Source organism: Bos taurus, chromosome 9, assembly GCF_002263795.3.
Source record: "Bos taurus isolate L1 Dominette 01449 registration number 42190680 breed Hereford chromosome 9, ARS-UCD2.0, whole genome shotgun sequence".
In the NCBI taxonomy this organism is placed as follows: Eukaryota; Metazoa; Chordata; class Mammalia; order Artiodactyla; family Bovidae; genus Bos; species Bos taurus.
This window is the reverse complement of record NC_037336.1, coordinates 62,735,903-63,024,260: the sequence shown is the minus strand read 5'-3', so window position 1 is coordinate 63,024,260 and position 288,358 is coordinate 62,735,903. Positions and strand designations below refer to the sequence as shown.

The 288,358-nt window shown below is 40.3% G+C and overlaps 2 protein-coding genes and 1 non-coding gene across 5 annotated transcripts; 1 reads left to right on the top strand and 2 right to left on the bottom strand.

Annotated features, from left to right (window-relative positions):
• The first annotated feature begins 66,228 nt into the window (after positions 1 to 66,228).
• HTR1E (5-hydroxytryptamine receptor 1E) lies at positions 66,229 to 163,535 on the top strand. 3 transcript variants are annotated; one of them, XM_005210904.5, is made up of 2 exons: positions 66,229 to 66,314; positions 157,090 to 163,535. In XM_005210904.5, exon 2 carries the CDS (start codon positions 157,294 to 157,296, stop codon positions 158,389 to 158,391), a length of 1,098 nt encoding a protein of 365 aa, XP_005210961.1. In that variant the 5' UTR covers positions 66,229 to 66,314; positions 157,090 to 157,293; the 3' UTR covers positions 158,392 to 163,535. The 3 variants fall into 3 exon arrangements, with proteins under 3 accessions (XP_005210961.1, XP_059745828.1, NP_001106144.1); XM_059889845.1 differs by lacking the exon at positions 66,229 to 66,314 and adding an exon at positions 150,460 to 150,814; NM_001112674.1 differs by lacking the exon at positions 66,229 to 66,314 and having other exon boundaries at positions 157,294 to 158,391.
• A 24,291-nt stretch (positions 163,536 to 187,826) lies between these two features.
• Positions 187,827 to 187,933, bottom strand: LOC112448199 (U6 spliceosomal RNA). The gene has a single exon (XR_003036586.1). It is a non-coding gene; the product is annotated as a U6 spliceosomal RNA (small nuclear RNA).
• Positions 187,934 to 226,439: 38,506 nt separating this feature from the next.
• Positions 226,440 to 243,345, bottom strand: CGA (glycoprotein hormones, alpha polypeptide). The gene is made up of 4 exons (NM_173901.3): positions 243,248 to 243,345; positions 228,698 to 228,804; positions 227,419 to 227,603; positions 226,440 to 226,791 (listed from the first exon to the last, which is right to left on the bottom strand). Exons 2-4 carry the CDS (start codon positions 228,795 to 228,797, stop codon positions 226,714 to 226,716), a joined length of 363 nt encoding a protein of 120 aa, NP_776326.1. The 5' UTR covers positions 228,798 to 228,804; positions 243,248 to 243,345; the 3' UTR covers positions 226,440 to 226,713.
• Positions 243,346 to 288,358: the final 45,013 nt, after the last annotated feature.

Genomic DNA, 288,358 nt, shown 5'->3' with positions numbered 1-288,358 from the left:
CAGGTGTTTCTGGACTTCCTATTTTTGCATTCCCGTCCCCTATGATGAAAAGGGGTGTCTTTTAGGGGTGTTAGTTCTAGAAGATCTTATAGGTCTTCATAGAACCATTCAACTTCAATTTCTTCAGAATTGCTGGTTGGGGCATAGACTTGGATTACTGTGATACTGAGTGGTTTGCCTTGGAAACGAACTGAGATCATTCTGTCATTTTTGAGATTGCACCCAATTACTGCATTTCTGACTCTTTTGTTGACTAATAATCCTTATCAAATTATTCCAAAAAACTGCAAGGGGGAGGGAGAATCACTCCAAAATTAATTCAAGAGGCTACCATCACCCTGATACCAAGATCAAACAAAGATATTACAAAAAAATTAAATTACAGACCAATGTTACTAATGAACATAGGCACAAAAACCCTCAACAAAATATTTGGAATCATAATCTGGCAACACATTAAAAGGAACAAAGAGATTTTGAATCAAGGATTCTGTTTGATATTTGCTACCTTAAAAGAATCCTTGAGATTCCTATGACATATTCTCTCTGCATTGGTAGGAATCTGAAAGTCTGTCAAATATTGATCATGGTCAAGTTCCTAAGGGAAATCCAATGAACTGAGTGCACTGGTGTCAATCACAGGACAAGCTGTTTGCTCCTTGAGGAAATGACTGGGGCTGACACAATGCTGTAAGGTAATTTCTAGAAGAAAAGTGTTTAATGAGATGAAGGATTGAAAATGATGCAAAGGAGTCTCATTCAGTAGAAGGATAACCAGTAAGAACTTTTTGGATGGGTGGGTGGATAGATGGATCATCAATGGGTAGATTTTTAAAAGGATCTTTGAAGGAAACAACAATCATAGAATATAATCTGGGGGTAGGGGAAATGAAATTGTAGAAAAATGAAATAAGTAGCATTTCTTATTCCCTCTGAAAGTTTTGGAGATGGTTTCATTGTTTTAGTGTATTCACAGAGTTAAGCAAAAAGGCAAGTGCTTTACTATGGCAGTCAGTCTTCTTCAAGGCAGGACTAACCTCAGTGGGAAGAGAGAATGACTAGAGGAGGCAAAGCCAAGAGAGGATCTCAGTCATTCCAAGTTTCCATATATCCAGTGGAGTCCAGAAGGTGCCAGAAAACCTTTAACGGAGAAGTAAATGTAACCCACAGTTTTAAATACCTACCAGAGAAAGGAGCACCACACCAGGGGGGGCGGGGGGCAGATGAGTGAAGACGTTGATTGCACTGAGGTTGCCCAGAAATTTTGAATATCCAGTACAGGTTCTGTCCTGGCTTCCTGCTTGAAATTTATATTATTCAATGGTTTCTGTTATTTAAAACATTGAAAGACATTTGCAGTGAGAGTAGCTGTGGCAGAGACGTGAACTATGCATCAAGTATCCTTGGCTCCCCCACATCTCCCACCCTCCTGCTGTTAGAAGGGGCCACAGCACTAGGTCTAGACCATAGGCTGCAAGCAGAAGTGCCTTTCATCACTGCCAGGAAGAAGCACTGAAGAGTCATCCTGTGATCCTCTGATGCTCCTCCCCTGATGCATGGACCGAGAGGTCTACAGGTTACAGATGCTACAGATACCAGACGGCAGATTCTCCATCAGCCTCACCTCTGGGGAGATCCCCTGAAGAAGACAATGGCAACCCACTTCTATCCGCGCCAGTATTCTTGCCTGGAGAATTCTATGGGCAGAGGAGCCTAGCGGGCTACAATCCATGGGGTCATGAAGATTTGGACACAGCTGAGTGACTGACACTGAACAATCTGGGCTCAAATTTCAATTCTTTTCCATACAAGCTGGGTGGCCTTAGGCATAGGGCTTAACATTTCTGGGCTTCAGCTACCTCAACTGGAAAATAAATATAATAATAGTACCTACCTCAGTGATTTGTTTAGAGAGAGTAAGGACTCATTAAATGCTATCTATGATTAATAATCTTTACAGTAATAAAAAGGCCACATAATACATTCCTTTTATTTCTCTCTCCATCTTTTTTTTTTTGAAAGAAATGAAGGTAAAGCTGAATATTTAACATATAACTCATAAGTATTATAATTTACACTATCACTTGTGTGTCTTTTGCCTTGTTATGGCTTACATCTCTATACTCAGAATCAACCCTCTGCTTAAAAAAAAAAAAAAATCTATCAAAACCACACTTTAAAAATAGAATTATTTTAACTGGCCTTGGTTTTTCTTTTTTAAAAGGAGTATATCTTTCCAGAAGAAAATAAGAATGAGTGATAGTGATTGACTATAACATTTAATGACTATTTCCAGAAGACTGCAATATATAAAAGATTTCACTAAGAAGGAAGAAGGCAGTTTCAAATAAAGCTTTGACTCTGAAATGAAACTCCTAAACATTCATAAAATTTGGTTTTCTAACTTAATATCACAACTCGTACATAACATTTATCAAACATTTTAGTGTGAATAAAGCAATCTGAAGTGAAAAAAATAAGGGTGATACCCAAGGTTATATATTACCTAGATGATACCCTAAACATTATTTCAATTCTTATTGTCATGGTCGTCCCAATGCCTATGTAACTTTGTTTTCACACACAAAGAGTTTGAAAATTTTGCTTCCATAATTGTAGAAAGTTGAGAAATCAAATCAAGACTATGTTTCCTGAGGAAACTCTGAATGTAAAATGTGACTGACGAACCCTGAAGCACCCATTTAAGGTGAGTATAACATAGAAGACTCAGCTGTACCCTCCACCCACAGTGTCTCTCTATTTCTTGCCATCTGGTGAGCCCCCTTACACCAGCTGAAGCCTTTTGCTTCTTCCTACTGCCTATACCCAGAAGGAGGTGGTCACTCCTTTCACCGTGTCCCCTCTATAAGTGTGATATCACTTTCCTCTCCATATTTGTCTGCATCTCTCTCTCCCAATCATGAAAACAGGGTTTGTGTCTTATACACTCAGGAGTCCCCCAAACCTAGGAAGTCTCTCAAATGATAAATGAACATTATAGAAATTGTTGTCCAAATAGTCAAATATCTAGATAAGCACTTAGGCTGTATAAGCAATGGTATGGATTCATTTTGTTTAAGCACATATTTTAATAAAACACTCAGGACCTTCTGTTCTAATGAATTATGTGTGCTGCTCCTCCACTAAATTGTGAGGTGCTAGAGGACAGGAATTTTGTGTCATTTACCCTTGGGAGTCCTTGCATCATCTACAAAAGGCTTTAAAGGCAGTGAGTGCTACTTGCTGAAATTAATTTAAATCCTTACAACAGGCGTAAGTGCTGGGTGACTCATTCAGCAACAGTGAAGTTAGGTCCCCATTGTGTCATATGATTCTAACATTTATTACTGATACAGCCAGTATGTTTTCATTAATTGGCCCAGTCCTTCATTATACTATGACTCGAAAGCTAAGTACAAGAGGTGTTCAATTAAGCCCAGTTCAGTTCAGTTCAGTCGCTCAGTCATCTCCAACTCTTTGCCACCCCATGAATCGCAGCACACCAGGCCTCCCTGTCCATCACCAACTTCCGGAGTCCACCCAAACCCATGTTCATCGAGTGGGTGATGCCATCTAACCATCTCATCCTCTATCACCCCCTTCTCCTCCCGCCCTCAATCTTTCCCAGCATCAGGGTCTTTTCAAATAAGTCAGCTCTTCACATAAGGTGGCCAAAGTATTGGAGTTTCAGCTTCAACATCAGTCCTTCCAATGAACACCCAGGACTGATCTCCTTTAGAATGGACTGGGTGGATCTCCTCACAGTCCAAGGGACTCTCAAGAGTCTTCTCCAGCACCACAGTACAAAAGCATCAATTCTTCAGCACTCAGCTTTCTTTATAGTCCAACTCTCACATCCTACATGATCACTGGAAAAACCATAGCCTTGACTAGACGGACCTTTGTTGGCAAAGTAATGTCTCTGCTTTTTAATATGCTGTCTAGGTTGGTCATAACTTTTCTTCCAATGAATAAGCGTCTTTTAATTTCATGGCTGCAATCACCATCTGCAGTGACTTTGGAGCCCAGAAAAATAAAGTCAGCCATTGTTTCCACTGTGTCCCCACCTATTTGCCATGAAGTTGAAAGGTTGTTGCTGAATGGAAGACGCCAGGATTCTTGGCCTCCAGAGGAGAAGAATTCAATCCATGGCCAGAGACGAGGCTTGATTGCTCAGAGCTTTTGTGTAATAAAGTTTTATTAAAGTATAAAGGAGATAGAGAAAGCTTCTGACATAGGCATCAGAAGGGAGCAGAAAGAGTACCCCCCTGCTAGTCTTCAGCTGGATGTTATATAGTCACTAGCAGTCTGTTAATGAAAGAAAGGAATGTCTTAAAGTTAAGAGTGGCACCAGGCCCCTCACCCATAAGATGAATTTTGGGATAATCTTGACACCAGACAATATATCCCAGGCCATAAAATGATTAACTTGAATCTTGTAGAAGGGCATATTACCATACAAATAGTTTCGTTGACATAGATTAGGGGAACAATATCTGAGTATAATATACTGGTTTGTCAAGTAGGTTCTGAGCAATTATGTGGAACAGAGTTTGGGGTAAATGCATAGTACATTAACATAGCTTAAGACAAACATTTCCATAAGAAAAATGTATTGGTTAACTCAAGGTTTGAGAATAGTTAACTTCAGGTGAAACCAGGTGTCATTATGGCAACACAGCATATTAAGACAGGCCTCCTTTTAAATTTGTATAGAGAAGAAAATAATATCGCTAGTTTGTTTCCTCCTGCAGATTAAGAGAGATAAAAATGTCTGACACTAGCAGGCTATTTCCTCCGTTTGGAGACCCCTGGCCTTCCTGCCTGTTACCCTCTCAAAGTGATGGGACCTGATGCCACAATCTTAGTTTTCTGAATGTTGAGCTTTAAGACAACTTTTTCACTCTCCTCTTTCACTTTCATGAAGAGGCTCTTTAGTTCTTCTTCACTTTCTGTCATAAGGGTGGTGTCATCTGCATATCTGAGGTAATGGATATTTCTCCCAGCAATCTTGATTCCAGCTTATGCTTCATCCAGCCCAGAGTTTCTCATGATGTACTCTGCATGTAAGTTAAATAAGCAGGGTGACAATATACAGCCTTGACGTACTCCTTTTCCTGTTTGGAACCAGTCTGTTGTTCCATGTCCAGTTCTAACTGTTGCTTCCTGACCTGCATACGGATTTCTCAAGAGGCAGATCAGGTGGTCTGGTATTCCCATCTCTTTCAGAATTTTCCACAGTGTATTGTGATCCACATAGTCAAAGGCTTTGGCATAGTCAATAAAGCAGAAATAGATGTTTTTCTGGAACTCTCTGGCTTTTTCGATGATCCAGCAGATGCTGGAAATTTGATCTCTGGTTCCTCTGCCTTTTCTAAAACCAGCTTGAATATCTGAAAGTTCACGGTTCACGTATTGCTGAAGCCTGGCTGGGAGTATTTTAAGCATTACTTTACTAGCATGTGAGATGAGTGCAATTGTTTGAGCATTCATGAGTGCGGTAGTTTGAGCATTCTTTGGCATTGCCTATCTTTGGGATTGGAATGAAAACTGACCTTTTCCAGTCCTGTGGCCACTGCTGAGTTTTCCAAATTTGCTGGCATATTGAGTGCAGCACTTTCACAGCATCACCTTTCAGGATTTGAAATAGCTCAACTGGAATTCCATCACCTCCACTAGCTTTGTTCACAGTGATGCTTTCTAAGGCCCACTGGACTTCACATTCCAGGATGTCTGGCTCTAGGTCAGTGATCACACCTTCGTGATTATCTTGGTCATGAAGATCTTTTTTGTATAGTTCTTCTGTGTATTCTTGCCACCTTTTCTTAATCTCTTCTACTCTGTTAGGTCCATGTCATTCCTGTCCTTTATTGTGCCCATCTTTGCATGAAATGTTCCCTTGATATCTCTAATTTTCTTTAAGAGATCTCTAGTCTTTCCCATTCTGTTGTTTTCCTCTATTTCTTTGAATTGATCACTGAGGAAGGCTTTCTTATCTCTCCTTGCTATTCTTTGGAACCCTGTATTCAAATTGGTATATCTTTCCTTTTCTCCTTTGCTTTTCACTTCCCTTCTTTTCACAGCTATTTGGAAGGCCTCCTCAGACAGCCATTTTGCTTTTTCGCATTTCTTTTTCTTGGGGATGGTCTTTTTTTTTTTTTTTTTAACTATTATTTTTACTTTTCCTTTTTTATTTAAATTTATTTTAATTGGAGGCTAATTACTTTACAATATTGTATTGGTTTTGCCATACATCAACATGAATCTGCCACAGGTGTACACGTGTTCCCAATCCTGAACCCCCCCTCCCATCTCCCTCCCCATACCATCCCTCTGGGTCATCCCAGTGCACCAGCCCCAAGCATCCTGTATCCTGCATCTAACCTGGACTGGCGATTCCTTTCTTATATGATATTATGCATGTTTCAATGCCATTCTCCCAAATCATCCCACCCTCTCCCTCTCCCATGGAGTCCAAAAGACTGTTCTATACATCTGTCTCTTTTGATGTCGCACCTACAGGGTTATCATTACCATTTTTCTAAATTTCATGTATATGTGTTAATATACTGTATTGGTGTTTTTCTTTCTGGCTTACTTCACTCTGTATAATTGGCTCCAGTTTCATCCACCTCATTAGAACTGATTCAAATGTATTCTTTTTGATGGCTGAGTAATACTCCATTGTGTATATGTACCACCGCTTTCTTATCCATTCATCTGCTGATGGACATCTAGGTTGCTTCCATGTCCTGGCTATTATAAACAGTGCTGTGATGAACATTGGGGTACACGTGTCTATTTCACTTCTGGTTTCCTCAGTGTTTATGCCCAGCAGTGGGATTGCTGGGTCATAAGGCAGTTCTATTTCCAGTTTTTTTAAGGAATCTCCACACTGTTCTCCATAGTGGCTGTACTAGATTGCATTCCCACCAAGTATGTAAGAGGGTTCCCTTTTCTCCACACCCTCTCCAGCATTTATTGCTTGCAGACTTTTGGATCGCAGCCATTCTGACTGGAGTGAAATGGTACCTCATAGTGGTTTTGATTTGCATTTCTCTGATAATGAGTGATGTTGAGCATCTTTTCATGTGTTTGTCAGCCATCTGTATGTCTTCTTTGGAGAAATGTCTATTTAGTTTATTGGCCCATTTTTTTATTGGGTCGTTTATTTTTCTGAATTGAGCTGCAGGAGTTGCTTGTATATTTTTGAGATTAGTTGTTTGTCTGTTGCTTCATTTGCTATTATTTTCTCCCATTCTGAAGGCTGTCTTTTCACCTTGCTTATAGTTTCCCTTGTTGCGCAGAAGCCTTTAATTTTAATTAGGTCCCATTTGTTTATTTTTGCTTTTATTTCCAATATTCTGGGTGGTGGGTCATAGAGGATCCTGCTGTGATGTATGTCAGAGAGTGTTTTGCCTATGTTCTCCTCTAGGAGTTTTATAATTTCTGGTCTTACATTTAGATCTTTAATCCATTTTGAGTTTATTTTTGTGTATGGTGTTAGAAAGTGTTCTAGTTTCATTCTTTTACAAGTGGTTGACCAGTTTTCCCAGACCACTTGTTAAAGAGATTGTCTTTTCTCCATTGTATATCCTTGCCTCCTTTGTCAAAGATAAGGTGTCCATATGTGTGTGGATTTATCTCTGGGCTTTCTATTTGGTTCCATTGATCTATATTTCTGTCTTTGTGCCAGTACCATACTGTCTTGATGACTGTGGCTTTGTAGTAGAGCCTGAAGTCAGGCAGGTTGATTCCTCCAGTTCTATTCTTCTTTCTCAAGATTGCTTTGGCTATTCGAGGTTTTTTGTATTTCCATACAAATTGTGACATTATTTGTTCTAGCTCTGTGAAGAATACCCTGGGTAGCTTAATAGGGATTGCATTGAATCTATAGATTGCTTTGGGTAGTATACTCATTTTCACTATATTGATTCTTCTGATCCATGAACATGGTATATTTCTCCATCTATTAGTGTCCTCTTTGATTTCATTCATCAGTGTTTTATAATTTTCTATATATAGGTCTTTAGTTTCTTTAGGTAGATATATTCCTAAGTATTTTATTCTTTTCATTGCAATGGTGAATGGAATTGTTTCCTTAATTTCTCTGTTTTCTCATTATTAGTGTATAGGAATGCAAGGGATTTCTGTGTGTTGATTTTATATCCTGCAACTTTACTATATTCATTGATTAGCTCTGGTAATTTTCTGGTGGAGTCTTTAGGGTTTTCTATGTAGAGGATCATGTCATCTGCAAACAGTGAGAGTTTTACTTCTTCTTTTCCAATTTGGATTCCTTTTATTTCTTTTTCTGCTCTGATTGCTGTGGCCAAAACTTCCAGAACTATGTTGAATAGTAATGGTGAAAGTGGGCACCCTTGTCTTGTTCCTGACTTTAGGGGAAATGCTTTCAATTTTTCACCATTGAGGATAATGTTTGCTGTGGGTTTGTCATATATAGCTTTTATTACGTTGAGGTATGTTCCTTGAGAAATTTGTATGCAGGTCAGGAAGCAACAGTTAGAACTGGACATGGAACAACAGACTGGCTCCAAGTAGGAAAAGGAGTTCGTCAAGGCTGTATATTGTCACCCTGTTTATTTAACTTATATGCAGAGTACATCATGAGAAATGCTGGACTGGAAGAAACACAAACTGGAATCAAGATTGCCGGGAGAAATATCAATAACCTCAGATATGCAGATGACACCACCCTTATGGCAGAAAGTGAAGAGGAACTCAAAAGCCTCTTGATGAAAGTGAAAGTGGAGAGTGAAAAACTTGTCTTAAAGCTCAACATTCAGAAAACAAAGATCATGGCATTCGGTCCCACCACTTTATGGGAAATGGATGGGGAAACAGTGGAAACAGTGTCAGACTTTATTTTTCTGGGCTCCAAAATCACTACAGATGGTGACTGCAGCCATGAAATTAAACGACGCTTACTCCTTGGAAGGAAAGTTATGACCAACCTAGATAGCATATTCAAAAGCAGAGACATTACTTTGCCAACAAAGGTTCGTCTAGTCAAGGCTATGGTTTTTCCTGTGGTCATGTATGGATGTGAGAGTTGGACTGTGAAGAAGGCTGAGCGCCAAAGAATTGATGCTTTTGAACTGTGGTGTTGGAGAAGACTCTTGAGAGTCCCTTGGACTGCAAGGAGATCCAACCAGTCCATTCTGAAGGAGATCAGCCCTGGGGTTTCTTTGGAAGGATGCTAAAGCTGAAACTCCAGTACTTTGGCCACCTCATGCAAAGAGTTGACTCATTGGAAAAGATTCTGATGCTGGGAGGGATTTGGGGCAGGAGGAGAAGGGGACGACAGAGGATGAGATGGCTGGATGGCATCACTGACTCGATGGACGTGAGTCTGAGTGAACTCCGGAGTTGGTGATGGACAGGGAGGCCAGGCGTGCTGCGATTCATGGGGTCGCAAAGAGTCGGATATGACTGAGCGACTGATCTGATCTGGTCTGATCTGATCTGATGTTCCTTCTATTCCTGCTTTCTGGAGAGTTTTATCATAAATGGATGTTGCATTTTGTCAAAGGCTTTCTCTGCATCTATTGAGATAATGATATGGCATTTATTTTTCAGTTTGTTAATGTGGTGAATTACATTGATTGATTTGCAGATATTGAAGAATCCTTGCATCCCTGGATAAAGCCCACTTTGTCATGATGTATGATCTTTTTAATGTGTTGTTGGATTCTGATTGCTAGAATTTTGTTAAGGATTTTTACATCTATGTTCATCAGTGATATTGGCCTGTAGGTTTCTTTTTCGTGGCATCTTTGTCAGGTTTTGGTATTAGGGTAATGGTGGCCTCATAGAATGAGTTTGGAAGTTTACCTTCCTCTGCAATTTTCTGGAAGAGTTTGAGTAGGATAGGTGTTAGCTCTTCTCTAAATTTTTGGTAGAATTCAGCTGTGAAGCCATCTGGACCTGGGCTTTTGTTTGCTGGAAGATTTCTGATTACAGTTTCCATTTTTGTGCTTGTGATTGGGTCTGTTAAGATTTTCTATTTCTTCCTGGTTCAGTTTTGGAAAGTTGTACTTTTCTAAGAACTTGTCCATTTCTTCCATGTTGTCCATTTTATTGGCATATAATTGCTGATAGTAGTCTCTTATGATCCTTTGTATTTCCGTGTTGTTTGTTGTGATCTCTCCATTTTCATTTCTAATTTTATTGATTTGATTTTTCTCCCTTTGTTTCTTGATGAGTCTAGCTAATGGTTTGTCAATTTTATTTATCCTTTCAAAGAACAAACTTTTGGCTTTGTTGATTTTTGCTATGGTCTCTTTTGTTTCTTTTGCATTTATTTCTGCCGTAATTTTAATATTTCTTTCCTTCTACTAACCCTGGGGTTCTTCATTTCTTCCTTTTCTAGTTGCTTTAGGTGTAGAGTTAGGTTATTTATTTGACTTTTTTCTTGTTTCTTGAGGTGTGCCTGTATTGCTATGAACTTTCCCCTTAGCACTGCTTTTACAGTGTCCCACAGGTTTTGGGTTGTTGTGTTTTCATTTTCATTTGTTTCTATGCATATTTTGATTTCTTTTTTGATTTCTTCTGTGATTTGTTGGTTATTCAGAAGCTTGTTGTTCAGCCTCCATATATTGGAATTTTTAATAGTTTTTCTTCCTGTAATTGACATCTAATCTTACTGCATTGTGGTCAAAAAAGATGCTTGGAATGATTTCAATTTTTTTGAATTCACCAAGGCTAGATTTATGGCCCAGGATGTGATCTATCCTGGAGAAGGTTCCGTGTGCACTTGAGAAAAAGATGAGATTCATTGTTTTGGGGTGAAATGTCCTATAGATATCAATTAGGTCTAACTGGTCTATTGTATCATTTAAAGTTTGTGCTTCTTTGTTAATTTTCTGTTTAGTTGATCTATCCATAGGTGTGAATGGGGTATTAAAGTCTCCCACTATTATTGTGTTATTGCTAATTTCCCTTTTCATACTTGTTAGCATTTGTCTTACATATTGCAGTGCTCCTATGTTGGGTTCATATATATTTATAATTGTTATATCTTCTTCTTGGATTGATCCTTGGATCATTATGTAGTGTTCTTCTTTGTCTCTTTTTACAGCCTTTGTTTTAAAGTCTATTTTATCTGATATGAGTATTGCTACTCCTGCTTTCTTTTGGTCTCTATTTGCATGGAATATCTTTTTCCAGCCCTTCACTTTCAGTCTGTATGTGTCCTTGTTTTGAGGTGGGTCTCTTGTAGACAACATATATAGGGGTCTTGTTTTTGTATCCATTCAGCCAGTCTTTGTCTTTTGGTTGGGGCATTCAACCCATTTATGTTTAAGGTAATTATTGATAAGTATGTTCCCATTGCCATTTACTTTACTGTTTTGGGTTCGAGTTTATACACCGTTTTTGTGTCTCCTGTCTAGAGAATATCCTTTAGCATTTGTTGGAGAGCTGGTTTGGTGGTGCTGAATTCTCTCAGCTTTTGCTTGTCTGTAAAGCTTTTGATTTCTCCTTCATAATTGAATGAGATCCTTGCTGGGTACGGTAATCTGGGCTGTAGGTTATTTTCTTTCATCACTTTAAGTATGTCTTGCCATTCCCTCCTGGCCTGAAGAGTTTCTATTGAAAGATCAGCTGTTATCCTTATGGGAATCCCCTTGTGTGTTAGTTGTTGTTTTTCCCTTGCTGCTTTTAATATTTGTTCTTTGTGCTTGATCTTTGTTAATTTGATTAATATGTGTCTTGGGGTGTTTCACCTTGGATTTATCCTGTTTGGGACTCTCTGGGTTTCTTGGACTTGGATGATTATTTCCTTACCCATTTTAGGGAAGTTTTCAACTATTATCTCTTCAAGTATTTTCTCATGGTCTTTCTTTTTGTCTTCTTCTTCTGGGACTCCTATGATTCAAATGTTGGAGCATTTAATATTGTCCTGGAGGTCTCTGAGATTGTCCTCATTTCTTTTAATTCGTTTTTCTTTTTTCCTCTCTGATTCATTTATTTCTACCATTCTATCTTCTACTGCACTAATCCTATCTTCTGCCTCCATTATTCTACTATTATTTGCCTCCAGAGTGTTTTTGATCTCATTTATTGCATTATTCACTATATATTGACTCTTTTTTATTTCTTCTAGGTCCTTGTTAAACCTTTCTTGTATCTTCTCAATCCTTGTCTCCAGGCTATTTATCTGTGATTCCATTTTTATTTCAAGATTGTGGATCATTTTCACTATCATTATTCAGAATTCTTTATCAGGTAGATTCCCTATCTCTTCCTCTTTCGTTTGGTTTGGTGGGCATTTATCCTGTTCCTTTACCTGCTGGGTATTCTTCTGTCTCTTTATCTTGTTTATATTGCTGCATTTGGGGTGGTCTTTCTATATTCTGGCAGTTTGTGGAGTTCTCTTTATTGTGGAGTTTCCTCGCTGTGGGTGGGGTTGTATTGGTGGCTTGTCAAGGTTTCTTGGTTAGGGAAGCTTCTGTCGGTGTTCTGGTGGGTGGAGCTGTATTGCTTCTCTCTGGAGTGCAGTGAAGTGTCCAGTAATAAGTTATGAGATGTCAATGGTTTTGGAGTAACTTTGGGCAGCCTGTATATTGAAGCTCAGGGCTGTGTTCCTGTGTTGCTGGAGAATTTGCGTGGTGTGTCTTGTTCTGGAACTTGTTGGCCCTTGGGTGGTGCTTGGTTTCAGTGTAGTTATGGAGGCGTTTGATGAGCTCCTATCGATTAATGTTCCGTGGAGTCAGGAGTTCTCTGATGGTCTCAGGATTTGGACTTAAGCCTCCTGCTTCTGGTTTTCAGTCTTATTTTTACAGTAGTCTCAAGACTTCTCCTTCTATACAGCATTATTGATAAAACATCTCTTTTCAAAGACAATGGGCTGCTTTTCTGGGTGCCTGATGCCCTCTGCCAGCATTCAGAACTTGTTTTGTGGAATTTACTCAGTGTTTAAATGTTCTTTTGATGAATTTATTGGGGAGAAAGTAGTCTCCCCATCCTATTCCTCCACCATCTTAGGACCGCCTCCTTGGGGATGGTCTTGATCCCTGTCTCTTGTACAATGTCATGAACCTCCATCCATAGTTGATCATAGTTCCATCCATAGTTCATCAGGCACTCTGTCTATCAGATCTAGTCCCTTAAATCTATTTCTCACTTCCACTGTATAGTCATAAGGGATTTGATTTAGGTCATACCTGAATGGACTAGTGGTTTTCAATTAAGCCCAACACATCATCAAAGTGTCATCAAAACTGCAACAACCTGTCTAGAAAGCCAGTTAACTATAATCCTACAGACTGTGTTGAAACTATGTAAACATCCTGTTTAAATTCCCATTACAAGCACAGTCTCCCTTTTCAAGGAACATTTTTGACAACTAAATGGCAAAGCAGAAAGATCTTGAGTTATACAAACAGAGGAATGTGGTTCACAATGACCGAAAAGATTGTTTTATGTTTTCAGAAGATATGGGCTTATTCAACTCTTATGAGGCCAGGAATCACATGGTATGGTCTTAGCAGGGCAATGAGGAAATACAGAGCAACAGACTACTGTCATTTCAAAACGATCTCGAGTTCTTTACTTGCATTTACTGCATGCTGTTAGGGGTATGTGTAGACCAAAGTAAAACTCCATTAAAACCCCTCCTTTTTATCCACCCCTTCTTCTCCTAATACTTCCTTCACAAACCACAGTAGTCCTTGCTTTAAATGCTTTGGAGAATATTTCTTGTTCATCAGAGAATCAACAACTCTGGCTGGAGAAATCCCATAACTATGCCACAGCTCTCTCCCATCACAAAGTTGAAGTCTAAGCATCTGGGAGCACACCTTCCACCCTGACCATCTTCATCGCCACCACCATCACTAACACTCTGCAGCATCTGAATCTCTGGGAAGTATAATTTGTCTGCTGCTCCCAAGGTTTCTCTTGTGATCATTGGAATAAACATCTCCCCTGTCATCTGCATTGCTTTAAGGCTGAGAGAAAGGTGGAGATTCCTTGTCAATAATTTTCATGTCCTCTCTTTTATTTAAGGCTAGATTTAGTACAATAAGTTGGAAGTTCCAAATATGTGGAGAGCAGAGAAAACTGGTTTGACATTCAAAGAGGGAAAACAAGATGCTCATCTGCAATCTACAATCAACAGTGACCAGGGTTTATTTGATCAAAATGTTCAAATGAGGAAGTTATTAAAAAATAGCCAGACTCAATATTAAAATTTTGACAGAAAAATAAACATGTATGTGAGCTATGTTCCCTGTATCTCTTGAGCATGGATGTTGAGACCTTGTTCAGATATTCCAGCAGAGGACCAGAGTCATTCAAATATCTTTAACCAAAGAATTCTCTCTCTCCCACTGTCTTTTTGCCTCTCTCTCTTTTTCATAATAAGGATTTACAAAACATTTGCCATTTTCTAGGCACTATTCTTGGCACATTATGTATATTAAATAATCTAATTTTCACAACAACACTATGAGAAACTACTAGTAACATCCCCATTTTTCCATGACAAAATTGAGGCATCAACAAATAGAGCAACTGATCCAAGTGGAACAGCCAGGACTCAAGCCTAGGCAATCTAGTTCCAGAATTCAAGCTTTTAGGCATTACAATATCCTGCCTCCTAATTAATGGTACAGCCTTGGGAAGGATGCACATGGACCAGGAACATAAATATTTAAGGGGCAGGAAGATGAGGAAAAGGCCAGACTTGCCACAGAAGCCAAAGGAAGCACAATTTCAAGGAGGAAATTCCAAACTATGTCAATGTTCCAGAAAAGTCAAGTCAGTGAAGGCCTGGAAAAGTGTGCATTGGATTTGGTGATCAAGGACACACTGATGACCTAAACCAGGCCAATTCTCGAGGGTAGAGGAGCATTAGCCAGTGTCCAATGTGCTGCAGTGTAGGGAGGTTTTAGCCACATGGGAAAGGAATAAAGGAGAAATGATGTGTCTTCTTGGCATAGAAAGTTACCGTGGCCAAGACACAACCTCCCTCCTCTTCCTTTTTCTTCTCTTCTCCATTCTTAAACCATTTCTAAGGAAGAAAGGGGGCTTCCTGGGTGGCTCAGTGCTAAAGAATCCTCCTCCAGTGCAGGAGATGCAGGTTCAATCCCTGGGTAGGGAAGATCTCCCAAAAGATGAGGATGTGCAGACGATGGTGTGGACATGATAAACCAGACACCAGGAGAGAGAACATGAGTGAAATTCTTAGATCTCATGACCAGACTGCGACCCAGGCACTGTTCCAATGTTTTAGGAACCACTGGGTCTTGTAAAGATCACCAGCAGGGTGTGATACAAGTTCCACTTAACCCAACCAAAAAACAAAAATTGAGAAAAGTAATTATCTCTGGGATCTTTTGCATATATAAATTCTACGGTTCTGTAAATATTAATCTAAGTATGCGTGTGTGTGTGCTAAGTCACTGCAATGGTAACTGATTCTGCAATCCCATGGACTGTAGCCCACCAGGCCCCTCAGTCCATGGGATTCTCCAGGCAAGAATGCTAGAGTGGGTTACTATGCCATCCTCCAGGGGATCTTCCCAACCCAGGGATTGAACTTGAACTTGTGGTTCTTATGTCGCCTGTATTGGCAGGTGGGTTCTTTACCACTAGCATCACCTGGAAACCCTAACCCAAGTATGAACTAAGTTGCTTCAGTCGTGTCCAACTCTTTGCGACCCTATGGACTATAGCCCGCCAGGCTCCTCTGTCCATGAGGGTTCTCCAGGCAAGAATACTAGAGTGGGTTGCCATTTTCTCCTCCAGGGGATCTTCCCAAAATAGGGATTGAACCCAGGTCTCATAGGTCTCTGGCATTGGCAGGCAAGTTCTTTACCACTAGTACTACCTGGGAAGTCCCTAAGTATAGCAGTGGCCAAAATAGCACCATGTTTCCCATTACACCAACATTGTACTCCCCTACTTCAACATCAATTTCCATAGTCATGTGGATATGAGATAAACTCCCTATGGAAGCTCTCTACACCAAAGGTGCTCCATAGTTACATGGATATAAGGTAGACTCACTAGGCAGCTGTTAAGAGAGAGGAAAACATCAAGTTCAGCATCTGTGGCATTCTTTCTGGCTCATCCTGACACAGTTTGGCAGAAAGAAAGCTTAAACTGTAGCATATAATTATTGATAATGTCAGCCTGTAGAACTATAAGCTTAGCAGTTTTATTTAGACCATTATGTGCTACAAATAAACAGTAATAGAAACTTCAAGTAAAAGCATTATTTGTATCTGTATTATATCTAACAATGTAACATAAGAAAAGCTTTGTCAATTGCAGAACGTTTAAGTGACTCTGCCCTTGAAATAGCAATACACAGAACTCCATCAGCATGCCTCAGATACAGGCAGAGTTCACCAAGAGTTACAAAGCAGAAAGAAAAACTGGAGTAGGGGAGGGAGGTCCCTATTCTCTGATTTTATAGGAACACTGAAAACATTTGAATGGCAACAACACAGAATAAAGAAAATGAAAGAAACCCTTCTGCTCCCTGTTTAAATGACCTTTCTAAATTTCTGAGCGTTAAAACAAATAAGCTGCTCACCACAGCAAAGTGTTTAAACGTTTAGTTTTTCTGTCTTTAAATTAGAAAGATGTCAGGGCAGAGCTATAAATGAAGTGATACATTTCAATTAAGCTTGATTTCCCAGATTAACTAGATTTTTTTGTACATAAAGTCACTCTGTGTGATTCAAATGCATAATTACTTAGTGTCTGGACTGAGATGCTAACTCTGGGTTAGAACCTGAGTTTATAAACCCAACACTAAAAGTCCAAACCTAACACAAAACCCAGTCGGTCTTCCTTTAGCTTCCATCAGCTGATGTGTCCTCAACAAAGAAAGAGAAGTGGGGCCGGACAGATTAACACGACCAATGCAATTATTCCAAGTGCAATTCAGTGGGCGTTCTCTGTGGGTGGTGGATTAGATGCCATGGAGATCTCTGTATATAAAAATCAGATTAAGGACTTCTCTGGTGATCCAGTGGCTGAGACTGTGCTCCCAACACAGGGGGCCCAGGTTCAATCCATGGTCAGGGAACTAGATCCTACATTCTGCAGCTAAGAGTACATCTGCCATAACAAAGATCAAATATCCTGCATGCCACAACTAAGACCAAGTGCAGCCAAAATAATCAAATAATTAATTATTTTAAAAAGCAGATCATGGTAATTTTAAATCATATTATCCCATATCCAAAATACAGAGTGTCCTTACTGATGATGATTATAAATCCAAGCTCTTGAAGATCAGTTTCTCAGACTAGAAAATTTTTTCCTTAACAAGAAAAATATCTTTATTTTGATATTTTATTGTATCTTCTCCCCTCGCACATATAATTATTGGCCTATCCTAAAGCATCTTGGAGTGCCAACTTGATAATACCTTTGAGGATCCATTCTTACTTACAAATGCTATTAATCTACTTGTTAGTACATCTATCAGTTCAGTTCAGTTCAGTTCAGTTCAGTTGCTCAGTTGTGTCTGACTCTTTTCAACCCCGTGGACTGCAGCACACCAGGCTTCCCTGGCCATCAACAACTCCTGGAGTCCACTCAAACTCATGTCCATTGAGTCAGTGATGCCAACCAATCATCTCATCCTCTGTCATCTCTTTCTCCTCCTGCCTTCAATCTTTCCCAGCATCAGGGTCTTTTCAAGTGAGTCAATTCTTCACATCAGGTAGCCAAAGTATCGAAGTTTCAGCTTCAGCATCAGTCCTTCCAATGAACACCCAGGACTTATTTCCTTTAGGAGGGACTGTTTGGCTCTCCTTGCTGTCCAAGGGACTCTCAAGAGTCTTCTCCAACACCACAGCTCAAAAGCATCAATTCTTTGGGATTCATCTTTCTTTATAGTCCAACTCTCACATCCATACATGACCACTGGAAAAACCATAGTTTTGACTAGACAGACCTTTGTCAACAAAGTATGTCTCTGCTTTTTAATATGCTGTCTAGGTTGGTCATAACTTTTTTTCCAAAGAGCAAGTGTCTTTTAACTTCATGGCTGCAGTCACCATCTGCAGTGATTTTGGAGCCCCCCTCAAATAAAGTCTCTCACTTTCCATTGTTTCCCCATCTATTTGCCATGAAGTGATAGGACCAGATGCCATGATCTTAGTTTTCTGAATGTTGAGTTTTAAGCCAGCTTTTTAACTCTCCTCTTTCACTTTCATCAAGAGGCTCTTTAGTTCTTCTTCGCTTTCTGCCATAAGGGTGGTGTCATCTGCGTATCTAAGGTCATTGATATTTCTCCCTGCTATCTTGATTCCAGCTTGTGCTTCATCCAGGCTGGCATTTTGCATGATGTATTCTGCATATAAGTTAAATAAGCAGGGTGACAATAAACAGGCTTGACGTACTCCTTTCCTGATTTGGAACCAGTCTGTTGTTTCATGTCCAGTTCTAATTGTTGCTTCTTGACCTGCAGACAGATTTCTCAGGAGGAAGGTAAGGTGGTCTGGTATTCCCATCTCTTTAAAAATTTTCCAGTTTGTTGTGATCCACACAGTCAAAGATTTGGCATAGTCAATAAAGCAGAAGTAGATGTTTTCTGGAACTCTCTTGCTTTTTCAATAATCCAACAGATGGCAATTTGATCTCTGGTTCCTCTCCCTTTTCTAAATACAGCTTGAACATCTGGAAATTCATGGTTCACATACTGTTGAAGCCTCACTTGGAGAATTTTGAGCATTACTTTGCTAGCGTGTAAGATGAGTGCAATTGTGCCATAGTTTGAACACTCTTTGGCATTGCCTTTCTTTGGGATTGGAATGAAAACTGACCTTTTCCAGTCCTGTGGCAGCTGCTGAGTTTTCCAAATTTGCTGGCATATTGAGTGTAGCATTTTCACAGCATCATCTAGGATTTGAAATAGTTCAACTGGAATTCCATCACCTCCACTAGCTTTGTTCATAGTGATGCTTCCTAAGGCCCACTTGACTTTGCATTCCAGGATGTCTGGCTGTAGGTGAGTGATCACATCATCAGGGCTACCTGGATCATCAACATCTTTTTTTTATACTTCTTCTGTGTATTCTTGCCACCTCTTCTTAATATCTTCTGCTTCTGTTAGGTCCATAACATTTCTGTCCTTTATTGTGCCCATCTTTGCATGAAATGTTCCTTTGGTATCTCTAATTTTCTTGAAAAGATCTCCAGTCTTTCCCATTCTATTGTTTTCCTCTGTTTCACTGTATTGATCACTTAGGAAGACTTTCTTATCTCTTCTTGCTATTCTTTGGAACTTTGCATTCAAATGGTTATATCTTCCCTTTTCTTCTTTGCCTTTAGCTTCCTTCTTTTCTCAGCTATTTGTAAGGCCTCCTTAGACAAACTTTTTGCATTTCTTTTCCTTGGGGATGGTCTTAATCACTGCCTCCTGTACAATGTTACAAGCCTCTGTCCATAGCTCTTCAGCCACTGTGTTTATCAGATCTAATCCCTTGAATCTATTGTCACTTCCACTGAATAATCATAGGGGACTTGATTTACTGAGCATGGCCCTGCCCATCAGAACAAGACCCAGTTTCCCCCACAGTCGGTCTATCCCATCAGGAAGCTTCCATAAGCCTCTTATCTTATCTATCAGAGGGCAGAGAGAATGAAAACCACAATCACAGAAAACTAATCAAACTGATCACATGGACCACAGCCTTGTCTAACTCAATGAAACTATGAGCCATGCTGTGTAGGGCCACCCAAGTCAGATAGGTCATGGTGGATAGTTCTGACAAAATGTGGTCCACTGGAGAAGGGAATGTCAATCTACTTCAGTATTCTTGCCTTGAGAACCCCATGAACAGTATGAAAAGTACATCTATGATACCTGTCTAATAGAGTCTGGTCTTGGGAATGTCAATGGGTTTGTGGGAAGAATAATGCATATGACCCCACCAAGTCTCATCCATACACAAACAAGCTTCAGTTGAGATATATTTTGATTCAGAACACCTCAGACATGTTCACAATGAATAACTAGGACAGATCCTTGCCTCACTAAAACCACACTACAAATTAGATCACCACAATTTGGGCGAAGTTAAAATAGACTCTAGTAATTATCTTGAGTATCTCTCTCCCAATATGAAATGTGCCAATGGGTCATCCTATAGACATCCAAGGGATCTGGATTCTATTTTAAGCTTCAGTGGTATACAACTGAAATTTATTCTAAAAAAGAACATTAGCTAGGTATACATCTGCAATTTTGTCCAAATGTAAAATGTAAAATTAATTCTATAACCTTACGCAAGTGATACTATTTGTTGTTTTTGTTGTTTAGTCATTAAGTCATGCTCGACTCTTTTGCAACCCCATGGACTACAGCATGCCAGGCCCCTCTGTCCATGGCATTTCCCAGGCAAGAATACTGGAGTGGGCTGCCATTTCCTCCTCCAGGGGATTTTCCTGACCCAGGGATCAAACCTGAGTCTCCCGTGTTGCAGGAAGATTCTTTATGGTTGAGCCATGAGAGAAGCCTGAGTGATACTATCATGGTATCACTACTGTAGAATTTGCACAGCATCCATTATTTGGCCAGTCTCATTCCATATTTTGTTGTAGTTTATTAAAGGATATCATACTAATTCATTAATTTATCCTGTTACAGTGAGTTTCTGCAAGAATGATGGAGGTAAGATTAACTCTATAAAAACATATTGAGACTGTACAGAACATCTTCCAGCCCTATTAGAACATTATCAGTTATATAAATACATTTAATGACAGTCTCACCAGAAAAAAAGGTAATCAATCTAAATATTCATATTTTGAAAACCAAACCATGTCACTATTTATCTAGCCCTATTCAAGACAGACACAAGCAACCCCAACACTATGAAAAAATTCTCAACAGTGAGAAATTCTTCATGGAATGTCTTTTGTTATTCAGTCACTAAGTTGTGTCCAACTCTTTGCGACCACATGGACTGCAGTACACCAGGCTTCCCTGTCCTTCACTATCTCCCAGAGTTTGCTCAAACTTATGTTCATTGAGTCAGTGATGCCATCCAACCATCTCATCCTCTGTCATTCCCTTTTCTTCCTGCCTCAATCTTTCCGAGCATCACAGTCTTCTTCAGTGTGTTGGTTCTTTGCATCAGGTGGCCAAATATTGGAGCTTCAGCTCCAGCATCAGTTCTTCCAATGAATATTAAGAGTTATTTCCATTAGGGTTGACTGATTTGATCTCTTTGCTGTCCAAGGGACTCTCAAGAGTCTTCTCCAGCACCTGTGGTAACATGTTATGCTTCCTTGGGGCTTAATAGAAACATCTCAGCAAGCCATTCCTAAAAGTAGCACATCAAGATTTCTTAGGAATATAAGGGAAAAAATACCTCAAACACTACAACCCCAAAATACAGTGATCTGAATAAGACAGAAGTTTCTTACTCTCTCACAAAGCAGGCTGGATGTGACCCATTCAGGTCTGGTGGATCCCCTCTACCATCCTCTACCAGGGCTTCAGGGTTCCCCCATTCCCCAATCAAACTAGTCAATTCTAAAGGAAATCAACCTTGAATATTCACTGGAAGGACTGATGCTGAAGCTCCAATACTTTGGCCACCTGATGCAAGCAGCAGACTCATCGGAAAAGACTGTGATGCTGGGAAAGATTGAAGGCAGGAGGAGAAGGGACTGACAAAGGATGAGATGGTTGGATGGCATCACCAGTTCAATGGACATGAGTTTGCACAAACTAGGGACATAGTGGAGGACAAGAAAGACTGACGTGCTGCAGTCCATGGGGTTGCAGAGTTGGACACGACTCAGTGACTGAACCACAACAACATTCCCCTATCAGAATCAGGACGAAAAAGATGTCTAGGACATGTGAATTGACCTTGAAAAAGATGACATGGAAATCCTATATCTCTTTTGCCCATAGCCAACTAGTCAGTAATTTGCTGCAAGGGAGGTAAAGAAGTGTCATTCCTAGCTGGGTGGGAGGATTTTCTTCCTAAAAAGGACAGAAAGGCTACTAGGAAGAAGTTATTAGTTTCTATCATAGACCAACTCTGGCCATCCAAATACTCATACATATGGAACACATTCCCACCCTATATTTCCTCCAACTCAAAGTCCTGGGTCTCTGAGTGGTACATGTCCTTTCCATCAGGACTTTTCAGGGACCTGCAAACTAACACATTACTCTCTCTCCCTCCCCTTCTCTCAGTTCAACTCACACACACACATACATATGGGCTCACATACAAAAGTAGAGACAGAACAGGATAGCTGCCATAACATCTCCTATTCATAAAAGGATTGCACATGCACAGCAATGAATGGTCCTCAACTATGAACCCTCCTGGGAGTACTTATGGAGACCCCCTCATCCTGGAAGGACAGGTGCTGTGTTGGTTGCCAGGAGGCACCACCTTGTCAGTCACTCTGTGGCCACTGGTACTGCTCCCTAGGTAGTTTTCTCTCATTTACCATCATGGTGGCCCCATAACCAGAGAAGGAGATGTTGGCAAATAGTCCACCTTTCTGATGGTACATGTTTGGGAGGGAGGGAAGGGCTACAAAAATAAGCTTTTGTAGGCCAGACCTGTGACTTCTTTGGCAGAACAATTCCCTCAAAGTTGTGATAGGCTCTTATGGGCTTGCTCCTGCCAAGTTCCAAGTGCAACAACCATTCCTAAAGTTCTCTTTAGAGCACAGATCTTAAGAGGAGTGACTCTTGTTTTATTTACTACCCCCTATATTTTCTCAGTTTCATGACTGCTACCCTAAGGCCACTTGAAACAGTCAGCTTGGGAGGGAAAGAGAAGCCTTTAATAAGATCCTTGCCTCTGAGTTGCTTCCTGGTCTGAATGTGGTGTCTTACCAATTTGTGAGAAAAGTTCTAAAATACAGATTTATCTTTAGAACTTTGCTACAGAAGAGCTGACTTTTCCAACCTGGCAAATCCCCAAATTTAACTTGCACAGCATAGGCAAAAGCAAATTTATGTTTCTTCCCAGCTCTGCTTCCAAACTGGGCAAATTTTGTCTGCTTTCATCTCTCTTTTGTAAAAACCAGCAGGAAAAAGCCAGGAAACATCAAACACTTGAGTTTTTCCATGTCGTTACCCTAGACCAACAGATTCAGTAAGCATGTCATCTGTCTTTCAAGTTACTAGAGATGAAATTTTACCAAATAGTTTTCAACAGCCTACAGTCAGCAGCATGAGAACCTGCACTTTCTGTTGGTCTGCAAACCACTGCCAGACAACTGGGCATCATTTTAGTTATTTTTACGTTGAAGCTCACTTCTGGGTACCATTTTCTGTATTAGCTAGCTGCTATAACAAAAAGCCCCCAAACATTGGCTTATAATAAGAATGAAGTTCACTACTTTCCCAAAAGGCAGTCTAGAGATTGCAGGGTGGCCCTACACTGGTGATACATGGTTTCATAACTGTTTAAACTGTCACCATTTCCTAGCTAGCAGACAAGGAAGAAGAGACAACTCAAAGCAAATGGGTGCTCTATAGGGAGACAATTTCAAAAGTACTCATATATCTACTCTCATCTCATTGGCTTAAACTTATTTACATTGCCATATCTTGATTCACATGTGTTCTCTAGCTGGTGAAATACCTGCTCCTTGAAAACTGGCTGGAGGAGGATACTATTACTAAAAATAACAGAGAGACTGGCTAGTGAAGAGCAATCAGCAGTCTTTGCCACCATGGATTTTAGAATCCTAGCTTAACGTTACTCCATCATTTTGATTCCCCCTTTCAACCTGGGCTCCTAAGAGTCTGCAAAGCATAGTACACAATGTAGCATCTCAATTGCAGACACAAAGACCCATCTTTGATGAGTTTACATAGATAACAATCCCCACACACTACACATTCCTAGTTCAGCCTCACGTTTACCGTAATTTTTCACATCCCATAAAAAGGAGAAAAGAAAGAAACAGACTAGCATACCAGTCTCTTGCTTCCATTTTGAAATGTTCATAATTGAAGACTTCTTTCTTATCTCCTCTTCATGATGAAATTCTTGGAATTCTGTGTCATATAGCACCCACCCACTAGCTATAGTACAGTCTCCCAGTGAATCAGGGTTTCACCAACCTTTTCAGCCCTGATGTTATCCTTCTCAAGTTCCACAAACATAAAATTTATGACTCAGGGAAATATGATTTAATGGTTTAATCAAAACAGTCATAGATGGGCTACACAGTATTCTAAGAAAAAATGGAAAAAAAAGTCCCCTATTGATTACAACACATCACCCTTTAAGACAAGAGTTCAGTATACCATTTGAGCCTTTTTAATGCTTCTTCAACACACTTTGCTTCTAGTACCATAATTTCACGCTTATCTTCTGATCAGTACTAAGCTCACTTCCCAGATACTTTGGTACCAGAATTGCATACCATGGGGTAAGTGAGTCACAAAATATCTATTATGCAGCATAAACTGGATATAATGTTATGTGTGAGATGTATGTGAATGTAATAGTAATGAGGCTGCCATCAAGAGAATCTTATTCCTATAGAATGGGACAAACAATAGAAATGGTGACCCAATCAAGACGTTTTTCCTAAGAGGCTCCACTTATAAGTGAATTGTCTCCCAAATGACAACCTCATTGGCCTTCCTTCAAATGCCTTTAAATGCATTTCTAATTCTCATCAGTAGATCTCCTGTAAGCTGTAAATCTAGGGCAATGGTGAGGTGATCTTGCCACTTGTTTTAAAAAACTCTTAATGGACACCCCTCCAACACTAATTAAAGAAATATAACTGTTCTCGACTTTTTATTGTGTTTAATGAAGTTCTGTTTACAGGGAGAAAACACACATATACACACCCCAAGAGCCAGAAAACAAAATCCTGAAACATAATTCTTTTTATCATTTTGGTTGATTACTACATAACATTCCTCATCAATACCATAATAGATACTTTAAACCCATCATAACAACCTTTCCCACCAATGCCAAAAGTAACCCTAGAATCCAACTCTAGCCCAAGCTCTAAGAAATTGTCATCAATTAGAATTGGTCCTCAGATTGAAATCTATTCAACACCCTGACATCTAATCACACGCCCTCACCCCCACCACACACACACGTATGCATACATTCACTGATGCCTAAGGTGACACAACCAACTAGCGACAGATCTGAGACTAGGGTCCAGCACTCCTATTTCCTGAGACTAACGTTCTTTTTTCTACAATGTATTTTGATGGCTAGTTGATAAACTAATGATATTTTTAACAGTTTGGGATGACTTTATTTGCCAAAGGGAAAATCATCTAAAGAAAAATAAAAATCAATCCATAGCTCCCTAGATGGCAGTTTAAAGGAGCTTTCAAAAGTCCTTCTAAATGTTAAGAAGGTAAGAAAAAATACTGTTAATTAAATTCAATAGCTAATGTTTACTATACATATTTTATCATTATTAGGCTAAACTTAGTAGAGGCTAAACAGAGTAGAGATGTATGTAGGTGTGCTTTCTGCATTTTATAGTATATTCATGCTCTCTTGTATCATCATTTGTGAAATGCTAATGCTATTTCTCCACCTTTTATAAGGAATGTAATTGGCTGTACTCTTACAAATTAGGAGAAATAGATGAGGTCTCCTTTATCTTAGAGTATGGGTGTGGGCTACTCCTGGACTTTTTTGCACTCTAGTTTTCTCTTTGTTGAGTTGAAGGGGTCTTCTTTATGCTCTCTGAAAATACTCAAGCCCTATTATTCAAAGCATAATTTGAGGGACTTCCCTGATGATCCAGCGGTTAAGACTCTGCACTGCAAATGTAGGGGATGTGGGTTCGATCTCTGGTCTGGGAAATAAGATCCCACTCACCACACAGCAAAAAAAAAAAAAAAGGCATAATTTTGTTGTTTTAAAATTATTATAGGATATTTCTGGACTTTCTATCTTGTTCCATTGGTCTATATTTCTGTTTTTGTGCTGGTACCATATAGTTTTGATGACCGCAGCTTTGTAGTATAATCTGAAGTTAGGAAGGTTGATTCTTCCAGCTTCATTCTTCTTCCTCAAGACTGTTTTGGCTTGTCTTGAGAATGGAGAAGGAAATGGCACCCCACTCCAGTACTCTTGCCTGGAAAATCCCATGGACGGAGGAGCCTGGTGGGCTGCAGACCATGGGGTCACAAGGAGTTGAACACGACTGAGTGACTTCACTTTCACATTTCCCTTTCGTGCATTGGAGAAGGAAATGGCAACCCACTCCAGTGTTCTTGCCTGGAGAATCCCAGGGATGGGGGAGTCTGGTGGGCCACCATCTATGGGGTCACACAGAGTCAGACACGACTGAAGCGACTTAGCAGCAGCAGTCTTGAGAAAGCCCAGAAATAAACAAGAAAACCCAGAAACAAACCCATGTACCTATGGGTACCTTATTTTTGACAAAGGAGGCGAGACTATACAATGGGGCAAAGACAGCCTCTTCAGTAAATGGTGCTGGGAAAACTGGACAGCTACATGTAAAAGAATGAAATTAGAACACTTTCTAACACCATACACAAAGATAAACTCAAAATGGATTGAAGAGCTAAATGTAAGACCAGAAACTATAAAACTCTTAGAAGAAAACATAGGCAGAACACTCAATGACATGAATCAAAGCAAGATCCTTTAGGATCCACCTCATGGAGTAATGGAAATAAAAACAAAAGTAAACAAGTGGGACCTGCTTAAACTTAAAAGCTTTTGCACAGCAAAGAACGCTATCAGTTCAGTTCAGTCGCTCAGTCGTGTCCGACTCTTTGTGACCTCATGAATTGCAGCACGCCAGGACTCCCTGTCCATCACCAACTTCCAGAGTTCACTCAAACTCATGTCCATCGAGTCGGTGATACCATCCAGCCATCTCATCCTCTGTCATCCCCTTCTCTTCCTGCCCCCAATCCCGCCCAGAATCAGAGTCTTTTCCAATGAGTCAACTCTTCGCATGAGGTGGCCAAAGTACTGGAGTTTCAGCTTCAGCATCATTCCTTCCAATGAACACCCAGGACTGATCTCCTTTAGAATGGACTGGTTGGATCTCCTTGTAGTACAAGGGACTCTCAAGAGTCTTCTCCAACACCACAGTTCAAAAGCACCAATTCTTTGGCGCTCAGCTTTCTTCACAGTCCAACTCTCACATCCATACAAGACCACTGGAAAAACCATAGCCTCGACTAGATGGAACTTTGTTGGCAAAGTAATGTCTGTGCTTTTGAATATGCCATCTAGGTTGGTCATAACTTTCCTTCCAAGGAGTAAGCGTCTTTTAATTTCATGGCTGCAGTCACCATCTGCAGTGATTTGGAGCCCAGAAAAAGAAAGTCTGACACTGTTTCCACTGTTTCCCCATCTATTTCCCATGAAGTGATGGGACCAGATGCCATGATCTTCGTTTTCTGAATGTTGAGCTTTAAGCCAACTTTTTCACTCTCCACTTTCACTTTCATCAAGAGGCTTTTGAGTTCCTCTTCACTTTCTGCCATAAGGGTGCTATCATCTGCATATCTGAGGTTACTATATTTCTCCCAGCAATCTTGATTCCAGCTTGTGCTTCTTCCAGCCCAGCGTTTCTCATGATGTACTACAGATGGTGACTGCAGCCATGAAATTAAAAGATGCTTACTCCTTGGAAGGAAAGTTATGACCAACCTAGATGGCATATTCAAAAGCACAGACATTACTTTGCCAACAAAGTTCCATCTAGTCGAAGCTATGGTTTTTCCTGTGGTCATGTATGGATGTGAGAGTTGGACTGTGAAGAAAGCTGAGCACCAAAGAATTGATGCTTTTGAACTGTGGTGTTGGAAAAGACTCTTGAGAGTCCCGTGGACTGCAAGGAGATCCAACCAGTCCATCCTAAAGGAGATCAGTCCTGGGTGTTCATTGGAAGGACTGATGCTGAAGCTGAAACTCCAGTACTTTGGCCACCTCATGCGAAGAGTTGACTCATTGGAAAAGACCCTGATGCTGGGAGGGATTGGGGGCAGGAGGAGAAGGGGACGACAGAGGATGAGATGGCTGGATGGCATCACTGACTCAATGGACGTGAGTCTAGGTGAACTCCGGGAGTTGGTGATGGACAGGGAGGCCTGGTGTGCTGTGATTCACAGGGTCGCAAAGAGTCGGACACGACTGAGCAACTGAACTGAACTGAACTGAACTGAAGGAGGAGGGAGGGTATAGGGAAAAGAAGGATTTTCTCGGTGCAAACCGGAAGATGCAAACTAGTATATATAGGATGGGTAAACACAGGGTCCTACTGTATAGCACAGGGAACTAAATTCAATATCTTGTGATAAATCAGAATGGAAAAGAATACGAAAAAGAATATGTATAACAACTGAGTCACTTTGTTGTACAGCAGAAATTAGCACAATATGGTAAATCAACTATATTTCAATAAAATTCTTTTTTAAAAAGTCAGCATGATTTACTCAAGCTACTTCATTTGAGTGCTATTTGGCTATCTGAACTTCAATTCTTAGAACTCTGAATGTAGGTACATTCCAAGGAATACACATCTTTAAAGGAAATATGCATTAGTCTTACTTTATCATATATATATCACAAGTAAATATAAACAAATTTTCTCCATATGAAAATAAAATGCAATATATTTATCAATCAGTTGAGAAAAATGGTATTTATTCATTTTTTATTATCTATAGATAGGCTCAGTAGAGAATGCTTGTGCTTTATTAAAGGAACTGAATTGATTTTAGTAGCGCTGGAAAATAAAGTGCTAGGAAGTGACGAGTAAAGAGAAGCCTGGACTAATTAGCAGAGGCAATGTGGTAAAGGATCTTGTAAGCATTAGGATGGAGTCATAAGGCAGAGGAAGCCATCAGAGTTGTCATCTTCCTACATGATCAGATTTACATTGTAAGAAGCTCCCTCTAGAGGCAGTGCAGGGAACAGATGATTAAAGGGCAGGAAGAAGCAAGAAGAGGCTTGAGTATTCTTTGTTGTTGTTTGATGGCTAACTTGTCAACTGCTAACTTTGCGACCTTATGTACTGTAGATTGTCAGGCTCCTCTGTCCATAGGATTTCCAGGCAAGAATACTGGAGTGGCTTGCTATTTCCTCCTCCAGGTGATCTTCCCAACCCAGGGACTGAACCCATGTCTCCTGCATTGGCAGGTGGATTCTTTACCACTGAGCCACCAGGCAAGCCCTTTGAGTATTCATAGGTGACAGATAATGTTGAGTTGAAATACCAGTATTTGTTGTGGGAATAAAGAGAAGTGGAAAGACTCAAGATTGTAAGAGTTGAAATCTCCCAGACTTGATAATTTGTTGGCAGAGGAACGCATGGCAGAATCACAAACTGGGGGATAAAAAAGAACAGACTTGGAGTAAGAGACAGAGTTCAGATTGGGACATACAGAGACTGAGCCAGTTAGACACATGGGTGTTGGGGGCCAGCGTGAGGCACTCTGCCCACGGCAAAGGTCATGAGGAAGGAGGCTCGACATACGCAAAGGCGGGATCGAGCCTCAGGAGTCCCCCTGGAAATCCTTGAGCATCTACCCCCATAACCAGAGTCTGCCTACTTTACTACTTTGTGCTCTCACCTACACCTCTGACTTTATGGGGGGCTGTCCCCCACCCTCTCTTTCAGAGAAGGAGTTAACTTAGAGCTCCAGTTAATAAAAACTCCTGGGTGTGACAAGAGTGTTTTAACCTACAAACTCCTCTGAAGGTTCTCTAGCCTGCCTGACAGGCTTGTCCGGCCACATGTGATTGCTCACAGCCTCCCAACCATGAGAGGCACGAGATGCTTTAAACCCTCTAAAAACAGGTTCTTTAGAGAAGTTAGAAAACTATTAGTATAAGTATAGTGGGCTGATTAGAAGTTGTATTGGTGAAGGGTTTTTCATTTGTTGAGCCAATATTTACTGCTAAGTCTCCACATCCCCTGCCCTTGTACACATTAATGAATATATAGAAGAAATAAGTATTAACCTTTGATATAAATCACGTTAGATCTTAGGCCAAGTAAATTCTTTCCTTAACTAAAACCCACTACACCCTCACCCTACAGGAATGTAACTTTATTTGAGTGGCGTCTGTTTTAAGAATAATCACCCCTAGAGAAATAAGTGTTGACTGACCGCTGTCACAAGGAGAGGGTCATAAATTGTCAGCAGGCCCCCCTGGCCAGAAGATGATGAAACACCCTTAAGACCTCTGTATACATTTGTATGAAGCACCTGACTTTTAATAAAGTCAGGACTGCTCACCCCACGTGACTTTTGTATAACATCTCAGTGTATAAAAACAACTCTGGAAAATAAAGAATGGGGATCAGTTCCTCAAAAGACTGGTCTCCCCATGTCTCTCTCTCTCTCAAACTCTGGCTGAGTCTCCATCTGGAGCGTGGAACCCACCATGCTTACTAATTTTGCCTGGGCTTCTAAAATCCGACCAGGGAGGCCTCAGTGTCTCCTCTCCTTCGGGAGAACGGAAGGACGCCTGCAGCCTACGTAAGTGGTGCAAGCTTCTTGTCTTGAAGTTTTATTGGTCTCCTGTGTAAACCAAGCTACTCAGCCTCTTTTCTCCACTGAATTTTCCTACTGAGCTATCCTCATTCTATTACTCTTTATATCTCTAATTAATATCTAATTGAAGCTATTGTATCCTGATCCTCACCGAAGCTGTCTCCCCTTCGAATACCCTGGATCAGCAGGGGCTGGACCCCAGCATATGGGTTTATGGCTCTAGAGAAAGGTCAAGGCCAGAAATCAAAGTGGGAGGATCTCTGGCATAAACACAGTAGTTGAAGCTATGGAAAGAAGTGTAGTGAAAGTTGGGCAAGTGTGTAGTGTGGAGGGTGAGAAGGATCCAAGAAAGGAGCACCAAGATCATAGGGATGGGTCAGAAGAAGCAGCTTGCAAAGGAGAGTGAGAAAGAGGGCTTGAGAGTTAAAGGAAGCCTGGAATAGGAACGGGCCATGGAAAACAAGGGAAACAAGCACTCCCAAACAAGAAGAGCTTCAGTGGTATAAAAGATTGTCAGGTGGAAAGTAAAAAAGGACTAAGGCACGTGGGCTTAGTGTTAGTCAGTGTTTGTGTCAATGAGAGGTTTTTTCCTGCCTCGGTAACTTAAGGAAGAGTTCACTTAACTCAAGAGTTAAGGCTTGAGTAGTGATGAGACTTGAAATTAGAGAAGAAATTTGAACAGGAAAGAGTGAATAGACTACAGTAGGTGGAGAAGAGCATCTCTGTGCTCAAGGGGGGTTGTTGTTGTTTACCATAAGAAAGCTTTGAACAATTTTTAAATGATAGGAAAAGCCTGTACACAAAAGAAATATTTTAAGAATTTAGGAGAGAGACAGTATGCTGGAGCTGAGAAACAATGTAAAGTGGGAGAGGGGCTAAATTTAAAAAAAAAAAAATGAAAGGGTGGAGGTATTATGGGTTGAACTATGTCCTGTGCTGTGCTGAGCGTAATTGCTCAGTTGTGTGCAACTCCATGCGCTGCAGTCCATCAGGATCCTCTGTCCTTGGGGATTCTCCAGACAAGAATACTAGAGTGGGTTGCCATGCCCTCCTCCAGAGGATCTTCCCCACCCAGGGATCGAACCCAGGTCTCCTGCATTGCAGGCAGATTCTTTACCATCTGAGCCACCAGAGGAGCCCAAACAATGTTACTATCTTTGCATAAATCAGATTTTTTAAATTATAACCCTCACAGAACTGTAACATTACAAAGATCATGTATTTCTACTAAAAAAGGAGACATAAAGGGAAAAAAGGGAAAATAAGTATTAACAAAACTCAGCTTCCCAGAAAAAAAAACCTCATAATCTATATTACACAATTTGTTGTTTCTTAAATTATCTCTGCATATTGGTTCTCAAAATTTATAATTTATATGGCCATGATGCACTCATATATGATAAGCAGATATTTCAGATTAAATTCAATCCTCCAAATTCAGTCCATTTTTTGCACTCAGAAACACCATTCAGGGCCCCCCTGGTGGACTAATAGTTAAGAATCTGCCTACCAATGCTGGGGACATGAGTTCCATCCCTGGTCAGTGAAGATCTCACCATATCTCGGAGCAACAAAGTTCACTGGCTGGGGGCTTAGTTGAGCCCCCATGCCCAGAGCCCGTGCTCTGCAGCAAGACAAGCCACCACAATGAAAAGTCTGCATACCTCAATGAAGAGTAACCGCTGCTCTGCAACTAGAGAAAGCCAGTGCATAGCAATGAAGACCCAGCACAGCCAAAATAAACATAAACAATAAATAAATAATTCTTAAAAAAAAAATTCAGACTTTAACAATAGAAAACAATTACATACTCCTAAAGCATATCACGGAGAAGGCAATGGCAACCCACTCCAGTACTCTTGCCTGGAAAATCCCATGGACAGAGGAACCTGGTGGGCTGCAGTCCATGGGGTCGCTAGGAGCCAGACACGATTGAGCAACTTAACTTTCACTTTTCACTTTCATGCATTGGAGAAGGAAATGACAACCCACTCCAGTGTTCTTGCCTGGAGAATCCCAGGGATGGGTCAGCCTGGTGGGCTGCCATCTGGGTCGCACAGAGTTGGACACGACTGAAGTGACTTAGCAGCAGCAGTAGCAAAGCATAGCAAAGCAAAGAAAGGGCTTTCCTGGTCAAAGTATTTTGCTTGAGATCATTCAGTTCAATAACATTTGTTAGAAAAACAAAACAGAATTTTTTAAATTATAAAGTAATTATAAATATATATTATTTATATAATATATAATTTATTTATAATTTATAAATATAAATTAATTTTTTAATTTAATTTTTAAAATTGGCCATTTATTTTACATATATTTGGACTTCTACTTTTTTCCTTTGTAGATAATTGTGGGCAAGAATTGGTGCCAAAAGTAAATTGAGACTTTTGAAGTAAGATAACCTATAACTCCGTTCTCAACACACCACAGTTATGCTGATTCAATATTTCCTTGAAATAACTCTTCTGCCTTCTGATATATGGTCATCAGAGTTAAGCTCTTAATGTGGCAGCATCTAGATCATTGTTAGTCTCTCAATTTTGGCCCATGTTCTGACCAATGGGAATCTCATGGATCACACAGTACTTTACAAACCACCAGCCTGTAAAATTACCAAAAAGTAACACAGCAATATTTTTGATTCAGTCACCTTCTAGAGAATTCAGATAACTCAGATCCTAGACCCTCTCTTCCAAGAAGAGAAACCCCTCTCTCAAAAAAGAAAAAAGTCCTGAAAGAAGTCTTTCTCCTCACACCCATGTCTCTCCTGGCTCCTGGGAATGCAATCTTTCTCAATGTATTTGAGAAACAAGATGCTCCCAATGCCTATTAAATCCAAGCTCACTAAGGATGCCAACCTGATACCAAAATGAGAGCTTGGGACTTCTTTAATGGGTGCTTTTTCTGGTCCATGTTAGATCTCAAAGCAGCATCGTTATGTGTCCTGTTGTGTTTTAAATAAAAGCTCTCATGACATACCTTAACTTATTCCCCTCTCTAGTACAGTTCCCTCTTGACACATGTCCAAAGACAACTGAGCTGGAAGCCAGAAGATGATCACATCTTGGTGCAACCGTGTGCATATCCTACCCCACTCCCACCTAGGTTATAATTTGTGGAGCATCGTTTCATAAAGGAATGAGCTATATGAAGAGAAAGCCCCAGAGATCTGCAGAGGGGCCCAATCAAATCTTTGAATGAATTCTTATCTATCCATGAACATAATGAAACTCTATGAGGCTGATAAAGAGCCTCCAGAAAACAAAAGACTGAACAATTACCAGAGCTCACACAAGCCTGGGAATAGTTTATATTACCAGAGTGCAGAGACTTTTTAACTAATAGGCCACTGGATAGCATCCTTGGAAGGGCATTGCCTTAGTAAATTAGCCCCTAAAGGATATGTTAAATCTGCCCTAACAAATTTTAAAATTAGCTCCCGGAAGAATCAGTCTCTTCCAAGACAAATATACTACATCTGATGTTATAGACTTAGCCTTTCTCAGGACAGAGAAGGAAGGCTCCAGTGTGAGCAGAAGGCTGGAGGGACAAAAACCATTCACACACAAAAAAAAACAATCACACCTACACAAATACAAAACAGGTTTGCTACTAAAGGCATTTAATGCTATTAGCCATGCATTCTCAAATGTCTTTAAATCCAGCCTTATGGTTCATCCATCTCATATATGAAAGGAAACAATTATGTAAGTTCTTTAAGAAAGACATCAGTTCCTATCGAGTTCAGTATATAACAATCTGTGTCCACTTCATGCTTAATGAAAGTTGACAAGAATGCTTGATTCAGATCGTCCATGCATTTGAATTATTGTTCTGCATGGGAAATGAATTTCACTTATGCCAGCACCTGAAGGAACACACAATCAGCACATATAAAAATGCTTGCCACGGAGAGTAAACCTTAGTTTTTCTTTCTCTGCAAAACACAAACAGGCAAACAAATCCCCAAGGTTATTATAAAATGTTACAGAAAGTTAATAGGTTAAGTAGATTTTTGCAAAGCTAATGACTTTCAAAGTTCTCAGCAAGATTAATTTACTTAATGAAAAGACCAGCATTCTCTTCCCTCATATATTGTATTTTCCTTCTCGAGTGTCAGAGTTTAAAAATACAGTCTTTGGTATCAGATAATAAGCCTCATTCTTCCTGTCTCTGAGCCCCTCCAAAATTATGTTACATGCCATTTTAGGTCACTGGAGTCTCAAAATCTATGGTGTTTTTAATATAAGTTCAATTCAGTTCAGTCACTCAGTCGTGTCTGACTCTTTGCGACCCCATGAATCGCAGCACACCAGGACTCCCTGTCCATCACCAACTCCCGGAGTTCACTCAGACTCATGTCCATCGAGTCAGTGATGCCATCCAGCCATCTCATCCTCTGTCGTCCCCTTCTCCTCCTGCCCCCAATCTCTCCCACCATCAGAGTCTTTTCTAATGAGTCAACTCTTCACATGAGATGGCCAAACTACTGGAGTTTCAGCTTTAGCATCATTCCTTCCAAAAAAATCCCAAGGCTAACCTCCTTCAGAATGGACTGGTTGGATCTCCTTGCAGTCCAAGGGACTCTCAAGAGTCTTCTCCACCACAGTTCAAAAGCATCAATTCTTCGGCGCTCAGCCTTCTTCACAGTCCAACTCTCACATTCATACATGACCACAGGAAAAACCATAGCCTTGACTAGACCTAGAACCTTTGTTGGCAAAGTAATGTCTCTGCTTTTCAATATGCTATCTAGGTTGGTCATAACTTTCCTTCCAAGGAGTAAGCATCTTTTAATTTCATGGCTGCAGTCACCATCTGCAGTGATTTGGAGCCCAAAAAAATAAAGTCTGACACTGTTTCCACTGTTTGGAAACAGTGGTCCCATCTATTTGCCATGAAGTGATGGGACCAGATGCCATGATCTTCGTTTTCTGAATGTTGAGCTTTAAGCCCACTTTTTCACTCTCCACTTTCACTTTCATCAAGAGGCTTTTTAGTTCCTCTTCACTTTCTGCCATAAGGGTGGTGTCACCTACATATCTGAGGTTATTGATATTTCTCCTGGCAATCTTGATTCCAGCTTGTGTTTAAGTTTAATACAATAATTCCGCCATTGAGCAAATAAATATTAATACTTTCACCAAACATGATTAATATAAACACTGCAAATAGGAAGCATTGTATAATCGTAATAAGATCAGAAATTTCCTCAAATTCCAATAACAACTTAGAATTTTTAAAATATAGAACATATTATTATAAGTTTTAGTCTGTGGGTCATACTGCTTATAAAACAAAAACCTCAAAAACTGTTAGCAAATAGGTCTCAAAGTTTTCTACCTCAACTCCATTCACATGTGCAACCAATTCGTTTTTCCCATCATAGGCATTCATTCAAAAAATTACACTAAATTCCTTCTACAAGCAAAGTGCATACAGGAGTAAATACCACTGACATGGTCCCTATCCTCATAGAGATTAAAGTCTCCTAGTGGTGGAGATAGTAATCAAGTTATATAAACATAAATAGGAATGACAAAAGATTTTAAAATGACATTAAGATATATGAACCCTAATGTTGGCTGCAGCACTAATTATAATAGCCAAGACATGGAAGCAACCTAAATGTCCATTGACACATGACTGGGTAAAGAAGATGTGCATGTATGCATATATATATTGGGCTTCCCTGGTGGTTCAGGTAGTAAAGAATCCACCAATAATGCGGAAGACCTGGGTTTGATATTTGGGTTGGGAAGACCCCCTGGAGAAGGCAACAGCCACCCACTCCAGTATTCTAGCCTGGAGAATTTCATGGATTTAGGAGCCTGTAAGGTTTGCAAAGAGTTGACTCATTGGAAGAGACTCTGATGCTGGGAGGGATTGGGGGCAGGAGGAGAAGGGGATGGCAGAGGATGAGATGGCTGGATGGCATCACTAACTTGATGGACGTGAGTCTGAGTGAACTCCGGGAGTTGGTGATGGACAGAGAGTCCTGGCATGCTGCGATTCATGGGGTCGCAAAGAGTCAGACACAACTGAGCGACTGAACTGAACTGAACTGAACTGAAGGTTACAGTCCATGAGGTCACAAAGAGTCAGACACGACTGAGTGACTTTCACTTTCATATATATATATATATATATATATATATATATATATATATATATATATGAGTACATATATATATGTATATTGCAGTAGAATATTACTCAGCCATAAAAAAGAACAAAATAATGCCATTTGTAGCAACATGGATGAACCTAGACATTATCACCCTAAGTGAAATGTCAGATAGAGAAAGACAAATATATAATATCACTCATATGTGGAATCTAAACACATAAATTAACTTCTTTATAAAACATAAATAGACTCACAGACATAGAAAACAAACTTATGCTTACCAAAGGGGAAAGAGAGGGAGGGAGTGATAAATTGGGAATTTGAGATTAAAATACACACACTTCTATATATAAAATAGAAAAATAACAAGGATTTAACAAGGATTTCCCTGTGCTGTACAGGATATTATAAAATATTCAATACTTTATAATAACTTTTAAGGAAAAGAATCTGAAAAGGAATATGTGTGTGTGTGTGTGTGTGTGTAACTAAATCACTGTGCTGTACACCTGAAACTGCATGATACTGTAAATAAATAATACTTTAATTAAATTTTTTAATAATTTTTAAGGATATATGAGATTTGGTATCTAGGTTTATAATTTAGGATATAGGAAACTCTCTCCTTAAAAACTGCCTCACGGAGATGAAAGTTGGTGTCTCTCTCTCATAGTAGTGCCACAGACTCCTTGTCTTACTGGCCCATCATTCCTTCAGTCAATTTAGTCGCTCAGTCATGTCCGACTCTTTGCAACCCTGTGAATCCCAGCACGCCAGGCCTCCTGTCCATCACCAACTCCCGGAGTTCACTCAGACTCACGTCCATCGAGTCAATGATGCCATCCAGCCATCTCATCCTCTGTCGTCCCCTTCTCCTCCTGCCCCCAATCCCTCCCAGTATCAGAGTCTTTTCCAATGAGTCAACTCTTTGCATGAGGTGGCCAAACTACTGGAGCTTCAGCTTTAGCATCATTCCTTCCAAAGAAATCCCAGGGCTGATCTCCTTCAAAATGGACTGGTTGGATCTCCTTGCAGTCCAAGGGACTCTCAAGAGTCTTCTCCAACACCACAGTTCAAAAGCATCAATTCTTCGGCGCTCAGCCTTCTTCACAGTCCAACTCTCACATCCATACATGACCACTGGAAAAACCATAGCCTCGACTAGATGGACCTTTGTTGGCAAAGTAATGTCTCTGTTTTTCAATATGCTATCTAGGTTGGTCATAACTTTCCTTCCAAGGAGTAAGCTTCTTTTAATTTCATGGCTGCAGTGACCATCTGCAGTGATTTTGGAGCCCCAAAAAACAAAGTCTGACACTGTTTCCACTGTTTCCCCATCTATTTGCCATGAAGTGATGGGACCGGATGCCATGATCTTCGTTTTCTGAATGTTGAGCTTTAAGCCCACTTTTTCACTCTCCACTTTCACTTTCATCAAGAGGCTTTTTAGTTCCTCTTCACTTTCTGCCATAAGGGTGGTATCATCTGCATATCTGAGGTTACTGATATTTCTCCCAGCAATCTTAATTCCAGCTTGTGCTTCTTCCAGCCCAGCGTTTCTCATGATGTACTCTGCATAGAAGTTAAATGAGCAGGGTGATAATATACAGCCTTGATGTACTCCTTTTCCTATTTGGAACCAGTCTGTTGTTCCATGTCCAGTTCTAACTGTTGCTTCCTGACCTGCAAATAGGTTTCTCAAAAGGCAGGTCAGGTGGTCTGGTATTCCCATCTCTTTCAGAATTTTCCACAGTTGATTGTGATCCACACAGTCAAAGCCTTTGGCATAGTCAATAAAGCAGAAATAGATGTTTTTCTGGAACTCTCTGGCTTTTTCCATGATCCAGCGGATGTTGGCAATTTGATCTCCGGTTCCTCTGCCTTTTCTAAAACCAGCTTAAACATCAGGAAGTTCACGGTTCACATATTGCTGAAGCCTGGCTGGGAGAATTTTGAGCATTACTTTACTAGCGTATGAGATGAGTGCAATTGTGCGGTAGTTTGAGCATTCTTTGGCATTGCCTTTCTTTGGGATTGGAATGAAAACTGACCTTTTCCAGCCCTGTGGTCACTGCTGAGTTTTCCAAATTTGCTGGCATATTGAGTGCAGCCCTTTCACAGCATCATCTTTCAGGATTTGAAATAGCTCAACTGGAATTCCATCACCTCCACTAGCTTTGTTCATAGTGATGCTTTCTAAGGCCCACTTGACTTCACATTCCAGGATGTCTGGCTCTAGGTGAGTGATCACACCATCATGATTATCTTGGTCATGAAGATCTTTTTTGTACAGTTCTTCTCCATTCCTTAGGAAGTTCCTTTTGACAGTCTAGTCACCATGCATTGTGTCTACATTCTAACTTCAAAAAGTAGAGGAAAAAAAGAAAGGGGAAGCAAGCAATTTCCTTCTAAAGGACAGAACCCAGAAGCTGCCTACATCACTGCTGCTCAGGTCTTGTCATCAGGATTTAGTTGTTCAGCCACATCTGTCTTCAAGAGAGTGTGTGAAATATAGTCTCAAGCTGGGCAGTCACATGCCAAACTTGGGGTTCTATTATTTTAAAAAGGAGAGAGCAGAGACAGAGGACCTTTCCCAGACTCTGCCTTATCTAGCCCATGCTTTAAACAGATGCATTCAGATGAATAATGTAGTTATCATTTGTTGTAGAAAATCAGATCACAAGCATAAATGGCCTCTCTCACATGAATTAATTAAATGATTAACTGAGTATTAATTAAAAGGGCTTTTGTTCTTAATTTGTTATTATTTCAAGAAAGTTGGAGATTGTGGCTCCTAATCATTTACCAATGTGGAGAAAATATTCAAACTTGGTTGCTAAGTAACCATTCTTATTTGACACATAGTTAAAATCTAACTGAACTAAGTAATCTTCAATAATAGGAGAGAAACTGCTAAAGTAAATTTACAGTACCCTAAATTCATTCCAAGTAATAATTGTAAGTGTTTCTTAACAAACCAGTCATTTAAGAAGTAAAATAACAGTTAATAAATACAAATTAATGAAAGAATAAATAGAAATCAGCTTTTTGCTTGAATATAATTCTGTTCTTATTTCTGCTCATTCTCATAGACTTAGCTATCTTTTATGATAAGCCCCACTAGAAAATAAACATGTAAGAAGCATGGATCCATCAGCCTTTACATTTCAAATTACAACTAAAAAGGATGTGAAAACATGAGAGAATTAGAAGAGTAGATATCTAGATTCTCCATGATCAGGAACAGAGGAATATCCTTCCTAGCCTTCTGGTCTCCAATTATTCAACAAACATCTGTTGAGCACCTTCCCTGAGTTACATGCTGTGCTAAGTGGTGTCATGAGAGAAAGCAGACATACTTTATGCTGGCAAAATCTCATAGTCAAGAAAGATAAGAACAGGGGCTCCTTCACCTCCATGAACTCAGTCAGAACATTTTGAGCCTTCTGCCACAGTTTCCTCATTGTGTTTACTTGCCCCCCACCTCCTGCCACCCCTTGTGTAAGAAATTGTTTATAAGATTCTTTTCTGGGGAATCGGATCAGAGAAACAGAAAAACTTAAAGATACCACTCCCAATTCCCTGATGAAATGGCCCAGACTTTCAAGTCTCCTACAATAAAAGGCATTATTAACATGGCTGCCCACATGCATGCAGCCTCCAGTCAGATGTAAAGAACTCCTCTAAACATGAGGAGACATGGACTTCCCTATGGTAGTTAAGACTTTGCCTTCCAATGCAGGGGGTGTGGGTTTGATCACTGGTCTGGGAGCTAAGATCTCACATGTCTTGAGGCCAAAAAACCAAAACATAAAATAGAAACAACATTGTAACAAACTCATAAAGACTTTAAAAATGGTCAACATCAAAAAAATCTTTAATAAATAGATAAACATGATGAAACATTCAGAGATCGTCAGACATCTGAGAGATGTGTGTGTGTGTGGTGACAGGGCAGGTGTAAGAGAGTCAGAGAGAATTATCCCATCACAACTGAGGGGACAGAAATATAGGACTTATACTATTTTATAAAATTGTTAACATACCTCCTGTTTGGAGATCCACTGAGTATATGTGCTACAACAGGGGTCAGCAAATGATGGCCCATCATTTGGGCCCAAATCAAGCCTACTCACTCATAGTTTTTGTAAATAAAATTTTATAGAAACACATCCACGCCCCTCATTCACTCATTGCCTATGGTGGCATTCATACTACAGCAGGAAAGTGGAGTGGTCAAGAGGTAGACCTTATGGTCCACAGAAGCCTTAATTATCTACTGTTTGTCCTTTCATAGGAAAAGTTTGTAGACCTCTCTTCTACAAAACAGATCATTTGAATGATCTCTTCAATCAATCATACAATTTTTTTTTGTGCCAGCTCTATGAAGGGAGAAATAAAGGTGATTAAGACATGGATTCCATTTTCAAGCAACCTAAGATTTAGTAAGAAGAACTAACATGTGTGTGTGTGTGTGTGTGCACGCATGCATGCAGGCACGCATGTGTGCACTTAGTCTTTCAGTTGTGTCCGACTCTTTGCAATCCCATGGACTGTATATATCTATGTGTGTGTGTATATATATATATATATATATATATATAATCATATTAGCAAGTAGACAGTGAAAAGTGCTGTACAGGGTAAGATAATATGCTAAGTTATTAGGAGATACATTAATATTTGTGTAGTACAGAGACTCACAGAAGATCCTAAAGCAGATGATTTTTGAATTGGAACTTAAATATTAGCTGCATCCTTGAAATTTTACCTTCTTTTATATCTTTAAAGTGCTTTACATATTTACTGGAAACCATGGGTTTTTAATTCAGATGTTTAAAAAATAATAATAATCTTGTCCTTTTAAAATATCACTTTCTGTACAAACTGTTATAATTGTATTTAGCTTTGTCTTATTTAATTCTTGTTGTCAAGGATCTTGAAAACTATGTCTAAAGAAATTAATAGTGAATTCACATAATGTTCTCTAACATACTCTGATTTGGGTAGGAAGCATTTATGAAAGTCTGTACAGCAGAGAAGAAGAAATGGTTAGGTCAAAGTAATTACAGCCAAGCTGCTCTCTAATCACAAGGTAACTTGGCTGTTTGGCATGAATCTAATTTCACAAAACATACCATTCATTATTGCTGGTATAAAAGAATGTTTAAAAGAATTTTTTTCAAAGAACACTATAGTTCTATAGCAACAGAAGCCCAACTTTTATTTTCTTTTTTTTCTTCTTTATTTTATTTTTTAATTTTACAATATTGTGTTGGTTTTGCCATATATCAACATGAATCTGCCACAGGTATACACGAAACATATATAATATCATATATGAAACGAGTCACCAGTCCAGGTTCGATGCACGATACTGGATGCTTGGGGCTGGTGCACTGGGATGACCTAGAAGGATGGTACGGGGAGGGAGGAAGGAGGAGGGTTCAGGACGGGGAACACGTGTATACCTGTGGCAGATTCATGTTGATATATGGCAAAACCAACTTTTATTTTCAATTGTTCAGTTTTTAAATTGTATTCAAAATAGATATGCACATCTCTTCTGAGCTCCATATACATGAGTAAGCCAACGATGCTCACCCACATCTATCTGGACTGATGGTTCCCTACTTTCCTTTAAAGTATCATTACTGGAAACTTCACAACTGAGGGGAAATCTCTTCTTTGGTGGGGAGGCAGCTCTTATCTCAAGAGTCTCCTTTCAGCCTCCTTGCTACCACCTTGTTGGCAATGACAACCATTAATAACCAACAAGCACAGAAGAGAAAAAGTTCTAAAGCCCTTACCAACGTTTTAGTAAAGACTTTGTGGTAAGAAGGCAGTAAAACCAGAATATCACATGAAACTGAATCTATAAGAGCTCATCAGGACTCTGAGTCTCAGTGCTGCCCTCCTGTCCTTCTAGAGAGAAGATGGGGACACCATTCCCACATTTAACTCCTTGAGCTTTCTCCCACACCTGATTTCCCCCAACCGTTTTAAGAGATTCAATTATTTCACCATGACCCACAGCAGTTAACTCACCACTATGTTCAAGGTTGATACAAGGAACAATTTTTTAATTAAAATACCATTTGAAGACATTTTTTAACATACAACATGTTAATATTTGTCACTACTGCTGTGGTGTGACCCTGGAAAAGACGTTATTAAACAATCTCAAAATTTAAGTTGTCATTTCAGAAACAAGATTATAATTAGGTGTTCAGTATCCATCATGAAATTAGCATGAAGTCAGTCATATACATGATCAACTGTATGGAATGAAGAGAAGGTGCTAATGCGAGGTGGTGCCTGCCACATTTCCTTTCTACATCACATGATTGAGCCTCTCAGGACAGCTTTCTCTCCTCTAATGTTTCCTTATGGAAATTCAGAACTTAGCCTGGAAACTGTAGGCCATTTCCATTTCTAATAAAAAATTTCAAATGATAAAAAGAAAATATTATTCCCTTTTCCTCTACAGTTACAGAGAAGTAGATTTAGTTTTGTGACATAAAACTGAACTTATAATTGTAATTTCTAACACATAAGTCTTGTAAAACATCTGAACTTCAAAGATAATTGCTATGCCCTATAAAAGTAACCTCTAACATTTAAAAAAAAAAAAAAAACCTATATGTTATTGATTATCTAAAAAGCCTGCTTTCCAGGTGTTACTATTTAAACAAACTCTTCCTTATTTGCCCAGGCATTTCCTGGTTTGAGCACTAAAAAGTCCCTCTTCCCAGGAAAACTCTCAGTCCCAGGTAAACCCAGACATTAGTCAGACTAATTGACATCCTTGTGTTCTGGAAAGTATAAATACATGCAAATTTTCTTTGTAAAGCCAGAAAAGAATGATTGGCATTTAGCTCTTCACCTCAAAGTAGGAAGATTTTAAAACCTGACTGCGATATTCCTTGCTTAAACAAAGGGGTTAAGAATCTGTGTCTCACTTAACAATTCAAGCAACTGCAAACTATGAACTTCCTTGATAACTGTAAATAAGTCAATATGCCCTGAATCCTAGAATATCAGAATATATTTTTGTGCACACCAAGTACTCACAACAAAATGAAACACATTTAATAAGTCTATCACATAACAAAATAGTTTTATGATTCATTTCATTTATGATTCATTTCAAACAGCTTATCAGTAGTAATTCTAGTGTTCTCTGAAGAATTGAATGGACTCAGCACTATTGAAACACTGCCTTAGAATGAGCCCTATGGTCCTGGATTAGAATCAAGGATGTATGTTTTAGCTTAATATAAATACAAATGGAAAGATACAATAACAATTATAGACACACACACATATTTATATTATACACATATTATATATACATATGGGTTAGTATACATAAATATATTACCTCACTTTTTTGGCAGAGATGGCCAAGAATAATGACACCCCAGGGGCTGTTACCACATTCAGTTCCTGATCTTGGACCCAGAAGCCAACATGAAAGAGCTTCCAGTGGCCAGAGCTGGAACAACCCAAGCAACAAAATAAATAATATAGCATGAGATTGCAATTTAGAATAAAATATAAACACAAGATTCCACTAAAATTTTAAGGAATAAAAATGACAGAATAATAAAGTAGACATAAGCAAAAATATACTTCAAAAACATTTTCTGGAAAAAGGAAAGTAGTCAGAATGTTCTGGTAATCAATTAATTGAGATGGAGAAAACCATAAACCAAACTGCTCACAGGAGGGATAGAGATGAAAAGAGGGATGATTTCCCTCATCAAATGCTGATGATGGCTCAATCCTTAGAGATGCACGATACAGAACGGAGGGGTAGAACTGAGAGATAAGTCTAAAACAGAGGCTTTGGTTAAAAGTGTGTATGTGGAGGGAGGAGGGTTCAGGATGGGGAACACGTGTATACCTGTGGCGGATTCATGTTAATGTATGGCAAAACCAATACAAATTGTAAAGTAATTAACCTCCAATTAAAATAAATAAATTTATATATTTTTTAAAAATGTGTATGTGGAACATTCATTTATTCCATTGCTTTCCACACCCTAAATATGAAATCCTGGGAACTAGATGTCCATTCTCTAGAGGGCACCTTCTCTAGGAAAACTGAGAAGTCCAAGAGAAAACATAATCTCTGAGACAGTAGATTATAGACCTAGAGAGTTGACTATACTCAAGTATAGTCAATAGAAATGGCATCCAAAAGACAGGAATTCAATATTGGTTCATTCAATTAACAGGAGTTTCAGAGGTGAAAAAGAATAACTGGGAGATGTAAATTATCAGAGAAATAATACTAGCGAAATTCCCAGAGGTAACAAGTACAAGTTGTCAGACTGCAAATTCCCACTGACTATCCAATATACTGAATTAAAAAAAAAATAGACCTGTAACACATTATTTGAAATTTTGCACACCAAACTTGAATAAAACAAATGAGAAAATATAGGTTATCTACCCAAAATAATAATGATATGGCATTTCTCATTCATAATCCTATATGCTACAGGACATTAGACCAAACCTTCAAAAATATGAGGGAAAAATTATTTTCAGCAATTAATTCTCTGCAGAATTATCAGCCAAGTGTGAGATAAAAGATACGTTTGTAAAGGCATGAATTCAAATAAGTTCTCCTTCAGCTCTATTCAGTTCAGTCACTCAGTTATGTCCGACTCTGGGACTCCATGGACTGCAGTACCCCGTGACTGTTAGTGACCGTCCATCACCAACTCCCAGAGCTTGCTCAAACTCACGTCCATTTAGTCAGTAATACCATCTAACCATCTCATCCTCTGTCGTCCCCTTCTCCTCCTGCCTTCAATCTTTCCCAGCATCAGGGCCTTTTCCAATGAGTCAGTTATTCGCATCAGGTGGCCAAAGTATAGGAGTAAATGTATTAATTCAAATAAATTCTCCTTAGGTGCACCTTTTCTAAGGATTCTGTTTGGCAAGACGCTCCAAAAAAATAAGAGGACTAACCAAGAAAAAGAAATGGAATAAGACCCAAATTGTTGGTTTCAACCTAAAGGAAGTGGTGAATCAGAGTTCCCAAAGGGCAGATATGGAGAACAATCAGGCCAACAATCAAGAGCAAAGAAGACAGGACACCAAGAGGACTCCAAAGCCCCCAAGGAAAAAAGGAGAGGGCAACAAATGGGATACAAATACAGCAGAACATTTAGAAACATTAAACATAACTGAATGGAAGTTGGGGAAAAGAAAAAAGAGCACTTTGAAAAAATTTAACTCTACAATAAATGAATACATTCTTACAAGCACTGACTTTTAGTCACTTAGAGTAGGACTATATCCATAGTGGGAATACTGGAGAAGAGGAGGTAGATATCCTAAAAGATATAAACCCTCATCAATTAAAACAGGAAGTCAGTAGGTAATCTCTCAACTTGATTAATAAGAATATAATAGTATAAGCATATCACTGTAAGTAAAAACAACCACTGAAAATAAAGCAAATAAAGACAATAAAAATGATAACTTCCTAAAAGTAATTTTTAAAAATCAGAGAAATAATAGTAGAGAATGTCCTGAAAATGAGTGCTGGACACGTTCATACTGACAACACCCTCAAAGTGTGCATCACCTGGCAATATATATGTGCCAGCTTATAGTATTGTATAATGTTGCATCATTAAGGATTAAAGAGAAGATTCATGGATACCAAAAAGTGTGTGCTGATTCCAGCTAATTTTCTAACCTACATTTTCTTTTCTTTTTCTTTTACTCAATAGGTAATTTTCTTGAGCATCTTGCAATGCCAGGCATCATTCTAGATGCTGAGTCTAGAGCAGTGATCAAACACCAAATTCTTGCTTTGTGGAGCTCATTGCATGTACAGAGGACAGACAATATAACTACTAAATATAGAAAGTGTCAGGCATGGTGAGTTTCAGTATGAATAAGCATGGGAGCATAGTAGTTTCATAGTAAATTTTGAATTAATTATATATTTTAATAGTTTCATACCTTCATCAACCTGATATTTCCCAAATGTGAGATTCTTGCTATGCTTAAAGCTACTTAAAAGTTGAAAGAAGAGGCCAATAATCACCACCTATATATCCTTTTCCTAAATTCAATTGTTAAAAACATTATGCATTTGCTTGCTCTTACTTTCTCCAGTGAGGGAAGGAGTGCAAAAGAGAGACAGAAACAGAAAGATCTACATTATTTAACTTTTTTCTGAGCCATTGGAAACTATGTTATAAGCATCATGATCCCTACTTCATTCAGCACGTATCTCCTAAGAATAAGAATATTCTCTTAGCTAACCACAATACCATTATTTCACCTAAGAAAATCAATGATGTATGTTTGTTGCTCCTGGGATAGAACCGCTTCTGAGACATTTTAATGAAGATAGCAAGGAAAATATATACACAATTAGTTTATACCACTATCTTCAATTCAAATCTACATCCCAGGGTTCTACCTTAACTTTTCCCAACCCATATTTGCAGCTCCCTTCTCCCACAATGAAAATCATTATTTCCCCCCTACATCTATATATTCACTCATTAGCTGTGTCCTACTACACAAAATAGTTTGAAAATTATACCACCAATATCACTAAAAACAAAAAAATCTAATAAGAGCTCAAAGGTGTTTGTAATTGTTTTAGCCTTGAAATACTTTCTTCTAAGTGTACATGATCAAATACTGTATTCAAAAATCACTTGATTAATTTCTTCTTTGGTGTATTAGGGAGGATATCAACTTTACACAAAGTAAGGATGCTTGTGTCTGTATTTAGTTTCAATGTTTGCTTTTTATTTCACCTGTTTTGTTTGCTTTTTTTGAATATATAAAATATTTACATGAATATTACATCACAAAAGTCAAAACCATTTACAAGTTTATTCAGGGAACTCTAGTTCCCACATGTCTACCTTCCTCAATTCTCACCTGCCTGCTTATATAACCACTTCCATTGGTTTCTAGCTTGTCATTCCTGTATTTCTATTTGAAAAACCAAGTTGTGTGTGTGTGTGTTCTTATTTCTCCTTCTTTATTACACAAAGATAGTGCACTATATACCCTCTTTTGCACCTTGCTTTCTTTAACAATATATCCTGGAAATGATTCCATATAGTTTCATAAAGATCTTCTTTGTCATTTCATGATGACAAATTATTCCATTTTGTAGCTCTTAGAGTGGATATTTAAGCTGTTTGCAACATTTTACTAATACAAATCATTTTGCCATGAGTAGCTTGGGGCATTTTGTATTCTATATTTAAGATGTACCTTCAGAGGCTTAAAAATATTTTGAGAATTTGCCACATAGGATGGTTAAATGCTAGAGATATCGTTAAGACAGTGTGGTAGTTGTCTGTCCAAAATCCATTTTCTTCTCTCTACTCACAGAATCTTGGTTGAATTATAGACCTCAGTGTGCCAACTAGAATACTATATTCTCCACCCACTTTTAGGCAGACTCAACAGAGAGGAGGTCCTTTGCCCATCTCTCATCTGCCCTTTTTTCTTTTTTACTTTTTATTTTATATTAGAGTATAGCTGATTAACAATATTGTGATAGTTTCAGGTGACCAGCAAAGGGACTCAGTCATACATATATATGCATCCATTCTCCCCCAAACTCCCCTCCCATCCAGACTGCATATAACATTCAGCAGATTTCCCTGTGCTATACAGTAGGCTCTTATTGGTTACCCATTTTAAGTATATTAATAGCAGTGTGTACCCTGCACTCTTTTTGTGTAAAATCTGAACAAAATGTCTGGAAGTCCAGATGCCATTTTGGACTATGTACTTAGTCGCTCAGTCATGTCTCTTTGCAACCCTTTAGACTGTAGCCTGCCAGGCTTCTCTGTCCATGAATACTCGAATGGGTTGCTATTTCCTCTCCAGGGGATCTTCCCAACCCAGGGATTGAACCCAAGTCTCCTGTGTCTCCTGCATTACAGGTAGATTCTTTACCTGATGATCCATCAGGGAAATACCTTTGGATTATGAAGTAACTTCAAAATCTGCAATCTACATACAAAGGATGGCATAGCAGATAAATAAGAGACTGAGTTTTGGCCCAAAACTGCCTGCCTCTAGATTTCCTTACATGAAAGAACAATAAACTTCTCTATCATTGGAGCTATTTGTTTGGATTTTTCTGATAATAAGCCAAATAAAATAGTAGTGATATAGAAACCGGTACCTGATAGCAGAGTGACTTTAGGAACTTGAGTCAAAATATGCCAAGGCTTAGCAGAGGCAAGCCAGATGGAAAACTGATGATCTTTATAATGGGAGAGCAAAACAGGCAAATGTTTGCCTCTGCTTTGGCAGAATGTCCACATGCTGATGGACTCCAGTGTTAGGGGAAATGGTTGGGATATTCATAATGATCCATGTGTTGGCTCTTTCCTGTCACTTTCAGTAAAACCTAATAGGGAGAAATAACTCGGATCAGAGCTATCAAGTCTGCAACCTGACATTAAAGGAAACCCTGTCTTAGTCAGGGAACTGTTCCCTGCCTGTGTTCTGTAATCTAAGTTTAATTAGAGACCCACAGTTTGAGGCCTCCGAGGTACAGGAGCAACCAGTGCTTCTGTACTTTCAACCCAAAACAGTAATAAGATGTGTCTGTAAAAGTGCAGCCTTAACAAGATTTTAGATGGAAAGTGCATCTGCTGCGAAAGACGAGATCGAGGGTGCACCCTCCCACTGGAGCCATTATTCCAAGTGTCCTCCAGACATCAGCCTTGAAGTTGAAAGACAGCACTGGAGAGAACACCAAAGCCACAACTAAAAGATGAAACTCTCAGGCTTTAGAATTATGTCTCAATGAGAGAACTAGAATAGTACATCCTTTTGAGAAAGGATATATTGCCACTGCTGCAGCCCTGGACCGTGACCATGAAAACTGTCTCTGCCTCCTTGACTTCTGTCTTCCACAGGAAAACCAGCTGCTCTTGATGCTCAAGTGTTATATCAGAAATGCTAAAGCAGTTATATCAGAAATGCTGCAAGGGAGGAAATGTGTTATTGGCTTTCTTCCTCCTCAGACCAAGAGGCGATCAGGAGTTCTGACTACCATCGGATGGACTAACAACAAGTTCATTCAGTCAGGACATTCTTCTAGCTGGGTCTTGCTGACCATACAATGTCAACTCATAATCCCTAATTCCTTTTGAGCCAAAAAACTTGAATGCTGGTCTTTGACTCTTTCCAAGGGAAGGGGGAAAAAATATGCAAAAAACTACATCTCTGCCAAGATTAAAGCCTACTTTGCCTCTTTCAAACAAGTCCCCTAGGTGACATCATCATAAGATTAAATCGAAGAGATATCTCTTACAGACTTCATGAAGAAGCGAAACTTGAAATATGGGTTGAAATACATTAACTCTGACTTACTTCAAGCAGAATAAGCAGCATGCACAAAGGATTAGGGGAGAAAAGGCTCAGGGTCAGTCTAAAGAATAGACGTATTTGGTTGAAGCTTCAGGTACAAGTGAAAAGATATATTTGGACATGGCCTTGAGTGCAAAGCTAAGACATTTGAAAGTTGTCCTGTAGGTAACAAGTGAAATGCTATGCAGGTAACACAGAAACATTTTCTATGTAGGTAACATAGAAAACAATGGGGGATTTACAAACACTGTTTTTCTACAAGCTGCATAGCAACGCCCACCGTTCAAGGAGTCAGCAAGGACCAAAGAAAAACAGCACAAGTTCAACTGAAAGAGTGAATAAGCAAAATAAAGTGAATCCACATTAAACAAGCAAGTCCCTTTAGTGCTCCCCAGCCCAGGAAGCAATAGCAGAGGGGAAATGAGGTCAACTCTGCGTATTTGGAAAAACTATTCCACCTGTACTTCTACAGAATGAGACTAACCAATTTGGGAACTTCAGTAGCCTGTGACACATTATCTTTGCCAGTTGAAATTTTGTAAGTCTTGCCTTTTTTCTCTCCATCATAATTTGATAGTAGGTCAGCATTATTTGATAGAGATCAGCATTGTTACTGAAACTAGGAGCATAAAGGGTGAGATTTATAACTCACCCATCTAGATTAAAATCTGTCTAAAGGCATGACATGGCACTGCAGGCGGTCCTGAGGAAGGAGCAGATGCGTGTCCACTCCCTGGAGAAGGTGGTGGAGCAGAAGACTAAAGAGAATGATGAGCTGACCAGGATCTGTGACGACCTCATTTCCAAGATGAAGAGAATCTGACGCGGCAGCCCTGACCATGCCGTCTTCCCTCTGTGTGTGTGTGTGTGTGTCTGTCTGTCTGTCTGTCTGTCTAGGTTTTTCTTCTCTATTGACGTCTTTTTTCAATTCGTTTTTAAACTAGGTTGCTTTAGGAAAAAACTAAATAAAGTTTCTCTTAAATCTAAAAAAAAAAACCATTTACAAATATGTCAGAACCGCCTAAATAAAGAGACAGAAGTTCTTCTAGGCTTTCTAAGCAATCTTGATTTTTTTGCATCAATTTCTATAGTACACTCTCTACAAGCCTTAACTGAGCTAGGATACAGGATACAAAACGTTGTCTTTCTTTGGTCTCATTTATATCCATCAATTGTGTTACCTCCCTCTGGCAGTATCTAAGGATTTCTCTGCATTCTACACAATGTGGTCCTGAAATGTGGTGTAATCTCAAGTTACTTGGTGAACACCCACTGTCCTCACATCAGTGCAGTCATCTCAGCCTCTGAACTGTCCGCTCCATATTATAAATTTTCTCTATCTGCTCATGAAGCTGGCCCTCGGAAGACAGATCAGGCCTTGCTTTGAAAGGGGAATGATTAGCAGCAAAGATGGATTCTAGTGTAAAAGAGTATTTAAAAAATTATGAAACCAAAATACATATTATCAATGCCTCTCTACGCAACAGAATAAATTATCCAAACTGAATGCAGCAGAATATTGCTATTTGAGTTTGCCTTTCTCTCTCTTTCTCATTCTCTCTGTTTATCTTTTACCTCTCTCCTGTTTGGTACAGTACATTCTTTTAAATTACATGTTGCCAAGGGCAAACAGTTTTTGCTGGTACTTTCCTATCTCTGGAGGGAAACAAGGGTGAGTGTCATTTGAAGGTAGACAGCATCTTATTTGTACTGTTGGAAACCTTGCATCCTGCAGGCTTGATAAAAGCTCAAAAAATAAGAATCCTACTTCTACTTTCAGTGGTACCATCAAGATCAGTGTCCTTGGTTATAATGAGAATAAAAAATTTAACTCCATAAATGCAGAATTTGTGATCTCATAAACAAACAAAAAAATCCTTCTGAACTCAGGCACTTGACTAGCTAGATGTAAGCTTATAAAGTGACAGCTCTGATGATCTTTTTCTCTCCATAAAATCATACTTTCTACTCCTAAAATGAATGCATACCCATCAATCAGAAGTTAATTACATATTTTCTTGCCAAAGTTTTTTTTTTTAATTAATAACATTCTCTAAATTATGGAATTTTCCTCAGTGGACTAACACACTGTGAAATGTGGAAATAAAGATGATTGTCTGTCACAGAAACCTAAAGCTCTTACTGGGTTACCAGATAATGTGGGTTGATTTGTGTCCCCCCAAAAGATACACTGAAGTCCCAGGCCCTTGTTCCTGTGAATGTGATTTCATTCAATAGAAACATTTGTTAAGATATAATTCAGTTAAGATGAGGTCATTATGGTGGGCTGTAGCCTAAAATGACTGGAGTCCTTACAAGAAGAGGAAAGTGTCATGTGGAGACAGACACACAGGAGCAACACCATGTGATGACACAGGCAGAGACCACAGTGATGCAGCTACAAGCCAAGGAACGTGAGGGACTGTGGCCACCATGAGCAGCTAGGAAAAGGCAAGGGAAAGTTCTGCCCAAAGGTTCAGATGAAGCAGTACTTTGCTAACACCTTGATTTTTGAACTTTTAGCCTCAAGAACGGTGAGGGATACATTTCTACTGTTCTAAGTCATCTAGTTTGTGGTACTTTGTTACAATATTATAGGAAACTCGTACTCAGGGCAATGAGCTAGTTGGGAGCAATGACATCCCCTTTTCCCAGCTGGAGGGACTGCACCTGAACTTGACATCTCAGAGGACAGAGACACCATATAGCTTGTAGGTGCTGGGCAGTTGACATTTCCCAACACGCATTAAACAGGTGCTTGTCTCCTGCTTTACCAGGTGCTCTTACTCTCCCCTCATTAAAAGGTTGAGCAAAGGGAGGAGGAGTTCTGCTGCTGGAGCACAGCCCCATGATGAGTGCCACTGTGCCCAGGTCAAGCACGGAATGCTGAAGACACAAGAGGTGAGTGTAAGCCACTGACCGGCTCATGAGTGCCAGCCTGCACCAAGTGACCCAGCTGGAACTTGCCCCAGGCCCTTTGCAGGACACATCATGAATTCAAAACAATGTGACATTCCATTTACATATCAAATAATAAATGGAGAGTGTGGAAGTATAAAACCCATATCCTAGAGTCACGGTACTTGGCTTCGGAATCGACTCCTCTCTACTAGCATTGTAGCCTTCGGCAATGTATTAACCTCCTTGGCCTTAGTCTCCTTAGCTATGAAATGAAGATAAAGATAGGAAGGTTTCTTCTGGGTGTCCCTGAAAAGAGTAAGTGAAAACAAAATCCATGTAAAGTGGTGAACACAATTAGATGCAAGTGTTCATTGCAGTGGTTGATATTTCTTTTACCTGCCCTGAGCACTAAGTGACTGAGAATTTATTTCTCATGACTGATGACGAATCTCCAGCCGCCCACTGTGCCAACCCTCTGTCTTCCTGCAAGTATCACACTGACAAATTTCACTGGCTCAGCATTTTCCCTTGCATGCAGTTGTTCTGGGGCTTCATGTCCTTAAAGAGAGCCATGTTTACTGTTTCCATTATTTTTCCAAAATCAGTAGGCAAAACATTTACTTAAATTTTTGTACTGAAAAACAGCACAGTCTGAAGGACTCTGAGCTCCCTTGAATGAATGATGATTGTGAGTATCAGGTAAGTACTGTCACCACCAGTCATTCAGTTGCTTTCTCACTCAACTGAGAACAAAGAGCCACCACACCCCAAGATGTGCTTGCTTTTAATCATATATGTAACTTGCATTCTTCTAACCAAATTCCCATCAAAATGTCTATAATACAGCAAAAACTAACGTTTAAAAACTAAAATATCATGATATTAGATCATTTTGGTTCCTTGTTTATTGGGAATGATGAGTCCCACCAGCACTGGGTTATTCACAGAGAAAAGGATTGCATACATATAACACCCTGTATCCTACAACTGCGCTGTAATTGCTCTTATTCCTGGAGGATTTTTTTCTTTTCTCTTTTTTGGCTGATTGTTTTGGATTTTCTATATAGACAGTTGCATTATTTACAAAGACAGTTTTATTTCTTCCTTCCCAAATAATGTATCCTTTATTTTCTTTCCTTGTCTTATTGCATTAGGAAAGACTTCTGGTACAACTTTGAAAAGGAGTGGAGAGAGGAGATATTTTTGCATTGTTTCTGATCTGAATGGAAAAACTGCTCTACAGGTACAGTGGGAGGGACTTCCCAGGTGGCGCTAGTGGTAAAGAACCCTCCTGCCAATGCAGGAGTCCTAAGAGACGTGGGTTTGATCCCTGGGTCGGGAAGATCCCCTGGAGGAGGGCATGGCAACCTACTCCAGTATTCTTGCCTGGAGAATCCCATGGACAGAGGAGCCTGGCGGGCTATAGCTCATAGGTTTACAAAGAGTCAGACACAACTGAAGCGATTTAGCACAGTGTAAGGAGAAGGTCTTCCATTTAGTTCCTCTGATTCACTTCAAATGGCCAGTCATTTTCTTCAACACACCCCTTTTTTACATTCTTACTCTTCTCCCCTTCCTTCACTTCCTCTTTGCTTCCCAACTGTGCCCAAGCCAAATCTGTTTCTTTTTCTTCCCAACTTTCAAAGTAGGTCATGCCCATCTGGTTTCTCTTATGGATCTCTAGATGTGGCTGGAGGAAGGGGGGATGGAGTGAAGGGAAAGGCCCCATTAGAGTCAGGCTGGGTTATCTATAAGACAAACTGAACTTCCACATTGCCAAAGCAGACCTTTTTTTTGACATACCCCCTGTTTTACTATTGTGCTACAAAACAAATTAAAGCCTCTGTCTCTTTTCCGGCACCTTTTAAGGTACTTTCCAAGGCCCTTCTTAGTTATTTTTACTTTGGTATATTTCAAGCCTGAGAAATGGCAGGAGGTAAGGGAAGGGAGAACGCAACCCTGCTATATGTATATTATGTTTATTATCACTAAGATTAAATTCATAAGAATCTTAATTATATGTTAACTAAAAAAATTTTACTTGAATTATAAAATAATTACTTTAATCGCTGAACAAATTATAAATGTGTGTTATTCCAAGGAAGTATTTCAAAAATTAAAATAATGGGACTATATATTCTGCTATTCTGGACACGAGGACTACTCTGATGTGTCCTATCAAATAACTGATTGTATCACTTTGACACTTACTAAAGAACTTTATTCCTTGATGTCACTGATTTTTTTTAAATTTCTGCTTTGCAATTGAAAAAGTGAAAAAGGAAACAAAGTGTTAAAAAACTGTAGTGAAAGGAAGCTAGAAAACTCTATATGTTTCCTATGTCACTGTTGTTGACAACGAGACTGGCTTTGTGTGCCACTGCAATGGACCAAACTGTCCCACTAAAATCCGTATGTCAAAGCCCTAACCCTCACGTGACTGTACTGGAGAAAGGGCCTCTAAGAAGACATATAAGGTTAAAGAAAATCATAAAGGGAAGCCCTGATCCCATGGAACTGGTATCCTTATAAAAGGGGAGAGACACCAGAGATCTCTCTCTCTCTCCACCATGTGAGGACACAAAGGAGCATGGCTGTCTGCAAGCCAGGACGAAAGCTCTCACCAGAAACCAAACCCTGCTGGAACACTGATCTTGGACTTCCCAGAGCTGTGAGGCATAATTTTTTTGTTTGTTTAAGCCACCCAGTCTATGTTATTTTGTTACTGCAGCCTGAGACAACTTAGACAATCACTGAATAGATGCCAGGAAAAGGAGGGTTACATAGTATGAACAGCTTGAGAAAACCTGTTCTAAGACAAAATTACCTTCATGAAAATATATTGTATCTGAGTCTCCAGCAATATTTTGGTTTTCTTTTTAACACATTAGGGAATCATCTGGAGAAGTTTCAAAAAACAGATTCCTCAGCCACAGCCTCCAAGATTTTGATTCAGTAGATCCAGACACATAACACGCATGGAATTCTCATGCTGCCTCAGTCACCTGTGAATGCAAGAATTCACTGGAACTACAGTAGGTCTGGGGCCCTGTCAGACATGCATGCTTTGTGATCCAAACTTAAAGAAAAACAGTTATGTCTCCTTCAGCTTTTACTTCCCTTTCAGAATCCCCCTCTTCAATACAAGGTTATTCATCTTCTATCTCCGAGGATCCTAAATTCCACCACATCTGGCTTTGTACTGATCTTTAAGGAAGAGGCTAATGACAAAAGGACCTGGGTTCAGGAGAACTGGGATCTCATCCAGGGCCTGCCTCTGACCAGATGTGTGACTTTGGAGAAGGTCATATACAACTTTCTTTTCTCAGTCATGTCATCATCCATACAAAAAGAGGTATGCTACAAATATGTCTAAGGTGTCCAATTTTGTCTAAAATTCTCCGAGATCTAGTAAATAAATTTATAACAAACATGCCCATACCTGGAGGAAGAGAAACACAACCATTTATTAGCAACGGCCTTCAGTAAGTCAAGTCGTCTAACTTCTCTAGGCCTCACTGTGCTGTGCATAATCGCTCAGTCACGTCTGAGTCTTTGCAGCTCCATGGACTGTAGCCTGCCAGGCTCCTCTGTCCATGGGGATCCTCCAGGCAAGAACACTGGAGTGGGTTGCCATGCCCTCCTCCAGGGCATCTTCCCGACCTAGGGATTGAACCCAGGTCTCCCGCATTGCAGGCAGATTCTTTACTGTCTAAGCCACCAGGGAAGCCCTACCAGGCCTCATTACTGATGTCAAATTGTCTGATTTTTAAACCCCAGTTTTGCCACCTACTGGCTACAAAGATTTGGGAATATTACTTAACCTCTTTGAACCAGTTAACCAAACTAAAAGATGAGGATAATAATGGCTCTTTCATCATAAGGTCATTGCAAAGATTAAATGAGTTAATATACTTAGCATGTTTAGAGAAGTGCTGCAAATAGTAAGAGCACAATCAATGTCAGCTATTATTATCATCCTTGTCATAATAAAATGAGAATAACCACCTGCTTTGATTTCTTGCCATGATTCACAAGGACCAATTGAGGTATTGTATATCAAAGTGATTTTTAAATTTAAAAGTGCTATTTAAAGTGAAGAAATGATCCAAATGTTCAGTTACTGGTTACTGAATTTTTAAGATATGTGCCATATACAACAACTATGGGGAAGACTATGGAGGTTCCTTAAAAAAACTAAAAATAGAACTACCATAAGATCCAGCAGTCCCAATCCTGGGCACACATCCAGAAAAAACTGTAATTCAAAATGAAATGTGCACCCCAATTTTCACTGCAGCACTATTTACAACTGTCAAGACATAGAAACAGTTTAAATGTCTATCAACAGATGAATGGATAAAGAAGATGTGGTACATATACACAAAAGAATACTACTTAGCTGTAAAAAATTAAATAATGCCATTTGCAGCAATATGGATGGAGATAGAGACCATCATAATAAATGAAGTAAGCCCAAGAAAGACAAACATCATATGATACTATATGTGGAATCTAAAAAAGTGATACAAATGAACTTATTTATAAAACAGAAACAGACACACAGCTTTCAAAAACAATCTTGTGGTAACCAAAGGGGAAACATGAAGAGAAGGCATCAATTAGGAGGTTGGGATTAACATACACACACTACTATGTGTAAAACAGATAATCAACAAGGACCTACTTATAGCACAGGGAACTCGACTCAATATTCTCTCAGTGACTGATATATAACTCAATCATATTGCTGTACACCTGAAACTAACACAACACTAAATCAACTATACTCCAATATAAAATAAAAAATTAAATTTAAGATAAATATGTGCCATATTCATACAATGGAACATAATTCAGCAATTGAAAGGAACTAGCACACACATTGGAGAAGGCAATGGCAACCCACTCCAGTGTTCTTGCCTGGAGAATCCCAGGGATGGCGGAGCCTGGTGGGCTGCCATCTATGGGGTCGCACAGAGTCAGACACGACTGAAGTGACTTAGCAGCAGCAGTGTTACATGTATACTGATGAAACCAAAGACATTTTTCCAAGTAAAAGAAGCCACACACAAAATATTGCATATTTATTCTATGTACTGATCTGCAAATTTATAGAGGCAAAGCAGATCAGTGGCTAGGATAGGTGTGGGAGGAGGGAAATTGACTGTAAACGGGCATGTGGGAAATTTGGGAGTCACTGGAGATGTTCTACAACTGGACTGTGGTGATGGCTGCACAACTCTATTAAGCTACTAAAACCATTGAATTGTATGTTCACAGTGATTGCAAGCTATGTTGTATAAATTAAACCTCAATCAAGCTATTAAACTAATAAATACAAAGTGAAGGCATTACTGCCACTTAATATGTTATATTGTAAACCCTGTTTCTTTCTTAAAAATTGATTTGACATTGCTCAGTTTTGAAAACAAAGTGCTTTGAAAGCTGTCATTCTCTACACAAAGTAATAATGTTACTTATAAAAATAAAAATAATAAAAACATTTTAAGGCACTCTGTTGTGGCCCATCCCCCCCCACAACCATTCCCACAGTCAAATACTCCCACAAGAATCCCTGTTTCATGAGCCCGAGTTCCACAGTCCACTCACTCCCATAACTAAGCTTTCCTCAGAACTCCATCAGCCCATCTTGGGGATCACACTCCAATAGAATGAAAAAAAAAAAACAAGCTTTAGAGTTAGTCATGGGTTCAAACCTCAGTTCAGCACATACCACTTGTATGACCCTAAGCAAAGTATTTACCCCAAGCACCTCCTTTTCCCAAGGGCAGGAAGACAGGAACCAAAGTAGAGAGATCAGTCCTACACTGAAAAAGCCCACTCATTCTCTCCACATCTTTCCAAATTCAGCTGAGTCCTAACTCCTCCATGTGGGCTTCTCCTAACTCCTCCTTCAGCTCCTCTATGAAGTCATCCATGGAAGTTCCTTCACCAACCTTAACTCTGAGCTCCTTGAGGATAGGCACCAGGTCCTCTATATATGTTTCAAACTTTTAGGTGGGAGATGTGCAAGCTATATTCATTAAAAATCAACTATGGTATTTCTGCTCATCACTGAGTGAGCTGCTTCTCATGATCATTTTTTATAAGAAGGGTACTGACCATTAGGTCCCTGTCTACATCCCAGGAGCCTGAGGTTTTATCCTTGTTAGGTTTGCCCTAACCTACCTAGTCTGCCTTTATTATTTCTTCATGGGAACAGATATTAAGATGTGCCAACATGTTAAAAATCAGAGACGTCACTTTGCTGACAAAGGTCCATATAGTCAAAGCTTTGGTTTTCCCAGTAGTCATGTATGGATGTGAGAGTTGGACCATAAAGAAGGCTGAGTGCTGAAGAATTGATACTTTCAAACTGTAGTGCTGGAGAAGACTTTTAGAGTTCCTTGGACTGCCAGGAGATCAAACCAGTCAATCCTAAAAGAAATCAACCCTGGATATTCATTGGAAGGACTGATGCTGAAGCTGAAGCTCCAATACTTTGGCCACCTGATGTGAAGAGCCGCCTCATTGGAAAAGACTTCGATGCTGGGAAAGATTGAAGGCAGGAGAAAGGAACGACAGAGGATGAGACAGTTGGATGGCATCACCGACTCAATGGACATGAGTTTGAGCAAACTCTGGGAGATGGTGAAGGACAGGGAAGCCTGACATGCTGCAATCTGTGAGGTCGCAGAGTCAGCTACAACTTAGCAACTGAACAACAACAACACATGGAGAAAGAGCCAGTATGTTGCCAGAGAATGGAGCTTTTTCATAGTGCGAGGACAGCTGTTCCTATGAAGTCTGGATTCTGATGACAGAGCCTAATCAGTTAAGTTCATCAACCTAAATTTACTATTTTGCCCCCCCCATCCTAAGTTTGGTGAACATCATTAGCCAATAGATTCAGTAAATAAAGATTTTTAAAGAGAAAAGCATTCAAAAGCATGGCTGGAGACTTGTCAGTTGAATACTTTGTTGACTATATTTGTCACTCAGGCTCATTTACAGAGCCTTTCCCTGGAATCCCTCCCACTGAGAGAAAGTCATTTGACATCAGACTCAACCACGTGATTTGCTTTAGCAAATGGAATGTGAGCAGAAATGATTAACCTTATAAGTAAGCAAAAGCTTTAAGAACCATTGTGATGTTCTGCCATTACCCTTCCCTCTGCCTAAGAATAGTCTGGCTCCATCGGTCTGTGTCTCAGGACAAACATGTGGAGTGAACCCACTAGTCCACAGTTTGTATGTACTGTGGGCAAGATACAATCCTTTGCTGTAATAAGCCACTGAAATTTCAAAGTTATGCTTTGTTCACAGTGGAACTTCCTGAGAACTGACTAACACAGAAAGTTAACTGTACACATCTCATACTCTCTCTCTGGTTTTTGTCACACCATAAATCTAGAAAGAGTTAGATGGTTGAATAGCATCACCAATTCAATGGACATGAGTTTGAGCAAATTCCAGTAGATAGTGAAGATCAGGGAAGCCTGGCATGCTGCCATCTATGGGGTTGTGAAGAGCTGGACATGACTTAGCAACTAAAAAACAACAACAAATCTTGAAGGAACTGGAAGCTCATTTTTTTTAAGTCAACAGCAAAAGAGAGAAGAACTATGTCATATAGCTGTTGGAATTGTCTGGTGGGCCAACGTATGGAATCATCTAGGATTCTGTGAGCTCACTTAATGTGAGCACCTCCCCACCACAACCTGTTCCCTTCTCACTTCATTCCTACTTCCACAGTGGAGGTAGGAAATTACAGATAAATGTCTACCAGGGTCTTAACTTTTCTCTTTACAGGTGAGATGAACAAGTCATACACAGTCCCTACCTTTAAAAGCTTCTAGGGAGCTTCTGGTAGGAAAATGTGCATATTTGCTTCCTCAGATATTAAAGTAAGGTTACAGCATCCATGTGGAAAGCTAATAAACGTGACTGGGATGTGTCTAGGAGTCAATGCATTGTCCATCATTCTTCCCACTCCCCACTGCTTCAACCACCTTCCTCCAATACATGCACAGCTACCACCCCCACCTCCAGCTATCACTCAAGCTGGATTAGATTCCCCTCTGAGTTCCCACAGATCTCTGGACTTCCCTATTTGCCCAACTATTACTAAGGACTGGATTTACTTGTTTGTGAATCAGTGAATTAAACTACATTCTTTATCGTATCCCCAGAAGTTGGCTCAGGGGGTACAATGCTTGGAACAGGGTACTCATTCATTAACATTTTTGAATGAATAAATTTGATCATTTAATTCCTTCATAATGACTTTTGAGCTCTCACTACAAGTTGATCAATTTGTTATGCCATGGGCTCAGGGCTCCAATTCAATCCTCACAGATGCTTTTTAAACTTAACTTACAAGGAGTTCTCTATGTGAAATCAGTACGTGATTCACATACACCTACAATGTTAAAGCACTCACAGAGCCTCGTGGAAATTCAAATAGGCAATCCACAAATTGAATTATCAGCTCCTAATTAGGCAGATGTTAACTTTCATTAAAACTGGTAAAATATATTCCAGAAGTTAATTAATAGCTTTGAAAATAACCATGAGCTTCACAAAGCTGAAATCTGCCAAAGCAGGGGTGTTCTGAGGTATGTGCAGCAGAGTTTCCAAGTGTATGATATGTTTCCATAGTTGCCTACACTGTAATAATCAAAGAATAGATAAATTAATTTATCTAAAAAATTTTAAAAATGGAATGAACTCAAATTGCCTTTATCTCCTGAAAGGCCTCCAGACTTGCCAGAGTAAGAAAGACCATGCCCTTACTTACTCCAGGGGTATCTAAAAAACTTTGTTTCTATGAGTTCCTTTTTATAGATGAGGAATGATTCTTATTCTGTTTATTTTTACATAACACCTCTATCATCAACCGTATTTCAAAATGATGATTTGGATTTGCTGAAGCCACTGTGGAAAACAGCATGGAGGTTTCTCAAAAAACTTAAACAGACCTACCATTTGACCCAGCAATTCCACTCCTGGATATACATCCAAACAAAAACAAAACACCTAGAGCAGGACATCCTGGAGTACAAAGTCAAGTGGACCTTAGGAAGCATGACTACAAACAAAGCTAGTGGAGGTGACAGAATTCCAGGAAGCTATTTCAAATCCTAAAAGATGATGCTGTGAAAGTGCTACACTCAATATGCCAGCAGATTTGGAAAACTCAGTAGTGGCCACAGGACTGGAAAAGGTCAGTTTTCATTCCAATCCCAAAGAAAGCCAGTGCCAAAGAATGTTCAAACTACTGCACAGTGACATGCATCTCACATGCTAGCAAAGTAATGCTCAAAATTCTCCAAGCTAGGCTTCAACAGTACAAGAACTGAGAACTTCCACATGTTCAAGCTGGATTCAGAAAAGGCAGAGGAACCAGAGACGAAACTGTCAACATCCACTGGATCATCGAAAAAGCAAGAGAATTCCAGAAAAACATCTACTTCTGCTTTATTGACTATGCCAAAGTCTTTGACTATGTAGATCACAACAAACTGTGGAAAATTCTTCAAGAGATGGGAATACCAGACCACCTGACCTGCCTCCTGAGAAATTTGTATGCAGGTCAAGAAGCAACACTTAGACTTGAACACGGAACAACAGAGTGGTTCCAAATTGGGAAAGGAGTATGTCAAAGCTGTATATTGTCATCCTGCTTATTTAGTTTATATGCAGAGTTTAGTTCAATACTGTTCAGTCACTCAATGATGTCCAACTCTTTGCAACCCCATGGACTACAGCACATCAGGCTACCCTGTCCATCACCAACTCCCAGAGCTTGCTCAAACTCATGTCCATAAAGCCGGTGATGGACTCAGTGATGAGGCAGTTGGTGATGATGCATCCAACCATCTCATCCTCTGTCATCCCCTTCTTCTCCTGCCTTCAGTCTTTCCCAGCATCAGATACATCATGCGAAATGCTAGGCTGGATGATGCACAAACTGGAATCAAGATTGTTGTGATAAATATCAATAACCTTGGATATGCAGATGACACCACCCATACGGCAGAAAGCAAAGAGGAACTAAAAAGCCTTTTCATGAAAGTGAAAGAGGAGAGTTAAAAAGCTAGCTTAAATCTCAACACTCAAAAAACAAAGATCATGGCATCCAGGCCCATCTCTTTATGTCAAATAGATGGGGAAACAGTGGAAAAAGTGACAGACTTCATTTTCTTGGGCTCCAAAATCACTGCAGATGGTGACTGCAGCCATGAAATAAAAAGACGCATGCTCCTTGGAAGAAAAGCTATGACCAACCTAGACAGCATATTAAGAAGCAGAGACATTACTTTGTTGGCAAAGTAATGTCCATCTAGCCAAAGCTATGGTTTTCCCAGTAGTCATGTGTGGATGTGAGAGTTGGACTATAAAGAAAGCTGAGCACCAAAGAACTGATGCTTTTGAACTGTGGTGTTGGAGAAGACTCTTGAGAGTCCCTTGGACAACAAGGAGATCAAACCAGTCAATCCTAAAGGAAATCAGTCCTGAATATTCATTGGAAGGACTGATGATGAAGCTGAAACTTCAATACTTTGGCCACCTAATGCGAAGAACTGACTCATTGGAAAAGACCCTGATGCTGGGAAAGGCTGAAGGCAAAGGGGACAACAGAGGATGAGATGGTTGGATGGTATCACCAACTCAATGGACATGAGTTTGACCAAGCTCAGGGAGTTGGTCATGGACAGGGAAGCCTGGCATGCTACAGCTCATGGGATTGAAAAAGTTGGATATGACTGAGCACCTGAACTAAACTGAACTGCACTGAATTAAAAAAGATACATACACTCCAATGTTTACAGTAGCATTACTTATAACTTCCCAGTTATGAAAGCAATCTATGTGTTCATCAACAGATGAATGGATAAAAAAGATGTGGCACATATATACAATGGAACACTACTCAGCCATATAATACAATGAAATTTTGCCACTTGCAGCAACATGGATGGACTTGGAGGCCCTTGTGCTGAGTGAAATAAGTTAGTTAGAGAAAGACAAATACCGTATATATCACTGATATGTGGAATCTATAAAACACAACAAACCAGTAAATAATACAGAAAGAGGCAAACTCACAGATAAAGAGAACTACTGTTTACCAGTGGGAAGAGGTTACCAGTGGGGAGGGACCATACAGTAGAGGAGGGGAGGGGAGGAGTTATTATGGGATTATATAAAATAATGTATGTGAAATTTTTGAAAATTGTAAAGCACTACAGAATTTAAAGAATCTAATATTGTGTGATATCACTTATATGTGGAATCTAAAAAATACAACAAACTAGTGAATACAACAACAACAAAAAAGAAGCAGGCTCAGTGACGTAGACAACAAACCGGTGGTTAGGGGCAGAGGGGGTAGTGGCAACGTAGGGCTGGAGGGGTGGGAAGCACAAACTACTGGGTATAACATGGGCGCAGGGATATAGTGGACAACATGGGAAATATTGCCAATAATTTGTAATAACTGCAAATGGAAAGCAACCTTTAAGAATTAAATAATTTTAAAATTTTAATAATACAAAATATAAATAAAATCAAATTTTAAAAGAATCTTTCATTCAATTAAAAAATGAAAAAAATTAATTTTTAAAATGATAACTTATAAATACCATCTTCTTTGGCAGAAAAAAAAATCCTTCCATCCAATCCTCCTATTAGGCTTTAGTCCACATAAGCCCTTTCTCTTAGTTTAACAGGATTGACAAAAACAAATCACAATTCAAGACTTCAGTTTGTCAACTTTCCTTTCCCCTGCTCAGTGAAATTCTCCTACCTACCCATCACCCAGTCCCTGCTGATCCTGAGAGGCACTCCAGAAGGCAGGAAGAAGGGTACACATGCTTGCTTTCTGAGTTGAAGAAGAGGATTTCATTTGTTTTAGAAATGCCAAGCTATTGGGGGGCGGAAATCGCCTTCTCCGTTTAGCCACGAGGCTACACACAAGAAAGATAAGCAGTAAGGCAAGTATTTCGGGAAACACAAAGGTTGTCTGCAGAAGTTCCAATATCCTTTCAACGTGAAGATTATAACAAGCTGTCCACAAATCACATTGTCTATGTAAAATTGTCTCTTTCATTTCGTTGCTTCCTTGTCTCCTCTGCCATCTGCGAGGGTTGTGGTTCAAATAATTTGGTTTTACCCCTGAAATATGGAATCAACTTATATAAAGCCTCATGGGTTCAGAGCCACCAAGGTTCCAGACAGGAGATAACCAACTAGCCCTAGGGAAGCTTCCTTCAGCAGCAGCACCAGGATTCCATAATGTCCCTCCCAAGTAAATTTCTCTGGCCTTGCGGCAGGTGGGTACTCCTGGAACATTATGAAGATCACGAAAGCTCCTGCCAATCCGAAAAGTCAGCTCCAACCCACTCCCTTCTCCTTTTCTTCTCTGCCTTCCCCCATCTCTCTGCCCCTTCCACTTTTCCCCATCCCAATTTGCCTCCACTACTTCCCCACCCTCTTCTTCCCATCCCTCTCCTTAAAGCATCCTGTAGATGTTGACCGAAATTTTCCCCTTGAGGACATCTGTGTAATAATTCACCTCCAGAGGGTTTGCCTCTGGAGAGAGACAATGTCCGCAGAAAGACAAAGTCCGAATCTGCCAACTCCTTTCTTTTCCTCTGTCTCCCAACCCAGTCTGGCCACGGGAGGGGAGAACGGGGTCTGCTTCTCCTGGGCACCCACTAGCCACCGCCAGCAAAGGGCTTAAGAGGCCGGACCCTCGTCCACTTCCCCCACCCCCATAGGCCAAGTTTATAGTGTGGCCAGCGCTGCCCTCTAGCGTTGGCAAGTGGGAGCCCTGGGGCGCCATCAGCTCCAGAATTTCTCTTTTACAGCCTAAGCAAGACCTGAAGAACCTCGGGGCTCCGAGCCCCTGGTTCTCCTCCACCACCACTCTCCGCATTGCACCCCGGCCCACCTTTTCACCCCACCCACCCCGTTCTCGGTTCAAGGGTGTCCTGGAGGGCTGTAACCTACCGGTCGATTTAACAGACTGCCCCCTGTTCCTGCTCCTCCTCCTGGTCCTCCCCGCTCTCGCTCTCGCTCTCGCCGCCTCTCCCAGTCCCGGCACCCAGACCTGGCGGAGCGCAGCTCCTGCCGCCCTGCGCGCCGCGCTCCCGGCCGGGTCTGCCGCAGCCCGGGGGCACCGCGCGGGCAAAGGGCGCCCGAGGGGCCAGCGCACCGGCTCGGCGAGCCCTGGAGCCGGGTGCGGTGAGAAGCGGCGCTTTGGTAACGCTCGGGAGCAGAAGGAGCGGCTCGGAGTGAGACTTCTGGAACCAGAGGACGCCCGGGTTCGCCCAGGGCGCGGCGGCTGCGCGCTCCGTCCACAAGGTGAGGGGCGCACGCCTTCCGAAACGCCCTCGGCTTTCCCTTGACCCCGTCTCCGGGCAGGGGCTCCGTTGCGGGCTGGCGGATTTCTGCCTGGTCTTTGGTTCAAAGGCGGCGGGGGTTGGGAGGGCAACGACTGGGGTCGCTCGGGCGCCGTGCCTGCCTCCAGAATTCTTTGCACGGGACACGGTTCTCGGTCAAACAATCCCCCAAATGTGTGAAACCTGAATGTCGACGTTGTGTAGAACTATGCTTGGAGAATTTTATCCTACTTCCTTGCAAAAGGATTTGAGCGGCTTAAAAATTAAATAAATTGTGGGAAAGGGGTGCTTGGAGGAAAAAAACTTGCATGGAAATTCCGCGGAGAGGGCTGTGCTGCGGGGACCGCGAGACCACGAGGGAGGTGCAGAGCCCACGCTCATGGGAAAACCTTTGATGAGAAAGGACTGCACTGTTGCTCCAGCGGTCAGAAAATTATGATGTGCTCTATCCTGAGAAAGAAAATACCCGTGTGGGGAGGTGATGGGGCTGACTCATTTACTTAAATTACCAAATACAGCTTGTAAGTGGGGACTGGGAAGTTTAGTCTTGAGCTACTTCCACCCAGTTCTGCAAGGTGAGAGACTGGCCCTCTACGTAGTGAAAATGAAAGGGAATTGAGGCTAAATGGAAGGGGCTCCTGCTCCTACCTCAAGATCAAACAAGGTTTTGCATTGTTAAAATATCATATACATTTTTTATGTGTTTCCGTCTGCGTCCAGTTTGGGGTAGGACCTTGTATTCAACCTTAGCCTGCTTGTCCTTGGCTTAGAAGGATGAGACAGAGGGTGTCAGCCTCCCAGGATGCTTCTTCCTAACCTTCCTTGTTGTCCTTCCATACTTCCTGCATCAAATCTCTGAGTCTGGGAGGGAATAATAGATGGTCAAGTGGATTGGGGGAGGGGTGTTTTCCCAAATAGTTCAGGGTCCTCTTACCATTCTTATCTTACTCCCAGCTCCACAGTAGTATATGTTCAGGTCTGAACTTGACATGGCTTCACAATATGTACTTACCATAGTTTCCACACTCAGATGCAAAGTGCTTGACCTTAAACACCCAAGGTGGACTTGTGAATCCAGGGCTTCCCTGAATTAACCCTTTTCCAGGGGCAGGAAGCAAGGGCCTGGGTCTGGCTCCCTGTGCAGTATCTTCCATGGAAAACATATTTGAAATACAGAGGAGATTATGCGCCAGTCTTTCTTCTCTTACTGGTGTACTTGTTTTCCTGCTGAATTAAATGAGGTGACACTGTCTTCAACAAACAAACGAATGGAGGTGTCTGAGGCCAACTTAGCAAATGCAGGAAATATATCTGCCTGTCTTTTTCAGCCCCCAGACCACAGAAATGTGAAAATGAAGCAGGCCTCCTAAATGGGAGGCCTAAAACTAAGTATTTTGCTAGTATTGTAGTATTGCTAAGTACAGCTAGAATTGCTAAGTATTTTACTTATTTCTAAAATTGCACAGCTCCTCCACAGCTAACCATTTTTATGCATAAAAGTGGAAGAAGTACTTCTGCCCATGTATTTCATCACTAGAGAGCTACACAGAGAAGTTCATTCAGATCCTGATTCATTGTTGTTGATCGAACTTACCTATTATGTCATCATCACCTGATGTGGCTGTTGAAGCCCAAGGGTTGCTGCAGACCTCTGTATAGATTGAGACATCATGAAAGAGCTGAAATGGAGCTCAAAAATAATGCAATCAAGGCTCAGATCCACAGAGTCTTGGCATAAATGCATGCCCAAACATTCCTTTAGGTGATCATTGTTCCTTTGGGGAAGATTTTGAGGGATGAAGACTTTACAGACTATTTTCATACTAAAAAGTATTCAGAAATTGGCCATTTATGTCAACCAGCTGACAGATTTAAAATTCCATGTGAATCAACATAGAAAACTCAAGCTTTCCTTCTCTTCTCTTTTCCTGCCCATGGTAACTTTACACAGGGTGTATTCCCAGACCAGTACTCCTGGCACTTTGTTCCCTTGGACATATGTTGAAACCTGAGCCACAGCCTCCTTTGCAACTGGCCCTGATGTCACTTTTGTTAACCTTTCTGGTATCTGTTCAGAACGTCTGCTCACCATTTCTTCTTATTGATGCCTGGTCAGCATCAATCATGTAAATACTATTATATCCCTTTGAGGAAAATAACCAAGTCAAGACAAGTCAGAGATTCTCAGTGATGGTACCTAAGAAGAAACAAAAATCTAGGAAACATCTCTAGCCCAGGTGACATTGCACTACTTCCATTTCCTGCTATTTGATGAGATACAGTGAAGTGAGCTACATTACTAATAGCACCTTGTCCCCATCTGTCTCAAGCACCTCCTCATTGACATTTTAACAGCCCCCTCCATCACCTTCAAGATCTCCCAAGGCTCAGATAGAAAGTAGAAAACCTCAGGCCCTGACTTGCTGGGTTGATGTTGTTGTTTAGTCGCTAAGTCATGTCCAACTCTTTTGTGACCCCCTGGACTGTAGCCTGCCAGGCTCCTCTGTCCATGGGATTTCCCAGGTGAGAATACTGGAACAGATTGCCATTTCCTTCTCCAGGGGAATCTCCCCAACCCAGGGATTGAACCTGGGTCTCCTGTATTGGAAGGCAGATTCCTTACCACTGAGCCACCAGGGAAGCCTCTGACCTGCTGGGTTATCTTGGCACTAACCAGGCATCTGACTTCACCTTTACACATGGGTTGTTTTTTCATTTTTATGTAGTCTTTCTTGGAATTTTTATTTCTATACTATCCTTTAAAAGTAGAAGATTATAGTCTAATATTTTTACAGAGAGGGGACGTCTCTATTTCTGGAGGCTTATTTACATGAGAAAACAAGCTTGAGGCTACTCAAGATGTGAATTTCAACCAAATAAGGATTTACTGTTCATACCACATGTTTTCAAGGTCATCTCAAGATAAAGGTGAATCTGGGCCTCTTATGCTTTATGCTCCTTTCTGCTCCACCTCCCACATTTTTATGTGTGGGAAATTATATGAACATGAATTGCAGGGAAACACTGAAGATGAGAATACTATAAGGATAGGGAGGGGTATAGATGACTGGATAGAGAAGAGAAAAGGGGGAATGGGCAGTGGCTCTTTAAAGCATCTGACTTTGCCCCTGAGTTATTTTCTAAAAGTACTGGGGATCCTAAAACATGGGTCCAGTCATCCTTCCAAAGTCTTGTCTTCCTAGGAATGAAAATACTTTCATCAACATATCCCATCACCTTGTCATAATTTGGTGTTCATCTCCCCATTTTATGGATTAGGAAACTGAGACCAGAATTTATACAGCTCATTCAGTCAATTACCACATCCTAAATCACAATAAATTGGAAAAAATCTTTGAAAATTCTAAACCAGTTTGATTCTGATTTTATTTTTCATTTTTAATTTATTTTTTTATTTGTTTCATCCACTGGTTCGCTATGGTCCTGGTGCTAATAGATTTTAGTTCTTTTAGTTCTGAAAAATGCACATCAGCAGAGGAATACTTGTAATAGATTTGTTGTTAGAGCTGTCTCCTGGTGACCAGTTCTCAACACATGCAGCTGTAGGATTAGGAAGACAAAATCCTTTGGAAGAACCTGTGAAATCCAGTCCTTATACACATGGATCATTTTATGTTGTAAGAGGAATGAGCATCTCAAGATTCAAGTTATCAGTACAGACCAGATGGAAGGTCTTTTATGAAATCTGGCTTGAGAAGGAAAGCATTTTTATAGTGAGAAGGTAATATTTTGAAAAATAGCAACCAATAGCAGCAGCAGCAGTTTGAAAGCTCTCAGATCCTTCTAACAACCCCATCTACCTAAAGTGACCAGGTAAAGTAAAACCAGACCCTGGACAATGTCTCTCCTTATCTGCAGCCATTTTTTATCCCTTTATCATAGTGGGCATATGGTGATGTTTCCAAAGAAAGGATCTGACTTAAACATGAAAGAATGGGTTTGGTTGGGACAGCTTGCCCAAGAATGTCAAATTTGTGTCAAGATCTGTATTCTTGGGAATCAAAGACAAGCCACAGTACCTTTTTGGAGTAAAGTCCACTGAATGGATAATGAGATTCATAGGCAATACCTTCCAGAAAATGACTTCAGCGACAATATTCTAATAATGTGCAGAGTTTTCATAAGTCCATTCATAGATGGTAGAAGGGAGAGAGGAGGAAGGAACTATCACGAGTATCTGCTGTGCTTCAGGAATTGTGCTATGAACTGCACTTATATTCTTTTATTCAGTGCTAACAAAGACACTGCAGTGTAAGCATTATCAACCCCACAGTTCATTCATCTAAAAACTGCATTTGTCATCCAACTTCCAGACCTACTGTCCTTTTCAGGAAGCTGCGAAAATCCAGAGTAGAGTGAACACACACAAGGGGAACCACTAGAGAAAAGGTCTGAAAACTGTGCTGGCCAGTGAATTTGGGCTTGACTCTGTAGGCCTGGGGGGATCATTACAGGATTTTTTAATGAATTTATCATGAATAATATACATACAAAAAGTGTACAAATCGTAAGCATTAAGCTCAGTGACCTTTCTCAAAGTAAACATACCCAGGTAACTAACCACCACCAAGATGAGAAACAGAACATCCCCATTACACAAATCCCCTTTCTGTCCCCACCCTGTCACTCCTTCACCCTCCTCCCTAAATGAAGCCACTACCTGCCTTCCAGCATCATAGATTATTTTAAGCTTTATAGATACAGAAATCCCACAGAATGATTTCTTTTGCAATTTGGCTCAGTCTTACATTTGTGAGATTCATTCTTGTGGACGGTGATAACAGTAGCTTGGTTACTTGTAGTTGAAATTGCATTGTATTATATGAATGCCCTGATGCTGGGAAAGACTGAAGGCAAAAGAAGAGGGCAGTGGAGGATAAGATGGTTAGATAGCATCTAACTCAGTGGATATGAGTTTGAGCAAACTCCAAGAGAGGGTGAAGGACAGGGAAGGACTGCGTGCTGCAGTCCATGGGGTCACGGAGTCAAACACGACTGAGCAGCTGAACAACAATAGTCACAGGTTAATTAATTATTCTACTGTTAATGGGCATTTGAGTTGTTTCCAGGTTTCTAAACCTGGTGAATAGTGTTTCCTTTCACCAAGGCTGAGAACACAGGAGAATGAGTTAGAGCGCATTTGTTGGCTCTCAGAAGATGAAAAGAATTGCCCAAACCTGTGCTGCTGCCACAGATACTTTTTCCCCTAGCTCACCCATGTCCCTTCCTCTGTCCCAGCACCCCTCACACCCCGAATTGTAATGAGTAGTCACCTAAAAGGGAACATGAACTACTTCATATTTCCTGAACTGGTGACCTATGAATCATATGCTTTTTTCCCCTTAATTTTACCTCCTTTTGGCAGCACAATTACAAAAAAAGGAAGGAGATGATGATGAATCAGCTAAAACTTTCTTGCAAGACAGAATTCAGGGCAAGAGAATGGAAATAAAGGAAACAGAATGCAGAGGGCCTAGTCTTATTCTGGTAGGTTTAGGGAGACTGACCCAGTTAACAAAATGCAGAGAGATGCCAACACTTTTTAAAAGACTGACACTATCTAACAATGCAGTTGGGCCATGGATGGAGTGTGTGCTGTACTCTGCATTGCTAGGGGCATGTCCTAGGCTGGGTTCTCCAAGAAACACACCCTGAGATGGGGTTTATGGTATAGGATATGTATTAGGGAATGCCTGGAGGGGAACACACCAAAGGAAGGGCAGGAAGCAGGGTTAGGCAAGAGGAGAAGTTGAACTTTGGTGTGGGCCCCTGGGTGGGGTGAGGGTGGGCTGAGGGGTGTCTGAGCATTCTAGAATGATCTATTAGAATTGTCCCAAGCTGGGCCATAAGAGTCAGGCTTCCCAACTCTTCTTCCAGCAGTAACCAAGAGTGGCTGCCCTGAGAAGGGCCCAAATCAGCAGTCTGCAGCTGAGGTCATTCCTGAAAGGCTGACCACTCAAGGCTGTCCTGACCCAAACCCAGCATCCAGGTCACAAGCCCTTTCTTTTTTTAATTTTTAAAAGATTTTTTTATTGGAGTATAGTTGATTTGCAATGTCATGGGCAATGGTACCCCACTCCAGTACTCTTGCTTGGAAAATCCCATGGATGGAGGAGCCCGGTAGGCTGCAGTCCATGGGGTCGCTAAGAGTCGGACACAACTGAGTGACTTCACTTTCACTTTTCACCTTTATGCTTTGGAGAAGGAAATGGCAACCCACTCCAGTGTTCTTGCCTGGAGAATCCCAGGGACGGAGGAGCCTGGTGGGCTGCCGTCTATGGGGTCACATAGAGTCAGACACAACTGAAGTGACTTAGCAGCAGCAGCAGCAGCAGCAGTTAGTTTCAGGTGTACAGCAAAGTGAATCAGTTATACATATGCATATATCCACTCTTTCTTAGATTCTTTTCCCATTTAGGTCATTACAGAGTATTGAGTAGAGTTCCTTGTGTGGGTGTGCTAAGTCACTGCAGTCGTGTCCAACTCTGACTCCATGGACTGTAGCCCACCAGGCTCCTCTGTCCACGGGATTCTCCAGGCAAGAATACTGGAGTGGGTTGCCATTTCCTTCTCCAGAGGATCTTCCTGACCCAGGGATCAAACCCGCATCTCTTATGTCTCCTGCATTGGCAGATGGGTTCTTTACCACTAGCGCCAGTTATCTATTTTATATATAGTAGTGTATACATGTCAATCCCAGTCTCCCAATTTATACCCCCTCAACCGCTTACCCCCTAGTAACCATAAATTTGTTTTCTACATCTGTAACTTTGTTTTATAGATAAGTTCATTTGTACCCTTTTTTTTAGAGTCCACATATAAGCAGTATCGCATGGTATTTCTCATTCTCAGTCTGACTTGACTTCACTCAGTATGACAATCTCCAGGTCCATCCATGTTTCTGTAAATGTACAAGCCCTTTCTCAAAGGAGGGATCTGAACAGTGTGGGTCTGTATCCATTTAGGATATTTTTTATATGGACTCTATCTATAGAGGGTTAAACGAAATAACTTTCCAGGCCCCTTCTAACTGTGAGTTCTGCATTGACTTTTTTCATTATACCCAGGTTTCTAAGCCACTGAAGAACTTCCAAAGTGTAACTAATTTGCCATTTTGCCTCTCAGTTCTCCTCCCCGCCATTTTGGCAAGTAAATACATCACTTAAACTACTCAAGGCAGATGGGTGGCCAGACTCCTATAATATAAAATTCTCCCCTTGATGCAGAAAGAAGGTGGGGAGTGTGTACTGCCAACTGTCTTCAGGAGTAACCTTTTAGATGATCATAAAGGAACTCTGTGTGTGCATAATGGTGATACCTGTATTTAATGCTTGAGAAAGATGTTGCTATAACTGCTCCTTTGTGACTGGACCTGCATGATGACAAATACAATGGAAAAATCACCCATGAAAACCTCTCCTTACTATCTCTGCCTGTTCAACTCAGTAACACGCTATGCTGCAAAGGGGTGTTGACTGTACATTGTTGAGAAGGCGCCGGCTCATATTTGTCAGCTTGAACAACCTCTCAGAGCAGATTTTGCTGGGGAAACCCTGCTCCCACACCAGACACAGCAGCCCTTGAGTTGGACACTCTGCCTCTGACCTCGTGATGTGTTCCATCGTTCCCTTTAATGTCAAGACTGCTGCTCTCAGTTTTCCCACAGCTGTATTTAGTGAATTCCTAGCAAGAGCCTCTCCACAGCACTTTTCTGATCCAGAAAGGGCAGAATTACAGTCTGCATCCATCTGAGCTCCTTTCCTGGGTGCTATTTGCTTTTCTTCCCTCAGGTTGGTTTCCTTTCAAAAATAGTTTTAGTGCCTGCAAAAGCATCATTATAAAGAAACAGTCTGTTAAGAAAATGTCAATAGTTTTTATGGACTCTGTTGCATTCGTTTTCTCTAACACCCTTACTGCAGTTCTCCAGTTTGCTTTTCTTGATGGCAATCTGATGCCTCCTCCTCCCTTATTACCTCCAATAATTTCTTGGACTACTTTAGACTTCAGGTGTCCTGTCGCTAACATGAGAATGACAATTCCTGCCTCAGAGACCTATTGCGGGGAGTAAAGAAAGGGCAATGTAACACAGGCTGTGAAGAAATGGAGGTATTATTACAATTAATGTTTTCATTACTATTCCTGTGGGGGTGTTGTGGAAATAACCTTGACCTAAATTTGGGGAAGAGTGTGGCGTGGGCCTTGTAGAAAGTAAAAAGTGGTGGATTTCCGTCTGAATTCCACTGCACAGAACCCTGTGGGCAAGAATATTTCCTCTCGGGAATAGCATTGAAACATGTATATTACTATATGTGATACAGATCACCAGTCCAAATTCGATGCATGCAACAGGGCACTCAAAGCAGTGACTGGGACTGCACAACCCAGAGGGATGGGATGGGGAGGGAGGTGGGGGGGGGGGTGTGGGATGGGGGACACATGTACAGCCGTGGCTGACTCATGTCAATGTATGGCAAAAACTACCACAATACTGTAAAGTAATTAGCCTCCAATTAAAATAAATATTCTCTTTTTAAAAAAAGAATATTTCCTCTCTGGACTTCACAAATGGTCCACTGAGGCAGGAATTGTCATTCTCATGTTAGATCCCACGTATATGTGATATCATACAGTATTTCTCTTCCTCTGACTTATCTCACTTAGCATAATGCCTTCCAAGACCATCCATGCTTACATGCTAAGTGGCTTCAGTTGTGTCTGACTCTTTGAGACCCCATGGACTGTAGCCCACCAGGCGCCTCTGTCCATGGGGTTCTCCAGGATAGAATACTGGAGTGGGTGGCCATGCCCTCCTCCAGGGAATCTTTCTGACCCAGGGATCAAACTCATGTCTCCTGCAGTTTCTGCGTTGCAGGCGGATTCTTCACTGCTGAGCCGCCAGGGAAGCCCCCAAGTCCATCCATGTTGCTGCAAATGGCAAAAAGATTTTACTGACTGACTACACTACATTGTGTGTAGATATACCACATCTTTTTTATCCAATCATCTGTTTATGGACACCTAGGTTGTTTCTATATCTCGGCAATTGTAAATAATGCTGCTATGAACATTGGGGTGCATGTATCTTTTTTCACTTTTTTCAGATATATAGTCAGAAGTGGAATTGCTGGGTCATATGGTAGTTCTATTTTTGATTTTTTGAGAAATCTTCATACTGTTTTACACAGTGCTGAGGCTGAAACTCCAGTACTTTGGCCACCTCATGCAGAGAGTTGACTCATTGGAAAAGACTCTGATGCTGGGAGGGATTGGGGGCAGGAGGAGAAGGGGACGACAGAGGATGAGATGGCTGGATGGCATCACTGACTCGATGGACGTGAGTCTGAATGAACTCCAGGAGTTGGTGATGGACAGGGAGGCCTGGCGTGCTGTGATTCATGGGGTCGCAAAGGGTCGGACACAACTGAGCCAGTGAACTGAACTGAACTGAACTGACACTGGTTTAAATTCCTACTTGCAGTGTATGAGGGTTCCCTTTTCTTCACATCCTCACCAATATTTGTTTTTTGAGTTCTTTTTGACGATTAGTCGCTTGCATCTTAAAAGTTTATTTCAGGGTGCAGATTTTAATGTTGAACTCTGTCCTCCTCAAGGGAATTGTTATCACCTGACATGAGAATTGCACATTTAGTACTGTGTAAATACTCACCTACCGTATAGTCCAGCATAATTTAAGTAAACATTCAAGGAAAGAAGCAGGGTTTCCTATTTCATTATGTTTTCATTTGAACTGTTTTAACTTCCAGATCAGTCTGTTGCTCTGAACCTAATTCAGTTCCTTACGAAGATGCTCTAAAAAAAATCAAGTGTTAAATATGGCATTTAATTAGCTATTAGCAAATAAATTCACACGAGCATTTATATTGGCAAGCATGTTTTATTTCATAGATTCTAAACTGATAGAGTCATGTAATCTCCTCACCCTTTCTGTGACACGATAAGCCTGTTTCTAAGGCCACCTGAGGCCTTACCTGATGTCCAAGGCATTGGAAGACCAAAATGTGCTGAGCCCAAGGTTTGGTGGCTTAAATATAAATGAAGCGTTTTACCAAGAAGGCATGAAAAATGACTCTAGAGGAAACAGAAGTCTCAAAGCTCATGAGATGTGGTTAGTTTTTCAGCTGAGTAGCAGAGGCAGTGCTCCTGGTATGCCGATGGAGCAGTTTTTTCCAGCACGTCCATGGCAATTTGTTGTTGTTGTTCAATCGCTCAGTCATGCCCAACTCTTTGCAACCCCATGGACTGCAGCACACCAGGCTCCTCGGTCCTCCACTATCTCCCGAAGCTTGCTCCACTTCATGTCCATTGAGTCGGTGATGCCATCCAACCATCTCATCCTCCGTTGCTGGCTTCTTCTCCTGCCCTCAGTCTTTCCCAGCTTCAGGGCTTTTTCCAATGAGTCGCCTCTTCACATTAGGTAGCCAGAGTCTTGGAGCTTCAGCTTCAGCATCAGTCTTTGTAGTGAATATTCAGGATTGATTTCCTTTAGGATTGACTGGTTTGATCTCCTTGCTGTCCAAGGGAGTCTCAAGAGTCTTTTCTAACACTACAGTTGAAAACCATCAATTCTTTGGTGCTCAGCCTTCTTTGTGGTCCAACTCTCACATCCATACATGACTACTGGAGAAACCATAGCTCTGACTATACAGACCTCTGTCAGCAAAAGTGATGTCTTTGCTTTTTAATATGCTGTCTCAGTTTGTCAGAGCTTTTCTTCCAAGGAACAAGTGTCTTTTAATTTCATGACTGCAGTCTCTGTCAATGTCCACAATGATTTTGGAGCCCAATAAAATAAAATCTGTCACTGTTTCCACTTTTCCCACATCTATTTGCCATGAAGTGATGGGACCAGATGCCATGATATTAGTTTTTTAACGTTGACTTTTAAACCAGCTTTTTCTCTCTCCTCTTTCATGTTTATCTAGAGGCTCTTTAGATTGTCTTCACTTTCTGCCATTGTAGTGGTATCATCTGCATATCAGAGGCTGTCGATATTTCTCCCAGCAAACATTGGCATGTATTTAATGAATAATTTATGATTCACACAATATTATATTTTATAAATATAAATATTATATTTATATAATATATTGTTATATTAATTAATTAGAATAATTAATTATAGTGATTAATATATTAATATATTATTATATTTTACTTACTTTAATGAATATTTTATTGTTCACAGTTTTTTATTATTATTGCATATTACTCTTATTAATATATATTAAAATATGTGGTATTTGTAGCATATAGTTTGCCAGTGTAATAAAAATTAACATGAATCTAAGGGTGAGGATGCATGGAGCAAAGACAGAGAACCTGGATTAATGCCTCAGCCTCTGGCTTCTAAGCTTCATGGTTTATCATCATTGCTGGTGGTGGTAGTTTAGTCACTAAGTCGTGTCCAACTCTTTGCAACCCCATGAACTGTAGCCCACCAGCCTCCTCTGTCCATGGGATTATCCATGGAGTGAGTTGCTACGTCCTCCTCCAGAGGATCTTCCCGAACCAGGGATCAAACTTGCATCTCCCCACATCTCCTGCACTGCAGGTGGATTCTTTAGCACTGACTGAGCCACCAGGGAAGCCCTTATCATCATTACCGTAGGACAATAATACCCTGCCAACTTAGCCTTCTTTTAGAAAAGTTTCTCAAATCAGCATGTGCTGTAGGAATTCATCCTCTCCATGATCACCTGTGTTGAGTCAAACTGCATATTATCTTCCTCCTAGGGGGTAATTCAGCATGGAACTCAAGCTCTGGAGTTCAGCAAGCCAGGTGCAGGTCCCAGCTCAGCCACTTATTAACTGTTTGCTTTGGGGAAAATTACTTACCTCTTTAAATCTTAATGTCCTCATTTGTTAGGGCTGGAATAATAGACCTACCTCATAGGACTACCTATGGGAATTTAAAATATGTATTAATTATCCACTGCTGCATAGCAAATTACCCCAAACCTAATGGCTTAAAACAACAGAACTCTCACTTATGTCAGGTTTTATGTGAATGAGGAATCTGGGCATAGCTTAGCTGGGTCTTCTGGCTCAGGTTTCTCAGAAGCCTGCAATCAAAGTGTCAATCAGGACTATGGACATCTCCTGGCACAAGTGAAGGAAGATCCCCTTTCAGGCTCACTCGTGTAACTATTGACAAGCCTCAGATCCTGTCTGGCTGGAGACTTAGGTTCATGATTACATGGACCTCTCTAAAGGGCTATTACCAGCACAGCTTACTTCTCCCACATGTTGCAGTTTGCTTTCCCCAGAGTGAGGGCTGAGAGTGAAAGATTCCAAGATGGAAGTCACACTCTTTTTATAACCTAATTTCAGAAGTGTCATTCCATCACTTGGCCTGCATTCTGTTCGTTACAGACAAGACACTAGCTCCAGCCTATATCAGGGGAAGGAGTTACATGGGGGCATGAGTGTCAGGAGGCACAGATCACTGGGCCCTCTTAGGTTGCCTACCACAATATGATGATATATGCAAAGTAGTTTAGTAAGGACTCAGGTCAGTATAAACTGCTATTACAACCACACAGTACTGTTCTTGTAGCTCAGCTGGTAAAGAATCCTCCTGCAATGCAGGAGACCTGGGTTCAACCCTGGATCGGGAAGATCCCCTGGAGAAGGGATAGGCTACCCACTCCAGTATTCTTGGGCTTCCCTGGTGGCTCAGATGGTATAGAATCTGCCTGCAATGCAGGAGACCTGGGTTCAATCCCTGGGTTGAGAAGATCCCCTGGAGAAGGGCATGGCAACCCACTCCAGTGTTCTTGCCTGGAGAATCCCCATGGACAGAGGAGCCTGGCAGGCTACAGTCCATGGGGTTGCAAAGAGTAGGACACAACCAAGTGACTAAGCACAGCACAGTACTGTTCTTAGACTGAACTTAGAATCAATGTAATATATTATAATATATGTAAAAGAAATTTGTAAAATGTAAACATCAATGTAAAATCAAGGTTTGATTAGCTTCATAATGTTGAAAATCTAGTTCCAGATTATAGATGGTGATATAAAAACAACAAATCAAGGAGTAAGTGATCTGAATTCTACACCTTTCTGTGTGAATGACCTTGGAATAACCATTTATTTATTTCATGCTTTAGTTCTCTTATAAGAGCAATATTAATAATAGCCTTGCCAGGATAAAATGTGATAGTATATATATATTGATAAAATTATGCTTAAACCTAAAGAAAATAAGACAATGATGATAATGCTGACGGTGATGATAATGATGACAACAAGTATAAAAATGATGATATAGTTCAGCTACTGCTTCTTGGTCCTTTGTTGACAGTTCAACTGAACAGGTGTGACTTTTATCAGTTATGTTTTAAGTGTATGTATAAAGTCCAGCTGCTCCCAATTTTTACAGTAATTTTATATGGCTCAATCTTATCCTGCTTTGATTACTGGATATGCTGCACTGAAAAGTGGATGCAAATAGTTTTTAGAATCTGACCTGCAATTCAAATGCACAGAAAGGGTTTCCATATATCTAGGGAATATTTCATGCAAAGATGGGCACAATAAAGGACAGAAATGGTATGGACCTAACAGAAGCAAAAGATATTAAGAGGTGGCAAGAATACACAGAAGAACTGTACAAAAAAATCTTCATGACCCAGATAACCACAATGGTGTGATCATGCACCTAGAGCCAGACATTCTGGAATACAAAGTCAAGTGGGCCTTAGGAAGCATCACTATGAACAAAGCTAGTGGAGGTGATGGAATTCCAGTTGAACTATATCAAATCCTAAAAGATGATGCTGTGAAAGTGCTGCACTCAATATGCCAGCAAATTTGGAAAACTCAACAGTGGCCACAGGACTGGAAAAGATCAGTTTTCATTCCAATCCCAAAGAACCTCAATGCCAAAGAATGCTGCACAATTGCACTCATCTCACACACTAGGCAAATAATGCTCAAAATTCTTCAATTCAGGCTTCAACACTACATGAACCATGAACTTCCAGATGTTCAAGCTGAATTTAGAAAAGGCAGAGGAACCAGAGATGAAATTGTCAACATCCATTGGATCATTGAAAAGGCAAGAGAATTCCAGAAAAACATATACTTCTGCTTTATTGACTATGCCAAAGTCTTTGACTGTGTAGATCACAATAAACGGTGGAAAATTCTTCAAGAGATGGGAATACCAGACCACCTTACCTGCCTCCTGAGAAATCTGTCTTCAGGTCAAGAAGCAACAGTTAGAACTGGACATGGAACAACAGACTGGCTCAAATTAGTAAAGGAGTACGTCAAGGCTGTATATTGTCACCCTGCTTATTTAACTTATATGCAGAGTACATCATGCGAAATGCCAGGCTGGATGAAGCACAAGCTGGAATCAAAATTGCTGGGAGAAATATCAATAACCTCAGATATGCAGATGACACCACTCTTATGGCAGAAAGTGAAGAAGAACTAAAGAGCCTCTTGATGAAAGTGAAAAAGGAGAGTGAAAAATCTGGCTTAAAACTCAACATTCAGAAAACTAAGATCATGACATCTGGTCCCATCACTTCATGGTAAATAGATGGGGAAACAATGGAAACAGTGATAGGCTTTATTTGGGGGGCTCCAAAATCACTGCAGATGGTGATTGCAGCCATGAAATTAAAAGATGCTTGCTCTTTAGAAGAAAAGTTATGACCAACCTAGACAGCATATTAAAAAGGAGAGACATTACTTTGCCAACAAAGGTCCCTCTAGTCAGCTATGGTTTTTCCAGTAGTCATGTATGGATGTGAGAGTTGGACTATAAAGAAAGCTGAGTGCCAAAGAATTGATGCTTTTGAACTGTGGAGCTGAAGAAGACTCTTGAGAGTCCCTTGGACAGCAAGGAGATCCAACCAGTCCATCCTAAAGGAAATCAGTCCTGAATGTTCATTGGAAGGACTGATGATGAAGCTGAAACTCCAATACCTTGGCCACCTGATGCAAAGAACTGACTCATTGGAAAAGACCCTGATGCTAGGAAAGATTGAAGGCGGTAAGAGAGAGGACGACAGAGGATGAGATGGTTAGATGGCATCACCGACTCAATGGACATGAGTTTGAGTAAGCTCTGGGAGGTGGTGATAGACAGGGAAGCCTGACAAGCTTCAGTCCACGGGGTCACAAAGCGTCAGACACGAATGAGCTATTGAACTGAACTCAATGCAATGTTTACAATGCAAGTGTAATGTAATTAGTATTTTTGCAATAGAAAGGATTATATTTCTCTAATTAGCTTAGTTTCTGACATTATGTCAAGTGCTATAGATTGGGCACATCTGGAAAAATACTGTGTTTTTTGTATCCATCAACTTTTTTAATTAACATTATATCTTTAATATCAATAGTTTCACTTATAATTAAATATGTTATAAAACATCTCTTCTAATAAGTATATAATATATTGTACAGATATTATTGTAACATTTAACCAATCATTACTACTGGGTTTTTAGATTGCCACTTTTTAATACTATAAAATTGTAGTGTGAAGTTATATAAATTTAATACTGTAACATAGTGTGACATTTTTTACTTAAATCGTTGCCTTTTATTATTCTGGTAATTTTAGTAAGTGATCTGTAGCAGAGGAGTTCTTGCAGTCACTACGTAGAAAATGAGGTTGGGTAATTTCATTATGGATAGGACTATCATACATAGCATAGCCTTTTCTTTCCCTTCCTCCCCTCCTTTGGCAGAAATTTGTAGCCTTTTAGTGCTGGAAATTGCCAAAGCAACAGTCTAATTGGAGTGGCATCTGTCTTTTTATCCCTCCCCAGCATCCATCCTCCTTATCCTGTAGTAGTGACCTGATTTTTCTTGAAGAACCACTCCTCTTTACTCTCTGTTTGTATGACCCACTCAGATCAAACTGAATGCACCCTTGGCTCTAAGAGTTACACATAACCCAGACCAATCACAACATCTTGCACTTCTAGCCACTGTGATTGGTTCAGGGATGCCTGTGATCCAGGACGGACCAATCAGAACCGGTGAAACTCAGTTCAGAGGTTTACCGGCGCCGCCAAAACCCCTGTATCCCCTGTGCAGATTTGAGGATTTATGCCTGGAACAGCATAAATTGCTGGGACCTGATATAAAGGCAAAGACCCCTAAAGATAACATCTTACATGGTGGAAAGAAGAGATGAAGAAAGATTCTTGATTTACTCTTTGACTTTCTTGATCCAGCTGTGCGTGGATCTGCCTTGGACATTAAAATCTCCCAAGCAGTTTCCTCCTGCCCCACCTCTTTTTTTTTTTTTTCATAAGCCAGTTAAAGAGGATTTGTGTCATGTGTGTTTGAAAGGATTCTCATTAATCCAGGGATCTTACAGTCTCAACTGATGGAGAGGAGTTGTGATTAAGATAGGATATATTCATATTTTATAAATTTTTGAGTTGTGGTAAGAAGATTTTGGAGCTTAATTGTACATCCATCTGGGGAAAGGTCGTTAACACAACCTTCCCTGTCACCTCAGCTTTAATGAGTAGAATGAAGAGTTAAATATATTAATATGTGAAAAGTGCTTAGAACTATGCCTGGCACCTCCTAAGTGCTATGTAACTCTGCCCCTGCTGCAGCTTTTGTTATTTTGAAAGCAGAAAGTGAAGCACAGGGGAGTTAAGTGACCTGTTTTACTCAGAGCTTTGTTGGTCAACCTAAAATTCAAACGTAGGTCTTCTCTTTTCTCCACTCGGTTAACCATGTCATCATCGTTACGAGAGAGATTTAAGCATTAAGCTTTGAGAGGGTTTTTGTGTATGTATTTGAATATTTCTGTCAAAGCATTGGAGGGAAATCTAGGACCCACAAAATAGCTTCATGTTACTAGCAGTGACTGGACCTTACCATTAGGACTGTAGGTTTTAATCCATAACTGAATATATTTTATTAAAATAAATGTAGTTAAATGTATTTAATTGTGAATATATTTCTAATTATGGATTTATATTTGATAATAAATGTATTTGCAATTATATATAATAATATATATTATATATTTATACATATATTTAATTATATATATAAATATATTTAATTAAAATTAGAATGCATTTTATTGTAATTTCTGTTACAAATGACTGAAAAGGGAATACTTGCTCCCTTTCCCAACTTTTTATTTCTTAAGTAAAATATGTGTGTGTGTGTGCTTAGTTGTGTCTGACTCTTTGCAACCCCATGGACAATATATAGCCCAACAGGCTCCTCTGTCCTTGGAATTTTCCAGGCAAGAATACTGGAATGGATTGCCATTACCTCCTGGAGGGGATCTTCCCAACCCAGGGATGGAACCCAGATCTCTTGAGTCCCCTGTTGACAGGCAGATTCTTTACCACTGTGCCACCTGGGAAGCCCCTAAGTAGAATATACTTTCCCACTAAACCAGTTGCTCCTACAGAATGCTCTCAGTTAGCAGGCTCCCATTACTACTGAGCGCTGGGGGAGTGTGTTTCCTGGGAAGGCAGCTAGTCTCTCCCAAATGTAAATCAGATTTCATCATGTCTGGCTCAGAGAGAACGTGGCATATAGAAAACAAATACACAGCTGCCTGGTGAATTTTTCCACTGAGAATTAGTCTAATACCTAAATGCACAATGAATAAAACATTTTCTAAATAAGACTATTACATTCAAATTCGTTGTCACCATTAAATATTAAGAGTCAGGTCACTCCCTTGAATTATAACAAAATCCCACTCTCCTCCTTGAAAAAAAGTCCATATTACCTAGCATTTATTGTCACACTATTCAAATACGGGCTGCCTTTTAAATTTTATTATTAAATTTTTTCGGACAGCTACATTGCCTGTTATTAAAATATAAATTCTCCTTTGAGTGGAGAACTTCTCTGTAAAGGCCTCACAAAGTTCTTTTTTTTAATTATTTTTTAAACACTTCTCTTTATTTATTTGGCCACACCTCAAGGCATGTGGGGCTTCCCTGGTGGCTCAGTGGTAAAAATTTTTTAAAAATCCACCTGCAATGCAGCAGATGCAAGGATACAGGTTCAATTTCTGGGTTGGGAAGATCCCCAGGAGTAGGAAATGGCAACCTGCTCCAGTGTTCTTGCCTGGAAAAACCTATGGACAGAGGAATCTGGTGGGCTACAACCCATGGGGTCACAAAGAGTCCGACACCTCTAAGCACACATGTGTGCACGTGTGCACACGCACACACGCGCGCGCGCGCACACACACACACACACACACACAATGCTCTTAGCACAGTACAGGCTGTAGCTAGCCCTCAAAAACAATGCGCGCTGCTTTGTTATTGATTCCAAAATTTACAGAATCATCTTTGTAACCATGAGAAAATTATTAAACCTTCCTGGGCCTCACTTTTGTCATCTTTACAAGTAAATTGGATCAGATTCAATAGAAAATGCCTTTCAGGTTTCAAATGCTATGACAGTGCCCATAGGGATGGGGTAAACCCCAAATCTCTAACAGTGTGAGTGTTGGGGGAACTTTTTCAAACCTGTTCTTTCACAGTGAAATCAAGCTTCACCCATTCTCAACAAGGTTCATCATGAATTTTTCTGCATCCAGTGCTCAGATTTTTTAGCGCTTGTTTGGGAAAAAGAATGACTCACTCATTGCAGAACTTTCCTCATTATGACAACTTTAATAATATTATTGACTTTCAAACTCCATAATGAATTTTTTTCTTTTTTTAAGATTATCTTATTATTCTTATTGTTGTTTATGTTTATTTTTTGACCGTGCTGTATGGTATGTGGGATCTTAGTTCCCCAACCAGGGATCAAACCTGTGCCTCCTGCATTGAAAATGCAGAGTCTTAATCAATGGACCTCCAGGGAAGTCCCTAAAAGTCCACAATGAATCTTTATTATAATCAAAGGGCTGCATGATGTAGATAGCACAGATAAAACTAACCAATTCAAGGGTTAGCTTGGTTAATGAGGATCACTAATATAGATTATTCCCTCCCAGTTGTTTTGGTGGGGTGAGTGTTAAGCACACTATCTAGCCATCTTCGCTGATTAAGCTAACCTGAAAATCTCCTTATCAGCCCTTAACTTTGTGCTTCACCAACACAGCCTTTGAAGTCTTTTTTTCTTTCTCATGAATAGCTTTTTTTTCTTTTTTTCCAGCCTAAGCTCCAAATTAAGAAATTAAATAGCATTACTTTGAAAGTAGATTTATGAGACCATTCACACATCATCATTAAATCTAAATTGATAAGTATTTTTTTCTCTAAATGATGCTACTTGTAGAACTAGTGGTATTTCCTATATGAATTACCATAGCTATATTGATTTGTGAACTCCAGAAAGAATTACCGCTAGGAGAAAAGACAAGCTAGAAGAGCATTAGCTGTTAAGTAGATATAACATTTTAAACTGTGTGTGTTAACTGATATTTATGCTCATTTTCCAAAAATGAATTGTAGATTGATGAAAGATATACTCACAACTCGATTTACTGGAAGAAAAAAAAACAATATATATAAATACACCCTGTGAGACTAAAAAATGTTTTTCTTCCAATAATTTAAATGGGCAATAATGCAAATAAGAATGTCATCTGGGTTTTAAGTGGCACACACAGTATTTTTGGATCCCAGATTGACTACTGGCATAAATTGTTGTTTAGGCACTGAGTCGTGTCCAACTCTTTTTCGACCCCATGGATTGGAGCCCATTGGGCTCCTCTGTCCATGGGATTTTCCAGGCAAGAATATTGGAGTGGGTTGCCATTTCCATCTCCAACTGGCATTAAGTACCAGAAAATAAAATAGAAACTAGATACAGCTGCTACTGCTGCTAAATCGCTTCAGTCGTGTCCGACTCTGTGCGACCCCATAGACAGCAGCCCACCAGGCTCCCCCATCCCTGGGATTCTCCAGGCAAGAACACTGGAGTGGGTTGCCATTTCCTTCTCCAATGCGTGAAAGTGAAAAGTGAAAGTGAAGTCGCTCAGTCCTGTCTGATTCTTAGCGACCCCATGGACTGCAGCCTACCAGGCTCCTCCATCCATGGGATTTTCCAGGCAAGAGTACTGGAGTGGGTTGCCATTGCCTTCTCCAAGACACAGCTAGGCATTGGCAAATATCCTTTCATGTTACTGTTAAGAGATTAAAATAACTGCCTCTTTATTGGTGTGAATTTTCCTTATTTGAGGCTTTCTTGATTACAAATAACAGATTCCCACTTCAAATTAGCTTAATCATGAAGGGAATTTATTAGAAGATGCTGGACTATAATATGGTGAAACCCCAGATCCAGAACTAGCCATTAGGAGGTTACCTGACTCCTGGAATGCAATGTATGTATGTCTCTCTTTCTCTCCCTCCTCAACCCCTTCCCTCCTCTCCTGTCTCCAGATTGGCTATTAATGCTTCTGCATGCACGTAGGGAAATGTAGTTGTTCTGCAGCTCCCTAGCTTAAATGTCCAGATTCAGACAACTCAGAGAGAAAACCAATAAACCTCTCTCACTCACGGGCTCAGATTTTTAGAAGAAACTGATTGGCCCAGCTTTAGTTAAATGTGTTGTTGTTGTTCAGTTGCTAAGTCATGTCTGAATCTTGCCACCCCCTGGACTGTAGCCTGTCAGGCTCCTCTGTCCATGGGATTTACCAGGCAAGAATACTGGAGTGAGTCACCATTTTCTTCTCCAGGGGATCTTCCCGACCCAGGGATCAAACCCACATCTCTTACGTCTCTTGCATTAGCAGGTAGATTCCTTACCACTGAGCCACCAGGGAAGCCCAGTTAAGTGTGTACCCTTGGCCTAGTCAACAATGGCCAGGGAGTAAGGTTCTGGAAATGCAAACATGGTTACTGGGAATCTAGTCCTAGCAGGAGGAGAACAAACAGTATGCACAAAAACAGAGGATATGGGTTGTATAGAGATACTACCCCCAAAAGTTGTCTGTTCTTCCTTTTGACTGGCACGCATACACACACACAACTCTTTCTTCCTGATTATGCAATACATGATTTAAAACATCTTACATTGGACTAGCCCACTCTCTTCCTGAAGGGAGATAATCCAATCAGTCATCTCTAGCAACTGAAACCAAAAATGTCATCAATGGGCCCCTCTCCTCAAAGTGAATGATTTTCAGGTCAGCCCATCTTCCCGTTAGACCAGACTCCATTTTGTTCGGAGTATGCTCTTTTTCATCCTGCAATTCAGTAGTTAGATGAAAAAGTTAGAAAGCAGTCAGAACCACATACCACCCCCACTTAGAAGAAGGTACAGGACGCAAAAATCTTCAAGGCAACACCATCCATTAGTTACCAGGTCATAGAATAGATTGCATCTCATAGGAAATAGATTGTTAAAGGGAAGGCTAAAAATATTTATGGGCATCCATTAGTGTTGTGGTAAGTTCCTTGCTTAGTTAGTTGCTTTAGTAAAACATAATTACAAATGAGGGATTTCTTTCTGCATACTATCCTGAGTGACTCAGCCAATGAGTTCTTCAGTCTCTCTGTAGCCTCTTCTATTGATACAGTTTCTCTCTTACTCAAGATTCTTTGGGTTGAAGGTGAAAACATACACAGACACAAAAACACACAGCTTAGGGGGAAAATGTTAGAAATTTATTGGAAGGATAAAGGATATATCAGGTAACTTTTACCAGGTAACAAATAACCCCAAGACTTAAAGACGTAAAACCATACCCCTGAGGACTCCCTTGGTGGTCCAGTGGTTAAAAATCCATCTTCCTATTCAGGGGACCGAGGTTTGATCCCCGGTCAGGGAACTAAGATCCCACATGCCTCGGGGCAGCTAAGCCCATGCGTGACTAGAGAGCCCGTGCGCTTCAACTAAGAGCTGATGCAGCCAAACAAATAATTTTTTTAAGTACTCTTTATTTAACTCAGTTTTGGAGACTGCTGGGTAGCTTTTCTCATGTGGTCCAACGCAGCTGGTCTCTGCTGAGATTCCTCGTGCATCTGCACAACTGGAAGGTAAGTTGGAAGCCTGATCTAGTGTGTTCATGCACTTGTGGTGATTGGCAGGCTACTTACTGTCTAGTGCATCTAAGTGGGTCACTCAGGATACTAGACAAGGTGCCCTCAATTGGTGGGCACAGGGTTCCTAAAAGAGCAGTGGAGGAAGCTGCAAAGCTCTTGAGAGCCAGAGTCAAAGCTCAGACAGTTCCATGTCTGCCATATTCTACTGGTCACGGTCACTCCTAAATTCAGCTGGATTCAAGGAAAAGGGAAAAGATCTACTCCTTGATGGAAGGAGTGCAAAATCTTATTAGTATTTCTGCAGTCTCCAGTAAGTGATATTTCAAGATCAAAGATAATACGAATAGCCAGACACCACAGTGACTAGATCTGGGAACTGTAATGCTTACAGAGCCTGGGACATTTCCATTTTCATTCAGGCTGTTGTCTGCCTCTCATCACAGCTAACTCTGCTCTTCTCAATAAGGCAGCTGACTTTAATTTGTGACTTTCTTCTCCTCTTTCGTGGGTGTATACAAAACGGAGGGAATAACCTCACAATTCAGAAGTGTGCATGTCTTCTGTTCTAGTGACCAGGGGCAGCTGTTGACCCAGCCCATCCACTGTGTCTGGGTGGAGAGCCACAGAATAGACACATGGTAGCTGGGAGCCCACCTGTGGAAGGGAAAGTTTTGGGATCTTTCTCAAAGGTGAGAGACCCAGGAGGCACTTTCTGTCACAGTGTGTAATGACAAAGCCTGTGTGCTATAAAAAAAAGACAAATGGAATAAGTACCTGATTACCACATCAGTAGCAGACAAGTGCAACAAAAATTGAAAACAAGCTTGTCATTTTCTTTTATGTCTTCCGAATCTGAAGCTCCTGTAAATACTCTCTATTCTTTTAAAAGGTTTATAAACGGTATTTAATGGAAGTCAAATTTGGTCTGCAGCATATTTTTTTCATTTGATTTTTTTCTCCTTATCTTGGGAACATCCCCTGATGAAAGGAATATTGCAGAGCACCATCATAGTATCCCTTCCATCCATCTGGGAAATGAGCACAGCATAAACCATAGCAAATAGACTATCTGCTTTCTGATAACAAATGTGATTTTTAGGAGTTTCTCTGAGCCCATGTCTTATGATTGCACCACACTTTTCTATACTTCCTGGTGGTCCCACAGAGAATCAGTTTTCCCTGGTACTCTTGTTGGGACAAATAATATCTCTTGCTGGCACCACTGCTTATTTTGTAGAAAGTGATTCAGAGGGGTATAAACTCCACGCAGATTAGTTCCCCACTTGCACTTACTCACTATGTCACCATCAGCAGGTCCTGGCAACCTTAGATCCACAGGCATGGAGTAGAAGGGTGTATTGTTCACTCAGCTCAAGCTAGAAGCACAGCGAGGCAGCAGCTTCTAGGGCAGATGGCTCTCCCCCCTGCCCAGTGGCACAGCATCTGTGAACTCCTCATGAGTGCGGGCTAAGCTTCAGCCTTTCTACCTGTCCCAGCAGTTCTCCAAGCAGCCTAGGAGGCTTGTCTTCTACATGTAGGACACTAGGACTGGGATGCCCACTGTGTGGCTTAAGCACACACACTAAGCCTGGTGTGTACAATGCTTTCCTTCCCATCCTGCCCAATTAAGTATGCATCTTCCTTACAACCTTGATGATATAGGAGTCCTTCTCCCAGTTTCCAGTTAGTTTTCCATGAGAATTGTCCCACAGGTAGATGTACATTGATGGGTTCACAGGGGAAGATGAACTCCACATCCTCTTACTCCACCATCTTGATCTCCTCTGGCCTTCAGTTCAGTTCAGTCGCTCAGTCGTGTCCGACTCTTTTCGACCCCATGAATCGCAGCATGCCAGGCCTCCCTGTCCATCACCAACTCCTGGAGTTCACCCAAACCCACGTCCATCAAGTCGGTGATGCCATCCAGCCATCTCATCCTCTGTCGTCCCCTTCTCCTCCTGCCCCCAATCCCTCCCAGCATCAGAGTCTTTTCCAATGAGTCAACTCTTTGCATGAGGTGGCCAAAGTACTGGAGTTTCAGCTTTAGCATCATTCCTTCCAAAGAACACCCAGGACTGATCTCCTTTAGCATACACTGGTTAGAGAAACTCCCCAAGTAGACTCAAAGGCAAATGGAAATTTTGATTATGATAAAAGTAGCTTTCCTCTAACATTACTGGAAAAATGATGGCTTGTAAATAAATGGTGTTCAGGCAACTGGACTGCAATTTGAAAAAAAATAAAACTAGCTCCATACCAAAATTCCAAATTAATTACAATTCTAAGTGTAAAAATACTATATAAGAACAGAAGAAAATACAGATTCATGCCTTTTATTATAAAGGCTTTTCCCTGGTTTATAAAGGCATGAATCTGTATTTTCTTCTGTTCTTATATAGTATTTTTACACTTAGAATTGTAATTAATTTGGAATTTTTGCATGGAGCTAGTTTTATTTTTTTTCAAATTGCAGTCCAGTTGCCTGAACACCATTTATTTACAAGCCATCATTTTTCCAGTAATGTTAGAGGAAAGCTACTTTTATCATAATCAAAATTTCCATTTGTATTTGAGTCTACTTGGGGAGTTTCTCTTCAGTCTCATCTGTCTGTCTGTTCATGCACTAAGCTCCACAATTCCAAGAACTAACATCAAGGATATGGGAAAAAACCAACCATGGAACTGAAGATTAACTGTACTTAAAACAATCAAGATGATGCCAGTCAGACCACCACATGACCAATTTCAAGATGACTGTCAGAGCTGACTGTGCTGTTTCTGCATGGAGCCACCTCCTTCTGTCTATAAAAGCTCTTATCCCCTATTGCCGGTGGGGAGGGCGTAGTCTGCTTTCGGATAGGAGTCCAACCTCCCCCTCTCTGGTTGTCAGCATCCAAAATAAAGCAAACTTTCCTTTCCACCAAACTTGCCTCTTTATTGACTTTTGAATGATGGTCAGCCGGACCCCACTTTTGATTATATGACCAACAACCAGCAAAAAACAAACAAACCTGAAGCTCTAGAATCTTCCTCTCTTTTTCTCCCTCTCCATTGTGGGTTTATAGAGGCAAGCTGCCATGAATCCTACAGCCATAAGAAAATTCATTTTGCCAATAATCTGAGAAAGCTTAAACGTGAATCTTTCTGCATTCAGGTCTGTGACAAGAACCTAGCCCTGGCAGACACCTGAGGGCAGACTTATAAGACCTTAAGCCAAAGACTCAGCTTAAGTCATGCTCAGACTTCTGATCCCAGAACCTGAGAAAATAAATAAGTGTGGCTTTAGGCTGCTGAATGTGTGATAGTTTATTATACAGCTGCTGCTGCTGCTGCTGTCAGTCACGTCAGTCATGTCCGACTCTGTGCAACCCCATAGATGGCAGCCCACCAGGCTCCCCCGTCCCTGGGATTCTCCAGGCAAGAACACTGGAGTGGTTTGCCATTTCCCTTTCCAGTGCACGAAAGTGAAAAGTGGAAGTGAAGTCTCACTCAGTCATGTCCGACTCTTCGTGACCCATGGACTGCAGCCTACCAGGCTTCTCCATCCATGAGATTTCCCAGGCAAGAGTACTGGAGTGGGGTGCCATTGCCTTCTCCTTATTATACAGAAAGGAACAACTAATACAGCGTTCACTCTTCAATGTAAAATAGCAGTTTGAATAATAGAATCCTAAGTACGTATGAATATATGTAGGCTTGAGCAAGAGAAAGTGTGTGTGTGAAAAATAAAACACGTTTAAAAATTAAATACATTTTTAAGAATCAGAAAGTGCTGAGATGCTACTTGCTTAGCCTATGGTAAGCAAGTAAGTAAATAACCTTATATGTATTATTATTTTTTTTTAGTGTGTGTGTGAGAGAGAGAGAGAAAATAAGACTACCACTACCAACCTTAGAGTTTTATGAGAGTAAAATAATAAAAGTATATACATATGCTTAGTGCATTGTTTGGCCAGGGTAGAAGACTATATAAATATTAGGTCTGTGCTTACACCTTTGTTTGACTGTTTATTGATGTTCAAGGGGATCCATGGCTGTGTTCCATCACATGCCAACTTTGTCACTCAGCATATAAAACAATCCTTGTTGAAACCATCAGTCTACAGATACCCAACAAAAAGTCTGTCTGAGACTCTGAGACTGCTTAGCAAAGCCTATCCAACAGAACTGAGAAGCCTTGGGAGCAGGCTTTGGGGGGCATTTTAAAAGTTTACGCACCAATCCAGGGGTTTTTTGTTTAAATGAGGTGGCATTGTGGAATTTTTCAAAAACAATAAGCAGAACACCATTGTTCTGGTTATTATTGTTATTCATTGTTCAAGATGATTATTTCCTGCCTGCTGGGGTAATTATTTGAGCAATGTATTTCAAATAATCCTAATCGAAGAAGAATTTTTCACTTCAACCTTTGAAAAGATTCTTTGAAAACCTTTGAAAATATCTACCATCTTCTCTTAATAGTTATGTGAACAACCTCTATTTATTAGGATATTTAGAAGTTTCTTTTCATGATCGATACTGGCTAAGACCACCTGTGTTTTTATAAAGCATAGTTAGAATTAAATCCCAGAATTCAAGGTGAGCTTTCCCTCACTGTTATTTTTCTTCCTACTTCTTGACTCCACAAGGACTCTCTGTGGATATATCAGCCCCATCTTCTCCGTCCTGAGCAAAAGCACAGTGGAGTCTGTCTCTCATCAATTAATCTGAATATTTAGCTCCTTCTGTTTGTTTTACAGTTTTTACAAAATAAATTCTTTTCCCAGTGGGGGAAAAAAGATTTGTAGGCATTTGCATGGAAAGATTTCTAAGATGTATTGCTAAGAAAAAAAAAAAAAGCCTGTGATGGAATGAAGACTAATATGCAAAGCCAGATCCCACAAGCATGGAAAAACATGGGCAAAAGTTTGATGGTGTTTGATGGTTCCACTGCACACCCATGGAAGGGAGTGGAATGGGAAGTGGCCAGGGTGCCTGTCGCCTTTAATTATGTCCATTTCTGTATCATTTAAGTTTTTTACAGTAAGGCTGTATAGACTCACTGTTTCAGGCTTCCACGGTGGCTCAGTAATGAAGAACATGCCTGCCAGCACAGGAGACACAGGCAACATGGGTTCAATCCCTGGGTCAAGAAGATCTCCTGGAGGAAGAAATGGCAACCCACTCCAGTATTCTTGCCTGGAGAATCCTGTGGACAGAGGAACCTGGCGGGGTACAGTCCATAGGGTCACACAGAGAGAGTCGGACATGACTGAAGCGACTGAGCATGCACACATACACAGACTCACTATTTCATTTTTTTTTTATTTTATTTTATTTTAAAACTTTACATAATTGTATTAGTTTTGCCAAATATTTCATTTTTTAAGCTGTTTTCAATTAAAAAGAATATGCAGACTTTGATCAATAGAGGCACTTATCACTGGCAAGCCTATGTTTAGATGTCGGTTCCTTGAAATCACCTTCTTTGACCATTATGTCTAAAGGACCCTCTCTTCTTTCACTCTGTCCCTGAGTCCCTCATCTCCCTCAAAACTCTTGTCACAATGCAAAATTCAATTGTTGGGACTTCTTTGTGGTCCAGTAGTTAAAATTTTGTGCTTCCAATGTAGGGGGCCCAGGTTTGATTCCCTAGCCCCCCAGGCTGCACAGCATGCCCCCCTCCAAAAAAGAAGAATAAACTAAGAACAAAATCACATGGACACAACAATTCAATATGTTCTTTTAGAACTCATAGTAGATCTGAAAACCCACGAGTATGTGAGTAGAACTTCCTGCTTGACTTTCTTCTAATGCCCTTACAACGGCCAAAAAAAAAGAAAGAAAAGGTGAAAAAAATAATAGTACCACACTCACATGATTGTTGTAAAGATAAAGTGGAATAAATTATCTGTTATAAAAGGAACAAAATTCAATCAAACCAAGGCTTATTGGCCTCTCCCAGCTAAAATGCAGATTTTGTAATGGCAAAAGTCTCATCAATCTTGTTCAGTTTTGATTCTCCAGTGTATGGTAGAGAACTGGCCATAGAGTGGTTGGTCAGGAAATATTTGAATGAATGTTGGAATGAATGAGGCAGATGCCCATTTACCCTGTGTTCTCAGCTGCACAACTTCAGAGGGGCAGGAGCTGCAAGGGAGAGCTGTAGCTTGCCCAAGTTCTGTATCTGCTCCAATTTACCCCTTGCTTCATCGTTAGAGACACTTATCTCAAGAGCTTCAGAGAAAATTGGCCCAATAGAGGATCCCAGCAGTTGCGGATTTGTGACAAGGAAGTGTCTGCCAACCTGCTGTTGACTTGGCTCCCAAAGAGTATGGGGCAGTGTTTTACTCCAGGTTCTGCAGAAAAGAAGAACCAACAGTGTGTATATCTCTCTCTCACTCGTTATACCTATTTTTTTTAAACACACATTATAGCTCTGTTCAAAGGGCTTTCTTGGCAGCTCAGATAGTAAAGAATCTACCTTCAATGCAGGAGATCTGGTTTAATTCCTGGGTTGGGAAGATCCCCTGGAGGAGAGCATGGCAACCCACTCAAGTGTTCTTGCCTGGAGAATCCAATGGACAGAGGAGCCTGGTGGGTTGCAGTCCATGGGGTCACAAAGAGTTGGATGTGACTGAGCAACTTGCATATGTATGATATATATGTGTGTGTGTGTGTGTGTGTGTGTGTGTGTGTGTGTGTGTTTATGCTGTAAAAATGTAAGTGAATGTTTATTACATGAGGGGAAAGCACAAAAAAATAACTAAAGCCACCCTCTTGTGTACAGAGAGATAGTCCCATATAAGATTGTAACTCTCATTACAGGTTTTAAGTGAAGCAATGATACTACTCAAAAGAACCCAGAATTGGGCTTAAAGTCTCTCTGTCACCTGGCCTGAAGTAGTGAATGAAATACAATTCTAGAAGAATAGAAGATGTTTGATATAGAATGACATGAAGGCAACAAAGTGAAGTAACTCATCACTAGTAATTTTTTTTTAAGGTAGCGTGAATTTAAGCTTGTGGCCATCTTTTGGAGCTTAGGTATGATAAAAGAATGGCACCACAGGACAGACAGGTCCTAACTATTGGGAGGGGTTAACATGAGCAGCTCTGTAGAACCAAGCTGCTTCCAAAATGTCACTGTGATGTTTCGGGTACCACTTTGAACTTTGGGCACATTTTGAGTTAGAGATTGGTCCTTTCTCTTACTATTTTTTTTTTTTTTGTCCTATTCAATAGTTCTACTGGTTTCAGAAGCATCATTCCACATCCTACCAACAGAGAGAAAGAGAATATGAGAGAGGGAGATTGAGTTTAAGGAATTAGCTCACAAAATTTTAGGGGCTGGCAAGTCCAAATCTACAGGGCAGGCCAACAGGCTTGAGACCCAGAGAAGAGTTCATGTTTCAGCTTGAGCCCAAAGTCAGTCTGCTGGCAGAATTCCCTCTTCTTTGAGGGACATCAGTCTTTCTTTCATGAAAGGTCTTCCACTGATTAGATGAGGTCCACCTTCATCATTGCAAATTTGGAAAACTCAGCAGTGGCCACAGGGCTGGAAAAGGTCAGTTTTCATTCCAATCCCAAAGAAAGGCAATGCCAAAGAATGCTCAAACTACCACACAATTGCACTCATCTCACATGCTAGTAAAGTAATGCTCAAAATTCTCCAAGCCAGGCTTCAGCAATATGTGAACCGTGAACTTCCTGATGTTCAAGCTGGTTTTAGAAAAGGCAGAGGAACCAGAGATCAAATTGCCAACATCTGCTGGATCATGGAAAAAGCAAGAGAGTTCCAGAAAAACATCTATTTCTGCTTTATTGACTATGCCAAAGCCTTTGACTGTGTGGATCACAATAAACTGTGGAAAATTCTGAAAGAGATGGGAATACCAGACCACCTGATCTGCCTCTTGAGAAATTTGTATGCAGGTCAGGAAGCAACAGTTCGAAGTGGACATGGAACAACAGACTGATTCCAAATAGGAAAAGGAGTACATCAAGGCTGTATATTGTCACCCTGTTTATTTAACTTATATGCAGAGTACATCATGAGAAACACTGGACTGGAAGAAACACAAGCTGGAATCAAGTTTGCCAGGAGAAATCTCAATAACCTCAGATATGCAGATGACACCACCCTTATGGCAGAAAGTGAAGAGGAACAAAAAAAGCCTCTTGATGAAAGTGAAAGTGGAGAGTGAAAAAGTGGGCTTAAAGCTCAACATTCAGAAAATGAAGATCATGGCATCCGGTCCCATCACTTCATGGAAAATAGATGGGGAAACAGTGGAAACAGTGTCAGACTTTATTTTGGGGGGCTCCAAAATCACTGCAGATGGTGACTGCAGCCATGAAATTAAAAGACGCTTACTCCTTGGAAGGAAAGTTATGACCAACCTAGATAGCGTATTCAAAAGCAGAGACATTACTTTGCCAACAAAGGTCCATCTAGTCAAGGCTATGGTTTTTCAATTGGTCAGGTATGGATGTGAGAGTTGGACTGTGAAGAAGGCTGAGCGCCAAAGAATTGATGCTTTTGAACTGTGGTGTTGGAGAAGACTCTTGAGAGTCCCTTGGACTGCAAGGAGATCCAATCAGTCTATTCTGAAGGAGATCAGCCCTGGGATTTCTTTGGAAGGAATCATGCTGAAGCTGAAACTCCGGTACTTTGGCCACCTCATGCGAAGAGTTGACTCATTGGAAAAGACTCTGATGATGGGAGGTACTGGGGGCAAGAGGAGAAGAGGACAACAGAGGATGAGATGGCTGGATGGCATCACTGACTCGATGGACGTGGGTCTCAGTGAACTCCGGGAGTTGGTGATGTACAGGGAGGCCTGGCATGCTGGGATTCATGGGGTCGCAAAGAGTCGGACACGACTGAGTGACTGATCTGATCTGATCTGACCTTCATTGTAAAGGGTGACCTGCTTCACTCAAAGTCTACTGAATTTTAAGTGTTAATCTCATCTTTAAATATGCCTTCACAGGCAGGGAAAGTCTGCACCCTTCCCCCATACTTTGCCCTGTGTATCTATTCCATCTGGTTATCCTGAGTTATAGCCTTTTATAATAAATTAGTGACCTTGTAGGTTTCCCAGGTGGCACTGTGGTAAATAACTCACCTGCCAATGCAGAAGACACAAGGACATAGTTCCACCCCTGGGGTTGGGAGGATCCCTTAGAGTAGGAAGTGTCAACCCACTCCAGTATTCTTGCCTAGAAAACTCCATGGATGGAGGGGCCTGGGGGGCTACAATCTATGGGGTTGCAAGGAGTCAGACATGACCGAGCGACTGAGCACAGATAGTGATCTTGTAAGTAAAATGTTTCTCTGAGTTCTGTGAGCCAATTTAGCAAATTAAATAAACCTGGAGAAGAGTTAATTGCAGTTTCCCATTGATAGCAGGTAGGTCAGAAGTACAGGTGGCAGTCTGGACTTGAGACTGGCACCTGAAGTGGGAGGGCAGTCCTGAAGGAGTGACCCCTTAACCTATGGGATCTGATGCTATCTCAGCAAAGACAGGTCAGAACTGAGTTAATTTGTGGTGTCAGAGAATTTCTTCTTGGTATAGGGAACCACCACCACCCCACTACACACACACACACACACACACACACACACACACACACACACACACACTGGAATGGGTAACCAGAACCTTTAGAGACTCACTCATGTTGTGTGTAGTTGTGGTTTGTTTATTCTCATTGCTAGATAGTATCCAGTGTATGAATATAAAATAAATTTTAAGAAATACCAAAAAAGCCTTCATAGAAACATTTAGACTAGCATTTGATGAAATATGAGGGCAGCGTGTCCTAGCCAAGGTGACACATAAAATTAATCATTCCAGGCAGGATGGCAGAGCTTCAGCTGAGGCAAGTGAGTAGAGAGTCCTATGTTGAAAAGCTTAGACACAAGGGCATGTGTGAGGAAGAAAGAGCAAGTTTTATGTAACTTCCTGACTGATGCTGAACCTCTCTTAACCTTCTGTTTATATTTTTTAATTGTGGTATAAGTCACATAATCTAAAACATACTATCTTAACCATATTTAACTGTACAGTTTAGGGCACTAAGTACATTCACATTGTTGTGTAACTCTCATAATCTTTCCTCTCCCGAATTTTTCACCTTCCTAAACTGAGATGCTGTCCCCATTAAACAACTCCTCACTCCCCCTCCCCACCCCCAAACCCCCAGGCCCTGGCATCTACCAATGTACTTTCTGACTCTATGAACCTGACTGTTTAGGTAACTTGTATAAGTAGAGTCAAACAATATTTTTCTGCACCCAATGCATATTGGAATGCATGTTTAAGGTCTTAACTCTCTTTTGTGCTCTGATTGGGGGTTCCCAGGTGGCACTAGTGGCAAAGAACCTACCTTTTAATACAGGAGATGTAAGATACATGAATTCAATTTGCAGGTCAGGAAGATCCCCTGGAGAAGGGCATGGCAACCCACACCAGTATTCTTGCTTAGAGAGCCCATGGACAGAGGAACCTGGCAGGCTGCAGTCCATAGGGTCACACAGAGTCAGGCACTACTGAAGCGACTTAGCACATGCAGTGATTAGAAAGAGAATCAGAAGCTGGAGCCAAGTCCAGCAGGGGGAGGAGCCCTGGCTTCCAGTCCCATCTCAGCCAAATGTAGAGATGAAGCTGTTGGTGGAAACCAGGCAGCTCTGAGCACCCAGCTCTGACTGCGGTGACCTTCTTCCTCAGCATTACTACATTCTTGGGTACCAGCAAGAAAGCCAACCAATTCTAGCCAAACTACAGATAAATAAATTGAAAGGCAGACTGTCTAAACAAGCCACCTTCAGTGGCACACTGGAACAGTTGTCCAGATAAGTCAGGGTAAGATTTTGTCAGCAAGGGTGAAAAGCTTATGTTTGGGGGTTCCATTATTCCAGGGGGTGATTTTCACCAGTGAGATTATCTTTAGCATTTAACTCAGGGAGTTGTTCTGTTGTCACAGATGTTCATCAAGCTCTGTGGAGCTGCCAGTGAGGAGAGAAGTGGAACAGGGACAACTCCACCAGGAAACTGGGACTTTATGAAAGGGTGTCTGAGGGACAGGATTCTAATCCGCTTCAACACCTCTCTGGCTGATTCAGGACCAATCACTTAACCTCCAGCCTCAGTTTCCTCTCTGATTCCCTCCCAGCCCTATAATTTCCTTGGATTTCTAATCTCAGACTCTCTGATGGCCAAAATGGCCTCTGTCCTCTCTCCTAATGCCTAATGCTAACCCCGTGTGCCTTTGCTACCAATGCTGTTGATTTTATTTATTTATTTATTTATTTATTTATTTTTGGTCTGTGCTGTGGGACATGTGACATCTTAGTTCCCTAACCAGGATAGAACCCACAACCCCTGCATTGGAAGCATGGAGTCTTAACCACTGGGCTGCCAGGGAAGTTCCATGTTGATTTTATTTCTGCCACTTGAGTCACAGAAAACCCATATTAAAGAACATTTCTTTTTCCCCACACTGGTGTGTCAGAATATGGGTTGGGAATTCCTTTATACATATACTATATGTTTCTCTAATTCTAATAGAGAATAATACTGTGCCAGTGATAAAAACTGGAGAAGGCAATGGCAACCCACTCCAGTACTCTTGCCTGGAAAATCCCTGGTAGGCTGCAGTCCATGGGGTCGTGAAGAATCGGACACAACTGAGCAACTTCACTTTCACTTTTCACTTTCAGGAAATGAAAGTGAAGGAAATGGCAACCCACTCCAGTGTTCTTGCCTGGAGAATCCCAGGGAAGGGGAAGCCTGGTGGGCTGCCGTCTATGGGGTCGCACAGAGTCAGACACGACTGAATCGACTTAGCGGCAGCAGCAGCAGTGATAAAAACAAAGCAAGGAACAATTAACAGAGCCTGATTGTATTTCCAAATACCACTGTATCCTTTCCTGGTTTGGTTTCCAGTATTTGGGAAGTCGGTTTTTCTTTTTTTAGTCTTCCTGCTGTTCACTTGATTCAGAAAATCTCTTGTTGCTATGGAAGTCAAATTTTTTTTTCATGTTTTCATATCCTCTCTTCATGCCTTTACAATTAAAACTCAGACCTAATTATAATGCTAAACATTTCAATCTGAGATCACATATGAAGTAAAAGAGAAAGCTTTGTCCGACTTGGTTTATTTTTCTACTTGACTTTGAACTCTTTTCCATTCTTTCACATCCCACTTGAATGAGGCTAAGAGGTGACGAAAATCAATTATATGAGTTTAATTTGTCCAAGCTTGGGATCAAATTTTATTACTCTTTTCCTGAGCATCTGGTTATTCTAATTAATTTTCTCCTCCTTATCAGCAGTTTTAATGATTCATTTCCATGCCCTTCTTTTGCCAACTGCGTCAGAGCGATATGGTTGGCCAAAGGTGTCTCCATGGCTGTTGAGAAGCTCTGACTCTGGGAGAAGAATGAGGAGCAGGATGCTGAGCAAAAGAGGAGGGTTGAGGTCATTTCACTGAGCAGTGACTGTCACCTTCATTTTGCCTGTGGGTTTTGTCATCTCCATGCATGCGTACACACAAATATACATCATTGGATGGATCCTCATGTCAGAAATGGGTAGCAAGTAAAAATGAGGGCATATTCCACACTTTTTACCCTAGTCTAAATTCAGGTTCTCTGTAGCACTTCTCCTAAGTAAGCTCTTTTAAATCGGATCCCTTTAATTACTCCAGATCCCCTTAACACATTGCTGTCGTAGCCAAGTCACAGGTTGACATGCACAACAGGGCAGATCAGTAATGAATGTGTGAACCTGTGGCGTGAGATCAGGCTCCAGGCATCCATGCTCATGAATGGCATTGAGAGGAGTGTCAGACCTGTAGGAAGTTAAGCATGTGATGTGAGTTCCTGGAATTAAGAGTAAACACAAATTAAATCAGAAATGGTGTGTGTGGCCCCATCCTTGAAAGGTGTGAAAATGGCCCTGCTCCACTGTAGCCCCCAGTAGGTTCATTAAGTCCTTCCCGAAGGGAACATGGCTCAGTCCCAGACTCTGAGCATCTGCAAGTACTGAAAAACATGCAGGGAAATAAATGCATGAAAATGAATACATCCATACAGAAGGGCACCATCACCTCCAAAGACTACTGAGGCTGATGTCAATCACTCAGAAAAAGCAAATAAACAACCCATGCCTTATGCTCCTGTTTCACCTTTAATTCCCATGACTAATCTTCTAAGTAAGAACTGCCTTCCTGAGAGCATTTTTTTCATGTACCTTTTACCTGTTCACAAAGAGTAGGCAAAGATAGAGTAGGGACATTCTGTTTGCACGTGAAGAAGGATTTCTTGGGGATGAACAATACAGCAGCTTATAAAATGTGGTGTGTAGTTTTCAACCCTGGAGCAGGTAAAAAAAAAAAAAAAAAAACAGTTGTCTGAAGTTACTTGGGTCATAAATGGCAAGGATTGGATATACATTATTTTAACCAGCTGTGAAACTGGTCAGATATAGATATGGAGAGAATAATATCATTTGTCCTATAAACACTTGCCAAGTACCTGCTATACACCAAACACTATGCCCAGTTTTGGAAATACAATGAACCAACTCTCTTTCCAAGGCACTCATAGTCTCAGGAGTGGGACAAGCAGGCAAGCAAATTTTGCTATATAGGTCAGGACATAATTCCAGAAAACTCTAGTAAAGGGTATGCAAAGCACTGGGTGCTTTGGAGTAAAAAGAGAGATATCTAACTTGGGGCAATGCATGCTAGGAAATCCTCCCTGATAACCAGCCCTCTAGTTATAAACACTAAATAATCATGTGATTATAAAGAAAGTTCATCTGTGGGAATAAAATAATATGCATTGGAATCGCTTCTTGCATATGGGGTAGGTTATTAGCACACAGGATAAAAATCAAATGTATTGACAGTTATTCATAAACTTCCTGCACATTGCCCATTCAATACTATGTACATGAGTTTTTGCAGTTTTATGTGATAACTATATTCAGTAACAAATATGCATAAATGTGTGATCTAAACAAGCACAAAGATAACAATCAGCAAGATGCTTTCAACGTGAGAGACACAAGAAAATGTGATATATTTATTTAGTGATAGAGCAGAACCACTTGCAGTATTTAAATTATTTCTTCCTTCCTCTGCCTTTGTATTTTTTTTTCAAGCATGGGTAGTTAGATTTGTCTAAGTTAAACGAGGACATGGTGTGATTGCACCATATTACTTTGACTTCTCCTTACAACAATGACAAATTACAGTTGGAACAAAAGTCTTTAAAGTATCTTGAATTCTCTTAAATCAGTGATTCACAGAGCTGAGGAACTAAATGAAAACTACAGCAAAATAAACTTTTAAAAATAACAAATATTTATTAATTTTGGTATCCTTATTTTTTTAATGTCCTGCAATTAGGAAGAATTATTTCATTCATAAGAATGATGACTTTTGCATAAAATTACAATTGCTCATTTCAAATTAACAAGTGAAACAATATAGTACCATTAAAAGAAATGAAAACGCACATCACTAGAAACATATTCTCCAAATTTGCTCTGTTCCATCCGCCCATGGACTGTGTTGGCCCAGCTGTTGCTTCAGAAGCAAATCTGCTCAGTTAATATCACCTTCTACCTCCTTTCCATTGCCTCTATAAGCCGAGTGAAACTGGAAAGTCGCTCAGTCATGTCCAACTCTTTGCAATCCCATGGACTGTAGCCTGCTAGGCTCCTCTGTCCATGGAGTTCTCCAGGCAAGAATACAGGAATGGGTAGCCAGTTCCCTTCTCCAAGGGATCTTCCCATCCCAGGGATCCAACCCAGGTCTCCCACATTGCAGGTGGATTCTGTACCATCTGAACCACCAGGGAAATCCATAAGTCAAGTCCCCGGTCACTGTTCCCCTCCGTGCCCCATATGCAACCTTCCAAACCAATCCTTCATTGAAGGACTCAGCATCCTGGGCTTCTTATCCCTGAAGGGGAGCTGTTCGAGGAGCACCTAGGTCAGTCCTGGGACATGCGCACTGCTGCTCAGGCCCAAAATGGGACCAGAGTTGATCTCTGACAAGGCAGCTCTGAGTCTTCTCGCCCTCCACTTAAGGCCCCCTGTCTGATCGTGATACTCCCATTCTTGTCATGGTATCTGCCCCCACTCTCTCACCTTCTAGGAGTCCCACTCCAGGAAGTCTCAATGGTACTCAACTGAAAGCATTCAAATTCCCTAGTTTAGTAGTTCTCAAGGTTGACTGCACATTTTATTCTTGGGAAATTCTTTAAAAAAAAAAATCATTGTCTGGCCCTACCCCCATAGATTCTGACTTATAAGTTCTGGAGTAAGTTATAGTTATTAGCATTTTGTGTATGTTTCTAATGTGTGTGCAGCCAGGGTTGAGGACCACTGCCCTAGCAAGTGTTATGTGTAATCGCAGGCTCACCTTCCCAGGCAGTGCCAACAGCCAGGCTAGTCCGTCTAAGGATTCCTAACATGCACACACACACACACACAAACACCAGACTAGCTAAAAGTAAATAACGCAAGGAAAGATTACCAATAGAAGCAGAAATAAAGTATACCTACCACGCTGTGTCTGAATGCCTGGCCCACAGAATCCAGAAGCATGATGACGTAGTTGTTGTTATACACATTCTGTTTGGGAGGTTTTGTTACATAGCAGTAGATAATTGGAACAGCAAGTTACATAACTTTTCTAAGGTCTGATTTGGTTATTTTCTAAAGTTTTGAAAGGTTGTGTTGAAAATTAGAGTTAATGTATATCATTTACCGGCACAAAATAAGTGCTCAATAAATGATATCTGTTCATGACAACAGTTATCATTATTAACTCTTGTCTCTATGAAACCTGGCTGCTTCTACTTCATAGTTGCCCTTCAGATTTGAAGAGGCATCAGGATGTGAACAAAAAATTTTATATGATGGATGCTCTTTCAAAGCTAACTGTTCAGAAGGACCAGTCTCTTGATTTGAAGTGACACCAGTCATTTATCCAACAACTCAGTCATAAATTACTTTTTTGATTCATGTTTTTTCTGAGCAGTTTAACAAGTTTTTATGGAACAGTGTGCTATATACAATGACACAAAAGATAGAATCTCTGCCCAAAGGGGTTAATAGTCTTAATAATAATTAAGAAAACAAAATCATCAAATAGAGCTGAGAACGTCCAAAATATTCCTTCATTTTATTCTTGAGGAAATTGAAATCTGGAAAAGTTCCATCAAGCTGCTCAGGACCACATATGATTAGCAGCAGAGCTGAGACTAGAACCCAGAACACCTTACTTCCAACCCTTTATTCATTCCTCCCTTCAGGAAACATTTGTTGAGCACTTCCTATGCTCTGGCCACTGTGGACTCAAAGATGAAAGGGAAACACTCTTGCTGACAAGGAGCTCATAGTCTGATGGGAGGTACAGTCACAAAGACAGATAAGCACAGAGTTCGAGGGAGGAGCTGCAAGGTTGGAAGGTGGTCTGCGAGCACCGAAGAGGCTGCCGCCTCTTCTTTGTTGAAAGATTCAAAAAGGAGATGACATTTGGGCTGATTTTTAAAGGCTGAATAGGAGTTTCCAGGCAGGGAAAAGGCATGCCAAGTAAAAACAATTAATTTTGTGATGCCTTAGATATATGCATATGCATTTTTATTACACTAGAGTTTCAGAAACTCAGCTCCATGCACCTATGGAGAATTTTGATCCTTTTAAACAGTTCACATTTTATTCAAGTTTATTAAACAGACACCAACCCTAAATATTCATTGGAAAGACTGATGCTGAAGCTGAAGCTTCAATACTTTGACCACCTGATGTGAAGAGCTGACTCTTGGAAAAGACCCTGATGCTGGGAAAGATTGGGGGCAGGAGAAGAAGCCGGCAACGGAGGGCAAGATGGTTGGATGGCATCACTGACTGAATGGACATGAATTTGAGCAAACTCCAAGAGATGGTGAAGGTCAGGAAAGCCTAGCATGCTGCAGTCCATGGGATCACAGAGTCAGACATGATTTAGCGACTGAACAACAGCAGACACAATTCTTCACACGCAAGAAAACAATATGAGACACATAAAATATACATCTTTTCTAAAGAAACATGTAGTGTCTAAATTGGAGAGACCTTCAGAGATCATTTATCTCAGCCCCTGTGGATTCATGATCCATAGACATGGAGGGATATAGCTTAAAGAGCAGGAAGACTATGAAACCAGAGATGTAGTTAAAAGCAAGAACAATTAAAGGTTAAACTTAGATTATTATTCCCCCTTGATTCCCTTCCCCCATGGCATATCACAAAGTATAAAAGCAAAGGGGAGGAAAAAAATCAGCCACTGGGAGGACTCCCCCCTCTAGCCAGCCTATCACAATTATAACATGGTATTTGAAAGAAGAAAAGACATTTCCAAAGGGCAACGTTATTAATGCCACCAAGAAAGAATTGGAAAGTTGCAGTTTAAATCATTGGTTTTGTGCCAGTTCTCCTTTTTATATAAATATCAATTCTCACTGTGAGTTACTGCACCCTAATTTAGTTAGGAATACATCTTAACAATGGCTTGCTAGAAGGTGTGATTCAATGGAGGAAAAGGATTATCAGGTGGGGCAATGATCCATAAATAGATGTTATTATTATTTAACATTCGTTAAACACCCACAGTGAACTAAGCACTGTACTAAACTTTGGGAAGATATAGTTCTTCCTGTGACAAGAAGAGGCTAAACCCACAGAAAAGATGAAAGTTTAAATCTACTTAAGATCAGGGAAATTTATTTTTCTACTCCAACTTTTCCTTGCTTCACTTGTCAAATTAATATTATTCAAGATATTAGACTAGTATTTATAACAGTTATCCCTTACCCATATTCAGCGTTTTATACTTTTTGTTATTGTTGTTGTTTAGTCTTTCAATCACGTCCGACTCTTTTGTGACCCAGTGGACTATAGCCCACCAGGCTCCTCTGTCCATGGGATTTCCTAGGTAAGAATATTTGAGTGGGTTGTTATTTCCTTTCTCTAGGGTATCTTCTCGACCCAGAGATCAAACCTGCATTTCCTGCATTGCAGGCAGATTCTTTACCACTAAGCCACTTGAGAACCCTAATGTTTTATACTTTCTAGAGGGTCTTATGTGCATATCTCATTAGATAGCTAGGTACATAGTCTTTGGGAGATGTTAGCATTAAGAAGAGAGAGCTTCATTTCAGGAGAAGACAAAAAAAGTTAGAGGGGTCAGCTGACCTTTCAGAGCATCAAAGGGCAGCTATACTTGGGGAGGAGAGAGATTTTTCAAATACGTTAATATATGCACAAAGCAACTGTCCTCCCCACCTCTGTCTTTCAGGCCCCAGTTTCTTATCCTAGAGACAGAACAAATCAATTTCTTGTGTATTCTGCCAGAAATATCATATGCAAGTACCAGCATACAGATTACATATGTGGTGTCACACTATATGCGTGGTTATGCACCCACTTCTTTTTCTTATATTTTGGAGATTTTTTTCATGCTGCATTATTGTTTGTAATGGTTGCATCATATTTCATGTATAAATGATCCATAATTTACTTAATTAGTGTGGTTGTTGTTGCTTATTGTTCAGTTAATCAGTTGTGTCCAACTCTTTGTCACCCCAGGGACTGCAGCACACCAGGCTTCCCTGACCTTCACTATCTCCTGGAGTTTGCTCAAACGCATGTCCATTGTGTCAGTAATGCCATCCAACTATCTCATCCTCTGTCATCCCCTTCTCCTCCTGCCCCTAGTCTTTCCCAGCATCAGGGTCTTTTCTAATGAGTCAGCTCTTCTCATCAGGTGGCCAAAATATTGGCGCTTCAGCTTCAGCATCAGTCCTGCCAATGAGTATTCAGGGTTGATTTCCTTTAGGATCGACTGGTTTAATCTCCTTGCAGTCCCAGGGACTCTTAAGAGTGTTCTCCAGCACCACAGTTCGAAAGCATCAATTCTTCAGCACTCAGCCGAATTAATGTGGTAATAACGGATATATAGGTGACATATATACACTACCACATATAAAATAGATAACTAGTGGGAACCTGCCATATAGAGCAGGGAGCTCAGATCGGTGCTCTGTGATGACCTAGATGGATGGGATGAGGAGGATGGGAGAGAGGTCCAAGAAGGAGGGGGTACATGTATACATATAGCTGATTCACTTCATTGTACAGCAGAGACTAACACAACATTGTAAAGCAATTATACTCTAGTTTTAGAAATGGGGAGAAAAATAAAGTACTATTTTAAATAAAACAGTATTTGGGAGGGTTAAGTTTTTTGTTTGTTTCTTCAAACTTTCTGCTATTACAATGATTCAATAGTTCAGTTCAGTTGCTCAGTCATATCTGACTCTTTTTGACCCCATGAACCACAGCATGCCAGGCCTCTCTGTCTATCACCAACTCCCGGAGTCCACTCAAACCCATGTCCATTGAGTCAGTGATGCCATCCAACCATCTTATCCTCTGTTGTCCCCTTCTCCTCCTGCCCTCAATCTTTCCCAGCATCAGGGTCTTTTCCAATGAGTCAGCTCTTCTCATCAGGTGGCCAAAGTTTCAGCCTCAACATCAGTCCCTCCAGTGAACACCCAGGACTGATCTCCTTTAGGATGGACTGGTTGGATCTCCTTGAAGTCCAAGGGACTCTCAAGAGTCTTCTCCAACACCACAGTTCAAAAACATCAATTCTTTGGCCCTCAGCTTTCTTTATAGTCCAACTCTCACATCCATACATGACCACTGGAAAAATCATAGCCTTGACTAGATGGACCTTTGTTGACAAAGTAATGTCTCTGCTTTTTAATATGCTCTCTAGGTTGGTCATAACTTTCCTTCCAAGAAGTAAACTTCTTTTAATTTCATGGCTGCAATCACCATCTGCAGTGATTTAGAGCCCCCAAAAATAAAGTCAGCCACTGTGTCCACAGTTTGCCATGAAGTGATGGGACCAGATACCATGATCTTAGTTTTCTGAATGTTGAGCTTTAAGCCAACTTTTTCACTCTCCTCCTTCACTTTCATCAAGAGGCTCTTTAGTTCTTCACTTTCTGCCATAACGGTGGTTTCATCTGCATATCTGAGGTTATTGATATTTCTTCCAGCAATCTTGATTCCAGCTTGTGCCTCCTCCAGCCCAGCATTTCTCATGATGTACTCTGCATATAAGTTAAATAAGCAGAGTGACAATAATACCCTTGTAAAAACAACTTTCCTTGTTTTTTGCTAGTCAAAGTGAATTTGCTAGCCAAAGTGTACATGAATTGGTCATTTTGATAGCTGTTGACAGATTCTTCTCTGGAACGTCTATGTTAACGGAAATTCTTAGCAGCAGCATTAGGACTGCCTGTTTTTCCACTGTCACTGACACAACGTGTACTATCAAAACTGATGGTTTTTATAATCTGATAAGTAAAAAATAGAATCTTGCAGTAGTTTCATTTGCCCTCCTTCCAAAAATGAGACTTCTTTTTTTTCACAGTTTAAAATGATGTATAGAACAGTCTTATGGACTCTGTGGGAGAGTGAGAGGGTGGGAAGATTTGGGAGAATGGCATTGAAACATGTAAAATATCATGTATGAAACGAGATGCCAGTCCAGGTTCGATGCACGATACTGGATGCTTGGGGCTAGAGCACTGGGACGACCCAGAGGGATGGTATGGGGAGGGAGGAGGGAGGAGGGTTCAGGATGGGGAACACATGTATACCTGTGGCAGATTCATTTTGATATTTGGCAAAACTAATACAATTATGTAAAGTTGAAAAATAAAATAAAATTGAAAAAAAAAAAACATTAGCATTCCTTTCTGTGAACTCTGTTTATATTCTGTATAAGATTTTCTTTTGGGGGTGGTTGTCTTTTTTCTGATTGATTTTAGGGAACTCTTAATACATAATCTGAATTGCATGTATTTTTCATAGTATGACATTTATCTTTTGATTCCGTTAATGATAATTTTTGTCTTAAAGAATTGTCTACTTTTAATAAATACATGAATTTGAGGGCATGGTAACCCACACCAGTATTCTTGCCTGGAGAATCCCATGGACAGAGGAGCCTGGGAGGGTCCAGTCCATAGGGTCACACAGAGTCGGACACAGAGCAACTAAGCAGCAGCAGGTTTTGTTTCATATTTACAAGTCATTATTAATACAAGATTATGTTTTAAGAAACTCCCTAGTTTTCATCTGGTATTATGATTTTTATATGTAAGGGATTAATCCATTTGGTATTTATTTGTTGTAAGGTAGGCATCTAATATTTTGTTTTTCTTGATGGCCACCAGGTGATCCCAACTCCTTTCATGAATAAATCACCTTTAAATGTAAAGGCCACTTCTGCCAAATATCAAATTCCTTTATGGACAGCAGTGCTTTGTAAAGGCCATTATTCAGTTTAGGAATCTAGAAATTCCTCTGGGTCAATTCACCAGAGCTGATGCTAAGAATGACCTCCTTAATCCAAATAGATGTGTGTGGCATAGAACACAGAAAAAGTGACATGTAGGAAACAAGTGGAGTGCCTAGCTGGCCTGGAGATAGCAAATAGGAACAGAGAAAAGATAAAATATGAGGGGAAATTTAGGGCAGATTCCAAAACAAATACTTTATGATACAGAAGGTGATCTGCATTCCAAGTGCCCTCCTGATAAAATAGGCAATCACCTATTCCAAATGCCCTGATGATAAAAATTGAAACTCCATCCAGGACCTGTCTAATCCACCTCTGCTTACCTCTCCAGCCCAGGATAGGCTGTTACCCCTACTTGTCTTTCAGCTTTCAGCTTAAGCACTATTTCCCCAGGTCTACTTCCCTGACCTGGCCAGGACTGAGTCAGATATTCCTCTTATGTGCCTCTGCAGGATTTTGTGCTTTGTAGGGTATAATTGTCTAGTCTCTTAATCCTTTCACCTTTGTTGCAAACATTTTCCCCTGCCTCCCATCTTCTATAAGATCTTTCTCCTGGTTAATAAATTTCTCCTGGGGGACAGTCCCATCTCTTACAATAAGTTCCATATTTCTGGGGCATTGACTCCAACCAGCCCAGAGATCTCACACTTGATCTAGAGCAAAGTCATTTAGCGCTTGGTCCAGGAATGGGCATGTGCCCAAGGAGAACTAATAGACACTTAGACTGGGGAGCCTGAATACAGACTCATGCCAAAAGCCATTGCAGAACAGGAGGCTGCAGAATGAACCAAAAATAAAGTGGGGCCGAAAAAATGGAGAGATAGAATATCACCTGAAGCCCTGGGTCAATCTGAAATCAGTCTTGTCCTCAGACAGTTTAATGACGTGGATTATTTCCTGTTTTTCCTCAGGTCACTTCAGTTTGGATTTTCCATCACTTCCAACTACAGTTTCTTAACTTAAAGATTATGTTTCTTCAGTTCAGTTTAGTCGCTCAGTCGTGTCCAACTCTTTGCGACCCCATGGACTGCAGCACAACAGGCTTCTTTGTCCATCACCAACTCCCAGAGCTTGCTCAAACTCATGTTCATTAACTCAGTGATGCCATCCAACCATCTCATCCTTTGTCTTCCCCTTCTCCTCCTGCCTTCAATCTTTCCCAGCATCAAGGTCTTTTCAAATGAGTCAGTTCTTCACATCAGGTGGCCAAAGTATTCCAGTTTTAGCCTCAGCATCAGTCCTTCCAGTGAATATTCAGGACTGATTTCCTTTAGGATGGACTGATTGGATCTCCTTGCAGTCCAAGGGACTCTCAAGAGTCTTCTTCAACTCCACAGTTCAAAAGCATCAGTTCTTCAGCACTCAGTTTTCTTCATGGTCCAACTCTCACACCCATACATGACTACTGGAAAAACCATAGCTTTGACTAAATGGACCTTTGTTGGCAAAGTAATGTCTCTGCTTTTTAATATGCTGTCTAGGTTGGTCATAGCTTTTCTTCCAAGGAGCAAGCTTCTTTTAATTTCATGACAGCAGTCACCATCTGCAGTGATACTGGAGCCCAAGAAAATAGTCTGTCACTCTTTCCATTGTCTCCCCATCTATTTGCTATGAAGTGATGGGACTGGATGCCATGATCTTCATTTTTGGAATGTTGAGTTTTATGCCAGATTTTTCACTCTCGTCTTTCACTTTCATCAAGAGGCTCTTTAGTTCTTCACTTTCTGCCACAGGGCTGATGTCATCTGTGTACCTGCTGCTGCTGCTGCTGCTGCTGCTAAGTCACTTTAGTCATGTGTACCTGAGGTTATTGCTATTTCTCCTGGCAGTCTTGATTCCAGCTTGTGCTTCATCCAGCCTGGCATTTCACATGATGTACTCTGCATATAAGTTAAATAAGCAGGGTGACAATATACTGCCTTGACATACTCGTTTTCTGATTTGAAACCAGTCTTATTTTCCATGTCCAGTTCTAACTGTTGCTTCCTGACCTGCATACAGGTTTCTCAGGAGGCAGGTTAGGTGGTCTGGTATTCCCATCTCTTGAAGAATTTTCCACAGTTTATTGTGATTCACACAGTCAAAGGTTTGTCATAGTCAATAAAGCAGAAGTAGATGTTCTTCTGGTATTTCTCTTGCTTTTTTGATGATCCAACAGATGTTGGGAATTTGATCTCTGGCTCCTCTGCTTTTTCTAAATCCAGCTTGAACATCTAGAATTTCATGGTTCATGTATTGTTGAAGCCTGGCTTGGAGGATTTTGAGCATTACTTTGCTAGCGTGAGATGAGTGCAATTGTGCAGTAGTTTGAATATTCTTTGGCATTGCCTTTCTTTGGGATTGGAAAGAAAGCTGGCCTTTTCCAGTCCTGTGGCCACTGCTGAGTTTTCCAAATTTGCTGGCATTTTGAGTGCAGCACTTTCACAGCATCATCTTTTAGGATTTGAAATAGCTCAACTGGAATTCCATCACCTCCACTAGCTTTGTTCATAATGATGCTTCCTAAGGCCTTAGGGGCAGGAATTAAGTTTCTTAGGGGTAGGAATTATCTCAATGTTGTTGTATTCCTATCATCTTGCCTGGAGCACAGCAGCCTTCAATATTGATATTCTACTTGCAAAAGATCACTGAGCCAGTGGTTGTAACCGAGCCTGGATTCATATCCACGGCTCCTTTGGGTCAAAATCCTTGGTTTTCTAATCTATAAAATAGCAACAGTAATACCTACTTTGAGGTGTGACATAAAAATGATAATAACATATGACCTGCTCCTGGTGAAGGGCTGGAAGACCCACCACACACCACCACAGGACAAGTTCAAGACCAGGCATGTGGTGCTCTCCATGAGGTTGTTGTTCTTCAGTCCCTGAGTTGTAGCCAATGCACACCAGGCTCCTCTGTCTTCCACTATCTCCCTGAGTTTGCTCAAATTCATGTCCACTGAGTCAGTGATGCTATCTAACCATCTCATCCTCTGCCACCCCCTTCTCCTTTTGCCTTCAATCTTTCCCAACATCACGGACTTTTCTCCATGTGGACCCAGCGTGACTCCCAGTACTGCCAGACTGTGCATATCCTCGGGCTGAAGTTAGTGCCCAAGGTGCAGGATAAGGTGAAGCAAGCCCAGGCCAGGTCCTGGCAGAGTACAACATGCTGGAGGACCGCAGTGAGTGCTTGGAGCTGACAGCCTGGAAGCAGGCCAAGAACCTGGAGCAGAAGCAACAGCCGGCCAAAGAGAAGGCCCCCCAGGCTGAAGAGGTGCAGGCCTGGGCACAACTCAAGGAGCCAGAGGTGCTACAGCTGTAGGAGGAAATGAAAAACTTCCTCACCAAGAGAACTCAGATATGCAGGTGCAAGACGCATTGGATTCCTAAAAAACTACCACTCTGGGCCATTCCCAGCCCAGGAATCTTACTTCCCCAGCCAGGGATGGAACCCATGCCCCTTGCAGTTGAAGCATGGAGTCTTAACCACTGGACCACCAGGGAAGTCCCTGGAATAAAAATATTTTTTCTGAGGAAGGCTCAGCCTACTCCAGGACAGCCCTCCCCTTCCGGCCTCTGCACCTACCGCTTGGTCAGAAACTGCATGGGCTCATCTCACAGAGGAGCAGACCAGGCCATGGTGCCCCTGGGCAGCCAGGTCATCTCTGAGTATCTTTAAGGATGTTGTTCTTCCGTCACCCAGTCATGTTTGACTCTTTGCGATCCCATAGACTGCAGCATACCAGCCTCGCTGTCCCTCACCATCTCCCAAAGTTTGCCCAAGTTCATGTCCATTGCATTGGTGATGCCATCCAGCCATCTAATCCTTTGACACCCCCTTCTCCTTCTACCCTCAATCATTCCCAACATCACCGACTTTTCCAATGAGTTGGCTGTTCACATCAGATGACCAAAATACTGGAGCTTCAGCTTCAACATCTTCAAGGATAGTAGGTAGCAAATTATAACACAATGGTCAAACCTGAGCTTCTGCGAATTAGCCAAGGCTTATCAGAATGTACACACACACACAGTGATGATAATAAGAATAGCACATATCAAATACTTATTCTTAAACTGATTATTTTATCCTTTTTCTCCTGTAGACTTAATCCTCTTCAGAACCTTTGCAAGTTATAAAAATCCATGTGAGAACTCTCAAACCTCTGAAATGAAGGTATCATGGGTATAAAAGATAATCCCAATTTTGCAAATAAAATTATATTTTTAACTCAGTTTGCAACTGTCTCTGCTGATGAGAGAATTCAAAGTAGTGGATAATCAAAAGTCATTTATACATAGTTGGGGACCTTGTTCTGTGATGAGCTCAGCAGTAAATTTTCTTTCCTAATTACATTTTGCCTACAGCAGCACAGAAATGAGTTTGGACTGTGTAAGCATCTGTTGACCAGGTGATAAAGAAGATAATCATTGGGTAGGACAGGAACAGAAAGCATTTTTAAATGTTTTAAAATTCTCCATGGAATCCTCAAAGCAGGTAATCCAAGGAAGCAGAGCGGTGAGTGTCAACAAAGTATAAGAAATTATTTTTACTCCATCATTATGACTTTAAACATAGCATTATATTTTTTTATTTTGCAATAACTAAAAACAATTTCAGCTACTTTAGTTAGAAGAACTTTTATTAACTGTAAGATTTAATACCACTTGAGGACTCTCTTGTTTCAATTACCATCTTCTTAAAATAGCACAAGAAATGGGTGAAGCATTATTCATTCTATTCATAAGTTAATGCTCTTTTAATTCTGTGACTGAAGTGGATTAAAAATTCTTTATGGAATTCTGCTGATCCACAGATCACAGTAGGTGGAGCTGGGCTTTAGAGAACAAAATGGTTCCTCTATGCATGTATAATATGATTGGGGAGCCAGGATAGGAAGTATAAGAGCATAAACTGGTTTGCAGTGAAAGTGTAGCAGGGTCAACTGAACCGGGAACTGTCATCTGAGGTATGCCTCCTGAGATTTTCAGGTGCAAGGCATTGCTAGAGGATTCTTTTCTTAAATGTCATTAAACAGACTTCCCTGGTGGTACAGTGGCTAAGATTCCACATTCCCAATGCAGGCGGCCTGGTTTGATCCCTGGTCAAGGAATTAGATCCCACATGCTGCAACTAAAGATCCTGCATGCTGCAACAAAGACCTGGTACAGCCCAAACAAATAAATAATTTTTTAAATGTCATTGAAAGCAATTTGTCGCCATAGTGACATCAGCATCATGGCTTCATGATGCTCCCATGGTCTCTTCCCTTCAATCTACAACTTTTAAAACATCCATAACTCAACAAAGGCTCCTCTGCCGGACACACCAGGATCCACAGGTCTGTGAATCTCAAGGTGAGTGGATTGGAACTACACAGAGCAAGCAGAACCCAGGGAACAATGGAGGCAGTGCCCACAATCCCAGCCCCTCCAGCCACAACTCCAGAGAATGCAGAAGCAGCAGCAGAGGTGTCACAACGACTCTGGCCTCCCTGCAGCACAGGGGATCAGGTGCAGTGGCCGTGGGCCTGGCTAACCTGGCAATCCCGGATGTGGCAGAGGCACCTGCAACCTTGGTTCACCAACCTTCCCTCTCCACAGTAGTGGTGCCCGCAACACCGAACGCGGCAGAGAAGTCAACATCCCGGTGGCCCCAGTGGCAACACCAGCAGCCGAAGGGACACGAAAGAAGCAAGGCCCCAGCAGCCCCAGAGACACAAGCAATGATGACAAGTCAGGGGCGGAAAGCGCCAATTCATAGTGTATAACCAGAGAAAGCGCAGGTAAGAGAAACCAAAAATTTGTGCTGTAGCGCCACCTACTGAAATGTGGAAGAACGGCCTCTAATTACCAACCTGTTGAATTGTTACAAGTTTTCAAAAAGTTTTTTTTCAAGAAAAAAACACATTTGTTACTTCAAATGCACCGGCAAAGGAGCAGCACATCAAGGCACCGTGAAAAACCATGGTTACACAGAATCACAAAAAGAAAATGACAATTCTCCAGCAACCACACATAAAGTCATGAAAGACTGTGATCTAACTGACAGAGAATGCAAGACGGCTGTCATGAAGAAACGCAGCAAGTTAGAAGAAAATTCAGATAGGCAGTTCAATGAGCTCAGGGATAATATTAACAAATAGAAATAATATTTTACCAAAGAGATTGAAACTCTAAAATAGAACAAGACAGAAATTCTGGAACTTAAAAACTCAGTGCATTAGAAATCATTGGAAATAGAGCAGATATGGAATTCAAAGATAGAAATCTAGAAATGATTCAGGTAGACAAGGAGAGAGAACTAAATTTTTTGATGAAGAAACTCTGAGAACTACCTGACCCTTTTAGAAAAGGCAACATAAAGATAAGGATATCCCAAAAGGAGAAGAGTGGGAGAAGAGAGCAGAGAACTTAAAGAAGTAGCAGCTGAGAACGTCCCAAACCTGGGGGAGTAACTGGATGTACAAGTCCACAAAGCTAATACAGCACTTAATAATTTGAAATAGACCCTCTCAGGAGTTCCCTGGTGGTCTAGCAGTTAAGACTCCATACTCCCAAAGCAGGGGGTCCAGATTCAATCCCTGGTCAAGGAACTAGATCCTGCATGCTGCAACTAAGACTCTGTGCAGACAAATAAATAAATAATTTTTTAAAAGACCTTCTCCAAGACACATTATATTAAAATTGTCAAAAGTCAAGGATTAAAAAATAATTTTAAAGGCAACCAGAGATAAAAAGACAGTAAGCTAGAAAGGAACATCCACCAGGCTATCAGCCTATTTCTCAGCAGAGACTCTACAGTCCAGGAGAGAGTGCAATGGCATACTCAAAATATTGAAAAATAAAAACCTGTTCACTGAAAAATTATATGCAGCAAAGTTACCATTCAAATATGAAGAAAAAATAAAGACTTTCCCAGACAAACAAAAGCCAAGGGAGTTCATCACCATTAGACTTACCTTACAAGAAATGTTGAAGGGAACTCTTCTACCTGAAACAAAAGGCAAAAGTAAATAAAACGTTGATCAGGTGATAGACAGAATCAAAAAATTGCAACTCTGTATCCGAATAGGTTGTTAAACACAATTACAGCATAAAGGTTAAAGTAGGGGGAAGCACTGAAAGCAACTACAGCTATTTCAGTTTGATTGAGCCCATAAATAATAAGGGATAAATTATGGAACCTATATAGACAAGGAGAAGGCAATGGCACTCCACTCCAGTACTCTTGTTTGGAAAATCCCATGGACGGAGGAGCCTGGTGGGCTGCAGTCCATGGGGTCACTAGGAGTCGGACAGGACTGAGCGACTTCACTTTCACTTTTCACTTTCGTGCATTGGAGGAGGAAATGGCAACCCACTCCAGTGTTCTTGCCTGGAGAATCCCAGGGACGGGGGAGCCTGGTGGGCTGCTGTCTCTGGAGTCACACAGAGTCAGACACGACTGAAGCGACTTAGCCACAGTAGCAGCATATAGACAAATGAAGATATGATGCTATCAGGAGAAAATTGACATTTTATCTGTGAGACATGGATACAAAGCTTATGGTAACCACAAAACAAAAATCTAAAGCAGAGACACAAAACATAAAAAAAAGATACTCAGAAAAAAAAAAAAAAAACGTAGAAAACCATCAAACTAAAATAGAAGACAGAAACAGAAAGAAAAAGAAAGACTGGAGACATAGAGCAGTCAGAAAATGAAAGATAAAATGGCAGTACTAGATCCTCATTTATCAGTAGCCACCCTAAATATAAATGGATTGAATTCACCAATCAGAAAACACAGAGTGGCTGGCTAGATTAGGAAACAAGACCCAACTAGACGCTGCTTCTAGGAGACTCCATCAAGACATAAACTTATTAATAGGTATCCCAGGCAGTACTAGTGGTAAAAGGAAAAAAAAAAAAAAAAAACAGCCTGCCAATGCAGGAGATGTAAGGGACTAGGATTTGATCCCTGGATGGGGAAGATCCACTGGAGGAGGAAATGGCAACGCACTCCAGTATTCTTGCCTGGGAAATCCCATGGACAGAGGAGCCTGGAGGGCTACGGTCCATAGGGTCACAAAAAGTCAGACACGACTGAAGTGACTTAGCATGAACATATGCACCTTAAGAGCACCAAAATACGTAAAATAATTATTAACACACCTAAAGTGAAAAATTGACAGCAACACAATAACAGCAGGGCAATTTTGCAATGCACTTACATCAGTGGCTAGAAAGTCAACAAGGAAACATTGGCCTTAAATGAAACATTGAAACAGATAGACCTAACAGATATACATAGAACATTCCATTCAAAAGCAGCAGAATACAAGTGCACATGGAACATTCTCAGGGATAGACCATGTGTTGGGAGACAAACCAGTCTCAATTAATTTCAAAAGATTAAAATCATAGCAAGCATCTTTGCCAACCACAAAAATATAAAACTAGAAATCAACTGTAAAAAGAAAGGGAAAATCACCAAAATGTGGAGGCTAAACAGTATGCTATCAAAGAACTATTGGGCCAATGAAGAAATCAAAGAGAAAATTTTAAATACTTGAAGACAAGTGAAAATAAAAATATAACATGCCAATATCTATGGGAGACAGCAAACATGATACTAAGAGTGTATTTCACAGCAATACAGGTCTACTTCAAAACACAAGAAAAATATCTCAAAAACACTCTAAACTTACACCTAAAGGAAGTAGAAAACAAAGACCAAAGGGACAGAAGGAAGAAATAATACAGATCAGTGGAGAAATAAATGAAATAAAGACCAAAAAGACAATAGAAAAGATCAGTGAGACTAAGAACTGTTTCTTTGAAAAGATAAACAAACTTGACAGATGTTTAGCTATTCTCACTAAGGGAAAAAGAGAGAAGGCTTAGACAAATAAAATCAAAAGTGAAAGAGGAAAAAAAATTTCAGCTGCCATATAAATGGAAAGGATTAGTAAGAGAATTCGTAAGAGAATACTTCAAATAGCTATACACCAACTAACTGGACAATCTAGAAGAAATGGATACATTATTTAGATCAAGCATAGAATTTTCCAAGACTGAATCATGAAGAAATAGAAAATCTGAATAGACCAATCACTAGTAAAGAGACTTGAAACAGTAATTAAAAAAAAAAAAAAAACTCTCAAAAAAGCAAATGTTCTGACCGATGGATTCACAGGTGAATTTTACCAAACATTCAAAGAAAATTTAATACTGATCCTTCTCAAACTCTTCAAAAAAATTTGAAAAGGTGGGAATGTAAGATGCCAACGCATTAAACAAGACTAACATTACCCAGATATCAAAACCAGAAAGGGATAGCACACCAGGCTTCCCTGACCTTCACTATCTCCTGGAGTTTGCTCAAACTAATGTCCATTGAGTCGAGGATGCCATCCAACCATCTCATCCATTGCTGCCCCTTTCTCCTCCTGCCCTCAGTCTTTCCCAGCATCAGGGTCTTTTCCAATGAGTCACCTCTTCACATCATGTGGCCAAATATTGGAGCTTCAGCTTCAGCATCAGTCATTCCAATGAATATTCAGGGTTGATTTCCTATAAGATTGACTGGTTTGATCTCCTCGCTGTCCAAGGGACTCTCAAGAGTCTACTCCAGCACCACAGCTTGAGAGCGTCAATTCTTCAGCCCTTGGTCTTTTTTATGATCCAACTCTCACATCCATACATGACTCCTCAAAAAAACATAGCTTTGACTATATGATCCTTGCCAGCAAAGTGATGTCTCTGCTTTTAAGTATGCTGTCCAGGTTTGTTATAGCTTTTCTTCCAAGGAACAAGCATCTTTTAATTTCATGGCTGCAGTCACCATCCACAGTGATTTTGGAGCTCAGGAAAATAAAATCTGTCACTATTTCCACTTTTACCCCTTATCTTTTCCAGGAAGTGATGGGACTGGATGCTGTGATCTTCGTTGTTTTGCATGTTGAGTTTTAAGCCAGCTTTTTAATTCTCCTCTTTCATAGATATAGATTCCACCAAAACAAATAAAAACTATTTTAAAAAAATAAATGAACACAGAAAAGGTGCAAAGGACAAAATAAATATACAAAATCATGGCAACCCACTTCAGTATTCTCGCCCTAGAGAGTCCCATGGATGGAGGAGCCTAGTGGGCTATAGTCCATAGGGTCACAAAGAGTTGGATAAAACTAAAGCAACTTAGCACACTGCATTTCTGTACACTAATAATGAACAAGCAAAAAGAGAAATTATTAAGAAAGCACACTTCATATTCTTAGTTATGCAGGATGTAAAGACCAAGCAGAATATTTGAAGATACTTACTGCTCAAATACTTTGGGCAGTCTTTTTAAAAAAAATAACCTAAACTCAGGAAATGATGCACTTTTACAAGGAAGTCTCTAGTACATTTCACATTATGGCCAGTATCTGTATACATTAATATATTATTTCTATAGTTCAGTTTTCCAATTTCTATAAAAATCCCTGAAGTATTTAGCATTTGGGTCAATTACACTTTAAGGAGCTATCTTAAGAAAATAATGACACACAGAAAACATCTCATCGCAGCACTATTGATTATAGAGTGAAAGATCTAAATTTCTAACTATAATAACATATCTGTAATTTTAAAAAGCATGTTTTCAAAGATTATTTCATAGCCAGACAAGATGATTGCAGTGTAATTATTAAGTAAAATACCCACACAGAAAAAACTATCCCATACATCTATATGAGTGTGTATAGGGGGAGTAGGGGAGTATGATAGAAAATTTGTCAGGTATTACTAGTGTTGTGGGATGATGAATCATTTTTACTTCTCATTTCAACTTCCTGTGTCATCACAAACATATGTAATAAACATGTGTAGCCTTTAGAGGTATGGGCTTTATTTCAGTAACTAGATCCAGGTTCTCAGAGTACATAGGTTAAGCATACACCTCATTTTAGAGGATGGTTCCTCAAAAGAGGCTTCAAGACTGGAGCTTGTTTTACTGCAGCTATTTCTAATTATCCAATACCTTTTTGTAGCTATACTTTGCAGCTTGGTCTATGATATACAAAGTTTAAAATCATTAGCTTAAAAGCATAGTATGTTTTGTGCTCCTTGTCTAGAGGCAAGAAGACCCTTGAAGGGGCTGTTAGAATGGTCTGCATCAGAAATGATTACCCTGAACCAAGGCAGTGGCAGTATGTGTGTGTGTGAGTGTGTGTGGCTAAGTGGGAGATTCAGTTAGCCCACCCAGCCCACATGTACCCTCAGCCTGAAGTGATCTTCATCTTTGCTCAGCCAGATCTTCCTTCAAGCAACCATTCAAATGCCTCCTCCATAAAAACCCTTCATATTTTGTGTTTTGAAGCAACCCCAGTTACAGAAAAGTTTCAGGTACAGTACAAAGCTCTTTCTTAAACCATTTGAGAATAGGTTACACAACTAATGCTCCATCATCAGCCCTGAATACTTTCTCATGCATTTCCTACCAAAACAGACATTCTCTACATAATCAATCACAACCAGCAAAATCAGAAAGGTAATATTGAAATATTAATACCATCTATTCCTCACCCAAGTCATGCTTTTTTTTTTTTCCAAAGCAGAAGGATCCTATTTAGAATCAATGTCTCTTTAATCTCATTCAACCTGGAGCAGGGTCTGTCTTAACCTTCATGACCTTTACACTTAGAAAATCACAGGCCAATAGTTTGTTGTTGTTCAGTTGCTCAGTCATATCCGACTCTGTGACCACATGGACTGCAACTCTCCAGCCTTCCCTGTCCCTTCACCATCTCCTGGAGTTTGCTCAGGCTCATGTCCATTGAGTTGATGATGCCATCCAACCCTCTTGTCCTCTGTCATCCCCCTCTCCTCCTGCCTTCAATCTTTCCCAACATCAGGGTCTTTTCCAATGAGTCAGCTCTTTGAATCAGGTGGCCAAAGTATTGGAACTTCAGCTTCAGTATCAGTCCTTCCAGTGAATATTCAGGGTTAATTTCCTTTAGGATTGACTGGTTTGATCTCCTTGCTGTCCAAGAGTCTTCTCCAGCACCACAGTTTGAATGCCTCAATTCTTTGGCACTCAGCCTTCTTTATGGTCCAACTCTCACATCCATACATGACTACTGGAAAAACCATAGCTTTGACTAGATAGACCTTAGTCGGCAAAGTAATGTCTCTGCCAGTAGAATGTTTATCAACTTGGACTTGTTTGGTATTTCCTTATGACTAGATCCAGGTTATATATCTTAGCAAAAATAAAACAGAAGCTATACAGTAGTCCTATTAAACAGTACATGACTGCAATTTTTACTACTATTGGTTATGTTCACTTTGGCCACTTGATTAGGATGATTTCTGCCAGTCTTCTCAACTTTTCAAATATTTTCCCCTATGTAATTAATATTTTATAGGGCTATACTTTGAAACTTTTAATTTATGATTTATTTTTATAAGTACACACTCAGTCACCATGAGAGTCTCCTTCACTCTCACTCATTCCTCTGTGAATCAAAAGTTTGCAAAGGAAAATCAAATTAATATTTTTAATGGAAAATACTGCATATTACATTCTGCTGCTGGAAAGATACTTTTGGTACAGCTAGAATGATGGCAGCACCAAAGGGAATACAGGAAGATATTATGGAAGACAGAAGAAAGGGGATGAGGAAATAAGAAATTGAAAATTGGGGAATGAGGAAGGTACAAGGAGGGAAATGGAAAAGATGACCTAGGTGAGAAAAGGCAGATGGGGGAGACTGAACAAGAGAAATGTAGAAAGGGAGTGGTGGAGTGACATTCAGGAGGATCTGACTTGGTCACCACATCCCAGATACTCCAACCATATAATCAGCTCCAAAACAGAGATACTGTCAAAATGAAAAAGTATCAACTACCCCAGGATCACTGATATATTTAAGTAAGCTATGCAGGAGTTGTTAGTTCATATACTTCCTTTAGGGCTTCCCTGGTAGCTCAGCTGGTAAAGAATCCACCTGCAATGCAGGACACCCCAGTTCAATTCCTGGGGCAGGAAGATCCCCTGGAGAAGGGAGAGGCTACCCACTCTAGTATTCTTAGACTTCTCTGGTGGCTCAGACTGTGAAGAATCCACCTGCAATGCGGGAAACCTGGGTTCGAGTCCTGTGTTGGGACAATCCCCTGGAGGAGGGCATGGCAACCCACTCTGGTATTCTTGCCTGGAGAATCCCATGGACAGAGGAGCCTGGAAGGCTGCAGTCTGCAAAGAATGGGGTCACAAGGAGTGGGACACAGCGGAGTGACTAAGCACAGCACAGCACATACTTCCTTTAATACACTGTACAACCGGGAACTACCCTAGTTAAAACTCTGGGTTTCCACTACAGTGGGCATGGATTTGGTCCCTGGTCAGGGAACTAAGATCTCACATGCTGTGCAGTGCAGCCAATAAATAAAATAATATAACTTAAAAATATGTATATATTATACAACTGAATCAAACTAGCATCTGGAAGATTAGTGTAGCAAATTTCTAGATTTTGTCATGTGTTTGCTTACTGACACGTGTAAGTAATTTCTATTTTGAGAGTCACTTTTGGAAACTACACAGGCATTGTGGCATGGTCAAAACTTTAATGGGAAAAAATATTGATACTATATGTACTGCGGAAAATTCTGAAAGAGGTGGGAATACCAGACCACCTGACCTGCCTCTTGAGAAACCTGTATGCAGGTCAGGAAGTAACAGTTAGAACTGCACATGGAACAACAGACTGGTTCCAAATAGGAAAAGGAGTACGTCAAGGCTGTATATTGTCACCCTGCTTATTTAACTTATATGCAGAGTACATCATGAGAAAGGCTGGGCTGGAAGAAGCACAAACTGGAATCAAGATTTCCGGGAGAAATATCAATAACCTCAGATATGCAGATGATACCACCCTTATGGCAGAAAGTGAAGAAGAACTAAAGAGTCTCTTGATGAAAGTGAAAGAGGAGAGTGAAAAAGTTGGCTTAAAGCTCAACATTCAGAAAACGAAGATCATGGCATCCAGTCCCATCACTTCATGGGAAATACATGGGGAAACAGTGAAAACAGTGGCTGACTTTATTTTTCTGGGCTCTAAAATTACTGTAGATGGTGACTGTAGCCATGAAATTAAAAGACGCTTACTCCTTGGAAGTAATGTTATGACCAACCTAGATAGCATATTAAAAAGCAGAGACATTACTTTGCCAACAAAGGTCCATCTAGTCAAGGCTATGGTTTTTCCAGTAGTCATGTATGGATGTGACAGTTGGACTATAAAGAAGTCTGAGCGCCAAAGAATTGGTGCTTTTGAACTGTGGTGTTGGAGAAGACTCTTGAGAGTACCTTGGACTGCAAGAAGATCTAACCAATCCATCCTAAAGGAGATCAGTCCTGGGTGTTCACTGGAGGGACTGATGTTGAAGCTGAAACTCCAATACTTTGGCCACCTGATGAGAAGAGCTGACTCATTTGAAAAGACCCTGATTCTGGGAAAGATTGAGGGCAGGAGGAGAAGGGGACGATGGAGGATGAGATGTTTGGATGGCATCACTGACTCGATGGACACGGGTTTTGGTGGATTCCAGGAGTTGGTGATGGACAGGGACCTGGCGTGCTGTGGTTCGTGGGGTCACAAAGAGTAGAACACTACTGAGTGACTGAACTGACTGACTGATATGTATTAAAGGAATGCCTGCAACTCCTAACATAACACTGATTTCACTGCTTTGATAAAGAAACTATGTATCCTGTAGCTCAGTGTATCAGACAAAATGTATCAAAGACAAAATGGCATCAATGTATCAGACAAAATCCCCTATGAAGGGAGTCCCCAGGTGGCTCAGTGGTAAAAAATCTGTCTCCCAGTACAGGAGACACTAGGAGATGCGGGTTTGATCCCTTGGTCGAGGAGATCCCCTGGAGGAGGAACTGGCAACCCACTCCAGTATTCTTGCCTGGAAGATTCTATGGACAAGGAGCCTGGCAGGCTACAGTCCATGGGGTTGCGAAGTGTCAGACATAACTTAGTGACTGAGTATGCACACATCCCCTACCAACCACCCAGAGGATCTTCTTTCCAGTGCTATGGTCTTGTCAAAGCCCTGGTATTAAACCACTGCCTTTTAAACAATTTTGGTTCAGAAAAGTGTAACAAAATACAAAGTTCTTTTCTAATACACCTAAGATTGCTGGATTTCCAAAAGGTATTCTGGAAACACAACAGAACTCAAAGCAAAAGATTTAGAGAAAAGGAATACCTATTCTCTGAATAACTTGATAGTTAATTCACAGTTTGGTTTAATTAGCAGATATTTTTAGCTGAGGTAAGACTTTCCACCCGCTTCCTACAGGTGATGTTATATATACAACTGAAAGTATCAGTAGAGAACATAAGCTGCCTTCCTAACATCTACTCTCTTTCTTCCTAATAGAATTCTAATTTTGTTCAGAGATCTCCCCCAAAAGACTGAGAGTAAAGAGACCTCATTTTGCAAGACTGTTCTTGCAGTCATCATGTGGCATTGCTCTGGCTCCTGTTGCAGAAAGAGAAGTCATGTGACCTCTGTTAGTCCAATCATAGATGGGGCAAAACATTCTTTCTCTATTAGGGTGTGAACAAGAAACATTTGTTGTTTCAGATAGTCCTGATACATACCTTGCACTCACAAGCAAAGATGGTCTAAATTCATTGCCATCACACAGAGTAGACATATGGATAGAATTTGGATCTCTAATGAGATCCAATGACTCAGTAATTACTGAGTCACCAACCTGACTAAAAACTAGCTCTGTTTCCAGACTCTCTGTTATGGAAGACAATAAACTTCTTTACTATATACTTCTTCATTGAATTGGGCTTTCATATTTATAGTCAAAAATATCCTAGTTAATTAAACCATTTCCAAGCTCCAGTCTGAAAGCCAAAATTACATGCAAATATCCATGTCAACTTTGCAGTACTAGGGAAAGTGCTTTTATAGGTTAGAGTCAAGAGTTATAAGGTCTTCTCGGTTTTCTTGCAGAAAGGAATCTGAAAATAATTGGAAATGCTGGAGACTCTCTTTGGAGATTCCTCCTGTTTAAACAACTTTAAGACTTTAATGTAAATTCATAATCCTTTCTTTTCTGGCATAGAGAAAAATCAGTAATACCAGCTTTGCCAAGGGAAACTCATCGATTTGAGTTTTTCAACACAAAAGAATCTTGGAAAATTTTGATGTTCTTTGACAACAATCTCCCTTTGAGCCACACTTTTTAGCCCAAGCTTCCATCAAAATAAAAATGTCATAATTAATTTAGTGCTCAAGATAACTTTCACACTGCTATGTCAAATTCTTTTTCAAGTTTAATATCAGAAGTCTTAATTTGAGCAGAGTTAATGTTTACTTTTTAGGAGGGTTTTTGTTCTGTTTTGTTTTTCACAAATTAGATTTATTTCCATTTTTCCAGAAAGTCACTATTAGATTTTACATGATTTTGTCCATGGAAAAATTATTCTGGTCAAAATCAATTTCCAGATGAGTAAAATAAGTTACGTAAATTTGTTATGTATATGTTTTATGTATTTTTCTGGGGAGAAAAAAATTATATTTTCTTCTGGTTCACAAATGAGTCATGACTCAAGAAGTTAAAACTGTTGCTAGAGAATGAATAATAATTGTAGGCAGTCAGAAAAATAACCACAACAGGGGAAAGAACAAGAAGAAATAAAATAAGATGTATCTAAAGAGTTTTGAGGGACTTTCCTGGTGGTCCAGTGGGTAAGACTCCACCCTTCCAATGCAGGGGAGCTGGGTTTGATCTCTGGTCAAGGAACTAGATCCCACGTGTCTCAACTAAAGATTCTAGCACAGCCAAATAAAAAATATTTTTCAAAAATAAAAATTATCGTTTAAAGAAAGAAATGAACATATTTGGTTCTATAACAACTTTGGTACACATTTGGGGCTAAAGTATACAGTTTTGAATCCTTTCCATTTTGTTAATGTTAGCTTTTAGAGGTATGCCAACATACCTCTCATGTTGGCAACTTTCTGAATATGAACAAATACATATTTTATAATCATTAACTTTCTGACAGTAAATCCAATCCTTTTTCTCTCATGCAGAATGACTCTCCTAGCTCCATAATCTTGGCAGTACTTTATTATTGTCAAAGACCAAAGTGTTTATGTAAACGTGAGATCATCTGCTTTGACTCCACCTCCAATCTATGCTCATTCACACTTGATTTATTCTTCTCTTTTGAGTCATTGTGAGCATAAATTGTGTCCAGAAGTGTGGATAGGTATGTGCAGATAATTTACTGAACTGATCAACAGGGAGACCATGTGTCCGGACAATCTGAAAACTAGCTCATCATGTCTGTCTTTTCAGGAACTGATTGTATAAGGTGTGTGTGTGTGTGTGTGTGTGTGTGTGTGTGTGTATAGTCACTCAGTCATGTCCGACTCTTTGCGACCCCAGGGATGGTAGCCTGCCATGTTCCTCTCTCCATGGAATTCTCCAGGCAAGAATACTAGCGTGGGTTGCCATTCCCTTCTCCAGGGTATCTTCCAGACCCATCTGGGTCTGGGAACCTGGGTCTTCTGCATTGCAGGCAGATTCTTTACCATCTGCGGTAATATGGTTCAGTGGAAAATGTTCTGGACTTTGGGTTTGGAGGCACTGCTTATCATCTGTCTTTTCACTAACAAGCTGTAGGGCTCTACAACTCCCTTCACCCATCCAGCTTCTCCTTTTATTTCCATAAAAAAAAAAAAAATGAGACAACAGAGGCTCTTGATGTCAGTTCCAGCTGACACTTAAAATTCTGTGCTTATCATGCAAGACTAATTACCATACCTAATAGAAACCATCATTTTGCTGCTTATTGGTAGCTTTAGTGTGAAAGGGTTTTTTTTTTTTTTACTGAAGTAGAGTTGATTTACGTTGTGTTACTTTCAAGTGTACAGCAAGTGATTCAGTTACACACATATATACACACACACATTCTTTTTTAGATTCTTTTCCATTACAATTTATTATAAGATATGGAATATCCTTCCCTGTGCTATACAGTAGATCCCTGATGTTTTTATATTTCATATATAGTAGTCTATAACTATTAATCCTGGGCTTCCCTGGTGGCTCAGACAGTAAGGAATCTGCCTGCAATGCAGGAGACCTGGGTTTGATTCCTGAGTTGGGAAGATCCCCGGGAGTAGGAAATGGCAATCTACTCCAGTATTCTTGCCTGGAAAATTCCATGGACAGAGGAGCCTGGTGGGCTACAGTTGATGGGGTCACAAAGAGTCTGACACAACTGAACGACTAACACTTTCACTTTCATCTATTAATCCTAAACCCCTAATTTATCCTTCCCCCTACTTTCCCCTTAGGTAGTCATAAATTTGTTTTCTATGTCTGTGGTTCTATTTCTGCTTTGTAAATAAATTCATTTGTATCACTTTTTTTAGATTCCACATATGTGATATCAAGCTTGTCTTTGTCTCATATCATATTTTGCTTAGTATGATAATCTCTAGGGCCATCCTTGTTGTTCCAAATGGCATTATTTCATTCTTTTTTATAGGTGGATAATATTCCCATTATAAGTATATTTATATGTGTGTGTGTGTGTGTGTATGTATATATATAGCACCTTCTTTATCCATTCAACTGTCAATGGACATTTAAGTTGCTTCCATGTCTTGGCTATTGTAAATTGTGCTGCTATAAACACTGCGGTGCATGTATCTTTTCTAGTTAAAATTTTCATATTTTCCAGATATATGCCCAGGAATGAGATTGCTGGATCATATGGTAGCTCTATTTTTAGTTTTTCAAGGACCATCCATATTGGTTTTCATAGAGGCTACACAATTTACATTTACATTCCCATGTAAATTGTGGGATTCTGAAAGGGCTTCTTTTAAACCAATATAAAGAATGCTAAATACTCTAAATTAAAATGTAGATAAACAAACAGATGACATTAAAATCCTCAGTGACTTTTTGAGAGTCTAACAGCTCTAGCCTCCCATGAGCCTTGGCATTTCCCTGAATTGCAGAAACTATGTTTACTATTTCACAAGTAAATATTTACATGCCTAAGTAAAGACTCCACAAAGCTATGAGAAATGAAGAGGATAATTTATGTTCTCATAAATTATCATTTATGATCCATGCTTTGTCATTCAGTTCCATTGAAGAAACCCTTCTTAATATCTTTTATATCTTCTCCTGTGTCCTAGAACAGAAGAGGCTGAAGTGTTCCATGCAAGCTGGCACTCTTTACATAGGCAAAGAAATAATTACTTTGTTTTTAACACCTACTACATGCTGTTTTTTTTTTTAATTTTATTTTATTTTTAAACTTTACATAATTGTATTAGTTTTGCCAAATATCAAAATGAATCCACCACAGGTATACATGTGTTCCCCATCCTGAACCCTCCTCCCTCCTCCCTCCCCATACCATCCCTCTGGGTCGTCCCAGTGCACTAGCCCCAAGCATCCAGTATCGTGCATCGAACCTGGACTGGCAACTCGTTTCTTACATGATATTTTACATGTTTCAATGCCATTCTCCCAAATCTTCCCACCCTCTCCCTCTCCCACAGAGTCCATAAGACTGTTCTATACATCAGTGTCTCTTTTGCTGTCTCGTACACAGGGTTATCGTTACCATCTTTCTAAATTCCATATATATGCGTTAATATACTGTATTGGTGTTTTTCCTTCTGGCTTACTTCACTCTGTATAATAGGCTCCAGTTTCATCCACCTCATTAGAACTGATTCAAATGTATTCTTTTTAATGGCTGAGTAATACTCCATTGTGTATATGTACCACTGCTTTCTTATCCATTCAGCTGCTGATGGACATCTAGGTTGCTTCCATGTCCTGGCTATTATAAACAGTGCTGCGATGAACATTGGGGTACACGTGTCTCTTTCCCTTCTGGTTTCCTCAGTGTGTATGCCCAGCAGTGGGGTTGCTGGATCATAAGGCAGTTCTATTTCCAGTTTTTTAAGTAATCTCCACACTGTTCTCCATAGTGGCTGTACTAGTTTGCATTCCCACCAACAGTGTAAGAGGGTTCCCTTTTCTCCACACCCTCTCCAGCATTTATTATTTGTAGACTTTTGGATCGCAGCCATTCTGACTGGTGTGAAATGGTACCTCATAGTGGTTTTGATTTGCATTTCTCTGATAATGAGTACAGATGGCTAACAAACACATGAAAAGATACTACATGCTGTTTTATGTGTCACATATACTATTTAATTCTCACAACTCTTCTTTGATATTAAGTCCAATTTCCTGATCCCAGAGAAGTCAAGTAACTTAACCAAAGACAACCTAGTAAGCAGTGGAACTGAGATTTGACCCTCATAGTCTAGAGCTGATACCTTCATTTTTTTTGCCAGGGGAGAGGGGGAGGTGATGTGCATATAGTTGCTTTACAATGTTGTGTTAATCTCTGCTGTACAAGGAAGTGAATTAGCTGTATGTATACAATTATCCAGAGAAGGCAATGGCACCCCACTCCAGGACTCTTGCCTGGAAAATCCCATGGACGGAGGAGCCTGGTAGGCTGCAGTCCATGGGATCGCTAAGAGTCGGACACAACTGGGCGACTTCACTCTCACTTTTCACTTTCATGTGTTGGAGAAGGAAATGGCAACCCACTCCAGTGTTCTTGCCTGGAGAGTCCCAGGGACGGCGGAGCCTGGTGGGCTGCCGTCTATGGGGTCACACAGAGTCGACACGACTGAAGCGACTTAGCAGCAGCAGCATATAATTATCCTCTCCCTCTTGAACCTCCCTCCCACTCCCCCATGCCATCCCCTTACGTCATTATGGAGCACCAAGCTACGCTCCTTGTGTTTTACAGCAACTTTCCACTATCTGTTTACACAAGGCAGTGCCATACGTCAATCTCAATCCCACACCCCTGCCCCACTGTGTCCAAATGTCCCTTTCCTATGTCTGTGTCTCTATTCCTGCCCTGGAAATAGGTTCATCTGTATCATTTTTCTGGATTCCAAATATATGCATTAATACACGATATTTGTTTTTCTCTTTCTGACTTACTTCACCCTGTATGACAGACTCAAGTTCTGTATCAGAGGCAATTGATTCACCAAGGAGGCTTGTCTTTAGGCATTAAAAGCCTTATCTCTTTTTATTCTTAATTATAGACCACATTTTTCCCATAAGTATCTGCCTCCTCTCTACTTCCACCATAATTACCCAATTGTCCAAATAACCTACTCCTTGACTCAGTTCTCTCTAGAAAATACCTACCTTCTAAATGTGCTTTAGAAGATTTTACACCTTTACTGGTCTTGGAGGAATAAAAAAGTATTGGAGACACTGCCCTACCCTTTCTGTCTTAAATGGGATCTCCTCAGAACAGACCAAGATGGAAAATTGTGTGCAGACTTGGTTGGGGAGTCCTCTGAGGAGATTCGCCTGCAAGGAAGTGAAGAAAGAAGGACTGAGGAAGGGTGAACCCAGGAGTGGGTCAGCTCTCAAGAGGCGTCTGGGATGAGCCCCATGGTGCTCACTACATCCCATCAGACTGGAGAACTGAATTTGTGTCTTCAGTGTAATTATCTCTTTCTCTTCCCAACAAAGGGTTTCTCTCTTGGGAAAATAAATGGAACAAAGGAAGATTATAAAATATGAAAGTTCTAAAAATAATAGAATGAAACTGGAAGATTTGAAGGAAAGTCAGTCAAATCTATGTGGAATATAGCATATTACTGATTCAACATCAAGCCACACAATTATATTCTATCTACCATGCAGTTTGTATACCATGAAACTTCCTGTGTGAGGTCCATGTTATCTGATTAGAGAGAACAGAGAGAGAGACAGGGGCAAAGGGGGGCATGTAACAGAGTTTAGTTAAGGATGACAGAAGGCATTGCAAATTCAGAAACATCTTTAATATGTGATCAAAATGATGCAAATTCATCTTTTGGTTTCTATAAATAAAGAGGATTTGATTATCTTAAACCTTAGTAAGAATATCCTTCCCTTTCGTCTTCCCTGAACTTGAGTATTTTAAAATTTGTAACAGAGAGAACCATCTTTTTAGATCTAACTTAACATGTTGTTTCAATTGAATGTAGCCAAATCCCAAAAGAAAATCCTTTCCTAAGACATAATTAATTTATACAAAATGTTGATGTAGCAGCTGCTAAATTAAGAACATGGGCTTCCCAGGTGGCACAGTGGTAAAGAATTCACCTGCCAATGCAGGAGACACAGACATGGGTTTCAATCCCTGGGTAGGGAAGATCCTCTGGAGTAGGAAATGGTAACCTACTACAGTATTCTTGCCTGGAAAATTCCATGAACAGAGGAACCTGGCATGCTATAGTCCATGAGGTCACAAAGAGTTGACCACAGCTGAGTGACTGAGCATACACACAAATTAGGAACATAGATTTCAAGATTTTCTAGGTTCTTCTGGTCAAACTTTAAAGATATACTTTCAAAAAAAAATATATATATATATATATGCCTCAGATTCTGTTATCAGGGGTTTTCAGTGACTAAAAGATGTTGAGGAAAATGTAAAGCTCTAAGTTAAAGGTATCAAGTCAAACACATTGGTGGTATTATCTATGCTAAAAACAATTATTTACTTTTGTCCTAGTAAGAGATGAAATAGTAAACATTGCAAATTATGCTCTTAGGCTAATATGATCAAATACATTAATATCTCAATAACTACTCTAAAGTTTTGAGGAATGTTTGCATATAAAGAATAAAGAGGTATGCATGTATATAGTTAAAATAGTCTTCATAATTTTTAGTGTCCTAAGAATTATATTAAAAGCACTTTCCAAGTCTGTTTCTAAAGGAGCCATCATTAATATTTCATTTTAAATAAATTATTCTAGGAATAGGATATAAATCTGTGGAAGGCAAAGTTTTTTATCTGTTTTTTACACCATGTCCCCAACAAGTGGAAGAGTAACTGACATAGAATAGGTGCTCAGTGAATATCTGTTGAATTAATATATTAGGACAAGTTTAGTGAGGACTAGGAGAAAATACAAGAACTGGCGCTGGCCATTCAGTGACCATACTTTGTCTTAGAAAGAGAACTAGCAGGTATTGAAAGCAAATGGATTCGATCCAGATTTGGATTAACACTAAAACACTCTATTGAAATCTGTCCAAATTCTTTCCACAATCTTAGGTTTTTACATAGTTCTGAAATCTTTTAAAATAGAACAACAGGCATAAGCCCAGAACCATGACAATTTTGTTTCAATAGAGAATTAAGAGGAAGCTGGCTTATGAAATATCTTTAAAATGAATTATTCATGCTGGGAAGTCAACAAATTACTTACTGATTTAATTGTAATACTTAACTGTGTTATCAGACCAAGAGATTGAAATGATCTTGAAAAATTCAGGAGAGACAAGAGAACATGGCAAGTAAGGAACTGCACCCAGTGGAGTCACATAAAGACCCTAAATGCTACGTCATCATCATTAATATATAATGTGCTCTCTGGTGGTTCAGAAGGTAAAGAATCTGCCTGCAGTACAAGAAACCCAGGTTCAGTTCCTGGATTGGGAAGATCTCTTGAGGAAGGGAATGGCTACCCATTCCAGTATTCTTGCCTAGAGAATTCCATGGCCAGAGGAGCCTGGCAGGTTATAATCCATGGGGTCACAAAGAGTCGTACATGACCGAGCAACTAAGCACAGAACATAATCATTATAGCTAGCACCTAAAGAGTATTTCTTTCTGTGCCAAGTACTATCTGTGTGCTTTCACATGTTAACTCACTTCCCACTCACAACAACGACAAGGTTCCAAATAGGAACCAAGGCATCTGCTTTCCTAAAGTTATTAAGAATTGGCAAATTCAGTTTCAACCTGATGTAAAAACTACAATTTTTGTCCCTCTCCCCTGAGTTGAAGATAGTCAGGGAATGACTGCTCTCACTTTTCCACCCAGTGTCCTGCAGTACAGTTGAAACAGACAGAACTGAGGTCTGGCTACAACAGGCTTGTGTGTCCTGGGGTCTTTTTTACTAACAGAACCTAAATATGTAAACTTCAGACTTTCCTCAGTTCCACCCACCTCTAGAAAGTTTTTTCAGTGGTCAGAAAATTGTTACTGAAAATGATGCTGTTCTCTCCTGGGGAGTCAAGCAGATATCCTCTGTGCCTCCACGGGAAACTGCAGGGAGGAAAGTGAGTGTCCCAGGCTATCCTACCCCCAACATCTCCAACAGCCAAATGAGGAAAACTGAGGATCAAGTAGGCTTAGAAGCTTCCTCCACATCAAAGAAAGGCAAATAGCAAAGACAGATCTTGAGTCCTAGCACTCTGATGACTGTCCCCATCATGTAGGGGTCCCCAACCTCAGGGATCTAATGCCTGATGATCTGAGCTGGAGCTGATGTAATAATAATAGAAATAAAGTGTACAATTAATGTAATGCACTTGAATCATCCTAATAAATTCCCCCTCCCCTGGTCCATGGAAACATTGTCTTCTGCAAAACCAAGCCCTGGTGCCAAAAAGGTTGAGGAGCGTTGCTCTACTGAACACTGGAAACCTTCCACTCAGATAAGTTTGGTGAGACCTGAAAGGCAAAACTCTTGAACACTCTTCTAGAAACGCTCTCATGCCTTAACCAGATTCTCCTTTTCCCACAACTTTTTGCCACATGATCTGAAAACATATCATTCAAACCACTTCTTTCTGAGCCAAGTGAAGAGATGGAGTGAACAGCAAAAAAGAAAAAGGAAAAGATCTAACTGTGCTTCATCTTACATCAGCACATTTAAAAGTTGACCCCATTTTGACCTTGCTACACTTCCAATACTCAATAAGTACTCACTATATTGAATAATACAGTAAAGATCTTCGGTTTAGAGAGTTATCAATTGTGCCAAAAGCACTAATATTTTGCTTTGGCAAACATCAGAGTCAGGAGCAGATGCCTCATTATTCTCTTACGTGTATTTTCATCAGTCTTCATTCAACAGGTATCCAAATATGAAAGCACCTGTTAGCTTACTTACCAGTAAGTACATACACGTAATTAATATGAGCTAGTTCATGCAGTATTTACCTTATTGCCTATTAACAGACTTAAACTGCAGAGTCCGAATAAATTTGACTACCTGTTCCCACTAAGAAAAGGTCTTATCAGTCTAATGCCATTAAGGAAGGTCTTTCCTGTAATTTATTTTGTGGGTTTCTTAATAACCAGTTTGAATGATTCACTGTGTTTCTAAAGTTCTTTTTAAGAACTCCACGATGATAATTTAGAGTTTAATACCTAATCTTTCATTCAGCCTTTGATCTCTTAAACTATTCTTCTGCCAATAAGCTCTCCAGTCGCAATTATAATGAGAGATTCTATAACTTATTAGAGTAGACTTTGAGATGTGGAGTGGAAAGGGAATTAAAAATGTCCTTTCTTCTTCCCAAGAAGTTCTGCCAATTTTGGACACTGTTATCATGTCTGTGGCAGCCGAATGCCTTTTGTTTATGCTGTAATGCTTCCTAATCAAGTAAAAAATTAAAAAGGTTAAGTAACTTCAAGACCTCATAAAATCATGAGAAAAATCATTTCAGTTTTGAATAAGCCAGTAATTACTTCAGATAATGACATCCAGCTCATATGTCTTCCACTTCCTGTGGACAGATTTTCCTTGGTGTCCTTTGAAATCTTACTTTTTTTTTATTTGATCATCTGTTGTTAAGGTTATTGTTCAGAGACCTGATTTAAGTATGTAATATTTGGGTTTAAGATCAACAGAAGTTGTTTCCACTAACCCTTCTAGAACCAGAGCATCCTTTCTGCTCACCCACCTTAATTTTGGTTTTCAGTGAGTTTGTTTAGTTTTACTGTTGTATCCACTATTGCAGTCATATAGTTCTAAATCATTTCACTGCCCATGACAATATAACCAGTGTAGTAAAAGCTTAGAAATCATCAAAGAAATGCATTTCAGTAGTATGAAAAATGTTTCTAATGAAATTTTTCTCTGTTTCTGATTGAATAAATCTACTCATCCCACCAAGTAATTAACTTTCAAAAATAACCAATAATAAAACTTTTAAAAAGTCAGAGATCATACCTTGAATTGTAACAAAAATATAGTTATTTAAATATATATACTTCTAGAGTCATTTAACTTTTACTTAATGAATGTTTTTCCTGATCAATCTCCCTGATTAACTTCAACTTTATATTGGCCTGTGCTCATTTTTTTTTTTGGAAAGACTATAAAAAATTTTTCCAAATTGGGCTTATTAACATAGTCCATCCTTCTTATTGCTGTAAGAAATTCCAATTTGATCCATTTCCTGGGGGTAGTTGAATCTTGGTTGCTGCAACCTTTGCTTCAGTGGCTTTAGTTGTTAAGGTAAAGCCTCACTTCCCTAATACATCCTATGTCTGAAAGTGAAAGTCACTCAGTTGTGTCCAACTCTTTGCAACCCCATGGACTTCTCCAGCCCAGAATACTGGAGTGGGTTGCCTTTCCCTTCTCCAGAGGATCTTCCCAATTCAGGGATCAAACCCAGGTCTCCCACAATGCAGGCAGATTCTTTACCAGATGAGCCACAAGGGAAGCCTGAGAATACTGGAGTGGGTTGCCTTTCCCTTCTCCAGTGGATCTTCCCAACCCAGGAATCAAACCAGAGTCTCCTGCATTGCAGGCAGATTCTTTACCAACTGAGCTATCAGGGAAGCCCCAGGCAAATGTCTTTAAGACTCAAAGGCTACATCTTTAGACTTAAGAAACAAAAGCAGAGGTGGTTTCAGTGTGTGTGTGTGTGTGTGTGTGTGTGTGTGTTAGTTGCTCAGTCATATCCAACTCTTTGCGGCCCCATGGCTTGTAGCCCACCAGGCTCCTCTGTCCATGGGATTCTCTAGGCAAGAATACTGGAGTTATTTGCCATACCCTTCTCAAGGGATCTTTCCGACCCAGGGATTGAACACACATCTCTCGTGTCTCCTGCAGTGGCAGGTGGATTCTTTACCACTGTCACCACTACGGGAGAAGCCCAGTTTCAGTATACACGTGTGTAAAATATAAAACTGTCTTCCAAGGTAAAGGGTCTATAATTCTGCTCTCACCGGGAAATCCAGGGCTCTGAGATGTTTTTCACAAAATAGATAAATGAATTTGATCAATCCACAGTCTCTCAACCAGTCTTTCTTCAAACTGAACCACAGTGCCCTGAGTTTCAGTGTTTAGAGCAATTATATGGCCTTCACAAGGAGTTCACCCATGACTTGAACTTTAATACTGTGCCCTTAACCGATGGCAAGAGTGAGCCACCAACAAGAAAAGACAGGGACACTAGTTTTAGGTACTTAATTACATGCCTTTACAGGTTAGGGTGACCCCAAGTATAGCATATAATCCCTGACATGTCAGTGGCTTGACGCAGCAGAAATTGAGTTCATTCTCAGATAATGGTCCAACTCAGGAACCCCTGATTGAGTGGTAGCCCTCCTTCATGTGATGATTTTAGACAGCCTCTTGTGTCTTTTGGTCCTGCCATTCAAGGCCTCATAATCTTCTATACCCAATGACAAAAGAAAGCATGAGAAACACCCCTGCTTCTTTAAAGTGTGGCCCAGAAAGTAATACACATCACTTTTGCCCACATTTCAGTGATGAGAAATTATCACAAAATCAAACCCAGGAGCAGGGGTAGGGGGAGGGTTGAAAATATAGTCTTTGATTAGATGGCAACTTGCCAGTGATAAACCTAAAGAACAAGAAACACAAGTTTGATGTGTAGCTGATCACTACCACCACAAGCATCACTGAACAATTGACTAACACCTGTTTTGTTCTGGATACTACATTAATATCCTGGGTCGAAAAGACCCCCTCGAGGAGGGCATGGCAACCCACTCCAGTATTCTTGCCTGGAGAATTCCATGGAGAGAGGAGCCTGGAGGGCTACAGTCCATACGCTTGCAGAGTCAGACATGACTGAAGTGATTTAGCCCAAATGCACCACATTAATAATCAACATATGTGTAGTGACAATAATTAACTACAGTAATTAACTACAGTTTATTCACTCAGTCATTCAACAAATTCTTACTGAACTTCTTTTTTAGAAGGATGAATTAGGAGGTTGGGATGAACATACACACCCTGCTGCTGCTGCTGCTGCTGCTGCTAAGTCGCTTCAGTCGTGTCCGACTCTGTGCGACCCCATAGACGGCAGCCCACCAGGCTCCCTCGTCCCTGGGATTCTCCAGGCAAGAACACTGGAGTGGGTTGCCATTTCCTTCTCCAATGCATGAAAGTGAAAAGTGAAAGGGAAGTTGCTCAGTCGTGTCCGACTCTTAGCAACCCCATGGACTGCAGCCCACCAGGTTCCTCCATCCATGGGATTTTCCAGGCAAGAGTACTGGAGTGGGGTGCCATCACCTTCTCCGCATACACACCCTACTATACATAAAATAGATAATCAACAAGGACCTACTGATTAGCACAGGGAACTCTACTCAGTAGTCTGTAATAACCTATATGGGGAATGAATATGAAAAATAACTGATATATGTATAACTATCACTTTGCTGTACACCTGAAACTAACACATAACTATGAATCAACTATACTCCAACATAAAATAAAAATAAAATAAATAAAAAGGGAAAAGATGAATTTCTACTGTGTGCTACTTGCTAGGCTGTGAACCAGGGAAATAGGGCAGTGTTCCCAATCCTGTGTAGGAGATAGGGGTGAGCAGTTCTAGAATATCGCCAAAGGAAATCAAGTACATTTTTAGGGTTTCATTGCAGAAACATGAGAAAAGAGACTTCTCCATTTCCTTTTTCTCTAAAAAAAAGCTTTTGAGATAATTTCATCAAGAGGCTCATCAGAAAGTTCTTCGCTTTCTGCCATAAGGGTAGTGTCATCTGCATATCTGAGGTTATTGATATTTCTCCCAGCAATCTTGATTCCAGCTTGGGCTTCATCCAGCCTGGCATTTCATATAATGTACTCTGCATATAAGTTAAATAAGCAGGGTGACAATATGCAGCTTTGACACACTCCTTTCCCAATTTGGAACCAGTCTGTTGTTCCATGTCCAGTTCTAACTGTTGCTTCCTGACCTGCATACAGATTTCTCAGGAGGCAGGTCAGGTGGTCTGGTAGTCCCATCTGTTGAAGAATTTTCCTCAGTTTGTTGTGATCCTCTCAGTCAAAGACTTTGGCATAGTCAATATAGCAGAAGTAGATGTTTTTTCTGGAACTCTCGATTTTTTGATGGTCCAACAGATGTTGGGAATTTGATCTCTGGTTCATCTGCCTTTTCTAAATCCAGCTTGAACATCTGGAAGTTCACAGTTCACATACTATTGAAGCCTGGCTTGGAGAATTTTGAGCATTACTTTACTAGCGTGTGAGATGAGTGCTATTGTGCAGTAGTTTGAACATTCTTTGGCATTGCCTTTCTTTGAGATTGGAATGAAAACTGACCTTTTCCAGTCCTGTGGCCACTGCTGAGTTTTACAAATTTGCTGGCATGTTGAGTGCAGCACTTTCATAGCATCAGCTTTTAGGATTTGAAATAGCTCAACTGGAATCCCATCACCTTCACTAGGTCTGATAATGCCTAAGCCCTCTAAAATATCAACTTGGTCTTGAATATTTAAATAATTCACTTTAGAAAAGACCTCACAAATGGGATAGGATTTGGGTCCTTGGAAAAAGAATAGGGTTCAAATGAGGAAAGTAGACGAACAAGGCAAGGTGTTGCAGGCCAAAGGAACTTGAGTAGTGCTGGTCAGGAGATGGGCTTTAAGGGGGCGCCATTATGGCTGGGAATGATCAATTAACATGAGGGCAGGAAAGGTTGTCGTAGTCTAGGCTCACTCAGGCTATGATTTAGAGAAATCGGGTCTATTTTTCCTGGTGAACTGTGAGCACCTGAAGGCAAGAACCATAGTCAGCCTTTAACTCCAGTAGTATCCATCCGGTTCTAGGTGTTTGCCCAGCTTGGGAGAATTAAATACAATTGAATATGTGCATCCACTTGTATATGGTATAGATGACATAACTATACATATCTATGGTATACATATACCGGGAGACTTTTTAATCATCTTGACTTTGAAAACCATGTATTGTCAGATTGAGGACTTCCCTGGTGGTCCAGTGGTTCAGAATCCACCTCCCACACAGGGGACACCGGTTCAATCCCTGGTCCGGGAATATTCTACGTGCCCTGGGGAAACTAAGCCCATGTACCACAACTACTGAAGCCACATGCCTAGAGCCTGTGCTCTGCAACACAATGAAAGCCTGTGCACCACACCTAGAGAATAGCCCCTGCTCACCACAATGAGAGAAAGCTGGTGCACCACAACTACTGAAGTCCTTGGGTCTAGAGCCCATGCTCTGCAACAAAAGAAGCCACCACAGTGAAAGCCTGTGTATTGCAACCAGAGAATAGCCCCTGCTTTCTGCAACTAGAGAAAGCCGATGAGCAGCAGCAAAAGACCCAGCATGGCCAAAAATAAATATATACATAATTTTTTAAGTAATAAATGAAAGTAATTTAAAAAACATATATTGTTGGATCAAGATGGGAAGGTGAGTGCTCTTATGTGTCTAGGATTGGAATGCTCCTTACTTGTATCACAAATTATATTTACTGGAATATTCTCTTTGTACATTTCACCTTCTGCCATCACTTCTTTCTTTGTGCAGTAAATATTAGATCTGTTTTGTCACTTAATCTTCATCCCAGAAAACTACCATTATCTATTCTATTCATCCTAAGCATCTGAAGTATTGGGAAAACTGTTAGTTAAAAATTCATGGTGACATTCTTCACATGCTGTAGAAGAAATTCTGGTCATGATTATTATTTCTAACATCTAGAGGGCTATTATTCATTATTTATGCAGTTGTAGAAGGGGGGAAAGTTTGATCACTACCTTGCTGTATTTCTTGTAAACAATTTTTTAAAAGTAGCATAGAGGGTCACATTTCTATCACTGTTCTCATAAAAACTGGAATTCATGAACATGGCAGTTAGAAGAGATTATTTTTCTCTAGGTGGAACTGGGATCGAAATTAGATTGACTCAAAATGATAGTCCTCAAGATATTTGCTGCCATTTGGAAGGACAATGACTATTTTTTTAATTCTAGGGGGGGAAAATCTTAGCTTTTCAGATACCAATCTGGACTAGTTACTAGTGACTGATTACTAATCAGTCATAATCTTCTTTTGCTGAGTCTAGATACAACCTCTGGATCTTCAGCCCAACACTCCCACAGCCAGGACCTATGAGTTGGAGTTTATATGAGGTGAAGCTACTTGCTTTTCCTATTAACTCTGAAGTACCTCACCTATAACAGTTTAAAAATAAAATATATAATCCTATAATATTTGCAGGGATATCCTGCCCTTTTAAATTCTAATTAGTGCTACTAATCCCTATAAACAATTTCAACACTGCCGGAAAATAGTGAAATCTAATTAACTGTGTTCTAGAAGGGACTGTGGCAGATAATAGCTTAGCAACTAAGAGGGTTCATCAGGGGTAAAAAGAAACACACAAAGTTCCCTTGGCCCCTTAATAACCATAATATTGATGAAGGAATAAAGAAAGGAGGCAAAAATGGACAAATACTATCAGTTTGGGAGTCAGACAGTATAACTATAGGAAAATCAAAACATTTCCTTTTTGAGGCAAGTTAGTCAAGTACAAAGTAAACAAACAAATATATGACCAAAAAAAGGTAAATATATAGGATACATGCTCTCTAGCCCCTCCCCACACCCACAGCAAATATCACTTCCCGTTCACAGCATTATCACACTGAGCCAGGATGCAGCCTTAAAATGCAACCACTGGTACATGAGATGAGGCTTAGTTGTCCCCCCCAGTCTTGTCTCTGTTGCCAACTCCAGATTTTATTTGGATTTGACCATTTTTTCCATTAATATCCTCTTTCCATTTCAACCCAGGACATCATATTGTATTTAGTTGTCACATTTCCCATCTCCTCTCGCCTGTGACGCTTTCTCACCATTTTCTTCTTTTTCATGACCTTGATGTTCTTGAGGAGTTCTGACTAGGTATACTGCAGAATAACCCCAATTTTGTTGCTTTTATTTCTTTATTTATTTGGCTGTTCCAGGTCTTAGTGGCAGCATAAGAGATCTTTGATCTTCGTTGTGGCATGTGGGCTGTAGTTCCCTGACCAGGGATTGAACCTGGGCCCCATGCATTGGGAGTATGGCGTTCCAGCCACCGGACCACCAGGGAAGTACCCTTCCACCACAACCTTGTTGTCTGATGCTTTTCTCATAATTAAAGTGGGGTTATGGGTTTGGGGAAAGAATACAATGAGGAAGTGCCCTTCTCATGACAACATATCAGAGCATATCATATTTACATAATAACACTGGGAATAAACCTTCATCACTTGGTTAAGGTAGTGCTTGCCAGGATTATTCTCTGCAAAGTAATATTTTTCCCTTTCTCTACTCTATTTTTAGAAATGAGTCATTAAGTATAGTCTATCCTCAAGGGTGGGGAATTAAGCTCCACTTCCTGGAGGGGGAAAATATGTATATATATTATTTGGAATTCTTCTTTAAAGAAGATTTGTCTCTTCTCCATTATGTATTCACTTATTCAACAATTTATATGTGTATATACCCATAAGTCATTCCTAAGGGGACAGTAGCCTTTCATTTGGGGGGAATTACTTTGATGCAGATGTAGAGAACGACCTGTGGACACAAGGTGGGAAGGGGAGGATGGGACAAACTGGGAGAGTAGCACTGACATATATATACTAGAAGGCAATGGCACCCCACTCCAGACTCTTGCCTGGAAAATCCCATGGACAGAGGAGCCTGGTAGGCTGCAGTCCATGGGGTCGCTAAGAGTTGGACAGGACTGAGCAGCTTCACTTTCACTTTTCACTTTCATGCATTGGAGAAGGAAATGGCAACCCACTCCAGTGTTCTTGCCTGGAGAATCCCAGAGACAGGGGAGCCTGATGGGCTGCCGTCTATGGGGTCGCACAGAGTCGGACATGACTGAAGCAACTTAGAAGCAGCAGCAGCATTCGTGAAATAGACAGCTAGTGGGAAGTTGCTGCATAGCACAGGGAGCTCAGCTCGGTGCTCTGTGATGACCTACAGGGGTGGAAAGGGGGATGAGAGGGAAGGGATGTATGTATATATAAGCAGATTCACTTTGTTATACAGCAGAAACTAATACAACATTGTAAAGCAATTATACTTCAATTTTTAATTAGATAAAAATAAATAAATATATTATATATATGTAATAAAAATACTCCAATTTTTTAAAAAATGCTATTGATGCTTATATATGTTATTTATTTATATCAGTATGGACTCTTGAATGTTTTTATTCTCTTGATTATAATCCAATACTACGCTATTTGTTTTACTGCTCAAATTGTCCCAGCTCTTGCAGTCATTCTCATTAGGAGCCCTTTCAGTTAATGGCTCTTGAATCATCTCTTTTATCAGACTATTTTCCCTTGTCCTCTATGGACTGGATACATCTCTTTGAAAGATGATAGGGAAAAACAATCTGTCTTATGAAGTATAGATAAGGTTTTAATTAATAGACAGTTTATATTGTAGGCAAATAAAGCCTTTTAATATGAAGGGTACCTGTAGAAGTGTTATTTGCTTTTCAGCTGAGAATAAAAATGAACTTTATGAAGTGCCTGTCATTTAAGCTAGCTGGTGCTTGAGGTTGTATTGGCATACTTTTTTTGAAGTGACATGACTTTTTTTGACCCAGCTTAATGACACAACTGAAGTACTCAATTCATCAGAGATGATCTGGGCTCCTTCCTGTTCTGTGCACATATTTTTATTTTAAATCTTCTGCAGCACAATTGCCTTTGTACCAGACTCAAGGAAATGAGCATTTAAGCTGCCCCACCGAGCTAAGGTTTCCTACTGAGCTTCTACCTTGAGAAGTATTGCTGTCTCAGACCACTTGGCTCCACTCCAGCTGCCCCCAAGGGCATGTTTATAAGAGGGACACTGGTAGGTACCCATGTTGGGGTTTTTTTTTTTTTTTTTTTTTTGCTCAACCTATTGGATTGGCCAAAAGTTCATTCTAGTTTTTCTGTAAGATAGTATGGAAAAAAACTCAAGCTTTTTGGCCAACCCAATTCTTTCGGTTGAGAAACAAGAAATAGTATGTTGCCTAGGTCCTGTGAATGCACCTCAGATCTATCAATGGTTGGTTGTATGGCCCTGAAAAGATGCTCCATGCCTTTGGGTCTCAGTTTCCCTACCCCATCTGTGGGGCTTCCCTCATGGCTCAGATGGTAAAGAATCTGCCTGCAAAGCATGAGACCCTGGGTTTGATCCCTGGGTCTGGAAGATCCCCTGAAGAAAGGAATGGCTACTCACTCCCGTATTCTTATCTGGAAAATCCCATGGACAGAGAAGCCTGGCAGGCTACAGTCCATGGGGTCGCAAAGAGTTGGACATGATTGAGCGACTAACACTTCCACATCCACTTCCCTGTCTCTGTAATTAGTCCTTAGTTATTTCTGAGCATCTATTAGGTCTAACACCCTAGAGTTTTATGCTACAATTTTATGGTGGCCGAAAGAAGGCTATGTGCATATATTTATGTTTCAGTTCCAAGAGAAGTAGCCTCTAGTCTGAGGGAAATTATGTTTAAAAATGTATTATTGATGCCCAATAAAAATGCCAAGAATTCTTGACATTTACATGACACTATTACTTTTCAAATTTACTTTCACATTTTCTGGTCTCAATTTTCTATTTTTAACTTTGAACATATACTTTTTCTGCCACACATACACATTTATCCCTCGCTTTGACTCTCAGGTTGATACTTAGCCATATCTTTAACTGACTGATTTTCTCCCACTAGGTCACTTGCTGTGGGTGGTGTATGGTTTCTCACTTTGATGAAAGTCTTGGGATTGCCTTTGTTCCAGACTATCATCCCAAGAATGGTTGTATAGAAAATAGCCTTGGATGATAGAGATTGGAAAAGGAAAGCATGTTTAGTCTAGTATGCCTCCTTTCGGAGTAGGGGGCAGGATGCTTACTGCCCATTATAAAAGATTTGGGCTCCCTAGTTCAGTATGCAACTTATAATACACTCACTAAGTGTGCATCACTTTTGAGCTTGGGAAATGGGTGCAAAAAATGCTAATACAAATAGGCTTATTATATAGTGATTTTTTTAATTGAACAAGAAAACTGGAAAAGAATACTGTCTCTGCAAATGACATGATTGTTTCTTAGAAAAAAAATCATAAGAATCTATAAAATAGCTGCAAAATTTATGAGTATTTAGCAAGATAATAGATTCAAAATTAACATCCAAAAATTCATTGTGTTTCTCTATATAAGCAATAAAAATGGAAATTGAATTACAAATACTATTTACAAAAACATATTAAAATACATAGAGATCAAGTTAAATATGTGCAAACCTCTATACTGAAAATTACAACTAATATGAAAGAAATTAAATATCAAAATAAATGGAGAATGCTATTTTCTTCACAGACTGGAGGACATACAATGTTGATAAATTTAAATTCTCCTTAAATTAGTCTATAATTTCTATACAATCACAACTAAAATTCCAGCAGGGTTTTTTAGAAATTTACAATTTGATTCTAAAATTTGTGTGGAAAATCATAGAACCTAGAATAGTCCAAACTATCTTGAAAAAAAGAAAAAAGTTGGCCTCATACCACCTGATCTGAAGATTTCTATAAATCTAAAGTAGTATAGATACTGTTATATTGGCACAAATGTAGATCAGTGGACCAGAAGAGAGAGTCTTAAACAGACTGACACATACAGAGTCAACTGTGTTTTTGGACAAAGGCACCAAAGCATTTCAAAGGGCAAAGGAAGTCTGTCCCACAAAAAGGGCTGAAATAACTAAACATCCCATATTTTAGGGGAAAAAATAATTCCCCTTTCTTTTTTCCAGTTTCTGGAAAAATATTTATCTTAGAATTAACAAAACATGCATGTAAAAGCATTAACATTAAACCCTCAATGTCCCAACTACCAAAATAGTCACTCTCAAGCCAGGTTGCACTTCAAAACCACCTTAGAACACCTGCCTAGGCCCTGTCCAAATATTCAGAAATTCCAAGGACTGGGAAGAAGGCACCCAGGCATGGTATTTAGGAAATGCTCTCCAAACAATCCTATAATTGGGAACTGCTTTAAGACATACAAGCCTATGCTGCAATTAGAAAAGAAAAATTAAGATGTAAAGGTGTTTCTATAACTTTATTTGACAGTCAGCAGTTAGTTCTCCTTCACATTAACTGTCTGGAGACTTGAAAGCGGTGACAGGTACACAGGTCACCAGCATTTAGAGTTTGTTTGGTTAATCTTTATTACGTTTCCTGGACAACCGCACATAGATAGAAGTGTGTGTGTGTGTGTGTGTGTGTGTGTGTGTGTGTGTGTTCAGTTGCTCAATCCTGTCCAACTCTTTGTGACCCCATGGAGTGTAGCCCTCCAGGCTCCTCTGTCCATGGGATTTCCCAGGCAAGAATACTGGAATGGGTTGCCATGCCCTCCTCCAGGGGATCTTCCCAACCCAGGGATAGAACCCACCTCTGTTGCATCTCCTGCATTAGCAGGCATATTCTTTTTCACTGCGCCACCTGGGAAGCACGTGGATCCAGCATTGGACATTCCTTTTTCCTTTGGCCCAGACAGCTTTGCTGATCCTGGTGTCAGTGTATACATCTGGGGTTCCCTCTTGGCAAATTTCAGGATTTCTCTGAATGCCCTGAAGGGTACAGTTCTTGGAACCCATTCCATGGATGTGCTTGTGAATGTTGATAGTGTATTCTCTGGTCACCACCTCGTTGATGGTGGACCAGCCCTTCTTCTCAGCACCCTTCTTTGCAGGAGTCACTTCTGCCGGACTGGGGTGCAGGATTATGGGAGAAGGAACACAGTATCCTAACCCACCCCTTGATAGGAATAGAAGTTCTTACCATGTGTGCTAAGAGATTCTACCTGGAGAAATAAATATATTGCTAGGAGCTCTTGGTTTATGGAGCTATGTCAGGTTTCTTCCCCCTTTTAGAACTGGGACAAATATATTAGGGGTATTTTTCCTTCTGTTGTCTTTGCCACAGTGCCGAGCCTCTACCTTCCAGACGTGTATGCATGTCTAAGTCCAGTGGTAGGTCTGTTTGAGACATACCCAGACCTTTAAGCAGCTTCACTTTCATTTTTACCTTCTCAATGGTGGCTTGGACTTTAAGAAGCCATGTCCCATGCATGCCCTTCTTTATCAGGCACTATAAGGGTTGGCACATTGTGCCAGGTGGGAAGTAAAAGTCCTCCAGAACCCCCAAGTCCCCAGGCAGACTTGAATGCCTCTCATGTTCTTAGGGATCGGCTAGGTTTGTACATTATCAGTCAAAGTTTCTGGAACAATATACATTTTACCCAAATAAATGGCTTCCAAAAATTTTATGGCAGTGCCTGGGTCTTGAATTTTCTGTGAGTTCATTGATCTATTCTCTTCTCAGACGTTCCAGAGAAGTCTACAGAGTGTCCTGCAGCAAGGCAAATCCTCATATATTATTAACATTATATCATCAATGTGCTGCTCCATACTCAGCTGCTTCAGTCATGAATGGAATGGAATGGGCCCATTTTATTGATGTGGGGAGAAGACCCAATTTGAAACATCAAAGGGAACTTCCTGACTATAACTGTTTGCCCCCTGCCACCATCAGTGGTGCCAAGGTGGTGCCAGAAAACTTTTGAGGGTGCCCATGTATACTAAAATACAGTTGGCTCCAGTATCAACTAGAACTGTCTCCTTTAGTTTATTTTGGGGGGACCGGTGAATAGTGAGCAGAACAGGAAGCCTCCAGTGGCCCTGATCTGGATATGATCTTGCCTGCATGCTATACCTGGGGAGTGAGGCACCATTCCAAATAGGACTGTATCCCTGAGGCCTCTGCTGGAGCTGGCAGGGCACCAGGGCTGGTTGGGGCAGGTGGGGCAGGTCTGAACTGCTGTTCAGGTTTTAAGGCTTTCCATAGGCCAGCCAGTGGAGCATTGGGTTGCTGGTCTATCCTTTTAGATGGGGTCCTGGCAGCAAGGAGGTAAAACCATGTTTACAGGTTACTTTTACTAGGTAACTTTCACAGCCAGCTAAGTAAGATAGCCTTTCGGCTTTCTGACCTTCTTCTCTGTCTCCAGACTTTATTTTTTAAATAATTTTATTTATTTGTTTATTTGTTTGTTTGTTTTTGGCTCTGCTGGGTCAGGCTTTTCTCTAGTTGCTGGAAGTGGGGGCTGCTTACTAGCTGCAGTGTGCGGGCTTCTCTTGTTGCGAACCACGGGCTCTCAGACACACAGGCTTCAGAAGCTGAGACACATGGGCTGCTCCCAGGCTCACGAGCACAGGCTCAGTAGCTACAGTGTGCTATAGCTATAGCCCAGGTTTAGTTGTTCCATGGCAGGTGGAATCTTCTCAGATCAGGGATGGAATCCATGTCTCCTACATTAGCAGGCAGATTCTTTACTATGAAGCCACCAGGGAAGCCCTGTCTCGGGGCTTTCTTGCAGCCCAAACCTGTATCTGGAATTTGTCAGTTTCCTCCAATCAATGAGTTGCCCAGCATCATGAATTGTCTTATTTTATGACCAGGTTTAGCATGGATATCAGTATCTCATATCAGGTGCTAGGGGCGGACTGGGGTATCTTGGCTTTCATTCCTGCAGTGAATGTGACCCATTCGGGACTCAAAGACAGGGATGTAGGTGGCCTGTTTTACCAAACTCCCTAATAATTTACTTACCTACTGCCTAGATCCACATGCCCAAGGAGAACCCTTTCAATGGGCCAGGTCTCCCTGCAGGATAGAATAATCCAACCTGTAAGGGAGTAAGTACCCTGAACCCCTAGGTGCTATGCAGGCACTGCTGGGGGCAGGGGGGTGGTGTGTGATCACGTTGCTCATTTTCTCCGCTTCCTGACTGTTCAGAGAACCACCATCACTCCCTGGATCTCACAGCCATACCAACCAGGTGGGGATATTGTCCCTGGCCTTTTGTTGGAACTTGGCAGCTTTATCAGTAAGCTCAGCAGGAGTACATTCTCTCGCTGTGTTTCCTGAATCGGGGGCTGACCCACTCTCTGGTGGTGGTGTTTTCTTTTTTCATTTGGGGTCAAATAGCACAGAGCATTTCATCCATTTAATTGTCAACCATAACATCCTCTTCTTCATTTGAATCTCTTTCCCAGGGATTCCACGTCCTAGCAGCCCAATCAGGCTTTGTTCCGCCACTTAGACCTTAATCCTCAACAGCTTGTGGCCTTCTAGCTTTGCAAACTGGTGCACCAAGGTCTCTAACTTCTTACCCTGCTCTCCCACCTTGTCTGTCAGCCCACAAGCTGGAAGAGCCACGGACATCCTTCTCCAACCTCAGCTCTTCTTACAACTTCTAACTCGAGTTCCCACCTGCCCGCACTAGAGACTAGCCCACTGCCAGCCCTTCAGTTCCCTTCTTTGCTGCAGTGCACCACGTAGTTCCCCAAACAAGCTCACTAAGCCAGGGTTCCAGGGTGTGCACAGACACACACAGAGGACCATGAGCATTTAATACATAGGTCACCCTTCCCCCACATAAAGGTCAATAGCCAACTCAGGACTTCTCCCACAGACATCTCTTTCCCAAAACCCACTTCTCCAATCTCCTAATTTTTTTGGTTTTCAAATTCAGAAATTTCCAGAGTGAAATCTGAAATTGGCCCTCAAATGTAGAAAGCAAAGAGAGACCAAAGAAAGAGGTAGACCACTCCAGATGGGTAGGTGGGAGGCTAACTGAGCAAGGGAACCTGTATCTGAGGCTAGTCTTAAGCAGCCACCAGATGAATACATCTTTGCATCCATCTGCCAGAATCTTTAAAGTTTATGTAGAGGCCTTAACTGGATGCAGCCACATATACTGTCCAGATGATCTCAATAATACTTTAATTTCTCAAGGCTGCATCCTTGAAAACGGCTCCCACCATGGGAACTGTGAGCAGAACATATGTTCTAAAGACCGGAGAGGGATGGAGGAGCCTCCCTTTGCTCTGTTCCAGCTCATGGGTCAGCTGGCAGTCATGCCCTCTGGGTGACCTCCCCTAAGATGAACATAAAACCTAAAACTATTAAGCTTCTAAAAGAAGATACAGAAAAGTATCCTGGTGACTTTGAGATTATAAAAAAAAAAAAAAAATCTTCTTAGAAGCTCTAATCACAAAGAAAACATGGATCACTTACCCTTTCTCAAAATTAAAGCTTTCTGCTTTATCGAAAGCCTTCAGACAAAGGCAAGGAATTCCCTGGTGGTCCAGTGGTTAGGAGTCTGTGGTTCCTAACCTGCAGGGGACACAGGTTTGATCCCTGGTCAGGGAACTTAAGATCCCACATGCCAAGTGGTGTGGCCAAAAAAAAAAAAAAAAATCTTTTTTTTAAATACAAAGGCAAACCACAGAGTGGAAGAAAATGTTCACAAAACGTTGTTCTGACAGAAGACTTGTGTCTAGAGTATGTAAACATCTCCTGAAAATATGTCCTGTTTTGTTTGAATTTTTACAATGATAATATTGTCCTGTTATTATGATATAGTAACCTCATAATGACCACATTTCATGTCCCAATCACAATTTCAATCAGTCAACAAATAAGAAAATGGGAATGAAGAACCCCACACTCTAGTATCTGTTCTACATCTACCTCTGCTCCCACTAAAAGTCACATTGAGAAACACACTGCTAGTCACCCTTTCTTTCCCTTGACAGGCAAAGAACAGTCTTTATGAAGACTGAGGAAGTGGATTTAACAAATAGGAAGATAAAATTACTAATATGAGGGCAAGCTGCCACTCCTGCAATAATGAAAAGAAGAAATTGGCACACATTTTTAAAACAGCTCAGAAAAACTTGGGCAAAATGAAAACAAAGAAGAGATTAAAGAATACAGTAAGTCCCCAACATGAAATGAGTTCTGTTCTGAGAGTATGTTTATAAGTCCAATTTGTTCATAAGTCCAATTTGTCCATAAGTCAAACAGACTTAACCTAGGTACCCAACTAACACAATTGGCTACATGGTACTATATAAAGTAATAGCTTTATAATACTTGTCACAAAAATATTACATAAAAAACCAACACAAAAAATAAAACATTAAACATTTTTAATAAACATTAAACATTTTTAATCTTACAGTACAGTAACTTACAGATATGTGAACTAACTTACATGACTGGATATGTGAACACATGTTCTCATCTTTGAAAGTTCACAACTTGAAGGTTTGTATGTAGGTGACTTTACTGTATTTATGGTAAATTATTAATAGTTATGAAAACCAATAGGATAGTAGATAAGATGGTGAAATTAAAAAATATTTAAGTATGCTCATAACCTCATCTGGTGCCTGGTGCTCTGACCATCACTGGGATAATATAAACCAGAGGCTCTGAGGTATCTTGGTAAATGGGAATGGGAGCATCATGCACTGAGCCAGTTGGTATAGACTAATTCTTTTCTATTGGTAATTCTAATGAAAAATAATTTATTAATAGATATGGATTTATACTGCACTGGTATTTTCAATGCCATGATTAGAGCAGAAACAAAGTTACAAAACCACCCACAAGATGTTCCTGCATCAACTCCTGATATGTCTGTTTTTAGTTATGATTATTGCAGTCAATTTTCCATTCCAAAAGACTAATACAAGTTTGGTATGTTGCTATCAGTATTTGCATTGGTTCTGCAAAATGTGTTTTGGGTTAAGGGTTACTATGGCCCCTCCTCCCCTACTAGGTGTGAAGCTAAAGCTACTTAATAGATTTTCAGACGCTATTTAACCAGCTCTGTTCTAATTAGAAATCGTACTACCTCCTATGGATTCAGTGCTCAGTTGCTCAGTTGTGTCCGACTCTTCGCAACCCCATAGACGATAGCCCACCAGGCTGCTCTGTCCGATGCCGGGAGCCGGTGAGGCATTCTGCTCGTGACAAAGGTCATGAGGAAGGAGGCTCGGCATACGCAAAGGCGGGATGGAGCCTCAGGAGTCCGCCCGGATATTCTCGAGCATTTTCCCCCAAAAAACCAGAGTCTGCCTACTTTATTGCTTTGTGCTCTCACCTCTGACTTTACTGGGGGCTGTCCCCTACCACCATCTCGCTCTCTCTCTGTCAAAGAGTTAACTTACAGCTCCAATTAATAAAGTTCCTGGGCAATTAGGAGTGTTTAAATCCAAACCCCTCAGATGGCTCTCTAACTCGCCTGACAAGTTTACCTGGACTCCTGCAGCTATGCATACGATTGTTTACAGTCTCCTAGCCTCCAGAGGCACGGGAAGCTTAAGATATTCAAATAGCTTAGAGCCTCTCAGAGAGTTAAAAACTGTCAGAATAAACTAGTAAAGGATTTCATTGATGAGTCAATGCTTGTTGCCAAGTTTTCACATCCCCTGAATTGTATCCTTGAATGTGTATTAATTAATAGTTGGTATATAGTAAAAAATAAGTAGTGGCCTTGGTGTTAGTAACTTTAGACCCTTAAGGTAATAAATTCTTTCCTTTGTTGTAAACCCATTACACATCCGCCCTATAGGAATGCAATTTTATCTTTGGAAGATGGTGCCAAACCTTAAAATAATAACTCTTAGAGAAAATAAGTCTTTGTTGATAAGTCCTTGTCAAGAGTCATAAAATGTTAGTAGGCCTTCTAGCCAGAAGATGATGTAAATCACCTAAACCATTTGTATACGATAAATTTGCAGGAAAGAAACCTTGGTTTTTGATAAGAATCAAAGACTGCTGACTTTGCATCCCCTATTATCCTCTATGAGTAACTTAGGGTATAAAAGCCCCTGTTAAAAATAAAGCTACGGGCCTTGTTCACCAACGCTTGGTCTCCCCATGTCATTCTTCCCTTTAACTTCCAGCTGAGTCTCCATCTGGAGCGCGGAACCCACCACGCTTACTAATTATGCCTGGGCTTCTAAGACCCACTCGAGAAGGTGTCTAGGGTGAGGCACCTTCCGCTATTCGAGAGGGCGCCTGCGGCCTACGTAAGTGGTGCAAACTTCTTGTCTTGAAGTTTTATTGGTCTCCCGCGTAAACCAAGCTACTCAGCTTCTTTTCTCCACTGAATTTTCCTACTGAGCTATCCTCATTCTATTGTTCTCTATATCTCTAATTAGCATATAAATAGTCGCCTAGGCCGTCTCTCCTTCGAATACCCTGGATCAGCTGGGGCTGGTCCCCAGCAGTCCATGGGATTTTCCAGGCAAGAATACTGGAGTGGGTTGCCATTTCCTTCTCCAGGATGGAGTTGGTAGTGATTCTAAAACAGGTGTTATTTTTCTTAAGAAGGTAAAGGAAGCCAAGACAATTGAGGCTGGATCATTTCCTGAGTAAGGCTCTAGCCTCTTCACCACCCTCAATGTAATCTCTTAAATTGCTACTTACCCGTGTCCCCAGGCCCCCTGACTCTCGACCTCCTCCATGACTGCTTTCCTGCTTCCTCTTTTACATTCCACTCAGTCCACAAACACTCCCTGTCCCAGTATAAAAGTTATTGAGTGTAGCAGTAAAGGAAACTATAAACAGCCCAGTTTAAAAAAAACACCTCTCATCTTAAAGAGAGAGCAACCCTGACTCCACATTTCCCTCCACAGTCACCACCTTAATTTTCTGCTCCCCTTTTCAGTAAAACTCTGGAAAACATTGCTTTTATTGGATGTCTCAATTTCCTCTCCTCCCATTTCCTCTTGAAACTGCTGCATTCTGCCTTTCATCTCCATCTCTGCACCTGAACGCCTCTTGTCAAGGCCATGGATGTCACCCAGATTGCCCAGCCAGTATTTAGGTCACACTCTCTTACTTAATACATTTTCTTTACATGGTCATGGCATAGAATTCTCTCTCCTTGTTCTCCTCCACCTTGGGAGCTTTTCTTGTGCTCTAATGAAGAATTTATTTGCAGGGCAGCAATGGAGAAACAGACATAGAGAATAGGCTTATGTTCATGGGGAGAGGGGAGGAGAGGGTGAGATGTTTGGAAAGAATAACATGGAAACTTAATTACCATATGTAAAATAGCCGATGGGAATTTGCTGTATGGCTCAGGAAACTCAAACAGGGCTCTGTATCAATCTAGAGACTGGGATGGGGAGCGAGATGGGAGGGAGGTTCAAAAGAGAGGGGAGATATATATATATAGAAGTATATATATATATGTATATATATATGGCTGGTTCATGTTGAGGTTTGACAGAAAACAACAAAATTTTGTAAGCAATTATCCTTCAGTTAAAAATTAAATCGATTTTTTTTTTAAAAAGAGCTAACAATGCAGTCCCTGAAAACTATGTTTTTACTCACTTAACTAGAAATTAAATTTAATTTAAAATTAAAAAGAAATGAGGTATAGATCTTACCCTCCAGAAATGTATAGTTTGCTGGGGGGAGAGGGGGTTGAAAAATAAATAGTTACAAAATAAGGAACAAATGGTGTTGCCAGAGAAATGACAGTTGGGACTTATGGAAACTCAGATAAATAGAGCATCTCTTAAAAGTTTGATGAAGCTGAATTAGTTTTGACTTTTTTATTGCACACTTGCAAAATTAATGCATTTCCTAATTGCCTCTGTAATCAGATTGAAATTTCTAAAGTTTTCTTTTGCTTGTTCATGCTCCCAATCTTATAATTGGAATGGAAAAGCCTTTTTCTTGGTCTATCTCACAAACCTCAAGAACCCAAGAAACACATATCTAAGGATAAATATTTGAAGAAAAAAAACAATTTTATTTCATTTTATTTAAGAGGAAGGGGTCAAAATGTAGAGATTAACACATGGGACACTGGGAGAAATGTAGAGAGGTTTCCCTAAGCAGCTAGTAGATGGTTCCTCTGGGATCTGAACCCAGGTCTGTCTAGTTCCAGAGCCCATACTCTTTCAGTATTATAGCCTGGTCTCAAATATAAATTCATATTTAAACATTATACAAAGAGGGTAAGGTACCCGTGGGTAAGAAAACATTTGATTTACAAAAACCAGGGAGTTGTTGATGGCACAAGTGCCCTGGAAGAACTAGAGAAACACAAGACATTTAAAAGTGAGCACATCCATGGACTTCCCTGGTGGTCCAGAGGTTAAGACCCCACACTCCCACTGCAGGGGACGTGGGTTTGATCCCTGGTCAGGGAAACTAAGATCCCACATGCCAAAGGAAGATACAGACTATCTTAGGAATAATTGCCCCATTTGATTGTTAGTGAAATTATCATTTCCTTTTATTTTCTGTATCTAAAATATAAATGATGCTCATTTCCTCTCTTCTTGGTTTTTGTGCTATATGCAGGAGAAGGTAAATTTAGAGCTAAATCTTATCCAAGCCGGAGATTTAGATTCCTGTTCTCTGCCTTTCAACTCCCACTTCATCCAAAGACCTTCACCATCACTCTTTACCGGCTCTTGCCCTCGTCCTCTGCTAAAATCATTATGTCTGTTGGGTCTAATCCACATCAATCTTCAACCCTTCTTAAAACTGCTGAAACACTGGTTTTTCTTGGACCTAATGTCATAGAGTCACATCAGAGGATTTGATTTTTGTTCTAACCAGTAGTCATCAGTTGTGAATATTCCTATGCAGATTTTGATTGACTTGTTGTCATGAGTACAAATTTATATTTAACTTCACAGCTATGTATTCAATAAATGTCTCTATCTTATTTACTGCCCAGCTTAATGACAGCTATCCAGTAGACAGATGACAGATAGAGAGACAAAGAGATAAATAGAGAACACAAATGTTAACCAAAAGTAAACACATCTTTTTAAATATAGACATCTCTGGGCTTGGTGATAATGCTGTTTCACAGCTGATTTACTGTATTACTCTAAGAATAATTAGCCATAAACATCAAAGGAATGTTATATGTTTTTTTCTCTCTTTTCTCCAAAGAAACGCACAGTGGGATATGTAAGATGTCAGAAATAATTAGACAAAATTGCACAATCCCATTGTGATACTAAAATATCTCTGGAGTTGAATATTTGCTGTGAAACCTTAAAATCTGGTTTGAAAGATGCTTATTATAAACAGTATATTTTTTCTTTAAAGGTAATTGTCCCAGAATTTTTAAAGCATGGTATTATGTGACTATATGGTTCCAAGTGTGAAAAGATGTATAAAGATAAATGAGAAAGTCATCTGGGTGGCAAGATAGACTTAGAATTCTGTAATGTCGCCCTCAAAAAGAGTTTGGGAACTTAAAAAAGTAGCATTTGAATAATAATATAGGGATGAAGTTTATTGGTGAACAAAACAGAAAAGAAACTGACTCACAGATATAGAGAACTAGTGGTTACCAGTGGGGAGAAGGAAGAAAGGAGGGGCAATATAGAGGATTAAGAGATACCAAACAAACTACTATTATATAAGATAAGCTACAAGGATAGGGACTTCCCTGGCAGACCAGGGTAAGACTTCGCCTTCCAATGTAGGGGATGAGGGTTTAATCCCTGGTCAAGGAGGTAAGATCCCACATGATTTGTGGCCAAAAACCCAAAACATACAACAGAAGCAATGTTGTAACAAATTCAATAGTTTTTAAATGGTCCATTTTTTTTTTTAATCCTTTTTGAAAAAAAGCTACAGGGGGCTTCCCGGTGGCTCAGCAGTAAAGAATCTACCTACCAGTGCAGGAGACATTGGTTCAATCCCTGGTCCAGGAAGATCCTGCATGCCACAGAGCAACTAAGCCCATGACCACAACTACTGAGCCTGTGCTCTAGAGCCCAGGAGCCACAACTACAGATGCCCGCACACCTAGACCCCGTGCTCTGCAACACAAGAAGCCACAGCAATGCAAAGCCCGTGCCCTACAACTAGAAAGTAGCCCCTGGTTGCCAAAACTAGGGAAAAAGTCTATGCAGCAATGAAGACCCAGGACAGCCAAAAATAAATAAATAAATAAATAAATAAAATTTTAAAAATGCTGCATGGATATATTGTACAGCACAGGGACTACAGCTAATACTTTTTAATAACTGTACATAGAGTATAACCTTTAAAAATTGTGAATCACCATATTGTACATTTATAACATATTATATATTAACTATACTTCCATTTTTTAAAAAGAGGGAGTTTACATTCAGAGAAGAAAAAATATATATCAAAAACATGTAAAGATTTTATGAATACTGAAATACTGTCATTTGTCTTCCAGGTGAAAGAACATGGCTTTTTCATTCAGACTATAGCATACAGTACTGTGGTTTTTCTATTTACCCACACAAAATGGAACCCAAGAGACGACACAGCTGAGGAAATTACAGAGTCTTTACCAATGAAAGACATTCAAGTCTGCGTAGTTTTCAGCTGAAACAAATAACCACCAGCTTCTCCACAGCATAGATTAGAACAGGGGAAAATGAACATCACTAACTGTACCCCGGAAGCCAGTGTGGCTGTGAGACCCAAGACCATTACGGAGAAGATGCTCATTTCTATGACTCTGGTGATCATCACCACCCTGACCATGCTGCTAAACTCCGCCGTGATCATGGCCATCTGCACCACCAAGAAGCTCCACCAGCCTGCCAACTACCTGATCTGTTCTCTAGCCGTGACGGATCTCCTGGTGGCTGTGCTTGTCATGCCCTTGAGCATCATGTACATTGTCATGGACAGCTGGAAGCTGGGGTACTTCATCTGCGAGGTGTGGCTGAGTGTGGATATGACCTGCTGCACCTGCTCCATCCTTCATCTCTGTGTGATCGCCCTGGACAGGTACTGGGCCATCACCAATGCTATCGAGTACGCCAGGAAGAGGACTGCCAAGAGGGCCGGGCTGATGATCCTCACGGTCTGGACCATCTCCATCTTCATCTCCATGCCCCCTCTGTTCTGGAGGAGCCACCGCAGACTCAGCCCGCCCCCCAGTCAGTGCACCATCCGGCACGACCACGTCATCTACACCATCTACTCCACACTTGGGGCATTCTACATTCCCTTGACTTTGATACTGATTCTCTATTACCGGATTTACCATGCAGCCAAGAGCCTTTACCAGAAAAGAGGTTCAAGCCGGCATTTAAGCAACAGAAGCACAGATAGCCAAAATTCGTTCGCCAGTTGCAAACTGACACAGACGTTCTGTGTGTCTGACTTCTCCACCTCAGACCCTACCACAGAGTTTGAGAAGATCCACACCTCCATTAGGATTCCTCCCTTTGACAATGACCTAGATTACCCAGGAGAACGCCAACAAATCTCCAGCACCAGGGAGCGCAAGGCAGCACGAATCCTGGGTCTGATTTTGGGTGCGTTCATCTTATCCTGGCTGCCATTCTTCATCAAAGAGTTGATCGTAGGTCTGAGCACCTATGCTGTGTCCTCCGAAGTGGCTGATTTTTTGACCTGGCTTGGTTATGTGAATTCTCTGATCAACCCTCTGCTCTACACAAGTTTCAATGAAGACTTTAAACTGGCTTTTAAAAAGCTTATTCGGTGCCGAGAACATACTTAGATTGTAAAAACTCAGAAGGCTTGACTTTTAGCAGCCTCGTGAGTGCACAGGGGTAAGGGATATAGCTTATAAATTCTTGAACATAGTTGGTTCAGGAGAGTTTGTGAGTACGTGTGGTCTTGTTTTGTCTTTTTTTTTCTTTTCCTGTTTTGTTATTTCATGTGCTGTTTTCTACCTCTGGTCTTATTTGTGGTACATAATTTCAAACAAACACTATCAAACAAAAACAGAAATTTCATAGCAGTAATAATAGGCTGAAATAGTACATACTTTTTATTTCTTTAGCCATTTCAGTTAACCCAGCAATTAAAGAATGCCAAAATAAATCTTCATTTGCAGAATTCTTTATTACTTATGTATCAAATACACGATGACCTGCCTTGGTGTGTGGCATTAATTCTGAGGTTATGGATCCAAACGCTTAAAAATTCCATTGGGTATTGCATGATAACATAAAGGATTTTTTTTTAAGTTGTGTGGTGTCATCTACTGCTTGCAGATCTGACCTGAAGTCATTCCTTATGACTACATGGCCTGCACCTTTCTGGCAGTATAGCTGCCTCTTAGTGCTCTTAGTTCACGATTAAATAAGCATCTTCATTCTCTAAAAAGAACCTAGAATGAATGTGCTAATACTTTCCTAGGCCTTTGACTATGAATGTGAAACATAAGCAAATAATATTATGAAACAATTATCAAAACTGGTCACTTTGTTGTTGACACATCGGGCCTCCTCTAGTTCTCAGAAGCATCACAGCAAAACTTCGGATACACTCTCCCATTCTAGCAGGATTAAAGTGGGAGCACATGCCAAACTGGAGAACTTTTAAAGCAACATTAAGCTACTGTACCCATTAAGGGATGTATTGATCAGATGAGGGAATACATTACCTGAAGAACTTTGTTGGAGAAAGTTACTCATTAAATTATCAGTTGTGCATATGGAAAAAAAATTAAACACTGAAACATCTATGTTTATAGCAGAAACCACCCAGCAGGAAGTGAGTATGAAATTGTGTCTCCTGGAACCCCAGTGGCTTCCGTGCCAGACTGCTGTGTGGGTCCAGGAGGCTGCAGGCAGGACCCAAGGCCACGCAATGTGTGGCTGACCAGGACCAATGGCTCCAGTCCCTTGGAGGAGCTCACCGCTAAGTCAAGAGTGCTGACAGAAGGGACTGAAAGTGCGTAAATTCTTGCACATTCCTCAGTAAGTGACTGTTGTAGAGCTGGGCTCCCCACCTCTCATCCACGACCTCTCCCACTTCTTCACATCCCCCAGATTGCATCTCTTCTTTGTTGAGAAGACATTGGTTTCTCAACCATCTGCACCTCCATGTTTTACTCCTTAATTCCATCCCCTCTCAACTTTTCTATAATCTTGCCCCTTTCTCTCAGTCTCTCCCTCTCCTTTTCAATCTCCTTCCCATCACCGCTTCCTCTCCCCTCTCTTCTTTACTCTCAGCCATCAATTTGCTCGAGTCTTTTTTTGCACTAGGACGGAGTCCTCCACCTGTAGTACCTCCTTATGCTCCTTCATCTCTCTCCTCGTTCTCCCACCTGAGTCTCCAGTTATCCACCCATTTGTTCTGCCTCCAGTTCTCACCTGCCACTGCCTATTCTCTCTTTTGCCATCTGGGTATGCCTGTCCCAATTCCCCCAAAACTGATCTCCCAAAGGTTACTGGGGACTTGCCAATGGGCAAATCTAGTGACCTTCCCTCTGTCCTTATCTAACTTCCTGTTCTCATCAGTTCAAACAGTTAGCCATCCCTTTCTTGTTTAAGCCCGTGCCTTCTAGGATCCTTTACTTTCTCACTTCTCTAGTTACCTTCTCATTCTTTGCCTCCTTTTCTTCATTCTGGGAGTTAACCATCAGTTCTTACTTCCTGTATATTCATACTCCATTCCAACCTCCATCATTTCCACAAATATTTCCTTGCCTGAGGCTCTAAAATATGTTTCTCTGATTGTGATCTGTCTCGTTCTCACACCATAACCCATGAATTAAGTCTGGTGGACATCTCCTTGTGAACACTGTCAGTGCCTCAAACACAGCCCTTCTAAACTGAACTCATGATTGTTTTCCTGCACTCAAACCTTCTCCTTTCTACCTTCTCAGTCTCAGACAACAGGATTTTGTTTTATTTATTTGGGGGCTGCACTAGGTCTTTATTATAGCACATGGGCTTTCTCCAGATGCAGTTCATGGACTTACTTGCTCCCAGGCATGTGGGGTCTTAGTTCCCTGACCAGAGATTGAACCTGCATCCCCTGCATTGGAAGGAAGATTCTTCATTTGTTTTTTCTTTTTGTTTTCTTTTTTGGGGTGGAGGGAGCTGTGCTGAGTCTTCATTGCAGTACATGGGCTTTCTCTAGTTGTGGCAAAGGAAGCTACCGTCTAGTGGTGGTGTGTGGGTTTCTGATTGCCATGGCTTCTCTTGCAGAGCATGGGCTTTAGGGTGTGTGGACTTCAGTAGTTGTGGCCCATGGGCTCAGTAGTTGCGGCTCCCAGGTTCTAGGGCACAGGCTCAGTAGTTGTGGTGTATCGGCTTAGTCGCTCCACGGGATCTTCCCGGACCAGGGATTGAACCCATTTCTCTTGCATTGGCAAGCAGATTCTTAACCACTAGATTACTAGGGAAGTCCCAGACAACAGGATTGCCATTCATTTTATCATTCACATTAGATAAATGAGATTCTCTCTCTTTGTGGTTTGTCTTTCACATCCATACAGTATAAAAGTTTTATTACCCATTTATCTCTGTAGAAATGTTTGTATATGCACCCTCCTTCTTCAATAACTTGGTCCTCTCCCCTGGACCAATCTTCTTATCTGATCCACCTACCTCTGGACTCCTCATCTACAACTCTGCCCCTGCTCACCTTCCAGATATACATCTTCCTAGAGCAATAGTTCTCAAAGCAACATCTCCAGACCAGCCATGTTAGTTTCACTTGGGGACTTGTTAGAAAAGCAAAGTCTAGGGCCCCACTGAAAACCTACCAAGTCAGAAATTTCAAGGCAAGGGGCATCCATCTCTGTCTTAACAAGCCTTCCAGGAGACTCTGGTGCATGCTAACATTTAATAATCACTCTCCTAGAATGTCCTGTTGATTTTTAATATCAGCATCAAAATCCCCCACTATTTTCCCATCAGTATAAGATAAATTAAAATTCCTAAATATAACGTTCAAGGCTTCTTCACCATGTGGCCTCAAGCCACCTTTCCAAAGCTAAGTTTCAGCACTTCTTCTCACTCCCATCATATTCCAGAAAAATCTGGATATTTCCTGTGTTTTCTGAGCCTTCCTAACATTTTGCCCCCACTGCTTCAGAAACCTGACCCCATAAGTTTCCATCTTTCTTCCTCCAATCCTTCATCATGGAGTGCAAACACGATCTCTTCTGCAAAGTCTTCGTAAGAAGATTGTCTATCACCATAAAATTCCTCTCTCTGGGGTCTGTGCTCCCTGGAACCTCACGGGGACCTCTGTTATTATAAGTGCTTCCTATCTTGTTGCGCGTTTGTTTGTGTATTTCTGCTGTCTGCCCCCAGTAGATTGTGAGCTCCTTGAGGACAGGAACTGTGTCTGTTTTATCTCTGTATCCTTAAGAACTCCAACAGTGTTTTACACACAGTAGGCACTCAATAAATATCTCTTAATGTGAATGAAATTATGTCCCCAGAAAAAAATGTAAGTGTGCAATGTTCTCTCAGTGAGAAAACCAAACTTAAAATCTCATGATGCAATACACACTTCCTTTTTCTTTAATATTTACCCTCTCATCCCAGCTTTGTTCAAAAACTGCTAGGAATGCTTCCACATGAGAATAAAATTAATTTCTCATGCCGCTGAACATAAATGAATATCCTTTATTGGTTAGGATTCAAGCTAAGCTGTTCCCAAAGAAGAGACCCCCAAATACAGCAGTTCAAGCAAGACAGATCCTCTTTTACATGACAGTCAGGAGGTAGGAGGGAGCCCAGAGTGAGCAGGAAACTCTGCTCCACAGTGTTCTTCAAGGACTTGGGTCTTTACATTTTGTGACTCTGCCATCCTCTCAAGGCTGGTCCTTTTCTGAATGGCCAAAGCTGACTCCCCATCACATCCGTGTTCCAGTCCATAGAAAAGGGGAGAGAGAAATGGAGACCAAGCAATTTCCTTTTAAGTAAGTTGCATGGAAATTATACACATCATTTTTCCTTGGATTCCATTGGCAATAACTTGGTCACATGGGCTTCCCTGGTGGTTCAGCTGGTAAAGAATTCGCCTGCAATAAGGGAGACCTGGGTTCAACCCCTGGGTTGGGAAGATCCCCTGGAGAAGGGAATGGCTACTCACTCCAGTATTCCGGCCTGGAGAATTCCATGGGCTGTATAGTCCATGAGGTCACAAAGAGTCAGACATGACTGAGCAACTTTCACTTTCACTAGTCACATGGACACACCAAACTGTAAAAGAGAATTAAGAGTGAATTTCTTGTTGGGCAACCATGTGCCTTGCCAAAAATGAGCACTTCAAAATAAAAGGAAGAAGGAGAGAATGGATACCAGGGGCCAGTGAGCCATCCCTTCTACAAGAGAATATTGGTTTCTGCATGTGCAGCTCAAATATTACAGGGCAAGCCAGATGGCTGTCCAGTCAATGGTGACCTATGTACCAGGATGTCGAGGTTTAAGTTATGGGTGATTTAACTAAGATTGTCCCTATGCTGAAAATCTAGTATTTATCATGACTGTAATGTCTGCTTGCTTTTTTATCACCCTCCATAAGTCTTCATTGAAAATTCTTGGCAATTGTGAGTTTAAAACTTTCACAAGTCTAAGTAAATAAAAACACAAAAAATATATGCATAACTAATTTTCACTTACTAACTCATTTCCAGCTTACTAGATAGATCCTAACTAAATATGCTTTCTCATACCTACCTCTGTTCTTAGCAAAGAAGAGTCCATGTATGTTTCCTAGCCTAAATCAAACCTGCTAAAAAAAGTCTATTGTTCAATTTACTCCTTTAACTGATAGTGTGAGTTGCTACTGACCATTGTTGCCCCCTTAAATTAAAGCTTGAGTGAAATAATAGTAACTTCTGATATGGTCGGTGCTTCTAGGGTAAACATTAGCAGATTAAAAGTAAACCCCAGGAGTCACATTTCATTCACCTCCATTAACTAATAAATTAGGACTTTGGGGCTTGTGTACTTGGTAAAAGAATTCTTGGACATATCACTCCACTGGAGACCTGATGCTTTGCTTGAAACTAGTGTCAGTAAGAATATAATACTACTATCAGCTTTGGATAACTCTATAGGCACCCCACACTTATGAACTTCAGTTTGCAAACTGATACTTATACACCCAGAGCAACACCCAGCAACTGTGCAGATTACCAGCACAAGTCATTTGTTAATAGTTTCAGCTATCACATTGATCTTAATCGACTCGTGTGTTTGCAGTGTTTGCTAAATTTTTAAGATCTCCTACAGATAACTTCATTCTGTAAATATTTGCAAAAACAGTGAGAACACTAGAAAAAATAGCAAGAAAGAGTATATGACTACAATAGAAATACAAATAACGGTAATTTTTAAATTAAAATTGCTGAGACAATGACAGTCATTGGATATGGGAATGGGATGAAATCTTGTTGAGTTTGTAGGGGACACTATAAACAACAGGTGAAAAGGCCCTGTGCCTAAATTGTCAACTATAATTATCAGGAAATAAGGGAAAGTAATTAATGAGATGTCCCAGCATTGCACAGTAGTTCTAAGAGGTATCTGGGAATGTGTGTGATCACATGTAGTAATCTCAGCAGAGAACACCAGTGACATTTTATGGTAGGAGACAAAAGAGGCTAAATCCTGCAATTAAAAACAAAAAACAGTCCCATTCAGTAAAGAATTATGCCACCCAGAATACCATTATCACCACCTCCTGGAAACCCCAGGTATATCAGCAGGAATGCGGGATACTCAGGAGCCTAATTAATTCAGCTGTTGGCTTGGGGATATTTGAGAACTTAAAGACTACACCTCATGAAAGTGTTGCTTATGAATTTTATTGTAAGTCATCAGTTCAGTTCAGTTCAGTTGAGTCACTCAGTCATGTCCGACTCTTTGCGACCCCATAAATTGCAGCATGCCAGGCCTCCCTGTCCATCACCAACTCCCGGAGTTCACTCAGACTCACATCCATAGAGTCAGTGATGCCATCCAGCCATCTCATCCTCTGTCGTCCCCTTCTCCTCCTGCCCCCAATCCCTCCCAGCATCAGAGTCTTTTCCAATGAGTCAACTCTTCGCAGGAGATGGCCAAAGTACTGGAGTTTCAGCTTTAGCATCATTCCTTCCAAAGAAATCCCAGGGCTGATCTCCTTCAGAATGGACTGGTTGGATCTCCTTGCAGTCCAAGGGACTGCTAAGACCAATTTAAATCTGCCCAATAACAAAGTGGGGACTTCCCTGATGGTTCAGATGGTAAAAAATCCACCTGCAATGCAGGAGACCTGGGTTCGATCCCTGGGTCAGGAAGGTCCCCTGGAGAAAGGATTGGTTACCCACTACAGTATTCTTGCCCTAGAGAATTTCAAGGACAGAGGAGCCTAGCGGGCTACAGTCCATGGGATCACAAAGAGTCGGATATGACTGAGAAACTAACATTTTCATCTTCACTTTTTCAATATCAAAGTGAGGGTCAGGCCAACAAATACAGACACAATGGGTAAAGAGCTTCCCATGACAGTGATAGAGATCATCCAGAAGAGGGACCCAATAAAATGTCTATCATCACAGAGGAGGTATTGTTATTTGACAGAACTGGCTCATGTCTTTATCTGATGAAAAGGTTTTTGAAGACTAAATATAGACTGACCTAAGAACCCCAGATTTAGAGGACTTCCCTAGGGGTCCAATGGTTAAGACTCCACACTTCCACTGCTTGGGATGCAGGTTGGATCCCTAGTCCAGGAACAAAGATCCTCCATGCTGCACGGTGTGAACAAAAAAAAAAAGTTAAAAGAGGGCTTCAGATACCTGTCAGTAGGAGGAGCTAATTTTAAATGGTAGGAAGGAAGATACTGGATGTTCCTGGGACACTTAAATCATACAATGTCCCTAAATCATCCTCTTTTCTCTCCATAAACTCCAGAAAGTACACAGCAGGTTTCAGCCTTGCCAAAAAAAAAGTGGGGTGGTGGGGGATGGGTTTGAAATCCCTCCCTTCAGAATAGAAGGGAATCACTCTGAAACTCCCTTTGCTTCAGGAAAGTAAGTAATCTGCTGCCTCTCTGGAAGCTTCCAGCACCCAGAACAGAGGGTGGTGCATAGTAGTATTCAATATATATAATTTATATGTCTGTTGAACTTAATTGAAGTGAACACATTGATTACAGGCTTCAAGAAATTTAGAAACTATGTCCTGGGTAAGGAGGGTACCTTCTCATGAGGAAGTGGAATTGTCAAACATGTATTTAAAAAAAGAAGGCATCAGGACACTGATGCTACAAAAGGAACAGTGACAAGAGGAGCTGGGAAATAATATCAACAGAGTCTTAGGTAATCAAAATTATTGATTGACCACCTGCTATGGGTGTGAGTAGATAATGGAAACTTTTAATTGAAAAAGAAAAAGGGACAACAGCAGTGACATGAAGAAAGCAAGACTACAGCAATAGAAAGAGCAGACGTCAGAAGATAATTTTGGTGTTGGTTTTGGGTCCACAAACACCAAGTGAGAATCTGGCATGAATTTGACATCTACCTAAGCACTGGGAGCTCTGCAAGAAGAAAACAAAAGGGGAAAGAGGGAAGATAATCCAGGTGGGAAACTAGGAGACACTGGTCTTTTTCTTTAAAGCTTTTTTTTTTTTTTTTATTGTGTTAAAAGTCAGATAATATAAAACATACTATTGTAACCATATTTAACTGTGCAGTTCAGTGCACTAAGTATATTAACACTGTTGTGCAACTCTCACCATCATCCATCTCCTGAATTTTGTACCTTCCTAAACTGAAACTGTCCCCATTAAATATCAACTCCCCATTCCTCCTCTCTATCCTATTCCCTCATCTCTGACATCTACCAATGTACTTTCTGACTCTATGAATTTGTCTGTTCTAGGTACCTCATATAAGCAGAATCAAACAATATTTGAAAAAATCTGTACCTACTGTATATTGGATTGCACTTTTTCTCTTTTTTATTTTTTACATTATTAAAATATGATAACACATTTACAGGAGACTTAGAAAATATAGAACAAAGTTACATATAGTTCTACCATATATTGCAATTATTTTTTAACTAGATGAATTAAAATTTTTAGTTGGAGTTTCAATATCAAACTATCAAAAATTAATAGAATGAATATATAAAAAGTAGAAGGATATAATAGACCTGAAAGGCACTATGAACCTATTCAACATAATTAAGATTTATACAATTTTCACACAACAGCAGGACAGAAGTTCTATTCAAGTTCCCATAAACTAGGATAAACAGTGGAACATATCCAGGGATTTAAAACAAGGTGCAAAAATTTCATAGTCTCAAGGTGTTGAAATCATATAGTCTGTTCTCTTATCATTGTGGAATTATGTTAAAAAATCAACATCAAAAATATTTGAAAATAGCCCACATATTTTCAAGGGCAATGTGACATTTACCAAGAGAGAGGTTAACTTAATATATGTATGAGACCCTGGTCTTAGGGGCAGATTTATAGAAATCTGATCATATTTATTTTCCATTAGATAAAACAGAATTTTAGAGGGGATTTTAAGCATTGCCTTTGCTAAGAGGATGAGGAAGGGATGAGGCAGCAGAGAGCATTTGCTCATCTGATTCTCAGGGGAAAGGAAGGTCATACCAGAGGCTCTGAAGAATGGAGGAGAAGGAACGGTCCTTCAGAAAATGGATAAACAACATGGATACAAGAAATCAGGTTGGCATGTTTGTCCATTTTGTATGGTATCAAGTAGTCATATGTCAAGGGATGATTTAGGCAAAGCTACTTCATGAAGACACCCAAAGGAATGAGGATGGAGACAGTTCTCTGAGGAAAATTTAGACTCCTGAGCAGCCTAATAATGAGCAGACCAGTGATCCCAACTGTTTCCAGTTCATGGTTAAGCACTCAGTAAGGAACCAGCAAATGAATAAATCAGTTACTCAGTTAAGCAATCAAGCCTGAGTTGGTATTTGGATGGCTAAGGAGAACAACTCAGGGAATATATAAAATACACATTCAGAGGTATGAAACAGTGATACAAAAGAGCTGAGGCTGCAAGCTAAAGCCCCCTCTCTAGCTGGACTTCGCAGGTGGGGGCGGCAAGAGGTGTTTCATAGAGAACAAGGAGAACATCCATACGGTAAATGGTGTTGACGTGGACTCTAAAACCTCTGAGGCAGCGTGTGTCCTCTTGCCTGGCAACTTTACTTGAATACTTCTTATATATCAGTTTCTCAATGACAAAGAACTGAGGCCTGACTTCCCTTTCTAATCACACACGCATACCCACAGAAAGAAAAACAATGTCCTCAACCCTAGTAAGGAAAGCAAAAGTTTGTTTGATATAGGCATGTGCCATTGGTTGAATAGTTAACAAGAGTCCAGTGAGAAACACCATGTTGTATATGAGAGAAGAGAGGATGGGATGGGATGAGCTGAGCATGGGAGACTGGGGGAAGACAGAACAGTGCTGTATTTTGAGAAGTGATTAAAAAAAATAGTGATAGTTTGTCTCTTTCATTCAACAAATTCCTGTAACAGGCTATTAATAACCATATTAATTTAGTTTATATGTCAGACTCCCTAGGTAGTTTGTAAGATCCTTGAAGGTGGGTACTGTGTCTTATTTCTCTCTGTATAACCATTCCCTAGTATAGGCATTCCAGAAATGTTTGATGGATAAATGAATAAACGAAGGATCACAAAGTTGAGTAGACCGAAGCTATTACTGAGCAATCTTGAAGGTATCCTGCAATCTTGAAAAGCTGAAACTGGAATTTCAGTAAACTATTTTAAGAGGCAAAATAATATTGTAATGTCAGGTACACCATTTATGCACATATCACTTTGTGTATGACAATACAAATTGGAAAAGGAGGCTATGAGAATATCGGCCTCACTGGGAATACCTAGGAGAAATCATGATCAGAATTTTCAAAATATGTCGATGTGGAAGATATCTTGCCTTAGAATGCCTACCCTGCCCACAAATTCCTTCTAAGTAGGTTATAAAACACAGGCCCTGCTAAGAAAAGCTGCTGTAGGTCGTTCTTGAACCACAGTCCACCACATAGTACCACATGATACCCTAACCCCTATCAGTCATCCACTAATTGATCCAGCCAGCCCGCACCTGACCCAAGAGCAGCTACATCTACCACCTGGCTATGTTCAATAGGGTGGCCTGGTAAAGAAACTCCTGTCAAACAGAAAGCAATCAGTTGCAATGATGACAGTCGTACCTCTCAAGACTTTGAATGAAAAATGTATGAAGAGACGGTGCACTGTCAGGGGAAGCAGGAGTAGAAAGATAAGTAAAGGGAGGCTAAAAAAAAAAAAAAAAAACAAGTAGGCAACTGGCATCCATGGCAAAGGACATGAATGAAGCTTAATTAATTCCTGCTGCTGAGGAACCAACAGTGTCATCTGTCACCAAGAGCTGCCTCGTACAATTCCTGACAGCCTTCCAGTCCCCAAACTGTACTCCAGATCCTTGAGGTTTAGCGTTAAGAATGTTCCAGAGACTCCTGTCTCTCTTTTAACAGCAGTTACCGTTACAGTCAGGGCTTCCCTGGTGGCTCAGTGGTAAAGAATCTGCCTTCCAATGCAGGAGATGCAGGTTTGATCCCTGGGCTGGGAAGATGCCCTGGAGAAGAAAATGGCAATGCACTTGGTATTCTTGCCTGGGAAATTCCATGGACAGAGGAGCATGACGGGCTATGGTCCATGGGGTCGCAAAAGTCAGACATGGCTTAGAGAAGTGGCAAGTGGTGGTCAGAGTGTAGGTTAGGAAGGAGAGTGACAGGAGAGGAGGCTGGTCAGACAGCCAGGTCCATGAAGAGCCTCAAATGCCTCAATAAGGATGTTGGATTTAATCCTACAAGCAGCAGAAAAATGCCTGAGGATTTTAACCAAAGGAGAACATGACCAGACCTGCAGTTTGGAAAGCCTCTTTGAATGAAAGAGAATGGAAGAACGGAGACTAGGTAGACAGATATTGGAATAGTCAGAGAGTGGTGAGGGGGAGTGTGCACCAAAGAAGAAAAAAAGTGAGGGGGAAGGGAAGGTGGGGAGATGTTCAATTTCAGAGGTAAAATATGAGGACAGACAAATCAGTATATTTAACTAGAAAATGACCTTTTGAAATCAAAATACTGCAAAGTTTCAGATTGCCAAGGAGTGGATCACCAGTCTCATAATTTGAGGATACAGTAGTAGAAGAGAGCAAGAGTCATCTTCTTTGCCAGACAGGCCAATCCTTTTCCCACTTTGGAGACTGTCAACCCTACCTTAATCACAGTCAACTGGGCAGAAAATCTCTTCTAGGAAACAATAGGACCAGAGGTGTTAATTACACACCTCATTTGTCTGCACTGTTAGCATTATTCTTTCACTGAGCCCTTCTAAACACATTGGTTACTTAACAACTAGGTTAAGCAAACAAGACTTACTCTGCAGATATCCATTCATTTATCATTCAACAAACATTTACTGAGCACCTACCATCTGCCAAGAACTATGCTAGGTCCTGGATATTCAATGGAAAGCTAGACAATACAGATTCCCTCCCAAACTGAAATTTTACTGAAATTTTATTCTAATGAAAGGAAGAAAGAGCTTCACAAGTATTTTCAATACAGTGTGTTAAAATGCAATAAAAGGCCATATTTTTCATACTTCTGCTTTGGTAAATCTGGAGAGAGTCTGGAGATTCTGCATTGCTAACACACTCCCAAGTGATGCTGATGTCACTGGTCTGGGAACCACCCTCTGCAGAACATAGAATCATGTAAATCAGTCCAGAACATTCTCATCCAAAGCCATTTGAAGAGAAATTGGCAGGAGGATGAAATCTTCGCATTTCATACTTTGAGCAATGCCATGTTGTGCTCAGTTATGTCCAACTCTTTGCAACTCCTTGGACTGTAGCCCACCAGGCTCTTCTGTCCATGAGATTTTTCAGGCAAGAATACTGGAGTGGGTTGCCAGGGGATCTTCCAACCCAGGGATCGAAACTGCGTCTGTGGCATCCCCACACTGGCAGGTGGATTCTTTACCACTAGCGCCACCTGAGAAGCCCACTTAGAGCAATGGCAAGGAATAATAGAAAAAGAAATAATAAGCACCATACAAGCATACTTGCAAAACTTTGATGACACTGAAGCAGAAAATCTGGGTTTATCCTTGAGTAAGTGGCAAGAGAAAGGCAGTGAAGCTGAGTGTCCACACATGGGACCTTAAGCAGATGTGAAACCAGAGCCATGAATGTTTAGAGAACAAGGCCGGGACAGAGCACTCACCTAGTCTCTCAGGCTCTCACTTTTTTGCTCACAGCACAGTGTAGAGGAATGCGTTATTTTTGTTTAGTCACTAAGCAGTGTCTGACTCTTTGCGACCCCACGGACTACAGCACACCAGTCCTCCCTGTCCTCCACCATCTCCAGGAATTTGCTCAAACTCATGTCCATTGAGTCAGTGATGCCATCCAACCATCTCATCCTCTGTTGTCCCTTTTTCCTACTGCCTTCAATCTTTCCCAACATTAGGGTCTTTTGCAATGAGTCAGCTCTTTGCATCAGATGCCCAAAGTATTGGAATTTCAGCTTCAGCATCAGTCCCTCCAGTGAATATTCAGGGTTGATTTCCTTTAAGATGGACTGGTTTGATCTCCTTGCTGTCCAAAGGACTCTCAAGAGTCTTCTCCAACACCACAGTTTGAAAGCATCAATTCTTCAGTGCTCAGTCTTCTTTATGGTCCAACTCTCACATCCATACATGACTACTGGAAAAACCATAGCTCTGACTAGACAGAACTTTGTCTGCAAAATGATGTCTCTGCTTTTTAATACACAGTCTATGTTTGTCATAGCTTTTCTTCCAAGGAGCAAGCATCTTTTAATTTCATGGCTGCAGTCACCATCCACAGTGACTTTGGATCCCAAGAAATCTTGTCACTATTTCCATTTTTTCCCCATCTATTTGCCATGAAGTGGTGGCTCGATCTTATATTTTGGACATTGAGCTTGAAGCCAGCTTTTCCACTCTCCTCTTTCATCTTCAGCAAGAGGCTCTTTAGTTCCTCTTTGCTTTCTGCCATAAGGGTGGTGTCATCTGCATATCTGAGGTTATTGACATTTCTCCCAGCAATCTTGATTCCAGCTTGAGCTTCATCCAGCTGAGCATTTCACATGATGTACTCTGCATATAAGTTAAATAAGCAGGGTGACAATATACAGCGCTGACGTACTCCTTTCCCAATTTTGAACCAGTTCAGTTCTGTTACTTCTTAACCTGCATGTTTCTGGAATAAACCCAATGTATTCATGGGGAAAAAAAGGATAACTTCCTAAGGAAATGCTTCTTACTTTGCATTTTAATACAGTGTGAAGAATCTACTAAGTGTTCTTAAGTTCTAAAACTGACACCTATATCATTAACAAAAGATACTTAAATCGGTGCCTAAGTCAACATGGAGAATCCCGTGGACAGATCGCAAAGAGCTGGACTGAAGGGACTTAGCACACATTTCTTTCTTGCAGCCATTCACAGTTGGGCGGGGTCTTTGAGCTGAACAGAGGCACTTTAGTTTTACAGTCAGGCAGAGGGTCTGAGTGCTCTGAGGCAGGTCATTATGTATGATTATAATAGCAAAAGCAAGGAAAAGCAAAGGTCAAAGTCAAAGAAACAGATGCAGCATGGAGTCAGAATTGGCTCTTCTCTGCAACACCTCCTTCCTTACTGGCAGGACTGGCCCTACACTGTCCAGAAAAGTTAAAATTCTTAGTTTTGCTTGGCTTTTGTTATATTGGTAGCCAAAAAGTATCTTATAAGATATTTCTGAAGATCGACTTAACACCCTTCGACTCTTTGGGTCTTTCCTACACTCGCTCTTGGTTACATTCATTGCCTGACTCCCAGGAAAGGAGTTAGAGAAGTGAAGTTAATTTTCTGTGTTCCTCACTCCTTTGATAACCATCATACACTGAGGTCCTCCTGTCCCCCAGCTGCCCACAGACCTTCCCTGAGACACCTACCCTGGGCCAGCAGTCTGTGCTCAGAAACTATTTTATCTATCTTTTGAAACAGCTCCCTCAGTAGCTTGGACAATTTCCCCCAAACCCATTTCCTGTGGCTCCAGGGACGTTTTCAACTACAGCAAGCTCTTTAATACCACCTCCAGAGAGGGGCAGGCACGTGACCATGGCCTGCTCAAAGTCCTTCCCTGGGGTTCATGCATGGTCCCTAGGGAACTGGAAAAATAGGAGCCTGGTGACCATACACTCTGCTTTCTGAAGGGGCCTGAGCCAATGAGACCAATACAAGAGACAAGAAGAAATGAGAGTTGGAGATCTGGAAAAAGCTGTAAGTGTTTTTGCTAATGTGGAATTAGAACAGCTAATTTTCCCACCTCTAATGGCTTATGATTCTTGAAAATATATCCATAAGCACTTCAGTTCAGTTCAGTCACTCAATCATGTCCAACTCTTTGTGACCCCATGGACTGCAGCATGCCAGGCTTCCCTGTCCATCACCAACTCCCAGAGCTTGCTCAAACTCATGTCCATCGAGTCAGTGATACCATCCAACCATCTCATCCTCTGTCGTCCCCTTCTCCTCCCGCCTTCATCATTCCTTCCAAAGAAATCCCAGGGCTGATCTCCTTCAGAATGGACTGGTTGGATCTCCTTGCAGTCCAAGGGACTCTCAAGAGTGTCCAACACCACAGTTCAAAAGCATCAATTCTTCGGCACTCAGCTTTCTTTATAGTCCAACTCTCACATCCATACATGACTACTGGAAAAATCATAGCCTTGACTAGACAGACCTTTGTGGACAAAGTAATGTCTCTGCTTTTTAATATGCTGTCTAGGTTGGTCATAACTTTTCTTCCAAGAAGCAAGTGTCTTTTAATTTCATGGCTGCAGTCACCATTTGCAGTGATTTGGAGACCAAGAAAATAATAATTACAGCTTAACAAATTACTCCTCTCAAGTAACATACCAGGAATTAAGTCAAGACTTACTCCGGTGGACTGAAAAGAATACTGAATGTGGAGTAACAACTTAGATTTAAATCCCACTCCAGAGACAGGACTTCCCTGGTGGTGCAGTGGTTAAGATTATGTGCTCCCAATGCAGGGGGCACGGTTTCAATCTCTGGTCTTGGAATTAAGATCCTGCATGCCACACAACACACTGCATGTCCCCCAAAATTTCCCACTCCAAAATTATTGCATGAGCTCAAGAACAGTTGCTCAGTCTCTCAGAGCCTCCATTTCTTCATCCATTAAAAAAAAAAAAATTTATTCCCCAGGTTGTTGTGAGAGTTAAATGATGTAATACTCAAAAAGACCCTTGCTCCTTGGGAGGAATGTAATGACAAACCTAGACAGCGTATTAAAAAAGCAGATACACTATTTGCCAACAAAAGTTCGTATAGTCAAAGCCATGATTTTTCCAGTAGTCATGTATGGATATGAGAGCTGGACAATAAAAAAGGGCTGAGTGCCAAACAATTGATGCTTTCTAACTGTGGTGCTGGAAAGGACTCTTAAGAGTCCCTTGGACAGCAAAGAGATCAAACCAGTCAATCCTAAAGGGACTCAACTCAATATTCACTGGAAAGACTGATGCTGAAGCTGAAGCTCCAATATTTTGGGCACGTGATGCAAAGAGCTGACTAATTTCAAAAGACCCTGATGCAGGGAGATTTGAAGGCAGTAGGAAAAGGAGACAACAGAGGATGAGATGGTTGGATGGCATCACCAACTCAATGGACATGAGTTTGAGCAAGCTCCAGGAGATGGTGAAGGACGGGGAAGCCAAAGCCTGGCATACTGCTGTCCACAGGGTCACAAAGAGACACGACTGAGCAACTGAACAACAACTCAGAAAGATGCCTTGGTAAACTACAAAGCCAGAGAGAGAAGAGATTGGAGGGGAAGGAAGTGAAATCAGAAAATCTCTAAAACTATGTAAGACAGTGCAATGCAAATAGGGGTTCTATTTTGATAAATAATGCTGAGAAATCAGAGATGCAAGGTCCAGAAACCACATGGCACCTTCAGTCCAAACCAGTCCAAGTTCTGGTTTGATCAAGGGAGCCCTCCAGGTGCTGATAAAGAGGATTCTCTTCATAGTGGTATTTCCAGGTGAAGAGCCTCATTGCCACATATTGTGTTATTAGAAAAGACCTCAGAGAGCATTTCCCTCGATCTTCCACACTTAAGAGATGAGTAGACACAGACACTCGGAGACTATATATACATATTTCAGAACTTAGAAATCACGCCACTTTTTAATATTTAGCACTTTATATTTTTCCTAAGAATGTCAAAATTCAACAATTTCCATTTCAACATAATTAAGAGCTACTTTTGTTTTTGAAATGTGTAACTAAGGTACGTCTGCAGTGACCGAGACATGAAATGATCACTCAGTAACATTACCATGATGATTTAAACACATTTATATCATGGAATTATTTTAGTACTAACGCTTTGGTTGAAATTGTCCCACAATTAAAACACTAGTATTTCTGTCTCTTCAAAACCTGTACTTGTGATGATTCCTTGATGCCCTCTACTGGTCACAATGTTACTATCCAATGTTCAATATGTATTATTTCTGTGTGGTCTCTTAATCTATTTAATAATATGCCAGAACATTAGAAAAGTTAACTTTGGGGACAAATAAGTAAGTAAATAAGTAAATAAAAGAGAAGGCAATGGCACCCCACTCCAGTACTCTTGCCTGGAAAACCCCATGGACGGAGGAGCCTGGTAGACTGCAGTCCATGGGGTCGCTGAGGGTTGGACACGACTGAGTGACTTCACTTTCACTTTTCACTTTCATGCATTGGAGAAGGAAATGGCAACCCACTCCAGTGTTCTTGCCTGGAGAATCTCAGGGACAGAGGAGCCTGGTGAGATTCTGTCTATGGGGTCGCACAGAATTGGACACGACTGACGTGACTTAGCAGCAGCAAGTAAAAAAAGGAATGTGCAAATTATAAGAATACGTTAAAAAATTAGGTAATGAAATAAACCCAAAACAAAGCATTAGTGGAATAAATTTGGGGAATGTTAGACAATTATGACATCCACTAGTTTCCCCTACTGTTTGATCTACAAAATGTAATAACTAAGCTATCATTTTTGTTCTCAATATAAAAATTTCCAACTGTGCTATAATCATCTATAAGGATGGTCTATTAAATGATTCATTACTGAATTTGACACAGATAAACAGAATTGTTAAAATTCAGTTATCAAATGCTGAGAGACACTATGTTAAGAAGTGCAGACAACAGAAAAACACGAGTGAATGCCCCATCCATTCAGATAGCCTTAATGCTAAAATAACTAAAATATATTCTTTAAATATATGGTTTTGTATACACAGACATGCATATCCTGCACAGCATAAAACCCTCTTTTGACCCAAAGAAAAATCACAACTCCTAATAATAAGCCAAATCGTGTGATAACCAGTCACATCACCGATGATCCACTCCCATCACCACCACTTTATCATCTGTAGGACCTCTGTCTTCCTTCTCTGATCCCCCAGAGATAAATCCATCAATACATTTCCCACACGAAGACCCACAAGGCTCTAGTTGTACCTCCAAAACAACTATTTTTGACCACCTGCCCAGTCTGGTTGCATATGCTAAGGGGAGCTGTGTTGCTCCCTGGGGCATCTTTTGCTGCCAGTCAGACCTGAGCTTCTGCTCCCAACTCTTCCTGCCTCTGTGTACCCCCAACTCCTAGTCCCAGCCTCCTCTTTGGTTCCTACCTCCCACCCTTATTCTTCTGCCCCCCACAACCCAGCTCAATGACTATTTGTTTCTAGGGCTTCCAGAAGAAAGTACCACAGTGGCTTAGACTATGGAGATTTATCTTCTTATAGTGCCGGAAGCTGCAAGTCTGAGATCAAGGTGTCAGAAGACTTGGCTTTTCCTGCCCTCCCTCCCCTTCCTTGGGTTACAGATGGATACCTTACTGCTGTGTCCTTATATGGCCTTTCCCCTGCTGTCCCTGGATGTGTCCAAATTTCCTCTTCTTGTCATACAGATCAAATGTATGGATACCAAGTGGGAAAGGGGAGTAGATGAATGGAAGGATGGGTCTGACGTGTATACACTATTGTATGTGTTCAGTTGCTCAGTTGCATCTGACTCTTTGTGACCCCATGAATTGTTTACCTGCCAGACTCCTCTGTCCATGGAATTTTTCAGGCAAGGATACTGGAACAGGTTGCCATTTCCTACTCCAGGGGATTGTCCCAGCCCAGGGATCAAACCTGTCTCCTCATTGGCAGGCAGATTCTTTACCACTAGCACCACCTCAGAAGCCCACACTATTAATACTATATATAAAAGAGACAATTAATGAGAACCTAGTTTATAGCACTGGGAACTCTACTCAATGGTCTGTGGTGACCTAAATGGGAAGAAAATCCAAAAAGAAGAGGGGATATACTTATGTATAGCTGATTCATTTTGCCATACTGTAGAAACCAACACAACATTGTGAAGCAACTACACTATGATAAAAATTAATTTTACAATTTTTCCTCTTCTTGTAAAGGAAAGGAAAGTGAAGTCGCTCAGTCGTGTCCGACTCTTTGCAACCCCATGGACTGTAGCCTATCAGGCTCCTCCGTCCATGGGATTTTCCAGGCAAGAGTGCTGGAGTGGATTGCCATTTCCTTCTCCAGGGGATCTTCCCGACCCAGGAATCGAACCCGGGTCTCCTGCATTGCAGGCAGACGCTTTACCGTCTGAGTACACAGCTCAATGGCTCTTCTTGTAAAGACACAGTCAAATTGGATTAGAGTCCATCCTAATTCCCTCACTTTAATTTAATCTTCTCTACCAAGGCCCTAGGGCTTCCCCAATGGCTCAACAGGTAAAGAATCCACCTGCAATGCAGGAGACACTGAAGACATAGGTTCAAACCCTGGGTGGAGAAGTTCCACTGGAGAAGAAAATGGGACTTCAGTCTAGTATTCTTACCTGGAGAATTCCATGGACAGAAGAGCCTGGTGGGCTACAGTCCATGGGGTCACAAAGAGTCAGAGACGACTGAGTGACTAACAGTGATTTCCAGGCAAAATCAATATGATTTTGAAAGATGATTCTTACCTATGTTTCTTAGAAGTTTTTCAGGTTTTTCAATTCCCTTAAAAAAATCAATTTGTGTGACTCTAAGGTTAAAGCTGGTCTGCTGGACATATTTGTCCCACAAGAGGCATAATAATAGTAGTAGTCATGGTAGTATCTCTCTCTCTTCCAAAATGCTACCTGTTTTAATCTCTTTATAATAGAAAAAAATCTATTAATTCAATCAGAACCTATTAAGATGTCTTGTTTTCAGATTTTTAAAAAATTTTGTTTTAGGGAATTCCCTGGTGGTCTGGTGGTTAGGACTCGGAACTCTCATTGCCAAGGGTCAGGGTTTGATCCCTGGTCAGGCAACTGAAATATTGCAAGCTGCATGGTGCAGCCAATACAAATAAAAAGCACAACCAGTTCAGTTCAGGAGAAAGGGCTTATTGGCAAAATATCAAATAATGTCCATCAGCCAAAAGACAACCTACACGTTACACAAATAGATCTGTCAGTCCCTGTACTGTCGAGAGATCAGTCACTCACCAATTTAAATTAGAGTTCATGAATCAATACTCTGTTTTAGCAAACATCAGTGCTTTCATCTGCACAAAAGTGCATATTTCCTCAGGGAAATTTTCTCATGAATTTCTCATCCATGATCAAAATTTACAATATCCCTTGCTAAGGTTTTGTAAAGAAGTTATCCCCTGACACTTGAGAGCAGTATGTATACAAGGATGACAAAGTCAAGATCTGGTAGGACTTCCCGGGTGGTCCAGTGGTTAAGAATCTGCCTTGCAACGCAGGGGACACAGGTTCCATGGCTGGTTGAGGAGTTAAGGTTCTACATGCCACGGGGCAGCCCTGGGGCTGCAGTGAAAGACCTCACGCAACACAACAAAGATCCCGCTTGCCACAGCTAAGGCCTGAAGCAGCCAAACAAATAAATAATTGTGGTTTTTTTTTTTTAAGTCAAGGTATAGAACCTCACATTCTTTAAAGTAATTCAAATGGAAACTGCAACCCTGGATGCCTAGAACTCAATTATGGACAATAAGACAAATGAGGCAGCTGTCACTTTTAGGGTTACTACCTATATTAGTCTTCTCCGTTTGCCATAACAAAGAGCCACAGACTAGGTGACTTAAACAACAGAAATTTATTTTCTCACGATTCTGAAGGCTAGAAGTCCAAGACCAGGAGCTGGAAAATTCAGTTTCTGGTGAGGTCTCACTCCCTGACTTGTAAATGGCCGCCTTCTCACTGTGTCCTCAATGGCTTTCTTCTCTGCTCATGCAGAATGAGTTGTATTAAACTCTTTCTCTTCTTAGAAAGACACCAATCCTATCAAAACAGGGCCCCACCCTTACAACCTCATTTAATTTTATCTATCACCTTAAAGGCCCTCCAAAATACAGTCACATTGAGAGTGAGGGCTTCAACATATGAATTTGGAGGAGAAGGAAACACAATTTAGTCTATATCTTTACCTTTTCTGCAATAGCAACACCCTGGTTAATGTTAATACAGCATGAGATCAAAATGCAGAATTTCTAGCTCTTCAGAGTTCTGAGATATCCATAAGGAATGCTTTATTAACTGAGATACCACTTATTCGAATTTGGTGCTGTCTGAACTGGGGGCATCTGAAGCTTTCACTGGTACCGTATTTACAAAAAGAATAATTTAGGCAACTGCAAGTCTTAACAAGATTGCAGAATTGGGGAACCAATAGAGAATAAATTTAATGTTTGTCAGTGATATATAAATAAGTGAACCGATTTCTAATCACCCTTAACTGGTCATAAAAGCAATTTGGTGGGCTTTCTCTTCAGGCACTCATTGCCAACTGCAATCAAATAACTATTAGTTCAATGCTCTAATCTTTAAAGACATTAAATATATTGCTTTTCTTTTTTAAAGAAGCAATTCTTTTTAAAAAAGATTATTTGATATGGGCTATTTTTAAGTCTTTATTGAATTTGTTATAATATTGATCCTGTTATGTTTTGGTTTCTTGGGTCCAAGGCATGTGGGATCTTAGCTACCTGACCAGGGATTGAGGGATTGAACCCACACCTCCTGAATGGGAAGGTGAACTTTTAACCACTGGACCACTGGGGAAGTCCCTATGTTTCTTTGTGTGTGTGTGTGTGTGTGTGTGTGTGTGCATATCTGCAAAAAACTTTTTTTTTTTAATTTTAAATTTTATTTTATTTTTAAACTTTATAAAATTGTATTAGTTTACCAAATATCAAAATTCTTCAAACATTTCCGAGTCCCTAATACATACAAGTCACACTCAGGGTCCTCATTTGCATAGTCAAGGCCCTCCTTAATCCAGTTCTGGTTATGTACCCAGCACTGGTTCCAATTAGTTTCAGTAGAACCCCTAGTTCAGTCAGACTACTCTTCCTCTGGCTCGTGGGCATCCCATACCAGCTTGTGCCTGGTTTGCAGGGCTGGCTTGCCCCTTCTGTCTTTGGTGCTTTAAAATCTTACACTTCAGAGTGAATGCTACAAGCAGAATCTAGAAAATAAAGATATTCTCCATGCTTCGTACTCCACTATATAATTTAGGATCTCAATTCCTTAGTCACTTTTATTCCGAAAATTTCTGCTCCCTATAAGCTTCACCTCAAGTCCCACCTCCTTGAAGAAAGACTAATTTTACTCCTTTTTATGGAGCTGCTCTTCTCTAAATTGCAAGATCCATTCCACCCTCTCTGGCTGTGCCATACAGCTTGTCTTTCCAGTTTCTTTTTTTCATAAGCAGCTCTTGAAATAGAGTGTCAATTCCTTCAAGTCAGGTACAGCTGACTTTTACTGTCTTTTTAAACATTCAAGGAGTTCAACAGTGTGGAAACAACTCGATAAAAAATTTTTTTCGTCAAAGTAACTTGAGTTCAAACCCTTCACTGCTTCAAATCAATCTTCCCAAGTAATGCTAATTACTGAGGCCATGCTGCGTCTAGCACTTTGTTCATTCCTGACATCTAAAGTCAGTTCTGGAGCAACAGGAATGTGACAAAGAAACATAAAAAGAGAGTGGAAAATTGACAAATTACTTCAAAGAGGTGGAAAAATTCACTAAGCAGTAGTCAAAGAGAGTCATTTTTTTAAATATAAATTTATTTATTTTAATTGGAGGTTAATAAACAGTCATTTAGGGACGTTTTAATGCAGAAAAGAAAGCTCTCACTTGAAATGCTAAGTGGGAGAACAACTTAAGTTTAGTTTATGAACATTGTTGCTAATTATTTAAAAGATAAGAACTAAATTAATTTCTTTTCTTAAAACCAAATACATTCAAACCTCTTCAATTTCCTGAAGTACTAAAGCAAGGTTTTGGGTAGAGTGGGCTGGAATAGATGGGGTGAGGACAGAGACTGTACTTTATTTTTCAGATGAATCCTATCACCTGAGAGCAGTTTCTGCTGTTTTCCAAGAATGAGTTACAGTGGTCACACTCTGGCCTCACCCTAATATTAGGCAGTGATGGAAAATTGTCTCTCTCAGCTCTGTGAATCAATAATTCTCAGTCCTTAAGAACTCCAATATTGTATTCTACCTTGATTTTATAACTACAACTCTACTAAAAGTCTTCACGGTATAATTATATATATACTTAAAGCACATAAGCTAAAAATACTTACTTTCACTACAACTCTAGACACACAACAATAGGATGAGTTGAACTGAATTATCTAAGAAAGCCATTCTAGAACCCAAGCAAAGATTCTCAGCACTTTTTTAATATAGACAATGGTAACTCTGAGCAGAGAGAACACACACAACTCCCTCTGACTTAATTTCATAATCAATGTCTGCTCATCCAAACAATGTTTCCCAAAGTTTTTGGACAAAGGATTAATTTTAGCTGAACTTATCTACTATTTGTCACTGAGTCTGTCTTTGACCTATCTCTACAATGTTTTATTTATTTATTTGGCCATGCTGTGTGGTCTGGGGGATCTTAGTTCCACAACCAAGGATCAAAACCAAGCCCATGGTAAAAGCACTGAGTCCTAACCACTGGACCACCAAAGAATTCTCAAAATATTTTTTTAGATGACAGATTTTGAATTGTGCCAAAATTATACAACAAGAGTTCCCTTCCTCAGTGGTTGATCTTACTTAGTAAGCTATGTGCCATAAGTACGAACAATGGAGCACTCGCAAACTTGACTCCGAACTTGGCCACGGGACATGTTTGAGCAATGGATGCTAGCAAACATGATGCAAGCAAAGGATTGAAAAGCACTTGTGCTTTGGGGGCTTCCCCTCTAACCGCCACCACTACCACCACCATATGACGGAGCCCAAACAAGCCTATCGAGGATGAAAAGCATGTGGTCCAGTCATTCCTGCGACCCATTCCTTCCACTTAACCACTGGAAGCAGTGCCAGCCAACAGCTCACTACAGATAACTGAGAACCAGCCTAAACCAGAAGAATTGCCCTGTGCATTCCAACTCCCACTGCAAAAAGTGTGAACCAAACAAATGGCTTCTGTTTTAAGCCACTAAGTTTTGAGGTGTTTTGTCATTCAGTAAAAGCTAACTGACACACCATGAGATTTCAAACAATTGCCTGCATTCTTTTCACCATTTGTCTTCAATTCCAATGATCCTGTGTTTGAATTGCTAGATCATTACTAGATCTTTCATTTTACTGAAACACAGTGTGATTATGGGATTGCAGTCTGGAAACCAATTCAGAGAATTTAGAGATTGTCTCATAAATGGGAGAATGGAAGAGTAATAGTTTTCACCAGCTGGATTTTACTAATATTCAGCTGTCATATCTCTGCAACATATTTCAAATGAGTGAAATACATCAGAAATACATTGATGGCTGAAACATAAGCACCAAAGTCCAACATCTTTTACAGCAAAGTTATTTGAAATCCAGGGAAAAAATGAAAGCTTTCAAGAAAAAACAAGAGCTTTTCTTTTTTTTTTTTAGTACACCAAGCAGGTGGCATACTATAACCACAAATAAAGCATTCAAATTTCAATTCATCTCAACAAAAATTGGGTGATTATTTGGCTTCATCATGGATCAAAGCCCCCAGATATCTGTAGTTTTTGTACCAGACATTCCAAAATGGAACCAAAGGAGAACAATAAATCTAAGTTGCAACACATTCAAAATGAATCACTTGTTTATGTCACTGATAAAAATCATTGTTTTGATGCTATTATAGCTACAATTATTATGGCATCTATTGTTTCTGATTCCTATTGCATAATATGATTTTTTATTTTTGCATTTTTAATGAGTATTCTTGCTTAACTTTAGGACATTTAAATAGATTTCTCCATAAATTTCCAGACTGAAATCCACCTTCAGTGGATTTCATACCAAATTTTGTACTGATTTATCTCATCAGTCAGTGAGGAGGCAAAACTGACAATTGGTATTATATTCAATTTAAAAAACAGTGAAAACCCCCCAAAAATGGTTTTCAATAAATAAATAAGTTGGAAAGCATATGGAGAATCGGGAATCCCCTTGCATTCTTGCTGGGAATGTAAATTGATACAGCCACTATGGAGAACAGTATGGAGGTTCCTTAAAAAACTACAAATAGAACTACCACATGACCCAACAATCCCATTCTTGGGTGTATACCCAGAAGAAATCATAATTCAAAAGGACACATGCACCCCAATGTTCATTGCAGCACTATTTATAATATAGCCAGGACATGGAAGGAAACTAAATGTCCATCAACAGAAGAACCAATAAAGAAGATGTACATATGTACAATATTAAATGCAATATGGCTGGAATATTACTCAGCCATAAAAAGGAATGTAATCGAATGATTTGGAGAGACGTGGATGGACCTAGAGACTGTCATACAGAGTAAAGTAAATCAGAAAGAGAAAAATAAATATCATATATTAATGCATACCTGTGGAATCTAGAAAAACAATACCGATGATCTTATTTGCACAACAGAAATAGAGACACAGATATAGAGAATAAACATATGGACACTAAGAGGGGAAAGAGGGAGAACAGGATGAATTGGGAGATTGGGACTGACATATATACACTATTGATACTGTGTTTCAGGTAACAATGAGAACCTACTGTCCTCAGAGAACTCTATTCAGTGCTCAGGGAACTCTACTCAGTGCTCTGCAGTGACCTAAATGGTCACCACCCCCTCCACCACACCCACATATTTGGACAAATGGAGTGTTTATACCCACCTTTCTGAAAGTCCTGGAGCCCTTGGTCAGGGTCTGGCTGGTTCCCAAAGAGGAGGCTTTGGGCGCTGGAGACAGGCTTCAAAAAGGCTCCTATGTCGTGTATGGGATGCTCTGATGAAGATCTTGGGAAGGTCTTTGGTGCCATGACACAGGGAAGCCAGGGAGTTCTCTGTGGCTGTGCCCTTACAGATCCACAGTAAGCGTGCATTTGTTCCAGGGGACCAGTGACTCCAGAGGAAGGCTGCCACCCTCTCTCCTTTGCTTGTCGGTGAGGGACCAAGAGGACCAGGAACAAGTGTGGACGGGGCCTATGGCTTCTTTGGGCCTTTGAACCTGGCTGCATTCTGATCTTAATCTCTTAATCTCACGGCAGCGACTCGAATTTTTCATTCGAAGAAAACCAGAGGGCCTGCCTGCCCTTCTCCATCAACGCCCACCACTTTTTCTCCCCCTGCCTCTCACACCACCCCAGACACCCATGTTCCTACTCTCAAGAGGTGGGGAATAACATTGGGGAGGCCCTCATCTTCCCCAAGAAGGACCCCTCGCTCCTGGCATACTTAGTGCCATTTCTAATCCTATCTTTGTTCTGATAGCTCTCAGAAAGTGGGGGTCCCTTCCCAGTGCCCCACCCCCTCTAGAGTGCCCCCAGCCAGCAGCAGGCCCCTCTGCCCACTCTCCCCAGCCTGACCCCTCCCTGCCATAGAGAGGCATCAGTGCTATCGCCCCGCAGCAGGGGCTGCATCAAGACCGCCTCTCAGAGGCCGGACAGTGGCTTTTCTTGGTGGCATCACCTGGCACAGGTGGGAGTGAGGAGAAGTCCTTCCTCTCCATCATGGGATGAAGAGAGCTTAGACTATAATCTCCAAATTAGAGTTCTGATCAAAAGATGCAGAGTCCTGATCTCCAGACCCTATTTCCCTTCCCAGGAAGAAAATAACTAAACCCTTATCCAGGAAAAAGCACCACACCTTCCCTTGGACAACCTTGAGCTCTGCTGTAGGGAGTGTTTCAAAGTTTCTGCCTTCCTGAGGTTCTTCCTGAGGAAGTGTGTCTGTCCTAACCTGTGTCTGCTCAGGCCCCACCCACTAAGTGCAGGCAGATCTCCCCTAGATTCCTGCAGGGGTGAGGGGGTAGCTATGTACACAGCCCCCTTCCCCTGCCCAGCTCTCCGCTGCTGACTACTGGGAGCTGCTCTTGGCCCACCAGCCGTGGACTGGCATTCCCTTGGAGAGGGCCTCGCAGCTTTGAACAGGTATAAGCCCACCTTTGTTCCTCCCCTCCCAGGGCATGTTCCCAAGGGGGAGAGTTTAATGGCTGGAAGAGCATTGGAAGGAGCCTTCCGAGAATCATGGATGGACAGAAGCATATTTCAGAAGAGGTTTTCCTCCAATTCCTGCTCTCTCTCAAAGGACACAGAATGCTGAATATTTACTGTCTTAGATCATGAATTTCTTTTTCTTTTTTCCTTTAAAAACCAAACTAACTTTGTTGCTGTTCAGTCGCTCAGTCATGTCTGGCTCTTTGTGACCCTATGAACTGCAACAGGCCAGGCTTCCCTGTCGTTCACTATCTCCTGGAGCTTGCTCAAACTCATATTTAGTAGGTGATTCTATCTAACCAACTCATCGAAGCAAGTTTATTAAACATTTTTAAAGAGCTTATGGATTTCTGATACCTCCCACTAAAAGGAACCAAAGGGGACCCCAGTGTAAATCCCACCTAAGGTAGGTTCAGTGTATATCCTCTCTTTCTGCTCGCTGGACACCTGACACTGAGCCCCTTGGTAGGTGGGCAGATGGTGCTGGGCCCTGCTGATCCAGCCCCCCTGCTGCTTCCTAAAGACTGTTAGAGGGGGAAGGACTGCCTGAGATCCACAGGTCACCCTATCACTGGTGTTGAGCCCATTCGGTTTTGAATTATCAGTCTTTCTCCATTTCCCCCAAGGTCTTGGTTTTGAGAAACGTAGCAGGACTTTTGAACTAGGCTTTTTTGTTTGTTTATTTGGAGCATGTTAAAATATTAATTTTGAGATTTTACCTCCTTTCAGGTTATTTTTGCTAATATCAGATGTATATATGACAAGTGTATGGTTCTTTTGTTTTAACCCTTCTTAGGGTTTCTTTAGAGAAAACTTTGAAGATAAACTCCTTCTTGATATATATATATGTATTTTTTTTTCTTAGCAACTTGTTATCACTGGAATCAAAGGCGAAAAGTGATCTCTTTTTGAACTGGTTGTATTTGTATATCACAAGTAAAAGCTGTTTTTGTTCAGCTGCCCAAAAAAAAGAAAAAGAGATTTAATATTCTCAGTGGAAGCTGGAGTGAAATATTGGACCTCTCCTCTGAAGAATACTTTTCCATCAGGTTTTCAGAAACTGTTCCTGTAATGCCAAATGATTTGAAGTAAGAAGCATTTCCTTTAAAAAGCAGGTGTCTAATGGGAAGGTCAGTTAAATATAAGAAGTTTGTAACTATAAGCCAGTCATTTGGTTTTTTGAAAACTGTAAGTTTGGTGGAATAAGTACAGCATTGCGATTCTCAAGTCTCAAATCTTTATATGAAAACAGTAATAATCTTCCTTGTGTGCTTGGTGATGAAAGGTCCCCTGAGGAAAAAATGGACAGAGTATTTAAGGGTAAATACTTAATAAATATGAAAAATGGATTTCTCACCCCATCATCTAATTATTAGACATTATTTAATAGCTTATTAGGGGCTTCCCTGCTGGCTCAGTAGTAAAGATTCTGCCTGCCAATGTAGGAGATGTAGGTTTGATTCCTGGGTCAGGAAGATTTCCTGGCAGAGGAAATGGCAACCCACTCCAGTATTCTTGCCTGGGAAATCCCATGGACAGAGGAGCCTAGCGGGCTACAGTCTTTGGGGTCCCAAAAGAATCGGACTAAGCAACAATGACAATAGTTTATTAGATACTAAGAGAGGACAGACTAACGTTAATTCATCATTATTAGAAACCAATACTGACACTTGCAGGAAGAAGTTTTTAAAAATTATACTCTAGCTTTTCTATGGTTGAAATACTGTAACTTCCTGTCATTAATATAGTGAACTGGGTCTCACGTGATCACAGGCTTGGGCTCACAAGATAAAAATAAATAACCCAAATAACCTCCTTCGTGACAGAAAAATATTTCAGAGCTAGAAGAAAAAGAGAAGACCTGGTCTGTGCAACCTGTGGTTTCTGTAGCTTACATTATAGGGTGTGTCCTGCCCAACTCTTTGTAACTCTGTGCACTGTAGCCCACCAGGCTTCTCTGTCCTGGGAATTTTCAAGGCAAGAATACTGGAGTGGGTTGCCTTTTCCTGCTCCAGGGGATCTTCCTGATACAGGGATCAAACCCTCGTCTCTTGTGTCTGCTGCACTGGCAGGCAGATGCTAGTGCATCTGGTAACACTAGCACCATCTGGGAAGTTTACATTATATACATGTGCAAACACAATCCTTCAGGATACTTAACAAGTAATAAATAATGATAACCTCTTTATTCAGAATCCAGTAGTTAGGTTGACTTTAAAGCGACTCTGTGGGGCTTTCGTTTTGGTGGGTATGAGTTTATGACAGAAAGTATGTTTTTCCAATCTGTTAATCACTATTGACCCTGTATTATGTGTTGCATGCTTTATCTCACTTAAGCTTCACAAAAAACTCTTTTGAGACAGATTAGAAAATTGAGGGTAAGGAGAATGATAACTTGCCTGTGATCATGCAGTTTACAAATAATGAAGATGAAAGACAGGTTTTGCCAATGACCACATTCTTAGCCAGTAAATTCCTCTTAACGAAAGAAATAGCAATGAGGAAACTAGAAGATTCTAGGTTTTGTGGCCACTTAAAAAAAAAATGAAATGCTTCACAAATTTGCATATCATACTTGGTCGGGTTGCATGTTAATCTTCTCTGTATCATTTTGATTTTAGTGTATGTGCTACAGTAGTGAGCACTGTAACTCACACTTAACTTGGCTGAAAAAAGAGAGACCAAAAACAGTTGACTGGCACTACAAATAAACCCACGCAATTTATTAGACCTGACCCCTAGCTAGACTTTCCTTATCTGCCCTCAGTCATTAAGCTTTGACACTCTTAATTAATGGATACATATGTCAGCTGGGTTTATTGCATATGAAAAATGCCCAGGAACAAACAAAAAATAATATGTTGTTCCCAGGAGCAAGTAAGAAATTATTGATTATGATACGTGAGAGTTCACTCAGGTGCTTTGCTGTAGTTGAGGGAGAGAAAAGAAAAACAGGTTGGTGAAATATAGCTCCTGTAAAGAGCTGGATATTCTCCATGCTTTTGACAAACTCAATTTATGAGTATAGATCTGTGCCACAGAGCTGGCCACCCAGCAACCACACAAAACCATCTGTGCTTACCTAGTAACTGCTCAGAATAACCTAATTCTCCTGTTTTCAAAGCTAACAATATGAGACACAAAAGGAAAACATACAGAATTGAAAGAAATTGCAGGGAGATGGAATCTTTGCTGGTGCTAGACTTAACATTTTGGCAAAGCTTTGTCTAATTAGCTAAGATCCCATCCTGTAGGATAGACTATTTTGCAGAATAATTTTAAATACATTATTATTTTTAACCATCATTGCTTATAAATTCATTAAGTAAGGAAATTTAAATGTGGAATTACATACAAAGTCTTCATGGCAACATCCCAGCCCTCTCCAGCTACTCAGCATCCTTCCCTGGTTTCTCTACCTCTGCTCACATCTTACAACTGGGACCTCAGATGGTCCCTTCATGCCTCTATTTATCTGTCCTTCACTGGCCTTTCTTTTCCTCTTTCCTTATTCTCTTGGGTTCAGCCATCATGTCTTGGAGTTGGTCCTGCATCCATATGACCAGCTCACATTTCCCTCAAATTCCAGGAGGTTTGTTCCATCACTGTGTTTAACACCTTTATTTATCTGTATATTTACTTGCATCTTTTCAAATTCATGACAATGGCCTAGACTAGGCTTGGTGTTGTCTTTTGAGGATGCCAAGCACACTCCCACCTCCAGGCCTTTGCATCTGTTGCTTTCTCTGTTTGGAACACTGTTTCCCTTCATATGCATGGCTGGCTTCCTTACCTCCTTCATGTTTTTATCTAAAGTCAGGGAGAACTTCCTGACCACCCCCTTTAAAACTGCAACACAAACTAAGTTAGACTCCTGTATTCCCTGTTCCCTCTCCATGCCTGACTCTTCTACATAGCAATTACAACTTCTAAAACATATGTGTTGCTTACATATTTTGTTTATTGCTTATCTCTCCATGCAAGCTTCCAAGGGCAGGAATTTTTTATCTAATATGTTCAATTCTACATCCCTAGTGCTCACAACACTGGCACAAAAGCCAATATTACCCATGAATATAATGGATGAAGGAATGAGTGAATGATTGCCCCACTGACACCTCACATAAAACTCCTTCTCGTTCATAGATCTGCTCCCTTCCTGCCATAAATAGTAGCATCTGCCTCCTTCTACTCATTCAGATGAAAAATCTCAATCACATTATCCCTTTTTTTAAATAACATATTTTAAGTTATTTTGAAATCCCACGTACCCACTTCTTACTATTTATCCCATTTCTATTCTCCTAGCCCTGGTCCAGGGTCTCATCACCTGCCCTGCCTTTCACAAGGACTGCTGCATCACTTCAAGCCTTTCTTGTCTCCAGCTTCTGTTCTTCAGTTCATCCCAGAACACTGACCTAGACGGAGTTTCCTAAAATCCATATGTCAGATCACATCATGCCCTATTCTAAATCCTTAACATGGAATTGAAGACTGTCCATGACCTGATCTCAAACCATCCTGCAATCCTCACCTTTCACATGCTCTATATCCAGACACAGGGGACAGCTCCCCCTGTCCTAAAGCCAAGGGTACTGTGATGACTCCAAACCTTGCTGCTGTTCCCTCAGCTGCCCAAGCCAATGCAGCCATTGCTTGTTCTACAAGCATTCCCTGAACTGTCTCTGTCCTCCGCTTCCCACCCACTTTGTTGATATCTCTATGTTTGCACTTACGAATCAAGATTGCAGGGAGAAATATCAATAACCTCAGATATGCAGATGACACCACCCTTATGGCAGAAAGTGAAGAATAATGAAAGAGCCTCTTGATGAAAGTGAAAGAGGAGAGTGAAAAAGTTGGCTTAAAGCTCAACGTTCAGAAAACTAAGATCACGGCATCCAGTCCCATCACTTTATGGCAAATAGATGGGGAAACAGTGGAAACAGTGGCTGACTTTATTTTGGGGGGCTCCAAAATCACTGCAGATGGTGATTGCAGCCATGAAATTAAAAGACACTTTACTCCTTGGAAGGAAAGTTATGACCAACCTAGACAGCATATTAAAAAGCAGAGACATTACTTTGTCCACAAAGGTCTGTCTAGTCAAGGCTATGATTTTTCCAGTAGTCATGTATGGATGTGAGAGTTGGACTATAAAGAAAGCTGAGTGCCGAAGAATTGATGCTTTTGAACTGTGGTGTTGGAGAATACTCTTGAGAGTCCCTTGGACTGCAAGGAGACCCAACCAGTCCATCCTAAAGGACATCAGTCCTGGGTGTTCATTGGAAGAACTGATGTTGAGGCTGAAACTCCAATACTTTGGCCACCTGATGCAAAGAGCTGACTCATTTGAAAAGACCCTGATGCTGGGAAAGATTCAGAGCAGGAGGAGAAGGGGACGCCAGAGGATGAGATGGTTGGCTGGCATGCATCACCGACTCAATGGACATGGGTTTGGGTGGACTCTGAGAGTTGGTGAAGGACCGGGAAGCCTGGCGTGCTGCGCTTCATGGGGTTACAAAGAGTTGGACACAACTGAGTGACTGAACTGAACTGAACTGAATCCATTTAATCTTTTTTTTTTTTATTGGAATATAATTGCTTTATAATGTTGTGTTAGTTTCTGATGTACAATGAAATGAATCTGGTATATACATACATATATCCCCATCCTCTTGAGCCTTCTTCCCTCCCCATCCCCATCCCACTCTGCTAGGTCATCACAGAGCACCAAACCTAGCTCCCTGTGCTTTATAGCAGCTTCCCACTGTTAAATGCCCATCTCTCACCTCAAGCCACAGTCTCATTGAGAACCATCTGCAGGCATCATTTACCTATATATGCATCATAGTGATTAGCCAGTGTTTAACAGAGTAGGCACTAGAAACTGTGTATCAACTGTCTGAATGAAATGTGAGTACATAATGGAAGTTTCATGTTGTGTGATAGGATAGAATTCTTCAACAGGACTAAGGGGAAAGACATGGGTTTAATAAGGGCACAATTTATGCTTATTTTTGCTCATTATTCAGACCCAGTTGTAGGCCCACTGAGGGAAACCTACCATATAGCCCTTAGTCTAAACCAGCACAAACTGTGCTGTATTCATAAAGCTGGTCTCAGTCCCATGTGACAAATGAGTCCCCCCAGTCCCACACCCAGCATCACACCTACCCACTCTGACTTCTGGGCTGGGCAACTACCAGGCTATAAAATAGAATTGTTACTTATATAAGCAAATTAAAATAAAGATAATTGGTAGGAGAAGAGGGAAGGATGTGGGAGGAATAATTCCATAAATTTTGCCTTATTTTATTCATCATATTTGATTTCATTTCATTTCACCTTAAAATCTATAGAAATGTGCTTAAAAGCACAAATGTGACTGTATCAGCATACTTTTTAAAATTTGTTGAATTTTACTTCTGTCTTTTAATTTTTTAATATTATCTTTTATTTTGGCTGCACTGAGTCTTCGTCTTCACGGTGGCATCCAGTCTCAGTCTTTGTGGCCCTGGGGCTTCTTTAGTTGCGACATGCAGACTTAGCTGCCCTGTAGCATGTGGAATCTTAGTTTGCCAACAGGGATTGAACCCACATCCCCTGCATTGGAAGGCAGATTCTCAACCACTGGACCACCAGGGAAGTCCCTGTCTTGACAAACTTTTATTGTATGTTAATGCTTTTCTTCTTTGCTGGTCCCCCTTCCTCACCTACTCCCACCTCCACTTTTTGCCTTAGGGAGCCCATGTTAACAGTCTACCATAATTCTCTTCCTTCTCATACAAGCATATAAGAAAGCTATTAATCGACATGTGTGAATTTGTAATTATTTTATAAAAACTGGATTTTTATGCACTCTTTGACATCTTGCTTTGCACAGTCATAACTCCTTGATAACTAACCCTGCTGAATCAACTAATAAGTAGGTTCTAATAGGTAGATTCTTTGTACAGGCTGCATAAAATTCCTCCATCTTATCTATTCAGGATAGATTCCCTAGAGTGAAATTTCTAGATCAGAGTGTATTTGTATTTATAATTTTAATAGTGTTGCCAGATGTTATATTACTAAAAGGCTATAACAATGCATATTTTCACCTGCAGCGAATGAGAGAAGCCTTTGCCCTGCATTCCCACCAGCAGTAGGTATTATTGGGCTTTCAATTTCCATCTGTCTGAGTTATAAAATAACATCTTGATGTTACTTAAATTTGCATCTCTGAATCATTAGTGAGTTTTAGGATCTTCATATGGCTACAACCTATCTGACTTTTCTCTTCAATGAATTGTTTGTTCATGCTTTTTGATTATATCTCTATTGAGGTCTTTTGACAACTTGTCTCAATTTGCAGGAGGTCTTTGAATATTATAAATATTAAACATTTGTCTGTTCTCTGTATTGCAGATATTTCCCCATGGCTTTCATTTGCATTTTGACTTAGTTTATAGCATCTTTTGCCATATTTACATAATCAAATATCCTATCTTTTCTTTAACAGTCCCTGGATTTGCAGTCATGGGTAAGGTGTCTCTAGCCCCTAGGTTTTTCATATAAGCACCAGGATTTTGTTGTAAGATACTGATATTTTTATATTAAATTTTTAACTGATTTGAAATTTTTTCCCTTAAGATGCAGATAAAGGTGGGAGTACAAGTTGATTTTTTACACAGCCAGTTGTACCAGCAACATTTATTCAATAATTCATCCTTTCTCACTGAGCTGAGGTACAGTAAGCCCCCTACATATGGACCATCAAGCTGCAGACTTTCAAATATTCGAACATGCGTTCACATGTCCAATCACGTAGGTTAGCTCATGTGTCTGGCATGCATTGTCACATGCGTGCATCCTCTACAAGCAGTTGCGCTTTTGTGTACTTTACTGTACAGAGTACAGTAGTACAGTACCTTTATTTCAAGCTTCAGGATGTCCGGAAGCAAGCATAAAGGCAGCAGTGAAATAGCTGTGTTGCTAAGTAGTGCCAGCTGCTGTACTGTACTTTTCAAGGTTCTATAGTTATCAAGGAGGAGATAATGAAGAGAAGAAACCCAAGGATATTACCAAAGTGAAAAGATGAAGACTGGAGGAGCCAGCAAAAGAAAATGGAGGAAAAATGGCTAGTGACGTAAGAAGAAAACGCGGGAGAATGTGGAATCCTATAAGCCAAATGAAGAACGTTTCTAGAATGATGAGACGATAAACTCTGCCAAGTACTGATGATGAGACAAGATGAAGATTTAGAATTGTCCGGTGAATTTAGCAATACGGAGGTCACTGGTGACCTCAGGAAGAGAACCTTTGGTCATATGTATGACATAAGAGAAGATTTAAAAATTTAAATAGCACAAACTTGTGAGTAGCCTCTAAAAAAAGAAGTGATAAATTCATTAAAATTGGTGTTATATTTACATTTGGATTGTTAACTGTAACTTTGTTTACATCTATTTTTTCATTGTCAATTAGCAAGAGATCAGTCTGTGTCTTTATCTCGATTTTTTTCATGTTTCCAATTAACAAGAGCTAAAAGGCCTCTTGGTCTCATATTAAACACTTTGTGGTTCTCAACAGGTGTTTGTTGAATAAGTAGGTATGCATCTCACATTCTAACACTACCTAGCAAAGGTTCCCCTCACTGAGTCAACATACTAACAGAATGACGGGAGTCAAGATCACACATGGTCTCCTTAAATGAAAAAAGTATTGTCTTTTACAAAGATAAAATCAAGATCTCAATTGATGACTGTGCTAAATGGTAAAGTAAAATAACATTAATTCTAGTCCAGAGTCCTAATTCCAACCTAAATAGTATTCGAAAGTTTATAGTTAGGCATGAAGGGAGGAAAAATGTCACCTACAACAGATGGCTCTACCTTATGACATTTTCATCAAAGCACCAACTGTCCTTTAAAAGCTTGGTTTCCAAATTTGATTTATATATTTAAAAGATCAGTAACAGGAGAAATAATAGCCCAGGGAAATAATACAACCCAAATATAGCAGTTTTTGTTAGAAAGTATCTTTACGTGAGAATTGCGTATTAGATGGAGATGACACATGAAAGAAAAAGAAGCAGAAGAAACTATTGTAAGAAAGAATATTCACAGTTCCAGTTCAGTGGACTTGGTGAATAAAGACACAATTGTGAATTCTTTTGAAGCATCTCATTCCTCAAGCCATTGTAAAGGATTTACACTATTCCTTTTACAAAAAGTAGAATTAAATTAGATTTTCAAAACTACACCAATCTTGTCTCACATAGAGTTCCTTGATTACAGATTTAAACACATCTAAAATTCAGAGTAAACATTCCCACCTACTTACACAATGACCAGGCCGCAACCATGGTACAAGCTGCCACAGTTCTGAGAACTGGCCTCAAAAATGGGAACAAACTGACCCTGGAACTGAAAAATAACTGTGCTTAAAACAACTGAGATGATGCTGACCAGACCACCACATGATCAATTTCAAGATGACTGTCAGCTGACTGTGCTGTTTCTGCGTGTAGCCCCCTCCCTCTGCCTATAAAAGCTCTTATCCACTGATGCCCAATGTGGGGGAGTTGGCCTTTGGACAGGAGTCCCCCTCCCTCCTCCCCAGGTTGCCAGCATTCAAAATAAAGCACTTCCACCAACCTGGCCTCTTTATTGACTTTAGAGCAACAAGTAGCTGTTCATCGTGTAGTTAACTCTTTCCACCTGCTGGGGCTTTCAGTATTTATAAGACAGCTCACAGGATATGGCTCAGAATATTATCCACAGCCCTTGAAGGGGAACTAAAGGTCCTTGACTCTGCTTAATGACTAAACTAATATTATTTTGTCCTGTTTGACTGTTTTCCTTTGCTTTTGTATTTTCTCACTTCTCTGATTAAACTTACTCTTCGGCTAAAGTTTTTCTACAAACAAAAGGCAGGTGGAAGACATGGGTGGTGAAGGATCATAGGGTCCTGCTCCATTTTACTATAAGAAAGTTCACATTATTTTTCAATTTTAGCAATGATCTTTTTTAAAAAGTATGTTTTGAGTCATCTGGATTACTTTCTCATTACCAAGACTGCCCTATAATTCAGTACTTGCATTTGTGTTTGCCTTCTCTGGTGGCTTAGATGGTAAAAGAATCTGCCTGCAATGGGGGAGACCCGGGTTCGATTCCTAGGTTGGGGAGATCCCCTGAAGAAGGGGATAGCAACCCACTCCAGTGTTCTTGCCTAGAGAATCCCATGGACAGAGGAGCCTGATGGGCCACAGTCCATGGGGTCACAAAGAGTTGGGTACGACTAAAGTGATGAACACTTTACAATCCTATGGTGCCTAAGGACCACCTGTAATCATGGTTTTTATCTTATACATGTGGTGGGTAACAAGCGTGACCACCATTCTGTTGGCATATTCTAACATCAAAAGACTAATTTGCTTTTGCTTACTAGTTGTAAATGAAAACTTTTTTTTCCTTCACAATTTAAAGATATTTTTAATAAAATAAGACTTCCTTAATTTACTTATTAAACTGAAATTGTTTTAATGATATAAGAAATGTAGTAAAGCATCATGATGTACATACATGCTCAGTCACTCTGTTGAGTCTGACTTTTTACAGCCCCATGGTCTGTAACCTGCCAGGCTCCTCTGTCCTTGGGATTCTCCAGGCAAGAATACTGGAGTGGGTTGCTGTTTCCTCCTCCAGGAGACCTTCCTGACCCAGGGGTCAAATCCATGTCTCCTGAGTCTTGGCGTTGCAGGTGAATTCTTTACTGCTGAGTCACTGGGGAAGCCCCATCAAGATGTATCCCTTGGGCAAATGGGAGGAAAATAGATAGAAATGTAATGTATAAATGATTCAATGTATAACAATGTATAACAAGGTAGGTTTTATGGTACTCCAGTGGGGCTTGGAAAAGAAGTGGTTTGAATAGAGAACAGAGTTCCTAGAATTCAGGTATCACAAAGCAGATTGAACTGAACTAAAAACAAAACAAATAACAACAAAAAAGAAACAAATAACATTGTGGCATCAGAGTCAAATGCAGTTTGCCAAGAAACATGTTTCTTACATGTATACACTGTTAGAATAAATGCAGCAACCAAAACTCAGAGAAGTCTTTTGGTTGAAAAAAAAACATTCTAAATCTCCAATATTGGGATATACTATAAATGTATAGGTCCACTTGAAATGAATACATGTTCTGAAAGGGCATCAATATCAATAATAGTAAGGACTCCAAAGATGTTCCGCTACATTGAAGGTCAAAGGAATCCAATCCACAAATGACATCTAAAATTTAAACATTTTTATATTAAATTCAATGTTATAAATTTTGTCTCCACAAAGTAATATGTCATACTAAATTGATAATTAGTCTTCATCTCAGTTTTGTAAATGTACATACTTCTCTATTATCATAATAGAGTTTAAGTCAACACTGAAAGTGCAAAGAATTTGGCCTTTCAAGGAGGGCTGGGCTTTAATTCAGTTTGAGAAACCCTAAACAGATACTATCTAAAATGTTTTCCATACTTTTCTACATCTCTGACCTTTTAGCATCACCATGGACCCCATTGCCACAGGGACCATAAAAAGAAAGTGAGACTCAAAAAAATTAATCTGTCATCACAACTGAGATAGTATCACAAAGCAATTGATGCTAAGACTCTCAGGTCATTTTCATATAGAAAAGAGAACATGGATATATATTGGTTGGCATCTAATTCATCTACTTCATTCAAAATGTATTATCCTAAAGAGAACTGTTTTATTAACAAAGCAATTTTCCCTAAAATGATACTGAGTGGCAAGTTAATATAGCTTATTCATAATTCCATACTGTTTATCAAACACCCACCATTGAAAACAAATTATCCAGATATATGTTATCTAAAATTTTCAGGGAGCACAAGCAAGAGGCAGGCAGGATTCTGACCTTGCTGGGCATGATTGCTCATGCTGGATCTCTTCTTGCTATCACAGCTAGCAGTCCATCTAAATGAAATTCACATTTCCAGTGCTAATAAGTTTCGAGAGCTTCTAAGTCAAAGTTCTCTTTGACCAAGGAGAATTGAAATTTGTATTGCTTATTGCTCTTGTCTCAATATATGACTATCTTTGATGATTCCTACTAGTTTAAAAAAATTTTTTATTCCTATTAATGCCAATAAATGAATAAATGTATCCAGTTTTTTAGCAGTTAGGAAGCACTTGCAGTAATGCTTCTGTCCTATTAAAATTAAATGGAAACATTGCGTAGAGAAAGAGATATTTACTACCCACATGACGATCGGTTTCCCTGGTGGTTCAGAGCGGAAAGAATATGCCTGCAATGCAGGATACCCAGACTCGATGCCTGAGTGGGGAAGATCCCTTGGAGACGGGAATGGCAACCCACTCCAGTATTCTTGCCTGGAGAACTCCATGGACAGAGGAACCTGGTGGGCTACAGTCCATGGGGTCGCAAAGAGTCGGACATGACTGAGCGACTAACACACACACACACACACAAAGTTGAATTCAGCGTGAATTAGATTGTTTGCAACATCTACCAATAGCTTTTGCTGAACAAAAAACCAAAACAAATAAAAAAGCTTTGTGAACTTTTGAGGCTGGGTTTGCTGTCTGGCTGTGTGCTGAGGATGAGAAGCACTGAATACAGAAACAAATGAAAAGAAAAACAGACCTGGATTCAACAACTGTCTTAGGCTTGGTTTCCTCTAGAGCAAACTGTGGTTTTTCTGTTTCACCACATGGATTTTGAGAAAATTATAATGCATGACATACATGAAATATCTGCTACAAAGTACATAATATGGTATCTTTATTTTTCAATACTATCATTACTACTGTGAGAATTATTATTAGCACAATGCTTGGCACTGAGTCTTTCTTGAATAAATCTTAATTCTCATCCATTTGACTCAGGGTACAAGAATCACTCTTGTGTGTGTGTGTGTGTGTGTGTATGTTGCTATTTTTTTTATTGTAGTCTAGTTGCTTTACAAAATTGTATTAGTGTCTGCTGTACAACAAAGTGAAACAGGTATATGTTTACATATATCCCCTCTTTTTGGATTTCCTTACATTTAGTTCACCACAGAGCATGAGTAGATTTCTCTATGCTATACAGTTGATTGTCACTAGTTACCTATTTTACACATAGTATCAATAGTGTATATATGTCAATCCCAATCTCCCAATTCATCCCACCCCCACTTCCCCAACCCCCAGTATCCATACATTTGTTCGCTTACAGAGTGAAGTAAGTCAGATATGTGTATATATGTGGAATCTAGAAAAATGTTACAGATGATCTTAGTTGCAAAGCAGAAATAGAGACACAGACATAAAGAATCACTCTTTTGCTATTTAGGACATGGCAGTCAATAAGTTCAAAGGTGAGCTAAGGCATTTCTAACCCTTCCCACATCTCCTCTGCTTAACCTGGGCCCACTCAGTGCAAGTTAAACTCACACTGTATAGAAATATCAGTTCCCCCAAGGGTCCTTGAAGACTCTGGGTTCCCCTCTCCACTCACCCTCCTCCTTGCATGAAGATTAATATAATTAAATTTGTATAACTCTTCAAAATTTAAAAAGTTCATTCACCTACAGTACTGCATTTAATTCCTAGAATGTCTCTGTTCTTTTTATCTCTGTTTCACAAATGAGAAAATTAAGGCTCAAAGAAATTAATAACCCAATAATAATAACAGATTACCTTTGTTTCAGTCACTGTGATGAGTATTTTCTAGCCATTACTCAGCAAATCCTCAAAGCAATTCTAGTGGTATGACAGGTGCAATTCTGGAATGGCTGGCAAGCCCCTCTGCCCAGCCCTTCTCCCCCATCTCTTATATGGATTTTTTTCACATTCATTTATTTGGCTGCACCAGCTCTTAGTTGCAGCCTGCAAACTCTTAGTTGTGGCATGTGGGATCTAATCAGGGATCAAACTTGGGCGCCTTGCGTGAGGAGCGTGGAGTCTTAGCCATTGGACCAACAGGAAAGCCCCCCAGGTACATATTCGTACAATCCTTGCCACTGTGAATCTGGTAGCTTTGTCCTGGAAGGAATTAAAAGCAGCCCTAGCCCTTTGTTCTGGTCCCCTGCCAGACCTAAAACAGCTGCCACAGCACATCTAGAAGCTGCCCCACTGGGCTGGTGCCTGTGCCTTTTCTATCATTAAAACTTTTCTGATATTAACACTGATGAAAAAGACTCACCACTGGTGTCCTTTGTGGGAAATGTGTCCTTTGGGTTTATCTCAGTAAAACATAACTTGTTTTTGGTTCACAGGCCAGCAGGCTCATATTCACCAAGCCTTTCTGGGATTACATCATGCATATGCCTAGATGACCGAAAATGTCAGGACCAAGGAGGCTGAGTTTAAGGCCCTGGCTTTTGGCAGAGCACCTATTGTTTTCAGACCACCAGGCTTCTGACATTCTCCCCATAATGTCAAGCTAATGTCTGCTATTCCTTGTAGAAGTTAGTGTCATACAGCAGAGGAAATGACAGGTTCAACCTGTGGTGACACTTTTCCAGGGTGGGCTAAACGTGGACAGCGGAAGCGAAAACAGCAATTCAGGACCAAGTAATACATCACATACTCCAAACACCACTAAGAAGGAGGAGATTAAAAAGTCACCTAGTAGCCAATACCCATATATTGAATTCTGCAGGCCAAAATGCTGGAGCGGGTAGCCTTTCCCTTCTCCAAGGCATCTTCCCAACCCAGGGATCAAACCCAGGTTTCCCGCATTGCAGGTGGATTCTTTACCGCTGAGCCACAAGGGAAGCCCATGAATACTGGAGTGGGTAGCCTCTCCAGCAGATCTTCCTGAGCCAGGAATTGAACCTGGGTCTCCTGCGTTGCAGGAGGATTCTTTATCGGCTGAGCTACCAGGGAAGCCCTATCCATATGTAATTGAGTCTTATACCAAAAATCATCTACTATAGCTTATGCGCTTTCTCAGAGAAGAGACTCCTGCTCTTTTCTATATTCACTTGCTCTTTTATGCAAAACTCTAGCAAGTGGAATACAATATATTATTTCTGTGGAAGATGGGAAGGGAGGAAGGAGGGACTTGAGCCAGAAAAGACCACCTGGCCATCTTCTTGTAGGGGAGTAGAGTGGCTTTGTGCGTCAATGAGCAAATATCAAGTTTCAGACTCAAATAAGGGAGAAAGACTGATGTAGATTCTAGAAGGGGTAAAGCCCTGGCAAAAGTCACTCCTGGTGCTGCCACTTCAGGCTAAAAAATGTAGGCCCGCCCACCTAGAGATTAAAGAAAGTCATGAACAAAGAAACAACCCAACATATGGATCATTAATGAAAGATCACTCAGGGTGGAGGATGTACTAAAGCATGATAGCCAGTGGGATGCTGGTAGACTGGTTCTCAAAAGCCAAATACATGAAAAGGCCCCTAAAACCAGAAACCAAAACAAATAAACAACAACAAACCACCCTCCCCCTCATCAAACTAACCCAAAACAATAAGCCTTAATTTTAGCATTTGATGACTTCTAGTGTAAATGCTACTACCACTATGGCTGATTTCAAGCTATTAGTAGTTTAACAATCAGCTTGCAAAGTTCTGAATGTTTAACAGACTCAGACTCTTCTCTGCTCAGTTTTTAAAAGCCAGCTCCTGCTCCCCACTGCAAGAAATGGTAATATGGTGGTCCATGCCTTATATTTAAAAATGAAAGTGAAAGTGAAAGTCACTCAGTCGTGTCCGACTCTTTGTAACCCCATGGATGATACAGTCCATGGAATTCTCCAGGCCAGAATACTGAAGCAGGTAGCCTTTCCCTTCTCCAGGGGATCTTCCCAACCCAGGGATTGAACCCAGGTCTCCTGCACTGCGGGTGGATTTTTTACCAGCTGAGCCACCAGGGAACCCCAAGAATACTGGAGTGGGTAGCCTATTCCTTCTCCAGTGGATCTTCCTGATCCGTGAATCAAATTGGGATCTCCTGCATTGCAGGCAGATTCTTTACCAACTGAGCTATCAGGGAACTAAAAGATATATTCAAAAACTTATACATTTTTCCATCAAAATAAAAGTATTTCTAAAAATAAAAATATTTCTCAGAGAAGCCAGTTCTTTGAAATCTGAACACTGGCTGTCTATGCTGATTCGGTCCCCCAGGTTGTCAAGAGGAAAGACATATGGGGCACAAGTAATAGTCAAAGATTTCAAAACTGAGTGAATACAGCAATCCACAGATTTAAGAAACCAGCAAATCCCAAGAACTTAAAAAATAAACAAAAACTACACACAGATAGATGCACCGCATTGAAATTACAGAACTTAAAAGCAGCCTAAGCAGCTAGAATTTTAAAAACTGACTTATCAACAGCAACCATAGAAGCCAAGAATCAGTGAAATAATTTCTTCAAATATGTGGATCCAAACTGACAAGTAACCTAGAATATCCAACCCAAGAATGAAAGGAAGGAAGGATGGAAGGAACAAAGAAAGGAGGGAAAGAATGGAGGAAGGGAGGGGGGAGCAGAGCGAAGGAAGAAAGAAAATACTTCTAAGAATTAGGGCAAAATAAGACATTTCAGACAAACAAAAACTGAGAAACTGGCACCAATGGCTGCTCGTTAAAGAAAACTCTAAAGTTTATACTTTACTGAGAAAGAAAACTACCTCAGATGAAAGGCCTAAGACCCAAAAAGGAAAAAATTTCCCCTTGGGAAGATTTTTCAAGACCATCCCAAACATAGCTGCTGTCTGTTTTCCACTTGCACACACATGACAATTATACCCTCAAATCCAGTGGACATGGGGACCACCGTGTTTGAATCTTTTCTTTAGTGATGGAACCAGCCCCTGAGAGTCAGTATGATTTGTGTCTTACTATCTTGACCTGTGGCTGGAGTGGGGCAAGAAAGTAGATTCAGATGTTTTCCTCGGCCTTTCCCATGATAACTCTGAAGCTACTCGCCAAGAACTTAATTGGGGGGGGCAGGCAGGGGAGAAGGGGAAGGTTGATTAGAAAGAGCCCTGGACTGCAAGGCAATTCTGAGAAATTTCAGCCAGGCTGATGGGAAGGCCCTGAGCTAAGATTCTTCCTTAGAGCAGTTCTTTGTAGGACAGTTATGCTTCCTACACTGTGCTCAGTCACCAGCTGGAGGCTGCGTAGAGGAGGCACAGCCTGGTGTGGTTGACCCAGAGGTGTGATCACAGGGCTTGTCCATCACCAGCCACACTTGTCCAGGTGGGTTCTCTCGAAGAACTTCTGAGCACAGCACTTCATGCCCTCCACAGAGAAGAAACGGCATATGTGTTCTAAGACAGGGGTCCCCAGTCTCCAGAATCTCGTGCCTGATGATCCGAGGTGGAGCTGATGTGATAACAATAGAGATAAAGTGCACAGTGAATGTAACATGCTTGAATCATCCCAAAACCATCCTCCCCACCCCCATCCATAGAACAATTGTCTTCTAGGAAACCGGTCCCTGGCCAAAAAGGTTGGGGACCGCTGATCTAAGAGATAAGTACCAGAATATTTGTAGCACAGTGTTTATAACAACCCCAAACTGGAAACAATTCAGATGTCCATCAACAGGAGGGCTGATGAATACACATGTCATGAGCATACAGTGGAATGCCATTCAGCCATGAGTGGACCACTGGGCACCCACAAGGATGCATCTCATTAGTAACGTTGGACTGAATAAAGGAGGTCAGAGGGGAAAAGGGATACATTGTTTCCATTTATATAAGTTCAAATATAGTTAAATTAAATGATATATTCTAAATGACAGTCTCTTGAAATCAGTCACTCAGTGGTCTGGTCAGCAGCATCTGGATTGTTTCAAGCACAATTAGTCTTCAGTTTCAGGGTCGGTTTGTTCCCGTTCCTTTGAGGCCAGTTCTTGGAACTGCAGCAGCTTTTGTCATGGCTACAGTCTGGGCATCACATAGTTAACTTTTTCCACCTGGTGAGGGTTTCAGTATCTACAGAACAGTTCACAGGATATGGCTCAGAATATTCTCTAGAGCCCTTGAGGAGGAACTAACTGTCCCTCACTTTGCTAAATGACCAAACTATCATTATTTTGTCCTGTTTGGCTGCTTTTCCTTTACTTCTGCATTTTCTCATTTCTCTTAAGTTTATTCCTTGACAACAGTTTTTCTACAGACAAAAGGCAGAAGGACATGATGTGGGGGTGAGGGGAGATAGGAGTATCTGTCCTGGGAAGGCCCCATAGGGTCCTGCTCTGTTTCAGGAATAAGTACTACAAATCATCACAATTTTTTTTTTAAACATGTGGTAGCAACAATATATTAAAATGGCATGAAATGACTAAAGGAACCAAAGCAAGAAGGAAAAACAAAAAGGATCAGGCTATCAGTCATGGTGATTGCAATGACCTGGTCATATCCCCACTTTGGAAACACCATTTCTCTAGTCCATTTCAAAGAAAACTAATCATTCTTTTTTTAACGTTTTGGCTACACATTGCCACTGGGTGGTGCTCCCAGTCCACGGTAGCATCTTGGAACTGCAGGGAGCAAATTAAAAAGCAGGCAGCCGCTGACTGGTTTTCAGACGTATTAACAAAACATTTAAAATATTTTCTCTCTTGTATTGATGCATAAAGAAGCACAAACACCGAAGGAAGGAAGTAGCTATCTTTAGAAAGAACAAAAGCATCTCTGCAACTGTGAAAAACAAAACAAAACCAGCCAACTAGGAAAGAGGCTGCTGAAACAAGTTTCCAGAGATCAATAATGTTCAATCTCCTTTGACTGAGGGCATGACGGGCAGCTTACAATAATGACAGAATCAAAGTCCTTGCACAGAGGGTTTGTTTTTTAATCAGCTTTTCTAGTTGCACAGAGGCCTCTTCTGCAGCTACATTTTGCACGTGTACACTGTGTGGACTTGTGCCTCTTAGGAGTCTACGTTAAACACGTCCCTACAAAGAAGGCCAAGGGTTGCCCTTGGGGCCCAGACATCTGTCTGGCTCCAGCAACTCTCCCCTTGGGAAAGTCAAATATAAAATGCTGTTCAAACAACCAATTATTGCACTGCTTTAGATAAGGCGACTTGCACTTTCCCCCATTTGTCAAACCCTGAAAGAAAGGGTTGCAAACCAGAAGAGGAGAGAGTAGTGAGCTTTTCATTATCTACAGAGCCTGTGCTGAAAGGTCATGTGATGAAAAGAAGATGGGAATCAAGTGTGTCTTGACTGGCTCTAGTATTTTCTTTTTCTTTTTTTTTTTTTTTTAGCATTTTCTTTTGTAGCTATGCTAACATTTTTCTAATGTTCAGTTTCCTTTTATTGTACAGATTTATCTAATACATGCTTAACAAAATGTAGTTGGGTAATACTAAAATAAAATAGCTGATAGTCCCAGGCAATTAAAAAAAAAGTTGACACTTAATAAGCTTGTACATGCCAGGAGCTGAACAATTTACCTCCACACTCTCTTTAATACAACAACCCTATGAGGAAGGAATTATCATCTCCACTTTGCAAGTATGGAAATGAAGCTCATCAAGGTTATGTAACTTGCACAAGGATGGATGGCTAGGAAACGTGGTGCCTGACTCAGACGAATCTCTGCACCAAAGTGCATGTTGTTCCTTTTCTACGAGAACGTTTAACTGAGATTTCAGGGTGTCCTAGTTAAAGAACTCAGTCTCAGGGAAGGTGTCCTGGTTAAGAGCTACCTTTCTGGCCCTGCCCCATTAGTCCCTGGGTTCCACAGAGCAGTACTGAAATCTGAGGATGAAAGAAGACCACGTCCCAGCTTCCCAAAGGGATATTCCACCCCTAAGCATGTCATAAGCTCAGCATGTTAGCATGCCCTTTGCAGCCCGTGGAAAGGCTCATCAGACAGTTGGAATTCTGCTGACCTCCGTTTCCATCCCATGGCAGTGACTGGAGAGTACTCCAAATCTTACAACTTGTAAGACGTGGGGCATGTTACTTACCCTCATTTCTGTTCTTAAATCTTCAAAACACAAATAAGAACAATACCTACCTCAAAGGTTTTTGTGAGAATTAAATGAGCTCACTTGGTATATAATGCGTTTCCCAGGGGACACTAGTGGTAAAGAATCCACCTGCCAATGCAGGAGCTGTAAGAGATGTGGGTTCGATCCCTGGTTCAGAAAGATCCTCTGGAAGAGAAAATGGCACCCTTCTTCAATATTCTTGCCAGGAAAATCTCATGGACAGAGGAACCTGATGAGTTACAGTCCATAGGGTCACCAAGAGTAGAACACAACTGAGGGTCTGAGCACATGTATATATATAATGTTTCTAACAGTGCCTGGCACAGGGTATGAGCTAATAGATGCTGATCGTGACCATTATCATTAATTCAGCAGCTCAAGATTTGCACCCCTTTTTAAACCACAACCTCTTTTGCTGCCACCACACATACTACTGGTCTACCATGAAAGCACACATACTACTGGTCTACAAGGAAAGCATTTTCACTTCCAGGTCCCTCCCTCTCCAAAGAACCTAGCAGTTGGCTGGCAGACTAGTGTCACTATAATGTCACTAGGTTTATGACACTCTCCATAATTAAAAAAGATTTTTTAACCATAACTCTACATTTTCTAGAAACTAAAGATCTGTATTCTTAGTCCACAGCCCAATACTTTCAACAGTCTGCTCCCAACCTCTCTTTGCAAGCTTATCTCCCCAGTTCTTCTCTCTATATTCCAGCCTCATTACCACCCTATGCGTTTGTACACACTACTCCACACATATGCCAATATGCCCACTCCCATCTGTCAAAAGTTAACATGTGTTTAGCCATAGGTTAAATCTTACTCTTCCCTCAGCCTGAAGCAACTTTTTTCCTAGTAAGAACTCCTATACCTTTCTTTTTTGCCCACTCATTTATTTCTCTACACTTATTCACATTTTGTTGTTATCCTCTTCTTTTTCTCAGATAGATTATAAGAAAATTGAAGGCAGTGATTGTTGAAATTGATTACACATCTCCTTCAATTTGTGAAGGGTCTATGTCCAGATAAACCAGCATAAGTTGAAAATATCACAAGTCGAAAGTGTGTTTGATACACCTAACCTCACGAACATCATAGCTTAGCTTCGCCTACCTTAAATGTGCTCAGAACATTTACACAAGCCTACGGTTGGGCAAATCATCTAACACAAAGCCTATTTTACCACAGGGTGTTGAATATATCATGTAATCTATTGAAAACTGTACTGAAAGTGAAAAACAGGATGGCCGTAAGGGCACAGGATGGTTGCGAGTGTATCGGTTGCTTACCCTGGTGATAACCTGGCTGGCTGGGAGCTGGGGCACCCGGCCTCTGCCCAGCATCCCAACAGAGGATCACACCTCATTGCACCAGTCCAGGAAAAGACCAAAATTCAAAAGGTGAAGTATGTTTTCTACTGAATGTGTATTTTCTTTTAAGTGAACTAGAGAACCTGGAGCTTCCAGAGGAATATGGACCAGGTTATTGCAATTACCATGACTGTTATCCTCATGTCTGTATATTAATTTCTGTAGCTAAATGCCCTAAATTAGGATATGAGAGGCTCTGAAGCATTCTTTCAGGAGAGCAAAGCTGGAGAGAGCTCCTCTTTCAGCCTAACAGGAATCTTAATTTGTGGTCCTGAGAACCTGAAAATTTAAGTGGAAAGATCTAAGAAGGTGAGTGTAAGATGCTGAGTCTTTCCAGATTTCCTGAAGTAGTGAAGTACAGCTAGAAGTCCTAAAGAAAAATAGCAGCCTCACTGGCACCAAGTTCCGAGCAGATCAATTGTTCCTGAAGGCTCCAGTCAATGAAGGGGCTTCCCAGGTGGCACTAATGGTAATGAACCCACCTTCCAGTGCAGGAGACATAAAGAGACATGGGTTCAATCCCTGGGTTGGGAAGATCCCCTGGAGGAGGGCATGGCAACCCACTCCAGTATTTTTGCCTGGAGAATCCCATGGTCAGAGGAGCCTGGTAGGCTACAGTCCATGGGATCACAAAGAGTCAGGCACAACTGAACTGAAGCAACTTAGCAGGCACTAGTCAATGAAACACTCCGCAACCTCTTAGGGTATGAGAAAGTGTGCTATCACCAAGAAATATTAGGACTGACCAAGAAAGAATATACTTTATATGTGTGTGTGTATTTTTAAATGGTTTTAACAGTTTTGAATAAGGAGTTATTCTCTAATTACCAGAGTCCCCTAGTCAAAAAGTTTATAAAATAAAATGTGTGCTTGCTTAAATTTGCATGGCTTCGCAGAGGTTTGATTTTGATCTTCCAAGCACTGATCACTCTGAAGAAAACACAGCAAGGGAGCCCATGTCTTGGGGTGTTTTTTGACACCTCATAATACCTGCATTGGTCATCCTGGGTGGGTAATACTGCATAAGCTCAATAGAATAAAGGTTAACTTTTTCTTCATGCTATATATCCATTGCATGGATATATATGGGGAGCCCTGCTGCTCCTGGTCACTAAGGGACACAAGCTCATAGAGGTTGCATCACCTGGAACACCGCCCTGAAACAGTCCCTGTGGAAGGCAAAGAGAATTCACCCCAGCCCAGAAGTGACAGGTCACTCTTTAATGCACAGCTCATTGACCAGAAGTGGTCACATGGCTCCATCTATCTTTAAGAGGATAAATTTACCCCAGATGTCTTAGACACACTGTCCTGCATTTCTGCTCTAGTGGATATCAGTGTCCATGTCTTCTGGAAAAGGTATAGGAGACTCAATAATCTGCTTAAATAAGTCACATATGGGGAGAATTGAGAGTCCAAATGGATGACCTCAGTGTGTTGAATTCCTGGATCAGAGATTAAATTCCTTCCAAGCCACATCAACATCTGTCTCTTTGAGTTAAAATAATCTGGTAGGCCTTCTTTGATATGTTGATTAATGGAACAGTGAAATGAAGTGAAAGTCGCTCAGTTGTGTCCGACTCTTTGCGACCCCAGTGGAATTCTCCAGGCCAGAATACTGGAGTGGGTAGCCTTTCCCTTCTCCAGGGGATCTTTGCAACCCAGGGATCAAACCCAGGTCTCCCGCGCTGCAGGCAGATTCTTTACCAGCTGAGCCATAATGGAACAACTACAGAATGTAACTAAGTGGAACATTATCTCTTTACATTCTGAGTGGAGAATAGTCAGACAATAAACACTGGAGTTCACTTGCTTGAAAGCAAAGGCAAAGACAACATTTTCCTTTGTGCTGTAACTTCATGAAATTGTTATTTGCAGTGGTAGTGATTTGTATTATTACCTGTGTCCTAAGAGGAAGAACATGCATAAACAAGAACCCCATAACCAGCTTTCTTCACATCAAAAAATGTGAAGTGACATGACAAATGAATCTACTAAGAAATGCCTCTCATTTGAGTGAAGCCAAAACTCCAGAGACCAAAAGCAATAATCATTGCTACTTTCTCCTGCTGATGCTTAGCTCAAGATGTTTATTCAAGAGAGTTGAGGGGAAAGAAATACAAAATACAGGATTTTCAAGCAGTGCTTTGAAATTAAGACTAACATCCTTAGGGAAAGGAATATCAAAAGCAAAAAAAAAAAAAAAAACAAAAATAGATGACACTAGTCCCCATTCTTACTTGAGATCTTATTCTTATTTGAGGACTTTTATCATCATCTAGAAAAGGATTTCTCAATCAAGGGTGCATGTTAGAAATATCTGTGGAGTTTTAAATCTGTGCCTACACTTGGACTCAAGCATCAGGGATTCTGATTCAATGAGTTTGAGGGCACAAGCATCTGCAATTTTTAAAGTCCTAGATAAGAATATATATATATTGAAGTGAATCCGCCACAGGCATACCCCATCCTGAACCCTCCTCCCTCCTCCCTCCCCATACCATCCTTCTGGGTCACTTCCATATACGGCACAACCAATACAATATTGTAAAGTTTAAAAATAAGATACAAATTAAAAAAAAGAATATATATGTGTGTGTGTGTGTGTGTAATATTTTTATTAAATATATATGAATATATATATATATATTTTTTTTTACTTAGGAAGCAATTTTAATGGTACGACCTCTGTTACCTAAAGGAAAGTGGCATTCTGCATTTTATTCTTCAATGGAATTTACAGTCACTAATACATCCTCCATTTATTCAAATAGGGAAACTGAGTCAGGCCCCCATGCATACCACAGACCACACCTCATCACCACCGAAAGAGTCATTATCAGAGATGAAATCACACCTGGGATTTTCTTAACCCATAATCATTCCCAATTATTTACTGCTATATAAGTGATAATTAAATTCTGCTTGTCAGAGTTCCTCTCTGAATTGTGTATTGCCCTTATCTATCTATGAGCAGATTGTCAGTCTGTGACAGCAAGATAATTAGCATTTGTCTTCCCTTCCTATCTAGGCAAAAGCAATTCCTGTGTGATGTAGCCCTTGTCTCCGGGCAGGAACATGGACTAGTCGGCCACTCGCATGGAGCAGGCACCAGGGCAGGGATGCAGCTCTGGGCTTTGCAGCAGTCCAGTCTGTCTGGAAGAGCTCATGCTGCACTGAGGGTTGTCTGCTCAGTTTCAGGGAGTTCTACCATAAAGTAAGGAGTGTTTGGAGGAATCTGGTCCCCGGGAATTCAGAAGTCATTGAAATCTGGAGATCTACTCTAGCTACATGTTCAGAGTCTGGAAAGGCATTGAATTAGGCCCCCTCTCTGGCTTTGAGTCTCCTCAAAACTAAAGCCAAGGAACAACAAGCTGATTTTCATGAGAGTCATCTTCTGCTTTAATACACATGGACAACTATCTTCCATAAATGTTTCATGAGTTGAAAGTCAGGAGGAATTTGTCACAGGAGTCTTTGATTAAGAAACATTTAAGTAGCTTAACTGACTTTACTGACTTTTTTTTTTTAATGAAAACATGGATATTTCTTTTGCTAACTCCCTTACATAGATTGGGCTTCCCTGGTGGCTCAGACGGTAAAGAAACTGCTTGCAATGCAGGAGACATGGATTCAATCCCCAGGTCGGAAAGATCCCCTGGAGAGGGCATGGCACTCCACTCCAGTATTATTGCCTGGAGAATTCCATGAACAGAGCAGTCTGGTGAGCTACAGTCCGTGGGGTTGCAAAGAGTTGGACACACTGAGGAATTAATACTTAAATGCCTTAGCGGCGCAGAGCAGCCGCTTTGTCATGTGGGCCTCATCTATATGTTTGGCTATGGCTCCCACATTTCAGAGCCCCCAGCACTGATGACTGTGCTGAGGACTGGACCACTGCCTCACACAGGAATGTCCTGCCTCAGAGAACACGGACCTCTTGCTTCCGACTGAAATCTCCGTCTTCTTCTTCTGCCTTGTAAAGACATGCTTACGGGGCAAAGCCCGGCTTAGACCTTGTGCACGCGTACATGCATGCTCGGTCACTTCAGTCGTGTCCAACTCTCTGCGACCCCATGGACTGCGGCCGACCAGGCTCCTCTGTCCATGGGATTCTCCAGGCAAGAATACTGGAGTGGGTTGCCATTTCCTCCTCCAGGGGATCTTCCCAACCCAGGGATTGACCCTGCTTCTCCCGCATTGCAAGCAGATTCTTTACTGACTGAGCCATCAGGGAAGCCTGGCTTAGACAGTATCACCTGCCTAAAGTGGTTGCTGCTTCAAATTCCTGCCCTAAGTTGAACCGATTACCCCACCCCTGCACCTGTGCCAGTCCCCTCAGGGAGTACTCACAGGCGGCTGAGGTTGAGAATCACTGTCTCAGAACTAGTATCTATTTTACATGTTTATTTGAAATTCAAAGTTCTATCTTTTTCAATTAGGTTGAATCCAACTAAGCTAAATGTCATGGATTTGTGGGGGGTTATTTTCTCTTTCTGCCACACCACACCAGCTTGTAGGAATTTAGTCCCCCAACCAAGGATTGAATTTGCATCATCAGCAGTGAAAGCTCAGAGTTCTGACCACTGGACCATCAGGGAGTTCCCTAAATGTAATTTTTTTAAGTGACATATACAGTATGATCATGATAGCCTGGATATTTATCCTTCTCTATGTGCTGTGCTTAGTCTCTCAGTCATGTCCAACTCTTTGTGACCCCATGAACTGTAGCAAACCAGGCTCCTCTGTCCATGGGGATTCTCCAGGCAAAAATACTGGAGTAGGTTGCCAGGTCTCCCACATTACAGGTGGATACTTTACCATCTAAGCCACCAGGGAAGCCCTATCCTTCTCTCTCTCTCTCTATGTATATATACATATACAATAAATTATTATAAATAAATGTATTTATATTTATACTGTATTTTAATATATTATATCTTATAAATATATTTATATTATCAATAAAATATTATGTATAATAAACATATAATATATATTATTTATATTAAAATATCTGAGAATTCCCTGGTTGTCCAGTGGTTAGGACTTGACATTTTTACCGAGGTAGCCTGAGTTCAGTCCGTGGTTAGGGAACTAAGATCCCACAAGCCACGTGGCATGGTCAAAACTATATGTGTATGTGTGTTAGTTGCTTAGTCATTGTCTTACTCTTTGTGATCCCACGGACTGTAGCCTGCCAGATTTCTCTGTGCATGGAATTCTCCAGACAAGAATATTGAAGTGGGTTGCCATGCCCTTCTCCAGGGGATCTTCCTAACCCAGGGATCTAACCTGGGATGTTTATATGTATGCATATATACATGTACAAATATAGCTATATATCTAAAATATATCTGATTACAATTATTGTTTGTGAGTGATAGAATTATGATTAATTTTTGCATTTTTCCACATTGACAGAGTTTTTTAATGAGGATATTGTAATAGTCATTTTTAAAGCAGCCTCCTCTGGCACTTTTTTTTTATCCTGTGACTCTTTTGTCTAAAAATGCCCACATTTCTCCACGTCATTGTTCTCTACCACTGCATACCATTGGTTTTCTATACCCTTACCACAATTTGTACTCATATACCTATTTATTCATGTGTTGATTTTCTATCTTTGCCTGCTAACTATAAACTGCTCAAAGAAACTGTAAGTCACTTCAGTCGTGTCCGACTCTGTGCGACCCCATAGACGGCAGCCCACTAGGCTCCCCCGTCCCTGGGATTCTCAAGGCAAGAACACCGGAGTGGGTTGCCATTTCCTTCTCCAGCTCAAAGAAAGGACTATGCTATTTCACTCACCAGTGAACACTCACAAGCCTAACAGGGCCTGGCACAGAGTGCTCAGAAATCCTTGTCACTTAATGAATGGCTGGACAAATGAATATGTGATATAACAGAAGGGAGTCCAACATGCCTTGAGGGGAAAAGAGAATGAATACTGTAGAAATGATCCAAGGGACTTCCTTGATGGGCCAGTAGTCAAGACTCTGTGCTACCAATGCAGGAGCCTGGGTCTGATCCCTGGTCAGGGAACTAGACCCCCCGTGCCTCATCTAAGACCTGAAGCATCAAAAAAAAAAAAAAAGATCCAAGAAGGTATCACAAAGAAGGAGACACATGAACTGAGTGTGGAAAAATTAGTAAGATTTTCTGGGCTGTGAAGAAGGAAAGCTTTCAAGGCAGTGAAAACACCCAGGGCAAGGGAACACACGTTTGTGAAACAAAAGTTGGGTGTGGCCAGCAGGTTGGCACAGTTATATGAGGAAACGAGGAAATAAGGCAAAGGGATGGATTGGAGCCCATTGTAAAGAGTCTTTTTTTTTTTTAATTTTTGAGCATTTATTTTATATTGGAGTACAGCCCATGAACAATGTTGTGATATTTTCAGGTGGACAGCAAAGGGACTCAGCCATACATATACATGTATCCATTCTCCCCTAAGAGGCTTGTAGGTCTTCCCTGGCATTCAAGTGGTTAAGACTCCATGTTCCCAATGCAGGTGGCATGGGTTCAATCCCTAGTCAGGGAACTAAGATCCTACGTGTAGTACAGTGCAGCTGATAAAATAATAAAATAAAATAAATTTTTAATGAATCTTATAAGTAGAGAGGATTTTAATTTACAAGGCAAACTTAATACAAGTATACACAAGAAAAGGGGGACAAATGGCAAAACTCTTGGAAATACCTTCCTGAGGGAGTAGAGAGAAAACAAATTTAAACAGGGCAGTCCGAGAGAAGGAAAACCAAGAGAGGAAAGTGTAATGTAAGGTAGGCAAAAAGAGAGTTTTAAGGAAGAGGCCAAGAGTGTCAGATGCTTCAAAGAGACCAAAGCTTTTGAATTTGCCAAATAAACAGATGAGCAGTGACCACTGAGGGAGAAGGAAATGGCAACCCACTCCAGTATTCTTGCCTGGAGGATTCCAGGGACAGAGGAGCCTGGTGGGCTGCTGTCTATGGGGTCGCACAGGGTCAGACACGACTGAAGTGATTTAGCATACATGCTGTGACCATTGAGAGACTCAATACAGTAGAGTAGGGGATGAAGAAGTCAGATTATAAAGAGGATTTTTGTTAATGTTTTATTTGGAAATAACTTTAGATTGCAGGAAAGTAGCAATAAGTAATAAATGACAACTTTGGAGAAGTGGAGAAAGCTGATGGATTCTGCCTTAACCAACACATCATGGTTTACATCCCCAGAAATGTTGGCGTTATCAACATGATAAGCCCCCGGAATGATGTACTGAGAAGGACCAAAATTCACAGCGTCAATTTGATCATGAGGAAGCACGAGATTGGCCCTCCAAATTGAGAGCCAATCTAGAGAATAGCCGGTCAGTTCTCTTTTTAAATGTCGCAGTCAGGTAAGAAAAAGAAAGATGAGAGGCTGTCACAGATGGGAGGAGATTCAGGAGATATAACACCTAAATGAAGAGTGGGATTCTTGGACTGCATCCCAGAAGAGAAAAAGAATATTAGTGGAGAAACTGGTCAAATCCAAATAAGAAACGTGACTCAATGAACCTACAGATAAGAAAAAACAAATAGAGTGACCATTCTCCCAACCACAGGAGAGAAAAGGGGCTCAGCAGAATGAACCTATGAAAGTGCTTCTAAATACTTTTATGTTCACTAATGTAAGACAGTAAAGACAGCAAACCAAAGGAGGATAAAGTTAGAAGCATTCCACACATCTCAAATTAGTAATAACAGTGATTACATAACTAATTCTATTTTCCATCCTTAGTTTGCTAACATTTTTCAGGATCTCCCTTTCCTGAATGTTCAGTAAATGATTTGTGTGTGCTTTGCTTTGTGATGGATGGCAACCAAAGAGCCTTTTTCTTTTTTCTAATCTGGTCATATGTTCCAGTTTCCCACCTTTTCATATGAGTGAGTGATAGTCACTCAGTCGGGTCCGACTCTTTGCGAACCCATGGACTATGGCCTGCCAGGCTCTTCTGTCCTTGGGATTCTCCAGGCAAGAATACTGGCATGGGTGGCACATAAAAATTAGGAAAGGATAAATTGGGAGAGTAGGATAGACATGCGTACACTACCATATGTAAGATAGAGAGCTAGTGGGAGACTTCTGTGCAGCACAGGGAGCTCAGCTCGGTTCTCTACGATGACCTAGAGTGGTGGGATTGGGGGGCAGGGAGGCTTTAGAGGGAGGGGATATATGTGCACACAGAGCTGATTCAGGTTATTGTATAGCAGAAACTAACACAACATTGTAAAGCAATGATACTCCAATAAAAAATAAAATCAAATAAAAATTAGGACAAAACAGGGTGAACTGGAGGATATTTGGGTATGTTCATATGGGGCTTGATGAAAAAGAAAAATAATTATGGTTCTGAGAAAAATACAAATAATAATACAAAAATACTTTTTGATACAAAAAAGTATCAAATTTGTATAAAATTTCAAATAAAATACTTTCAGATATTTCACTGAGGAAAATGAGGTTATTTCTTGATAGCTTTTTATCAAGCTTTACCTTCAAAATGGCTACATGAAATTCATCAAGACTTTTTAACGATTCTCTCTTCAAATTATTGATAGTCATGCATGTATGCTAAGTCGCTTCAGTCATGTCCAACTCTACGACTCTATGAACCGTAGGCCACCAGGCTCCTGTATCTATGAGGTTTCCCAGGCGAAAATACTGGAATGGATTGCCATGCCGTCCTCCAGGGGATCTTCCCAACCCAGGGATTGAAATCATATCTCTTATGTCTCCTGCATTGGCAGGTAGGTTCTTTACCACTAGTACCACCTAGGAGGCCCTTGAGAGTCACTACCTGCAAAAAAACTTTGGCATGAAGGTAACCAAAAAATTCTTAAAACCATTATTTTACAACCATTCAAAACATTATAATAGTTTAAAAAATATATAAGGAATCTAAGGGATTTTCCTTTTCTCTCATTGATAAATGACATATTGAAATCTGTATATTAATGTGAATGAATTTGAGCTTTACTTTAGCTTATCAAATAGTTTAAATAATGAAGCTATAATTTGTTGAGTGCTATACATTAGTGAATATAATGTTCATCTGTACAAAGTCAGTTTTCATTCCAGTTCCAAAGAAAGACAATGCCAAAGACTGCCCAAACTACCACACAATTGTACTCATTTCATAGGCTAGCAAGGTAATGCTCAAAATCCTTCAAGCTAGACTTCAGCCGTGCATGAACCAAGAACTTCCAGGTATACAAGCTGGATTTAGAAAAGGCAGAGGAACCAGAGATCAAATGGCCAACATCAGTTGGATCATAGAAAAAGCAGGGGAATTCCAGGAAAGCATCTACTTCCGTTTCATTAACTATACCAAAGCCTTTGACTGTGTGGATCACAACAAACTGGAAAATTCTCCAAGAGATGGAAATACCACACCATCTTACTTGCCTTCTATACACAGGTCTGGAGAAGGCAATGACAACCCACTCCAGTACTCTTGCCTGGAAAATCCCATGGGCGAAGGAGCCTGGTAGGCTGCAGTCCATGGGGTCGCGAAGAGTTGGACACGACTGAGCGACTTCACTTTCACTTTTCACTTTCCTGCATTGGAGAAGGAAATGGCAACCCACTCCAGTATTCTTGCCTGGAGAATCCCAGGGACGGGGGAGCCTGGTGGGCTGCCGTCTAAGGGGTCGCACAGAGTTGGACACGACTGAAGCGACTTAGCAGCAGCAGCATACACAGGTCAAGAAACAACAGTTAGAATCTGACATGGAATAATGGACTGGTTCCAAATTGGGAAAGGAGTACATCAAGCCTGTGTATTGTCACCCTGCTTATTTAACTTATATGCAGAGTACATCACGCAAAATGCTGGGCTGAATGAAGTGCAAGCTGTAATGAATATTTCTGGGAGAAATATCAATAGCCTCCAGTATGCAAATGACACCACCCTTACGGCAGAAAGTGAAGAGGAACTAAACAGCCTCTTGATGAATGTGAAAGAAGAGAGCAAAAAAGCTGGGTTAAAACTCAGCATTCAAAAAATGAAGATCATGGCATCTGGTCCATCACTTCATGGCAAATAGACAGGGGAAACAATGGAAACGCTGACAGACTTTATTTTCTTGGGCTCCAAAATCACGTGGATGGTGACTGCAGCCATGAAATAATTAAAATATGCTTGCTCCTTGGAAGGAAAGCTATGACATACCTAGACAACATATTAAAAGGCAGAGACATCACTTTGCCAACAAAGGTCTGTATAGTCAAACCTATGGCTTTTCCAGCCGTCATATACAGATGCAAGAGCTGAACCATAAAGAAGGCTGAGTGCCAAAGAATTGATGCTTTTGAACTGCAGTGTTGGAGAAGAGTCTTAAGAGTCCCTTGGACTGCAAGATCAAACAAGTCAATCCTTTGACTTGATCAAACAAGTCAACCCTAAAGGAAGTCAAGCCTGAATGTTCACTGGAAGGTCTGATATTGCAGCTGAAGCTCCAATAGTTTGGCCACCTGATGCGAAGAGCCAACTCATTAGAAAAGACCCTGATGCTGGGAAAGACTGAGGGCAGGAGAAGGGGGCAACAGCGGATGAGATGGTTGGATGGTATCACCGACTCAATGGACATGAGTTTGAGCAAACTCCAGGAGATGGTGAAGGACAAGGAAGCCTGGCATGCTGCAGTGCATGAGGTCACAAAGAGTCGGACATGAGTGAGTGACTGAACAACAACCACATCATCAAACCAAGTGTCCCTGCGAGCAATCCACATGCCCTTCCCACTTCCTGCATTTTGTCCAAGCTGGGGTGCATTTCTGTGTCAAGCTCAGATTTCCTTTCTTCCTCAGGAGCTGTCTTGGGCAAACTGCTACTTTTACTCTGCCTCCCTGTTGCCCTCCATTTCCTAGTCCAACCACTAATGCTGGCTTTTTCTAATTATCTCCAACATGAATGGCAATTGAGAAAAAGGTGTGTAGAAGGAAATTTGCACATCCTGAAATTCTACTTACTGTCAGTTTAGCTGAAAATCAATTACCATTCACAGGCAATTTACAACTGAATATGTGACTATATTTCAAACACACTTTCTGATCAAGAGCATCTGGAGAAAATTGATACATTTTTTGTGCTTTGCAGTTTACTATCCTCCATTTTTAAAACATTCCATTAATGAAAAGACAAAATCTCTCCTTTGAAAACCGTCTTAGAAACTTTTGTTCACCTGCCAAGTTTTTGGCCGCTTCTTCAGAGTGTCCTACCTGACCCCCATTTTCCTCACTCTCTCCCCAAGACCTCAGCTTTCAAGTCTTTCAGACGAGTAAGCCCTGGGAGTCAAGTTCAGTAGGAAAATACTTTTCTGAATATGTATTTTCTGGGGGGCAAAAAAGGAATTTATTTAAAACATCCAACAGTTATTTCCTTTTTATGTCTCCTGTTTTGAAGTTGCATGCAATAATTAACTTTTCAATTCAAGGAAACTCAGACCCAGCTTCAGTTCTTCTTGAAAACAGCAGAGTTTAATATTTACAATTCCATGTGCTATGTAGTTTTGAAGAGGAGAATATGGAAATCCTACTTGGCTTTCAGAACAGAGAAATTTCTTCGTGTTTATCCTAATTAAGTTCAAAAAGAAAGTTCCTGGAGGAGATGTTGAGTGAGTCAAGAGGAGAAAGAAAGGTGAAGTTGAAGTTCACACTTCGAGATAGAACATCAATGGACAAGTTACAATTACAATTCAAATTTCAATTGTTTTTAGTATGATGGCTTCTTACGCTGAGCAAACCCCCAAGAGAGTTGTCATATTCAGTATCCATGGAGAAATGAGTCCTTTGTTGGTAAAGCAAAAATGTCATCCTTTGAGAAAACAATGGAATTTAAAAGAAGCTACCCAAAATTAGAGATGGAGAAACCCAGAATTCCATGCATCCCCAGTTCTTGTGCAGCTGAAGCTTTTTGTGCCTCAATTTATCTAATTGTCAGGTGGAGATGGTGCCTTGACTTTTGGTACATGAAGGGCTGAGTGAGACTCACTGAAGTATCATCTCAGGGCTTTCTGAGAAAGTAAAGGTGCCATACTAATGGCAGGTAGTTTGGTGTTGATTAACTTTTCATCAAATAAGCAGACCTCTCTAGACCTATTGGGGCTTCCCTGGTGGCTTAGACAGTAAAGAATCTGCCTGTAATGTGGGAGACCTGGGTTCGATCCCGGGGTTGGGAAGATCCCCTGGAGGAGGGCATAGTAACCCACTCCAGTATTCTTGCCTGGAGAATCCCCATGGACAGGGAATTCTGGTGGGCTACAGTCCAGGAGGTTGTAAAGAGTCGGACATGACTAAGTGACTAAGCACAGCACAGCACAGCTGGACCTCTCTTGAGGTTTGTGTTCCTAACCAACCTCTTTGTGCCAGTTTCGTGGTCATTTACACGTGGATTCTTTAGTTTTACCTTCCTGTTGGACCAGATTATGTTCAGTTCTTCTGGTTTCCCCAGAGATGATAAGAGCAAAAGAAAACAATTTGGGGCAGTATTTTCTCCAGAAGTTTCTGAGCAGTATAAGGATAATGAAGACATCAGCATTTGGAATTGTAGATGTCAACTGAGATTCTTGCCAATGTAAGACATTATCTCTATAAAATGTAACAAGTCATAGTAGGATGATGAGATTGTGGGCAGAGCTGCCATGTAAGATTGCACAGTGTATGCACTGCACAGAGGTGCCCAGCAACGGGATAAGGACTGCCTGACATCCACTCTTCTATGCCAATTAAGTATGAAGTCATTTACTCAAGATGCTCTGCTTGGGTACATAGCTGGAGTTACATACACCTCAAGGATCACAGCAACATTGTTTACAGTAACCAAGACATAGAAGCAAACTAAATATATCCATTGACAGATGAATGGATGAAGAAGAAGATATGGTATGTACATACAAAGGAAATTACTCAGCCATACAAAAACAATGAAATAATGCCATTTGCAGCAACATAGACGGACCTAGAGATTACCATGCTAAGTGAACTCAGACAAAGACAAATACCATATGATACCAGTTAAATGTGAAATCTTTAAAAATGATACAAAGGAACTTATTTACAAAAAATAAATAGTCTCATAGACATAGAAAGCATACAGTTACCAAAGAGGAAAGGGGCTAGGGGATACATTAGGAGTTTGGCATTAACATATACACACTACTCTATATAAAATAGATAACCAACAAGGACCTACTGTATACCACAGGGAACTAAACTCAATACTCTGTAATAACATATGAGGGGAAAGATTCTGAAGAAGAATATATATTTTGTTTATATATGTACAACACTGAATCACTTTGCTATACACCTGAAAATAACACATGATAAATCAACTATATTTCAATTTCTAAAAATGCTCTGCCTTCCCAGAGAGGCATTCTTTTCATTCATGCGAAGACTTTATGTAGACTAGAGGTCTTAACTACAGATGATTGCTTAGATTCTGGTCGTGGTTAGAGGACGAAGTAGGAGCAAGTAGAATTATGGCTTTTTCTTTCTTCTTTAATCCAGTTCAGCCACATCTGAGGCCACAGACTCCTCCAGCGGTGCTTCTCACCTCTCCTGCCTCCCTCTTACATGTTTTTTAAAAAGCTTTTGGCTGCACAGGGTCTTCGTTGCTGCATGCAGGCTTTCTCTAGTCGTGGCGAGCAGGACCTACTGTACGCTTCAGTGCCCAGGCTACTCATTACAGTGGCTTCTCTTGTTGCAGTGCACAGGCTTGAGGAGCACGGGCTTCCATAGTTGCAGCTCATGGGATTAGTTGCTCCATGGCATGTGGAATTTTCCCAGACCAGGGATTGAACCCTGCATTGGCAAGCAGATTCTTTTCCACTGCACCACTAGGGAAGTCCCTCTTACATATTGTTCCTCGCTCAACTTTTTCCATGCTTCTTGTTCTTCCCTTCCATCTATCCTTTGCCGTCCCATCTTTATCTGCCCTTTTCCCTCACTCAGGAGACAGACAGGAGCCATTTCTGTTTTATAGGCCTTTTCCTTGAGCCCCAGTCCACAGTGACAGCCCTGTAATCACAGCAGAGTTTCTGCTGCTGCTGCTAAGTCGCGTCAGTCGTGTCAGACTCTGCGTGACCCCATAGATGGCAGCCCACCAGGCTCCTCCGTCCCTGGTTCTACTCATTGTCAATTCTCCACACAACCACAAAGTAGTAGACATCTTGCTTCTTTGTTTCATCCTTTGATTGTCCTGCCCAACGCCCAACACCCCTCCCCTTCTCCCCCAACCCCCCCTCCCCTGATAATTAGATCCAGGGCCCGCAGTGCAGACAGACCTGGTCCTGTTTCCCTCATCTTGTTATTGGCGTTAACTGTCAGCTGTGTTGCCTCAGTCAGATGTGTTGTCACTTAAGAGGGGGTGGTGCCTGGGATCTTATGTTTTAACCATAAGAAAAGAAACTCAAAACAGGAGAATTTGGGGCAACTCTCTGGCTGAGGTGAATCTTGGAGAGGTTTGCTTGAAAGAAGAACCCCACAAACATGTGATCATTCTTCCCTTCATACGACTTTTAAGCACTTTTCAGATAGGCTTGAAACAAGATTTCCAGTCTCCTTACCTGCCTCTTGGCCTCCTCACTACTTCTCCATCTGAGATAATCAACTTTTCTCTAGAGGGCTCATACCACAGCTTTCTAATTGACTATCCCCTGCTGGGAAAGATTGAAGGCAGGAGGAGAAGGGGACGACAGAGGACAAGATGGTTGGATGACATCACTGACTCAATGGATATGATTTGTGAGCAAGCTCCGGGAGATGCTAAAGGACAAGGAAGCCTTGTGTGCTGCAGTCCATGAAGAGTTGGACTGCAAAGAGTGGGACACAACTGAGCAACTGAAAAACAACAGAGACATCACAGCCCACTTTCTTAGCCAGGCTGGGCCAGAATCTATCCTAGGTGGTCCAGCAGCTTCCCTTCCTCACACCCTCACACCCTCCAGAGCAATCCTACCCACCCCTGTGGTGTTGATACCCCTGACCATGGGCGACACTCAAGGCTACTCCTCCTGACTGGAGGTCTTTCCTAAGCTCTGTCTAGCGCTGTTCATGCTGCCTATTAGACATGCCTACCCAGTACCCTTTGGACACCTCAACTCCGCATGTCCCAATCTGAACTGTCATTCCCCCCCTCTGCTGCCACACAGACCTTTTTTATTTCCCAGTTTTGGGAACAGTCATCAGTGATCCAAGAAGTCAGGAGAGTTGGACTACAAAGAGTTGGACACAACTGAGCAACTGAAAAACAACAAAGACATCACAGCCCACTTTCTTAGCCAGTCTGGGCCACAATCATCTCTTCATTTTCTCCTAATTTCTCCCAATTCTGTCCCCACTTCTTACCCTCACCCTCCCTGCCAGTAGGCCACCACCACCTCCTGCTGAGACAGTTTGATGAAGGACCAGACTCAAGATCCTGTGACCAGTCTCTCACCTTCTCAAATCACTGTTTACTTGCTGCCAGAATGAGTTTTCTAAAGTGCAAAGTGGGACCTATTATTATTCCTTTAACAGCACTTCTCAAACTCTTCCACTTAGGTATGCCTAATGCAAGAAGAGTGAACCAGACCCCAGGAGGTTTGGGAAGTGTCAAAAGAGCACAGTCCAGAAGGCCCCACCCACAATGTGAAGTTTCTTTTCAAGTCCCACTTTTTAAACTCATTTTGTCAATTTTGCATTCTACTCTATAACATCTCTGTTTTTGTTTTGAAATTAAAATAACATGTCCCCAAATCTTCAAGCAAAATTGATCTTTAGAAAGGTGGATGTTTAATCCTATGGCCGCCAGAACTTTCAAGCCCCCTAGTTTGAGAAGCATGGGTCTGAGCTGGAATGTCCATTTCTTTGCATTTGATTTGCATGACTCGACTACAGGTGTCCATTTGTCTCTGCAGCTCCAGCCCTCCATCCAGCTCCATGAAGTCCAGGCACTCTGAACTGCTTGTCATTCTGTGACCAGCACACTGGTTCGCATCTCAGGACGTTTACCTGTGTCCTGTTTACATATGCTGTTTCCTCAAACCAGACCAAACCCTTCCCCCATCTATCTGCTTATTCTCTAGATTCAACTCAAGTATCACCTTTCCTGTGAAGCTCTCCATGATGAACTCCACTAGAGACTGAGTTAACTATCCCTCACTGAATGCCCCCAAAATTCATACCTTTCCCAGAGCATCATCTCACTTGATCTTTATTTTTATTTGTAGAATAACTGCTTTACAGTATTGTGTTGGTTTCTGCCATACATCAACATGAATCAGTCATAGGTATATATATGCCCTTTCCCTCTTGAACCTTCCTCCCACCCCTCTGGGTTGTCACAGAGCACCTGATTTGCATATTGTGCATGCTTGCTGCGAGCTCAGTTGCTTCAGCTGAGTCTGACACTGTGACCCTGTGTGACTCTATGGACCGTAGCACACCAGTGTCCTCTGTCCATGGAATTCTCCAGGCAAGAATCCTGGAGTGAGTTGCCATGCCCTCCTCCAGGGGCTCTTCCCAACACAAAGATAGGACCCACATCTCTTAATGTCTCCTGTATTGGCAGGCAGGTTCTTTACCACTCGAGCCCCTGGGAAGCCCGATTTGTGTCTCACTTGATCTTTTTTTTTTTTAATTTTATTTTATTTTTAAACTTTACATAATTGTATTAGTTTTGCCAAATATCAAAATGAATCCGCCACAGGCATACTTGTGTTCCCCATCCTGAACCCTCCTCCCTCCTCCCTCCCCACACCATCCCTCTGGGTCGTCCCAGTGCACCAGCCCCAAGCATCCAGTATCGCGCATTGAACCTGGACTGGCAACTCGTTTCTTACATGATATTCTACATGTTTCAATGTCACTCTCCCAAATCTTCCCACCCTCTCCCTCTCCCACAGAGTCCATAAGACTGTTCTATACATCAGTGTCTCTTTTGCTGTCTCGTACACCAGGTTATTGTTACCATCTTTCTAAATTCCATATATATGCGTTAGTATACTGTATTTATGTTTTTCCTTCTGGCTTACTTCACTCTGTATAATAGGCTCCAGTTTCATCCACCTCATTAGAACTGATTCAAATGTATTCTTTTTAATGGCTGAGTAATACTCCATTGTGTATATGTACCACTGCTTTCTTATCCATTCATCTGCTGATGGACATCTAGGTTGCTTCCATGTCCTGGCTATTATAAACAGTGCTGCGATGAACATTGGGGTACACGTGTCTCTTTCCCTTCTGGTTTCCTCAGTGTGTATGCCCAGCAGTGGGGTTGCTGGATCATAAGGCAGTTCTATTTCCAATTTTTTAAGGAATCTCCACACTGTTCTCCATAGTGGCTGTACTAGTTTGCATTCCCACCAACAGTGTAAGAGGGTTCCCTTTTCTCCACACCCTCTCCAGCATTTATTATTTGTAGACTTTTGGATCGCAGCCATTCTGACTGGTGTGAAATGGTACCTCATAGTGGTTTTGATTTGCATTTCTCTGATAATGAGTGATGTTGAGCATCTTTTCATGTGTTTGTTAGCCATCTGTATGTCTTCTTTGGAGAAATGTCTATTTAGTTCTTTGTCCCATTTTTTGATTGGGTCATTTATTTTTCTGGAGTTGAGCTGTAGGAGTTGCTTGTATATTTTTGAGATTAGTTGTTTGTCAGTTGCTTCATTTGCTATTATTTTCTCCCATTTTGAAGGCTGTCTTTTCACCTTGCTAATGGTTTCCTTTGATGTGCAGAAGCTTTTAAGGTTAATTATGTCCCATTTGTTTATTTTTGCTTTTATTTCCAATATTCTGGGAGGTGGGTCATAGAGGATCCTGCTGTGATGTATGTCAGAGAGTGTTTTGCCTATGTTCTCCTCTAGGAGTTTTATAGTTTCTGGTCTTATGTTTAGATCTTTAATCCATTTTGAGTTTATTTTTGTGTATGGTGTTAGAAAGTGGTCTAGTTTCATTCTTTTACAAGTGGTTGACCAGATTTCCCAGCACCACTTGTTAAAGAGATTGTCTTTAATCCATTGTATATTCTTGCCTCCTTTGTCAAAGATAAGGTGTCCATATGTGCGTGGATTTATCTCTGGGCTTTCTATTTTATTCCATTGATCTATATTTCTGTCTTTGGTCTCACTTGATCTTAATTCTTTGCTATGTCTCTCCTCCCTGACTGTGGATTGTTTCAGGGCAGTCTGTATCTTATTGTAGTGCTCTCCAGGGTAGATTTGGCTGCCCTGAATGGCCATGGGGATGTCCAGTTCCTCTCTCATTACTCAGTCCATCCCCTCTGTCCAATAGGATGACCCCCAGATGGATAGGAGCTCTCCAGTCAATGGTAGATCCCTAGTTTTCTTCTCCTGCTCTATCCTCCAAACAAGCTCTGAAGACCCGACACATGTAGATTCTCAGTGAATATCAGTTAAATGTTTGAATGAACCCATGAGCAGCACCATAGTTTTCTTAAGCTGCATTCTGTTTTCTCAATCTTACCTTCCAGAGAATCCTGATATCTCTGAATTTCCAACATCTAACCACAGGCCAGCACTTACTGGACATTAATGTGTAATAAATAAGCAAATGAATAAGCTAATGTGTGTGCATTTCAGTGTTTCTTTAAAAGTACATGCGCTCAGTTTAATTTTTCATCCTAACACCTGGTGTTTTTACCAACCTGTTAGAAATTGATTTTTCACTCGGAAATGGGATCTTGACAAACTGGTGATGAATGAATTTTTTTTTTAAACCTTATCTGTAAACAGTGTGATATTAAAAAAAAAAAAATTCTGGCTCCTTTAGGAATTGAACTTTTGGGTGGCTTTGATCTTTACCATAGCTAATACAATTTAGTGGGTAAAAACCATGGTCTATCTCTGTTTATAAGTATAAATGCACAATAAATGTGGTTTTGAAGCAGGGCACTCCTCCTAAGCATTTGGACAGAGCTAAGTGCAAGTACTTGGTCCTCCTCCAAGTCCACAGTGAGCACTCAGTGAATTCTTTGTTCATAACTTGCTCATTCCCTTCTGGATGTAAAATTGGAATGTTAGAGGATGTTATCCTTACCTTAGCCACTATTTGGTTATAACCTGGCTGCCAGGAACTACGGTCAGGCATAAGCCAGCAGAATGCAACTTCAGACTAGGGACGATTTTGGCTTTACCAAACCTTAGAACAGTGGTCTTCCTTTTTTTAAAAAATAATTTTCAGTAAAAAAGTTTGTGACCAAACATCCCCAATATCCACATATGTATTTATTTCTAAATTTTGTACACCCAAGACTATATGTAAATAAATGAATGAGCAGGTTAAGTAATGTGTGTGCATTTCAGTGTTTCTTTAAAGGTACATGCACTCACTTTAATTTTTCACCCTGCCATCTGCTGTGTTTACCAACCCGTTAGAAATTGGTTTTTCACTTTGAAATGGAATCTTGACAAACTGGTGATGAATGAAGTTTTTTTAAAGCCTTATCTATTATCAGTTCTATTTTTTAATGTAGCTGTACTTCTATAAAACTCACCCAAATGGGCATCTAAAGACAATGTGCAAATGAATAGAAATAGAAGTTATATTTTCTTCCTTTACCCCAATGGACTGTCTCATGAGTAGCCCACTGTCTGAGGGGCTCACAGCTTGCTCTGGAAGGCTTGGTTAGAATAAGATTCTCCAGTATTAGGCCATTGACTACATGGGAACCCACCTCACCCACTGGCTCACTCCCTTCCGTTAATCCTATCAAAAGTAACTGGCTTGAAACTTTTCAGAAAAAATTAGAATTCAGTGATAGAGTGATGATTTAAAAGACTTTATTTCCAGTGGAATCAGCTTTTTATGGTCATGCTAAATGCCATATTTCATTCCAAATGAAAAGATCAAGACTACTGATTATATTGTAGGATAAGGAGAAAAGCAATAAAGCTGCAGTATATTCTCAAAGCAGGTTAAAAATGGTATGGCAAGGAAAAGGAGGGTTTTATCTCACAAAGCCATAGACACTGGACAAATTAATTTTCCTTTTGAGCAAGTCAGCCATCATCAGCAAGGCCCACTGCAAACTATTAGGATTTGTGATAATAACAAGTGCTGCAGTGGCACTCGGTGTGGTTCTCCACTCTGACATTTCCCATCACTGTGGCCTAAACGGAAGGGAAGAAAGATAGATGATAGACAGAGGCAGATGGATAGATAGGCAGGCTAGCAAAATTGAAAACTGTTCAGTAAAATAGTCTGTAGCCAGCTGAACTGAATAAATGCTTGCTATATGGGACTTCTGTGCTGGTCCAGTGGCTAGGTCTCTAGCTCTCAGTGCAGGGGACCCAGGTTCCATCCCTGGTCAGAGAACTAGATCCCGCCTGCCACAACTAAAGATCCCACATACTGAGTGCTACAACTAAGACCCTGTGCAGCCAAACAAATACATAAGTACTTTAAAAAACAGATGCTGGTTGTATTCACATAGTCTCCTTTTCAGCTGATATTTTCATTCCTAAAGCTTAGATTTGCACTGTATAAGTATTCTATGTTTTCTCCCAACCTGCCCCTTATCACCTCTGTCCACTGTCTTCATTCTGGATAGATCCAGCCTCTGCCCACAAGGTTGCTGACTGTCTTGGTTAAAGCAGACAAGCTCAGCCCTTTGCTCTACAAATGCCCATTGAAAGACTGGTCATTAGCTACCTCTGGCGTGAAGCCCATGGATGTGCTGTGAGGACATTTCTCTGGTTGAACTGTTAGAAAGTTTCTGGGGCCCTTTAGGTCCTCACCTTGGTAAATGCTTTGGCCACACAGCATGTAGCTTCCGAGGTGATGTTCTTGGGGACCAACATTGTCTTCTTAGACCTCGCTGGAGTGGGGTATGCCCTGGAGAAGCAGCACCCCATGCACTGATAGATTGGAGCATCTGGCTTGGAGAAGTATTTGTTTTCTTTTAGCTTGCATTCAGGACAGCCTATCACCAAAAAAAAAAACAAATTTAAAAAAGAGAGAGAAAGAAAAAGAAAGAAAGAAAAAGGCAAAGAGTAAAATAATCCAAAAAGAATTTTTTAAAAAAAAACTGTGAATGATTCCTTATTATTGGACAACAAATATTCTTTTTTTCTATTGGCAGTTAAAATAAATAAATACTTTTTGGTTGTATGTTCATCTTCACACACAATATCTGTTTGTCCTGACTACAGTTATTTTCATTGGAAAATAATTTTTGCAGCTAGGAAGCATGGGACAGCTCAGTAGTATAAGATTCTTTAAGAATGACTTCTCACTTTCAGTGCTGATAGTATGTCTGTAGGTAGTACAAGACTTGACAGATGAAAACACCATGCTCATCCAAAAGTAGAATTTTGCCCAGAGGCAAAATATTTTGCACTTTAGAATCTACTATTTCTTTCCCCCATAGACACTCCAAATACTGACAGAGGAAAACTTGTCAGAATTAAGAAAGCTTGGTGAGTGGGACAGCCTGCTACTAGATCTGGCATCTGCACTTGGGAACAGAGGTTAAAATATTACCACTTGTCTAGAGAAAAACCATCACCAATAGTAGCTCACAGTTTCATAGCAGATGGGGTGGTATCAGCTACTATATGAGATTTTTCAGAAAATAGAGCAAAAAAATTGACTGCATAAAGCGGTTTTGTTTTCTAACTTGTTAACTGATATGAAAATTCATCTACAAAGGCAATGTTAAAATAATCCCAAATCTTCTGGGAGAAATGTAAAAAAAAAAAAAAAAAACCACAAGCTAAACTGAATAAGGAGCATTTTTTGCTTGTAAAACTCAGATAAAGAGTAATCAGGAATCTATTTCAGATGGAAATGTACAAGCTGCTATTTAAATGGACATGTAAGATATCATTTTCACTGTACATTTTTTGGAACCTAATTTAATTTTACGTTCACAATCTAAAAGTGCCTTGATATATACCCAATGGCAAAGATTTGTCACATTTGAAAAGGAGGTAGAAATGTAATTAATGGAGTTATTGATGTACATTTAGAAATGTGTGCTTTCTTGTTACTGCAGACCCAAGTTGGGTCACATACCCTGCATTGTAAACTCTCCATCAGGAAAGGAATGGAGAATTTGCAGAAACAGAGACAAAATGGCCAGAATGACAGCTGCATATTTTCTGTAGTAATCCATGGCTCTTCTGCAAAACAGACATAGGGAAAAAAAGTTACTATAAAATTGGCTTAACAGGCATAACAACAACCAGTAGTTTTAACATTGCTGCAACTAAGTCACCAATGTCTTGACCCCTTGGCCTACAGCTCCCAATACACTTTAAAGCCATGTATAAAAAAGCAATTTCTCTTTAGGAAAGAGGTAGAGAATTGACTCTTCTCATTTCTTATATCAACCAGTATAACCAGGCCTATTGATAACAATAAGAAATTCTGTTTCCAAAATCTTAACATCCTGTTAAGAATCTTTAATTACCTTATTTATAAAATATGAAACTTCAATAGATAATATCTAAGGATATCTATATGATGGATGGATGGATAAATAGACAAGCTTAAATATGATTTATAAAATAAACAGTATTTGAGCCCATCCTTCCCAGTTCCATGTGGGAAAACAGAAGGAAATGACAATGCCTCTCTTGTTTTTTATTCACTGGGGGTAGCTGAGTTGTAAGGCTAGTTATGAATTGCAAAGTAAATGCTAATCTAACAATGTGGCAAGAATAGACAGCAGGTAGTATTAATCAAAGTTTTCCTAAATGCACTTCCTGACTTATTTATACCTGTAGTACAGCTTTACCTAAGCATTCTGAATGCATGAGATCATGTTAAGTAAGGTCAGCTGAATGATTGATCATATCCAGATATTGACTGCATTTAAAAATTGGATTTTATCTCTACATGTTTCAGAAAAATCTCATGTAAGATAAAAGGGGCAGATGTTTATCCCTGTTTATTTAAAGAGCTTATGTTCAAACCATGAAAGATAAGAGACAGAGAATCAATTACCTATGAAAAGACAATTCAGAACACTTAAAGAATTAACACCAATTTAACAGAATCATTTTTATAAAATACAAGAGGGAACAGTTCCCAACTCAATTTATGAGTCCAGGATTACCCTGACACAAAAGCCAGAAATATACAGAACAAAGAAAGAAAACAAGAGATTGGTACATCTCATGAAATTTATTTTTTTATCTCATGATATTTAGATGGGAAAATCCTAAACAAAATAATAGCAAATTGAATACAGTAATGTATAAGAAAAATTATTCAATACAACCAACTGGAAATAATTTGCAATAGTCAAGACTAGTTCAATATTTGAAAATCACTTAATTGTAATCCACCATATCAAAAGAATAAAGAAAAGAACCATATGATTATACCAATTGACACAGGAAAGCATTTGACAAAATCCAATACTCTTTCACAACAAACACTCTCAGAAAACAAGAACCAAAACAGATTTCTCAACTTGATAAAGACTTGATAAAGAGCATTTGTAAAAACCTACAGGTAACCTACAGATAATATCATACTTAATGTGAAAAACCTAATGCTTTCCTCTTAAGCTCAGAAGCATGATGAGGATGTCCATTCTCATTACTCTTATTCAATATAGTACTAGACATTCTAGCCAGCGCATAAACACAAATTTAAAAGGAAGAAGTAAAACTGTGCCTATTTATAGATGATATGATCATCTACATTTAAAAAAACAAAACAAGAAGCCTACAAAAAAGGTCCTGTAATTAATTAGTGAGTTCAGCAACAAGATTGAATGACAAGAACAACATACAAAAATCAACTACATGTCTATATACTAAAAAAAATAATGCAGAAACAAATTAAAACACAATACTATTTATACTCACTCCAAAGAAAATAAAATACTTAAGTATAAATCTAATGAAATATGAACAAGACTTGTACACTGAAAATTACTAAGTATCGATGAAGTAAATCAAAGAAGACCTAAATAAATGGAAAGACAAATCATGTTCATGGATTGGAAGACTCGACATAGTAAAGATGTCAGTTCTCTTCAAACTGATCTCTATGTTTAATGAAATGTCTATCAAAGTCCTAGCACAGCTTTTGTAGACACAGAGAAGTTTATGATTACTGAATGGCGAAGGATCTAGAATAGCTAAAACAATTTTAGAAACAAAGTGGGAGAAACCAGACTTCCTGGTTAAGTGTTAAGTCTTACTATAGTAATCAAAATAGCATGATATTAGGAGAAGGATAGATACCTAGACCAATGGAACAGAATAGAGAACCAAAATATAGACTCTACAACAAATATGTCCAGTTGGCTTTTGACAAAGATGTCAGAGCAATTTAACAGAGGAGTTCAACTTTTCCAATAATGGCTGCTATAACAATTGGACATCCATAGGCAAAACAAACACAAAAACAGAACATATAAACATATAAAACAAACACCTCAATGTAAATCTCACATCTTATATGAAAATTAATTCCCTGGGGTAGGGGGAGGAAGGCTCAAGAGGGAAGGAATATATGTATACTTGTAGCTGATTCATGTTCTTGGACAGCAGAAACAAACACAACATTGTAAAGCAATTATCCTCCAATTAAAAATAATTTTTTTCAAAAAGTTAAAAAAGGAAAGAGAAAACTAATTCAAAATGAGCCATCCATTTAACTGTAAAATGTGATATCATAAAATTATTAGGAAAAAAATTGATGGGGGCAGGGTCTAGATGAAGAGTTTTTAGAGTAGTCAAAAAAAATTAATAAAAAAAATTTGATATATTGGACCTCATCTAAATTATGAGTTAATTCTCAAAGAGGACGAAACTACAAGATACAGACTTGGAGAAAACGTTTGCAAGCTGCATATCTCACAAAGGACTAGCATTTGGAATATATAAAGAACTCTCAAAAGTCAGTAGAAAAAAAAATCCAATTGGAAAATGGGCATTGCCCTGGAAAAGATATATAGAACCCAGGGATCAAACCCAGGTCTCCCACATTGCTGGCAGATTCTTTACCAGCTGAGCCACCAGGGAAGCCCAAGAATACTAGAGTGGGTAGCCTATCCCTTCTCCAATGGATCTTCCCAACTCAGGAATTGAACCAGAGTCTCCTGCATTGCAGGTGGATTCTTTACCAGCTGAGCTACTAGAGAAGCCCATATAGAAGGCAAATAAACACATTTAAAATATTCTACATCAACCACTAGGGACATGTGAATTAAAACCACAATGAGATATTACATACCTAACAGATAAAATTAAAATAACACCAAATGGATGCAGAGAAACAGGATACTTCAAACTTTGCTGGTGGAAATATAAAATGGTACAACCTCTGAGGAAAATAGTTTGGAAGTTTCTTATAAAACCGAACATGTACTTACCATACCATGTAGCCCAACAGTTACACTTGGGCATTTGTCTCAGAGAAACGAAAACTATGTTCAAGTAAAATTTGTACACAGAAGTTCAGAGCAGCTTTACTTATAAAAGCCCCAAACTGGAAATGATCCAGATGCCCTCCGGTGGACGGAGATGAATAGTTGGTTGTGCAAACAATGGTACCTCCATACCAGAGAACGTGGTGTAGCAGCAAAAAGGAACACATTATTGATAGACATGCAACTTGGATGGATCTCAAGGGTATCATGCTGAGTGAAGGCTGCATACTGTATGATTCCATTTATATAGCACTTATGAAATAATAAAATTATAGAGATGGAGAATAGATTAGCAGTTTTGAGAAGTTAGTATTGGAGAGGGAGTTGATGGGAGTAAATAAGTGTGGCAATCCACTCCAGTACTATTGCCTGGAAAATCCCATGGACAGAGGAGCCTGGTAGGCTACAGTCCATGGGGTCGTAAAGAGTCGGACACGACTGAGCAACTTCACTTTCACTTTCATACAAAGATAGCATCAGGGAGCCTGTGGTGATGGAAGAGTTCTTTATCTTGATTATGATACGGATACACTAAAATATATTCAGGGTGAAACTGCAGAGAAATACACACAATCCTAATGAAATCCAGATAACCTCTGTGTGTTGTACCAATGTCAATTTCCTGGTTTTCCCCTTGTACTATAGTTATGAAAGGTATTATCATTGGGTTTGTTGTGTGTGTGCTCAGTGCTCAACTGTGTCCGACGCTTTGAGACCCCATGGACCTGCCAGGCTCCTCTGTCCGTGGGATTTGTCAGGCAAGTATACTGGAGTGGGTTGCCATTTCCTCCTCCAGGAGATCTCCCCAACCCAGGGATAAAACCTTCTCTCCTGTGTCTCCTGCATTGAAAGGCAGATTCTTTACCCACTGAGCCACCTGGGAAGTGCTCCTGGGGGAATTAGCTAAAGAGTTCTCAAGACTTCCCCATGTATTTTTTTGCAACTTCCTCTAAATCTATAATTTATCAAAACCAAAAGTTTCTTTAAAAAAAAAAAAAAAAAGACTTTTCAGAATGAGTCTTAAAATTTCATGTGATTCAAAACTTGTGGTTATTTTTCATGTGGACTGCCATAATAAGACCATGTTTTTGCCAAATGTTTATATAAACCCATACCTTTTATAAGAATAATTTCTCAGACAGCAGAACTAACAGTTTATAAAACAGAAAGCAGACTATGTACATATTGGTAAGGCTAAAATATATGTAATGTCATTATTTCTACCTGATCTATATACTTACGCCTAGTATTTAGGGGTTTTATTTATCTTCATCCGTGATTAACACTGAATAAATATTGTCCTAAGTCAGTGGCTCTCAACAAGTGATCTGAGGATCCTAAAGAGTTTTAGTGGGTCTGGGAGGTCAAAATTATTTTCACAATACCAAGATGTTGTTTGGGTTTTTCACCCTTACCCCCTCATGAGTGTTCAGTGAAATATTCTAGAGGCAATATAATATACGATATTGTAACAGACTGAATAAAGAAGCACGTAAGAATGTAACTGTATTCTATTAGCCCAGTGCTGTTTAAATTTTTGCTTAAAGGTAAAACAATTCCATTCTTACCACTGACTTTTTTGTTTGGAAACTGTCATTTTTTAATAAATATATTTTATCTATGTTGACATGTTTTATAAGTTGTTTTAAAATGAATAAATATTTTAAAACTCATAACATAATTTCTAAATCAAAGACTATTAATAAATATAATTTCATTAAAAAATTATTTGAGCTCTTCAATAATTTTTAAGATCATAAACTGTTTCTAAGATTCAAAAGTTTGAGAACAACTTCTTAAGTGATACACAAAGTCACAGGGAAAATATCAGAATTGCAATGGGTTTCCTTTTTAAACTAGTATCATTTTCATGCTTTGATATTGCAGCTCATATATTATGAAAATTCAGCATTATGCAGTGAACAATTATATCAGAATTAATTCAGAGAGAAGCATTTATAACAAGATGGCAGAAAGTGAGAGCACAAAGCTGGTGCACATTTTAGGATTTGCTTTATGCTGAGGGGAAGATTTAAAAAGCAGAACCAAGTCACCATCGCTTTAGCTTTTAATAACAGAAATGGCTTTGTCTTTATTTTTAAAAGAGATGAGATTAACCAAGCGAAAAGGGATTAACTCTCAAATTCTAGGTGTTTCTGAAAACATTTTAACAAACATTTTCATCAGTCTAATCACCCTTAGGTCTTTCTGTTTGGGAAGAAAAATATTGAGATCCAGAGCAGGAACAATAATTATGTTCAGCTGGGATTTATGCGATTTTGCAAAAAATGCTTGATCTAAATCAGATATACTAATCTCAGCCTCTCCGTATTCTGAGTGAGGACACTGCAGGCATCACAGACTCTAGACATCCAACGCCACAGTCCATCTCAACATCCACTCAACATGCCCTCCCCTCCTGCCACCTGCCCTCACCTCCTGCCACCTGCCCTCCCCTCCTGCCACCTGCCCCATCAAAGTAACATGAGGCCAAGGAAATGTGTGTTCAACTTGACCTGTAAGGCCTTTCTCCCATTTCTCAGACCACCCACCTCAGACTTAGTTTAAGGAGCTGCCAGCCACCAGCTTCATGGTGAAGGTTTCATCCTACCTCAAAGGCAGAATAAATAACTCTCCACTGCGTTTACCTATAACTTTGCTTATAATTTTTAGCTAAAGTTCCACAATCTGTCCTGAATACTAGCCAGTTATGTACGTTTGTCTTTCCATCCATGTAAAGCTTCTTAAGGGTAAAACCGGTGACCCCTAACCAACCCCCTTCCTAGCACAAGGCCTAGAGTATATGCAGTTTGTGTGCATGCATGCTAAGTCACTTCAGTCCTGTTCAATTTTTTTGTGAACCCATGGACTGTAGCCTGCCAGGCTCCTCTGTCCATGGGATTCTCCAGGCAAGAATACTGGAGTGGGTTGCCATGCCTTCCTCCAGAGGATCTTCCCAACCCAGGGATCAAACTCGTGTCCCTTATGTCTCCTACACTGGCAGGCAGGTTCTTTACCACTCACGCCAACTGGGAAGCCCCATTGGGACTTTAGATCGGTAATAATATCAATCAAAACTTGCTTGTGTAGAGCTGTCATTCATACTGAGGAACAAGATAACTCTTGAATGACAACTTAGAATAAATGTTTAATTAAATAAAATATTTTCAGATAATAAATTCATTAGAGACAATGTATTCTCATTTGGCTATAAAATTTGTAGCTGGCTCATATATGAATGTGTAAGTGTTAAATATTCTGCAGGTAGGAGTCACTTTATGCAATGATATATTAAAAAAACATTAAGATCCAGGGCAGGAATAATAATTAGGTTCAGCTGGGATTTATGCAATTTTGATAAACATACTTGATCTAAATTAAATATACTAATCTCTGAAGTGACTTAGCATGCCCTCATGCATTTTGGGGGCCATTTTTGAAAAGTTCACCTGCCATAGCAGTGAAAACTTAGGGACAATGAACAAAAAGGCTTCTCCTTGCAGCTCCTCCACTCTATTTTTATCAGAAAAAAAAAGTGTCTATAAAGTAAGGTGCCAGGATTGAGAAATCTATCATCCTAGTCTATCTATCCTATTATTAAAAGGCTTCAAGGCAAATTAAATGTACATAGATACATACATATTACATATGTATATTTATATATGTATATGCCTATATGTGTATATTTTATATGTATATTTACATATGTAATATGTATGTGGATGTGTGTGGATATGTTTGTACATGCATGTATGTACATGAACACATATATATGTACATTACATATATAAAAGATTGTTTCAAGATGACAAGTCTTTGGTTCAATGTGACATCCTGCCCTTCATTTATCTGCAAAGATGCTGTCATTTCTCCCCCCACAGCCAGAGAGTGAGGTTTTCAATTTTTCTAAAGGTGGTAATAGATGGGGTGACTCATCCATACTCTTCATACCAGGAGGCGCAGCTGATTCATAGCGCACTTTTGAGATGACTGGTTAGGTGTAGAGGCATAATTCTTTGTTAACAAAACAGACTAAATCTAACTGATTTCTAGAGGGTTAACCTAAGGTTTCACCTCATTAGCCCCATCTAGCCCAGCTAACAACCAAGAAGAAGAAAAGTAGGCTGCCTTCAGTGAAGGATCACTAATGAAAGGGACCCTTGAAAGAAAAGCCTTTAATCCCCAGCACACTGCCTGGCATGTGATAGGTATTCAAGACATGTTTGTTAAACTGAAGAGAGGTCTGTAAGTTTCAACATCTTGCCTGGCAAGTGCATGCACGTGTAGTCATTTCAATTGTGTCTGACCCTTTGTGACTCTATAGACTATAGCTCCTCTGTCTATGGGATTCTCCAGGCAAGAATATTGGAGTGGGTTGCCATGCCCTCCTCCAGGGGAACCTTCCTGATGCAAGGATCAAACCTGCTTCTTTTATGTCTCCTGCATTGACAGGTGGGTTCTTTAACACTAGCACCACCTGTGTCTGGAATAGCGAATAACAATAGTTCAGCCTTGATGAAAGATCTGAAGGTGGACAGTCGCAGGGGTAAGTGTTCAGCATCCTTCATCCTTTATCCCACCAACTTCCAGGGAGTGGATCCCTGAACAGGCTCACCTCTACCTCCTATCAACTGACCACCACTGTCTCTTGCTGGATGGCTTGCTCAGTGCTCAGGAAACTCAGCTGGAGTAGCCTTGACTATTCATTTTCTTTCTTCATGCGCTCTAGTTTCAGTAAGTGGTTTTTCACCCTGTTCTTGTAACATATTTTGAATCCCAGGTCCAGCAGTGTGTGTATTCTGCGATCCCACGCTCCAGCCCCAAATCTTCCAAGTAGACATTGAAATTGCTTCTAGGCCCCAAAGTGACCTTGAGACCCAGCAGTGCATTCACTGATGGTCAAACGATGGCTGAGAGGTTGGGGGGATGGAATGAGGAGAAACTGGTTAATTCTCCTAAGATCTGTCTCAAATCCCCTCAACCATTCTTTGATATAGATAATTAATATTTTCTCTAATATATGAAAATCTGAGTTTTGGATGATTTGACAGTTCAACATTGTGAAACACAAGATTTAAGGTCCAAGTTGAACCTTTGAAAGATGAGTAAGTACCTGCTACACACCAGGCACTGGTCCAAGTGTGAGTGACACAAATATAAGTAAGTTTCCTGCTCTCTGACCCAGATACAAAGGTGAATAACTATGAATTAGAGTGGTGAATGCTGCAGTAAAAGTATTTGTAGATGTTGAAACATTTAATAGGCTGGGGGCAGGAAAATGGAGAGGTGAAAAGCTAATGAGAATAAAGAACACATGCTTCATGGGGACAAAAGCCATGAAAGTAGTAAATCAATATTTTACCATTTTGACATTTGTTCTGGAGCTTCATGTATTCAGGAGTCCTCATAATTTCCCGTCTAATCACAGAGGTTGCAAATACCGTGGTCACAAATTGCTCCAGCATCCAGAGGAAAGTCAGTGAAGTCATAGAATTCTGGAACCGTATCTGGGATGGGATTTCTGTTGATCAATTACTTAACAGTGCTTTGTGGCTTTGCAAAATTCTAAAAGGGACTCAACTTATTTTCCACATGAAATGAAGAGAAAGAGTGAAAAAAAAGGGGAGGTCTCAGAGTCAAGAGACATATAAAGTACAACTTGTACAACTATACTTTATAAACAAAATCAAAACAAACAAAAAAAAAACCAGGGGTTTCTGTAAAAACAAGGAGAACAAAAGATGACCTTTAATTTAAAAAAAAATAAAAATAAAAAAAGAGGCAGTATTGAGAAGGGAATTGAAATGCTCATAGAATTATAAAAATTTCAATTCCTTTATGATCATTCTTGTAACAGTCATATTTTGAGAAGCTTTTCTTTATTTTTTGTATTATACTCTCCTTATCTTTTATCCCCTCAGTCCTGAACCCCCCTCCCATCTCCCACCCCATCCCACCCCTCTAGGTTGTCACAGAGCACTGAGTTGAGCTCCCTGTGTCACACAGTAAATTCCCACTTGCCATCTATGCTACATACAGTAATGTGTATACATATGGCCATTCTGACCGGTGTGAGGTGATACTTCATTGTAGATCTGATTTGCATTTCTCTAATAATGAGCAATGTTGAGCATCTTTTCATGTGTTTGTTGGCCATCTGTATGTGAGAAGCTTCTTTTCTTAACTGACTAAATTTAAGGGGCTTAAAATAAGATGTACACATTCTACTTTAATTGTTATATTAAGGCACTTTAGACTGTTGTCATAATTATGTAATTAAAATCAGCTCTACCATTACCCTTCTGGCTTTTCTAGCACAAAAGCATTTTTTAACTTTTCTACAAACTAAATCAGCAAGAAATTTAGATAGGACTAATTCTATGCACCATAATAATACTGTTTTAAATGAGAAATTCAAATATTTGTTGTTTAAAAATACTCATTTTTTAAAAAAATTCAACATTATTGCAGTTATAAATGCTATCAGGAACAAAATATTGAATAGTGTCAACTTATCACACAGAAAAGTAAAACATCCAGAAGCCAGAACAGTTTTACACTGAGCACTATTGTAGCAATATAAGAATCTTCCTTGTAACTTTTAAAATTTGTGAAAACATTTTTAATGTTTATTTGAGCTATCTTCATGCATTTGGCATACCAACTATGATTTCCATTTAAAAGCACTAAGTTATACAAACATTGCCCTAAAGTCTCTCAACTGTGATATGGACCTGAGATTGTAGATTTCTCATTCCCAGCGCCTTATTTTATCAGCATTATTTTTCTATGATAAAAACAGAATGGAACTGCAAAAAGCAGTTCCTTTATCATTTATTGCCCCTAAGTTTCCTCTGCTATGGCAAGTGTACTTCCCAAGATATGGACACAAAAATATCTCTCGGTTTACATTCACTCTGCAGTATGACCTTGCTACTTCCACATCAAAAAGTGGTGTGTCTGTCTTTGTATCCCACTGCTCTAGGTGGGCTCTGTGACTACTGACACCGAGAGAATGAGGCAGCTGTGAGAGTACCCCTTACACCAGTACAACACTGGGCCAGTCCTGGGAGTAGGCCTGCACTGACCTGGCAGTTCCTGCTTCCTGGGTCTTAGAAGCCAGCTGGCATGTAAGAAGTGCTACTGCTCTAAGACCACCACACTGTGAGGAGGCTATGAGCCACATGAACCAGCCCTGGAGAATGAGATGCCACATGGAAAGAAAGAAAGAGGCCAAAAAATGATAAGTAAAGAAGCCCTCTGGATGACCAGCCCAGTCAACCCTTTAGATGACTCCAGCCCCAGTCACTGTCGGATCACAAATGCATGAGAAACGAAAGTTAAGAACTGCCCAAGGACTTCCCTGATGGTCTGGTGGTTAAGACTTCACCTTCCAGTTCAGGGGCTGCAGGGTGGATCCCTGGTCGGGGAGCTAAGATCCTAACTGCCTCGCAGCCAAAAAACCAAAACATAAAACAGAAATGGTATTGTAACAAATTCAACAGACACTTAAATAAAAACTGCCCAACTGAGCCCAATCCTGCGAGCCCAATCCTGCAGAACCCTGAGAGATAATAATAACTTTCTGTTTTACCCACTAAGTTTTTAAGTACTGTGAGGCACAGTAATACATAACCAGAACAACTGCTGTCTCTTACAACAAAAACCTCTCCTCCAAGGTCTGAGATGTGGGACCCCAGTCTTGACTCTCCTTTTTCTTCTGGTACTTTTCCTCTGTGAGGTGTAATTTATATAACACACATTCAGTTAATCTATTAGGGAGAAAAGTGTGAACAACTTGGATTTAGAATTGTACACAGTATCTGTCATACTGAATTCAGTAATAACTTCCACTTTACAAAGAAAGCCTACTATTAATTGAGTACTTGTGTGTGCTAGGTATTCTTTTGAGCACCTTGAACATACAAATATATTTAATACTCATGGTGACACTGTGAGGTATTCCTCTCATTTTGGCAGATAAAGAAATTCCGTAAGTGAAGTAACCCAGGTAAGTTTATAAAAATCATCACTCCCAGAGCTAAGATTTTAGAAGGTCTCTTTACAACTCTTTACAAGCTCTGAATCCCATATTCCTAAACTGTTTCAAATCTTTATATTTCACAATGAACTTCTTAAATGGTTTTCTCAGGTGATATGCTACAATTGCTAAGTTGCTTCATTCGTGTCCGACTTTCGGCAACCCTACAGACTGTAGCCCGCCAGGCCCATCTATCCATGGGGATTCTCCAGGCAACAATACTGGAGTGGGTTGCCATTTCCTCCTCCAGGGGATCTTCCCTATCCAGGGATGGAACCCGTGTCTCTTATGTCTCCTGCATAGGCAGGCGGATTATTTACCACTACCACAACCATACACATAAATAAAATACTGACGTCTTTTCATTGAGAGCAACATTATGTTGTGCCAGCTTAAAGATCATTGCTTGTGTAGTTTTTTATTTTGCATATGTTTCTGACTTCACCTTCTTCAGAACAACCTTAAGAAAGGGATTTCATTCAGATAAAGAGATAATTTATATCTGATCAAGTTATGAGGACTAGTGTCTGATTAATGAGAGTGGGAAAAGTAGACAATCATTAGCTTTAAAAAAAATTTTTTTTTTGATGTAGATCATTTTTAAAATCTTTGTTGAACTTGTTACAATAGTGCTTCTGTTTTACATTTTTTGGTTTTTTGGCCTCGAGGCATGTGGGATCTTAGCTTCCCGACCAGGGACTGAACTCACCCCCTGCATCGGAAGGTCAAGTCTTAATCACTGGATCACCAGGGAAGTCCCAAGCACGAGGTTTTATATCCATTCTCTCTACAGTTCTATAAGGAAAGCATTATGGCACCTATTTCAGAAAAGTAAAAGGATTTGCCAAAATCATCTGGAAAGTGAACTGATCCTAAGATAGTGCCCTTCATCTGCCTAGAAGCACACAGTTAATCCAAACTTTTTAGAGCATTGATTTGAGCATGGATCATGCTGTTGTCTTTTCAAATTCAATTCATAACACTGCCCTTGATTCAGCTCCCACTCTAGCCTCAGTGCACTCTCAATCGCTCTCCCTCTCTCTTTCTCAGACCCCAGTGAACAAAGAATGCTAGAGCATTTCTATATGGTTATCTCTGAGTCTGATGAATCAAGAAATTACTGGATTCTTTTCTACAATATTACAATGAGTATAGTCAACGCTATGGTCTTTCTGGTAGTCACATACAGATGAGAGAGCTGGACCATATAGAATGTAAATGCCAAAGAATTGATGCTTTCAAACTGCAGTGCTGGAGAAGACAGCAAGGAGAACAAACCAGTCAGTCCTAAAGGAAATCAACCCTGAATATTCATTGGACAGACTGATGCTGAAGCTGAAGTTCCAATACTTTGGCCACCTGATGCAAAGAGCTGACTCATCGGAAAAGGATCCTGATGCTAAGAAAGACTGAGGGCAAGAGGAGAATGGGGCAACAGAGAATGAGATGGTTTGATGGTACCACTGCCTCAGTGAACATGAGTTTGAGCCTACTTCAGGAGATCGTGAAGGATAGGGAAGCCTGTTGTGCTGCAGTCCATGAGGTTGCAAAGAGTCAGACACAATTTATCAACTGAGCAACAACAACAATGGGTAATGCTAAAATGTTACACACCAAAACCAGAATTTGCAAGGATCCTAAGTTGATAGTAAACTACTCTGGGATTCACAGTCTATAAAAATGGAAGTTTGGTGCTATAGGTCATGCTGTTCTCAATGGAAATATGAATTGATTCCTGTACATTTTCTCTTTGTAAAAGCAGAATATCTTGCTCTATTTTTGAACAAAATGCACATCACCTTCTAATTTTACTATTTTGTCTCCTGGCCCTTACTTTGAGTTTTAATGTAAATTTGAGAAATATACAATAAAACTGAGAATTTGTTCTGGAACATAATAAATTGCTTTTCTAACACTGTTCACATGCTACTATTTTCAGCAAGAAATGGTGAGAAATATGACTCAAAATTTCAACAACTCTATTACTGCAAAAAAAGAAAGAAAAGGGGAAAAAGAAACTTAAACCAAAGTCAAAGTTAAAATGAAGACACATAAACTTTTCATAAATGGTGATTGTTCTTATCACTTAAAAATAACTCAAGACTATAGCTAAGTATTAGAATCAAAATATTGGGTGACCAAAATTTTGAGTAATTGAATTGGTGTTAAGTCAAGTAATTATTTAAAAGACATTTTCAGAAACTTAAAAATATTCCTCCATTCTAATATAAAATATCTTCTTTTTGGATGGAGAGAGGGTAGTAGAACTTAGGAAAAGAAAGTTCCCATAAAAGTGACACGGAGCTTCTGTATTCCCGAGAGACCCATGTAGTGTCAGCTCATAATTCTTCCATTTGCCCAAATCCTGTTTCTCAAAAAAATTAAGTGTGGGGGGGGAGCACTTTTATTTTCTAGTCTTAATTTCCTAGCCAGCTGCCATTCTAAGTAGCACTGATGCAAATATAACTTTTAGCAAACATTTCTGGAAACTCTCAGCAGAACAAACAAATTCGAATTAGCCAAGTGATGTTGAATTGCAAGGTCCATCAGTAACAGTGGGAAATACTACTGACACTTATTTTCGTGGCATTCTATGAAAGAAGAAAAAGGAAACAATGCTGTTCAAGAGATTTCAGTGTTACAATTCAAGTCTACCCAAGAACATCTATTTGAAAAGAGACGCAAAGCCATGGTCATTCAGCTGAACAGGTGAGCTGCTTTACCACTGACCAGCTTGAATATAATTATGCGTCATTTAAAAACTGATGACGAAACAGTATCAGCAACTTACATAAGGTCTACTCTCCCTCTACCTGACCCCTGGAAGCCACTGAAACGGATGCCTTTCAAATGACATCCAATATCTCTTGAGAAAAATTTTTAGTTACTGACAGGCACTCAGACATCACAGCAGGAGACAGTTGGTTTCTGGCTTCAGTTAGATAACATCTTAGCCTGTGATCACAGACCACAGTTTTGCAGACTTCCTCCCAATTCAATCATGAGTGCTGAAAGGAGAATGCATAAATGCCTGTCTCTCTTCTTACTAGGGTTTATGCACAACCAGCTCCCTTGTATCCTCAAATATTTTACCCCTCAATTAAAATCCCCCAAATTATTTCATTCATTTTACCGTCCTCTGGATTTTTGCAGAATGTAGTCAGGGCAGTTGACTGTGGATCTGAAGAAGAATTTTAGTTTTGTCTTGTGATTTCTCAGCAACTGCTTTTAATAAAGTCCTCACCTGTCTTATATACCAGCAGAGTCATAAAAGCTGCATGTTCCCACCTACATCTAAGTCCAGGGATCAACAGTAAATTCCACCCAATGATTGAATGGTACTTCACATAATTACCATGACATCAATTTTATCTTATCTTGTTTCAGCCCTTAGATTATTTTTTGTTTTGAGCCATTTTCAGATGGTGTTGACTGCAAGGTCAGCCTATGAAACAAGAGAACTCTGTTATTTTCTACATAATTTTTTCAAGATTTATACACAACATCCTGAAAGTTGACACTTTCCTATAAACAAGATCTTTACAAGTATTACATTTAATTAGCTAAGTACCTGATGTTTACTTAAAAAAGCAGAGCTGTAAAATTCAGATTCTAGATACAGAGCATTTCTAGCCTTACAACATTATCCCAGTAGAAAACAGAAAAAGAAAACATACACATATTTAGACTCTTCTAAAATTAAATGTGCATCAGGTTTTAATAAGGATGCATGGAGAAGGTATAAGGTGATGCTGAGAAGGACTGATTGGTTCTCAATATTTGTGCCTTTACCCCATTACTTTACTTTTGAAAAGCTCAGTTTCTTCCAAACAGAAAAATACTTAAATTTCACAGCTTGCCAACTGTGGAACATTTTGCTCCAAGATTCCCTGTACATTGTATTACCAAAATTTACCAAGAGCCTCAGGCTCCTATTAGGGCTGCTTCTATCCTGCCTTTAGGGTTGTGATCCTAAAAAACCTTCCTGCCTCCGTCTACTCTGCTTAGTGCCATTTCTGTAAGAACTTAGACACAAACTACCAAATACTTTCCCAGGGGGAAGATCCCTGTAAACACAAAAAGCAATTCTCATTTAACATGAAGAAATGGACCAAAGAAAAGAAAGTTGTTCTGTGGCTTATTATCTCCAATAAGTTGATTTGTTTGTTGTAGCCATGCATTCCGGGAAACAAACTCACTCAGAAGGACAATGCAGATAGTGGAGTGAAGTTTATTACACCTGTGGGCCCAAGGCAGAGTCTCCTCTAAACCAAGGACCCTGACCAGTTTCTGTGAAAACCTTATATACCCTAAATGTACGTGCTCAAACCCACCTCCCCAAATTCCCTGAAACTAATCTGAACAACGGAAAAGAAAGATACAATCAAAGTTAACCCGTGATTCATATGCCTTAAGCCTAGGTAGTTAACAGTGGACAATTATCAGTAGGCCTGTCGTCATACCCCAATAAGCATAATAGAATTTATGATTCTATTCAGTTACACAGATAATTAGGGTATTCTTTTAGGTGATGGAGAGTCTAGGTACAAGCCTGGGGCTCTTCCATCCAGGGGGTCTGGTTTTCCAGTTGGTTTGTCTTTTCCATAGATACTGGGCATATAGCTCAAAGTTCACAGTCCGGCCCAAGATGGAGTCCTGCTTTCAAGATGGAGCCTGTTCTGCCTGTTTCCTCCTTCACTTTCAGTTCTTCCACCTTTTTCAGATTTCCATATTCTCCTTCCATAGTTTCTTCCAGTATCTACTCTATCCATTCACCTTTAAAAGATATATATTTTTTGGCTGGGCTGGGTCACTGCTGTGGGATGTGCAGGACCTTAGCAGAACAAGGGATCTAGTGCCCTGACCAGGGATTAGACCTGGTCTCCTGCACTGGAAGTGCAGAGTCTTAGCCACTGGATCACCAGGTAAATCCCCTGTTCTCCTTTTCCTGTTGATGACTGGTATCACCATTCTTCATGAATTTCTGCCATTTAAACCCCAAAGGGTTGGCAGTGTATTTTCAAAGTAGAAGGCTTATTTTGGAAATCTAGAACCTTTATAGCTTTAGGAGAAGAAAGCCTTTCATGTCTTATGGGAAACTTCCTTTTCCCTCCCTCCCTTACAGTCATTCAGTCATTTCACTCTCCATTAGCTTAGTCTCTCCCCTCCATTTGCACCTTCTTTCAAAACTTCTTTCTTTTGTATCTGGAAAATTAAGTAGAATTTATGTTTCTTGTGTGATCTTATTAAAGTATTTTCATTTGGTTTATGATTGGTTATGGATTCCATTTTTATTTCACATGTTTATATGTAAGAATTAAGAATATTAGGGGATTCATATGAACATTTTATAGTGTTTTTAGAGTTTACAGTTTTTTAACATGATGTGGCAAAATAAACTATACAAAAGAGTTGTCAAAAATAATCCCTTCTGGGAGGTGGGTTGTAGGTACAAGTGGGAAAGGACATATATATACCTATGGCTGATTCATGTTGATTTATGGCAGAAGCCAACTCAATATTTTAAAGTAATTATCCTCCAGTTAAAAATAAATAAGTTTTAAAAAAAATAAAACAATTCCTTCTACATGTGACCACTCCCTGACCCCAGATCCCAGTTTCTCTACTCTGTAGTAATGTTTCCAATTCCTTATATATGTTTCTACACATAGCCTATGTATACATGAGTAAATACATTAACTTCCCATCCCCGTCCAAATTCTCCTTAAAACAATGAACAGAATATAAAATTGAAGGAAACTCTGCCTTTGTCCTCAGAGTTTAGAGAAACATCTTTCTGTTAATACAGTATAAATTATACTTTTCTATACTTCTTAAAGTATAGAACACATATTACTTTTAATTATAATTGGGGAAATTAAATTTTAATTAACTGGGAAAAAACAATTTTTATTTATAATTGGGTGAAGTACTATTAACAAAAACATTTTAAAGTCAAACAATTTTATGTAGCTGCTTCCACATATTATTAACAGGACTATCCCATACTTGGCAGCTTTATTTCCCCCCTTCTTTGGATAACTTGTTGGAGAAGGCAATGGCAACCCACTCCAGTACTCTTGCCTGGAAAATCCCATGGACAGAGGGGCCTGGTAGGCTGCAGTCCATGGGGTCACTAGGAGTCAGATACGACTGAGCAACTTCACTTTCACTTGGATAACTTGTAGGGCTGGTGGGTGAGATGTCCAGACCTCTCATTCATCTACTGTTGTCTCTCAGTTGCTAAGGGACTTCTCTGGTGGCTCAGGCAGTAAAAAATCCACCTGCAATGCAGGAGACCTGGGTTCGATGCCTGGCTTAGGAAGATCCCCTGGAAAAGGAAATAGAAACGCACTGCAATATTCTTGCCTGGAGAACTCCGTGGACAGAAGCCTGGTGGGCTACAGTCCATGAAGTCACAAAAAGTGGGACACAATCCCTAACACAAGACACCATTTCCATCGCTAAAATCCGCAGTGCCCATTACAAAGAGGTAGACTGGCTAAAGACACTAGGACTGTTATCTGAAAACTGGATTTGCCTCTTGGTGGATGTCAAGCCACTATACACAACCAAACTGAAGATCAGGAGAAGGAAGTATTTATTATTACTTGCAGCAAGTAAGGAGAACACATGGATCTTTCCCAAAGCAGTATCTCCTCAAAAGGCAAAACTGGGGAAGTTTTAAGTTAAGGGTATGTGCTTATTCATGCAGGAGCTTGAACTCAGCATAGAATTGGGGCAGAGGTCAACAGAATCCTAGCTTTAGTTGATTGAAGTCAGGAGGGTCGACAGGTATGCAGGTCAGGAAGCAACAGTTAGAAATGGACATGGAACAACAGACTGGTTCCAAATCAGGAAAGGAGTACTTCAAGGCTGTATATTGTCACCCTGCTTATTTAATGTTTATGCAGAGTACATCATGAGAAATGCCGGGCTGGATGAAGCACAAGCTAGAATCAAGACTGCAGGGAGAAACATCAATAACCTCAGATACGCAGATGACACAAGCCTTATGGCAGAAAGCAAAGAAGAACTAAAGAAAAGAGCCTCTTGATGAAAGTGAAAGAGGAGAGTGAAAAAGTTAGCTTAAAACTCAGCATTCAGAAAACTAAGATCATGGCCTCTGGTCCCATCACTTCATTGCAAATAGATGGGGAAACAATGGAAATAGTGAGAGACTTTATTGGGGGGGGGCCTCCAAAATCAATGTGACCGCAGCCATGAAATTAAAAGACGCTTGCTCTTTTGAAGAAAAGTTATGACCAACCTAGACAACATATTAAAAAGCTGAGATATTACATTACTAGCAAAGGTCTGTCTAGTCAAAGCTATGGTTTTTCCAGTAGTCATGTATGGATGTGAGAGGTGGACTATAAAGAAGGCTGAGCACTGAAGAACTGATGCTTTTGAACTGTTGTGTTGGAGAAGACTCTTGAGAGTCCCTTGGACAACAAGGAGGTCCAACCAGTCCATCCCAAAAGAAATCAGTCCTGAATATTCACTGGAAGGACAGATATTGAAGCTGAAGCACCAACACTTTGGCCACTTAATGTGAAGAGCTGACTCATTTGAAAAGACCCTGATGCTGGGAAAGATTGAAGTTGGAAAGAGAAGGGGATGACAGAGAATGAGATGGTTGGATGGTATCACCAACTCAATGGACGTGAGTTTGAGTGAACTCCAGGAGTTGGTGATGGACAGGGAGGCCTGGCGTGCTGCAGTCCATGGGGTCTCAAGGAGTCAGAAACAACTGAGTGACTGAAATGAACTGAGGAGGGTCAATGTAATCATTCCATCCTCCACATGGGTGGGGGCCTTGGTTCCTGCAGAACTCAAAGATACTGTATGTATTATTATGTATTATTATACATCTCTTGCAAAAGAACTCTGCTTTATCACTGCACTATTGCTTGCCTTTTCTCTGTTCCTGCATTCCTTTGTTCCCTTAAGATCATTAATTACTTAATGACCTATATGAGAAAAGAATTTAAAAAAGAATAGAAAAAAACATTTTTTAATAAAAGTATTTTAAAAAGTGAGACTTCTCTGGTGGTCCCATGACTAACAATCTGCTTTCCAATCCAGGGGACATGGGTTCTATTGCTGGTCTGGGAAGATTCTACACTTTGAAGGGCAACTAAGCCTCTACTCCACAACTAGAAAAAGCCCATATACCACAACAAAGACCCAGTGTAGCCACCAAAAAAATTTTTTTTAAGATTATAAATTACTGAGTCCTGTTTAAGGGCAAGCTTGTGGCCAGCTTTAGATCACAAAATGGCTTAGGTGAAAAATAACTTCTCTTATATCTAGAAAGCCATTCCTGGTTCTCTTTCTCTAGGGACCCCCTAACTTAACTGGTTCCAGATGACAAGGAAAATATCCATCCTTGCAAGGCAAAGTCCTGAAAGCATGTCATAGTACAGAGCAGGCGTCAGGAACATCTTTTCTTAGCAATATGACACGGTGATGGCAAGGAGATCAAACCAGTCAATCCTAAAGGAAATCAATCCTGAATATTCATTGGAAGGACTGATGCTGAAGCTCCAACACCTGGGCCACCTGATGTGAAGAGCGGACTTATTAGAAAAGACCCTGATGCTGGGAAAAATTGAAGGCAGGAGGAGAAGGGGATGACAGAGGATGAGATGGTTAGATGACATCACTAACTCAGTGGACATAAGTTTGAGCAAGCTCCCAGAGATGGTGAAGGACAGGGAAGTCTGGTGTGCTGCAGTCCATGGGGTCACAGAGTTGGACGCAATTAAGCAACGGAACAACCACAACTACGTGACTCAGTGAAGTACACACAGGCTATGCTAAAATGCGTGGATTTTTTTCTAATGACATTTTGTCATTTACTCTATTTTTTTTTTCAGAATAACTACCTTTGTAAATGTTTCATATACTCAGTTGATTTGTTTTATAAAACATGATTTAATCTTTCTAATAGCAAAGTACGATTATCACAAACATATTGCCTCAATCAGAAGAACAACTGAGATATGTAAAATTCTTGCTTTTTCAAGTAGCTTTTGCTTCAGTGATTCCAAAGATGCATTACATGATTTTAAATTTTCAAGCCACACAAGAGTATTTATGAGGAAAAATAAGTCTTCCACTTAACACACTCCCATTCCCAAAAGGATTCACTTTGAACAATTTCTTAATGTTTCCAGAAATTTTCTGAGTACATAAACACATTTTATGGGGGGGTTGCTGTATACAAATAGAAACATAATAAACATATTGTTGAATGTCTTACCTTCTCTTTTTACATCTAGCAATGTATTTTGGTGTTTTTTTTTCCATATCCAACCACACAAATCTAAACATACTTTTTAAAATATTACCCAGTAGGAAATTCCTTGTGGTCTAGCTGTTAAGACTCTGTGCTTTCACTGCTGAGGGCCTGGTTTCAATCCCTGATTGGGGAAATAAGATCTGCAAGTGGCTTGGTCAGAAAAAAAAATAGTACAAAGAATTATGAATCATGAATTACTTAACCAGCCCTCTAATAAGCATTATTTGGATTATTTCCAAGTTTTTTACTATTATAAATAGTACTATATTTATTATCCTTGTTCTGGTTACATGTACATTTATAGTTCTACGATACACTGAGAAGTGTAATTGCTGGATCAAAGAATTTGAGAGTTTTAAACTTATTTAGAGATTGCTCAAGTGCTCTTCTCCACCACCACCCCAAAGTTGATGTCATGAAATATGTTAATTTCTGTGAAATAGATGAAAAATAGTATCTAATTTTTATTTATATAATTTTGAGCAAGGCTAAACATCATTTCATAAATTATAGAGAATTTATGGATTATTTTTCTGTAACTACCTATTCAAAAATATTCCTCAAGTTGTTAATTTTATCTTTAATTTTGTATATCTATTTCCTAATTTATATCTTCTCTACCCATCCCCCACCACCCCGCCACTTATGTGGTAACCATAAGTTTGTTTCCTTTGTGAGTCTATTTCTACACAACATGATAAATCCACTATGCTTCAGTTTTTTTAAAAAACTGATTACCATAATAAATTTACTTACTCAAAAAAAAGAGAGAAATTAAACATAACTCATATCTTTAACAGTCTAGTTGCTATGAATTAAAAGTATTGGGATTTTTCCCCTCAATATTCTCTTTGACTTGTCATGAGGCTATGAAGACAGAACTCCTAACCTCAACTTGACTCTTTAATGTTGTGTAGCTGTTTCTTGTAGTGTATACCGTGTTCCATCTAAATCAGATTGATCAGGCTGTTTATTTAAAATACAGATTCTTGGGTCCCATCTGGGACCTCCTGGATCAAATTCTCAGTCAGCTGAGCCAAAAGATTTGCATTTTATGTGCCAAAGCTTGCAAACCACGATTGTGCAGCACCGTTTAGCAAACCAGCCATGTAGTTAAGGTGTAATAGCATGTGGTTTCATCTTCAGCTGTCCCTGTAGCACAACTAAATTGAAAATGGTAGAGTCATTTGTTCAGCTCTGCAAGCCTCCACTTCCCGCCAACAGCTGGAACCCCAAGCACCAGGAACCTGCGATAAAGATAGCCCGAAGCACCAAACAACTATCCCCGTGGTCACAGACTCAAAGGCTGGCAGCAGACAGTTTCTCAGTTAAGATAAAGTTTTTAATCAGCAGCAGCAGGTAATTGACTGACAGCCTGAAAGAACAACCTGAGACGTGATGTCTAACACACGCAGCAGCAACAAACTCTCCCCAGAAGTGATGGACAAGAAGCAGGCCAACTTGACACATGCTAACCACCCGAGAATATCCTCTGCTATTTCAGTCAAAACAGCATGGCCTAATCAATAATGCAAACATCCTGTTTCCCGGGCTAACAGACTCTGTCACTGGATTCCTCAGAGAGATAAAGAAACTGCTGCTACAATTATGCATAATCTTCCTCTAGCCTGAAATGTCAATAGAGGAGGTAAATAATGCTGCAGAGAGAGGAAAACCTCACAGGTGAAAAGTAATTTGCTTAACATTTTTCCTTTTTTTTTTTTGGTTTTGCACATACCTCCTCCCACTTTCATTTAATAAAGCTTTTGGTAGTGGACTATCAATGAAAGGCTTCATGAAAGAATTAGGTTTTGTGCAAAAATCAAAAAAGAAGAAATTGAATTGATAGAGTGGTTTAGTTATATTTATAGTACATGAGGAGAGAGAAAAATGAAGCCCAAAGGAACTTTCTACTCTCATTCTGTTGAAGTCTTAGGAGACATTAGATGTGTTGTGGGTTTGCTTAAAGCCTCCCCATCCTGAAGGGCTTGGCTTTTTTGCTGGGAGAGGTAAGGGTGCTACATTAAGAAAATTGTGTCTTTTCCCTCTGTGTCTGTATCAATTGCCATGTGCAGATTCAGAGACAGTGAAGAACTTGGTGGGAGGCAATCATAGTCACTTTCATTAAGTAAAAGACATGTCCTTGGAATAATGCCTTTGGGGGGTCACAGGTGCCCCATGATTCCCTCAATAAGGAGGGCCAGCAGTGTGGCTGTCCTGGTGTGAAATGTAGGCTACAATTCAACAGAAAGTATATTCAAAAGGAAAGAGGGAAAGGGAAAGTTGCTCAGTCGTGTCCAACTCTTTGTGACCCCATGGACTGTACAGTCCATGAAATTCTCCAGGCCAGAATACTGGAGTGGGTAGCCTTTCTCTTCTCCAGCAGATCTTCCCAACTCAGGGGTCGAACCCAGGTCTCCCAAATTGCAGGTGGATTATTTGCCAGCTGAGCCACAAGGAAACCTTGTCACAAACATTATCCTGACACTCTTTCACCACATACCCAACCACTCCAACCCCCAAGCTCTAGTTGAACGGGAGGGTGGAAGGATTCTGCCTAAGCTCATAGTCTAAGTGCTGCCTAAGGGAATTCCCTGCTGATCCAGTGGCTAAGACTCCTTGCTCCCAAAGTAGGGAAATGGGATTTGATCCCTGGTCAGGGAACTAGGTCCCACATGCCATGACTAAGTGTTCAAATTCTTAGTCCTGCAGGCCACCACTAAAGATCCCAAGTCCCACAACAGAGATTCCACATGCCACAATGAAAGACTGAAGATCCCGTGTGAAACAACCAAGACCTGATGCAGCCAAATAAATAAATATTTTCTAAATAAATAAAGGTAGAAGGTCATGCGCTCATCTCCTCTTTCAAGAACTCCAAAATTGCAACTTACTGCTAAACAACCATTGACAGGAAAATGTTGGATCACACCAATGAAAGATATCCCATGTCCAAGGGCAAAGAAGAAGCCCCAACAAGACAGTAGGAGGGGCAAAATTGCATTTAGAATCAATGGCTCAAAGAAAACCTTTTGCACGTCAGGACCCAGAGACCCCACAGGGACTGAGCCAGATGTGCCTTTGAGTGTTTGAGTGTCTCCTGCAGAGGCATGGGTCATTAGTAGCCTGCCAGAGAGCAGGGGCTCTGGCTGCAGCAGACCTGGGTCACACAGCATTACCCACCATAGAGTCACCAAGCAGATGACCCACAGACTGCATAGCAATTATACCAAATACATTCTCACACTGTTAAGAAAGTTGTAGGGCCCATAACAGATTTCCCAACTTGGGGATCCAGCAAAGGGACTGAGAACCCCAAGGGAATTTGACATTGGAGGCCAGTGGGATTTGATTATAGATTCCACAGGACTGGGGAAACAAACTCTTGGAGGGCACAAACAAAACCATGTGTGCACCAGGAGCCAGGAGAAAGGAGCAGTGTCCCCAAAATAGACTGAGTCAGTTTTGCCTGTGAGTATCCAGGAGTTTCTGGTGGAGGCATGGGTTGACAGTTTGGCCTCAGGCCAAATAACAGGGAGGGAACACAGCCCGACTCATCAACAGAAAATTGGACTAAAGATTTACTGAGTATGGCCCTGCCCATCAGAACAAGACCCAGTTTCCCCCACAGTCAGTCTCTCCCAAAAGGAAGCTTCCATAAGCTTCTTATCCTTATTCATCACAGGGAAGACAGAATGAAAACCACAGTCACAGAAAATTAACCAATCTGGTCACATGGACCACAGCCTTGTCTAACTCAATGAAAGTATGAGCTATACCATGTGGGGCCACCCAAGACAGATGGGTCATGGTGAAGAGTTCTGACAAAATGTGGTCCACTGGAGAAAGGAATGGCAAACCACTTCAGTACTCTTTCCTTGAGAACCCCATGAACAGTATGAAAAGGCAAAAAGATAGGACACTGAAAGATGAACTCCCCAGGTCAGTAGGTGCCCAATATGCTACTGGAGAAGAGTGGAGAAATAACTCCAGAAAGATGAAGAGACGGAGCCAAAGCAAAAACAATGCCCAGTTGTTGATGTGACTGATGATGGAAGTAAAGTCAGATGCTATAAAGAACAATATTGCATAGGAATATGGAATATTAGGTTCATGAATCAAAGTAAATTGGAAGTGGTCAAACAGGAGATGGCAAGAATGAACATTGACATTTTAGGAATCAGTGAACTAAAATGGACTGGAATGGGTAAATTTAATTCAGATGACCATTATATCTACTACTGTGGGCAAGAATCAAAAATGATTGAATGATCTCTGTTCATTTCCAAGACAAACTATTCAATATCACAGTAATCCAAGTCTATGCTCCAACTACTAATGCCAAAGAAGCCGAAGTTAAACAGTACTATGATGATTTATAAGACCTTCTAGAACTAACACCAAAAAAAGATGTCCTTTTCTTCATAGGGGACTGGAATGCAAAAGTAGGAAGTCCAGAGATACCTGGAATAACAGGCAGGTTTGGCCTTGGAATACAAAAAGAAGCAGGGCAAAGGCTAACAGAGTTTTGCCAAGAGAACGCATGGGTCATAGCAAACACTCTCTTACAACAACACAAGATGACTCTACACATGGACATCACTAGGTGGTCAATACCAAAATCAGATTGATTATATTCTTTGCAGCCAAAGATGGAGAAGCTTTCTACAGTCAGTAAAAACAAGACCAGGAGCTGACTGTGGCTCAGATCATGAACTCCTTACTGCAAAATTCAGACTTAAATTGAAGAAAGTAGGGAAAACCACTAGGTCATTCAGGTATGACCTAAATCAAATCCCTTATGATTATACAGTGGAAGTGACAAATAGATTCAAGGGATTAGATCTGATAGAGGGCCTGAAGAACTATGAACAGAGGTTAGTGACACTGTACAGGAGGCAATGATCAAGACCATCCCCAAGAAAAAGACATGCAAAAAGGCAGAATGGTTGTCTGAGGAGGCCTTACTAATACATGAGGGAAGAAGAGAAGCTAAAGGCAAAGGAGTAAAGGAAAGATATACTCATTTGAATGCAGAATTCCAAAGAATAGCAGGGAGAGATAAGAAAGCCTTCTCAGTGATCAATATAAAGAAATAGAGGAAAATAATAGATTGAGAAAGACTAGAGATCTCTTCAAGAAAATTAGAGATACCAAGGGAACATTTCATGCAAAGATGGGCACAATAAAGGACAGAAATGGTATGGACCTAACAGAAGCAGAAGATAATAAGAAAAGGTGGCAAGAATACACAGAAGTACTATACAAAAAAGATCTTCACAACCCAGATAACCACAATGGTGTGATCACTCACCTAGAGCCAGACATCCTGGAATGCAAAGTCAAGTGGGCCTTAGGAAGCATCACTTCAAACAAAGCTAGTGGAGGTGATGGAATTTCAGCTGAGCTATTTCAAATCCTGAAAGATGATGCTGTGAAAGTGCTACACTCAATATGCCAACAAATTTGGAAAATGCAGCAGTGGCCACAGGATGGGAAAAGGTCAGTTTTCATTTCAATCCATAAGAAAGACAATGCCAAAGAATGTTCAATCCTTGGTCAGGGAGCTAAGATCCCTCATGCTGTGTGGAGTTACCAAAATTAAAAAAAAAAAAAAGTTCAGAGAGTTGAGAGAATACAATCATTACTGAGTATGTCACTCCCTCTCCCTACCCATCAAATACTGTATTTTTAACAATTTCTTTTGCTTTGAAAATTATTTCTATCCTTTGTGATGGAGACATGCTGGATCAGGTCCTAGAAAGGTTGAAAGCTCTGACCTCAAGCATAAAGCATTCGAGGCTTACCCTCTCTCATAGTGTCATGTGAAATCTCTCTTCCAGACCTGACCTCTCCCCTGAGCTTCACACCAGGGTCTTGTTTCAGTACACTAACGAGACATTGCTGTGTAACCAATCACCCCAAAGTCTGGAGCTTAAAACAACAAACATTTGTTACCTCACATAGTTTCCGAGGGTCAGAAATCTGGGACCGTCTTAGTTGGGTGAATCTGAATCAAGGTCTCTCTTGAGACTGCAGCCCAGCTGTCACATGTGGTTGCAGTCATCTCAAAGCTCAACTAGGGCAGAGAACCAATTTCCTAACTCATGTAAGTGGTTGCTGGCAAGCCTCAATTCCTCATTCAGACAGGATATTTATAACACAGGCTTCTCCATAGGGTGGTTAACAGCATAACAATGTGGTGGGCAGTGGGAAGAAGCAGGGGAGGGAGAGGAGGCACCCCAAACATCCACTGGAACCCTCATTCATTGTTAGTGGGAATACCAATAGTATTGTCATTTTAGAAAAGTTTGTCAGTTTCTTGTAACATTAAATATATATTTATGTTGTGATCTAACAATCTCTCTCCTAAGTATTTATCCAAGAGAAATTATGTCTGTGCAAAGACCTGCAGGTGAAAGTTTATCAAAGCTTGAAGCATAATAGCCAAAACTAAAAATAATTCAGTTGTTCTTCAACTGGTGAATGTATATGCAAAGTATGGCACCTCCATACATAGGAATTCTATTCAACAATAAAAAGAAAGAAACTATTGGTACCTGTAAAGCAGGAGTGAATCTCAAAATCATTAGGCTAAGCAAGGAAATCTGGCACAAAATGTGTGATTCTGGAAAAGGCAAAACTATAGGGATAGAGATCAGAGTTTTGGAAATAGAGTGAGGAGTTTGACTCCAGAGAAACACAGAGGAAATTTTCTGTCTGAGTGCAGTGGTGGTTATACGACCATATACTTTTTTTTTTTTTTTTAATTTTGGCTGGGCTGAGTCTTCATGGCAGAGAGTGGGCTCTTCACTGGGATGCACAGGCTTCTCTAATTGTGGCACAGGGCTTCGTTGCCCTGTCACATGTGGGATCTTAGTTTCCTGACCAGGGATCAAACCTGCATCCCCTGCATTGGAAGCACAGAGTCTTAATCTCTGAACCACCAGGGGAGTCCTTCTATGACGTTATGCTTTTCTTGATACTCGTAGCATAATCTGGAAATGATGGATTTTACTGTATGTCAATTATACATCACTAAGTCTGATTTTATTCATTGGAAGGACTGATGCCAAAGCTGAAGCTCCAATACTTTGGCCACTTAAGGAAAAGACCCTGATGCTGGGAAAGATTGAAGGCAAAAGGAAATGGGGGCAGCAGACGGTGAGACGGTTAGATAGCATCACAAATTCAATGGACTTGAATTTGAGCAAACTCCGGAAGATAGCAAAGGACAGAAGCCTGTCATGCTGTAGTCCATTGGGTCACAAAGAGTCTGACCTTCAGACTTAGTGACTAAACAAGCCTGACTTAAGGAAAATATAAAAGTAAAGGTGGGGAGGGCAAGAGAAAAGGCATGAAAGTATGACAGCATGGTGTATGCAAGAAAGAGACTCCAACAGTTCAATCTTACAAGGACATAACTGTCAAAGCAAGGAATGCAAGGACACAGTCCCGAGCCTTTCACTCATGCGAGCAGCTTTCACCTCAAGCTCAATATATTCAACATGAAAGCCCCCATCCCTCTGTCCTAGAAAAGTACCATCTTGCCTGTTGAGGATGTAATTTTCCTAGTCAGTGAAACCCTGAAGCTGGATCATTGTCCACGTCTCCCTCTATCTGCCCTGCCAAATCCATGCTGCTCTCTTGCAGTGCCATGGCTTTTGTGCTTTTGGTGGTGGCAGCAGTGGCACACTGATGACCACGAGGGTTTTCCGTTTCTCTCACGTACCATTTCTTTTTCTTACCCCACTGCTCCCACATAGTTCAGGCTTTTGTTTCGTCTCACCAGGATTAGAACATGGCAGCCCTCTAACCAGTGTTTGTGCATCTAGTCACTCACCCTTCTTGCCAGATGAAAACGCCAACCTTATCCTACCATGTCCTAAACGAAAATTGATTCAATGTCTTTGTCAACAAAAAGACTCTCTGCTTGATCCGAATCTACGTTTCAAGTTTATTCCTCAGTCCACCCAGGTCAACAGCCTGCTTCAGAGCCAGCCAATCTGAGTTGTGCAGTTCCACCTGTGTGTATTTTCTTCAAGAGAGATCTTACAGTTTTGAGTTGCCCTCTCCTTTCCTCTCCCTATATTTATATATTTTTTTTAATATATTTATTTATGAATGTATTCATCTATTTGGGTGAACCGGGTCTTAGTTGCGGCATGCAGGATTTTTCAGTTGTGGCATGTGGGATCTAGTTCCTGATCACAGATTGAACCCGGGCCCCCAGCATTGGGAGTGCAAAGTCTTAGCCGCTGAACCACCAGGGCAGTCCCTCCTCTCCATATATTTCAATCCTTTTCTTCTACCATGACTCAGCACAAGTCCTCTATCTCCCCACTTTCATCTCTTGCTCCTTAAGTTGCACTTGCTTCCTTCTCTGAACTCGGCAATACTGATTGTTCAGTATCCAGGAAGTGGTTGTATTGATAATGGTATTTCTACAGCCATTGAAAGAGATTACAAACTACTTTCCTTTTCATCATCCAGTTTGAGGACTTCTCAACAAACCTAGGAGATTATTCTTATTTCAAAGTTAAAAAATCTGAGGCTATGTAATGCATGGTGATTTGCCTAAGGCCACATAGCTAAGAAATGAATTTTTGAAATGAACAAATGAAGACAGAACTAGGAAATTGACTTAGCAATCAAGAGGAAGAGGCAGGACTGTTTTTAATAGAGAAGAAACTATTTAAAGTCAGAAAAGGACTATGTCAAGTCAGAATTCAACCATGATTTGCATTCTTACAGACCACACTATCTGTTTGGCTTTTGTCAGATCGGTAAGATACAGTAAATGGTAGTACTTAATCTAAACAGTTCAACAGATGAACTTTTAATAAACTTGAAACTGGAAAACAGTACCCTAAGCAAGGACTTATTTCTGCTTCTGTGACTGTTGGAGCTGGCTGTGTGGGAGAGTTAACTACTATGATAAATGTGGAATTAAAATTAAAAAGCTCTGATGTATATTTTTAGAGGACAGAAACAATTAAAATTAAATGTAACTCAAAATTCAGTTCGTAGAGTTGGCATTTAAATTGGCTGTTTAGCAAAATTCTATATGATTAAAGTAGTCACTTGAAAATGTCTTTCAAAGTAAAGCATTTTAGTATGCTCCAGTTCTTAGATGATCGATATCACTTGATCTTTGTGTTCTCCTCTGGAATTGACTTGTTCTGCAGGTTGAGTTAGGAACTCTTGGACTAATGTTTTAGAAAGGAGCTTATCAGAATAAAAGAAGAAAGAGAATCTTATCTGACAATAAAATATCCTGGTCCTTTAAATACTGATAGCATCTTCAGTGTAGAAAGGAGGATAGGGAGGAATCATTTTCTTCATATTAAAGGCTTGAACCTTTATCTCACAGTCCATTTTGAGTTATTGGATGTGTGACTATCTTTGAGGGTGCTGATGAATCAGAAAATTCTTGCGGTTGTGCTTCTGACCTAGAACATTTTTTAAACAAAAGACACATTTTTTTAAAACCCCATGTGAACAACCATATGATCTCTGAGAAAGGATATCTAATTTATTCCATTTTTTATTTCATCTAGAGTTATACCAAAACCATGACCAGCAGATAAGAAACCAATTTTTAAAACTCCCCGGGGTACACATGAAAAGATGCTCAACATCACTAATTATAAGAGAAATGTAAATAAAAACTACAATAAGGTATCACTTCATACCAATCAGAAGGCCATCACCAAAAAAATCTACAAACAAAAAATGCTGGAGAGGATATGGAGAAATGGAAACCCTCTTACGCTGTTATTGGGAATGTAAATTGGTACAGCTACTGTGGAGAACAGTATGGAGGTTTCTTAAGAAACTAAAAATAGAACTACCCTATGATCCAACAATCCTACTCCTGGGCATTTACCCAGAGAAAATCATAATTCAAAAAGACACATGCACCCTAATATTCATTGCAACACTATTGACAATGGCCAGAACATGGAAGCAACCTAAATGTCCATCAGCAGAGGAATGTATTGATAAAGAGGTGGTATATATATACAATGGAATATTACTCAGCCATGAAAAGAAATGAAATTGTGCCATTTGCAGAGACCTGTGCTGTGCTTAGTCGCTCAGTTGTGTCCGACTCTTTGTGACCACATAGACTGTAGCCTGCCAGGCTCCTCTGTCCATGGGGATTCTCCAGGCAAGTATACTGGAGTGGGTTGCCATGCCCTCCTCCACGGCATCTTCCCAACCCAGGGATCGAACCAGGGTCTCTTGCACTGCAGGTGGATTCTTTACAGTCTGAGCCACCAGGGAAGCCCAAGAATACTGAAGTGGGTAGCCTATCCCTTCTCCAGGGGATCTTTCTAACCCAGGAATTAAACCAGGGTCTCCTGCTTTGCATGTGGATTCTTTACTAGCTGAGCTACCAGAAATGCGGATGGACCTAAAGACTATCGAACAGAGTGAAGTAAATCAGAAAAATAAATATCATATATGAATGCATATATGTAGAATCTAGAAAAATAGTATAGATGATCTGATTTACAAAGCAGAAATAGAGACACAGACGTAGAGAACAAATGTGTGGATATCAAGGGGGAAGTAGCGGTGGGGGTGGTGGTGATGAATTGGGAGACTGGGATTGACATATATACACTATTGATGCTATATATATAAAATAGATAATTAATGAAAACATACTGTATAGCACAGGGAACTCTACTCAATGTTCTGTGGTGACCTAAACAGAAAGAAAATCCAAAAAAGGGGGGTTATTTGTAAATATATAGCTGATTCGCTTCGCTGTAGAGCAGAAACTAACATGACATCATAAAGCAACTATGCTCCAATAAATTAATACAAAAACAAACTAAAATCCCCAGGGCAGAGACTAGCTGGATATTCACCAAATACTTTTCCTCTTCCTCTGCACCCAAATAAACACTTCCCAACCCCTGAGCACTCAAGAAGACCATATAATCAGTTCTTGTGAATTAGATGTGAAAAGGGATGTGCCTCTGTCCATCAAGGCAGTTAAGAGGGCTTCCCCCTGTGCTACCTGGATAATGCTAGGGTGCCTCTGAGGTGACACGTTGAAGATAGCAGAGTCACAGCACTGAAAGAGCCTGATCCTCAGTCAACTGTATATAGAAGACCCTCCATACCTTCCACCTTCCACCACTAACTGCATTGATCTTCACAGTGAGAAAGAAATAAATTGTCATTATGATAAGGCATCAGAGTTTCGGAGATTGTTTATCAGACTACTGGCTGTTGGCCTACTTACTATCTCTTTGCTCCCCTCAAAAGAAATTTCTACCACTATGAGCTACCATGCAATGTCTAAACAATTCTTTTGTCTTCACATTTATTTTTTTGTTCTAGCTGCCTGCTCAAAGCCAGTGGATCCTAACTTGGAAGCCAAGGAATTTTTTGAATTTGATAAAAATTCAAAACCCTTATCTGTCAGAAAATAAACAAATGCACTCATGTTCCCAATTTTTTTTTAATTGGAAGATAATTGCTTTACAATGTTGTGTTAGTTTCTACTACACAATGAGGTGACTCAGCTATAAGCATACCTATATCCCCTCACTCTTGAACCTGCCTTCCACCAACCCTGTCCCATCCCCTCTAAGTCATCACAGAGCACTGAGCTGAGCTCCCTGTGTTATACAGCAGCTTCCCACTAGCTAGCTATCTATTTTACACATGAAACTGCAAGTGTTAGTCACTCAGTAGTATCTGACTCTTTGAGACCCCACAGACTGTAGCCTGCCAGGTTCCTCTGTCCATGGGGATTCTCCAGGAAAGAATAGCCTTTGCAATTTCCAGGGGATCTTCCCAAACCAGGGATCGAACCCAGGTCTTCTGCTTTGTAGGCAGATTCTTTACCATCTGAGTGTAGTGTATATATGTCTAGACTACTCTCCCTATCCGTTCCACCTTCTTCCCCTTCTGTCCACATGTACTTCCTCTTTGTCTGTGTCTCTATTTGTGCTCTGCAAATAGACTCATCTGTACCATCTTTATAGATTCCATACACATGCATTAATATACAGTATTTGTTTTTCTCTTTCTGACTTACCTCACTCTGTACGACAAACTCTAGATTCATCTACATCACTTCATTCCTTTTTGTATCATGCCCAAAATTTTGCTTAAAACTTCAAAATATTTTCAGAATCCCAGACCCCAGGCTAAGATTCTCGCTATTAGCAATTAGTGTATTAGGAATATAGAGGAACCTGAGTTAAGTCTTAAGTGTATATTATTTTCAATCTTTCCAGTTTTACTTGTCATCCCCTTCATTGTACAACTGCCCAGTCATATTCACGTCTTTGATCTTTGGATTTTAAAAATGCAAAATAAAACCTAGTTCTCCAACATTGATTTTTCTCTCCCAGAATAGAGACATCAGTGTAACAGTCCCAATGTCAAATATCAATTCTGCAAACAGGCCTTTTGATTTCTGTATTGATTATGAGCAGTCTCTGCATCAGAACCATCAACGATGTGATGGTCAATATTCTATGCCAGGCACTGTGCAATTGCTTTTGGAAACAGCACCTAACTTCCCAGCGTGAGCCTTGAGACCTTTTCAGTTTTGCCCTGTCAAGCTCCCTAATCTCATTTCTCATCAGTATGGCACATAAAATATTTGTTCTTATAGTATTACATGGCTCATTGGTACATGGAATCTACCATGCTCTATGACTTCTATGACTCTATGACATGGAATATCCTCTCCCTAACTATCCAAAATCTCCTGTTATATTTGAAGGTTCAGCCCACGCATCACCTTTCTGGGAACAGATGCTGGCCTGCACACTCCTGAATGAAGTGTCCTCAAGCCTGCTTCCACAGGGTGGCCCAGGCCCAGGCCACAGTACTCCTCACAGTGCAGATTTGCTGCCATGCCTCCCATGGGACTGTTAGCTCCTTGAGGGTGAAGACTGTCTTTTGTTGCATGCTCTTTTTCATGATTTTGTTATTGAAGTATAGTTATTTAAAATGTTATAGTACATTGAAGTATAGCTAATTTAAAATGTTGTGCTAGTTTCAAGTGTATAGCAGTGTGACTCAGTTATAGGCACCTAGCAAAAGGACACCTGCACCTCAGCCCTCTGTTTTCACATTAGTTTTTCTTTCAGGGGACTCCATTCTTTTCTTTTTTAAATTGGAGTATAGTTGCTTTATAATGTTATATTAGTTTCTGCTGCTGCTGCTGCTAGGTCGCTTCAGTCATGTCTGACTCTGTGTGACCCCATAGATGGCAGCCCACCAGGCTCCCCCGTCCCTGGGATTTTCCAGGTAAGAACACTGGAGTGGGTTGCCATTTCCTTCTCCAATGCATGAAAGTGAAAAGTGAAAGTGAAGTCGTTCAATCATGTCCGACCCTCAGCAACCCCATGGACTGCAGCCTTCCAGGCTCCTCTGTCCATCGGATTTTCCAGGCAAGAGTACTGGAGTGGGGTGCCATTGCCTTCTCTGACATTAGTTTCTGCTGTACAGCAAATCAATCAGCTATATGTATACATATAACCCCTCTTTTTGAATTTCCTTCCTATTTAGGACACCACAGAGCTTTGAGTAGGACTTTCCTGGAGCTCAAATGGTAAAGAATCTGCCTGCAATGCAGGAGACCAGGGTTCAATCCATGGGTCAGGAAGACCCTCTGGAGAAGGGAATCGCAATTCACTCCTGTATTCTTGCCTGGAGAATCCCAGGGTCAGAGGAGCCTGGTGGGCTACAGTCCATGGGGTCGCAAAGAGTCGGACATGACTGAGCGACTAACACACAGAGAGCTTTGAGTAGAGCTCCCTGTGCTATACAGTTGGTTCTCATTAGTTATCTATTTTATACATAGTATCAATAGTGATGGGGCTTACCAGATGGTGTTAATGGTAAAGAACCCACCTGCCAATGCAGGAAACTGAAAAGAGACATCGGTTTGATCCCTGGGTCAGGAAGATCCCCTGGAGGACGACATGGCAACCCACTCCAGTATTCTTGCCTGGAGAATCCCTTGGACAGAGGAGCCTGGTGGGCTACAGTCCATAGCGTTGCAAAGAGTCAAACACAACTAAAGCAACTTAGCATGCATGCACACATAAATAGTGTATATATGTCAATGCCAGTCTCCCAGTCCACCCCTCTTCTCTTTCCCCCTGACCCCCGCCCTTGGTATTCATACATTTTGTTGTCTGTGTCTGGGACTCCATTCTTTTTCCTTTATGCCAGTCTCTTCTGTACCTCACAGAATATGATTGCTGATGGATCCTAAACCTCATATGTCAGAGCTTCCATTACCATAAGTGATTTTTCTCAAGTTGGAAGGCAAAAAAAGTCCAGAAGGATGCTGGCCTGACTTTGATCATATTCTTATCCTGGATCAACTGTGACATGTTACATAATGACCCTCTCAATAGATGCCCACATCCTGATCCCAAGAACCTGCCTTACAGGGATCTTGCAGTTGAGACTAAGTTAAGGATCTGGAAAGAAAGATTGTCTTGGATTATCTGTGTGAGCCCAATATAATCACAAGGGTCCTTATAATAAGGAAGCAAGAGAATCAGAAAGAAACAAAGAGAGAGAGATGTAAAGGCAGAAGCCGAGGTCATAGAAGAGAGAAGATGCTATACTGCTGGCTTTGAAGATGGAGGAAGGGGCCACAAGTTAAGAAATGTAGACAGCCTCTGGAGGCTAGAAAAGGAAAGGAAATGCATTTTCCCCCTAAACTTCCAGAAGGCATGCAGGTTTGCTGGCACCAATTTTATCCCAGTGGAACAATTTTGGATTTCTGATCTCCAGAACTGTATAATAATAAATGTGGTTGATTTTAAGCCAATATGTTTGTGATACTACCTTATAGCAGCCATAGGAAATTAATATACCAATCAAATATGGCCAGGGAATGGGCTGAGCTTGAGTCCAACTTGAGTCAGATCCTGCCTCACATTGATTTCCTATGACCAATATCACCCATTAATAGTATCTGCGTTCTAGGCTACATTATGGAGCTGACAGATGTGAAATTGTTTAAGCTATTAAACTCCCTCGAGGACTCTCAACAGCTAAGATTTCTTTAGGATAACATGACCAATTGGTAAATTAAAGGTAAAGATTCTAATATATTGACTTTCCAAGCAATTTATATATATATATATATATATATATATATATATATATATATATATATATATATTCTAAAACAACTAAATTGTATAACATATATTAAGATATAACAGTATAAGATTTAATTCTCTAAATTCTCTATTCAGTCATGATCATTAAATGACTCCCAAGTACCAGACACTATCCACCCAGGTGCTGGTGATTATAAATAAAAACTTATGTGTGAACAAAATGTAAGTGATCTCTGGGACTTCTGTGATGATCTAGTGATTAAGGCTCCGCACTTCCACTGCAGGGGGCTCAAGTTCAATCCCTGGTTAGGGAACTAAGATCCAGCATGCCTCATGGCATGATCAAAAAGTAAAAGAAGAAGAAGAAATAAATTTTTTATATATATATATATATATATATATATATATATATATAATTGAGCTTTGCTTTCACAGTGTGTATTTTGAATAGGAGAGATAAATACTAAATAAAGTCAAATAAATATGTAATTAAAATGTAATTATAAATTATAATAATCTTCTGGCAGCAAAAAGGAGACAAATTATGAAGTAAAATTTATAGAGAATATAATTTAAATGGGAAACAAGTCAGAAAAATTTAGAGTTTTTATCTCTTCAGATTTCAAGGTAAAAAAAAATCCATCAGAAGTAGAAGTGATTTAGCCACACTGACATCTTTCATCCTTAGGTAAATATAATATATTTCCTGAATAGAGGCTCAATCTGAATTTTGGACATATACCTTCTTCTTTACATTCTTCTTTTATTTATTCCAAATAACCCATTAAGGGTTGGTGGCAACTTCCCGTAGAAACTTATTTTGGGCTTTCCAGTGAGCCAGTCTTTAAGACAGAAATATATTCATCTAAAAGGAAAAATTCTCTCTAAATGTATTTAAACACAGAATCTGTGTGTGCTGAAAGGTAGCAAGTAAGATAAATTTGGAAAAAGCTTTGGCTATATTTCTACCCTGGATATCGTTACAAAAGATATCCTGTTTATTTCCTCCCTGCTTTCTCTCAAAATGAATATTTGGGCTAAATTATTATTTTTACTTTTTAAAAATTCCTTTTCATAATTTACCAAGAAGCCATTTACCCTTGGGATTGGATGGTAAAAATTAAGGCTGTGGAGAGGGTAGAGACCAGGAATCTTCCTGATTTTGTGGGTAGATTCTTGCTATCCAATGACTTCTAAAAATCAGCACTGCTTCTTCAAAGGCGAGACTGTCCTCCTCACCTGCTATCGATGGACTGCTGATCACGGTTACGCGGCTGCTCTCAGCAAATTGGGCTCCGTCTCAGAAAGGAGTTTGATCAAGATCACAGGAGTCAAAAAAGCCACAGTTAATAAGATATCTGAAAGAATTTGGAAGATGCTATTGGTTCCTTATTCTCTACAAATTGTTTAATCTCCTTAATCTTCTTTAAAAGGACAAAAAGAAATCATACACACACGCACACACAGACACACAAAATCTTGGATTACAGCACAAGCAGAGTGTAAACAACAAATCAGATCTTATAATGAGGGCAGGTTCTTATAATGAGGCCCTTATAATGAGGGCCAAGTTACTCAAGGTATGAATTTGTGAATTAAACTGTAGAATCTCAGATCTTGGTTGATGAAACCATCATCATTATAATCACAGTTATGAGCGATTTCTTAGGGCCAGAATCCAGACTAAATAGTTAATATACATCAGATTACCATAATTACTTCTCACAGTGACTCTGAAAGATAAAAACATTTACCCTCATTTTACGAATAAGTGAAATGACACTTAGAAAACTAGAAACAGTAGAACCAGCAGTCAAACCCAGACCAAACTTTCCACATCACACGATGCTCTCTGACTGCCTATCAGTATTGTTTTAATTGCTTATTGACTTTAAAAGCTCAACCTAAATAAACAATAGTACATGATTTTCTAATTTTGGAATTGTTAAGCCTTGAAGCACTGCTTTGGGCTTCCCAGGTGGCTCAGTGGTAAAGAATCCACCTGCCAGTGCAGGAGACATAGGTTCTGATCCCTGGGTTGGTAAGATCCTCTGGAGAAGGAAGTGGCAACCCACTCCAGGATTGCCTGGGAAATCCCATGGACAGAGGAGCTTGGCAGGCTACAGTCCATAGGGTTGCAAAAGAGACATGACTTAGCAGCTAAACAACAGTAAGTACTGTTTTGAATTCATCCAAACAGTTTGTCTTCATTAACTCTACATATATATAAGTCTGTCAGTTTAGACCCCAACAATAGTTATATATCAGATTTCAAAGAACAGTTGTTTTTTTCTTTTGAACTTTTTCCTTTGTATTGGGGTACAGCTGATTAACGATGTTGTGACAGTTTCGGGTGAACAGTGAAAGGACTCAACCATACATGTATATGTATCATTCCCAAAGAAAAGTTCTTTAACCTACTGATTTACTACATCTTTCATCTAATGTGTATGTCAGTTCTGTGTTTTTTAAACTAATGCTGGATTTCTCAAACTGATGTTCATTGTGAAGAAAAGGCATTCTTCAGAGAAAATCATTTACCTATTAACATTATTAAACACTCATCTTGTGGAGAAATCTATTACAAAAATGCAAGCGTTGAGATATACTGGGTTATACTGTGGCAATAAATTAATCTTGAATTCTTGGTTGCTTGCTTAACACAATAAAGATGTATTTTTTGCTCATCCTACATGTCCATCACAGGTCAGCAAGTATCTCTGCTTGATTCAAGGACCCAGGCTGACCAAGACCCTACCAAATTGCAGGCACTCCATATGGAACACATACCTTCCTCAATTAGAAAAGAAGAGAGGCTGAAAATTATACATAAGCTGCTTATTCCTTCACTCTGAAGATCTCTTTGGCTCCCATTTCATTGGCCAAAACTAGTCACACAGGTTCACAAACCATAAAGAGGCTGAGAAATGGAGGAGGAACCAAATGAAACATTTGACAAATGAAACATTTGGTGAGCATTCCTATTTCTCCCACAATAACATAATGATTTTTTGTCTTTTATTCATCTTTCTTGTCTTTTTTTTTTTTTTGAAGGATAATTGCTTTATCTCTTGTCTTTTGAGAACAGCATAAATTATTGGTCAAGCTGCACACACTCAAGTAGAAATCCTTTTAAAATCATATTGTTTTGCCTTTTGTGCTCATTTATAATCTGTATCTATTTGAACTAGCTTAAGAAGAGTATGAAAAAAAAAGAGTGGTTTCTTGGTATTCCCACTAACAATTTCCATTGAGACAAAATAGGCCTCTGCAATGCCCCTCCCTGCTTTCTACTTTTTCCCTTGTGATTTGATAGCACTTTTTGGTAGCTCAAATGGTAAAGAACCCACCTGCAATGCAGGAGACTTGGGTTCAATCCCTGGGTCAGGAAGATCTGCTGGAGAAGGGTATGGTACCCACTCCAGTCTTCTTGCCTGGAGCATTCCATGGACAGAGGAGCCTGGTGTACTACAAAGAGTTAGATACAACCGAGTGACTAACACTCTCACTTTTTCCATGGTTTGGATACATGGTTCCACTACAAGCAGAGATAAACATTCTCTTATACACAGATTACATGCCTATTCAAATAGTCCAATATTGGCTTCAAGATAGAATCAAACTTTCTATTACATGACTTCCCTCAAAAAAACTAGAGACCAAGTATTCTCAAATCAAAGTCTTTATTTTTGTTCAATATCATCCAACCTTAAATAAGTTCATAATTTAAAACACTATAAATCCATTTATCAATATCTTACAACCAGTTTAACTTAATATTTCCATCAGAATATCATATTTCTTAAAGGTATACAATTTTCTGAGTCCTTTACTGAAATAGTTTTATGGCCAAGGTCAATGATTAATTATAGCTCCTCTAAAGTCTTTCCGGAATGAACTGATTGTGTATGTGGTCAGGGTAAAGAACTTTGACCTCTGAGAGCTCATTTGTCTGTGTTTTCATCCTCAGCAAATATTGCTTCTTGAGAAGAATCTTGCCATGCCTAAAGATGCTGCCATAGCCATCTCTGTGCCAAAGTGAGATGACTACTTTATGAGACCCCTGTATTGTAATCCCAGCCGGTTTGGTGTGAAAAGCTAAGGCTTGTGGCTCTGCACACTGAATACTCATTTGATAACTTTGAGTGAAGCCCCTCTGGGAGATTCGCAGAAATGAGAGAACTCTAATGACAGTAACAAATACTTTGCCGGTTAGGAGGTTTCTAATTCTGTGCTTTCAACAAAATTGAAGGAGCACCTAATCAAGCTGTCAGTTGCCCTATTTTTAGCACAAAACTTGAAAGAAGTTTTTAAAATTGGGTAATATTGCCACAATAAAGCTTCTTCCATTCCCATTACTTATAGGAATAAAGATTTCTCACAGGTTACATCATTAAATTTTTTTTGAAAATTGAATAGAATTGATGCTGCAAATTCCATCTTCTTCTTATGATATGTAATAGCTATCCATGAAAGTGAAACTGATGGTTGCTCAGTCGTGTCCAACTCTTTGAGACCCATGGACTGTAGCTTGCTGGGCTCCTCTGCCATGGAATTCTCCAAGCAGGAATACTGATGTGGGTTGCCATTCCCTTCTCCAGGAGTCTTCCTGACCCAGGGATCAAATCTAGGTCTCCTGCATTGCAGGCAGATTCTTTACCCTCTGAGCTACCTGGGAATTATCCATATATGCATGTAAAATGTGAGTAGTAAGAGTCACATCATAGTACTGCTGTGAACAGTAAATAAACTAACACAAAAATGCAGTAGACCATGAGTCACAAAAAATCAACACTAATACACATTAACTATTATTATTTTTATCATTATGACCCTTGTACTTGGCATAGAAGTAACAATCATATGAATTACAGCTGTTTCCCCATGCATTTCTAAAATGTTTAGAAATGCCTTAGTCTCTTCATCCATAAAATGTAGGTAATAAGAGTATCCTCTTCATGAAGTTGCTGTGACAATTAATTAACCCAGTTCACGTAACACAGACAATGCCAGGCACCTAAAGACTATTCTATCTGTATTAGCTATTAATATTATTCTCCCTACACTTGGCATGCGTGCTAAGTCACTTGAGTTGTGTCCCACTCTTAGTGACTGCATGGACTATAGACCTCAGGCTCCTCTGTCTATGGGATTCTCCAGGCAATAATACTGAAGTGGGTTGCCATGCCCTCCTCCAGGGGATCTTCTCAAGCCAGGGATTGAACCCGTGTCTCCTACAGCTTCTGTATGGCAGGTTGATTCTTTACCGCTGAGCCACTAGGGAAAATCAATAATGTAGACATCTTAGCACAAGCCTATCTGTTCCTGCCTGGTCCCATACTGCTTTTTCAGCCTTTTTTCTGTTAGGATCCAGCATGAAGTTATTCTGGGAGACTCTTACCTACTTTTCCTCACATTCCCTGCATTTCTTATTTTCTGTTTCTCCGTTTTGCTCAGTTTATTATTTTCCTGAAACGCTCCTGCTTTGTATGTCTGGGCTTACCGTGGTGCTGGCTTTTATGTTTCTGTTGCTTTGTTATAGGTGCATGCTAAAATAATTGCAGGCTGGGTTCCTGCAACCTCATCAAGACAAGGAAGTTTGATAAAAATGCTGGAAAATTTGAACAGGTCCTACTGACTAGAGTCACAAGACAAGATTGTGCCAATAACTCTGTGCATGCCTGGTCACTATGAGAAAACCCTTCCCAGGCAACTTCCCTGGGAGATGTCCTAGGAACCCATCTACATCTTATGTTTTGTCTACCCCAGATTCTATGACCTCAGCTATCATGGAAAAAGTGTAATTTGGCACAACTCCATAGTTCTTGACCAAAACTAAGTCTTAGGTTTTTTAAAAAGTAATATAATTTTATAATCCCACAGCCCTACCTCTGAAATCTAAAAATCTCTTAAAACTGGAATCTTATTCATTACCCTGTTGGCAATAAAACCCGACCCAACTCAGACTCATTTGACAGTAAATCCTGGCCCAAACTGAGGAGATCATTTACAATCTTTATTTTACTTTGTGTGAATATTTATGTATTCTTGAGAAATATCAGAGTGCTAGATTACTTGATTATGAGTTGCTTTCCTAAACTTTATATATATGTGTATATATATATATATAAATAATTATAATATGTATATAAAGAATATATGTTATATGTAATTATTATATTCTTTTTATATCTATCTATCTGGCCTCTGGTGGAGTTTGGGAAAATAGCTTATAATAGAGTAATCAAGCACTTCAGTATTTCTCAGCAAAACATGTATATGTGTATATATACATAAACACAATTTTTCTAAAATTAATACTTCAAAAAAATCTCTGAATTCTGAAACAGATTTGTGTCCAAGGGTTGCAGACGTGGGTTTGTGAACTTGAACAGATGTAAAAACACCTGTCATATACAGTCTTCCTTCCACCATGCATTTGACCAGGGTTGAAGCTGGGTGCAGAAACATTGTAAATGAGTAATAATGGGCATTATACCATTAATTTCCATGTACCATTTCCTGTTTACTAGCAACTTCTTAGACTCTCCTTCACTTACAGTCTCAAGGAAATTCTGGTAAGCTTGTTTAACTTTTCTGGAGATAATACACATCCTAAGTTGTGTATTATCACATGAAAATTTATGCTTTCCATGTGTCTGCTTCTTCACCCAGATGTTTAAGCTGTACTCCTTTCATTACCCAAGACTTTTACTGGTGCCCCCAGAATTTGACTGAAGCAGGTTTCTGAGTCACCCCTTGAGGGGTATCTCAGTGTCCTTTCTTTTAGCAGACATAACAGGCTGATTCCAATATTTGTATTTTTTTCACCCTTGTTCCTCTAGTTCAAAATTTCTAGAACCCTGTTCTCATAATTTGCCATCAATGCTATTGTCGTTTTCTTCTTTCCTATTTCCAGTTCTCTCCTTCCCTAAATTACTCCAAAAATAATCACTCACCTATTTTGGAAGTAAACTTCTCATGATTACTAAAATGCATACAAAAATAAGATTAAGTATATTACAATTTCATATAAAGAGAACTTGTGTTTAGGAAAGGACTGCTGGCTTTACAATCTCTGAATATAATTTCTAGCCATTACTTTCGTGCGGACAACCCAGGACTCTCTATATATGCACCATGTGCTTGTTTGCACATGCGTCCTCAGTCACGTCCAACTCTTTGCGGCCCTATGGACTATAATGTAGCCCGCTAGCCTCCTCTGTCCATGGGGTGTCCCAGGCAAGAGTAATAGAGTGGGTTGCCATTTTCTTCTCCAGGGGATCTTCCCCACCCAAGGATCGAACCCACGCCTCTTGCATCTCCTGCATTGCAGGCAGATACTTCATCACTAGAGCCACCTGGGAAGCCCCCCATACATGCACCATAGTCACAATAATTTAATGGATAATGTGACTTTTCCCAAAAGATAGGAGTGATAATTTGTGTTTCCAGCTAATAAATAGTTTAATAACTCAAGCAGTTTCTCTCCTGCACATACCCTCACACCCAGTTTAAACTGTTGACTGGGAATTCTCTGGTCTTCCAATGGTTAGGGCTGGGTGCTTTCACTGGTGGGGCCCAGGTTCGATCCCTGGTGGGGGAACTAAGATCTCTCAAGTCATACCGCATGGTCAGGGTGAGGGGTGGGGAGAACAAAAAACCTGGAATTAACTTAATCGTTCAGTCTGATTATCCAGAAGTTTCTCTCCATCATACTTTTAAAGAAATCAGTGCTGCAGATTCTGGTCTTTGCTGTGGTAGATGGTTCCACAGAATCAGATTCTGCTTGTTGAAGTTTATACTTGTTCACCTAGACACACACCAAGTAAAAAATCTCTCGTTCTGTGTGTGTGACAGTAATTAGGGATACAAGATGATTTTTCCACAAGACTTGCAGAGCAAGTTGGTGATCTGTACAAACTCTAAAAGCATGGCCCAGCAGGGGAAGATGTGAGAGCCTTAACCCCTGAGGTAACATTAAGGGCTTCTCTGTCATTTGTGAATAGTTCTGTTCTCTCAGCAATACTCTCTCAAGTAAGTAACAGTTGGGGTCTCTTTGTCACTGGCATTTGATGATCAGACCCAGCTCCAGCCCTGACATCATGATGCATAAGAGGTAAGAAGCTGCAGTTTATGTTCATCATAATACATTCCTGTAGACTAAAAGTCAATATCCCACTTGACATTCAGAAAATGTCCTCATGAGCCTGCCATGAACAAATACCATAGACTGTGGGGCTTACACAGCATAAATTTATTTTCTCAGTTCTGAGGCTGGAAGTCTGAGATCAGGATGCTATCATGGTTGGATCCTGGTGAGGATTCCATTCCTGGCTTGCAGATGGTCACCTTCTTGCTATATCCCAACATGGTGAAGAGAAAGAGAGATCAAACTCTGGCATCTCTTCCTAAAGGTCATTAACCCCTTCTTGAGGGTCCCATCCTGATGACCTCATCTAAACTATAAAGAAGATTGAGTACTGAAGAATTAATGCTTTTGAACAGTGGTGCTGGAGAAGACTTTTCAAAGTTCCTTGGATTGCAAGGAGATCAAACCAGTCAATCCGAACAGAAACAGAAGATACTAAGAAAAGGTTGCAAGAATGCACAGAAGAACTATACAAAAAAGATCTTCATGACCCAGATAACCACAATGGTATGATCACTCACCTAGAGCCAGACATCCTGGAATGAGAAGTCAAGTGGGGCTTAGGAAGCATCACTATGAACAAAGCTAGTGGAGCTAGTGGAGGAATTCCAGTTGAGCTATTTCAAATCCTAAAAGATGATGCTGTGAAAGTGCTGCACTCAATATGCCAACAAATTTGGAAAACTTAGCAGCGGCCACAGAACTGGAAAAGGTCAGTTTTCATTCCAATCCCAAGGAAAAGCAATACCAAAGAATGTTCAAATTACCTCACAATTGCACTCATCTCACATGCTAATAAAGTAATGCTCAAAATTCTCCAAGCCACCCTTCAATAGTACGTGAACTGTGAACTTCCAGATATTCAAGCTAGATTTAGAAAAGGCAGAGGAACCAGAGATCAAATTGCCAACATCTGCTGGATCATCAAAAAAGCAAGAGAGTTCCAGAAAAGTATCTACTTTTGCTTTATTGACTATGCCAAAGCTTTTGACTGTGTGGATCACAACAAACTGAGGAAAATTCTTCAAGAGATGGGAATACCAGACCACCTTACCTGCCTCCTGAGAAATCTGTATGCAGTTTGAGGAGCAACAGTTACAACTGGACATGGAACAACACACTCGTTCCAAATCAGGAAAGGAGTACGTCAAGGCTGTATATTCTCACCCTGCTTACTTATCTTATATGCAAAGTATGTCATGCAAAATGCTATGCTGGATGAAGCACAAGCTGGAATCAAGATTGCAGGGGAAAATATCAATAACCTCAGATACGCAGATGACATCACCCTTATGGGGGAAAGTGAAAAAGAACTAAAGAAAAGAGCCTCTTGATGAAAGTGAAAGAGGAGAGTGAAAAAGTTGGCTTAAAACTCAATATTCAGAAAACTAAGATCATGGCATCTGGTTTCATCACTTCATGCCAAATAGATGGGGTAACAATGGAAACAATGGGAGACTTTATTTTGGGGGGCTCCAAAATCACTGCAGATGGTGACTGCAGCCATGAAATTAAAAGACACTTGCTCCTTGGAAGAAAAGTTATGACCAATGTACACAGCATATTAAAAAGCAGAGACATTAGGTTACAACAAAGGTCTGTCTAGTCAAAGCTATGGTTTTTCCAGTAGTCATGTATGAATGTGAGAGTTGGACTATAAAGAAAGCTGAGCACTAAAGAACTGATGCTTTTGAACTGTGGAGTTGGAGAAGACTTTTGAGAGTCCCTTGGATTGCAAGGAGATCCAACCAGTCTATCCTAAAGGAAATCAGTCCTGAATATTCATTGGAAAGACTGATGCTGAAGCTGAAACTCCAATACTTTGGCTACCTGACATAAAGAACTGACTCATGGGAAAAGACCCTGATGCTGGGAAAGATTGAAGGCGGGAGGAGAAAGGGACGACAGAGGATGAGATGGTTGGATGGGATCACCGATGAGATGGACATGAGTTTGAGTAAACTCTAGGAGTTGGTGATGGACAGGGAAGCCTGGCGTGCTGCAGTCCGTGGGGTCGCAAAGAGTCAGACATGACTGAGTGACTGAACTAACTAATCCTAAAGGAAGTCAACCCTGAATATTCACTGGAAGGACTGATATTGAAACTGAAGCTCCAGTACTTTGACCACCTGATGAGAAGAGACCCTGATGCTGAGAAAGATTGAAGGCAAGAGGAGAAGGGAATGACAGAGGATGAGATGGTTGGATGACATCACCGACTCAACATGAGATTGAGCAAACTTTGGGAGATAGCAAAGGACTGGGAAGCCTGGCATGCTGCAGTCCATGAGCTCACAGAATCAGACTTGACTGAGAGACTGAACAACAACAACAAAACCTAATTACCTCCCGAGGATTCTATCTCCGAATACCATGACAATAGAAGTTAGGGCTTAAATGCATTAATTTCTGGTGGTGGGGGAGGGGACATAATTCAGTCCATGACAGTTTCATAATGTTTTTTCTGAGCAAATAATGGAATAGTTATGCAGAGGTTAAGCTCCATGGGAAAAGCATGTGAAAGGAGTGATGTGGCAATAGAGGTTTAAGTGCAAGATCTTCATCATGAACTTCATGCACGCACACACAAACACACAGACACACATGATTTCACAAGTGGCATCTGGGAAATTTCCCCAAACAGTAGTGCATGGTCTTAACATAAGCAGCAATTTGCTTTCCTATTTGTTTCTAGAGGGGAAATTTATGGGCTTCCCTGGTAGGTCAGATGGTAAAGAATCCACCTGCAACGCAGGAAACCCTAGTTCAGTTCCTGGGTCAGGATGTTCCCCTGGAGAAAGGATACACTACCCACTCCAGTATTCTTGGGCTTCTCTGGTGGCTCAGATGATAAAGAATCCATCTGCAATGCAGGAGACCTGGGTTTGATTCTTGTGTTGGGAAGATCCCCTGAAGGAGGGCATGGCAACCCACTTCAGTATCCTTGCCTGGGGAATCCCCATGGACAGAGGAGCCTGGTGGGCTACAGATCATGGGATCACAAAGAGTCAGACACAACTGAGTGACTAAGCACAGCACAGGGAAATTTATATTTCAGACTAATTTTTGTTGGTTTTTGTTTTGGACAATTCCACCTGAAGACTAGCCAGAGAAAGAAAATAAAGAACAATCATTCTCCCCTGGCCATTTTGCCTGCTGAAGGGAAGTTTCTTCATATATCTACATCCACAACTGAGCCTTCATAACGAGCACTGCTTTGCCCATTATGGGATTGAACCAGTTAAGGGGAAAAGGAATTGCTGTCATTTATTATCAGCTCTTAATTCTTTTTCAGTTGCTGCATGTATCCAGGCTATAGTGATTCTTTACTTTAGAGGGGATTCCAGAAATAAAAGATTATCCTTTTGAAGACCTGTTCCTTCCTTGCTTGGTTTTTGTGTTTTGTGTTTGTTTAATTTTTACTAATAACCAATATGTCTCTAGAGAAGGAAATGGCAACCCACTCCAGTATTCTTGCCAGGAAATCCCATGGACAGAAGAGCCTGGCAGGCTACAGTCCATGGGGTCACAAAAGAGTTGCACATGACTTAGCGATAAAAGCAACAGCAATATGTCTTTGCCTTCCACCCAAGTCCTCTCTCCCCCATGAATCATATTTCATTCCATTCTAAAATTTTCCTTTTTCTGGTTCTTAAAGCATGCATTGTATGGGCTGCATAATCACTTCCCCAATAGTTCTTTAAGGTGATCACATATAACATCCAGTAAATATTTGATATTCTGTATAAATACTTCTAGTCTATTAATTGGACTTCCATGGTGGCTCAGGTGGTGGGGCTTCCCAGGTGGTGCTAGTGATAAAGAACCTGGCTGCCAATGCAGGAGACATGAGAAACACAGGCTTCAATCCCTGGGTCAGGAAGATCCCCTGGAGGAGGGCACAGCAACCCATACCACTATTCTTGGACAGAGGAGCCTGGTGGGCTACAGTCCACAGGGTCACAAAGAGGTGGACACAATTGAGGCAACTTATCACACACATGGTGGCTCAGTGGTGAAGAATCCACCTGCTAATGCAGGAGATGTGGGTTCGAACCCTGGTGCAGGAAGATCCCCTAGAGAAGGAAATGGCAACCCATTCCAGTACTCTTGCCTGGAAAACCTCTTAGAGGAGCCTGGCAAAGGCTACAGTCCATGGAGTCACAAACGGTAGCACGTGACTTAGTGACTGAGCACAAGCACACAAGAGTCTATTAATTACCTGTTTCCTTAAAAAGAGAGAGCTAACAGGAGAGACAGCAAGCTATGTGCCATTGAGCTTCTTCTGGAAACCTCTTCATGGTTTATGCCATCAGGCAATGGTTTTCATTCACAGCTCTCAGGCAGGAATGAAGGGAGGTCAGGGCAGAATGGAACTCATTTATCAAGTATTCTTTCCAATTTCTCTGCCTTGTACTTGGTCCTGGAGATTCAAATTTAAAAGCAAGGAAACAGTTGATCAAAAATAAGAGGTTGCTGCCTTAAGAATTCCTCCATTCAGGTTAGGATTCTGTGCTTTTGCAGCTGAGGACCTGAGTTCAATCCCTGATCAGAGAAATACGATCTTACGTGGCGCAAAAGAGAAAAAGAAAAAAGGAAGCTGCTACCTTGTTTTTGTGGTTCCATTGTCCTTGGGACATCTGGGGGCACTGGCAGCCTAACATCCATCCCATAGTACAACTGGGAAAGGGTTAAGGAAACAGAAGAACACAGAGGGGACCACATCCATAACTATTTAGTGTTCTAAAAACTCATTCGGGTGCAGATTATGGTGATTTGATTCAGTACCAAAGGCGGTTGAATAATTATTGAAGGACTTATTAAAAAGAATACATTTGAGAAACAGGATTTAGTGATCAATTTAAATAATTATTCTTAAATTAATCATAAAATTATGTTCGTCCTAGATTTCTACAGGTTTCTCCAATTCTTGGCTCACACAACTTACCCTATCAATGACATAGTTTTTCCTACAGAAATCCATTAACAATTTATATCTGTAAAGTGCAATTTTGATCATTTGATTGCTGTGAAAAGCAGTGGTTTGCTTTCAGCAAAGGTGACATTTTGCCCCTGATCAAGTAAGAGAATAACTGTGTGTGGAGCTGCTATCTTGGTGCTAAACAATGGAGTCTGTGCATCCGAACCAAAGAATGTATTTGCAAGTTGTTGATTTCAGGAGAGATTTAGAGGAGGAAGTTAATACTTTCTTGTTAAATTCTATATCACCATAATACTTGGAATTAATTGCAAATTAATGCAAAGGTTTGTATGAGTGACAATTATATACAAAAAGCTACAGGAAAATAAATTTAGCTGCTGAAGATATATGTGTTATAAAGCTTTTTATTAAGAAATGGTTAATATTACATTCTTCTCCCAATATTTTCTACATTCTTAGTTCTGCTACTCAACTATGTTACAAGAGGAATTTATTACTTTCATTGCATTCCCATTAATCTTTTAAAAAATAAATACTGTATTGCTTTTCATTTTATTTCTCTGCTATTGTTTTTCCACTAGGCAATGATTTTTACCAGGAGGCTGAAATCAATAAACATTTAACAAGTACTATACATAGGTTTATCATCAATCAAAAACCCCAAGGACCTAACACAGCACTTATTAAAATTGAGTTGGATTTCATCCTTGCTATTGTATTTTGTGAAACCTCTTTTACAGGTTCTGGTTTATTTTACTGAGAAAATGATGCAATTCTCAATGATAATTGACAAAAGATTTAAGGAAATGTAATTCAGAAAAAGATAATTTACTGCACATAGCTGGAACATGAAAATTTGGAACCCTTTTCTTCTACTCTCATTCTGCTTTGGTAATATAATAGAGATGGATATTTTGAGACTACTTTGGCTTTATGTAATTTTTACATAGAAAACCTTTACTTAAAAGGAGATAGGAGATAAGAGTGCTTTCCAGGAAGGCAAAACCAATCTCATATTTTTGAGGAAAAGCTGCTTAAAATAACATGAAGTTGTCTCTGGTTATTTGATTATACTGTCTACCCCTAAGCCAAGAAACTAGAAAGGGACAAGCCAAAAACTTAAAGATCAAATTATTAAAATGATGGCAGAACTTTAGAATTAGAGTGTGGCACTAATTATTATTAGGAGTAGAAGGGAAAATACATAGTTAATACTAAGGAAAGCTGAAAATACGAGTACAGATTCTAGCTAGCAATGAGAGGTCCTGGTACGGAAAACCAGACAACTCCAGATGTAACAATGCAGAGATGATAGAAATGAGCTGTCAGGCCAGGACCTCAAACTTTTCATGCATTGGTCTCCTTGTATAATCCTCTGTCACTGGGTTACTTCTTCCTTTATTGCAGCCCATCACAGTCCAACCTGCAGTATTTCTTTGGGTTCTGGAACCCACTTGCTGGTTTTTCCCACCTACCAGAAAGAATTTATGGCTGAATATTTACCAAAGAATAATTCTCACTTATATTAACACAGCACAGCATCAACAGTGCTAGGAGCACACTCTTCCACTTCAAGAAACTCACAGCCATTATTTTTACACATTATCCTCACCAAATGGAACTCAATATTGTTCGAAATGGCTATGTTATCTGTACATGCATGTATATGGTTATAAAGGAAATTTCTTGGGGAATGTTTTGATAGTTAAGAAAAGGAAAAGAAAGGAAAGGTGGGAAGGTGTACACACTTTGTGGAGAATACAGTTTAGTAATTAGAAATAAGTCTGTGCAAGAAACTGGGAATTTTGTAAGACTAACCATAAACTCTCTGGGCTTACAAACCCTTCTGTAATCAATCTATCCTCCCAAAAAAAGTCCTCAGAGGGCTGTCACTCCCTTTTCTCCCACCATTTGATTTATAAATTAAAGTCAGGGGTATTTTGTTGAAAATGTCCAACAAACCAAAAGAGGATAAGGCCCATTTAAAATTTGTATACTACCAGGTGTAAAATTAGAGAAGGAAATGGCAACCCACTCCAGTGTTCTTGCCTGAAGAATCCCGGGGATGGGTGAGCCTGGTGGGCTGCCATCTATGGGGTCGCACAGAGTTGGACACGACTGAAGCGACTTAGCAGCAGGTGTAAAATAGATAGTTAGCGGGAACCTGCTACAAAACACAAGAATCTCAGCTTGGTGCTCGGTGATGACTTAGATGGGTGGGATGAAGGGGATGTGGCAGGGAGGTCCAAGAGGGAAGGGGAATATGTATACATAGCTGACTCACTTCACTGTACTGCAGAAACTAACACAGCATTGTAAAGCAACTATTCCGATAAAAAAAAAAAAGAATTTCAGTTTATGAAAATGCAGGAACTCATTAGAAAAGACTCTGATGCTGGGAAAGATTGAAGGCAGAGGAGAAAGGGATGACAGAGGATGGATGGCATCACCAACTCAATGGACTTGAGTTTGAGCAAGCTCCAGGAGTTGGTGAAGGACAGGGAAGCCTGGCATGCTGCTGTCCCCAGGGTTGCAAAGAGTTAGACACGACTGACTGATTGAACAACTGGTCAGTTCAGAGACTTCTTGGCTTCTCAAAGGCTAATATTACTTTTACAGAATATGTTACAACTTGAATGCATGGTAATCTATAAAATAGGAGAAGAAAAATCAGGGCAACAACCGTCACTCCAAGCTTTAGTTAATATTCCTTTAGAATGGGGTGATTTTTCAGAGCCTTAAATGCTTGCAACTGAAAACAGCTTTATGAATAAGAATAAGGTAAATTCTTAGCAGATCAATACCTTGTTTTCAAGGAGCCGGATTCTCATTCTATGTAACTATGGAAATCAGATTACACAGGAAGACAATCTTCCCCAGAGAGCTGGTTACAGGTGAACCTTCTCGTACTGCTAGTGAAATTAAAATTCCAAATCCAGCTATGTTGATTGAATTCAACACACTCTACTGGGCATATGCCTCCTTTTAGCAAGCTTTATTTTAGTAAATGGAAACAAAGTACAAATACTCTGATTGAAAGGCTTATTTGACTTCTGAGTGTAATGCTGCTGAACAATGTGAAAACATCCTCTGCATCAAGAATCTGGTATTAACATCTTTTACAACCAGCAGTAACACTTAGCAATTGGTTTTGATAAATTGTTTTCTAAGCCAAATCACTGTTATATTTTCTAACATCTCCAAGGCTCCTCTCTCCATGGGGTTCTCCAGGCAAGAATACAGGAGTGGGTTGCCATTTCCTTCTCCAGGGGATCTTCCAGACCCAAGTGTCAAACAGGAATCTCCTGCAACTCCTGCCTTGGTAGGTGAATTCTTTCACCACTGAGCCACATGGGAAGCCCATTTTGTCTTAGGTAGCTCTATTTTACAAATTTCAAGTTGTTGATTCTGTACTAAAATTAACCAGTTTAAAGACTATCTTCCATCTTTTTAGGATATTAGCACTTGTTACATTTGCACTTGTGACTACTGTACTAAATGACCACAGACTAAGTAGTTTAGAACAATACAGATTTGTTATCTCACAGTTTGGGAAGTCAGAAGTCCTAAAGGAGTCTCACTGTTAAAAGTCAAGGTTTTGGCAGGGCTACATTCCTTCTAGAGGCTCTAAAAGAGAATCCATTTTCTTGCCTTTTCCAGTTTCTAGAAGCTGTTGCTCCCTTTCATCTTCAAAGCCAGCAATGGCTAATCAAGTCTTTCTCACAGTGAATCATTCTGACCTCCATATGTTATGACCAACCTAGACAACATATTAAAAAGCAGAGACATTACTTTACCAACAAAGGTCCATTTAGTCAAGGCTATGGTTTTTCCAGTGGTCATGTATGGATATGAGAGTTGGACTGTGAAGAAAGCTGAGCACCGAAGAATTGATGCTTTTGAACTGTGGTGTTGGAGAAGACTCTTGAGAGTCCCTTGGACTGCAAGGACATCCAACCAGTCCATCCTAAAGGAAGTCAGTCCTAAATATTCATTGGAAGAACTGATGCTGAAGCTGAAACTCCAATACTTTTGCCACCTGATTCGAAGAACTGACTCATTTGAAAAAACCCTGATGCTGGGAATGATTGAAGGGGGGAGGAGAAGGGGACAACAGAGGATGAGATGGTTGGATGGTATTACCAACTTGATGGACATGAGTTTGAGTAGGCTCTGGGAGTTGGTGATAGACAGGGAAGCCTGGCGTGCTGCAGTCCATGGGCTCACAGAGTCAGACATGACTAAGCGACTGAACTGAACTGAATTATCTATATTCATTTGTATAATTTTTTCAGATTCCACATTTATGTGATATCACATGATATTTGTTTCTGACACTTCACTTAGCATGTTAATCTCTAGGTCCATCCATGTTGCTGCAAATTCTTTTTTATGGCTGAGTAGTGTTCCCTATACATGTATATGTGTATATGTATAGATATAGCTAAATGCATATGATATATATGTATGAGAAGTGAAAGTTGCTCAGTCATGTCCAACTCTTTGCAACCCCATGGACTATAAAGTCCATGGAATATCTAGGCCAGAATACTGGAGTGGGTAGCCATTCCCTTCTCCACGGGATCTTCCCAACCCAGGGATCGAACCCAGGTCTTCCACATTGCAGGCAGATTCTTTACCAGCTGAGCCACAAGGGAAGCTCAATATATATGTATGGAGTTTCCATACATATATGAAAACTATGCTCTCCACAGTGACTACACCAATTTACAGTCCCACCAACGGTGTAGGAGGGTCCCTTTTCTCCACACCCTCTCCAGCATTTATTGTTTACTATTATTATCTTCAAGTTTTTGGAATAGTTTGAGAAGTATAGTATAAGTTCTTCTTTATATATTTGGTAGAATTCCACAGTGAAGCCATCTACTCTTGGAGTTTTGTGTGTGATGATTTTTTAAAATTATAGACTCTGTTTCACTTCTAGCAATTGGTCTGTTTAATTTGTCTGTTTCTTCTTCTTTTTCAAAAAAATTGAGTAGAGTTGATTTACAATGGCATGTTAGTTTCAGCTATAAGCAGCATCATTCAGTTATACGTATAAATGTATAAAAGGGTAACCGACCACCATCACCAATATGTATAAATGTATTAATTCTTTTTCAGATTCTTTTCCCATTTAGGTTACTACAGAATATTGAGTAGAATTTCCTGTGCTATACAGCAGGTCCTTGTTGATTATCTGTATTATATATAGTAGTGTGTGTATGTTCATTCCAAGCTTTTAATTTATCCTTCTCTCCTACTTCCCCTTTGGTAACTATAAGCTTGTTTTCAAAATCTGTGAGTCTGTTTCTGTTTTTTAATGAGTTCATTTGTATCATTTTTAAAAAAAAATTAGATTCCACATGTAAGTGATATTATTGCCTGTTTCTTCTTGACTCAGTCTTAGCAAGCTGCATCTTTCTAGAAATTTGCCCATTTCTTATAGGCTGTCCAATTTATTGGCATATAACTGTTCCTTTTATGATTTTTTATATTTTGTAGTATTGGTTTTATTTCTCCTCTTTCATTTCTTATTTTGTTTATTCAATTAAATGAGACTCAATTTTAAGCAACTATTATGCTATGTAATATTAGTAAGAAATTCCATGAATATACCATGCTTGAAATTGTTTATTAACTTAGATGTTAAAATATCCCCTTAAGGGGAAAGCTTATTCTCTTACATCAGTAAAGGAATATTAAGAGTGAGCTAATGTTTCTTTCTCATTTGATACTTCTGATAGAAAGGCTTTCTGGTGTATTATTTCTGTTTTATATTAGTGACAGGTCGCAAATGGCTTGATTTCTAGTAAGAATTACTTATTTTATATAAAATATTCAGTGAACCAGGGAGGCAACTTCTTTTAACTTTGCTTCAGGAAGCCCAAGTCTTGCTGTTACTTTCATTCCACTATAGGATTTCCTTCTTTAGTGCTCTGCCCTATTTCAAGTATAGAAAGAAACAGAACGCTTACAAGCACTCAACTGTCTACAGCTTTGGTGCATCATTTAGAAAGTAAGAATCATTTTTCACTGAGTGCTGACTGGCACAACACAGCAGGGGAGTAAAGCCGAAAAGAGAAACCGGGAGAAACTTGTGTGTTCTCTACGCTTGGGTTTCCTGTCAAACGAGTAAAAGCAGGAATTAAAAAATGAATCGAATGTGCTTCAAATAAACCTTTGAAAGATTAAAGTCAAAACATCAGGTTTTAACTTCCAAGTGATCGATATGTATCGCTCCTCACAGAGGAATTAGAAACTACTGTGTACATATTTATTTGAGGTTGTAGGTCTGTAACTATCAAAACTAGTTTATGACAAACAAGATGTTGGAGTATTTTGTATTTTTCATTTACTCAAGCCATATATATATATATATATATGACTCAAAAGGTTACTTTTAAAAGGGTAACCGATCACCATTACTATCCTGTATAAAGTTTTTGCACTAAGAATTTTCCGTTACTCCAAATACTTTCCCTTTAAAACACAGTACCCCTAAAGTCCCTAGTTGTGTTAAAGATGACTGCATGTATGCACCTTGCAGTGTGTCGTGCAGGATGTCCAGAATATCTGTAGTGATGGTCTTGGTGAATTGAAGCCTAAGCCCTCCATTTCCACCTCGGAACTCATAAAGCCATTTTTTGCTACAGTTCTTTTGGAAAATAACTTCCTTTGACACACTTGCCACTGTTAAGTTTCTATTTGGGGTGGGGGGCATATCTTCTCACATCTTTAAAATTTGAAATTGTTTCTTAGTTGCTCTTGATGTCGAGTGATTACTATTTTTTTTGTTTTGTTTTGCTTCCAGTGGCATAACATGCTTCTATTATATTGGATCTTTGATCTCTTTAGAAACCCACTTCGGGCCACTAAATATGTTTCTAAGTTTTGGCCATCAGCCTTCTCATTGTATCCTCTACTTTGGCCATCTCATCCATTTTCATGGCTTTAATTTTTATTTTAATTTTTAGAAACCTGACTCCCAAATCAATATCTCCAAACTGAACTTTTCCCTTCACACCTCCACCTGCCTGATAGACAGCATCATCTAGATGTTGTGCTGGCATCTCCATCCCAAAAGGAACCCATCAAAATCCCCTCCCACACTTGCTCTCACCTGTGTTAAGCTTTCTTGCTTGCTTATTTCTGTTCAGGGTATTACTGCCCTTCCAAGTTTTGGCTTCCAAACCTTGAGTTCAGCTTTGACCTTTTGCTTCCCCTCTCTTGTCTGTCCCACAGCTGTTCAAACTTGCCTATGAAATCTTTCCATCACTTCTCTTCTCCCTTCCCAATGTTGTATCCCAGCAGCTCTCATAAATCTCTCCCAGGAAGAAGTTTCTTAATTAGCCTCTTTGCCTTCTGTCTCTTCTGTTTTGTCCTAAGGATTCCCAGCTAGAGCTGCTCTTGTAAAGAACAACTCCAATTTTAAGGCAACGCAAGGTGGCTCAGTGGTAAAGAATCTGACACAATGCAAGAGACATGTGGAAGACGTGGGTTCGAGCCCTGGGTCAGGAAGATCTTCTGGAGGTCAGTGGCAACCTGCTCCAGTATTCTTGCCTGGGAAATTCCCATGGACAGAGAAGCTTGGCAGGCTACAGTCCAAGGGGTTGCAAAAGGATCAGACAAGACTTAGTGACTAAACAACAAGTTCAGATTTGAGCCCCCAAATCTGGAGTAAGCTAAGGGTGGAGGATTAGTTAAGCCACTTTATCTTCAATTCACTAGTTCTTATTTATAAAGTGGATAATAATAATTTCTATAAGCTATCATTATAGTTGCAATTACATGAAAATATGCACATAAGATGATTTTCCCTGGCAGTTTTGGTCTTCCCAGGTGGTGCAGTGATAAAGAATCCACCTAACAATGCAAAAGATGCAGGAGACAGAGCTTTGATCCCTGAATTAGGAAGATCCCCTGGAGAAGAAAATGGCAACTCACTCCAGGAATTCTTGCCTGGCATTTTATTATTAATAGCACTCAGTAGATGGTAAGTTAATTATCATGTCACTTTGCTGCTCAAAATTGTCAGTAGACTGGCAGTCCAGTGGTTAGGACTCCATGTTGTCACTGCCAGTGGAGGTCTGATCCCTGGTCAGAGAAGTAAGATTCCTCAAGCCGTGAGGTGTGGTCAAACAAAAAATTATCAGTGGTTCTGTAATAGTCACAGCTCTAATCTACCTTTCTAGTGCTGAATCCCACTTACTGGACCCTCACAAACTATTTTCAGTCGTACGTGCTGAACTGTTCTCTACACATTTCATTTACCTAATATGTTTCTTAATTTCTCATTTGTCTCATGGTTGTTTATTTAATTTCCCCTATCTGAGTCAACATTCTGTTAATTACAACTGACTTATATACTTTTCACAGTGAAGTTAAGTAAAAAGGGATATTATCAACTCAACCATGGGAGTCAATCAGGGACTACAAGGATGTCAAGCCTCATGGAAAGCACCTCCTTGGTCACTGGCTTTTGGGGACCCCACGGGCTCCACTTCTTTCTACACATCAGCTTCATTTCCTGCCCAGCAAGTTGGCTTTCTCTGCCTCTTCTTCTACCTGCAGCAACTCACCTCACAGGTGTATGCCTCACTATTTCCATCCACTTAGTTTCACACACAGATCAAGTGACTCTGCATTCCAACTGCAAATTTCTGGGTCAAAGAGTCATTACAATCAGGTACAACATGAGGGCAGATTGCCTCAAACAATCTGAGTGGCCAGGGCCCATCCTGTGTATTCCAGGCAGTTCTCAGAGCAAATCCATTCAGGGTAAGATGTTCCAAAGACAGTTAATATCTCAGAAAATAAGATCAATAGGGTATGATCCCTTGGACTATAAGGAGATCCAACCAGTCCATTCTAAAGGAGATCGGTCCTGGGTGTTCTTTGGAAGGAATGATGCTAAAGCTGAAACTCCAGTACTTCGGCCACCTCATGCGAAGAGTTGAGTCATTGGATAAGACTCTGATGCTGAGAGGGATTGGGGGCAGGAGGAGAAAGGGATAACAGAGGATGAGATGGCTGGATGGCATCACCGACTCGATGGACATGAGTTTGAGTGAACTCTGTGAGTTGGTGATGGACAGGGAGGCCTGGCGTGCTGCGATTCATGGGGTCACAGAGTCAGACACAACTGAGCGACTGAACTGAACTGAACTGAGGGTATGAGTAGTGTCTTCTTATCTTTACATTTTCTCATCATTCTTACAAATTGTGACATCCATAGACCCTTTCAATAAATGTTCGTAGAAAGATCTGAAATTTTCTATTGTGAGTTTGCTAAAAGCAATACCAATATTAAAAGTGAAGTTAAATTTATAATTTACTTAGTCTGCAGAGAAAGATATAGACTTGAATGGGAGCTCCAAGACCTCATAATGCAATGGAAATTTTTGCCAAAAAGTGAAGGCCACATGAAAAGAGGCTCAGTGTCACCAATTATTAGAGAAGGCAAAACAAAACCACAGTGAAGTACCACATCACACTTGTCAGAATAGTCATCATCAAAAAGTCAACGAATAACATACTGGAGAAGGTGTTGGGAAAAGGGAACCCTCCTACACTTTGGTGGGGATATAAATTGGTACAGCCACTACGGAAAACAATGGAACTTCCTTCAAAAAATATTAAGTAGAACTATCATATGACCCAACAATTCCATTCCTGAGTATACATCTTGACAAGGGAGAAAATTCTAATTTGAAAAGATACATGTATCCCTATGTTCATAACAGCACTATTTACCATAGCCAAGACACAGAGCAACCCAAATGCTCATTAATAGATGACTGACTTAAGATGTGGTATGAACAGGCACACATACACAATGGAATGTTACTCAGCCATAAAAAAGAATGAAATATTGCCATTTGCAGCAACATGGATGGACCTAGAAAATATTATATTTAGTGAAGTAAGTCAGAGAAAGACAGATACTATATGATAGCTCTTATATGTGGAATCTAAAAAAGAGTACAAATGAATGTATATACAAACCAGAAACAGACTCACAGACTTATAGTTACCAAAGGTGGGGAGAACAGCTGATAGGCACAAAATTAACATATGCAAACTACCATAAGTAGAGCAAGTAAGTAACAAGGGTTTATTGTATAACACAGGGAAGTATACCAAAAACTTGTTACAACCTATAATGGAATATAATTTGAAAAAATACTGAATGCCTGTGTTGTACAACTGAAACTAACACAATAATGTCAATCGACTATACTTCAACTTAAAAAAAGATGCTCAATTCGACTCAAAATTTAAGAAATGCTCATCAAAATATGGTACTATTTTTAAATGATGAGATTGTTTTAAAGGCTTGACAAAACATAGTTCTACTAAGGAGTCCTTGAAAATGGGTTCTTTTCAACACCTTTCTAAAGTGTTGATGGGACTGTAGCTGGTCCAACATTTAGGAAGCACAATTTAGCAACATCTGACTAAATTAGGATCACAAATTATTTTGATTTAACAATTCTTTACTAGGGAAATTATCCCATTCATATTTACCTATTCAAATAATCAAATATATGCACAAGGAAGGTCACTGCAGCATTTTTATATTAAAAAAAAAAAGAAAAAATAACCTAATTGCCCATCAGAGAAATGGTTAATTGAATTACCTTCATTTATACCATGGACTATCATATGCCCATTAAACAGAATCCTGATATGGAAAACTTGTAAATAAATTA

Coding starts and splice junctions, on each gene's coding strand:
- HTR1E (XM_005210904.5), top strand. CDS start 157,294: ATGAACATCACTAACTGTACCCCGGAAGCCAGTGTGGCTGTGAGACCC.
- CGA (NM_173901.3), bottom strand. CDS start 228,797: ATGGATTACTACAGAAAATATGCAGCTGTCATTCTGGCCATTTTGTCT. Junction 227,604..228,697: donor TGGAGAGTTTACAATGCAGG/GTATGTGACCCA, acceptor TTTTGGTGATAG/GCTGTCCTGAATGCAAGCTA. Junction 226,792..227,418: donor TGGCCAAAGCATTTACCAAG/GTGAGGACCTAA, acceptor CCTTCCGTTTAG/GCCACAGTGATGGGAAATGT.